Source organism: Mytilus galloprovincialis, chromosome 10 (assembly GCF_965363235.1).
Source record: "Mytilus galloprovincialis chromosome 10, xbMytGall1.hap1.1, whole genome shotgun sequence".
Classification (NCBI taxonomy): domain Eukaryota; kingdom Metazoa; phylum Mollusca; class Bivalvia; order Mytilida; family Mytilidae; genus Mytilus; species Mytilus galloprovincialis.
In genome coordinates, this window is record NC_134847.1 from 1,263,556 (window position 1) to 1,551,913 (window position 288,358).

Here is a 288,358-nt window from a genome sequence, read left to right on the forward strand (position 1 = left end):
AAATCCAACTCTGTTTGTTACACTGATTAGCAAATACAAATCCAACTCTGTTTGTTACACTGATTAGCAAATACAAATCCAACTCTGTTTGTTACACTGATTAGCAAATACAAATCCAACTCTGTTTGTTACACTGATTAGCAAATACAAATCCAACTCTGTTTGTTACACTGATTACCAAATACAAATCCAACTCTGTTTGTTACACTGATTAGCAAATAAATTTCTATATTTAAGTGAATAGCAGCTGTTTACAAGAATGTGTCCGTAGAATATGGATGCCTCTCAACTATCATTTTCTATGCTTAGTGGACCATGAAATTGGGGTCACAATTCTAATTTGGCATTCGAATTAGAAGTATCAAATCAAAGGGAATATGAGTACAATATTAAAGTTTCAAGTTGATTGGACTTCAACTTCATGAAAAACTACCTAGATCAAACACTTTAACCTGCGGACCAGCTGAGGGCTGGACCAACGGACAGATGAACAATAAATGGACACAAAGATCAGAAAACATAATGCACCTTCTACTATTGTAGGTGGGGCATAAAAAATAAAACAAATTAGCGAAAAATTATGAATATTCCAGTGAAAAGTTGCATGTAACAAGCAAGATATATTGAGCAATTTCAAAGGTTTGTTTAACACAATTCCATGAAATGAGGAACCGGTATATGAACAGTTATAAAACGTGTTGTTTTGTGAAACATAAACAAAAATACACATGTGACAAATAGAATGCACCACATCATTAAATTGTGTAGAAATTTTATTATTGATACAACCACAACATCTGCATAATTCTTAAAAAGAAGTGCAAGACATTGGTCAAATAATTGACAAAAATATTTTTTAAATTGATACCAAATATAAGTTTTTCTCTTTTCCCTATTATAATTTGGTTGTCTTTTCTTAAAACAGATCATGGACTACAGTTATATAATAAAGAATACCATAATATAAAGTTTTCAATCTCTTGAAAATATATAGGACGGAATATTAATACAAATTTTAAATTAATAAAACTACTAAAGAGCTACTGCTATGACACTGCTGCACTGACAGGTATTACAACTCCTTGTTTTTGGAGTAATTTTAAAACGTCTAATATAGAATCTAATTCTGTTCTAAATCTTTGGATTTCGCTATTTTTAGAATCAACAATTCCTTTCCATTTATTTGCATCCTGGTCCATTTCCACTGAAGCTGTGTGTTTGGCATTTTTTATAATTTGTTGCAGTTCAAGTTCACGTGATTCACGTTTTTTCTCCATTTGAATTATTTTCTGCTGAATTGATTCAAAATGTTTCATTTCCTAAAACAAAAAAACTATGTATAACATTATAAAGGCAAAACAATTAGACAAGGCACTCTTAGTCAACATTTATGGAGGGCACTTCTATTTAACATATAGGCAAGGCATTCCAAGTCAATATATTGGCAAGGCACACCTAGGCAACATTAATAGGCTAGGCACTCCTAGTCAACACTCCTTTCAACAGTAAGGGCATACTACACAGAAACAATCCAACAATATTATTTCCTATAAATATTCACATCAAATAAATAAAAATATTATTCAATAATTCTTATATGATATGCATATTAGTGTATACGTTGATATGATTGTTTGAGAGGACTTCTGGTAGTTGTTCTTGACATTGTTTATTTTTCGATAGACGACTTTGACCGAACCAATGTAAACAATATAGCAGCCTTAATGACACAATCTGGATCAATGTTTCCACTTTTTGCACTGTATTATTTATCAGATTGCAAATTTCATTGATCACACATTTTTATTTTAACCTACACATATATTCATGCGCCAGGTCTATTCAATGACACAAATATACAATTAACGTGTGATAGAGGTTACGAGTGTGGAAAAGTAAATTCTGTATCTCCAATTTTAAAGAATCATGAGGAATAAACAGCTTTTTAAAGGAACTTATTGGTGTATAAACTGTACCAAGTCACTCACAAACATATCATAAAATAACTTTGGTCGAGTTTTATACACCAATTTACCTTTATAAGAAACTCCCAAACCAAAGCATTTGAAAGACAGGAATGTTTAAATAAGTAGAAATTTAAGGAGCTTTATGACTTTCCCCTGGAGAAAAATCCCATTTTGAAAAAAAAATGGCTTAAAATTATTCCCAAAAAGACAACTTTTCCCCCAACAGTGCAGTCTCAATAGTAATTGTGCATGAATACGAACTGAAAAAACTCATTTAAACCATTTTCATGCCTAAAATGACTATATGTGCAGATTTGAGGGACTATTTATGTATCATCACTGACAATAAGGGGTCTTATTTCAAATGAGGGTTTATCTCTTGAAAGAGGGTCTTCAAATTGAAGATCCAGTCAAATTCATGGTTTATTATAAATTTCCCAATTTGATAAAAATGACGCACATTTTCCCAATTAAAAAGGGTAGAGGTAGTTTTGAAAAAAGCGAACAATATCACTGAGGACAGCAAAAACAAAAATATTTCAAAGGCATGCCAGAGATGTTTAAATAATGAGAAGTGAAGTAAAAATATACTTTTCTAAATTCCTATCAGTATTCAAGTTTGATATACATGTTTAAAGTAAAAAACAAGCAAATAACTAATGTCTCAAATGACCCCTTTTATTTTGTGCAATTCAAGACAAATTTCCTGATGAAGGGGTTAAGATATCTCACCAGAGTTACAGAACTTACTGGAGTGTGGAATTTCTTTGCCTCACGTAATTCCTCTTTCAGTTTGTCAATTTGGTTTTCTAAACTGGCATTCTGTATTCGAAGTATAGAAAGTTGTTCTGAATCTAAATGTGATTTATTTAACTGCTCTTTCAAATGTTTTATCATCACCTAAAAAAAAGAAATTTATGATCATTTATTTTAATTATTTACTGTTTTATTCATCAAATGTACAAGCCATTAACACAGAAAGATAAATATTTTTTTTTATAAAATTATAAAACAGAAAAGAAGGTTAAGGTTTCTTTGACCTATAGTTGATTACTTTTAACTCACTGTAACTTGGATGGAAAGCTGTCTCATTGGCATTCATACCACATCTTGTTATCTAATGAATTCTTACCTGTTGAACATCTGTTTTTGATTGTAACTCTGCCATTTTAGAGGCAGAATGTTGTAAAGCGTTGTCAGCCAAAAATTTCTGTAGCTCCCTCTGGTGTGAAGATCTAAGTACACCAATCTGTGAAAAGACAAATTTCAAGACATTTTAACTATATAAAACAAATAGTTCAATTTTGATTGGTGATTGGATGGCAGTTTTATGTCAAGTGACAAAAAACATGCATTTACAGGACAAGAACATGTAAGGGTGATATTTCTATCAAGTTATCTTACTGTTGATTTCTATTTGTAAATAATCAATTTGCTTATAGTCTAGAATTTTAGTTTATTGAAGGACCTTGTGTCTAATTTTTAAAATATGCTTTGTCCTTTCTTTGGTTGGGTTGTTGTCTCTTTGACACATTCCCTGTTTCCATTCTCAATTTTATTTAAACAAAAAATATTTGAATAACCTCTCGCCACGATATAGCCTTTTTGTGCTTATGAGGCGTAAAGCAACCAACAATCAATCAATCATGTTACTGTGATATGAGTATACAAGACAGACAAACTGAGCCTGAGTTTTATCTTGCTATTTCCCAACAGTCTGCAGGAAGACATGTCCCCCTACCTTTACAAATTATTCTGACTCGGGGCAAGCAGTCTTTGCTCTTCCTCCTTATATATATGATTTACGGTCTTTATATTGACCAAGGCGTAACTCAAACTCAAAAATTCTACTATATTTGTTTTATCACAAAAATATATAATCGACCCACAAGATTATATTAAGAGGAACAAACTAAATAGAAAGGCAGCTTTTATTTACCTTCATGGTTACTTTATTTCCATGAGATGCTGATGTAACTTTTTTCTATGGAAGTGATCTCAACATGCAATTTATCTTTTTCACAAAAAATTACGATAACAAATCCCTTAAGGAACTCCAATTTAGTATCCCATTCCAAACCTCAGCATAAATTTTTTGAAAGTCAATCATGCAACAGTACCATGTTTCTATCACACAATTATACAATTAAATAATTAATGGGACTATCTACCTTTCTAGTATCACAATATATAAATACAAATTGACTACCGAATCATTGTAATTAACAAACCCTCTGCATTTTACCAACCGAAATCCTAAATCCCATAGATTCTAATAATAACTCATTCTTATAAAACTGCCAAATGTATGTACAAGTACCTGTTCTTCATATTTTTCTCTTGTTTTACGATTCTGATCTTCAAATTGAGCCTGATATTTCTGTAGTTCTATCCTATGTGTATCTACCTCTAGCTGTAGTTCATCAACCTAATAAAATAAAACTTGAAGATTAAATATTAACTGAATCTATTCATTCTGTTAATTAGCACTAGATTTCTTCAACTAAATGAGGGCAGCAAGAGTAATTTCCCTTAAACTGAATTATGGCAGCAAGAGAAATTTCCTTTACATTGAATGAAGGTGGCATGAGTAATGTCCCTTAAGGTAGATGTATGGTAACTTCAATATTTTTTTCGTAGGGGTGTGCCATTTTTGCCTTAAAAAACGTACCCATTTTAATATAACATTCACTGAAATTCAGTACCTATAGTTATATAAATATTTAAGAAAGAATGACCTATACTTATATACAATATTTAAAATATGACCCATGCTCATATAAGCACTAACTCATCATCACTCATAATTCATAAATATACCAGCTACCCTTAAGTTTTTATATATGAATTGACATCGTTTGGTGCACATATATTTTAACGTTATATATACGCATGGATTGTTGGATTAACTGTATGTTTAAGTGGGTGTGAGATTTTAGTGGGTGTGAGTGTATTTAGCGCATGTATATATGATATGTAGATCATACCCCAAATCAATATACAGTTATCAAACGTAAATGCATTTTAATATAGGATGTCATTAAAAAGGAGGGTCATTTTTATATAAAATCTCGCAAAATTATGACCCATATTTTTGGCACATCTCTGTTTACCCAATAATAGGAAGTTAGTGGTTAGACTGTTTATTCAAATAAAGAAACTTGTGATTTATTGTATTATTCTACAGATTTAAACAAAGGTCATTTAGGTTTTTTTTTAAATTAATGAGTCATTTAAGGGGAGATAACTCTTATAGTAAAAAAAAATATACTGGACTAATAGGGATTTTTTTTTAATTTTTACATGTAGCAGGAAAACAAGTTACATCATTTTTCTTTTTATTTTATTTTCTTAAATCATATAATAAAACCTATCTTATCACAATTTATTTCAAAATTCTATTTCAGATTTTTTTATGCACACAAATCTGTGTTTTTCATGGACATTCTAACCAAATTTAGGCAACTTTCAACGACTTATAGCATGAAAAATAGCAATGTGAGTTATGTGACCCATACTTTTTTTAAACAAGAATGTGTTCTTAGTACACGGATGCCCCATCCCCCTATCATTTTCTATGTTTAGTGGACAGTGAAAATGGGATAGAATCTCTAGTTTGGCATTAAACTACCTCGACCAAAAACTTTAACCTGAAGCGGGACAGATGGATGGAAGAACGAACGAACGAACGTAGGAACAAATGAACAAACGAACGAACGGACGGTCAACGAACATACGCACAGACCAGCAAAACATAATGCCCATAAATGGGACATAAAAATGGGGCATAAAAAGCATAATAAAATCTTCATTTTGTCAAATTATAAGAAAATTCTGTCTCAAAAAGTATATACTTACAATCTACCTTAATTTGAATGAGGGCAGACAAAGTTATTTCCTTTGAACTGAGTGAGGGCAACAAGAGAAAATTCCCTTTTGCTTAGCGAGGGCAGCAAGAGTAACTTCTCTTACACTGAATGAGGGAAACAAGAGTAATTTCCCTTTAACTAAATGAGAAGTCAGAGGAATTACTCTGTACATTGATTCTATCGTTTCTATATGATAAATGAAAGAAGATGGCAAGTTACAAAATTAACAAAAAGCAGCTTTAATCTGAATATCCATACATACATACTAGTAACACTAATATATAAGTAAGGAAAATTCATTTTATAAAATATCAACTGATTTCATTGGAAGTCGTCAAGATTTACTGGTGATTATTACAAATTAGGTACTTTAGTTGATTGAACGATTGATAAATTGATGACTCCTGTTTATCCGATGGCAAATATTAGGCCAAAAAAAAATATGTCGTTCTATTTTTTCATTTTATTTTTTGTGACATGATTTTGAGTCATACAGTTTCTTCTTGTCGTGGTTCCAGTCGATCATGGGCCGAGTTTACACACGAGTCCCGAATTTCCTAAAAACAGTTATCATATTCATGATTGTGAACATTGGGATGCATCAGGCAACACTACCTTCAATTGTGACACAAGTTCAATATATTTTTCACTTTACGACATCATACATGTAGGCTCCATGTGTAAACCATACCTTTGATTTTAACACTTCATTTTCTTTAATCACATCAGATATATGAGTTCGATCAGCAAATGTTTCTGGTTCATATTGTTTTTCATTCACTCTGTCAGTAAATCCGTTCATTTCAGATAAAACTTCTGTTTCAACTTCATCCATCTTTCTTGTCTTTCCTTTACCTTTAATCTTCTTATTCCTATCTAACAATATAAATAATTAGTTGAATACTATGTTGAACACAAGATGTATTCTGGGTTTTTTCGGTTGTTGGGTTGCTGACAGAAATAAGGCCTATGCATTGTATCACATATTATTCATATGGAAGTAATATTTATATAAATATTTTAAAAGATGTAAAATGAAACAATTTATAGAACATTAATCTCTATATTTAAAGTGAAAAATACAAGACTTGACCTAATCAGTTGATTTGTTAGGCTAAAGACAAACAGTACTATCTATATATGAACAAATAAAAAATATGCACAAGGCACAACCTCTCCCTCCCCCTTCCAAAAAATATTAATATAAAATAAAATATCACATACTCTTTTAACTGGAAGTCTGGCTAACTCTTTAACTCTTGCCAATGTTAGAGTGAATTTTCCCAATGTTAAGAAGAAAACGCATGATATAAAGACAAACAATAGTTTAGGGGACAAAAGATTGTACAAAAGAAGCCATTTAGAAAACCATAATAAGGTGGACCAGACATTGAAAAAACTCAAAAGAAAGAAAATAAAGTTTTTAAAAACAGTTACCCTTTAAAAACTTTTGGTTGGGTAAAATAAACTTAGCTTTCCACCAATTTTATTTTTTGATTTTTAATCATCATTGTAGCGACAATATTTGGTTAAAAACGGGTACACTCTAAGAGTACAGTTTTATACTATACATTTTAAGTTTACCTGTATCATTGGTAAAACCATTAACAAGATACAAATGTTTTTCTTCCCTCAGCCTCTCAATAGATTTCTTTAAGTTTTGAAGGTCATGGTTTTAACTCTCAATCTCTGCACGAAAAACCTTTACTTGTTTTTTTTAGATCTGCCTGTTGAGGAGTTTTGAAAGACAATTAAACACGACCATAAGAATCTTAATTTTCATTAATATTATATTTCTCTGGAAATGCACTTGATAAGTAAGGAAGTTTGTTAAAGAAAGCAACAACATTTTAACAGGAAAACAATTAGTCGAGTATAATTGGTATTTGATACTTGGTACTACCGAGTGATACTCGAGTACGTATGAATATTCATGTTAAAAGAAAAAACAATATTGGTTAGAAGTTTTATGATCTTTATGAAGTTTGTTTGTAGAGAAGAGACCTAAGTTACTCTTGAACATTCATTCATTTGATTTTGTCTGAATCCGTTTTCATCAGTGTATGAACAGATGACGTGACATTTATTTTCGGTCTGTGTCACTATATTTTAAACTTTGAAAGATAAAAGTTAATGTTAGTTACAATCCATGAATAATCTGCATTCAGTAACACTGTACCAGCCTACAATTATGTTTACGGTATGATGAAAATGCATGACCTTACAAGATCTCGTACAGATGACGTCACTATATTATCTAAACCTAGATTTGTAACATGAATCGTATAGATTGATAAGTCAAATTATTTTAATTATTATTGACACACAGAATAGGATACGTAAGTAAACTTATTGCTATTCAATATTGGTTTTACTCATTATTGAAGGCTATTCAGTAACCTCAGTAACTAGTCATTACTTAACCTTTTTTCATATCAAAATATCTTCAAATTATTATTATCTATTTTTAATATAATTTTTATAAAGTAAAATAACATGACTTAGTTTTACTAAAATTAAAAATCAGCTATTTATTATAAATGTACAAAATTGTATAATATTTCCTGTATTTTTAATAAGTAGTTTTTGATTTGAGAATGCAAAATATTCGGCCAATCAGAATTAAGGTTTCATGTGACTTTGGTAAGTTATTTTCGAAAATTGGCTTGAGCTCATTCAGGTTTGAATTTGAACAAAAGTTTACAGAGTTTGTTGAAATACTTACACGAGTTAAACACATGAAAGGAAAGAAGAACCTTACAAAAAGGACACTTTGTGGGTTTTCATGTTTCTGGCTACTCTTTGTGTACTAATTCAATTAAATGAAAATGTAACACAAAGAGTTGCTGGGGAGATAGCCCATGTTAACTTACAAACAAGAGAAATGGATTATAACAAAGGATATAGTATATGATCATTCTTTAAAACGGTATGTTACTTTTTCAAATTATATGCATTTATAATAAAACAGTGTAGAATTTTTATTTTATTCTATAAATATATTGTAATATATATATAATTTATGTGTAAAAGAATTACTCAAAAGATATTAAAAGAATTACTTATTTTTATTAATACAAATAATCAAGATGTATTAAAAGAATAACTTACTATCATTAAAAGAAATACTTAATGTGTATTTAAAGAATTACTTACTTTAATGAAAAGAAATACTTACTTTTATTAAAAGAATTACTTACTTTTATTAAAAGAACTACTTACTCTTATTAAAAGAATTACTTACTTTTATTAAAAGAATTACTTACCTTTATTAAAAGAATTACTTACTACAATTAAAAGAAATACTTAAGGTGTATTAAATGAATTACTTACTATAATTAAAAGAAATACTTAGTATATAGGAAAGAAATTACTTAATAAATATGACATTTTTATTACTGGAAATGACATTTTTGTCCCTAGCAACGACATACAAGTCCTAAGCAATCACTTATTTATTTAACTTTAAATACAATGAATAGTACATATGACATTTTTAATAATTTATTTTAATATATTTATCCTTAGGAATGATTTTTGCCCTAAGCATGCTAAGTAACCACTTATGAACATAAAAGTCCATAGAAACCATATATTTTTTAACTAAGAAGGCAATTAATAAAAGAAAAAAGGAAAGACCATTCAATTGTTCATGAACAATTGACTTTTTAATTTTACTTATGTTTTGTTGCAAAGCAGTTATAATATCAACATTATTTATTACCCTTTAATTTAAAACTAATAATTATTTTCTTGTCCGCCAATACTTCGGTCTTGTGAGGAATAGTGATCCAGAAATAGTATAATCAAGTTGTCTCCTAAATGTTATTGCTGCTAAAGTTTTTTCTCTCTATCTCTTGAACGAAAAGGAGCAGGTCCGGTAAGGACCGATTTTGGCCTCAAATTTCAGGTTCATCTGACGAAAGATTTTGACCACTTTATGAACACTTAAGTGTCTATTTCATTTGAATCGATTAGTTTATGTGAAAGATTTTAACTGATTTAGTCATTAAAAACGATCCAATTCAAGCTCAAATATGAAAAATCTACCAAATATGCCGAAAAATGTCACCTTATTGGATGGTAATTGTCAAAAATGAAAGTGGCCGCATCCGTGTTCATTCTCAACCTTTATATTTATTATATGACTATAAATTTTCTGTTTTCTCATTGGCTAAAAGCATAGGAAATCCTCTTTGATAAAACATTATATTCACCGCGTCAAAAATCACGAGAGGTTAATATAAGATTTGGAACAGCGTCCGTGTACCTAAATATAGAAACGGGGAATTCTTGTTAGCTATTTAAGGGATGTATAAATAAAATGGTTTTTAATTGGACGACCGAATAAATATCAACCAATCAGCGCTCTCGACATAAAATCGTTTCGATCTAACAGACGACAGTTACATGTTTCCGGCAACAAAGTATGGCTGGAGCAGCAGAAGTAGCTACTGAAAAACGCTTTCCATCGTTAAATAATGAGGAAATTAAGAAGATTTTGATAGAAAAGGATTCTAAAAATACTCGCCGATCAACAGATTCTAGCGTGAGGACATTTAAATCTTATTTAAGAGAGAAAAATCTACCTGAAGATTTCGAGAATTTGCCAAACAATGAACAGTATTTTGTTATTTTTTTTATTGGATTTTATCCTGAGGCTCGCACGGAGAACGGTGAACTATACAAGAAATCTAGTTTGTTTTCATTAAGACATGGTATCAACAGACACTTATCCAATTTCGATAGTGGTAAGGACATTGTCCATGACACTGATTTCAAGGACTCCAACAAGGTGTTTTTAGCAACCACAAAAGACCTTAAACGTCAGGGTAAAGGAGGTATTAATCATTACCCCCCGATTGAACTGTCAGATTTAAAGAAACTGTATGAATATTTTGATGTAAATAACAATGTTCAACTCCAGGAAAAAGTCTTTGTTGACCTTATGTTGTATTTTGGTAGAAGAGGTCGTGAAAACATTCATGAACTTAAAATAACAGATTTCGCAGCCACAACAGATGCTGATGGAAGAGTGTACATATATATGTCATCAGATGAATTGACAAAAAATCATCAACAGGATGAAAACATGCTGATGGCAGAATGTATGCAAGTGATGGTTAGTATATAGTATTTATTTTATTTATTCTACATTAAAAAATTAAAATGCAGTGGGGTAAATTTCCTGTGACAGCTACAAACAATAATCCATTATTACATAGCATTGAGCCGTACAAATACACACAAATTAATAATATATAGCCGTAGTATGTATCAATTACTATGTATGCATTTTTCAGATACTTGTGGTTGATATGCCTTACTTTTTGCAAAAATTTTACATTAAAAGTAAATCTATTTTTATAAAGTTCTTTTTTTCATTGCAGATGACTTATGCCCAGTGAGATCCTTCAGATTATATACTAGTCATTTGCGAGGAAATAAATGTGATCGTCTTTTTCAACGTCCTAGCACAAAACTGAACTCCGTTAAATGGTATGATAGTATACCAATGGGGCATAATACTATTGGTAATTTAATGCCAACAATTTCTGGAAAAGCTGGATTATCAGTGCGTTATACGAACCATTCATTAAGAGCCACTTCTGTCCATGTATTGGACAATATTGGGATATTCGCAAGTCGACATATAATGACTGTAACAGGACACAAAAGTGAAGCCAGTCTTAAAACCTATACCGGCTACACAGGTGATGAAATAAAGAAAAATATGTCTGACACTATATCTGACACTTTGCGTAAGCCACCAACTAAAAAGCTCTGTGTTAGGGAAGATTTTGGTGACTTTGAAATAAAACCATTATCAAATTCACAATTTCAAGATTTGTTGAATGACCTGGATATTGATATTGCTCCAAAAGTAGATGAGAAAACCAATATTTCCACTACAGACCATTACAACAAAGAAAACATTAACTCATCTTGTGTTCAAAACCTACAGAGTGTTAATATTGACAATGAAAGTATCTGCAATCGAACTGTCAATTACATGGACCAACGATTTCCAATGCCAGTGTTGAACAATTGTTCAAATGTAACAATCAATTTCAATTTAAAGTGAAATTTTAAGTGAAAATTTACTATATACATGTACATGTATCTAGTTTTTTTATTCTGTTGTATTCAATATTGTTCATGTTTTGTTCTTTAAAAATTGAATTGATACAATATTCTTCTAGTTTTAATTATGCAGAATTAAATATGCCTAAAAATCAAACCCAAGCATAAAATAAAAACAGTCTAGGCAAAATACCATCTAACCAAGGATATATTTCACAATTTAAAAATATGAAAATGACACTGAGAACTAAAGAGTCATATAATAAAGCAATTGTTGACTTTTGATATCAGTTGATACAATGATTTATCAACCCCAGAGATGTGATATTCACCTCGGCCGTTGGCCTTGGTGAATATCACATCTCTGGGGTTGATAAAAGAGGGACGAAAGATACCAAAGGGACAGTCAAACTCATAAATCTAAAACAAACTGACAATGCCATGGCTAAAAATGAAAAAGACAAACAGAAAAACAATAGTACACATGACACAACATAGAAAACTAAAGAATAAACAACACGAACCCCACCAAAAACTAGGGGTGATCTCAGGTGCTCCGGAAGGGTAAGCAGATCCTGCTCCACATGCGGCACCCGTCGTGTTGCTTATGTGATTACAAATCCGGTAAATAATCATTGTATCAACCTCATCAAAAGTCAATAATTGTATAATGTTATGTATTATCATAAAATACAACTTACATTTCAATATTAAGTATGAACACAAATGAGGCTACTTTCGTTTTACACGAAAACCGTCTAAAATTTAACTAAAATGATAGAATTGTGAAGATTTCAGTAATTTAGCATGACTTAATGGTGCTAGTACCCGATATATGTGCATTGTATTGTCAAAATCAGCCCATATTTATGTAGCAGAAGCATTCTACTGTCCAATAAATAACTAAAAGTTTTTACAATCTGATAAAACTGCTATATTTTGGGGTCAAAAAGGGGTCTTACTGGACCTACACCTTTCAAAAAAGGGAAATAACTCATTTTTCGAAATTACATCCAGATTAGTTTGACCATGACATTTTTAATTGCTGGAATATGTAATATGATATAATTACCTTCAATACATCTAAAAATAGTTGTTTTCATAAGAAAGGACTATTTTATCATGAAAATATTCATATGAAATATTCATTAACAAATAGAACCTAAAAAAGGGGGAATTTCAGGGTAAATTACAATGACTAATATTCCTCTATTGGCAACTTTCTGCAACATTTACCCAAGATTTTTTTTGCAGCATTTTGTTGAAAAAACATCCATAATTTTATATGTTATAGTCTTTTATGTGAGGATTTCTGCGTTTTTGGTATAATCAGATGTAAAAAATGACAAAAAACGGCAAAAATCATGCCGATTTTTGTGTTAAGTGGACCACCTTATGTACCAAAAAACTGTTTTTGTTCGAAAAATTTGTCAATTAGCAGTTTAAATGATCGAAATCTTCTCTTATACCCATGAAAATAACAAAAAATGATATGCTTTATCTCATTTTTACCATAAAATAAAATGTTATCCATTTCTCCTTGCTATACTAATATATACATATGAAGTCACGTGGTTTCCATGGCAACCAGACTATTCAGATTTTTTTTATTGATTTTTTTTAATTTGACTGTTAGTTTGGACCATGAGGAATTACTCATTTTTTGACAAACATTTTTACTTGTTTTTTTTACTTAATTTGAGTAAACTAAATACTTGTTTTAAGTAAATTCAAGTAATTATTTTTTTTGAGTGTGTGATATATATTTCTTAACTTATTCGTTATTCAAGAGCTTGCAGCTCCTACTCAGACTTTGTAAAACGTCATCAGTGTCTGAGTAGAAAGTTGATGAACCAGGGGCATGTCAAAGAATGTCTCGTCTTTTTTCTAAAAAAGTTCATCGAAAGCTACCAAGACCTTGTTGATAAATATTCCGTATCAACTTCACACATAATACATGATGGTCTTGATGTATAGATTCTGCGTACTGATGTTGTTTATCATCTTAACAACGTGTTATATTGTTCTCTAATTTGTCTTTGTTCTATTATTAATATTACTTTTACTGTTGGATTGTTTTGTGAGATATCCATTTAACGTGGCTCGGTACTTAAATATCCCGTCAATGTGTTTGTATTGTCTTTCATTTTTTCTGGTGTGTTTTGTATATACGACCTTCTGTATTTCTTTGGTTCTTATAACGTGACTTTGTACTTTAAAAGATCCAGTCAGTATGATATTGTTCTATTTTATGTCATTATGATATATTTCTATTATGTCAGAATTACAAAATACGTTAAACCACAAACGTCAATATTATTCAATCGCTTATTGGAATGAACTATTTGTGGATTCTTATAAATTCTATATAACTTTTGAACTATTTTAAATTTCGGTCTATTTCTGAAATTAATTCTTACATACTTTTGATTTTTTAACCCTGTATGCTAACATTGCCTATGTGACATTTTAGAATTGTTTGTATATACATTAAACGACAAATATATGTGACGTATACAATTTTCTGACGTCAGACAAGCGAATCAATGAATGTGTTTGTAGATAGATGTTTTGTGTTCTGTTAAATTGTTCCTTTTAAAATTCTTACACGATGATGATTGCTGTACCCATATTTTGACTATTCTATTTATCATGTCTGTTTAGTTCACGCATCATTGTAAATAAAACGGAATTTGATGAGACTGTCATCAACGTGAGTGGGTTAGCGCTATAAAACCAGGTTTTAGTCCAACATTTTCTACATTTGAAAATGCCTGTACCAAGTCAGGAATATGACAGTCCTTTTCCATTCGTTTTTGATGTGTTCTGTTATTTGATTTTGCCATGTGATTATGGACTTTCCGATTAGATTTTTCTCTAAGTTCAGTATTTTTGTGATTTTACTTTTTAAATACAGATTTTCTGAACTTCTCAGAGTTTAAACTAACACAAATTTTCTTAACTACCCCTACCTTGAATGAAAGGTTACCACAGATTTCAATGTAAACAATATGCACATGTTTATTTACTGGTAACATTCCAAAGTCATGTCTTTGTGAGATGGAACACAGAGAGCATAACTGGGAACCAGTATGTAAACAAATTTAATTTTCTATGAATATTCAAGATTTCCCCAAAAGAGACGTGTTTTGAAAAACAGCTGTGTTTACAAAGTGCAACCTATACAGACATTTTTTCAAATAGAAAACTCTCTAAAATCAGTATTTCTCACATTAATACTCATTTATCAGAAATCTAGTCTGAAAGAAATCACTGTGTATACTCTAAGTTTTTCTTTACTATACATTTTTTACCCCCTCCCCTGTTTCAATATTTTAAAGAATTTGCAAAAAAGACTAATTATTACCAGCTTACCCTATTTGCATATTTTCTGATAAAAAATGCCTAGACCCTGTTTAAAACTGTTTTGATAACATATCAGAATACTATAAATGTCATGTTTAGCAGTCAATCATTACAACATTCAAGATTATTTCAAGTATCCAATCCAGTCTCTGTCTCCAGTCCACATCTTACTGTATGCATATTTGTCAATTAAAGAACACATTTTCTGCCTTAAATGGTCAATTTAGAATTCTTGTCACAACAGAAAAAAGCCATATTTGCAATAGTTGTATGTATGCAGATACCAGTCTATGATATAAATTCACTTAAAATGTTGTAAAGATGACTGCTTACATCTGATTTTTGCATAACTTCCAAGCATAGTTATTGTTTTCTATATCAAGAACTTTAAAATCATAAAATCATAGCATTTACAAGTTAAATTATTTGTTTTATGACCCAGGGGGTAGGCAATTTTCTATGTTGTTTGCCCCTGGGGCCTCAAATTTTCTAAATCATTCTGCTGTTTCTAGCAATTTGGAATATTTAGTACATATTCAGGATAGAACACACTACTGTAAGTTTTCTTGAGATATTTTTGTTATTCTAGCTTGTATTTACTATGCCGTGGTGACAAAAAAAGAAGATTTAGGTGTTGCGGCTTCCTTTTGGGTTATCGAAAGGAGACAAATACCCCATAAATAATATTCAGGCAGGATCTATGAGTTTCAATGACTGCGAAGAGTAAATATAAGCACTTCTTAACAATTTAACTTACAAATATTCAAATATTGTAAATTAATTTTGTATCCAGGACTTTAAGTAAACTTTGCATACTGTAAAATGTGAACTTATGCTGAGTCGTCATATTTAAAGTCCAGGATTCTACCAATCTTCATTAGATATTTTTAAAACTTCATATTTGAGTTAATTTCTTTAAAATCTGTGAAATAAAGCAAATTTGGTTAAATTCTGAATGTTCCCCTTTTTCACCATATATAAGTAGCATTTCTGTAAATATCGACAATGTAATTTCCGATAGGAACTCCTTTTACGGCTAAAACTGTACCAATTTTACTATGAAGTTTTGAAAAAAATCTTATCCTAGAATTGAAAGTTCATATGCGCCACAATTTTTTTCAAAGGTCAAAATATAGGGCTGTGCGGCATATTTTCAACGTGTATATGCCCTGAACTTCTCAGAGTTTAAACTAACATAAATTTTCTTAACTACCCCTACCTTGAATGAAAGGTTACCACTGATTTCAATGTAAACAATATGCACATGTTTATTTACTGGTAACATTCCCAATTATGTCTCTGTGAGATGGAACACAGAGAGCATATCTGGGAACCAGTATGTAAACAAAATTAATTTTCTATGAATATTCAAGATTTCTCTAAAAGAGGCGTGTTTTAAGAAACAGCTGTATTTACAAAGTGCAACCTTGGGTCTATAAAAGTTAGGAGTTAAAATTAATCTAGCAGAAACCACGAAAAAGCTGTTATTAACAACTAGACTTACACATAGCAAAAATAAGGTTATGAGATAAACTTTTCACATGCACTTAAGAAAACAAAACTTAGTTACATTATGTCTTAATGCTATGGTTTTTTATAAGTGAAATGCAAGAATTAAAGAATTGATATGAAAAAGTATATTCACTTCTAAATACATGCATCAATTTTACTGCAAGAAAGGTAAGATACACGTTGATTTTTGAGTCAATTGTATTATTTTTTTATTTATCGATTGTGTTGTCAGATTTTGCGTTCTAAAGTGTGTTCACAATCCATATATCAGGAAGCTTGGTCTATCTGTAGTGTGTACACACTCAATATGTCAGGAAGATTGGACATTCTGTAGTTGGTAAAAGAGCAATATGTAGAGTAGCTGGGGCTCTTTGAACTGTGCAAACAACTAGTACGTCAGCAAGCTTAGGTACTTTCCACTGTGCAAGCACACAATATGTCAGCTAGCTTCGTCTATCTGTTGTGTGTAAACTAACAATATGTCAGGTAGCTTGGTCACTCTGTAATGTGTAAACAAACAATACAGAACTTAAGGAAGAGTGGGCTCTTTATAGCGTGTAAACAATACAAATATCAGCTAGCTTAGGTACTTTGTACTGCGCAAACAAACAATATGTCAGGCACCTTTGGCGCTCTGTACTGTGTTAACAAACAATACTCCAAGACGATTGGTCACACAGTAGTGTATGAACAAATAGTTCGTCAGGTAGTTGTGTCACACTTGTGTGTGCAACAAAAAATATGTCAGGTAACTTGTCTGTTGTGTGTTTACAAACCATATGACAGACATGTTAAACTTTATTTTGTGTAAATAAACATTGTGTTAGGTAACAGCTGCTCTTTAATATGTAAGATAGCTTTAATTTTCTTAGTTGTATAAAAGACAAATATGTCAGGTAGGTTAGCCACTCTGTAATGTGTATACAAACAATATGTTGGGTAACTGTGGTACTCTGTTATGTGTAAACAAACTATATGTCATTTAGCTTTGCCTCTCTGTAGCATGAGAACAAACAACATGTCATGTGTTGTACCTTACTGTGTAAAAAATCCTTTGTAGTATGGTCTTATAACTTTCAAGACATACTTAGTTTGTTATCGATTCATTAGTCCGGAGGAAAGTTGAATGCTGGATGTTGAACAATACATCCATCTATGTCAATGAATGTATTTAAAAAAAATGAATGCTAAAAAACTTTCAACAAAAAAAAAAAACCAAAACAATAATGTAAAACTATATCAACAATGATAAAGTAAAAGAATGCATTCTTGAAATGGGACGATTCATGATGATTGTGCCAGAAAAAAAAACATCAGTATTGCATCAGTCGAAAATTTATTCATCGAAATGAACAAAATATTTGGAAAAAAGTATTCCATTAAATTTTTTTTCCGTACATAGTGCTGTATGATTTTTTTCACCAGTCAGGTTCTTTTGGTGATTCCATATTTGAAATTAAGAACAACTGTTGACATTAGGTAGCTTTTACTGTTTAGGTGTATCTGTTTATAAAAACTTTTGATGTAGCATCATAAGCATTGATGATCTGTTTGATCAGAAAATTAACATCTGTCAGTCCTCCAATCAATGGATTAGATAAGCTGCCGCTACAAGGGGAGACAACTCCAGGATCTGATCTTGCCAGGATTAAATGGTACAGAAATGTATTAGCTCGCGATCGTCATGATAGTAACGTTGTGCCAACATGTGATTTCAATTCAGCTTGGACAAATGTAGCAGATGTAAGTGCGTTTTTTGAAAATCTAGGATTTTGTACAATTTTGTTTCTAGCAGGGAAAGATTAAGAGGGCACCTGGGCAAAGGGTCTGCAAATGTCCAAAGATTTTACAGACTATTTAACTCATTTTGACATTGACTGAAAAGAGTAACATAAATGAAATTACATATTTGTTTTTCTGAAAATGCAGAAAAATAAATTGTGAAATTTTATTTAAATTAATATACTTTAAATCATTTGAAGTAACCCTCCATTCCTAGGGAATTAAGCATGCCACCAATTAAAGTTTATGAATGAATTCAGTTCAGAATTTTTATCTGATCGAGGAGTCAAATAAGATTTACTAAGCCCAGTTTTTTATACTGCAAGATTCCCACAGTACTTTGCAAACTGAACACTAAAGAGCAACAGGAAATCTTAGAGATTTGCAAGAATCCCACCTTTGTTTACAAACAGAACACTCAAGCACTACGAAAGATCTGATAGATCTAAAGGATTCCCATATTAATTTACAAATTGAACACTCAAAAGTCACAGAGATTTTAAAAGATCCAATACCATGGAATATCAGAGGTAAATAAAATTTTGTAGGTATAATTACCTAATGACTATATTGACTTTTCAACTTTTTGGAGTCTTTTGTAGACGAAACGCGCGTCTGACGTATATACAAAATTTAGTCCTGGTATCTATGACAAGTTTATCTATAACTAATTTCAGTTATATAGTTCATAACTTTTGTATTGTAAACAGTCTTAACATTATGTCAAGTCAATTGTCTATTCCATATGTCAAAATAAATGTTACCATATATGGAATGTCTATTTTGTATACTGATCCATTCTCCCGACTATATGACAAGTTAATGGTCAATGCAATAATCTCTACCCTATGTTAAGAAAAAAAAGCTTTATCACCTGTCAATTGTCCATACATCACGTCAAGTTAATTGTTCATACCATATGTTAAGCTAGTTGTCTAAACCATATGTCAAGTTAATTGTTCATACCATATGTCAAGTTAATTGTTCATACCATATGTCAAGTTAATTGTCCATACCATATTTCAAGTTAATTGTTCATACCATATGTCAAGTTAATTGTTCATATCATATGTCAAGTTAATTGTCCATACCATATTTCAAGTTAATTGTTCATACCATATGTCAAGTTAATTGTTCATACCATATGTCAAGTTAATTGTCCATACCATATTTCAAGTTAATTGTTCATACCATATGTCAAGTTAATTGTCCATACCTTATTCAATATAATAATTTATACCCTATATTAAGTCTAATGTTTATACAAAATGTCATGTCTATGGGCCGGTAAGCCAGGTTAATTCTTTTTTCTATGTATGCTATATGTTAATAAAAATGTTTATACGTATATGAAGCCTTTTCACTATACACAACATGCATAGATCTCGCATTTCATCCATACCATGTCATATGACAAACCTGTTGTCCATATTATATGTCAAGCCTTTCGTGTATACCATTTGTCAAGCAAATCATATATACCGTATGTCAAGCCTTTTACCTATACAAAGCATTCATACTTCAAGCCTTTCATTCATTCAATATGACAAGCAAATTGTCCATACCATTAGTCAACCCTTTGTCCTATACGTAGCATACATAGACAAAGCCTTTCATCCGAACAATATTTTCAAGTAATTTTCTTTACCAATATGACAAAACAATACTTAACATTTATCTTGAAATAAAGTATTCAAGAATTGTTTAATTTCCTTTTCAAGGACAAATAACTGGAAAGAAAATGAAAAAAGCTTTTATAAAACCCAACGGAGCAAAACATGTATTTGATTATATTAAAGAAAATGGTTGTGTTGTTGTCACAGCCAGTTCTTTGTAGTGGAAAACATCATTGGTCCGTTGCGTAGCTTTACAGATGCAAAATGAAGGCTATGATATTATACCCGTATCAAATCCTACGGAACTCACCAAGTGGTACAATCCAATTAAGAAGATAATGTTTGTTGTGGAGAATTTTTGTTGAACATATACCTTAAATCCAACAAATTTTGAAAACTGGAAAAATCTAATGCAAAAAATTGAAGCATTGGTAGAAAAGAAAACAGTCAAGTTGCTTTTGTCTTGTAGACTACAGGTTTATGCGAACGGGAAAATGACATTTTTGTCATTCTTTCTGTTTTGTGCATGTAATCTCCGATCTGTAGATTTGTGTTTATCGAAAACCGAAAAATAATGCATAGCTGAGTTTTATCTGAAAAAAAGGCTTCTAAAATCAGTAAATTAAGTGACGTGTTTGACTGGTTTCCACGTTTGTGTCAATTATATCGCAAATGTCCACGAGTGAACATAATATATTTCGTCACGAATCCATTTACAGTTTACAAAAAAGAGATAGATACACTAAAGATAGGAGCACATGGAAAATACTGTGCACTGGTTTTGTGTAATATTTTACAATTGTATAAAGGAAGAATTGCTTACGGAAGTTGTTGATACAGATATAAAAACAGTCATTAGGAACACATATGAGGCTTGTAAAGTAGTGGAAGGAACGTCACGACTGGTTTTACGTAATGAACTGGATTCACTTACACAAACATTTATCAGAAAACATGGTGCAGTGTACCGTACTATTCATAACAAGCTGTTTGATTTTCTTTCTTTTTACTTTGGCAGTGAAATGATTTATTGTTCGATTATTAATGCTACAAGTGAATTTATCAGTGAACGATTTTTATTTGAAAAAAAGCAAAAGTGATGAATTTACAATTATTGTACCAGAAAGATATCGGCAAATGTATATAAAAAGATTGGTAGATGACTGGTCAAGAGGAAAGGTACAAGATGTCTTCACTAACATTAATATGGTCAACAGTTCCTAGCACAAATACAAGGCTTAAAAATAAGGACATACTGAATTAGTTCAGATTTAAATAAACAAAAAGACAGACATTAATAAGTGTAGAGATACTAAAGGAGTATCCCCTCTGTACATTGCATGTCAGAATGGACATACTGAAGTAGTTCAGATGTTCATAAACAATAAGGCAGACATTGATAAGTGTATCGATACTGAAGCATCACCTCTGTATGGTGTTTGTCACGAAGGACACACTGAAGTACTTCAGATGTTAATACACAATCAAGCAGACATAAATAAGTGTAGATATACTGGAGGAGAATCACCTCTGTACATTGCTTGTCAAGAAGGACATACTGAAATAGTGCAGATGTTAATATACAATAAGGCAGACATTAATAAGTGTAGATATACTGGAGGAGAATCACCTCTGTACATTGCTTGTCAGAAAGGACATACTGAAATAGTTTAGATGATAATAAACAATAAGCCAGACATTTATAAGTGTACATATACTAGAGCATCACCTCTGTACATTGCTTGTTAGGGGGAACATACTGAAATCGCTCAGATGGTAATAAAAAAAACAAGGCAGACATTTATTAGTGTTATGATGAAAACGTATCACATGTGTACATGGCTTGGCAGAAACAAACATACTGAAAGAGTTAATATTTCAACAATGAATAAGGCAAAATTATTAAGTATGATAATAAAGAATCATTATCTCTGTCCAAGGCTTGTCAGGAAGGACCCATCGAAGCTGTTTCGATGTTACTAAACAAATAGGCAGGAATTACAAACTGAAATAAAAAGTTTAAAATACAGTTGAAGGACCGGTCTTTATTTTACATTTTAAATGATAAAATGCTACTGCAGCTGGGTCAACATTTATTTTTTCAGTATAGAATATCCAAAAGAATATTTTTCATTACCGATTCTTTGGGTTAATTGCTTTTTTTTTGCATTTTATTATTCTGTGTTTTATTTCATGTAAGATTTACTCAATTATGCTGATTCATCATGAGGTTTTTCTCTCTATCAAAGTCTCAATTTGTAAAAGTAAACCATTATAGGTACAAGTACGGTCTTCAACATGGAGTCTTTGCTCACACCGACAAGCAAGCAATAAAGGCCTTCAAAAATTACAAGTTTAAATATCTATATTAAAAAAACAATGGTAGGCACAATTTAATATGTAAACTGGGTCAAATACCAATTAGTAAATAACATGATATTTTCAAGGAATGTGACACCATCTCTATCATCAACGTATTCCGAATAAAGGAATATCCGCGTAAAAATACAGCTGATTGTCACCATAGGCTGTTCGCGCGTATTGACAAACATGGAGATCATAAACAGCACTTTCTGAAAAATAAATATATTAACAGAGGTATCGATTTTATCTACTTATCGAGTATATTAAATTACTCTGCCGTTCAAAGCTTTATACCTCCCTTTTTTGATAACACAGAACCAACTATAAATTCGCACACATACAAAAAAAAATGAAAAAATTATAAATTTCTATTAGACGTCAGTAACATCAGACGTCAATGTAAAGAAAAACACTCTTTTAACTAGAAATTGTGAATCGTCGAAGTTCATATATGATCCCTATGGCCATGTTATGACGAGGGACCTCAATATTGTCCAGGACAGACAGGTAATAAATGTTCAAAGTGGTATGTGTTTGTACCGGCCGACAAAGCAGTCAACAATGTGGTGGTGGTATGCCGTAAATACTTCACATTAAACTTAAAAAATCTACATTGAAGTCCGTGTGCTCCACAGAGATTCATATACTTCACAAACATATCATAACCAAATCACTGCTTAAGGCATCTTCTGAACATTTGATATCCCTACTATGTAATAATTACAAAAACTACACAAAAAAAACAGTAAAAGATCTTTTCATCTATATCCCGGCCTCTTTTAAGTGTTATACAAAAAAAGTAAAAACACAAAAATACTGAACTCCGAGGACAATTCAAAAAGCAAAATCAAAAATCAAAAAGCAAAATCAAAAGTCCAAACACATCAAACGAATGGATAACAACTGTCATAATCCTGACTTGGTACAGGCATTCTCTAATGTAGAACATGGTGGATTGAACCTGGTTTTATAGCTAGCTAAACCTCTCACTTGTATGACAGTCGTATCAAATTCCATTACATTGTCAACGATGCATGAACAAAACAAACATAATCAAAGAATAAAAAATGTCAAAAATAAGGGTACAGCAGTCAATATTGTGTTATCATCTTAATATCACTATAAAAGATGTTTTTATCTTTTTTTTTACAACTTATCCTCAGTGCTTTTAACAAACTTCTATCTAAGAACAAACCATTAACTATTGAAATAAAATATATGGAATTCGTTGTTTTGTAGTGTAAAAAAGTATTTGGATGTTTTAGATACACTATTTGCTTTTTATAGTCATCTTGATATTGTTGACAGTTTTGACTTTTCTACTGTTACACTTAACTTCCACAGAATCTTATCACCTTCAGCTGGCCCCTTAAAAATATGTATACTAGTTCAGTGATAATAGACGTCATACTTAACTCCGAATTACACACAAGAAACTATAATTAAAAATCATACAAGACTTACAAAGGCCAGAGGCTCCTGACTTGGGACAGGCGCAAAACATATTTCTATCCAATGTAAAAAAAAAAAAAAACAAACGCACAACAATACGTACTGTAAATCTCAGTTTAAGGGAAATCCGAGTCCGATGTCAGAATATGAAACAAAAGAAAATAAACAAAATGACAATAATACAAAAATTACAAAAACTACTAGCAGTTACTGACATGCCAGCTCCAGATCTCAATTAAACTGTTTGAAAGATTATGTCTTCATCTTATGAGTCCCAGGCACAATCCCTCATGTAAGAGGTTGAGTATTTTGCTATCATGAAATATATGTGTAGAACATAACCCGTGTCATGCCAACAACTGGTTTTGGGATAAATGTGTTTAATTTCAATGCAAAGACCCTATAAGTGAATCAATATTTAAGCTAAAACATGCAATCTTTAATGACCTGACAACAGTATCGTAACTATAGCCCTTCTTAGTAAGTCTGTTTAAAGGTTTTGTTAGCTTTTGAGGACATTGTTGTGCTTTGTGAACAATATTACTATTAAAGATTGGACGTGAAATACCTGAACGTTTGAGATGTTTTGTATGTTGAGTTATAATTACGAATTATTTCCTTATACCGATGATAAAGTTTAGTAAATGTTTTGACTAGTTTGTAATATCTTTATCGATCTGGTAGTTTAGGTTTTGTATTTCCTAACATAGTTTGTACACAGGACAGTTACTGGATTCAAATAAGAAAGATGATACTACTGGTTACGCAATAATAATTAGACAACTAACCACCTGAGACCAGGTTACGTACATGTAAGCAACTAAAGGTCGACAACAGCTGCCAGCAATGAAAAATTAACATCAATATAAAAGGAAAAAAAACAATGGTTGGATCTTTTTCCCAATTATTAGCCAAAATTTGATGATCAGCAATTTGGCTTCAAACAACAATTACTGAACAATAGGCTCCTATTTTGGGTAAGACACATACATAATACGGATGTTTACATATTTTCATCCGACCACCTTCACCTATAATAGTATAAAACCTATTGAAATAAAGCGATATATCCACGGAATCCCTCCTCATTTTTACACAATTACTGTCGTTGTTTTTCACAAACAGTACATGGTTCATGTACTAAACCAAATTTTTGTTTATCACATAATTTGTAATTATGTTTGAAACAAAGCCAACCAAACATGAACAATTTGTTGTTTTATATAAAAACAAGAAATGACACTTATTGTGTGAAGATGATGAGGAAATCAGTGGGTTTCGCTTTATTTTAATTACATATTGTATACGCTCTCCGAACCTAGGCCAATAGTATAAATCTCATCCGACACATATTTTATTTCCATACAGTGTATGTTTATGTTCTTCTTTGTCAACTTTAACAATAAGCTCACCTAATTTAAAGTCTTTGTCATTAAACAAAAGCGTCATTGTGTGGACCCACTCGCAGTAGATTGGTTTTTTATACAAAGAGATACATGTATTCAATTGAATATCTATATTAACTTTAAACTTTAGGGTTTGTGTTTATTCATATTCCTGTGATTTTGTTGAAAGCATATATCTTTCAGTTACATTAATTAGGTAAGTGATATATATATAAATATTGAATAAAACTATGTGTTGTATTGCAGAGATCAATAACGGGATGAGTATAAACACAAAAGTAATAAATTGAGATTGAACAATTTAACATACGGTAATTAACTGATTATTAAAATATTAAAACAGAATTATTTAAGATTGTCTAATCCCTTTTGTTTACAGAACGTTTTTATAAATACTATATCCGTTTTTTTGTCCGTACTAATTTTTCGATGTAACTAAGATTGATTGGAATATTTAAAACAAGATTCATATATGTATGTTTGATATTATATATAGCTATATAAGGAATTTCATTACGATCAAGGTTAAATATATTAATTGATACTACATGTGTATGAATTATACGATTATAGATTTTCTTCTAGATCCCATCTGATGTTAATACCTATTCTAAAACTGAGATCGAAAAGGGTAAGGAGCATTATGAAATCTATTGGTTTGTTTTAAATGACTCATTGGACATAGACTACTCATTACTCGTGCAGATTGTGCCGATAACTCTGTTCTGAAACCAGTAAAGTTTTGGGGAGCAAGTGTCATAATTTTGTATTTAATAAAAAAGTAATGAATCCCGGGCCCTGCTTGTTGTATGAATAAAAGGAATTTAGACTATTTATTGACTCAATTGGTTTACCAATATTACGCCGACATACATTTGGTTCGAAGATATGTGAATATCAGTAAACTACTGTTGCCTGTTACTAGTATTCAAACCCGATATGAGGGATGACGTTGGTAGACTTTTCCGCAATTGTCACAAAAGATAAAACATTCTCAAGGGTATGGTGTGGCCTTATTTAAAAAAATCCCAGGATATCCCCCGTAAAACTGTTTACTTTTTATTAAATCGAATAGGTGTCCGTTCAAGCTGACAACTAGGCACTCATTTTACTGAGAGAAAACTATGCAAATTAAGATCGATACGACATGATAAGTACATGCATTCGTTCCAAAATTTTACTTTTGACAATAACGATAAAAAAAACAGTAGGTTGTGTATGCTATTAAGTACTTTGAGTTTATTTAAATACTAATCGAAAATTAAAAATTATGATAAGCTAGTGTTTCTTTATCAAAGTACTTAGTATATATATATTTATAGAAACAAAATGAAATAATGCAAATGACACAGGTTGTTAGTTGTAGAGATGTACCCGAGAAAATTATGTTCTGGTTGATAATTAGCTGTGTAAACATGATATACGTACTGAACAAAATTCTGTTCGATAGATCATTATACAATTAATGACAGAAAACAAAGCGATACATTGAAAGTAATTTAATCGATTGAGTAGAGTTGGCTATATTATAAAACTTATATATATATATTTTCTTATGGCTGATTTCAAATAAATCCTTTCACATTCATTTGATGAATAATAATTATAACAATGTGCTTGCTGTATCGGTTCAGTCCTATTCGTAATTGGCATTGTTATTCAGCCTTTGTTTGAATATTTTATTTAGTCTTTTTGTGTGTGTTGACTGATTGCTTTATGAGTCCGTAAAACTTCTCCTTTTAAAAAAGTAATTAATTTAATAAATTACAAACATTGATCATGTAGAGCTGCCGATTGACAGTCAGTCGACTAATTAACATTCAACCAATGCAGTGATGCATGAAAGTGTTAAATAGTATTTTGACAAGTAGTTTTCGCTTTTTTATGTTATGAACTTAGGCATCAACTATGCATGAACATTCCAGTGACTATACACTGTCTTGTGGTATCATTTATGAAAAAATCTTAGAAGTTTTGTGAAATTCGATTAGAACAAATGGATTAAACAATGAAGTAATTTGGTTTTAGTGCTATGTCATTAATACAGAGTTTGTACTTACTGTTTGTGTTTGTTTGTTTTTTCAAATTTATATAAAAGTGACTATTCCAGATGATATGACCTGAAAATCAATCTACGTACAAGCTTATGTATATAGAAAATTTACATTAACACCAAGATAGTACTTATATAGTGACAGACTGTCAAAAGAATGAATTCTGATAGCGTCTGCTATTGATGACAGGGGCATTTTTTGGTCTGGGGAGAAAAACCAATAAATAGATGTGATAATAAGTTATGTCAATTCGCCCGAAGGGTACTCGTCCCATATTGAATATTGCTGTTTTTCTTTATAAATTTTTTAACAATTATTAATGGGACAGTATGCCTTTGACTATTACACATAAAAAGAATGTAAAGACAGTCTGTAGAAGGTTTGGAAGGGGGAAATGAATTTTTCCCCAAAATTCTACTTTTTTGTGTGCCTTGTTAACAAACTTGATTATAGATTTTGAAAATTCCATACGATCAAATTCGATAAAAGTTTGTGATTTTCAAGATTAACAACCAATAAATGTTTCAACAATTTTTTGCAGGAATTGAACGACAAATGTTTTTCTCATGTTTCTGGCTAAATTTGAAATTAGTTTTTATCTGAGCTGGCCAGACTTTTCGATCGTTAGCTTTTGATTTGAATACTGACATTTTTGTGCTTTGTGAAGAATATTACCATTAAAGATTGGATGTGAAATAACTGAACGTATAAGATGTCTGCAGGTTGAGTTATATTTACGAATTATTTCCTTACACCGATGATAAATTTTAGTAAATGTTTTGACTAGTTTATGATATCTTTATCGATGTTGTAGTTTAGGTTTTGTATTTCCTAACATAGTTTGTACACAGGACAGTTACTGGATTCAAATAAGAAAGATAAGACCAGCTGGTTACGTTCATGTAAGCACCTAAGAAAAATTAACATCAATATAAAAGGAAAAAAAACAATGGTTGGATCTTTTTCCCAATTATTAGCCAAAATTTGATGATCAGCAATTTGGCTTCAAACAACAATTACTGAACAGTAGGCTCCTATCTTGGGTAAGACACATACATAATACGGATGTTTACAGATTTTCATCCGACCACCTACACCTATAATAGTATAAAACCTATTGAAATAAAGCGAAATGTCCACGGAATCCCTCCTTATTTTTACACAATTACTGTCCTTGTTTTAACAAACAGTACATGGTTCATGTACTGTACCAGATTTTTTTTATCACATAATTTATAATTATGTTTTGAAACAAAGCCAACCAAACATGAACAATTATTGTTTTACATAGAAAAATAATGACAGTAATTGTGTGAAGATGATGATGAAATCAGTTGGTTTCGCTTTATTTTAATTACATATTGTATACGCTCCCCGAAACTAGGTCAATAGAATAAATCTCGTCCGACACATATTTCATTTCCATACAGTGTATTTCTATATTCTTCTTTGTCAACTTTAACAGAAAGCTCACCTACTTTAAAGTCTTTGTCATTAAACAAAAGTGTCATTGTGTGAACCCACTCGCAGTAGATTGGTTTTGTATGTAAAGAGATACATGTATGCAATTGAATATCCATATAAACTTTGGACTTTAGGGATTGATTTTTATTAATATTCCTGTAAGTTAGTTGAAAGCATATATCTTTCAGTTACATTAATTCGGTAAGTGATATGTATATAAATATTGAATATAACTATGTGTTGTATTGCAGGGATCAATAACGGGATGAGTATAAACATAAAGGTAATAAATTGACATTGAACAATTTAACATACGCTTATTTACTGATTATGAAAATATTAAAACAGAAGTATTTAAGATTGTCTAATCCCTTTTGTTTACAGAACGTTTTTATAAATACTATATCCTTTTTTTTTTGGTCCGTTCTAATTTTTCGATGTAACTAAGATTGATTGGAATATTTCTACGAAGATTCATATATGTATGTTTAATATGATATAAAGCTATATAAGGAATTGCATTACGATCAAGGTTAAATATATCAATTGATACTACATGTGTATGAATTATACGATTATAGATTTTCTGCTAGAGCCCATCTGATGTAAATACTTATTCTAAAACTGAGATGGAAAAGGGTAAGGAACATAATGAAATCAATTGGTTTGTTTTAAATGAGTCAGTGGACTTGCGTACATAAAAAAAAACAGTAGTTGGTGTATGCTATTTAAAAGTACTTTGAGTTTATTTGAATACTAATCGAAAAATGAAAATTATGATAGACTAGTGTTTCTTAATCAAAGTACTTACTATATATATTTATTGAATAAAAAAAATAAAAAAATGACACACGTTGTTAGTCGCAGAGTTGTACCCGAGAAATATATGTTCTGGTTGATAATTACCTGTGTTAACATGATATACGTACTGAACAAAACCCTGTTCTATAGACCACTATACAATGAATGACAGAAAACAAAGCGGTATATTGAATTACATCCCAGCTCCTTTGTTCTAACAGTGGTGATCTGAGCCGGATCACCCCTACCAGATCACCCCAGTTTGAGTTTCTTTGTTATACACGGAACAGTCTATCTATCAAAAACCACAACACATACCACTACACCAGGACTACAGGATACGAACTTATAGTTATTTGACATACTTAAAGGAAGCAAGATCTTTTTATAAGTAGGGCGAGTTGTCATACCTTTATTCAGTGGGGTTTTAACCTTTTTCGTTAATAAGTGAGTTTTCAGACTGACTGTTCAATTTGATTTTACACTTTTTCAAAAGTGGGGCGAGTCGGTAAACAGGAGTGGGGCGATTTTTTTATAAAGTGGCGATACAGTGTGGGCCGATTGGCAAGTGGGGCGAGTTGATATTGTTTGATATCTACTCATCGTGTTTGGGGGTCATAAAGGGTATACATCATATACATCATAAAGTATATATAAAGTATTTTTTAATGGTTGTGTGGCGTTCTAAACTAGATTTTATGAATTGTAAATGTGTTTTCGTCTAATCTAAAACAGCTGGGATGTAAAATAATTATTTCACTCGGACTTGGTGTGTTAGATCACTTAATTTTGTGACAAAAACCTATATAATGTCAAAACTTTGATCACAATCCAAATTCAGACAGAATCAAGCTTGAATATTGTGACCAAATTTGCCCCAAGTGTTCAGGGTTCAACCACTGGGGCCCTGCGGAGTACCTGGGTTTCCTTTTTTTCCTTTTAATTTTTTCTTATTTTAAGTTGATTCTTTCTGATTTAAAAGCAAATATTAATGATATGGTTTGATTTCATCAAAAATTGAAATATTGGAATTCTTTATTTTTGGTTCGGGTTTCAAACTGGTCTAAATTGGTTCACATTAAGGTCAAAAGGGTCTAAAATTAAACTTTCATCAAAAGTTGAATTCTTGGGATTCTTTAATATGCTGAATCTAACCATGTATTTAGATTTTGGATATTGAACAATAATATTAGGTAAATTAAAAAAAAAAAACGTTCTTGGACCACAATCATTCTGTGTCAGAAACCTATGCTGTGTCAAATATTTAATCACAATCCAAATTCAAAGCTGTATCAAGCTTGAATGTTGTGTCATACTTGCCCCAACTGTTCGGGGTTCGACCTCTGCGGTCGTATCGAGCTGCGCCCAGGAGCATTTTATTGCTATTTGTTTGCTAGCTCTTGTTTGGAATATTTTTTAGCTGTTTCAAGAAACATCAAATACTGTGATTTGAATACATATAATATTATAATAGTGTGTATCAAAGGGTTCAGTGGTAATAAATTCTTATACTCAGAATTCATTATTCTTTGGTTTTTTTTAGCTTTAGAGTTACCTCCCTTACAATGGTTCTATACTACACAGGAAAGACTGGGATTGAGTTTGATAGTTAATGCTCCAAGGGGGATTCAAAAAGTTTGGGGGGTCCAATTATTTTAAGGGGTTTATATTTTTTTGCCAAATTTTTCGAATTTAAAATTTTTGAAAAATTTCATGAAGAAATCTTCAATTGCATATTATTGCACATTAAATTTGTAAGATCTTTGACCACATTTATTTTGTGTCAGAAATTTATATTATGTCAAAAATTTGATCACATCCAAATTTGCTTTGGATTTCAAATATTTTGGCCACGAACATCACTGAAGAGACATGTATTGTCGAAAAGCGCATCTGGTGCAAGAAAATTGATACCGTTAATTTTATTAGATAGTATCAAGCTTGAATACTGTGTCCAAATTTGCCCCAACTGTTCAGGGTTTGACCTCTGCGGTCGTAACAGGCTGCGCTCAGTGAAGCATTTTATTTTTTTTAAAAGTGCAAATTCAACAAAGACTAAGAGGGGAAATCAATGGTGGCTTTACACCTAAATGTCGTTAATTGCAATGTATTATTACGAAAAAACAAGGTCTGTGATCCTAAGTTTTTATATAGAAATTTAAAATTACATTGACCGAGAAGTATTTTACAGAAGTTTACGAATAACCTATCGTCGAACATTTAGACAGCCCATCTACCTTAATGAATGTAGTGGATGTAAGCTATTATAAAACGCAACCATACAGCCTTCAACAATGACAAAAATCCATAACGTATAGTCGGTTATAAAAGGCCCCTACATTAATTTTGTTACATTATTTTCTTCACTCTCTCCGTTCTTCTCTATACCTTATACTCTTATACTTTTTTCTATCATAATCTTCAATATTAATACTTAAGAAGACAAATTTTACTTGTATTCAATACTTATGAATGACATATTAAAGGACAACAAAAGAATACTGACAAATTTTGCTATCCCTTCGAAATTGGATTTGATCAAGAAAAAACAATATGTTCTGTTTTTATCATACATCATTTGTACATGTTTAGTTTCAGTTTAAACCATGGTTCTAAATTTAGATTTTACTTTCCCCAAAAATTGTGTACTAGAAGACACCTATAGCTGTTTCTTTTCTGCAACTTTGGATGACATAGATTTTACTTATTTTGAGATAAATATCACATGCAGTGCTGACTTTTTAGTTTCCGTGTGCAATGTTTTGTTGATGGAATCAGATTTTTTTGTAAATTTGTTTTTTGATAATTGTTGCAGTAGTGGTCGATTACCATGTAGTATATTTAATACTTTTCAAATAAATATAAATTATCCTAAATTTTCAATTGCATAAAAAATTGCATAAAAACGAGACATAGACTAAGGTCTTTCTTGTTCAAGACACAAATTAACATGCAATATACCAGTAATTATTTGTAACCTAAAATTTTATGCTACACTGTGAATTTCATACAAAATTAAAACTATGATTTTTCAAATAATATTGAGGGGGCAATTCTGAGTTTGATACGACTAGAAGCAGATTTGTCACTGTAATTTTGTTGTTTAAGCGTTTCACTTTCTGTTGAAATAAACACAAGTCAGTTTGAAGTCATCTTGTGTACCTGCTCCTCCTAACGAAAAACAGTGGCAGCAGAGTCAGACTAACTCACAATAGTATACCTAGATTTCTGATTGGAATTATTCTCATAATGTCTTTGAAGTTTTATTATAAGATAGCAAAGGAATTCTTGTTTGGATTCATGATAGACCGCACAAAGTCATTTTTCTTTCATGTGCCTATTTCCCATCCTTGGAGTAGGAGAAATAACTTGTGTAACTAACGACGCAAATTTGTTATCTTGAATTTCGCTAGAGGCCTGGAATTACGTATACTTCGCCTTAATCAATACATGTGTAAACCAAATCAGTCAGGTAAGTATTGCATGGCACACCATATAAATGCATTCCTTACCATAAGTTGATGGAAGTTAGCCATACAAGCATTAGCCTTTTAAAAATGGCTAATCGACTCTTAGCTCATGAAAATGGAAAGTGTGCTCGCTTTGTAGATTAATTCATTTTTTACTAGAATAGCCACGTGCATCAATCAACAAATTTTACCACACACGTGAGGTCACACGTTATTTAACTCGAAAAATTACAGCGCCCCCTTACGGTCATTGTCCAATGGAGTGATCGAAGTGATCGTAATATAACGCCTGGATTATTCGGATTACAGGTTATAAAGTAGTATATATCGTTTAACGTTGTTGTTTACGAAATTCCAGAAGATTCGACTATTTATAGATAAAGTTTATCTGTGTACCAATATCATGAATATGCATGATTAATGACCAGGCAAAATCTAATTGCTAAAATAGATAGGACAAATCCGATACTCTACGGGATTGAAGGACATTTACTAGGTTTGAACTGTCCTAACCAATCAATAAATTTTGATTATTCACGTCTCGCAATATCTTCCACTCAGGTAGCAAGAAAAATTCACGCACTATGTGTCCATCGTGCAATTCTAATATCGACTCCTAGGAGTCGATAATAAATGATAAACTGCTGATTTTTTTTTAATGTTTTGAAGTAATTGATTTGAAAAGTATATCCTAATGTGTTGGAACTTTATTTGTAATCTGGTGACTACATAGAGCAGATATTTCAGGAAAATTTGTAATCTGGTGACTACATGTAGCAAATATTTCAGGAAAATTTGTAATCTGGTGACTACATGTAGCAAATATTTCAGGAACATTTGTAATCTGGTGACTATATGTAGCAAATATTTCAGGAAAATTTGTAATCTGGTGACTACAAGTAGCAAATATTTCAGGAACATTTGTAATCTGGTGACTACATGTAGCAAATATTTCAGGAACATTTGTAATCTGGTGACTACATGTAGCAAATATTTCAGGAAAATTTATAATCTGGTGACTACATGTAGCAAATATTTCAGGAACATTTGTAATCTGGTGACTACATGTAGCAAATATTTCAGGAAACTTTATAATCTGGTGACTACATGTAGCAAATATTTCAGGAACATTTGTAATCTGGTGACTACATGTAGCAAATATTTCAGGAAAATTTGTAATCTGGTGACTACAAGTAGCAAATATTTCAGGAACATTTGTAATCTGGTGACTACATGTAGCAAATATTTCAGGAACATTTGTAATCTGGTGACTACATGTAGCAAATATTTCAGGAAACTTTGTAATCTGGTGACTACATGTAGCAAATATTTCAGGAACATTTGTAATCTGGTGACTACATGTAGCAAATATATCAGGAAACTTTGTAATCTGGTGACTACATGTAGCAAATATTTCAGGAACATTTGTAATCTGGTGACTACATGTAGCAAATATTTCAGGAAAATTTATAATCTGGTGACTACATGTAGCAAATATTTCAGGAACATTTGTAATCTGGTGACTACATGTAGCAAATATTTCAGGAAACTTTGTAATCTGGTGACTACATGTAGCAAATATTTCAGGAACATTTGTAATCTGGTGACTACATGTAGCAAATATTTCAGGAAACTTTGTAATCTGGTGACTACATGTAGCAAATATTTCAGGAAAATTTGTTATCTGGTGACTACATGTAGCAAATATTTCAGGAACATTTGTAATCTGGTGACTACATGTAGCAAATATTTCAGGAACATTTGTAATCTGGTGACTACATGTAGCAAATATTTCAGGAAACTTTGTAATCTGGTGACTACATGTAGCAAATATTTCAGGAACATTTGTAATCTGGTGACTACATGTAGCAAATATTTCAGGAACATTTGACTACATGTAGCAAATATTTCAGGAAACTTTGTAATCTGGTGACTACATGTAGCAAATATTTCAGGAACATTTGTAATCTGGTGACTACATGTAGCAAATATTTCAGGAACATTTGTAATCTGGTGACTACATGTAGCAAATATTTCAGGAAACTTTGTAATCTGGTGACTACATGTAGCAAATATTTCAGGAACATTTGTAATCTGGTACACAGTTCTTATTACAACAAAATTCAGATCAATTACAAATTTGGGTAGCGTCACTTTTACGGTTCTTCAGTTATGTCACTTTATAACTTTATATGATATGCAAGCGGGGGGATCATCTGTGTCCATGCATCTGTGTCCCATGGACACATTCCCAATTTATTTTTAAATCTCTCTTTATAGTTGATATGTTATAGACTTGTATCTTTTTCAGTACAACATGGACCATAAAGTAAAAATGTTTTAGTTATGTATTGACAATCAGAAGAGTTTTTTGAATGATGGCACCTCTTTTAGAAGAAGAAGAGAATTATATTAGATTAGCCTTGTTATTAAAAGGAGTGTCACCAAGAGCAGTCCGTAATTTCTTTGACAAAGAATTTCCACCTACCTATCTACCCGCAACAATAAATAAAAACTACAACACTCTGAATGGCTTGTTTAAAAAGAGAATCTTGAACCAGGCTCAGTGGAATCTTTTGTTTCCCAAAAATGGTAAGTGTTTTATATGTCTATAGAATATTGTAGTTGTGCTTTCAGTTTCAGGTAGGTTTGTAAATTGGCAATCTGATTAAGAGACAGATGTTGTGGCCATAAGTATCCAACAACATAAGTGGAAGACAAACTGACAATACTATGGCAAAAAACAAATTAAAGCTAAGAAATAAACAACTTTGAACAACAGTATGCAAAACACAGTGGAAAAACATCAGTTTTTTTTACAAGGGGTGATAGAACGTTCTTGGGAAAGGTAGTATATCCTGCTCCACTTGTGGCTCCGTCATATTAAGTTGTGTTGGCAATGGATTTATTAGGGCCCCGCCACTATATCTTGAGAACTGTTATGATTTCAAAGTTTATACTTGACATGTATATTAACCAACACTAGAGGGTGTGTCATAATGTATGTACAACTTACAAGGCCAAACATAACACTTTAACTAAAAAACATAGAATAAAATACACTCTCAGCACATAACTAGACTATGTAATAACTTAAAAAAGTGCTTCATATTAGCTTATCCATGCAAATATTTTACCACACGAAAACTGATGCTAATGCTGATCATTGTCATTGTAGTCCTTAACATTTGTTGCAGAATTCATCTTTATGTCTTTTTCCACCAATCCATTCAACTGGCTCAGTTCTGTTCCCTTGTGAGTAATTATATGTGAAGATATCACTCCACCAGGACATGTTGTGTTATCTCTTGAAGATAAAATAAACAAGGATAGGGAGATTAGTAACACAAAAAAAATAAACCAATCAGATAATTCAACCTGTTGTTTTTTTTGGCGAGCCTAGGACTACTAACGTATAGATTTCCACATGATAAAAATATTTACTGTACTTTAAAAATGAACTGTTTTATAGGTAAACACAAGAACTATGTAATCTAGTGAATACAGATACAGTACAAAGTTGCGACAATATAAAGGCCATAATTCTGGCTTGATAAGTAATGCAAAATAACCTGTGTCTATTTCAAGAAGTTTTTTTTTCTCTGATATTATATTTGTAAAATTAAGGGTAAAGTGCATCCGGTGTACTGTTTAAAGCACATGTAACCTGCTCTAAGAGATTCAACCACTAACATCGGTAATAGTCAAATAGTAACCTGTTATTTACAATGCCCACAGAGATAAATCCCATCTCCATGAAGTCTAGTTTGACAAGTCTTTTTTCTAAATTATGTTTCTACCATGGTTAACTTTCACATAACAAAATAAAACAAGAGGCTGTCAGGGTGACAGCAAACCAGATGTTCCTTTCAGAGGTCGAACCCCAAACAGTTGAGCAAGTATGGCCATAACATTTAAGCTTAAAACAGCTCTTCATTTGGATTGTGATTGAAGATTTGACACAGACTGATTGTGGTCTAAGAACTGGAAAATTTGAAATTGAACATATACCTATTATGGTCCAATATCCAAAATCTAAGTACATTGTTAGAATCAGCATATCAAAGAACCCCAAGAATTCAAATTTTTATAAAATACTTATTAATTACATTTCTGTTCAAAGGGAAATAACTCAAAATAAACAAGAGACCAAATGACATAGAAATTAATTATCAACTTCTGTTCAAAGGGAAATAACTCAAATTCATATAATAAATATCAATTTTGCTACTGAAAGGTCTACAACACAACAACGAGACCAGTTAAAATCGCCAAAATTGAACTTGGCTATCGTTTAGTCACAGGAAACAACATATCTAAATTTGATTCGTCAAAGCTTTTTCATGTTAATGAATGGACACTATTTGGCAGAAAGTTACTCATTTATAGATTTAGTAGATGGCGATTTTTATTAAATTTGTATTACATACATGGTGCTGTATGAATTTATATATCAGTTACATTTACTTGGGCGATTTTGTATTTAGGGATATGAATAACTGTTGACGTTCAATGTCTTTTGTTGATACAGGTGTACCTGATTCCAAAACTTTTGATGTAACATTGATGATTTGTTTGATCAGAAACCTGACATCTGTCACTCCTCCAATCAATGGATTTGACAGTCTACCACTACCAAGGGAGACAACTCCTGGACCTGATCTTGCCAGGATTAAATGGTACAGAAATATACTAGCTCATCATGATAGTAACACTATGTCAACAGGTGATTTCAATACAGCATGGAGAAATGTAGTAGATGTAAGGACATTCTTAATAAAACAATAATGTTGTATAATGTGGTACCTAGCAACTATAGGTCTGTACAATTTCAGCAATGAGCAAAACCCATACCATAAAGTAAACTATAAAAAGACAAGGATTGATGAACACAATGTTAAAAAGAAATTAAACAACCCAATTTATTAATGCAACAACAAATGAAAAAAAAAGTTGTAGACAGCAATCACAGAAAACCAATGAATGGACAGCTCTTGATTTGTGATAGACATGTACAGATTGTGGTATTGTTAAACATGTTTGTGAGCACTCAACCCGTCTCTAACCTTCAGTAATGTAAAATAGAGGCAAACGATACCAAAGGGACATATGCATTCAAACTCGAAAATGAACCAACAATGCCATGGCAAAAAACGAACAACCATGTAAGGTATGTAACAGAATAACATAACATCAAACTTAAAATAAAAATTTGAAATATGTTAAAAAGGGCTTGACTCATCAGATAGACACAACAAAAATCTGGTAAGAGTAAAGAAAAAAAACACCTATCGAAAAGTACATACAGTTACTGACAACTTATACTAATAAACTAATACATGCAATATATTGTGCTTCCTAGACTAAGATATCAATCAGTACAAATCATCCAGTAGATTTAGTTCAAATACATCATCTTATTATAAATTGGTCACAATTGGAATTAATTGACTCAAATGTAGGCATATTTTTTTATTTCTCATCCTGGAACATATATTTCCTGAGGTTATAATATTTTCATCATGATATATTTAAAATCTATACCTGACCCAAAATAATTACTACTTATTTATAAAGATTACAGCTCTGTTTATTGTAACTCTTTGAAATATTTATTTACAGGCTGTAAGTCGATTGGGTGGTGTGCCAATGAATCAAGAGTGTCAAGAGCTAAAAGTGAAAATATTAGATCAGTCTAACCAGGAAATTATGCTGGAAATCAAACAATCACAGGAAGAAATGAAGGAACTGAGACGAACAATGGACATTGAAAACTCAACCATCAAGGAAAATCTTAGAGATTTGCAAGATTCCCACAGTACATTGCAAACAGAACACTCAAGCACTACCAAAAAGCTGATAGATCTGAAAGATTCCCATAGTACTTTACTAATTGAACACTCAAAAGTCACAGATATTTTAAAAGACCCAATACCATGGAACATAAGAGGTATATATTATAATTGTATTACAAGAAGATATGGTAGTACTATAATGGTTATTCATGGGTCCTTATACAAACAGATTCTTGAAGTTCTTCTATATTTTCCATGTTATCTATTTTTCAATCCAGTAAAATTTTGAAAATATTACCTGATTACGTCATTGTATGTTGGATTTATCATAAATATAAGGAGGTAAAGATAATACTCTGAAATAATATTAGCAATTGAATTTTGTTTTTGCAAGAATCATTCTTAGCGTATTTACATGTAGTTTAGATAGTTTAGCTGAACATGTTCCAGGCATAAATCAAAACAGGAAAGACATTTTGATGCTTAACAATGCAAACAAGGTAAATAGAGTCAACTTAGTTTAGACAAGGATATTAACATGATTTAATAGCTAAATTATTTTGTATTCATTTAGTAAAGATGCCTTATGCTTTGAAGTTTCAGGATTCTATGACCATGATGACTGCAAACAAAAAAAACCTAGATGTTTTTTTTATATTACAAATTAGATCAGCTATGTGGAGTAATAATGTTAATTGGGTAATTCCATAGTCCTTACCATGTGTCAATTCAAAAGATCATACCATATGTCAAATCAATTGTCCATACCTTATGTCAAGTCAATTGTCAATACTTTATGTCAAGTCAATTGTCAATACTATATGTCAAGTCACTTGTCAATACCATATGTCAAGTCAATTGTCAATACCATATGTCAAGTCAATTGTCCATACCATATGCCAAGTCAATTGTCCATACTATATCTCAAGTCAAGTGTCCATACCATATGTCAAGTCAATTGTCCATACCATAGGTCAAGTCAAATGTCCATACAATATGTCAAGTCAATTGTCAATACCTTATGTCAAGTCAATTGTTCATACATTACATTTCCATATGTCAAGTCAAATATCCATACAATATGTCAAGTCAAATGTCCATACCATATGTCGGGTCAATTGTCCATACCATATGCCAAGTCAATTGTCTATACCATATGTCAAGTCAATTGTCCATACCATATGTCAAGTCAATTGTCAATACGATATGTCAAGTCAATTGTCCATACCATATGCCAAGTCAATTGTTTATACCATTTGTCAAATCAATTGTCCATACCTTATATCAAGTCAATTGTCAAAACCTTATGTCAAGTCAATTGTCCATACCATATGCCAAGTCAATTGTCCATACTATATCTCAAGTCAAATGTCCATACCATATGTCAAGTCAAATGTCCATACAATAAGTCAAGTCACTTGTCAATACCTTATGTCAAGTCAATTGTCCATACCATACATTTCCATATGTCAAGTCAAATATCCATACAATATGTCAAGTCAAATGTCCATCCATATGTCAAGTCAATTGTCCATACCATATGCCAAGTCAGTTGTCTATACCATATATCAAGTCAATTGTCAATAAGATATGTCAAGTCAATTGTCAATACCATATGTCAACTCAATTGTCCATTCCATATGCCAAGTCAATTGTCTATACCATATGTCAAGTCAATTGTCAATACCATAAGTCAATTGTCCATACCTTATGTCAAGTCAATTATCAATACCATATGCCAAGTCAATTGTCCATACCATATGTCAAGTCAATTGTCCATACCATATGTCAAGTCAATTGTCCATACCATATACCAAGTCAATGGTCCATACCATATGTCAATTCAAATGTCCATACCATATGTCAAGTCAATTGTCCATACCATATGCCAAGTCAATTGTCCATACCATATGTCAAGTCAAATGTCCATACCATATGTCAAGTCAAATGTCCATACCATATGTCAAATCAATTGTCTATACCATATGTCAAGTCAATTGTCCATACCATATCTCAAGTCAATTGTCAATTCCATATCTCAAGTCAATTGTCAACACCATGAGTCATGTCAGTTGTTTATACCATATATCAATTTAATTGTCTATACCAGACATCAAATTTCTGAGTTTGACTGTCCCTTTGGTATCTTTGGTCCAGCCTTTTGTCCATACCATATGTCTAGCCTTTTGTCTATACCATTTGAAAAGCAAAGTGTCCATACCATATGTCTAGCCTTTTGTCTATACCATTTGACAAGCAAAGTGTCCATACCATATGTCTAGCCTTTTGTCTATACCATTTGACAAGCAAATTGTGCATACCGTATGTCAAGCCTTTTACCTATACCAAGCATGAACAGATCAAGCCTTTTGTCTATACCATTTGACAAGCAAAGTGTCCATACCATATGTCTAGCCTTTTGTCTATATCATTTGACAAGCAAAGTGTTCATACCGTATGTCAAGCCTTTTACCTATACCAAGCATGGATAGATCAAGCCTTTTGTTTATACCATATGTCAAGCAATTTTGTTTATCATATATGTTAAACATTCCTTAACTTTTATCTTAAAAAATAAGTATTCAAAGAATTGTCAATTCTTCTTTTTCAGAACAAATTAATGAGGAATTAGAAAATTGGAAAAAAGATGACAAAACATTTATAGAAACAAACGGAGCAAAATGTGTATTAAAGTGCATTAAAGAAAATGGTTGTGTTGTTGTCACAGCAAGTTCTGGTAGTGGAAAATCATCATTGGTGCGTCACGTGGCTTTACAGATGCAAAATGAAGGATATGAGATTTTACCAGTATCAAATCCTAAGGAAATCATCAAGTTGTACAATCCAATTAAGAAGATACTGTTTGTTGTGGATGATTTTTGTGGAACATATAGTTTAAATCCAATGAAGTTTGAAAACTGGAAAAATCTGAGAGAAAAAATTAAAGCTTTAGTAGAAAAGAAACCAGTTAAGTTAATTATGTCTTGTAGACTACAAGTTTATCATGATAGGCAGATGGAAGCGTTATCATTCTTTCAAGGGTGTGAATGTAATCTCCTGTCTGCAGATTTGTGTTTATCTAGAACAGAAAAACAATCCATTGCTGAATTTTACCTGAAAACAAACGCTTCTGAGATCAGTGAATTATATGACATGTTTGACTGTTTCCCTCTTTTGTGTCAATTGTACAGCAAAAATCTAAAACTAAACATTGTAAATTTCTTTACAAATCCATTTACAGTTTACAAAGAAGAGATAGATAAATTACAGACAGAGGGAGCACATGTCAAATACTGTGCACTTGCTCTATGTGTAATGTTTAACAATCAGTTGAAGGAAGAATGGCTTACTGAAGATGTAGATGAAAACATCAAAACAATTATAAAGAACACATATGAAGCTTGTAAAGTGTTGGAAGGGACGTCACGATTGGTTTTACGTGATGAGCTGGATTCACTTACACATACATATATCAGAAAGGATGGTGAAGTCTACAGAACTATTCATGATAAACTGTTTGACTTTCTTGCTTTTTACTTTGGCAGTGTGATGATTTATTGTTTAATTAAAAATGCTAACAGTCGTTTTATTCGTGAAAGGTTTTCATTTGAAAGAAAAAGCAATAATGATGAATTTACAATTATTGTACCAACGAGATATCAGCAAGGGTATATAAACCGAATGGTAGATGACTGGTCAAAAGGAAAGGTACAAGATGTCTTCTGTAACATCAATATGGTCAATTGTATCTTCAGACAACAATTCCTTCTACATATACAAAGCTTAGCCATATCACAACAAAAACAATTGGCCAGTTCATATGACATTTATAACAAAAGTACTTCATTGATACAGTGTTGTTTTATAGGAGATATTGATCTGGTCAAATGGTGTATTCAACATTGTATCAGTAATGTTAACTATTGTCGTACTGATAATGTATCACCTTTATACATGGCATCTGCATATGGATATACTAAAGTAGTTCAGATGTTAATAAACAAAAAGGCAGATATTAATAAGTGTAAAGATACTGGAGCATCACCTCTGTACACTGCTTGTGAAGGAGGACATATTGAAGTAGTTCAGATGTTAATAAACAATAATGCAGACATTAATAAGTGTGAAGATACTGGAGCATCACCTCTGTACATTGCTTGTCAGGAAGGACATACTGAAGTAGTTCAGATGTTAATAAACAATAAGGCAGACATTAATAAGTGCACAGATAATGGAGCATCACCTCTGTACATTGCTTGTTACCAAGTACATACTGAAGTAGTTCAGATGTTAATTAACAATAAGGCAGACATTAATAAGTGTATAGATACTGGAGAATCACCTCTGTACATTGCTTGTCAGGAAGGACATACTGAAGTAGTTCAGATGTTAATAAACAATAAGGCAGACATTAATAAGTGTACAGATAATGGAGCATCACCTCTGTACATTGCTTGTCAGAATGGACATACTGAAGTAGTTCAGATTTTAATAAACAATAAGGCAGACATTAATAAGTGTACAGATAATGAAGGATCACCTCTGTACATTGCTTGTCAGGAAGGACATACTGAAGTAGTTCAGATGTTGATCAACAATAAGGCAGACATTAATAAGTGTGATAATGATGGAGCATCACCTCTGTGCATTGCCTGTCAGAATGGACATACTGAAGTAGTTCAGATGTTAATTAACAATAAGGCAGACATTAATAAGTGTATAGATACTGGAAAATCACCTCTGTACATTGCTTGTCAGAATGGACATACTGAAGTAGTTCAGATGTTAATAAACAATAAGGCAGACATTAATAAGTGTGAAGATACTGGAGCATCACCTCTGTACATTGCTTGTCAGGAAGGACATACTGAAGTAGTTCAGATGTTAATAAACAATAAGGCAGACATTAATAAGTGTGCAGATACTAGAGCATCACCTCTGTACATTGCTTGTCAGAATAGACATACTGAAGTAGTTCAGATGTTAATAAACAATAAGGCAGACATTAATAAGTGTATAGATACTGGAGAATCACCTCTGTACATTGCTTGTCAGAGTGGACATACTGAAGTAGTTCAGATTTTAATAAACAATAAGGCAGACATTAATAAGTGTACAGATAATGGAGCATCACCTCTGTACATTGCTTGTCAGGAAGGACATACTGAAGTAGTTCAGATGTTAATAAACAATAAGGCAGACATTTATAAGTGTGATGATAGAGATTCTGGAGAATCCCCAATATTTATAGCATGTTATAGAGGCCATACAGAGATTGTTGATTTTTTATTGAAACATAAAGCAGACTGTAACCTTAAATGGGAAGGACTTACACCATTAGGTATTGCTAGGAGAGAAAACCATACAAATATTGTATATTTATTGGAGAAATTGAACAAACAATCAATATAATTATTATGCTTAGCAGTGGTTTAAAGAGTCATCATGGTAATCAGAATACTATAAATTGTAAAACACTTGCTTCAAGTTTTTATTTCGCAATATTAAAATAATGCAATGTTAATTAACTTCTTCTCATGTCGATTTATGTCAGCATTGATTGTACAGTTTTGTAAAAGAAAAGTCCTGCCAATTACAACTTGACACAAGATTAAAGAAGATGTTGGGTATAAGTTATTGCACACGATTAACCAATCGACATTGATTGTAAGATGTTGGGTATTAGTTATTGCACACGATCAACCAAACGACATAGATTGTAAGATGTTGGGTTATTAGTTATTGCACACGATCAACCAAACGACATAGATTGTAAGATGTTGGGTATTAGTTATTGCACGCGATCAACCAAACGACATTGATTGTAAGATGTTGGGTATTAGTTATTGCACACGATCAACCAAACGACATTGATTGTAAGATGTTGGGTATTAGTTATAGCACATGATCAACCAAACGACATAGATTGTAAGATGTTTGGTATTAGTTATTGCACACGATCAACCAAACGACATTGATTGTAAGATGTTGGGTATTAGTTATTGCACATGATCAACCAAACGACATTGACTGTAAGATGTTGGGTATTAGTTATTGTACAGGATCAACCAAACGACATTGATTGTAAGATGTTGGGTATTAGTTATTGCACACGATCAACCAAACGACATTGATTGTAAGATGTTGGGTATTAGTTATTGCACATGATCAACCAAACGACATTGATTGTAAGATGTTGGGTATTAGTTATTGCACACGATCAACCAATCGACATAGATTGTAAGATGTTGGGTTATTAGTTATTGCACACGATCAACCAAACGACATAGATTGTAAGATGTTGGGTATTAGTTATTGCACACGATCAACCAAACGACATTGATTGTAAGATGTTGGGTATTAGTTATTGCACATGATCAACCAAACGACATTGACTGTAAGATGTTGGGTATTAGTTATTGTACAGGATCAACCAAACGACATTGATTGTAAGATGTTGGGTATTAGTTATTGCACACGATCAACCAAACGACATTGATTGTAAGATGTTGGGTATTAGTTATTGCACATGATCAACCAAACGACATTGACTGTAAGATGTTGGGTATTAGTTATTGCACATGATCAACCAAACGACATTGACTGTAAGATGTTGGGTATTAGTTATTGTACAGGATCAACCAAACGACATTGATTGTAAGATGTTGGGTATTAGTTATTGCACACGATCAACCAAACGACATTGATTGTAAAATGTTGGGTATTAGTTATTGCACATGATCAACCAAACGACATTGATTGTAAGATGTTGGGTATTAGTTATTGCACACGATCAACCAATCGACATTGATTGTAAGATGTTGGGTTATTAGTTATTGCACACGATCAACCAAACGACATAGATTGTAAGATGTTGGGTATTAGTTATTGCACACGATCAACCAAACGACATTGATTGTAAGATGTTGGGTATTAGTTATTGCACATGATCAACCAAACGACATTGACTGTAAGATGTTGGGTATTAGATATTGCACATGATCAACCAAACGACATTGACTGTAAGATGTTGGGTATTAGTTATTGCACACGATCAACCAAACGACATTGATTGTAAGATGTTGGGTATTAGTTATTGCACATGATCAACCAAACGACATAGATTGTAAGATGTTGGGTATTAGTTATTGCACACGATCAACCAAACGACATTGATTGTAAGATGTTGGGTATTAGTTATTGCACACGATCAACCAATCGACATTGATAGATGTTGGGTATTAGTTATTGCACACGATCAACCAATCGACATTGTAAGATGTTGGGTATTTGTTATTGCACACGATCAACCAAACAACATAGATTGTCTCTGGTATATTCAGTCTTTTTTCGGGCCTCAACATCCTGCATGTTATCTTGAAATTGTATCGTTTTCTTCTTAAACTAGAGGCTCCAAGGAATCTGTGTCGCTCACCTGATATTTTTTTTACAATTGATGCATGAAATAATGCAACCCTTATACTTTGGCTTAGTTTCAGAGTTATAATCAAAAACTGCATTTTACCCTTATGTTCTATTTTTAGCCATGTCAGCCATGTTGGTTGGCAGGTGGGGTCATCAGACACATTTTTAGCTCACCCTACATGGCTAAAAATAGAACATAGGGGTAAAATGCAGTTTTTTGGCTTATATCTCTGAAACTAAAGCATTTAGAGGAAATCTGATAAAAATGTTCATCAGGTTGAGATCTATCTGCCCAGAAATTTTTAAAAGAATCAGACAACCCGTTGTTGGGTTGCTGTCCCTGAATTGGTAGTTCTAAGAAAATTTTGCAGTTTTTGGTTATCTTAAATGTTATTATAGATGGAGATAAACTGTAAACAACAATAATGTTCAGCAAAGTAAGATCTACAATAATTCAGCATTACAAAAATTGTCAGTTGACCCCTTAAGGAGTTATTGCCTACTATAATCAATTTTTAACAATTTTTCGTAAATTTTTGTAATCTTACAAAAATCTTCTCTGAAACTACTAGGCCAAATTTAACCAAACTTGGCCACAATCATTACTAAGGTATCTAGTTTTAAAAATGTTTCCGATGACCCTACCTGCCAACCAACATGGCCGACATGGCTAAAAATAGAACATAGTGGTAAAATGCAGTTTTTGGCTTATATCTCTGAAACTAAAACATTTAAAGCAAATCTGACATGGGGTAAAAATGATCATCAGGTTAAGATCCCAAAATTGTTTTCCGTTCCCTAATTTGAGTTTGCCTAAACCAAATGTTATGAAACTTATACACAATGCTTATTACCAGAAAACACAGATCAAGTTTGAATTTTAGTGGCGTCACTGTAACACTTCTAGAGTTATACCTCTTAATAAATGGAAAAATTGAAAAAAAAAAGTTTCCGTTCGTTAACTTAAGTTTGTCTCAACCAAATATTATGAAACTTATACACAATGCTAATTACCACAAACTACAGATTAAGTTTGAATTTTGGTAGTGTCACTCTTTCCGTTCTAGAGTTATGCTCCTTTATAAATGGAAAAATTGTAAAATTTTTAGTTTCCTTTTTCTAACAAGATTGCCTCAGCCAAATGTTATGAAACTTATACACAATGCTTATTACCACAAAACACAGATCAAGTTTGAATTTTAGTGTCGTCACTTTAGCCGTTCTAGAATTATGCCCCTTTATAAATGGAAAAAATGCAAAATTTTAGTTTCTGTTCTCTAAAAGAGGGACGAAAGATACCAAAGGGACAGTCAAACTCATAAACCTAAAACAAACTGACAACGCCATGACTAAAAATGAAAAAGACATGAGAAAAATAATAGTACACACGACACAACATAGAAAACTAAAGAATAAACAACACGAACCCCACCAAAAACTAGGGGTGATCTCAGGTGCTCCGGAAGGGTACTTAAGTTGCCTCAACCAAATGATAGAAACTTATACACAATGCTTTTTACCACACATTACAGATCAAGTTGAATTTTGGTAGTGTCACTTTAATCATTATCGCCCCTTTATTAATCGAATAAACAGCTGCAACATGAGCGCATGATACGCCCGACGTCTTGTGTGGAAGTTTTATGCAATAATCATAAATAGTTTCTGAGAAAGTTTTAAGCAATAACCATTTATTGTTTTTGAGACACGGCGGGACATGTGAAACCCCCCTCACCCCCCTCACCCAGTTTAAAAAAAAAAAACTAAATATCACTAAAACACAATTTTGAATAAAACCAAAAAGTATACAGATCTTAAGATTAATATAACAAAGAAGTGTGTACAGTTTCAAGCAATAATCATAAATTGTTTTTGAGATACGTCGCGACATGTAAAAAAACCTCCCCTGTTTAACAAATACTCAATAACTCAAAAATACAATTTTGCGTCATCACCAAAAAGTATACAGATCTTTAGATTAATTTAACAAAGAAGTGTGTAAAGTTTTAAGCAATAATCATAAATCGTTTTTGAGATACGGCACGACATGTAAAAAAAACCTCCCCTTTATTACAAAATACTCAATAACTCAAAAATAAAATTTTGAGTCATCACCAAAAAGTATACAGATCTTTAGATTAATGTAACAAAGAAGTGTGTAAAGTTTTAAGCAATAATAACAAATCGTTTTTGAGATACGGCACGACATGTAAAAAACCCTCCCCCTTTTTTACAAAGTACTCAATAACTCAAAAATGAAATTTTGAATCATCACCAAAAAGTATACAGATTTTTAGATTAATATAACAAAGAAGTGTGTAAAGTTTTAAGCAATAATCATAAATTGTTTTGAGATACGGTGCGACATGTAAAAAAAACCTCCCCTTTTTTTACAAAATACTCAATAACTCAAAAATGAAATTTTGAATCATCACGAAAAAGTATACAGATATTAAGATTAATATAACTAAGAAATGTGTAAAGTTTCAAGCAATAATCAAGAATCGTTTTTGAGATACGGTGCGACATGTGAAAAAAAAAACACCCCTGTTTTAGTTACAAAGTGCCGTAACTCAAAAAGTTTAAATCTTATTTTCACCAAAAAGTATACAGATCATTTGACCATCATAAGAAACAACTATATTAAGTTTCATGAAATTTAGATTAGTCGTTCTCAAGTTACGGTGCGATATGTTTACGCCGGACAGACGGACGGACGGACGGACACCGGACATTTGTATACCATAATACGTCCCGTCAAAATTTTGACGGGCGTATAAAAATTGCAAAATGTTTAGTTTCCATTTTGTAACTTAAGTTTGCCCCAACCAAATATTATGAAACCTATACACAATACTTATTACCACTCAGATTAAGTACAAATTTGTGTAGCGTCACTTTTATTGTTCTTGAGTTATGTCCCTTTATAATGTTGTATGCAAGTGGGGGCATCATCTGTGTCCATGGGGACACATTCTCCATTTATCTATACTAGATACCCTATGGTTGATTGTGGCAAAGTTTGGTTAAATTTGGCGTAGTAATCAGAGAAGATTTTTGTAAAAGTTAACGGACGATGACGACGGACGCCAAGTGATGAGAAAGCTCACATCTGCATTCTTTTGTGAACATATGAAATCATTTTTAACATCTTTAAAACAACAGGAGTAATTTACCTTGTAGACTTGCTTCTTTATTATTTTGGACGGCGAGAAAGGTGTTGTTGTCAGTATTGTTATGATGTCCTATATCCCCCAAATATGTCATTCCACGTGTTAAGAGGAACAACAGTACACACTGCTTTACTTATCATGATCGATCTTATGTAGAAAGTTATTCAGAAGAAGGATTTACTACCAATGGCAAATAAACTTCATTTTATCTATCATCCATTTTAATGAAGACAAGGTCAAGATGAACCCTAGAGTGACATGTATAGCCTATAATAATTCCATACACCAGACACAGCTAACCGATAATTTATTGTATCTGAAAAAAACCAGACCAAAACACAAAACATTGATCAATGAACCATGAAAATAAGTTCAAGGTAAAATGAAACCTGCCATTCTGAAATGTACACTTTACAATCATTCCATACATAAAATATAGTTGACCTAGTGCTTATAGTATCTGAGAAACAGACTTTATTATGTAACTTTTGACTTTGATAATTGATCCTTGATCAATGAAATGAGGTCGATGTCATATAAATTCTGTCTGCCGGACATGAAGACCCTGCAAGGATCCATATACCAAATTAAATCATTCTATTACTCATAAGTGATAAATTCAAATGACAAAAACCATTAAATGGTTTTCTTTTCAAACCATTGACTGAACCTTGAAAATGAGGTCAAGGACAAAGGACATGTGACAAATGGAAACTTCATAACATAGGGCATCTGTATTGGTAAGAACTGTACACATTAGAGAGCCGATCAGGCAATTGTCCATATGAATAGGGGCATAACTCTTCTAAAAATTATTGATAGGCATTGGTTTACAAATTCGCCAAGACATTGTTGATATAAACCTATGATAAAAGTTTCATAAAAATCTGGCAAGAATTGTACATGTGAGAGCGCTTACAAGACCGGACCGACAGACGGACACCCAGTATTTCCATGTCTCCTGCAACGCGTAACGCAGATGACAAAAAGGGATATATCTGTCACTATGAATGTTCCGTTTGATGAGATACATTTCATTTGTATACTTAGAAAATATTTAATCATTTGCTGAGAACATAACTAAATATATCCTTGTATTGTAAAATGTATCTATAACATGTTTTTTATGTCCATATGAAGCTTTGCTATAATTGTCCAAAATGGTCGTACTATGATAAATTATTTCAATGAGATATGTGACCTAAAACCTTTTTCAGGGAATAAAAAAAAATGGTTTTGGTAAATTAAGTAATGACACAGAATCCTTAGACATTTGAAGTAAATAAGATAAAGGTCAAAAGGTCAAAGTAAAGTTCTACTCAATTTATAAAATATACAAATATATAATTGTAAATTTATTATAAATATTTTCATTTCATGTATACAATTTTGAACAATATGTAAAATAATGATAACGATAAATAAAATAAAATATATAATAAAACTAAAACAAAACTAAGTATTTGACACAACTTTTGTATGTCTTACAACATCATACAAAACCTCTCTAAGTAGTGGTCTTTATAGTCATTTCAAGAAGATATTTAATAAATAATTCTAGTACTGATAAGGAGACAATTCTTAAGAAATTATCTCCCTTTAATCAGGTTGATTTAACATTTGACATGTTTTATAAAGTACAACATCATACAAAAGTACATATTATATAATTTTTAAAACAGTATTAAAAAAAACCAGGAAGTTCCAAATGGTATACAGAGTAAACAACTCTTAAATGAGGCAACTCTTAAACGTTCTAGGGAACATAAAGGGGAAACAACTGATCACATAATAGGAATTACCGATGGTTTTCTCAGAAATTTAAAAGGCCTGAAGGGTAACATACAAATTGGTGATGGATTTTTATTCACATAGAGTCAACCAAAAAAGCACATATACTCCTGGATAAAATTTTTGCAACATTCATAAGATTTTGCAAATAAAAAATGATAGTTTGAAAAAGGACCCATATTCAACATACATTGTTAAACAAAACAAAAAGTGTCAACAAATCTCCCAGTATTATGTTCTTGCAAATACAAATCCAACTCAGTTTGTTACACTGATTAGCAAATACATTTCTATATTTAAGTGAATAGTAGCTGTTCACAAGAATGTGTCCGTAGAACATTGATACCCCTCAACTATCATTTTCTATGATCAGTGGACCATGAAATTGGGGTCACAATTCTAATTTGGCATTCGAATTAAAAAGATCAAATCAAAGGGAATATGAGTACTATATTAAAGTTTCAAGTTGATTGGACTTCAACTTCATGAAAAACTACCTAGATCAAACACTTTAACCTGTGGACCAGAGGGACGGACCAATGGACAGACGAACAATGAATGGAAAAAAAGATCAGAAAACATAATGCACCTTCTACTATTGTATGTGGGGCATAAAAAAATAAAACAGATGAGGGAAAAATTATAAAGATTTCAGTAAAAAGTTGCATGTAACAAGCAAGATATATTGAGCAATTTCAAAGGTTTGTTTAACACAATTGCATGAAATGAGGTACCGATATATGAACAGTTATAAAACGTGTTGTTTTGTGAACATATTGGTCAAATAATTGACAAAAATATTTTTTAAATTGATACCAAATATAAGTTTTCCTCTTTTCCTTATTATTATTTGGTTGTCTTTTCTTAAAACAGATCATGGACTACAGTTATATAATAAAGAATACTATAATATAAAGTTTTCAATCTCTTGAAAATATATGGGACGGAATATTAATACAAATTTTAAATTAATAAAACTACTAAAGAGCTACTGCTATGACACAGCGGCACTGACAAGTATTACAACTCCTTGTTTTTGGAGTAATTTTAAAACGTCTAATATGGAATCTAATTCTGTTCTAAATCGTTGGATTTCACTATTTTTAGAATCTACGATTCCTTTCCATTTATTTGCTTCCTGGTCCATTTCCACTGAAGCTGTGTGTTCGGCATTTTTTATAATTTGATGCAGTTCAAGTTCACGTGTTTCACGTTTTTTCTCCATTTGAATTATCTTCTGCCGAATTGATTCAAAATGTTTCATTTCCTAAAACAAACAAAAATATGTATAACATTATAAAGGCAAAACATTTAGGCAAGGCACTCTTAGTCAACATTTATGGCGGGCACTTCTATTCAACATATAGGCAAGGCACTCCAAGTCAATATATTGGCAAGGCACACCGAGGCAACATTAATAGGCTAGGCACTCCTAGTCAACACTCCTTTCAACAGTAAGGGCATACTACACAGAAACAATCCTACAATATTATTTCCTATAAATATTCACATCAAATAAATAAAAATATTATTCAATAATTCTTATATGATATGCATATTAGGGTATACGTTGATATGATTGTTTGAGAGGACTTCTGGTACTTGTTCTTGACATTGTTTATTTTTCGATAGACGACGTTGACCGAACTTCTTTTTGTAACCAATGTAAACAAGATAGCAGCCTTAATGACACAATCTGGATCAATGTTTACAAAATATGTTTACACTTCGCTTTTATTGTTTTTAAATTAGATACTAACACGAAACATCCGTTTGAATGATAATAAGAGTTTTTGCACTTTATTATTCATCAGATTGCGAATTTCATTGATCACACATTTTTACGTTAACCTACACATGTATTCATGCCCCAGTCTATACGTGTGATAGAGGTTACGAGTGTGGAAAAATAAATTCTGTATCTCCAATTTTAAAGAATCATGAGGAATAAACAGCTTTTTAAAGGAATTGATTGGTGTATAAACTGTACCAAGTCACTCACAAACATATCATAAAATAACTTTTATTTGTTTGTGAGTGAATTGTTCGAGTTTTATACACCAATTTACCTTTATTAGAAACCCCCAAACCAAAGCATTTGAAAGACAGGGATGTTTAAATAAGTAGAAATTTAAGGAGCTTGATGACTTTCCCCTGGAGAAAAATCCAATTTTGAAAAAAAAATGGCTTAAAATTATTCCCAAAAAGACAACTTTTTTCCCCAACAGTGCAGTCTCAGTAGTAATTGTGCATAAATACGAACTGAAAAAACTCATTTAAACCCTTTTCATGCCTAAAATGACTATATGTGCAGATTTGAGGGTCTATTTATGTATCATCACTGACAATAAGGGGTCTTATTTCAAATGAGGGTTTATCTCTTGAAAGAGGGTCTTCAAATTGAAGATCCAGTCAAATTCATGGTTTATTATAAATTTCCCAATTTGATAAAAATGACGCACATTTTCCCAATAAAAAAGGGTAGAGGTAGTTTTGAAAAAAGCGAACAATATCACTGAGGACAGCAAAAAACAAAAATATTTCAAAGGCATGCCAGAGATTTTTAAATAATGAGAAGTGAAGTAAAAATATACTTTTCTAAATTCCTATCAGTATTCAAGTTTGATATACATGTTTAAAGTAAAAAACAAGCAAATAACTAATGTCTCAATTGACCCCTTTTATTTTGTGCAATTCAAGACAAATTTCCTGATGAAAGGTTTAAGATATATCACCAGAGTAACAGTACTTACTGGTGTGTGGAATTTATTTGCCTCACGTAATTCCTCTTTCAGTTTGTCAATTTAGTTTTCTAAACTGGCATTCTGTATTCGAAGTATAGAAAGCTGTTCTGAATCTAAATGTGATTTATTTAACTGCTCTTTCAAATGTTTTATCATCACCTAAAAAAAAAGAAATTTATGATCATTTATTTTAATAATTTACTGTTTTATTCATCAAATGTACAAGCCATTAACACAGAAAGATGAATCATTTTTTATAAAATTATAAAACAGAAAAGAAGGTTTAGATTACTTAGACTTATAGTTGATTACTTTTAACTCACTGTAACTTGGATGGAAAGCCTTCTCATTGGCATTCATACCACATCTTCTTATCTAATGAATTCGTACCTGTTGAGCATCTGTTTTTGATTGTAACTCTGCCATTTTGATGCAGAATGTTGTAAAGCGTTGTCAGCCTAAAATATCTGTAGCTCCCTCAGGTGTGAAGATCTTAGTCCACCAATCTGTGAAAAGATAAATTTCAAGACAATTTAACTATATAAAACAAATAGTTCAATTTTGATTGGTAATTGGATGGCAGTTTAATGTCAAGTGACAAAAAACATGCATTTACAGGACAAGAACATGTAAGGGTGATATTTCTATCAAGTTATCTTACTGTTGATTTTTATTTGAAAATAATCAATTTGCTTATAGTCTAGAATGTTAGTTTATTGAAGGACCTTGTGTCTAATTTTTAAAATATGCTTTGTCCTTTCGTTGGTTGGGTTGTTGTCTCTTTGACACATTCCCTGTTTCCATTCTCAATTTTATTTAAACCAAAAATATTTGAATATCCTCTCGCCACGATATAGACTTTTTGTGCTTATGATGCGTAAAGCAACCAACAATCAATCAATCATGCAACTGTGATATGAGTATACAAGACAGACAAACTGAGCCTGATTTTTATCTTGCTATTTCCCAACAGTCTGCAGGAAGACATGTCACCATACCCTTACAAATTATTCTGACTTGGGGCAAGCAGTCTATGCTCTTCCTCCTTAATTATGATTTACAGTCTTTATTTTGACCAAGGCGAAACTCGAACTCAAAAATGCTACTATATTTGTTTTATCACAAAAATATATAATCGACCACAAAGGTTATATTAAGAGGAACAAACTAAATAGAAAGGCAGCTTTTATTTACCTTCACGGTTACTTTATTTCCATGAAATGCTAATGTAACTTTTTTCTATGGAAGTGATCTCAACATGCAATTTATCTTTTTCACAAAAAATTACGATAACAAATCCCTTAAGGAATTCCAATTTAGTCTCCCATTCCAAACCTCATCATAAATTGTTTAAAAGTCAATCATTCAAAAGTGTATCATGCTTTTATCACACCATTTCACAATTAAATCATTAATGTGCTTAACTTTCATCCAAGTATTGATCCCAATATGGATCAAATACTTATGGATACAAAATTGTTGTTATTAACAAACACTTTGCATTTTACCAAACATAGTCCTTAATTCCATAGATTATAATAACTCATTCTAATAAATCTACATATATATGTCACTGGTACCTGTTCTTCATATTTTTCCCTTGTTTTACGATTCTTATCTTCAAAATGAGCCTGATATTTCTGTAGTTCTATCCTATGTGTATCTACCTCTAGCTGTAGTTCATCAACCTAATACGAGATATATTATGACAATTTATTCATTCTGTTTTTTAGTAATAGTAATTTTCCTTTAACTAAATGAGGGAAGCAAGATTTGTTTCCTTAAACTGAATGAGGGCAGCAAGAGTAATTTCCCTTGAACTGAGTGAGAAGTCACAGAAGTAACTCTGTTCATTCTTATTCTATCAAATATTCGTATCTTTTAATGAATCAGCTTTTTTAATGATCATTTTAAGTATTACTAATTAAGAGTCATTCTATCAGATACCAACTGATTTCTATAAAAAGACGTTAAGATTTATTGGTGATTATTAGGGACTTTAGTTGATTGATAACTGCTGTTTATCCAATGGCAAATATCATGCAAAAACAATATATGTGTGTTAAGAGTTACATACTTAAAAAAAAATAGGTTTGGTAGGTAAGTATATTTTAATGAATCAAACATTTACATCATACATGTAGATTCTAAGAGAAAACCATACCTTTGATTTCAACACTTCGTTTTCTTTTATCACATCAGATATATGAGTTCTATCAGCAAATGTTTCTGGTTCATATTGTTTTTCATTCACTCTGTCTGTAAATCCGTTCATTTCAGATAAAACTTCTGTTGCATCTTCGTCCATCTTTCTTGTCTTTCCTTTACCTTTCATCTTCTTATTCTTATCTAACAATATAAACAATTGCAAATAGTTGAATACTATGTTGAACTCAAGATGGATTTTTTACTTTCTGTGTTGTTGGGTTGCTATCTGAAAAAGGAAAGGCCTATGCATTGTATCACATATCATTCATATTGAAGTAATATTTATATAAATATTTAAAAAGATGTAAAATGAAACAATTAAAAAAACATTAATCTCTATTTTTTAAATTGATTTATTCAGCTGAAGACAAACTGTAAAAGAACAAAAAGGCATACACAACCTCAACCTCCTGACCCCCCCCCCCCCCCCCCTTTGCCAAAACAAAATAAACAAGAATGTGTCCCCAGGACACGGATGCCCCACTTGCACTATCATTTTCTATGTTTAGTGGACTGTGAAATTGGGATAAAAACTCTAAATTTGGCATTAAAAGTACAAAGATCATATCAAAGGGAACATGTGTTCTAAGTTTGAATTCGATTGGACTTCAACTTCATCAAAAACTACCTTGACCAAAAACTTTAACCTGAAGCCGGACAGATGGACGGAGGGACGAACGAAAGGACAGACGAACAGACACACAGACCAGAAAACATAATGGCCCTCTACTATGGTAGGTGGGGCATTAAAATAAAAATAAAATAACCACATACTATTTCAACTGGAAGTCTGGCTAACACTTTAATGCTTACAAATATAGAGCAAATCAAGCAGTAGTTTTGCTGACAAAATACTAAAGATTGAACAAAAGAAGCCCATTTGAGTACCATAATCAGGTACAGTTGGAAAAATTGCAATAGAGAGAAAAAAAGTTGTTTATTATAGTTATAAACCTTTAAAAACTTTTGGTTGGGTAAAATAAACTTAGCTTTCCACCAATTGTAAATATTTGTTTCTAAATCATCACTGTAGAGACAATATTCATTTAAATCAAGTGCACTCTAGAAGTACAGTTTAATCATATACATTTCATATTTACCTGTATCATTGGTAAAACCATTAACAAGATACAAATGTTTTTCTTTCCTTAGCCTCTCTATGGATTTCTGTAAGATTTGAAGGTCATAGTTTTTACTTTCAATCTCTGCACGAAAGACTTTTACTTGGTTCTTTAGATCTACCTCTTGATCCTTAGACATCTTTAGTTCATTTTTCAGTGATACTAAAATAAGATATGATTTTAGATATATTCTATATTGCCACATTCATATTATATATATTTTCTTTTTATCAATAAAATTCATTTAACTTTTTTTATTAATCAATATTCAGTCAAGGATTTTCTCTTTGACACCCTAACAGTGAGAAAATGTCTCAAAACAAACTGTTTATGGAGATGATGTTACATTATAATTATTTCATAGAGTTACTAAACTTCAGCAGTAAATATTCGTTCAATTGCAACAGTGTTTGTAAAATTCATTTTGATTGGATAATGTCACCCATTCACAAAGATGCTATGAAACCTACACACAGTTGATGTATCACATATTTTAAATTATGATTGTACATTGTTTTCTGTCAGCTTTATTATAATGAGGTAACAATATTGTATTTTGAGCTGCCATGCATATATGTCGCCAGTAAAGGGGTAGGTACAGAAAGACCCCTTTTTAGCCCCAAAATATAGCAGTTTTACAAAATTGTTTAAATGTAATCCTTTAGATTTTTTTTGGAAGGTTTAATGCCTCTGCTACATAAATATGGGTTGTTTTTGGCATTACAAAGCACATATAATGGGAACTTGCATCATTGAATCATGCTAAATTACTGAAATCTTCACAATTTCAGCATTTTAAATAAATTTCAGACGGTTTCTGTCTTATATGAAAATGGCCGCATTTATGTTCATTCTTGATATTGAAATGTAAGTTGTGTTTAATGATAAAACACTACACATATAAAGGTTGAGGATTAACACGTATGCAGCCACTTTCGTTTTTGACAAAAACCATATGAAAAGTGACAGTTTTTGGCATATTTGATAGATATTTCATGTTTAAGCTTGAATTAGATCGTTTTTAATGAGTGAATCAGTTAAAATCGTTCACAAAAAATAATTGAATCAATTGAAATAGACATTTAAATGTTTAAAAAGTGTCCAAAATCTTTCGTCAGATGAACTTGAAACTTGAGGCAAAAACAGGCAAAAACCGGACCTACTCCTTTAATTTGCAACCTTCAAATCACCAATTAATGCTTTCAGAGTTTAATATACAAGTAAGTTATCTCCTAATTGTTTTTTAAAATCTTGTTTGGAAATCTTTGTAGATTTTTTTAGAAGGTAAAAACTATTATGAATCTTACCTTCTTGTGAAGTTTTAGTTTTATTTAGTTCATTATTAAGGTTATTTATTTCTGCCTGCAGTTCAGCGACTTGTTTTTTATATCTTTCCCTGACACTGTCTAACTCTCTCTGTACAGCCAGGGTACTGGTGTGTGGGTGGTCATATTCCCTTAGTGAGTTATCATCAGGTCTCTTGTAGAGGTGTAACTGAGCCTCCAAATCTTTTATTTTGTCTTCGTATTGTAACTACAACAGGAAAACAACTGTAAATATTGCAATTTGGTGTCTGGCCTAGTTTAACGATATATAAAATATTCTGAAATATCCCCTTATGGAATACATACAACAAATCAGTACTACTGATGTTAAGATCTTGTGAATTTAACCCAAACATGAAAAGTTTGAAGATTGGAAATAACAACCCAGGAAAATATGCATTTCTTTATAGTATGTAACTAGGTATGGAAATATAATCCAATTTTTTTTTAATCTACATTTTTTAAATTAACATTTCACATTGCTTATCAAAGAAAACAGGGAATCAGATAATATTTAGATTGATACAAATATAAACCATGCTTTGTTACATTAGCATTTTAAGTTTTTGTTCTAGCTCCCACAGTAATAGTTCTTATGAAAACAAGCCATCCTGATCAGATATATTATTACGGCTACAGTCTAACATTCTGTGTTGCTATTACTCCTCAGTCTTATCAGCCTCAAAGAACAGAGTACTAACTTTAAAGACTTTTCCTGAGCTGTTAAAATAAAAACACAACCTAACTGTCTATAAAGAATAGGACAATATGATAAAACTGTGGTATAATATTCTTTATGAGTAAACTACCTTGACTGTGTGATATTTCTGTTCTACAGATCTCAACATTCTCTCCGACTCCTCATCTTTTGTTTCCAGCTCAGCCTCTAACTTCTTTAGCTGATTCTCCAACACAATGACAGTAGGTGTTCTTTCTAATGACCCAGGTTTCTCATCAGAAGCAATGGCCGTTCTCATAATCAAAGCTAGCAGAGAGTTTGGATGTCGTCGACGGATAATCTGCTCCATCTCTTTAACCTATGTTTAGATAGAAGATAGTTCATGTGATCAGTTAGGAAAAATGTTTAACCCAACTACATACTGTATGTACCTGTCATTTCTAGGTTGTAAAATTTCAATTTGTAAAGGAAAATTTTTGTACGGAGGTAGAACACCAAGCTAATGAACGGTTTCAACAGGTGTCATAAACTGTTGGTATAGAATAATTCTCCTAATCATTTATACCAATCATTAAAAATATTTGCATTATCTAGAAATCCTTTGTTATTCCTGTGGCTAAGATGGTTTGCTATTTAGTCTTACCTGCCGTTGCAAATCTTGAATTTTCTTGGCATCATTTGCTCTCTCTTTGGTTCTCGTTTTATTTTCTTCTTTCTTCTTTCCTGTCTAAAATTGGAAAACAATGATGATATATATCTTAATAAAGCTGTATGGCATGATCCTGGATTTTAAATAGAAATGTATTAAAAAATACACACGTCTGTACGACACAAATGGCCCTAATCACAAGTTTTCGAGGTCCATAGCCTGTAGTTTCCGCAAAAATTAGCAGAGCAAATCCAAATGTAAACTCAATCTGTTACTCATCATAGTAGTCTCGCATACTAAAAATATGATCAATATGTGAAAGTGTTAAGTTTTTTGTAGATAGATACACGATATATGTTTGATTAAACGTCAACATACCTCAGATTTTAACTCCTCTATTCTGACTTTAAGTTTAGATATTTCCTCCTCCTTTTCTTTCAGTATTTTAGCATCTTTGTCCAGGATCTGTTGATTTTCAGCATACCACTTCAGCTTTCATGAGATTCTTTCATTCTCCTTTATGTATTTTTCCTCTATTTCCTAAAAAAATACATGTAAAGAGAGATAACTCTTTTAGTCAGCATTGTGTTTGTAAAAACCTTGGTTTTTATTAAAACTTCTTAAGCATTTATGTGAAACAGAATTTAGGTAATCTGTGTTAATAGAGGACTAAGAATATTACTTACGTCTGTCCCTTTGGTATCTTTCGTCCCTCTTTTATCATAGGTCTTCTTTTTTTCAGATTTGGAAAAACAAAATGGTCTTAAGCCTGGTGAAACCACAATTTGAAAACTTTGTCAATTTGCTGCTAATCTGCCAAGCTTGATACATAAAGGAGTAAGAGAAAAAATGTTTGACTCTGAATCAGAATAATATCTCCTGTGAACTGTAAGCTTGTGAACTAGATTATTTTCAGAAACCCTTCACTAGGTGTAGGCGTAATGCAGGGAATGCACTTTCAAATCAGTCACTTACATGTTCATGTATGGATATACATGTTATATTATTCACCAATATATTTTACACTAATCCGTCCATTCATCCATCAAAGGCTTAAACTCCATTTTTTCATTTTCAATTTCAAAAATATGTTTTAAGTTTTTATTTATATAAGACTACATAGTGATATTGCCATTTATATCTTATCCTTATAATGGTTTATTTTTGATTTGCTGTCATACGTTAGCTTCCACAGACTTCAATCCTTTAGATTCCTCCAGTTTTTTCCTCAGTTGTTCTTTTTCTTTAATAATCTGATCAATGTGTTGTTCTAATTCAACCTTAGTTTTCTGGAGGACTGTTAATTCTCTTTTTGGCATTTCCCCCCTGTCTCTGTAAAGTTAATCATCATATAATTATTATCAATGTGTGCCATTGTGACATTAAATTGGTGTAAATCAATCAAAAGTATCTATTGGTAAACAGTAGATAATTTCCATACAAATTTCATATAGAATAGGAATCAAAGATCTTGAATAGTGAAATATATTCAAAATTTGTATAGACTCTTGCAAGCTAGAGATATTTATACATTTGACATCTTAAGACTATAGATCATTTACCCTCATGCCCCTTTTTCATTCCTGTTAGTTGTCATATACTTCATTATTTTTTTAATAGTTAAAATTCTACCCAATGTACCTTTGAAGAATACGTACCAAATATGAGGCAGAATTTGCCTATCTATCCAGAGTACCTGAGATTCCACCTGCTACATATCGTTTTTGTTACTCAGTCTTTAGTTGCCTCGGTGTTAGTATCTCTTTGACTTATAAATTGTTATATATCTCTTGGTGTCCACTTCTTCTTTTTCACCACCATGTTTTCAGATTTGCCTGCAGTATTCACATTGTATAAAATGGTGTACTAACCTTGGCCTCTTTAAACTCTGCCTCTAATATGGTGATCTTCCCTGCCCCCAGTACTGCCCCTCCTTCTGTATTCCCAGCTGCTATGTTCTGCTGTACTGGTAAGCTGGTGATCACACCTTTGTTCTTATATGCCATTTCTTGTCTTTCAAGAAGAGTCCTGAATTAAGAAACAAGTATTGGATTTTAAGTTATGAATAAGAACTGTAAGATGTAAAAAAAAAAAAAATTAACAATAAAAATATCATTAATTATGAACTCAAAAGGAATGCCTTATCTGTTTATTTATTTATCAGGGGGATAATTCTTAATTTTCAGGATAGATAAATCTTGTCTATTGGCATTTTTCAGCAATTTTCATATTCATCTTGCAACTATTGTTTTCCAGATAAGAGCCCAAAACTGTGAAATTTGTTTAAATCAAGACATTTCAATGGTGAATACTTAAAATGCCTGATATTTTGAAGATATCTTTTCAGTTATTTTTGTAATGAAATTTAAGTTTTTTATTTTCTCTTTGGAAGTGTCATCCAAACATTTGGCTTTGTAATTGTGCTAAATATATCATTGCAAGATCATTCCTCATTGGTTTGTAGCTTAGTTCTTTAAACTTTGAAAAGGACATTTAAATGTATATTTCTGAAAGATAGATAATTTAGAAGCATTACAAAATGATTTTTTTTAAATAATGTTTCTAATGGTATCATAACAATATGTGGGCCACTAAAACCTTTAACAAATTTTATTTGATTATAACAAGCACAAACCTGAGATTTGCCACTTCTGTCGCCATCTTTTGGTTTTCTTTAAACATTCTTTCCTTTGCCTGTTTTTGTGAAGTCTTTAATTGTTGATACAGTTTTTTGTTTTCTTGCTGGTATCCTGCCAACAATGTTTCTTGTTCCTTGAGCTCCTTCTCAAACCGTTCAACCTGTCCTTTACTGGCTCCATCAGTTAAACCTTCTACCATTTTCTTTCTTATTTCAGTCTCATCCTCAGGTACCTGTATGTAGAAGAAAAAACAATAATACATGTTACGTTCTTCTCAAATATTTTATGATGGTATAATACTAAACCCCTAACGGGAGAGATGGTGCTTGATACTCATATGATGAATACATAATCTCCTAAATAGTTTATATAAATTAGGCCAAAAGTTGAATTGTTTTACATTGTCATTTCATGGCCTTTTATGAGGGTTTGGATGGGGTTAAATGATTAAAGAATAATGCCCTTAAAAAATGAAGATTAGAGAATAATGAGCCAAAAAATAGAAGATTAGAGAATAAAAGGGTTAATTTTTGGAAGATTAGAGAAAAAAAGGGGTTAATTTTTTAAAGATTAGAGAAAATGGGGTGAAAATTAAATGTTTACAGAATAACAGACCCCCCCCCCCCATCCATACCCTCTTTTATAGCTGTCTATATATGGGTTATGGGCTTTGCAGTACAGTGACCTATAATTGTTAATTTCTATGTTATTTTGGTCTCTTGAAGAGAATTCGCTCCTGGACAATCAGTCCACATATATTTTTTTTTAATTGAGGTCGGGAGCTGGCATATTCAGTAACTGCTAGTAGTCCTTTGTTAATTAATGTATCATTGTCATATTGTTTAGTTTTGTTTGTTACCTATTATGACAACGGATTATGAATTTTTTAAATGAGGTTTAATGTGTGTATCGTTGTCTGTTTGTTATTTCTACATTGGCTACAGGTATAGGGGAGAGTTGAGATATCAAAAAGCATGTTTAATCCTGTTGCATTTTTGTGCCTGTCCCAAGTCAGGAGCCTCTGGCCTTTTTTAGTCTTGTATGATTTCTAATTTTTAAATCTTTTTTATATATTTCGGAAATTTAGTATGATATCCATTATCACTGAACTAGTATACATTTCTGTTTCGGGGCCAGCTGAAGCACGCCTCCGGTAGTGGGATTTTCTCGCTGCTTTGAAGACCCATAGGTGCCCTTCAGCTGTTATCTGATCTTTGGTCAGGTTGTTATCTCTTTGACACATTCAAATAATGAAACCAAATTTTTAATTGTGAGTGTTAACTTCTGCGAAATCTTTCTGTAATTTTTTTCATAAATTTAAATTATGCACAGCAGTATTTAAAACATTTTTTTTTCTTGAGTAATGCCATAAAAAATACTATTACAATAATAACCTTTGACACACTCCTCCTCTACCAAAAGCCGTCAAATAAAAAACTCTTCATAAAATTTCTTTCAAACCCAGGTACATCCATTTAAGGTGGTACCCAACACCTTGACAAAAAATAATTTGGCTCGTTTAATTTTCTTAAAATTTTGACAAAATATTTACTTTGACCTTTTAATAAAAATATAAAAATTCCAAAACAAATGAACCAATCACTTTCTCGGATACATTGGATACATAGAAGTTTGACAAAGACTAATTTTGATTATTTAGAAGCTTAATATTTCCTTAACAATACAACATGATTAAAACGTTTAGCTGATTTTACAGAGTTATCTCCCTGTACTGTTAGGTACCACCTTAAGGAAAAAAAACATTATTACTTTTAGATAGTCTGTAACCTACCTTTTGTCTTGCTATGCAACCTTTTCTCCTCCTCCAGTGATGCCTTCAACCTTCCAACATCATCGTCTATTCCTACAGATTTGTCTCCCTTCCAACTGGCTGCTATTGATGGCTCATCCATAGAATATTTGGCCTAAAACAAAATCATAAACTTTAACATCATTATTCATTTATTGATTCTCTAAAAGTGAAAGCCAAACTTTAAGGAGCTGTGGTTAACTTGATACAGAATGATATATCCAGATAGTATGACAAGTTTTCCTACAAACAGTTACATTGCACAATAGCAGTTTCTAATGTTCTAGTACAAATCAGAGCACCTGAATTCACCTCCAGTTTTTTTAAAGATTTATATTGCTTAGTCTAAAGTATTCTATAAAGTGTTATGAACTTGTTCATGGTTACATCGTTTTTCATTTTTTGCCATTGCAGTGTCAATTTTTTCATCAACTTATGAGTTTTTGAATGTCTCCACTTTTTAACATCTCCTAAACATACTATAACCCTGACCTACATTGGTGTATAGTTGTTTACTTCTATAACATTTGGTGTCTGAAGGAGAGTTGTCTCATTAGAAATCATACCACATCTTCTTACTTTTATATAATATATACCCCTGATTATGTATGTAACATTTTCTGCCTCACATTAAGCATGTTAAGCAGCCACAAATCAATCAATCTAAGTCTCAACTGATCTAAGTTTTACTCAAATATTTTTTTCTGGATGCAGATTCTTCTCATAAAAAGGGGAGACAATATTTTGCCAAGCATCTAGTGAAATCATAACAACATATTCTAATGTAGAATCATGTGACCTTTTAACCTTATGTTTATATAAGCTACATTACAACAACAAAATTAAATTTCTCAAATATCAAAAGTCTAAAAAAAAACAATGAAGGACTGTAATTCCTGCCAATATTGCCAATATCAAAACTTTCATCAGCAATAGCATATTAATTTTGATAAGCTTGAAAGGTTCTCAAGTAGTTATTACATGAAAAACAACTTAAAGAGCCACTTCCCAACCAATCAAGTATCATAACTTCAAAATTGGACATATGAAAATAAGCCATATTGATTTGCCATATACATGAATTTAGAAATTAGAATTAAAAAATGCATTGGTTATGTGGTTGTTGCACTGAAACAACAAATGCAGCTCATCAATCATATTACCCACAAATAAAATTACTAATGTTGCACCTGTCCAAAGTCAGAAATCTGATGTTCAGAAGTTGTCATTTATTGATGTGGTTCATAAGTATTTCTCATTTCTCGTTTTTAAATAGATTGAACCATTGGTTTTCCTGTTAAATGGTTTTACACTAGTCAAACTGGGATCCTTTATAGTAAAACTGTTTGACTCCTGTGTTAAACCAATCCTTCTCTATGGAAGTGAATTGTAGGGTCCGTACTTTCTTAACATGGACAAAAGATTAACACAAGGTTCAAATGATGATTTTTTTAAATTTTGCACCAGAGATCTTTTGAAAAGGTTCACATTCGATATTGTAGATTTGTACTTGGTGCCATCAAAATGCTTCTTATAACCAGTATTACAGAACTTGGTCGCTACCCAATTTCTATATTTATTATTTTGCAGTCTCTTAAATACTGGCTATATTTGTATAAAGACCCTCTTTTGAATTTTTCAAAATTAGCATTAGTCCTATAACATATGACTTCGCATTCTTATTCAATTTTTAACGTTTAAACTGATATTCTATTTTTTTTAATTTTTTTTTGAATGCGAAAAAAAAATATCAGAACAGTAAATAGGTAAATAGAAATAGTAAATAATGCTCCCGAGGTCATATGTTAAAGGACTACTGCTGTTTTGTATTAAGGCGGGAGGAAAATCTGCAGTTATGTCGGGTTACACTAAGGACCTGAAAGTGGACCTGAAAAGACCTGAAAAGACCTGAAAATATACGACTAAAATTATTCAAATTGCAATGACTTTTTTTATTATTAGATGGAATTTCTTCAATTTGGAATTTTATTAATTGTAAATATCCGTATTTCATTAAAATTTAAATGTTTAAAATTAAAAACCCATTTTTGATGCCAAAAGTTGGACCTAAAGGGAGAAATGAAAAGACCTGAAGGGACCTGAAAATCTATGTTCGGAGTAATTCTAACTTCAATAACTTTTTTAATATGCGGTGGATATCTTTCAACTTTTGATTTGGTGAAACAAAAGGTTCAATATGATGATAATATAAAAAAAATATATATGAAAAATCTCTATGGGGTGTCAAAACTCGGACCTGAACGGAAAATTGAAAATCTGAATGAGCCTTTAATTCCGCAGTTTTTTTTTAAACGACAATAATAAACATAGACGAAAAATATGTTTTTTTTTAACTTTTCATGTTCGATGTCATTTGGTCTCTTGTGGAGATCTGTCTGATCTTTTTCTTACCTTTATTGACGAAAGATACTAATTAATATGATACGCAAAACTGATGCAAGTAAAAAAGACGGGAGATACCAATTAAAGAATAATCAAAACTCGCATGTCAAAACTTATAAGTCAAAGAGACATGATATACCATAGAAATAATTAATTCAGAAAAAGGTTTGGTGCCTTTAAACTATGATGATAACCCCTTCAAATCTTTGTGTGCGTGTCCCAAGTCTGGAACCTGCAATTTGTGACAAACGTCGGACCTGCTGAATGAAAAAAGAAGTCCTGAATGAACCTGGATAAATGCCTATATAGTTAATTCAACATAGCTTATAAAACATTTGCACTTTCATTCAAGGAGAGTCAAAAGCAACTTGTGATTAAAATATTTAATTTTAACGATAATCCAATTAAAAGATTAAAGTGAAATGTTTATTTAGACTAATGATCCAATTATCACCTAATATCAACACAATTACAACTGGCACACGTTCATGTAATTATAAAAACATATTCCAATCGACGATAACGCGTCTTTAAATTACATATGTTGTATGTGTAAGCAATAGTTTCATTTTATAAATAAAACAGTTTACGACCTGCTTTAATATATATTAATGCAGATTAAGCAAGTTGAATTAGTTTGAATAATTTCAACGGGCAATCTTCTTTTTTATTCTTTAAATAGGTTCAGGATTCATCATCAATTTGTAGCTCAGCCATTACTAAGTATATTTCGATAAAATTCGTTATCATTTAAATGATATATTATACCTTTCCTACATTTATAACACTATTCATATTTCAAGGAGATTGATTGAAAACAGTTAAAGATCTTGAATAAATCTGACCGCAGTCTTTTCAAGCATTTATGTTATTTCGTTCAGGTCCGAGTTTTCACACCCCAACAGTGTTTTTTAATATCATTTTTTTTTATTTTATCATTATACTGAACTTTTAGTTTCACAAAATCTAAAGTTGAAAGATAATCATTGAATATTAAAAAAGTTATTGAAGTTAGAATTAGTCCGACCATAGATTTTCAGGTCCCTTCAGATCTTTTCATTTCTCCCTTCAGGTCCAACTTTTGGCATAAAAAAATGTTTTAAATTAAAAACATTTAAATTTTAATGAAACACGGATATTTACAATCAATAAAATTCCAACTTAAAGAAATTCCATCCAATATTAAAAAAGTTATTGCAATTTGAATAATTTTAGTCGTATATTTTCAGGTCTTTTCAGGTCCACTTTCAGGTCTTTAGTGTAACCCAGTTATGTCCCCTTTTAAATTCGTGACAGATTTTACAGATCTTGACAGCTAATTGTTGAAAGTCGAATATACTTTGTAAAGGGAACACTGGTGTCAGAAAAGATTAATAGAAGTATCGATTAAGATAAGCAACGACTTCAGTACAAATGAAGCAGAGAACAAGATTTATTTACATAAAAGTAAGTCTATTTTCGATTTCCATTGATAGTCTATCTGCGACAAAATAAACTGTTAAAACACCTATTTTATTAATATTTTATCCAGTCAAAAGTTATTGTGTAATAATTCTTGTTTTAGGCGATGGAATTAACTTGGTTTTCAGTTGCATGTATTGTAATCATATGAAGAAAATGTCTTGCTAAACATTTTTCTCAGTTAAAAGCTGCAAAGGGAGATAACTCAGTGTTATTTACTTATTTATTTATAAATGGTAAATTTACCATTTAAATTCTCAAAATCTTTACTAGAATTTATCTTATAGATACAAAATCTGCATGACACCATTTTTGTCTGTATTGCTTTTGTTTAAGTATGCTTTTGCTAATAAGTTTTTTGGACTAATACTTTAAAGTCCCAGGAAGTTTTGAAAAATAATTATCAGGTAGAATGTGAAATTAATTCATTTGCACTACTATTTTGTTTTCAAATATCAAAATATAGGGCTGTGTGGCATATTTTCAACGTTTATATGCCTGGAACTTTTAAGAGTTTTAACTTACACTAATATTCTGTACTACGTACCTTGTACGCTTACCTCAACCTAAAGGTTTTCTGTAAGAGATAACTTTGTCCTGGTAAAATATGTCTGGGCAGACATACATTACCATGATTACCAGTAGAAAAAGTCCCTAGAGTGTTTAAATTTTCGTGTGTGCCTGGGTTTCCAATAAAAATAATACGAGACTTGAAACTCAATTGTCACGTATTTAACATCGCATTTATAAATGATCTGTATGGAAAAACTTTGGATTTCAAATATTTTGGCCACGAGCATCACTGAAGAGACATATTTTGTCGAAATGCGCATCTGGTGCAACAAAATTGGTACCGTTGATTTTATTACTGCCAAATGTTCTCCACTTTACAGACCTTTGGTCCATGTCAGATATAAATAATATATCAATGCTGGTCGAAGGCATCGTTAACATAATCATTCCAGGCTTATCTACGGATCACCAAAGGCCATTCCTACATAGGATACAATGTCCGTTTACAAAATATTTTGTACACACGTTGATAATTTTGTATTGGACGAACTTTTTTGGAATGAACCCTGCTCTTTAAGAATAAAGACTCCGAGTTACGTTCGTCATATCATGATTTCAAAGCTTTCAACATCGATTTCAAACAAATGCTTTGAAACTCTAAATGCAAGTGTTCATGTCAAACGCTCACGCGATACCAAACGGACTAGAACCTATACGGGAAATATAAAACCCGAGGATTCCGGTAAAAAAGTTTTGAGCGGGAAATACAAATATGTCAAATATAAGATTTTTTGTAGGAACGGAAAAATGTAATAAAATAAAATCTTGCTGATAAATACAAATAAAATTTAAGATTTTCAGGCGGAACAAATTTATAGGGTCGGTCGGTAAAGGGCAAACAAACAATATTTTAATTTAAGCCCGATTCAATAACTAGAATCATGCAAACAGACTTAAGAAAAGGGTATGTAACAAGTCTTACTATTTTTATGCCCCATTTATGGGCATTCTGTTTTCTGGTCTGTCTGTCCGTCCTGCTTCAGGTTAAAGTTTATGGTCGAGGTAGTTTTTGATGAAGTTGAAATCCAATCAACTTGAAATTTAGTACACATGTGTTCCTTATGTCATGATCTTTCTAATTTTACTGCCAAATTAAAGATTTTACCTAATTTTCACAGTCCACTGAACATAGAAAATGATTGTACAGATGGGAAATCCATGTACTTATGACACATTCTTGTTTGAAGAAAAAAAATTACGTCATTACGATATTGGAACAAAGCAGGCTGGTTTAGTGGGGCTGCGTTTATGGTAATTCAAGTAACCTTTTTTCACCTTCTTCCACCTCAGAGCTATCAGCTCTTTGATTTAAATACTGGTTGAATTATTAGAAGAATTTATCAAAATACTTTAATTCTGAATGAATAAAAATTAGGGAATTTTAAATAGAATATTTGTTTTGGTCTTTTTATGAGTAATTATTACATGTTTTAACAATCAATGACAATATCATATATATGAATATGGGCGTTCTTTGATATGTTGAATCTAATCATGTATTTAGATTTTTAATTTTCGGACCTGTCATTTACAGTCTTCAATTGAAATTAAACTTTATTTGAAGAAAAAATGAATGTTTGAGATTCTTTTATATGCTGATTCTAAGGGTATATTCAGGATTTTAATTTTGGGCACAATATTCAAGTTGGTCCAAATTGGGCATGTCGGGTTCCTAAATTGAACTTTGTTTGATTTCATCAAAAATTGAATTATTGGTGTTATTGGATATGCCCAATCCAACAGTGTTTTAGATTTTTTGATATTGGGCTTGGTTTTCAAAGTTTCTCCTATTTGGGGTCTTGGAATTCTTGGGTTTCTTTATATGCATGCTGATCCCAACCATGTATTTAGAATTTGGATATTGGACCATAATTGGTAAATGTCCAATTCTGATATATTTAGTATTTATTAAGTAAACCACATTCATTCTGTGTCAGAAACTATGCTATATTAAATATTTAATCAGACTTAAAATTTATAGATGTACAAATGTATAATCATGATAATGCACAACTAATAGAAATTGTAAGTTGAGTTAAAGTTTAAAATAGATTTTGCTGATGTAATATTAATTTTAGTGATTATTGTGTATGCATTAATTGTGTATCACTGACATACCCAACATCTCTTTTTATACGACCGCAAAATTTGAAAATTTTTTTGTCGTATATTGCTATCACGTTGGCGTCGTCGTCTGCGTCGTCGTCGTCGTCGTCGTCGTCCGAATACTTTTAGTTTTCGCACTCTAACTTTAGTAAAAGTGAATAGAAATCTATGAAATTTTAACACAAGGTTCATGACCACAAAAGGAAGGTTGGGATTGATTTTGGGAGTTTTGGTCCCAACATTTTAGGAATTAGGGGCCAAAAAAGGGCCCAAATAAGCATTTTCTTGGTTTTCGCACTATAACTTTAGTTTAAGTTAATAGAAATCTATGAAATTTTGACACAAGGTTTATGACCACAAAAGAAAGGTTGGGATTGATTTTGGGAGTTTTGGTTCCAACAGATTAGGAATTAGGGGCCAAAAAAGAGCCCAAATAAGCATTATTCTTGGTTTTCGCACAATTACTTTAGTTTAAGTAAATAGAAATCAATGAAATTTAAACACAATGTTTATGACCACAGAAGGAAGGTTGGTATTGATTTTGGGAGTTATGGTCCCAACAGTTTAGGAATTAGGGGCCAAAAAGGGACCCAAATAAGCATTTTTCTTGGTTTTTGCACCATAACTATAGTATAAGTAAATAGAAATCTATGAAATTTAAACACAAGGTTTATGACCATAAAAGGAAGGTTGGTATAGATTTTGGGAGTTTTGGTCCCAACAGTTTAGGAATAAAGGGCCCAAAGGGTCCAAAATTTAACTTTGTTTGATTTCATCAAAAATTGAATAATTGGGGTTCTTTGATATGCCGAATCTAACTGTGTATGTAGATTCTTAATTTTTGGTCCCGTTTTCAAATTGGTCTACATTAAGGTCCAAAGGGTCTAAAATTAAACTTAGTTTGATTTTAACAAAAATTGAATCCTTGGGGTTCTTTGATATGCTGAATCTAAAAATGTACTTAGATTTTTTTATTATTGGCCCAGTTTTCAAGTTGGTCCAAATCGGGGTCCAAAATTAAACTTTGTTTGATTTCATCAAAAATTGAATAATTGGGGTTCTTTGATATGCCAAATCTAACTGTGTATGTAGATTCTTAATTTTTGGTCCCGTTTTAAAATTGGTCTACATTAAAGTCTAAAGGGTCCAAAATTAAACTAAGTTTGATTTTAACAAAAATTGAATTCTTGGGCCTCTTTGATATGCTGAATCTAAACATGTACTTAGATTTTTAATTATGGGCCCAGTTTTCAAGTTGGTCCAAATCAGGATCCAAAATTATTATATTAAGTATTGTGCAATAGCAAGAATTTTTCAATTGCACAGTATTCAGCAATAGCAAAAAATCTTCAATTGCACAGTATTGTGCAATAGCAAGAAATCTTCAATTGCACAGTATTGTGCAATAGCAAATATTTTCAATTGCACAGTATTGCACAATAGCAAGAAATATCTAGTTGCACAATATTGTGCAATAGCAAGAAATTCCAATTGGATTTCAATTGGAGTTATCTTTCTTTGTCCAGAATAGTAGTTGAATCAACTTAAATCATTGTTTTATACAATATACAATGTATATTCACTTTTACTACCAACTGATAGATTAAAACAATCTTTTTTTTTACATTTTAATATTTTATGATGTATTTAAATGAGTAGTTATTGTTGCAAACTCCATTAGAAATTTGAATTGAGATCAGTTTTGGAAAAAGGGAAAGGAGGATGTGAAAACAAAATGGGGGGGGGTAAATTTTTCTCATTTCAGACTTCATAAATAAAAGGAAAATTTCTTCAAACACTTTTTTGAGAGGATTAAAATATTCAAATGCATAGTGAATTGCTCAAAGGCAAAATTTGTTTTTTAAGTTCATTAGACCACATTCATTCTGTGTCAGAAACCTATGCTGTGTCAACTATTTAATCACAATCCAAATTTAGAGCTGAATCCAGCTTGAATGTTGTGTCCATACTTGCCCCAACCGTTCAGGGTCATTAAAGTCTAAAGGGTCCAAAATTAAACTAAGTTTGATTTTAACAAAAATTGAATTCTTGGGCCTCTTTGATATGCTGAATCTAAACATGTACTTAGATTTTTAATTATGGGCCCAGTTTTCAAGTTGGTCCAAATCAGGATCCAAAATTATTATATTAAGTATTGTGCAATAGCAAGAATTTTTCAATTGCACAGTATTCAGCAATAGCAAAAAATCTTCAATTGCACAGTATTGTGCAATAGCAAGAAATCTTCAATTGCACAGTATTGTGCAATAGCAAATATTTTCAATTGCACAGTATTGCACAATAGCAAGAAATATCTAGTTGCACAATATTGTGCAATAGCAAGAAATTCCAATTGGATTTCAATTGGAGTTATCTTTCTTTGTCCAGAATAGTAGTTGAATCAACTTAAATCATTGTTTTATACAATATACAATGTATATTCACTTTTACTACCAACTGATAGATTAAAACAATCTTTTTTTTTACATTTTAATATTTTATGATGTATTTAAATGAGTAGTTATTGTTGCAAACTCCATTAGAAATTTGAATTGAGATCAGTTTTGGAAAAAGGGAAAGGAGGATGTGAAAACAAAATGGGGGGGGGTAAATTTTTCTCATTTCAGACTTCATAAATAAAAGGAAAATTTCTTCAAACACTTTTTTGAGAGGATTAAAATATTCAAATGCATAGTGAATTGCTCAAAGGCAAAATTTGTTTTTTAAGTTCATTAGACCACATTCATTCTGTGTCAGAAACCTATGCTGTGTCAACTATTTAATCACAATCCAAATTTAGAGCTGAATCCAGCTTGAATGTTGTGTCCATACTTGCCCCAACCGTTCAGGGTTCAACCTCTGCGGTCGTATATAGCTGCGCCCTGCGGAGCATCTGGTTATTTATACATTTATAACCTTGCAGAAATAAATGTTATTAAGGGGAAGTATATGTAATTTTACATTTGGATTCTGCTTGTAAAAACAGACCAGAAAATAATTAAAAAGGGATAGCCGTTTTTCGTTTCGCAGATACAAGCTGTTGAAATTAACAGCATGATACGCCAGAAAGACAAAGTATATGTAGGGAAAATCATAAAAATCAGCAGATATTTTTACTTTATCAAGATTTCCTTAAATTTGTTGGTCCACAGAATTTTAAAAAAAAATCAAACTGTGATTTAAAAAATGAACGACAAATCTATTTATGCAAAGAAAGTCCTTAATAAGCAACCGTGCAAGTTTTCAAACTATATATCCTCTGGATTAAGTTTGATTTTTAGCGGAAAATTAAAAATTATTTGGCGACGTTATTGGTGTCTACTGTAACGTCACCATAATGTCTACTCTATAATGCTATTATACCGTACAGTATCGTATAAACACAAATCGTGAGTGTGTGTAACACATTTTCCTAAGCATTGCAAATACTAAAGCGTAATCAATAGGAAATAAACTGACTAATTTTTAGGGATATTTCTGCTGACAAAAAAAATGCAAATTGGCAAAATAAATTTACTGTGAAAGAAAATTCCTCTATAGAGACTTTAACTCCATCTTTTCTAGATTAGACAGGGTTTCATATCTTTTTTTAAATGTTTGTATTTGTGAATTTGTTCTAATCATTATGAAACAAATATCAAGTGTAGTTCTTTCACTAAACAATTCAAAATTTGGTGACTATGTGGAACGCATCTATCCCATCGAATTGGAGATAAAGGATACTACAGATACAGTTAAGTCAGCTTCATATCTTGACTTACATCTAGAAATTGACAATGAGGGTCGGTTGAAGACAAAACTTTACGACAAAAGAGATAATTTCAGCTTTCCAATTGTGAACTTTCCATTTCTTAGTAGCAACATTCCAGCAGCACCTGCATACGGGGTATATATCTCTCAATTGATACGATATTCCCGTGCTTGCATTTCCTATCATGATTTTCTTGATAGAGGGTTACTGCTCACAAGGAAGCTATTAAATCAAGAGTTCCAAATGGTGAAGTTGAAATCATCCCTTCGTAAATTTTACGGACGCCATCACGAGTTGGTTGACCGTTATGGAATAACCATTTCACAAATGATATCGGATATGTTCCTCACGTCGTAACTACAATCCCCTTCCCTTTCATGAATTTGACCTACCGAATTAGACTATTTACCGGATTTGTAATCACATAAGCAACACGACGGGTGCCGCATGTGGAGCAGGATCTGCTTACCCTTCCGGAGCACCTGAGATCACCCCTAGTTTTTGGTGGGGTTCGTGTTGTTTATTCTTTAGTTTTCTATGTGTCATGTGTACTATTGTTTTTCTGTTTGTCTTTTTCATTTTTAGCCATGGCGTTGTCAGTTTGTTTTAGATGTATGAGTTTGACTGTCCCTTTGGTATCTTTCGTCCCTCTTTTAAACAGTATTTATTAATGAAAAATTACAACAATAGAGTGTTATAATTATTACATGAAATTCAAATTTCATGAATATGGGATTCAGAAAGAAGTTTTTAAAAACTTATTAAATTAGTCTTCCAAATATCGAGTTTGAATTGTCCAGGTTAGCACAGCGTTGACAGAATTATTCTATACATATTCAAAAATTCAGTTATAATTATTAGGATTGCGTTTACATGTCTTATTTGTTAAATCTTATCTGTGCTTGTATTTGAAAAAAGTAAATATAATTTTCTGCATCTTTTCATTTTCATCATTTCTGGCGCTATTCAATTTATTATTACGTACAAAAGTTATTCTATTTGTCAAGTTCACACATGTGCACATGACACAACTATTATTTTTAAATTTCTCGTTTTGATCCCTTTCCCTTTTTAGCTCACGTGGCCCGAAGGGCCAAAGTGAGCTTATGCCATAACTTGGCGTCCATCGTCGTCTGTCGTCGTCTGTCGTCGTCCGTCGTCGTCTGTTGTAAACTATTTCAAGAATCTTCTCCTCTGAAACTGACTAGGCCAAATACTTCCAAACTTTAAGTGAATGTGCCTTAGGGTATCTAATTTATAAATTGTATCCGAAGTTTTGATCTATCAACAAACATGGTCGCCATTGCTAAAAATAGAACATAGGGGTCAAATGCAGTTTTTGGCTTATATCTCAAAAACGATCGAAAGCATTAAGAGCAAATCTGACTGGGTAAAAATGTTCATTAGGTCAAGATCTATCAGCCCTAAAATTTTCAGATGAATCAAACAACCCATTGTTGGGTTGCTGTCACTTAATTGGTAATTTTAAGGAAATTTTGCAGTTTTTGGTCATTACCTTGAATATTATTATAGATAAAGATAAACTGTAAACAGCAAAAATGATCAACAAAGTAAGATCTACAAATAAGTTAATATGACCAAAAATGTCAATTGACCCCTTAAGGGGTTATTGTCCTTTCTGTCGTCGTCTGTCGTCGTAAAAATTAAACTATTTCAAGAATCTTCTCCTCTAAAACTGACTAGGCCAAATACTTCCAAACTTTAACTGAATGTTCCTTAGGGTATCTAGTTTATAAATTGTATCCGAAGTTTTGATCTATCAACAAACATGGTCGCCATTGCTAAAAATACAACATAGGGGTCAAATGCAGTTTTAGCTTATATCTCAAAAACGAAAGCATTTAGAGCTAATCTGACATGGGTAAAAATGTTCATTAGGTCAAGATCTATCAGCCCTAAAATTTTCAGATGAATCAAACAACCCATTGTTGGGTTGCTGCCACTTAATTGGTAATTTTGAGGAAATTTTGCAGTTTTTGGTCATTATAGATAAAGATTAACTGTAAACAGCAAACATTACCAGCAAAGTAAGATCTACAAATACGTTAATATGACCAAAATTGTCAATTGACCCCTTAAGGGGTTATTGTCCTTTAATGACAATTTTTCACAATTTGTTCATCATATTTGCTAACTTTAAAAAATCTACTCCTCTAAAACTACTCAACCAAATTCAACAAAACTTCAACTGAATGATCAGTAGGGTGTATAAAATAAAGTTTGTGTTTTATTTTCTATTTCGTCAAAAAACATGGCCGTCATGGCTAAAAATAGAACACATGGGTAAAATGCAATTTTTTTGCTTATATCTCAAAAACTCCAGCATTTAGAGCAAATAAGACAAGAGGTTAAAGTATTTATTTGGTCAAGGTCTACCTGTCCTGAAATTTTCAGCCGAATTGGGTAACTGGTTTTTCAGGTATAATGCCCCCGAATTGAGGATTTTAAAGAAATTTTGCAGTGTTTGGTTATTATCTTGAATATTATTATAGATACAGATAAACTGTTAATAGCAATTGTATTGTGAATCTTCAGATTGACCTAGACTGTATCTTAATCAAGTGTAGGGCAAACTCATGCCCATTTCTTTCCAGAGGTTCCTAAGAGGCTTTAAAAGGTATTTCCAGGATAGTACATGGCCTTTGTTACTCTGTTTAATTTACAACAAACATTAATTTATTAATTTAGTTAATAAGGCATTGTTTACCAGGTGAGCGATTCAGGCTCTTGAGAGCCTCTTGTTTTGACTACATGACAAAGCATGATATAATGTTTGCTGGAGTTTCAGTAACAAAGGAAATAATTTCTTGTACCGTTATTTGTTAAATATCCACATGATCATGATGTACGACTCCCAAAATATAAGAAATCTGAATATGCATAATTATTATCTTGAGATTTTTTATGGCTGTAATAAGGTCAATAGAAGAACCCACATATGAATTTCAGCAAAATAAAACAGTTAGTTTTTTTTATATAACTTCCCGTTGCACAGATCATTGCCTGTGTTATGCCTTAGCATTGTGTATATTGTAATGCTATAGCCGTATTGTATATTGTAATTCTAAAGCATTGTGTATAGTTATATGCTATAAATGTACTGGTGTAATGCTATAAATGTACAGATGTAATGCAATAAGATATTACCAAGGGGGATGTTATGAGAATGTATCAATCCAGCATTTGATGCTGGACAAAATGAACCTGGTGTAATTTTATTAGAATGTATCCAGTGTAATGCTGATAAAGTCAGCAATAAATTCAGGACTTCGGGGAGAGTTTGGAGAGTCAACAACCTGGCTTTGCAAGTTGGCCAGAAGACTGTTGATTATGTAATGCTATACAAGTTTACCTTGTGTATAGGGCCATACAAATTGTGCCTGTATTTAATGCAAATGCTTTTTTTTTAATATAATATAAGCATAAGGAGATTTGGTATGATTGCAAATGAGACACTACCTGCCACAGTTTAAGGTAGATCTGATGTTTTTAGCTCGTCTGACCTGAAAGGTCAAGTGAGCTTTTCTCATCAATTGGCGTTCGTCGTCAGTAGTCATTGTCTTTTGTTAACTTTAACAAAAATCCTGTCTGAAACTAATGGCTCAAATTTAACCAAACCTGGCCACAATCATCACTATATAGGGTATCTAGTTTAAAAAATGTGTCCGATGACCCCGCCTGCCAACCAACATGGCCGACATGGCTACAAATAGAACATGGGGGTAAAATGCAGTTTTTATACGCCCGTCTACGGGACGTATTATGGTATACCGTTGTCTGTCCGTCCGTCCGTTGTCAACATGTGGGACATTAACTCAATAATGCTTTAACCAATTTGCATAAAACTTTGGTGAATTGTTTATATCTATTGACCTGAGCTCCCTTTTTTTTAAATTTTTTATGAATTTTTGATTTAATGTTTCCGAGTTATGGGGTTATATTCATTACAAAAGGGAGATTTTTCAGTTTTCAGACAATAACTCAATAAGAATGCTTTCAACAACTTGCAAGAAATTGTGGTGAATTGTTTATATCTTTTGACATGAGCTCCCTTTCGATTTTTATAAATTTTAGATATTACATTTCCGAGTTACAGGGTTTTATTCATAAAAAAGGGTGATTTTCAAGTTTTTCACAAAAAAAATGAAACTTTGGTGAATTGATTATATCCATTGATTTGAGCTCCCTTCAGAATTTTATAAATTTTACATTTTACATTTATGGGTTCAATTCGCAACAGCATGGTGTAGTTAATTCTCCCCAGAAATTTTTGAAGGCGCAAAATTCAAGGGCGCTTAACTTTTTCTTTTGGGGTAAACTATTGTGACACGAAAGCAATCAGTCATAAATATGGCATGCAATATGAATTTTAAAGCTTTGTGACATGTGTTTAATAATGCATAGTATTTATAAATTAATAGAATATATACATGTATGAAATGAATTGATTTCAGTCAATTAAAAGTAAATAAAGTTCAAGAAAAGATCCTTCTGTTCTTCTTGGTCTTCCAGTGCTGAACAGCTTCAGAAATATCTATCTCTGCACTCTCTTCTCCTTCTAGGGATATGGTTACAAGACAGTTTGTTATCTTATTTGATAGTCTGTTCCTCAACTCTGTCTTGATCCTCTTTAGGGTTGAAAATCCCCTTTCACATTGTCTAAAATATAAATAAATTAATACCTGAATTTTTATATTTCAACTTAAATAAATAGTATGATAAATGAAAAGATAATGCATATTCATGTTATCATGGTTATGATGTAAAAGATTTAATTAAGGATGTATGTATTTACCTGTAGTAGACGTAGGCAATAATAAGCAAACAGTTGATGGGCTGGACAATAGAGGAAAACCTGCTGCTAACTTGCCAGCTAATTGCTGCATGATCAAACTAGCAGATAGAGACTTGAGGCTGTCATCAGTGTTAATTGTATTCTTACAAAAATCTTCTCCTCTGAAACTGCTTAGACTAATTAACCAAACTTGGCCACAATTATCATTAGGGTATCAAGTCTAAAAAATGTGTCTGATGACTTCACCTGCCAACCAACATGGCCGACATGGATAAAATAGAACATAGGGGTAAAATGCAGTTTTTGGCTTATATCTCTGAAACTTAATTATTTAGAGCAAATCTGACATAAAATAAAATGTTTATCAGGTTGAGATTTATCTGCCCTGAAATTTTCAGACGAATCAGGCAACCCCTTGTTGGGTTGCTGCCCCTGAATAAGTAATATTATGGAAATTTTGCAGTTTTTGGGTATCATCTCGAATATAATTATAGATAAAGATAGACTGTAAACAACAGTTATGTTCAGCAAAGTAAGATCTACGAATAAGTCAACATGACCAAAATTGTCAACTGTCCCCTTAAGGAGTTATTGCCCTTTAAAGTCAATTTTTAACATTTTTTCGTAAATATTTGTTAATCATCTCCTCTGAAACTACTGAGACAAATTAAACCAAACTTGGCAAGCCTCTAGTTTTTATCTGAGCGTCCATTCTGGTCATCTTGCAAAAATACTTTTTTGTTTTAAAAATATTTTACCAAGTATCATTCAATATACATGATATACAACAAAATACATTAAAACTTGAAAATTTATAGATTGAACTATCAATAAATGAATGAAAATAAGGCCTGTAACGCCCTATTGGTTTTTTTTTATGCCCCCGCCGTAGCAGAGGCGGCATTAAGTTTTAATTACCATTGTCCGTCTGTACGTAGTACATACGTACATACGTACGTATGTCCCAAAAATGGTTTCCGTTCTCTAACTTGAGTTTGCCTCAACCAAATGTTATGAATTTTGGTGGCGTCATTTCAACTGTTCTAGAGTTATGCCCCTTTATAAATGGAAAAATTGAAAAAATTTTAGTTTCCGTTCTCTAACTTAAGTTTGCATCAACCAAATGTTATGAAACTTAGGCACAATGCTTAAATTACTACAAAACACAGATCAAGTTGAAATTTTGGTGGTGTCACTTTAATTGTTCTAAAGTTATGCCCCTTTATGAATGGAAAAATTGCTAAATTTGTAGGTTCTGTTCTCTAACTTGAGTTAAAATACCTCAACCAAATGTTATGAAACTTATACATAATACTTATTGCAACATATTACATATCAAGTTTGAAATTGGGTGGCGTCACTTAACCCGTTCTTGAGTTATGCCCCTTTATAAACATAAAAATTGCTGAATGTTTTGTTTCCGTTCAGTCTAACTTTACTTTGCCTCAACCAAATGTTATGAAGCGTATACACAATGCTTATTACCACTTAATACTAGTGTTTGAACGACCGAATACCGAATACCAAAAATGCTAACCGGTTAACCAGACTTTTTTTCAATTTTGATAGATTTGATATCAATTTGTATTGAAATCATTAAATAGTTATGTATTCTTTAAAAATTGTCACCATGGTAATTAATCTGACAGATAAATTGTCGATTGTATTGATTGCTATTGTTAATTCAAAAACATAAAATTAATTAGAACTTGTCTCTCAGCTCGGGGCAAGATCTTAAGGAAACATAAAATTAGTATACATGTTTTTTTAACAGTACGTAACTTCAAATCAGTAATACGATTACATTTTGCTATTTACTTCATTATTTCATTTTTTGATCTAATATTATGAAGACCTACATCTGAATGGGCAATCTTCGTTGTGCAAGTCTTTGTCATACTTTAAACGAAATGCTAACTCAAAAGTTGTTACATGCAAACCAATGTGAATGTAATCAATGTAAACAAGATAGAACGAGTAGCAGGCTTAATCATTTCAAATTGAATTACTCCATATTATTTTTGGAGACAAGAGAAAATGAAAGAATCAGCGGTTTCAGACTTATTTAAAAATTCTACGAAATCAAGAAGTTTTTTTTTATATTTCCATCTGAAGTTAGTACAAAGGCAACAGCTGATACGGTGTATTTAAATATTAAAAGTCAGGAATTTTCACAGACAAGCCTTATAATACCACAGGACAAACTTCAATTCATTGTATCATAAACACGTAAATGTATGACTTGGATGGAAGGTTGTCACACTGACACTCATACCACATCTTCTAATATCTATATGTAGGGTACTATAGATAAGGCCTTCAAACATCAACTTTAACTATCGGTTAACCGGTTAATCGGTCGAACGATTATCCGAGTAACTGGTTAGGCAAAAGTGCACGATTTGACAACACTACTTAATACAGACCAAGTTTGAAATTGAGTGGTGTCACTTTTACTGTTCTTGAGTTATGCCCCTTTATAAAATTAGTGCAGTGATTTTTTCGTTTCTGTTCTCTAACTTTAGTATTCCTCAACCAAATGTTATGAGACTTATACACAATGCTTAAGCTTATTACCACAACAACTCGAATCAAGTACAAATTTAGGTAGATTCACTTTTACTATTCTTCAGTTATGTTCCTTTATATCTTTATATGATATGCGGGGGCATCATCTGTCCATGCATGGATATAATCCTCATTTATTTGGATATATATCAGAAGTATTAATGAAAAAACGAATTTAGCAGGTTTTATCGTTTAATGTTGCCTCAATATGGTAAAATTAAGTTTCCCCTATATAAACACAATACCCTAAAAGTGTAATACCACCAAATCATAGTACGTCAAATCATGTGCGTACGAAAAGGGTAAAAAAAATATATTTCCTTGAACTTGACAGTTGTAGGTAATTAATTTTAGATTTCATTGCATTTTAAAAATTTCTGGGTCGTACAAATATAGCTTGGGTGTTTCAAAAAACCATTATTTTTTTAACTGGTGTTTCTATAGAATATTTTAGGTACTTGAGGTTACATGGTTACTTAAAGCTTGTACACAGGTAAAAAAAGAAGTGAAAATTTGATTGGTTAACTTCCAATGAAGGTTATTTTCTTATATGATATTAAATGTTATGGGAGATTTTTTCTATTGTACTGGACAGGATAAAACTTTACTCATGCCAAGTATTTCTTTATTTGAAACAAAGATAAATTCTGCAATTTTTATACGACCTGCAACATTTTTTGCGGTCGTATATTGGTATCACAATGTCGTCGTCCGAAGACATTTGGTTTGCGGACAATAACTTTAGTATAAGTAAAAATAAATCTATGATATTTAAACACAACGTTTATGACCATAAAAGGAAGGTTGGGATTTATTTTTGGAGATTTGGTCTCAACAGTTTAGGAATTAGGGTCCAAAAAAGGGCCCAAATAAGCATTTTTCTAGTTTCCAGACAATAACTTGTGGAATGGTGTATGGATCTCTCTGAAATTATACCACAAAGGGATATGGTAAGAATTGCATTGGGGGGTTATGGCTCAAACCGTTAAGGAATAAGGGGGCAAAAAGGGGGAAAACAAGGGTTTCCAGGTTAATGGACAATAACTTAAGTACAAAACATAATTTAAAAGCAGTGTAAGGTAATTCAAGCACATTTGAATGGGGGTGATGGATGATAAGGGTGTTAAACAAATAGGAGGGGGGATTTTTTTCCCTTTTTCCCTTTTTTTTCCTTTTAAGTTATATTTCTGATTTATATATAACAGCAAATATTAATGATATGGATTGATTTCATCAAAAATTGAAATATTGGGATTCTTAATTTTTGGTTATGTTTTCAAATTGGTCTAAATTGGTTCACTGTGGAGGTTAAAAGGGTCCAAAATTAAACTTTGTTTGATTCCATCAAAAATTGAATTCTTGGGATTCTTTGATATGCTGAATCTCACCATGCATGTATTTAGGTTTTGGATATTGAACAATAATAGGTAAATTAAAATAAACGTTCTTAGACCACATTCATTCTGTGTCAGAAACCTATGCTGTGTCAAATATTTAATCACAATCCAAATTCAGAGCTGTATCAAGCTTGAATATTGTGTCCATACTTGCCGCAACTGTTCAGGGTTCGACCTCTGCGGTCGTTTTAAGCTGTGCCCAGCGGAGCATTTCATTGCTATTTGTTTGCTAGCTCTAGTATGAAATATGTTTGAGCTGTTTCTAGAAACATCAAATACATATAACATTATAATATTGTATATCAAAGTGTTCAGTGGGAATAAATTTTTATACTCAGAATTCATTATTCTTTGTTTGGTTTTTTTTTGCATTAGAGTTACCTCCCTTACAATGGTTCTATACTTCTAAGGAAAGACTGGGATTGAGCTTGATGGTATATGCTCCAAGTGGGATTTAAAAAGTTTGGGGGGTACAATATTTTCTTAAGGGGTTTATATTTTTTTTCCAAATTTTTGAAAAGTTTCAAGAAGAAATCTTCAATTGCATAGTATTGCACATTAAATTTGTAAGATCTTTGACCACATTTATTTTGTGTCAGAAACTTATATTATGTCAAAATTTGATCACACCCAAATACAGATAATATAAAGCTTGAATATTGTGTCCAAATTTGCCCAAACTGTTCACGGTTTGACCTCTGTGGTTGTATCAGGCTGCGCTCAGTGAAGCATTTTTTTAAAGTGTAAATTCAACAAAGACTTAAATAGGAAAAAATCAGTGGTGGTATTACACCTAAATGTCGTTAATTGCAATGTATTATTACAAAAAAACAAGGTCCGTGATCCTAAGTTTTTATATAGAAATTTGAAATTACATTGACCGAGAAGTATTTTTAAGAAGTTTACGAATAGCTGTCAGTATTGTCAAACATTTAGACACCCCATCTACCTTAATGAATGTAGTGGATGTAAGCTATTATAAAAAGCAACCATACAGCCTTCAACAATGACAAAAATCCATAACGTATAGTCAGTAACTGTTATAAAAGGCCCCTACATTAATTTTGTTACATTATTTTCTTCACTCTCTCCGTTCTTCTCTATACCTTATACGCTTATACTTTTTTCTATTATAATCTTCAATATTGAGACTTAAGAAGAAACATTTTACTTGTATTCAATACTTTATGAATGACATATATATTAAAGGACAACAAAAGAATACTGACAAATTTCGCTATCCCTTCGAAATCGGAATTTGATCAAGAAAAAACAATAGGTTCTGTTTTTATCATACATCATTTGTGCATGTGTAGTTTCAGTTTCAACCATGGTTCTAAATTTAGATTTTACTTTCCCCAAAAATTGTGTACTAGAATTAAGACACCTATAGCTGTTTCTTTTATGCAACTTTTGATGACATAGATTTGACTTATTCTGAGATAAATATCACATGCAGTGAGTGCTGACTTCTTAATTCCGCGTGCAATGTTTTGTGGATGGAATCAGATTTTTTTGTTGCTATTAATTAGCTGTAAATTGTTTTTTTGATAATTGTTGCAGTAGTGGTAGATTAATTACCCCGTAGTATATTTAATACTTTTCACATAAATATAAATTATCCTAAATTTTCAATTGCATAAAAAATTGCATAAAAACGAGACATAGACTAACGTCTTTCTTGTTCAAGACACAAATTAACATGCACTATACCAGTAATTATGTGTAACCTACAATTTTACGCTACACTGTGAATTTCATACAAAAATGAAACTATGATTTTTCAAATAATATTGAGGGGGCATATCATGCAATTCTGAGTTTGATACGACTACAAACAGAATTGTGACTATTTTTTTGTGTTTATTTGGTTATAAATTTGTTGTTTAAGCGTTTCACTTTCTGTTGAAATTAAAACAAGTCAGTGTGAAGTCATATTGTGTACCTGCTCCTCCTGCTTGTCTAAACGATAAAAAACAGTGACAATAGAGTCAGACTAACTCACAATAGTATACTTAGATTTCTGATTGGAATCATTCTCATAATTTCTTTGAAGTTTTATTATAAGATAGCACAGGAATACTTGTTTGGACTCATGATAGACCACACAAAGTCATTTTTATTTCATGTGCCTATTTCCCGTCCTTGGAGTAGGGGACATAACTTGTGTAACTAACGGCGCACATTTTTATCTTAAATTCCGCTAGAGCCGTGGAATTCTGTATTTATTACTTCACCTTAATTCATAGTATGATCAATACATGTGTAAACCAAATCAGTCATATAAGTATTGCATGGCACACCATATAAATGCATTTTTTACCATAAGTTGATGGATGTTAGTCATATAAATGATGAACTGCTGACATTTGTTTTAAATGTATTGAAGCAATTGATTTGAAAAGTATATCCTAATGATTATGTGTTTGAAGTTTATTTGTAATCTGGTGACTACATGTAGGGCATTACCTGTGTTATATCTATTATCTTGTAATTACAGGTGGCAAATATTTCAGGCATAAGTGGAATCTAGTAATTACATTACATTTTGCAAATATTTTACTTTTTTGGCAAAGGAGTAGGTCCGGTAAGGGCCGATTTTGGCCCCAAATTTCAGTTTCATCTAACGAGATATTTAGGACACTTTTTAAACACTTAAGTGTCTATTTTAATTGATTCGATTAGTTTATGCTAAAGATTTTTACTGATTCAGTCATTAAAAACGCTCCGATTGAAGCTTAATTATGAAAAATCTATCAAATATGCCAAAAAACGTCACTGTTCAGATGGTTTCGGAAACCGTCTAAAATTTAACTAAAATGCTATAATTGTGAAGATTTCAGTAATTTAGCATGACTTTATGATGCTAGTACACGATATATATGCATTGTATTGTCAAAAACAGCACATATTTATGTAGCAGAAGCATTTACTTTCCAAAAAATAGCTAAAAGATTACATTTTCACAATTTTGCAAAACTGCTTAATTGTGGGGCCAAAAGGGGTCTTACTGAACCTACTCCTTTGTAATCTTGACACATTTGTATGCCCCTTTGGTAGCGGAGGGGGCATTAAGTTTTATGAATCCGGGTCCGTTCTCGCCCATTCACGTTCGCGCCCACTCATGTTCGCCCCTTTCATGTTCGCACCCTACATGTTCGCACCCAAAGTCCGTTCGCACCCTACATGTTCGCGCCAAATTTTAATTGGTTTTTTTGTCAATCAAGTTTTGGCAAATATATTCTTATAAGTATAATTGTTGTCATTGTCTCAAAATAAAGTGAGGCAGCATTTTTTTTTGTGTTGAATCATGATGTTTTGGATAGTGCTTATTGCTAAAAAGAAATGATAATCCTTTCTTAATAAAGTGGGATTCTGTCAAAGTTTTATTTTGTGTACTCTTAATCATGCTTTGGTTAGTTAATTGCTATAACTATTACTTTGTTTCATAGACTAGTTCAAAATAAAGTGAGATTCTGACTACGTTTTTTTTTGTGTGTTGAATAAATTTCATCATGTTTTGGTTATAATAGTGTATTGCTATTTTTTATTGTTTCATTGTTTCAGATCAAAGGGACCAAGCTGTGTGTTTTTCATTTAAAACAAAAATTCAATGTTTTACTCATACCAAGCTATAAATACATTCAGTATTTACACCAAAGCGATTTAAAACAACAATCATGATTTTCCAATTATTCAACTGGAATTTGAATTAAAATTAGGCACGAATGTATAGAGTTCGAACGGACCTTGGGCGCGAACGTGTAGGGTGCGAAAGTGTATTGGGCGCGAACGGACCTGATACCAAGTTTTATCCTTGTCTGTCTGTAGGTCCATCCGTCCAAAAGTTGATTTCAGTTCTCAATAGTCTTTATAAGTTTACCTCATCCAAATGTTATGAAACTAAATATACACAATGTTTATCATGCTTATTAACACAAAATATAGATCAAGTTTGAATTTTGGTGGTGTCACTTTAACGGTTCTAGAGTAATGTCCCTTTACAAATGGAAAAATATGCTGATTTTTTTTTTCTGTTCTCTAACTTCAGTTTGCCTCAACGAAACGTTATGAAACTAATACACAGTACTTATTAGAACAACACTCAGATCAAGTACAAATTTGGGTAGCATCACTTTTACTGTTCTTCAGTTATGTCCCTTTATAACTTTATATGATATGCAAGCGGGAACATCATCTGTGTCTCATGGACACATTCCCAATCTATTTGTAATTCTTTCTTAATAGTTGATATGTAATAGACTTGTATCTTTTTCAGTGCAACATGGACCATAAAGTAAAAATGTTTTAGTTATGTATTGACAATCAGAAGAATTTCATGAATAATGGCACCTCTTTTAGAAGAAATAGAGAATTATATCCGATTAGCCTTGTTATTGAAAGGAGTGTCACCAAGAGCAGTCCGTAATTTCTTTGACAAAGAATTTCCACCTACCTATCTCCCATCAACATTAAATAAAAACTACAACACTCTCTACGACTTGTTTAAAAAGAGAATCTTGAACCAGGCTCAGTGGACTCTTTTGTTTCCCAAAAATGGTAAGTATTTCATGTGTCTATAGAATATTGTAGTTCTGCTTTCAGGTAGGTTTGTTAATAATTCAATCTGTTATATAATGTATTTTTGTCGAGCCTAGGACTACTGACGTATAGATTTCCACATGATAAAAATATTTACTGTACTTTAAAAATAAACTGTTTTATAGGTAAACACAAGAACTATTTAATCTAGTGAATACAGATACAGTACAACGTTCCAACAATTTAAAGAGCATAATTCTGGCTTGATAAGTAATGCGAAATAACCTGTGTCTATTTCAAGAAGTTTTTTTTCCTCTTATATTATATTTCTAAAATTAAGGGTAAAGTGCATCCGGTGTACTGTTTAAAGCACATGTAACCTTACCTGCTCTAAGAGATTCAACTACTAACATCTTTAATAGTCACATAGTAATCTGTTATTTACAGGGCCCACAGAGATGGCTCCAATCTCAATGAAGTCTAGTTTGACAAGTCTTTTTTCTAATTTATGTTTCTACCATGGTAAACTTTGAAAATTGTGATCATATGATAACAATCACTTAAACAAAATGAAACAAGAGGCTGTTCCTTTCAGAGGTCGAACCCCAAACAGTTGAGCAAGTATGGACATAACATTTAAGCTTAAAACAGCTCTTAATTTGGATCGTGATTGAAGATTTGACACATCATAGGTTTGTGACACAATCTGAATGTGGTCTAAGAACTGGACAATTTGAAATCGGACCTATTATGGTCCAATATCCAAAATCTAAGTTCATTGTTAGAATCAGCATATCAAAGAACCCAAAGAATTCAAATTTTGATGAAATACTTATAAGCTACAATTCTGTTCAAAGGGAAATAACTCAAAATAAACAAGAGACCAAATGGCATAAAAATTATTATTAATTTCTGTTCAAAGGGAAATAACTCAAATTCATATAATAAAAATCAATTTTGCTACTGAAAGGTCTACAACAACACAACGAGACAAGTTGAAATCGTGAAAATTGAACTTGACCTTCATTTAGTCACAGGAAACAACATATTTAAATTTTAAAAAATTTCTTCTAAGCGTTTTCATTTTAATGAATGGACACTGTTTGGCAGAAAGTTACTCATCTTGATGTAGTACATGTAGATGGTGAATTTCATTAAATGTGTAGTACATTCATGGTGCTGTATGAATTTATTATCGACAGTTACATTTACTCGGGCGAATTCTATATTTAGGGATATGAATAACCGTTGACGTTCAATGTCTTTTGTTGATACAGGTGTACCTGATTCCAAAGCTTTTGATGTAACATTGATGATCTGTTTGATCAGAAATTTGACATCTGTCAATCCTCCAATTAACGGATTTGACTATCTACCACTACCAGGGGAGACGACCCCAGGGCCTGATCTTGCCAGGATTAAGTGGTACAGAAATATATTAGCTCATCATGATAGTAACACCATGCCAACATGTGATTTCAATACAGCATGGAGAAATGTAGTAGATGTAAGTACATTCTTAATAAAATAATAATGTTGTACAATGGTTCCTAGCAACTATAGGTCTGTATAATTTATGCAACGAGCAAAACCCATACCATAAAGTAAACTATAAAAAGACAAGGCATGATGAACACAATGTTAAAAAGAAATTAAACAACCCAATTTATTAATGCAACAACAAATGAAAGTTTTAGACAGAAATCACAGAAAACCACTAAATGGAAAGCTCCTGATTTGGGATAGACATGTAAAGATTGTGGTATTGATAAACATGTTAGTGAGCACTCAACCCATCTCTAACCTGTGACAGTACAACCCATCTCTAACCTGTGACAGTACAACCCATCTCTAACCTGTGACAGTACAACCCATCTCTAACCTGTGACAGTACAACCCATCTTTAACCTGTGACAGTACAACCCATCTCTAACCTGTGACAGTACAACCCATCTCTAACTTTTGATAGTACAACCCATCTCTAACCTGTGACAGTACAACCCATCTCTAACTTGTGACAGTACAACCCATCTCTAACCTGTGACAACCATCTCTAACCTGTGACAGTACAGCCCATCTCTAACCTGTGACAGTACAATCCATCTCTAACCTGTGACAGTACAGCCCATCTCTAACCTGTGACAGTACAGCCCATCTTTAACCTGTGACAGTAGTGTAAAAGAGAGGCAAAAGATACCAAAGGGACATCCAAACTCCTAAGTCGAAAATGAACCAGCAAAGCCATGGCAAAAAACGAACAGTCATGTAATGTTTGTAACAGAATAACATAACATCAAACTTCAAATAAAAATTTAAAATAAGTTGTAAAGGGGTTGACTCATCAGACAGACACAACAAAAATCTGGTAAGAGTAAAGAAAAAAGCACATCGAAAAGTACATACAGTTACTGACAACTTATACTAATAAACTAATACATGAAATATATCGTGCTTCCAAGACTAAGATATCAATCAGTACAAATCATCCAGTATGTTTAGTTCAAAGACATCATCATATTATAAATTGGTCACAATTGCAATTAATTGACTCAAATGTTGGAATATTTTTTTTTATTTCTCATCCTGGAACATATATTTCCTGAGGTTATTTTCATCATGATATATTTAAAATCTATACCTGACCCAAAATAATTACTATTTATGTATAAAGATTGCAGCTCTGTTTATTGTATCTCTTTGAAATATTTATTTACAGGCTGTAAGTCGATTGGGTGGTGTGCCAATTAATCAAGAGTGTCAAGAGCTAAAGGTGAAAATTTTAGATCAGTCTAACCAGGAAATTATGCTGGAAATCAAACAATCACAGGAAGAAATGAAGGAACTGAGACGAACAATGGACATTGAAAACTCAACCATCAGGGAAAATCTTAGAAATTTGCAAGATTCCCACAGTACATTGCAAACAGAACACTCAAGCACTACCAAAAAGCTGATAGATCTGAAAGATTCCCATAGTACTTTACTAATTGAACACTCAAAAGTCACAGAGATTTTAAAAGACCCAATACCATGGAACATAAGAGGTATATATTATAATTGTATAACAAGAAGATATGGTAGTACTATAATGGTTATTCATGGGTCCTTATACAAACAGCTTCTTGAAGTTCTTCTATATTTTCCATGTTATCTATTTTTCAATCCAGTAAAATTTTGAAAATATTACCTGATTACGTCATTGTATGTTGGATTTATCATAAATATTAGGAGGTGAAGATAATACTCTGAAATAATATTAGCAATTGAATTTTGCTTTTGCAAGAATCATTCTTAGCGTATTTACATGTAGTTTAGATAGTTTAGCTGAACATGTTCCAGGCATAAATCAAAACAGGAAAGACATTTAGATGCTTAACAATGCAAACAAGGTAGATAGAGTCAACTTAGTTTAGACAAGGATATTAACATGTTTTAATAGCTAAATTATTTTGTATTCATTTAGTAAAGATGCCTTATGCTTTGAAGTTTCAGGATTCTATGACCATGATGACTGCAAACAAAAAAAACCTAGATGTTTTTTTTATATTACAAATTAGATCAGCTATGTGGAGTAATAATGTTAATTGGGTAATTCCATAGTCCTTACCATGTGTCAATTCAAAAGATCATACCATATGTCAAATCAACTGTCCATACCTTATGTCAAGTCAATTGTCAATACTTTATGTCAAGTCAATTGTCAATACTACATGTCAAGTCAATTGTCAATACCATATGTCAAGTCAATTGTCAATACCATATGTCAAGTCAATTGTCCATACCATATGCCAAATCAATTGTCCATACTATATCTCAAGTCAAGTGTCCATACCATATGTAAAGTCAAATGTCCATACCATATGTCAAGTCAATTGTCCATACCATAGGTCAAGTCAAATGTCCATACAATATGTCAAGTCAATTGTCAATACCTTATGTCAAGTCAATTGTCCATACATTACATTTCCATATGTCAAGTCAAATATCCATACAATATGTCGTCAAATGTCCATACCATATGTCAGGTCAATTGTCCACACCATATGCCAAGTCAATTGTCTATACCATATGTCAAGTCAATTGTCCATACCATATGTCAAGTCAATTGTCAATACGATATGTCAAGTCAATTGTCCATACCATATGCCAAGTCAATTGTTTATACCATTTGTCAAATCAATTGTCCATACCTTATGTCAAGTCAATTGTCAAAACCTTATGTCAAGTCAATTGTCCATACCATATGCCAAGTCAATTGTCCATACTATATCTCAAGTCAATTGTCCATACCATATGTCAAGTCAAATGTCCATACCATATGTCAAGTCAATTGTCCATACCATAGGTCAAGTCAAATGTCCATACAATATGTCAAGTCAATTGTCAATACCTTATGTCAAGTCAATTGTCCATACCATACATTTCCATATGTCAAGTCAAATATCCATACAATATGTCAAGTCAAATGTCCATCCATATGTCAAGTCAATTGTCTATACCATATATCAAGTCAATTGTCAATAAGATATGTCAAGTCAATTGTCAATACCATATGTCAACTCAATTGTCCATTCCATATGCCAAGTCAATTGTCTATACCATATGTCAAGTCAATTGTCAATACCATATGTCAAATCAATGTCCATACCATATGCCAAGTCAATTGTCAATACCATATGTCAAGTCAATTGTCAATACCTTATGTCAAGTCAATTGTCAATACTTTATGTCAAGTCAAATGTCTATACCATATGTCAAGTCAATTGTCAATCCATATGTCAAGTCAATTGTCAAATACCATATGTCAAGTCAATTGTCCATACCATATGCCAAGTCAATTGTCCATACTATATCTCAAGTCAAGTGTCCATACCATATGTCAAGTCAAATGTCCATACCATATGTCAAGTCAATTGTCAATACCATAAGTCAATTGTCCATACCTTATGTCAAGTCAATTGTCAATACCATATGCAAGGTCAATTGTCCATACCATATGTCAAGTCAATTGTCCATACCATATGTCAAGTCAATTGTCCATACCATATGCCAAGTCAATGGTCCATACCATATGTCAAGTCAAATGTCCATACCATATGTCAAGTCAATTGTCCATACCATATGCCAAGTCAATTGTCCATACCATATGTCAAGTCAAATGTCCATACCATATGTCAAGTCAAATGTCCATACCAGATGTCAAATCAATTGTCTATACCATATGTCAAGTCAATTGTCCATACCATATCTCAAGTCAATTGTCAATTCCATATCTCAAGTCAATTGTCAACACCATGAGTCATGTCAGTTGTTTATACCATATATCAATTTAATTGTCTATACCAGACATCAAATTTTGAGTTTGACTGTCCCTTTGGTATCTTTGGTCAAGCCTTTTGTCCATACCATATGTCTAGCCTTTTGTCTATACCGTTTGACAAGCAAATTGTTCATACCGTATGTCAAGTCTTTTACCTATACATAGCATGGATAGATCAAGCCTGTTGTTTATTCCATTTGACAAGCAAAGTGTCCATACCATATGTCTAGCCTTTTGTCTATATCATTTGACAAGCAAAGTGTCCATACCGTATGTCAAGCCTTTTACCTATACCAAGCATGGATAGATCAAGCCTTTTGTTTATACCATATGTCAAGCAATTTTTTTTACCATATATGTCAAACATTCCTTAACTTTTATCTTAAAAAATAAGTATTCAAAGAATTGTCAATTCTTCTTTTTCAGAACAAATTAATGAGGAATTAGAAAATTGGAAAAAAGATGACAAAACATTTATAGAAACAAACGGAGCAAAATGTGTATTAAAGTGCATTAAAGAAAATGGTTGTGTTGTTGTCACAGCAAGTTCTGGTAGTGGAAAATCATCATTGGTGCGTCACGTGGCTTTACAGATGCAAAATGAAGGATATGAGATTTTACCAGTATCAAATCCTAAGGAAATCATCAAGTGGTACAATCCAATTAAGAAGATACTGTTTGTTGTGGATGATTTTTGTGGAACATATAATTTAAATCCAATTAAGTTTGAAAACTGGAAAAATCTGATAGAAAAAATTAAAGCTTTAGTAGAAAAGAAACCAGTTAAGTTAATTATGTCTTGTAGACTACAGGTTTATCATGATAGGCAGATGGAAGCGTTATCATTCTTTCAAGGGTGTGAATGTAATCTCCTGTCTGCAGATTTGTGTTTATCTAGAACAGAAAAACAATCCATTGCTGAATTTTACCTGAAAACAAACGCTTCTGAGATCAGTGAATTATATGACATGTTTGACTGTTTCCCTCTTTTGTGTCAATTGTACAGCAAAAATCTAAAACTAAACATTGTAAATTTCTTTACAAATCCATTTACAGTTTACAAAGAAGAGATAGATAAATTACAGACAGAGGGAGCACATGTCAAATACTGTGCACTTGCTCTATGTGTAATGTTTAACAATCAGTTGAAGGAAGAATGGCTTACTGAAGATGTAGATGAAAACATCAAAACAATTATAAAGAACACATATGAAGCTTGTAAAGTGTTGGAAGGGACGTCACGATTGGTTTTACGTGATGAGCTGGATTCACTTACATATACATATATCAGAAAGGATGGTGAAGTCTACAGAACTATTCATGATAAACTGTTTGACTTTCTTGCTTTTTACTTTGGCAGTGTGATGATTTATTGTGTAATTAAAAATGCTAACAGTCGTTTTATTCGTGAAAGGTTTTCATTTGAAAGAAAAAGCAATAATGATGAATTTACAATTATTGTACCAACGAGATATCAGCAAGGGTATATAAACAGAATGGTAGATGACTGGTCAAAAGGAAAGGTACAAGATGTCTTCTGTAACATCAATATTGTCAATTGTATCTTCAGACAACAATTCCTTATACATATACAAAGCTTAGCAATATCACAACAAAAACAATTGGCCAGTTCATATGACATTAATGACAAAAGTACTCCATTGATACAGTGTTGTTTTATAGGAGATATTGATCTGATCAAATGGTGTATTCAACATTGTATCAGTATTGTAAGCCATTGTCGTAATACTGATAAGGTATCACCTTTATACATGGCATCTGCATATGGATATACTGAAGTAGTTCAGATGTTAATAAACAAAAAGGCAGATATTAATAAGTGTAAAGATACTGGAGTATCACCTCTGTACATTGCTTGTCAGGAAGGACATACTGAAGTAGTTCAGATGTTAACAAACAATAAGGCAGACATTAATAAGTGTGATGATAAAGAAGTATCACCTCTGTACATTGCTTGTCAGGAAGGACATACTGAAGTAGTTCAGATGTTAATAAACAATAAGGCAGACATTAATAAGTGTACAGATAATGGAGCATCCCCCCTATTTATAGCATGTTATATAGACCATGCAGAGATTGTTGAATTTTTATTGAAACATAAAGCAGACTGTAACCATAAATGGAAAGGACTTACACCATTAGATATTGCTAGAGGAGAAAACCATACAAATATTGTACATTTGTTAGAGAAATGGAACAAACAATCAATATAAATATTATGCATCGCAGTGGTTTAAGGACAATTATGAGAACACTATAAATTGTAAAACACTTGCTTCAAATTTTTATTTCGCAATATTAAAATAATGCAATGTTAATTAACTTCTCATGTCGATTTATGTTTATGAAGACAAGGTCAAGATGAACCCTGCTAAAGAGACATGTATATCCTATAATAATTCTATACACCAGACACAGCTAACCGATCATTTATTGTATCTGAAAAAAACCAGACCAAAACACAAAACATTGATCAATGAACCATGAAAATAAGTTCAAGTTAAAATGAAACCTACCATTCTGAAATATACACCTTACAATCATTTTATATACCAGACTTAGTGGTTATAGTATCTGAGAAACAGACATTATCACATAACTTTTGATTTTGACCACTGATCAATGAAATGAGGTCGAGGTCATATGAATCCTGTCTGCCAGACATGAAGACCCTGCAAGGATCCCATACACCAAATTAAATCATTCTATTACTCATAAGTTATAAATTCAAATGACAAAAATCATAAAACCAGTGACTGAACCCTGAAAATGAGGTCAAGGACAAAGGACATATGACAAATGGAAACCTCATAACATAGGGCATCTGTATAAGTAAGAACTGTACACATCAGAGAGCACACAAGGCAATTGTCCATATGAATAATATTTCCATGGGGCATAACTCTTCTACAAATTATTGATCGGCATTGGTTTTCAAATTCGCCAAGACATTGCTGATATAAACCTATGATAAAAGTTTCATAAAAATCTGGCAAGAATTGTACATGTGAAAGCGCTAACAAGACTGGACCGACAGAAGGACACCCGGTATTTCCATGTCCCTGTAACACATTACGCAGGTGACAAAAAGGGATATATCTGTCACTCTTAATGTTCTGTTTGATGAGATAAATTTCATTTGAATATTTAGAAAATTTTTAATCATTTGCTGAGAACATAACTAAATATATGCTTGTATTGTAAAAAGTATCTATAACATGTTTTTTTTTGGGTGTCTATATGACCTAAAACCTTTTTCAGGGAAATGAAAAAAAAAATGGTTTAGGCATATTTAGTAATGACACAGAATCCTTACAGACAATTGAAGTAAATAAGATAAAGGTCAAAAGGTCAAAGTAAAGTTCTACTGAATATATAAATATAAAAATATATAATTGTAAATTTATTATAAATATTTTCATTTCATGTATACAATTTTGAACAATATGTAAAATAATGATAATGATAAATAAAATAAAATATATAATAAAACTAAAACAAAACTAAGTATTTGACACAACTTTTGTATGTCTTCTTACAACATCATACAAAACCTCTCTAAGTAGTGGTCATTATATTCGTTTTAAGAAGATATTTAATAAATAATTCTAGTACTGATAAGGAGACAATTCTTCAGAAATTATCTCCCTTTAATCAGGTTGATTTAACATTTGACATGTTTTATAAAGTACAACATCATACAAAAGTACATATTATATAATTTTTTAAAACAGTATTAAAAAAAACAGAAACTTCCAAATGGTATACAGAGTAAACAACTCTTAAATGAGGCAACTCTAAACGTTCTAGGGAAAATAAAGGGGAAACAACTGATCACATAATAAGAATTATCTATGATTTTCTCAGAAATTTAAAAGGCTTTAAGGGTAACATTCAAATTGGTGATGGATTTTTATTCACATAGAATCAACCAAAAAAGCACATAAATTTCGTGTTCCAATACTCTTGGATAAAATTTTTGCAACATTTATAAGATTTTGCAAATAAAAAAATGATAGTTTGAAAAAGGACTCATATTCAACATACACAAAACAAAAAGTGTCAAGAAATCTCCCAGTATTATGTTCTTGCAAATACAAATCCAACTCAGTTTGTTACACTGATTAGCTAAAATTCTATATTTAAGTGAATAGTAGCTGTTCACAAGAATGTGTCCGTAGAACATGGATGCCCACTCAACTATCATTTTCTATGCTCAGTGGGGTCACAATTCTAATTTGGCATTCGAATTAGAAAGATCAAATCAAAGGGAATATGAGTACTATATTAAAGTTTCAAGTTGATTGGACTTCAACTTCCTGAAAAACTACCTAGATCAAACACTTTAACCTGCGGACCATAAAACATAATGCACCTTCTACTATTGTAGGTGGGGCATAAAAAATAAAACAGATGAGGGAAAAATTATAAAGATTTCAGTGAAAAGTTGCATGTAACAAGCAAGATATATTGAGCAATTTCAAAGGTTTTTTTAACACAATTCCATGAAATGAGGTACCGGTATATGAACAGTTATAAAAAGTGTTGTTTTGTGAAACATAAACAAAAATACACATGTGACAAATAGAATGCACCACATCATTAAATTGTGTAGAAATTTTATTATTGATACAACCACAACATCTGCATAATTCTTAAAAAGAAGTTCAAGACATTGGTCAAATAATTGACAAAAATATTTTTTAAATTACTGCTATGACACTGCTGCACTGACATGTATTACAACTCCTTGTTTTTGGAGTAATTTTAAAACGTCTAATATGGAAGCTAATTCTGTTCTAAATCTTTGGATTTCACTATTTTGAGAATCTACGATTCCCTTCCATTTGTTTGCTTCCTGGTCCATTTCCACTGAAGCTGTGTGTTTGGCATTTTTTATAATTTGATGCAGTTCAAGTTCACGTGTTTCACGTTTTTTCTCCATTGGAATTATCTTCTGCTGAATTGATTCAAAATGTTTTATTTCCTAAAACAAACAAAAATATGTATAACATTATAAAGGGCAAAACATTTAGGCAAGGCACTCTTAGTCAACATTTATGGCGGGCACTTCTATTCAACATATAGGCAAGGCACTCCAAGTCAATATATTGGCAAGGCACACCTAGGCAACATTAATAGGCTAGGCACTCCTAGTCAACACTCCTTTCAACAGTAAGGGCATACTACACAGAAACAATCCTACAATATTATTTCCTATAAATATTCACATCAAATAAATAAAAATATTATTCAATAATTCTTATATGATATGCATATTAGGGTATACGTTGATATGATTGTTTGAGAGGACTTCTGGTACTTGTTCTTGACATTGTTTATTTTTCGATAGACGACGTTGACCGAACTTCTTTTTGTAACCAATGTAAACAAGAAAGCAGCCTTAATGACACAATCTGGATCAATGTTTACAAAATATGTTTACACTTCGCTTTTATTGTTTTTAAATTAGATACTAACACGAAACATCCGTTTGAATGATAATAAGAGTTTTTGCACTGTATTATCTATCAGATTGCAAATTTCATTGATCACACATTTTTACGTTAACCTACACATATATTCATGCGCCAGGTCTATTCAATGACACAAATATACAATTTACATGTGATAAGGTTACGAGTGTGGAAAAATAAATTTTGTATCTCCAATTTTAAAGAATCATGAGGATTAAACAGCTTTTTAAAGGAATCTATTGGTGTATAAACTGTACCAAGTCACTCACAAACATATCATAAAATAACTTTTATTTGTTTGTGAGTGAATTGGTCGAGTTTTATACACCAATTTACCTTTATTAGAAACCCCCAAACCAAAGCATTTGAAAGACAGGGATGTTTAAATAAGTAGAAATTTAAGGAGCTTTATGACTTTCCCCTGGAGAAAAATCCCATTTTGAAATAAAAAATGGCTTAAAATTATTCCCAAAAAGACAACTTTTTTCCCCAACAGTGCAGTCTCAGTAGTAATTGTGCATGAATACGAACTGAAAAAACTCATTTAAACCATTTTCATAACTAAAATGACTATATGTGCAGATTTGAGGGTCTATTTATGTATCATCACTGACAATAAGGGGTCTTATTTCAAATGAGGGTTTATCTCTTGAAAGAGGGTCTTCAAATTGAAGATCCAGTCAAATTGATGGTCTATTATAAATTTCCCAATTTGATAAAAATGACGCACATTTTCCCAATAAAAAAGGGTAGAGGTAGTTTTGAAAAAAAGCGAACATTATCACTGAGGACAGCAAAAACAAAAATATTTCAAAGGCATGCCAGAGATGTTTAAATAATGAGAAGTGAAGTAAAAATATACTTTTTTAAATTCCTATCAGTATTCAAGTTTGATATACATGTTTAAAGTAAAAAACAAGCAAATAACTAATGTCTCAATTGACCCCTTTTATTTTGTGCAATTCAAGACAAATTTCCTGATGAAGGGGTTAAGATATATCACCAGAGTAACAGTACTTACTGGAGTGTGGAATGTCTTTGCCTCACGTAATTCCTTTTTCAGTTTGTCAATTTGGTTTTCTAAACTGGCATTCTGTATTCGAAGTATAGAAAGTTGTTCTGAATCTAAATGTGATTTATTTAACTGTTCTTTCAAATGTTTTATCATCACCTAAAGAAAAAAAGAAATTTATGATCATTTATTTTAATAATTTACTGTTTTATTCATCAAGTGTACAAGCCATTAACACAGAAAGATGAATAACTTTTTATAAAATTATAAAACAGAAAAGAAGGTTAAGAATACTTTGACCTATAGTTGATTACTTTTAACTCACTGTGACTTAGATGGAAAGCTGTCTCATTGGCATTCATACCACATCTTCTTATCTAATGAATTCTTACCTGTTGAGCATCTGTTTTTGATTGTAACTCTGCCATTTTAGAGGCAGAATGTTGTAAAGCGTTGTCAGTCAAAAATTTCTGTAGCTCCCTCTGGTGTGAAGATCTTAGTACACCAATCTGTGAAAAGATAAATTTCAAGACATTTTAACTATATACAACAAATAGTTCAATTTTGATTGGTGATTGGATGGCAGTTTAATGTCAAGTGACAAAAAACATGCATTTACAGGACAAGAACATGTAAGGGTGATATTTCTATCAAGTTATCTTACTGTTGATTTTTATTTGTAAATAATCAATTTGCTTATAGTCTAGAATTTTAGTTTATTGAAGGACCTTGTGTCTAATTTTTAAAATATGCTTTGTCCTTTCTTTGGTTGGGTTGTTGTCTCTTGTTGACACATTCCCTGTTTCCATTCTCAATTTTATTTAAACAAAAAATATTTGAATAACCTCTCTCCACGGTATAGCCTTTTTGTGCTGATGAGGCGTAAAGCAACCAACAATCAATCAATCAATCATGTAACTGTGATATGAGTTTCCAAGACAGACAAACTGAGCCTGAGTTTTATCTTGCTATTTCCCAACAGTCTGCAGGAAGACATGTCACCCTACCCTTACAAATTATTCTGACTCGGGGCAAGCAGTATTTGCTCTTCCTCCTTATATATATGATTTACAGTCTTTATATTGACCAAGGCGAAACTCAAACTCAAAAATGCTACTATATTTGTTTTATCACAAAAATAAATATTCGACCCACAAGGTTATATTAAGAGGAACAAACTAAATAGAAAGGCAGCTTTTATTTACCTTCATGGTTACTTTATTTCCATGAGATGCTGATGTAACTTTTTTCTATGGAAGTGATTTCAACATGCAATTTATCTTTTTCACAAAAAATTACGATAACAGATCCCTTAAGAAATTCCAATTTAGTCTCTCATTCCAAACCTCATCATAAATTGTTTAAAAGTCAATCATTCAAAAGTGTATCATGCTTTTATCACACCATTTCACAATTAAATCATTAATGTGCTTAACTTTCATCCAAGTATTGATCACAATATGGATCAAATACTTAGGGATACAAAATTATTGTAATTAACAAACACTTTGCATTTTACCAAACAAAGTCCTTAATTCCATAGATTATAATAACTCATGCTGATAAATCTACATGTGTATGTCACTGGTACCTGTTCTTCATATTTTTCTTTTGTTTTAAGGTTCTTATCCTCAAAATGAGCCTGATATTTCTGTAATTCAATCCTATGTGTATCTACCTCTAACTGTAGTTCATCAACCTAATAAGAGATATATTATGACAATTTATTCATTCTGTTAGTTAATAATAGTACTTTTCCTTTAACTAAATGAGGGAAGCAAGATTTGTTTCCTTAAACTGAATGAGGGAAGGAAGAGTAATTTTCCTTGAACTGAGTGAGAAGTCACAGAAGTAACTCTCTGTTCACTCTTATTCTATCAAATAATCGTATATTTTAATGAATCAGCTTTTCTAATGATCATTTTAAGTATTACTAATTAAGAGTCAGTCTATCAGATACCAACTGATTTCTATAAAAAGACATCAAGATTTATTGGTGATTATTAGGGACTTAAGTTGATTGTATGATTGATAACTGCTGTTTGTCCAATGGCAAATATTACGCCAAAAAAATATATGTCTGTTTAAGGTTACATACTTCAAACATTCACATCATACATGAAGACTCTAAGAGAAAACCATACCTTTGATTTCAACACTTCGTTTTCTTTTATCACATCAGATATATGAGTTCTATCAGCAAATGTTTCTGGTTCATATTGTTTTCCATTCACTCTCTCTGTTAATCCGTTCATTTCAGATAAAACTTCTGTTTCATCTTCATCCATCTTTCTTGTCTTTCCTTTACCTTTAATCTTCTTATTTTTATCTAACAATATAAAACATAGTTGAATACTATGTTGAACTCAAGATGTATTTTTTACTTTTTGTGTTGTTGGGTTGCTATCTGACAATAGAAAGGCCTATGCATTGTATAACATATCATTCATATTGAAGTAATATTTATATAAATATTTAAAAAGATGTAAAACGAAACAATTAAAAAAAAATTAATCTCTATTTTTTAAATTGATTTATTCAGCTCAAGACAAACTGTAAAAGAACAAAAAAGCATACACAACCTCAACCTCCTGCCCCCCCCCCTTTTTTGCCAAAACAAAATAAACAAGAATGTGTCCCCAGTACACAGATGCCCCACTTGCACTATCATTTTCTATGTTCAGTGGACCGTGAAATTGGGATAAAAACTCTGTGTCCACAGCTCCGACTGCAAGGGATTTCCTTCTGTTAAGATGAGTTTCCATATAGTGTACAAGCATTTCAGGTATGCAACTTGTTTATTTTATCAAGTTTTACCATTTGTGATACAATTTTCGTACTTGAGCGCTCTGGCATTGTCTCTATCGTCCCCGGGTAATCTACCCGGGAGCTTGCACCATTGAAGGTAATGGAGGGCGAGCTGGACTCAGTGACAACAAAAAAAAAAAAAAAAAAAAATGAGTCAGAGGCCAGGGCTGGACTAAGGGAACATGTGTTGTAAGTTTGAATTTAATTGGACTTCAACTTCATCAAAAACTACCTTGACCAAAAACTTTTAACCTGAAGCGGGACAGACGGACGGACGAAGGGACACACAGACCAGAAAACATAATGCCCCTCTACTATCGTAGGTGGGGCATGAAAATAAAAATAAAATAACCACATACTATTTCAACTGGAAGTCTGGCTAACACTTTAATGCTTACACATATAGAGCAAACCAAACAGTAGTTTTGCTGACAAAATACTAAAGATTGAACAAAAGAAGCCCATTTGAGTACCATAATCAGGTACAGTTGGGAAAATTGCAATAAAGAGAAAAAAAGTTGTTTATTACAGTTATAAACCTTTAAAAACTTTTGGTTGGGTAAAATAAACTTAGTTTTCCACCAATTGTAAATATTTGTTTCTAAATCATCACTGTAGAGACAATATTCATCTAAATCAAGTGCACTCTAGCAGTAGGATTAATTATATACATTTCATATTTACCTGTATCATTGGTAAAACCATTAACAAGGTACAAATGTTTTTCTTTCCTTAGCCTCTCTATGGATTTCTGTAAGATTTGAAGGTCATGGTTTTTACATTCAATCTCTGCACGAAAGACTTTAACTTGGTTCTTTAGATCTACCTCTTGATCCTTAGACATCTTTAGTTCATTTTTCAGTGATACTAAAATGAGATATGATTTTAGATATATTCTATATTGCCACATTCATATTATATATATTTTCTTTTTATCAATAAAATTCATTTCACTTTTTTTATTAATCAATATTCAGTTAAGGATTTTCTCTTTGACACCCTAACTGTAAGAAAATGTCTCAAAACAAACTATTTATGGAGATGATGTTACATTATAATTATTTTCATAGAGTTACTAAACTTCAGCAGCAAATATTCATTCTATTGCAACAGTGTTTGTAAAATTCATTTTGATTGGATAATGTCACCCATTCACAAAGATGCTATGAAACCTACACGCAAGCACAGTTGATGTATCACATATTTTAAATTATGATTGTACATTGTTTTCTGTCAGCTTTATCATAATGAGGTAACAATATTGTATTTAGAGCTCCCATGCATATATGTCGCCAGTAAAGGAGTAGGTACAAGAAGACCCCTTTTTAACTCCAAAATATAGCAGTTTTACAAAATTGTTTAAATGTAAACTTTTTACATTTTTTTGGAAGGTATAATGCCTCTGCTACATACATATGGGCTGTTTTGGAATTACAAAGCACATATAATAGAAACTTAACATCATTAAATCATGCTAAATTACTGAAATCTTCACAATTTCAGCATTTTAAATAAATTTTAGACAGTTTCCGTCTTAAATGAAAATGGCTGCATTCGTGTTCATTCTTGATATTGAAATGTATGTTGTGTTTAATGATAATACATAACACATATAAAGGTTGAGGATGAACACGGATGCAGCCACTTTTGTTTTTGACAAAAATCATATTAAAAGTGACAGTTTTTTGCATAATAATTTGATAGATATTTTATGTTTAAGCTTGAATTAGATAGTTTTTAATGAGTGAATCAGGTAAAATCTTTCACAAAAAAATAATTGAATCAATTGAAATAGACATTTAAATGTTTAAAAAGTGTCCAAAATCTTTCGTCAGATGAACCTGAAACTTGAGGCAAAAACAGGCAAAAACCGGACCTACTCCTTTAATTTGCAACCATCAAATCACCAATTAATGCTTTCAGAGTTTAAAATACAAATAAGTTATCTCCTAATTGTACTTTAAAATCTTGTTTGGAAATCTTTGTAGATTTTTTTAGAAGGTAAAAACTATTATGAATCTTACCTTCTTGTGAAGTTTTAGTTTTATTTAGTTCATTATTAATGTTATTTATTTCTGCCTGCAGTTCAGCGACTTGTTTTTTATATCTTTCTCTGACATTGTCTAACTCTCTCTGTACAGCTAGGGTACTGGTATGTGGGTGGTCATATTCCTTCAGTGAGTTATCATCAGGTCTCTTGTAGAGGTGTAGCTGAGCCTCCAAATCTTTTATTCTGTCTTCGTATTGTAACTACAACAGGAAAACATACTGTAAATATTGCAATTTGGTGTCTGGCCTATTTTTAAGATAAACAAGAATGTGTCCCAATGTTTACCCCATCTGCATTACCATTTTCTATGTTCAATGGACCTTGAAAATGGTGTAAAAACTTTAATTTGGCATTAAAATTAGAAAGACTTCAACTTCATCAAAACCTACTTTGACCAAAAACTTTAACCTGAAGCGGGACAAACTGACTAACAGACAAACGGACGAACAGACAAACCAACGAATGCAAAGACCACAAAACATAAAGCCCATAAATGAGGCATAATAAAATGTCCTGAAACATCCCCTAATGGAATACATTGCACATATCAATACTAAAGGCATTAATATTTTGTGAATTTAACACCAAAAGTCCATTGATTGGAATCATAAAAATACCAATCCACATAAATCCTGATCAGAAATATAATTACAGTTATTATTAATGTTATTAAACTGATCGGGCAGAGATTACGTTTTAATTTGCATAAGGACAGTCTATTTGAAGATGTGTGTGATAAGGATGATTGCCGTGATAATTATTATAGAATTCGTATTACCTATCAGTGTCATCAAACGCATATACAAAAGGAGTGAGAGTATGATATCGGACGAATAACTGAACACTTCATTGATGAGTTTATCCCAAAACTCCTGTCTATAGATGAACTGGTCTTAAATAAGCTAATTTCTTAAGTCAAGTGAAATAAATCTAGTAATACAGTCTACTGCTTTTATTGGTCAGTTCTATGAGCCAAGAACCATTATTTTAGTACCAATTTGAAAGACTTTTCCAGAGTTATTTAAGAACTGTCAAAGCGACACGAATGGCCCCGTCCAAAAAAGTTGAAAAACCTGCAATTTCAATAACACATGTGGACACAAACATGATGGTAGTCTCAGATGGATATGTTCATAATTATTAATTAACTGTTAACAAAACTCAGCTCAAAATGTGGAGGCCTATAGAAAAAAAATCTGTAAAAGTGTAATTTTCAACAATTTTCAAAGTTGTTAACCCTTAATTTTGGCAAAAATTAATGGAGAGGAACAAAACTTAAACTAGATCTGTAACTCATCATGAGTAACTCACATACCAAAAATCAGCCCAATATCTGAAATTGTTTAGAAAAAAGTCTGCATAACTGTTATTTTCAACAATTTATCAAAGTCCAAAGCCCGTAATTTCAGCAAAAATTAGCGAAGCGGAACAAAACTTAAACTTGACCTGTATCTCATCATGGTTACCTCACATACCAAAAATCAGCCCCATATCTGAAAGCGTTTAGAAAATAACTCTGTATAATGGTTTGTTGTGGACGGAATGACGGAATTTCCGCAAGGGTAAAACAATATGGCCCCGACAACTTTGGGGCCATAAAAAAATACCTTTAAACGCAACTCTCTCAAAAGAGTAGAAAATTAAAATTTAACTGTGATACAATGTTCAAATCATAAACAAGTAAACTACCTTGACTGTGTGATATTTCTGTTCTACAGATCTCAGCATTCTCTCTGATTCTTTGTCTTTTGTTTCCAGCTCAGCTTCTTACTTCTTAAGTTGATTTTCCAACACAATCACAGTAGGAGTTCTTTCTAATGACCCTGGTTTCTCATCAGAGGCAATGGCTGTTGTCATAATCAGAGCGGGTAAAGAGTTTGGATGTCGTCGACGGATAATCTGCTCCATCTCTTTAACCTATATTTAATTAGAAGATAACCCATGTGTAAATTATTATCATTCTAAATTTACAACCAATGAAAATTGATTATTAGATTATCATTTTGTATTTTAATTTTGACAATTTGAGAAGAACAATTCATAATCCAGGGAGAAAAGAAGGCCAGTGACATAAAAGTCAGACCGGTAATATATTTACTATTTATTGACAAGTTTTTGTTAATTTTCAAATGAGGGATAAATATCAAGCTGCCTGTAAGCCATATATAATTAGGTCTTGTTTGCTGGTTTTTGAAAGAAGCTTTAAAATTTGAGATAAGCAAATTTTCCCAAACCAAGTTTGAATTACTGGACTCTCACCACTGTCCTAGGTTAGGGTGAGGTGTGAGTGGAAAAATGTTTAACCCCACTACATTCTGTATGTGCCTGTACCTAAGTCAGGATTCTGTTCTTTAGAGGTTGTTGTTGATTGGGGTTAGTCATAGTTGTTTTTTATTTATTGTTTCAGATTTTCTCGGATTTGTATGCATTTTTCTTTGCTTTGTACTTATAGATATTTGAATTTTCTTGGAATCCTTTGTTATTTCTTTAACCTATTATAGATGGTTTACTATCTAGTCTTACCTGTCGTTGCAAATCTTGAATTTTCTTGGCATCATTTGCTCTCTCCTTGGCTCTTGTTTTATTTTCTTCCTTCTTCTTTCCTGTCTAAAATGGGGAAAAAATGGATGATAGGTATCTTACTAAAGCTTTATACCATGTATATTCAATAGGTTTAATAGTTATTTGTAGATAGATACACGATATTAAATGTCAACATACCTCAGATTTTAACTCCTCTATTCTGACTTTGAGTTTAGCTATTTCCTCCTCCTTTTCTTTCAGTATTTTAGCATCTTTGTCGAGGATCTGTTGATTTTCAGCATACCACTTCAGCTTCCGTGAGATTCTTTCATTCTCCTTTATATATTTTTCCTCTATTTCCTACAAAACCATGTAAAGGGATAACTCTTTAGTCAGTTTAATCTGTGTTAATTCGAGGAATAAGAATATACTTAAGTCTGTTATCCTAGTTCTACTTCCTTAGAATTTTGGAACAACAAAATGTCTCTAGTAGGAATATAAAATCTTGTGTGACTTACTGAGTATAGAAAGATGTTTGTTCACAAATGTTCTATGAATGATTGTTTTAAAAGTCTGTATGGTGTCCTGAAGATGTGAATTTGGCCCCCTTTTTGTTGGAAAAATTTTGTTGATTATATAGGGAATCATTGAAGCATGACAAGAGCGGCTTCCCTTATGAAAAGTTTGGGATCTGCCACTGATCTAATCTACTCATTGTTTATTTTTAGTGCTGTCATACCTTAGCTTCCTCAGACTTCAGTCCTTTAAATTCCTCCAGTTTTTTCCTCAGTTGTTCTTTTTCTTTAATAATCTGATCAATGTGTTGTTCTAATTCCACCTTAGTTTTCTGGAGGACTGATAATTCTCTTTTGGAATTTTCCTCTTGTCTCTGTAAAGTTTATCATCATTAATTTACATGTTATTATAAAGCCAACATGTGTCATTGTGGCATTTAACTGGTATAAATCAATCAAAAGTATCTATTAGTATACAGCAGATAATTTCCCCATTAATTTCATACAGATCTTAAATAGCGAAATGTTTTCACAATTTGTATAGACTCTGACAATTAAGAGCATGATATATTATCTAAACATTTAATTTGTCTATAGATTTTATCCCTTGCCTTTAATATGAACAAATTCTCCGTTACCAGTTTTGTTATACACTTATTTTTTTTTAAAGTCCAAATCCTATTCTATCATATCTGAAGTACTTTTATAACTGCTACTTGTGGAGCACAATTCATATATCTTTCCAGACCAACTGTGATTCCCCATGTTAAATGATGTTCTCGTTACTTAAGTCTTTAGATGCTTTGGTGTTGTCCACTTTTGAATTTTCATATACCTTTTATTGTCTTCTGCTTTTAACACAACCATGTTTTGGGATTTGCCTGTAAAGTATTCAGTGGATATATCATGTTATACTAACCTTGGCTTCTTTGAACTCAGCCTCTAATATCGCTATCTTCCCTGCCCCCAGTACTGCCCCTCCTTCTGTATTCCCGGCAGCTATGTTTTGCTGTACTGGTAAGCTGGTGATCACACCTTTGTTCTTGTATGCCACTTCTTGTCTTTCAAGTAGAGTCCTGAATAGAGAAACATGTATTGAATTTTATGATTTAAAGAAGAAATAAAATATGTAAAAATTAATTTAACAATAAAAATATTGTTTAAAAAGTAAAATCACAAAAATACTGAACTCTAAGGAAAATTCAAAATGGAAAGACCCTACCTAATCAAATGGCAAAATCAAATGATAAAACACATCAAACGAATGGTCAACACATATTCCTGACTTGGTAACAAGTAGCTTTTACTCATTGTTGACTGCCAAACAGTGACCTATAGTTGTTAATTTCTGTGTCATTTGGTCTCATGTGGAGAGTTGTTTCATTTGCAATCATACACATCTTCTTATTTTAATATCACCATGTATTACCCTTATATCATATCTATTAATTTATCAGGGGAGATGATTCCAGAATATGTTTTTTTTTTATTTTCAGGATGGATCTTATCCATTGGAACTTTTCTTCTCATGTTCATCTTGCAAATATCATTTTCAAAGAAAAATACCCAAAACTGTGAAAACTCAGACATTTCAAGGGTGATTACTTAAAATCCCCTATTTTTAAAAATTGTCTCCTTTTTTTTTGTAATGAAATTTTAGTTTCTCACTTTCTTTATGGAAGTATAATCTTAATATTTGCATTTGTAATTGTAATTGTGTGCAAGGTTATTCCACATTGGTTTGTAGCTTAGTTCTTGAACTATGCCGGGGACATTTTAATGTATATTTCTGAAAGGTAAATAATTTGAATAATTTGGAGACATTACAAAATGTTTTTTTTTTAAATCATTGTTATGAAGGCATCATAACAATTTTAGTGTCACTATAAAAAAACCAAACAAATCTCCTATATAATTATAACAAGCACATACCTGAGATTTGCCACTTCTGTCGCCATCTTTTTGTTTTCTTTAAACATTCTTTCCTCTGCCTGTTTCGACTGTTTTTGTGACGTCTTTAATTGTTGATACAGTTTTTTGTTTTCTTGCTGGTATCCTTCCAACTGTGTTTCTTGTTCCTTGAGCTCCTTCTCAAACCGTTCAACCTGTCCTTTACTGGCTCCATCAGTTAAACCTTCTACCATTTTCTTTCTTATTTCAGTCTCATCCTCAGGTACCTGTATGAGGAAGGAAAAACAATGTTACAGGTTATGTTCTTCTCATATATTTTATGATGGTATAATATTAAACCAGTAACAGGAGGGGTTGTTCTTTATTTTCAAATGATGAAGACATAATCTTTCAATCAGTTTAATTGTGGTCTGGAGCTGGCATGTCAATAACTGCTAGTAGTCCTTTGTTAATTTATGCATCATTGTCATTTTGTTTAGTTTCTTTTGTAACCTATTCTGACATCAGACTCAGATTTCCGTTAAACTTAGTTTTACTGTGCGTATTGCTATGTGTTTGTTTTTTCTACATTGGCTTGAGGTATGGGAGGGGGGAGATTTAAAAAAACATGTTTAACCCTGCCACATTTTTGTGCCTGTCCCAAGTCAGGAGCATCTTGCCATTGTTAGTCTTGTATGATTTTCAATTTTAGTTACTTTTATACATTCAGTAGTTAAGTATGTTGTCCATTATCACTGAACTAGTATAAATTTTTGTTAAGGGCCAGCTGAAGCACGCTTCTGGGTGTGGGATTTTCCGGCTGCATTGAAGACCCAATGGTAGCCTTCAGTGATCTTCAGTTTTTATCTGCTCTTTGGTCGGGTTGTTGTCTCTTTAACACATTCCCCATTTTCATTCCAAATTTTATTGGTCTTTTTAATTACCCTGTGTGTTGTTGAAGAAGGTATGCTGACCTCTTTAAGTTTTTTATGTTGCTGTGTAGTTATTTCATGCATAAACATTTACTGACATCTCCATATTGAAATCAGCCTTACCATCCACAGTTCTTATGAGATCATGTAATTTCACAGACAATCTGAACTAAATCAAATATTTTGATCAAAATTTTAGTTTTGATTTTGACATTTTTACCTTTGCTTGCAGAACAAATATTTCTTGTTTAAGTTTAAATATTTGTTCCTCAAATTCTTGTTTCTGCATTTCAATCATACTGCCATATTCTTTTTCTACTTGAACTAGGTCATCTAGAAATAAAATTATAATGTTACTAGTATAACACCAAAATCATGTCCGACTGTTTTTATCTAACCAAAGTTATCTAAATATAGAGTAACACCAAAATTGAGTCAAACTTAAGGTTGCGGGAATTTCTCGCTACATTGAAGACCTGTTGGTGACCTTCTGCTGATGTTTTTTTTTTCTATGGTCGGGTTGTTGTCTCTTTGGCACATTCCCCATTTCCATTCTCAATTTTATTAAGGTACCTGAAAATAAAATTATAATATAACTGGCATTACACCAACACCATTTCTAACTTTTTTCAACCTGAATGTGTTTAATCTAAAAAAAAAATTACTTTGACCTATAATGGTTTACTTTTACAAATTATGACTTGGATGGAGAGTTGTCTCATTGGCACTCAAACCACATCTTCTTATATATGTTTACAATATTGTTATAGACATTTTAATCTCATAGTCTGATAATCCTTTACTTTCTTAACAATTGCATCTAAAACTATATTTATAATGTGATATGAATTTCTAGAAATTCTGACATTTTTGCGCTAATTTTTTATCACAATTTTAAACTATGACTGTTTCAGGAAATGATGCCTTCAAAAAATGAAACCAAATTTTTATTTGTCAGTGTTAATTTATGCCAAATCTTTATGTATTTTTTTCATAAAATAAAAATAAAATAAAAATAATGCACAACAGTTTAACACATGTTTTTTTCAACTTGAGTAATGCCATAAAAAAAATACTATTACAATCATAACCTTTGATACATTCTTTCTATACCAGAAGCAGTCATATTAAAAAAACTCTTAATAAAATTGAAATTTCTTTCAAACCCAGATACATCAATTTAAGTAAAACCCCTTATCACATATTTGTTATGAGTACCTTAGGTTTTGCATATGCGATAAACTCAAAATTGCCCGGGCCAAAAAAGAGATATTGATATTGTGCCCTGTTCCTAATGACGTGACGTCATTGCATCCTTAACGACACGTTCGTGATAAATTGTTTAAGATTTTACCTTTTATGTATCATTAAATTGTTATAACTGACCTTTTTTCTCTTTTCTGCCGAACTTAAATATGTGATAAAAAGATTATAACATGTCTTTTCCATATTGACCCAGGTATCATCCCTCGACCCATATCGGCCCTCGGCTAAAGCCTCGAGGCCGATATGGGAGTGTCGGGATGATACCAGGGCCAATATGGAAAAGGGCATGTTATAATCTATACTTATTACTTTTAAGATAATCTGTAACCTACCTTTTGTCTTTCTATGCAACCTTTTTTCCTCCTCCAAAGATGCCTTCAACCTTCCCACATCATTGTCTATTCCGACAGAATTGTCTCCCTTCCAACTGGCTGCTATTGACGGCTCATCCATAGAGTATTTGGCCTAAAACAAAATCATACTCTTTAACACCATTTTTCATTTACTGCTTCTCTGTAAGCCAATAAATTAGTATTACCATAGGGACAGATGTCCAGATAGGGTGACAGGTTTTTCTACAAACTGTTACACAGCAGATTATAATGCATAGTTCAAATCAGAGCAGTTGAGATCATCTTCAGTTGTCTGGGATTTATATTGCTTAGTCTTTAGTTTTCTATGAATTGTTATGTGGACATGCTCATCGTTACATAGTTTTTCATTTTTGGCCAATGCAGTGTCAAATTTTTCTTGAACCTCCCTTTTTAATCTTTATGAACAAAATATAATTCTTGTTAATTATAGTGTTGTTGCCTACAATCACCAGGAATAACCTGTTTCACACTAAATTACTAAAAAGTATTTTAAATTTGAAATGCATTGGTTGTCCAGTTGTTGCACAGAAATAACTGAAACATCCCATCCACCATACTACCAGCAAATAAAAATATTAACCAGATTTTTACGCTTAAAATTAGTTTTAAATATACCTCAGGAATATTTCTGTCAGTAAAATGTTCCTTTATATAGTTAGCAAAGGCATCGACTGAAGCATTGAGCTGGGATTCCATTCCTGGGTCTATGTATTTCTGTTTCTTGTTTGTAGGACTCTCTGTTCCTGAAATAAAGAAGATTTTTCAAGCATTAACATTTTTAGGGGTATTTTTGTAAATATGTCTAGTGTATAAGTTTTATATCAGGAGTACACATATGACCTTACATTGTTTGGATACCGAAGACAACAGTTTCGTAGACTTTTTTATTTATGACATTTTAAGCTAAAACATTTATTAAATGGAATTTATTGTTGCATTAGAATGGAGATAACTGTATTAGATTTTACTGTCGCAAATATCAAATGCAAGTCACTATGTTAACTCAATTAAAATACAATACTGGTACCTTTGATCTTTTGTTTAGCCACATCTTCAGGGGACCAGACATCAGTGACTGCTTTCCTGTCCAGGATACCAGCCCTCTCATCATGTCTGTCAGTAATGTCAAGTTTTCTGTCATATCTCCTTTTCTGTCTATCATTATCTTCTAGCCTCTCTTTGGAACTACTTGGCCTCTCTTTCATTGTCATATTTTTAGATGGAGAATATGATGTCCCATATCCTGAACTCTTCACATGAGCAAACTTGGGATTCAGAGTTCCACCTAAAGCACATTATACTTTTTTGTAAGCATATAAAAAGTAAGATTATCTCATACTAAAAATGGGATATTTTGTAAAACACTTTTACAACACACAAAACTTTCAAATCTTAAGCTTAAATTTACAATGTCAAAAAAAAAATAGTAAAGTTGATGATAATTCTTGAATAATGAAGAAAAGATATTATCTATGGATTAAGCATGTTGTTTTTTTTATCTGACAGGAAGTCACTTAGAATTACATTCCATTCTTGATTTTGTTTATTTATTTAAGAAATCTAGATAGATTATTGAGCTTTATATATTTAGCAACTTGATCAATGAATATATACATAGTTGTGTAGGCAAGTTACAAACAACTTACTAGGTTTAACAGGTGAGTGTGACCTATCAGTTATTGCCCCTGATGGTGCCCATCGCCTTGGTGACATGGAAGCTGACATACTTCTCCTAGGAGATATACTGGGTGATTTCTTCCTTCGTTGTGGTGATCCTATCTTTGTTCTTTCCTTTGAGTCATCTTTACCTTTCTTCCTTTCTTTTGTCTCTTTTCTCTTTGACCTCCCTCTCTCTGATACAGACTGGAATTTGATTAAAATTTGAATTAATTATATTTCAATTAAATTGCTTCGTCTTTCAAAGTTTATACCTACCTGTGTCAGCGGCAAATTATAGAATCTTTATGTAGTTCTTTAAATGTATGCTTTATAATGTTTTAAATCTTCATATACTTTTTAAGACAACACAATATATCTTTACAATTTAAAATATTTGAAGTGAAAACAAAATATAAGTTGACAAAAACATAACATATTTAGTAATGTTTGTTCCCAGGAAAAAAGTTACTTCACATAAAAGAAATCAAGACTTTTATATAATTGTGTAACATTAACATGCTGAAGGATTAAGGTAATTTATTATGTAAAGGTCATTAAAATGTTATAGTTCAAAGATGATGGTGATGATGATGTTGGATTTGTTTAATTTTGAAGGGTTGACTACATCAATTGGTGATTTGATGGTTTCTAATAAGCAAAACAACAGAAAATCTATATATCAATTACAATACAGAAATTCAATCATTTTTTTCACAGGTAATTATAAGTTTCACCCAAATGCACTGAACAGTAATAAGGCACTGAAATTTAATAATGTTTGGAATAGTTCATATTACTTCTATGGACAATCAATTCCATGTATAAACATGACCAAGGTAATTATAATTTCGACCAAAGGTCAAATATTACAGAGTATTGCATTTCCCTTCATTGAAATAATTTAGCTCAGACAGCACTTCAGAAATATTTTATAAACATATTTGGATTTCTTTTTGTTACATTCATGACATTACTTATTCTCTTTTAATTACAAATCTTTTTATGTCCAGTATTTTTTTTACTTTTGAACTAATAAAGTGCTATGAACATGCATGGTAAATGTGACATTATAATCTTCTTATTACTAATAGTAAAATATTTTAAAACATTTTCTTCAGTAACTCATGGTAACTTGTTATTATTCAAAAAACAAAATTTCTCATTGAATCATTGTTTTTGGGGAAATTTATTTTGAGCTAATTTTTATTGACACATTCACATGGAATTTAGATTAACTGTCAGATTTTAAAGAGTCTTCTAATTTTAAAAAATCTATTCAAAAGTACTTTTCTATCTGTTGATCAAGTTTGTTTTACCGTGTTTTAAAAATGCATGTTAATGAATAAAAAAATAATATGGGAATATTTTCTATCTTCTATCTTTCACTTCATATCATGCAATTAAATCTAGCCTTATCCTTCTGACTTTAGTAAAATGTACTGTGGATTCATTATTATTAGTTGGATACCAATTTTCGTGGCTTTCGGGTAACCACAAAATAAAATAAATGTTTAAGGAATGACAACTTCCATATAGACTTGTATGCAGATTTCTTCTTAACCATGAAATTAAATATCCATGAATTTTCAAGTTTTCTGTAATCAAAGATTGATTGATTGATTGTTGATTGTTTTACGCCCCATTAGCACAAAAAGGCTTAATTGTGCTGATTGTAATCCAAAAAGATTGGTACCTATAAAAATAAATGAATCCACAGACAAGATATATACTGGTACATGTATAAGGATCATAACAAACAATACTGCACAAACCAATGCACAACACTTCTTTGTATATATGTGAGTTATCTCCCCTATACAAACAAACCACAACTTACCCTTTTAGATGAACGGCCAGTCTTTATCAAAACAAAAATATGCACAGATTAACACTGGAGTTAAATTTAATTTAAAAGATTTAAGGAGCTTTCAATGACTACACATGTACAGATTAATTAATAGCTTGCTAATAGAACACACCAAGAAAATGAAAGAAATAACTACTATAAATTCAGAAATTATTGTAGAATGGAATAAAATGTGGGATTTATAATTGTTTCGATTTCAGGGAAATCTGCATGCAGTTATATGTATCAGATATAAGAATGCAAGTTCTTTTTATTGCTATAATCATTCAGTTGTATTATTCACATTTATTCACATTTATAAAAACCTCGTATTAATTTCTGAATTTACAGTATATATAAATGGATGTTTCAGTATGTACAGGTTTAATAAAGTCTACAAAAGAACAGGGTAGGAAAATTTCCATTTCTGTTTAATTATGAAACAGTCCTTATCAGTTTTGTTCTTTGTATTCTAATATTTTTACTGCAATTGTTTAACATTTGTATTTTTTTAAGAACTGTTGAACCTATTTTATAATAGGAGTACTGAAACAATTCTCACGTGCACTGTTGAAGACCTATTGTTACCGACCTCCTTGTTTCTTATCTATTAGTCATAGAACAGTTGACTCATTATCAGTTCATGTGTAAATTAACTTAGTTTTTTTTATTGGTGTATTGTGGTATAGCGTAGATATATTGTTATTTTGTATAAAATGCAGAATATTTGTTACATATCAATACAGTTTCTACAAAGGTAAGTATATAACAGACTGTGGTACTTTTATAAAGGTCAGAAGGTTTTTGATTTCAGTATCGTTTCTATAAAGGACAGAAGATTGCAGACTTCAGTGTAGTTTTTATGAAGGGTGGTATTAAAGGAGATATCAGTATGCTCTGTAAGCAATGTATATATGTAGCAGATATCCAAATGATTTCTATAGGAAACTTACAACTTGAGTGACAGGCTGGTACATCTCTGTGTCCTCTGTGTGGGAGTTGTCAAACCCACCCCTGGGGGAATACTGATGGACTGGGGATAAGTCTTATCCCCTTATCTCTTCCATCTCTTTAGCTGGACCTAAATATACAAAACCCCAAATATATTAAATGTATACATGAATGGAAGGATAAATGGTTGTTTTATGTGGATGTATAACAGAAAAAAAGAAGTAGTATGACTGCCAATGAGACAACTCTTAACAAGAGACTAGATTTCCCCTTGAGAATCTGAAATCTCCATAAAATGTGTGTCTATAATTTTCAAATTTAATCTGAAATCTCCATATTATGTGTGTCTATAATTTTCAAATTTAAATTGTTTACACATTTTTAATACTTTAAATTTGAATTCTCAAGAAATAACAAAAATTAACAATTAAAGGCATCATAAGGGAAAAAGTTAAATTCCAAAATTAATTTTGTATCAAAAAACATTTTTCATCTTTAATTTATAAAATTAAAGTAATCATGAATAAAATTGAAAGAAATAATTTTAATTCTAAATTTTTATATTTGTCTTGCAATAATATTGTCTTTATTAAATGAAAACATCCTTGGGCTAAAGAAAATTCAAAAAAATCTTTTATTGTAAAAGGAGTCAAAATGTTGATAAACAGATAAAACGAATTGATTACAAACATAGCACAACTATTCTTTGTCATTAAATCACAAGTTAACATACAAAATCAAACTACTATTTTAAATTTTACTACAACAACCTTTACTTTAAAGAAATATATACTAAGCATCAATTTCACAGATGTTAACCTTTTTAACAGAGTTGACAAGATTAAATGTCAATTTCGCATGTCTGTGGTAAATTTCAAGGATGACGCTAATAAATTTAATTGTTAAGGTTTTATTATGTTCAATAGAAACTGATTGATCATCAGACATTTAAATCTAAATAAAAATGTTAAAATCTTCAATTTCTGTTTGTTACAAAAAAGATATAAATTGTCAAAGATGTGAGATATAATAATATCAGGATGAAATATCAAAAGTCAAAACAAATTAATGGTTTGAAAGGAAAAAACATCATGTACAAACAAAAATCTACAATACTTCTGTGAAGTTTCTTGGATTTGTGTTGAAAACCTCAGGAAAAGTAGATTACACAAAACTTTTACCTTCTTTCATAAAATTTGATAGAAAATAACTAGGTTCACAGATTCTGAAAAATGAATAGAAGTTATTCAAACATTTCCATAAATGACATGGGCACATGTGTAACCTATATGTAATTGTCTTATGAAGTTTCAGGGATCTGGTTTGAAAACTGTAAAAGGATAACTAGTTGATAACACAAAACTTATTTGCACAATTTATCAAAACCAATCCAATATCAATCTATAAAATCTACCTTTAGATAACATACTTGGCTTCTGATGGAATGTACCCTGAAATATAAAAAGAAAACTCAAAGCTGACTGCATTATAAGTGCTGTTTTACTGATTTTGATTTTTGCAGGTTGTGTATTGATTTTACGCAATTAATAGATACAACCCATTTCTTCTTCACACAGCCAGGACTTATGTGCAAATTCCTAAACAAAAAATACTACTTGTGGTCATATCATCCAGAAATAAAAATTATCCACAACAAAATTAAAACAGAATACTGTGGATTCATTGTTATTCCTTGGATACCAATTTACGTTGGTTTTGTTGGTATAGGTGCACCATGAATCAAATGTTCACTGAATCACATATTTTAATAGACCTTGTATACATTAAGTCTCCCATTCCAAACCTCATCATACATTGTTTAAAAGTCAATCAGTCAAAAGTGTATCATGCTTTTATCACACAATTTTACAAATCAATCATTAATGTTCTTAAATTTCATCCAAGTATCAATCACACAAACACTCTGCATTTCAATAACCAAAGTCCTTAATTCCATAGATTATAATAACTCATTCTAATAAATCTACATATGTATGTACTGGTACCTGTTCTTCATATTTTTCTCTTGTTTTACGATTCTTATCTTCAAAATGAGCCTGATATTTCTGTAGTTTAATCCTATGTGTATCTACCTCTAGCTGCAGTTCATCAACCTAATAAGAGATATATTATGACAATTTATTCATTCTGTTAGTTAGTTATAGTAATTTTCCTTCAACTAAATCATGGAAGCAAGATAAATTTCCTTAAATTGAATGAGGGCAGCAATCGTTATTTGCCTTGAACTGAGGGCATCAAGAATAATTTCCCTCGAACTGATTGAGGGCATCAAGAGTAATTTCCCTCGAACTGATTGAGGGCATCAAGAGTAATTTCCCTCGAACTGATTGAGGGCATCAAGAGTAATTTCCCTCGAACTAAGTGAGGGCATCAAGAGTAATTTCCCTCGAACTAAGTGAGGGCATCAAGAGTAATTTCCCTCGAACTGATTGAGGGCATCAAGAGTAATTTCCCTCGAACTGATTGAGGGCATCAAGAGTAATTTCCCTCGAACTGAGTGAGGGCATCAAGAGTAATTTCCCTCGAACTGATTGAGGGCATCAAGAGTAATTTCCCTCGAACTGAGTGAGGGCATCAAGAGTAATTTCCCTCGAACTAAGTGAACGCATCAAGAGCAATTTCCCTCGAACTGAGTGAGGGCAGCAAGAGCAATTTCCCTCGAACTGAGTGAGGGCATCAAGAGTAATTTCCCTCGAACTGAGTGAGGGCATCAAGAGTAATTTCCCTCGAACTGAGTGAGGGCATCAAGAGTAATTTCCCTCGAACTGAGTGAGGGCATCAAGAGTAATTTCCCTCGAACTGAGTGAGGGCATCAAGAGTAATTTCCCTCGAACTGAGTGAGGGCATCAAGAGTAATTTCCCTCGAACTGAATGAGGGCATCAAGAGTAATTTCCCTCGAACTAATTGAGGGCATCAAGAGTAATTTCCCTCGAACTGATTGAGGGCATCAAGAGTAATTTCCCTCGAACTGAGTGAGGGCATCAAGAGTAATTTCCCTCGAACTAAGTGAACGCATCAAGAGCAATTTCCCTCGAACTGAGTGAGGGCAGCAAGAGCAATTTCCCTCGAACTGAGTGAGGGCAGCAAGAGCAATTTCCCTCGAACTGAGAGAGGACAGCAAGAGTAATTTCCCTTGAACTGAGATAGGGCAGCAAGAGTAATTTACCTCGAACTGAGTGAGGGCAGCAAGAGTAATTTCCCTCGAACTGAGTGAGGGCAGTAAGAGTAATTTCCCTCGAACTGAGTGAGGGCAGCAAGAGTAATTTCCCTCGAATTTGAGTGAGGGCAACAAGAGTAATTTACCTCGAACTGAGAGAGGGCAGCAAGAGTAATTTCCCTTGAATTGAGTGAGAAGTCACAGAAGTAACTCTGTACATTCTGATTCTATCAAATATTCATATATTTTAATGAATCAGCTTTTTTAATGATCATTTTAAGTATTACTAATTAAGAGTCATTTTATTAGATACCAACTGATTTCTATTAAAAGTCGTCAAGATTAATTGGTGATTATTAGGGACTTTAGTTGATTGCATGATTGATAAATTGATGACTGCTGTTTATCTAATGACAAATAATAAGCCCAAAAAATATATGTCTGTTTAAGGTTACTGACTTTAAAAAAAATAGGGTAGGTAGGTAAGTATTACCACTTTATTTTATGTTTTCATTTGAATTTTTGTGACATGGTTTGGAGTCATACAGTTTCGTCTTATTGTGGTTCGAGTTGGTCACGTGCTGAGTTTACCAGAAATTTTAATGAATGGATTATTTTCCTTAGTTATAAGTTGGGAAAAAAATGGCGGCAAAATGTTTATTTCTTCACACGAGTCGCGAATTTCCTTAAAACAGCTATCCCCGATTGTGAACATTGGGATGTATCAGGCAACACTATCTTCACTTTTGACACAAGTTCAATTTATTTTTCACATTACAACGGACATAAAATGACTTAGTGTCGGCGCTCAAAATAGGGTCAGTCGGGTAATCTTGAACAGTAACATATATTGTTTTGGACTTACAATTATTAAGGACAATTACAAATTAACAAGAGATATACATATCTTTTTCTTACAGCGAATCAAACATTTACATCATACATGAAGGCTCAGATAGTAAATCATACCTTTGATTTTAACTTTAAGGACAATTACAAATTAACAAGAGATATACATATCTTTTTCTTACAGCGAATCAAACATTTACATCCTACATGGAGGCTCAGATAGTAAATCATACCTTTGATTTTAACTTTAAGGACAATTACAAATTAACAACACTACAAAAGTCTAAAAGTCTGAAAAGACCAGTTTTTGTCTTAATTTGCATGAACTTTTACTCGACATTCTCCAAAAGTATGACTTGTGTCTTAATTTTTCTTGACAAATTCTCATTTATATCAAATTTGTATTAAATTTACTCGACATATTCTCGACATTCTGAATATTGTATTAAAATTTCTTGACAAATTTTTGATATTTGAATACTGTCTTGAAATTTCTCGACATATTCTTGACATTCTTATTTTTTATAAGTATGGCTTGAAATATTCTTAACATTTTAAATTGTGTCTAAAATTTACTTGACAGTTCTGAGTTTTAAAAATCATGACCATTATACATGATATACTTACTTTATCTTTACTTCTCTTTATATGATATATTGTTGTTTCAAGTTACACTTTTTACAACAAAAATAAAAGTTGGGCATGTAAAATAATTGAAAATTTGGATATATAAATATTTTTACAAATGCAAATATGGCTATGAAATCTGAAGTATTAAATAATTTAAATTATGGGTTTTTAAATAATAAAAAATTTTGATTCCTAAATCTTATAAATTAAAGGATTAAAACCAATCATACTGTAGACATATTTCATTAAATATTCATAATACTCAATTTTTATATGGTAAATAATTATTGTACCAAAATGTGGTTTATATAAATAGCAAATAATGATGATATACAAATCATTCATTTAATAAAAGAATAATTTGTGTAATGTCACCGGTTGGAATACACATGGACAGGATGTTCCCCATAAATTTAAGGTATTCCACACTCCAGAGTACATGCAACTATCAAATAGAAATTACTGATTTACCTGTAATCAGCCATACAACCTGACCATGCCAGTACAATTTAAAAAGTTTGTTGATAGATGAAAATGAAAATCATCATTTTGATGATGAAAAATTGAATTAAAATGAATTTTCTTCATTAAAATTATGAAGTTAATTATTATAATTGAATAATTTCCAAAGATTAAAAATAAATTATTATTTACTCCAGGAATAATAAGTCTGTTCACATTTCAGGCGAAATTTATACTGTTGAGATAGTGTCAAGACATATTTAAGACTGTCAAGAATGTGTCGAGACATATTCAGACATTATTAAGAATGTCAAGAATATGTTAAGACATATCGAGACAAATTCATAAAATTTAAGACAGTCAAGAATTGGTCGAGACTAATCCAGACTCTTATCAGATGATACAGGAAGTGTCGAGAAATTTTAAGACAATGTTCATACTGTCAAGACACTTGTCAAGAAAAATCAAGAACCTTATCAGACAAATTCATACTATGTCAAGAATTTTTAAAAATTATTCAGGCAAATTAAGAATGTCGAGTAAAAATTCATGCTAATTCAGACAAAAACTGGTCTTTTCAGACTTTTAGACTTTTGTAGTGCAAGAGATATACATATCTTTTTCTTACAGCGAATCAAACATTTACATCATACATGCATGAAGGCTCAGATAGTAAATCATACCATTGATTTTAACACTTCGTTTTCTTTAATCACATCAGATATATGAGTTCTATCAGCAAATGTTTCTGGTTCATATTGTCTTTCATTCTATCTCTTTATTACCAAAGTCTATATAAACTATAGATATACAATTATATCAACATCAACAATACATATAATACATACATAAACACAGACTATGTGACAGCGGAAGGTGTTGTAATGATAAACAAACATTATTTTAACGTTTCGGATCTAAGCTTAAAAGATCTAAATATAAATTTACCTAAATTACACAATTCTTTTACATTATTAGTACTCATCAGTTTTATAAATTTGTACATCGACGATTTTTTCCAATAAAATGGCTTAATATACATTGTTCTAAAATCTTAAAAACACGGACATTTCAGGATGAAATGAAACTCATCCTCTATATCGTTTTTACAAAAAGTGCATATTCTATTATTTCTTGTTATATCACAAAATCTTCCATTTTCCATAGCTAAGTTGTGGCTACTTAATCTTATTTTTGTTATACATTTTTTGTAAACACTTGGAATTGGTTTGCATAAATAAGATTGCAGACAAAAATTATCTAACATATATTTATAATTAGAACATTTTGGAGACATATACAACTGAGCATCAAGTTCTTGTTTTAGACAATCGTACAAACGTTGCTTTATGACAGCAAAATATACATCAGGCAAGTCACAAATAAGGTTTTGGCTATACCATACATCACCTAAACCAATAAGAAAAACTTCGTTCTTTATAAAATACAACCAGTTACACTTATTATTTGGACATCTCTCTAATTCACAACACAAGTAGTTATAACAATTTTTCAATATACAGTTTGAAGTATTTAGCAATTTAAACTAATATTTGAAAATCTTACATTTCTTTGCGAAAATAAGAGGCAATCTATCTAGTTCTTGATATATCTTAACATTGTTAGTAGACAACTTTACGCCAAGTATATCATGTATATATTTACAATAGTTCATGTGGACTCTCTCTATTGCCGGGTCTTTATGTGCACCCCATATTTCGCTTGCATAACTCAATAAAGAATTTGTATAAGTATCAAAAACAGTGATAACAAAGAGACATAGTTTAAACACATACTTTTCACATTTCTTCTTAAAGCAAACATTGCTTTTCTACCTTGTTCTGACAATTTCTGTTGTAACATATTATATTTGCCATTAAAATTTAAAAGTACACCAAGGTAAGTAAAATTATCAACAACTTCAATTTCCTTATTATCATAATACCATTTCTCATCAACATGAACTCTTCCACCTTTCCTAAATACAACAATTTTAGTTTTATCAATATTAACACTCAATGACCATTTTGATGTATACTCATATAATGTATCAAGCATATTTTGTAACCCCAAAACAGATTCTGAGAAAATAACCATATCATCAGCATACATAAGTAAAAATAAATTCAATTCTTTCATCTCATAAGGTATGGCATTAGTATTAATGAAAGCCATTTCACAATCGTTAACATATAATGAAAAGTGTATGGGAGATAAAACCTCTCCCTGCATCAAGCCCAATTCATTGATAAAGTATTCAGAATTAAAACCATCAACACATACACAAGTAGACATATTAGTATACATAGATTTAATTACAGTTAAAAATTTACCTTGAATACCAATTTTTGATAATTTATACCATAGCATTAGCCTTTGAACAGTATCGAATGCTTTTGTGTAATCAACAAAACAACAATAAAGACGTTTGTTTGCTGATAGGGACTTCAAAAATTACAGAAATTAGGGCAAAAATTGGATCTACAGTTCCAAAACCTGGGCGAAAGCCGAACTGGGCGTCAGTAATGACATCAAAAGAATCGGACCAGTCCGTCAAACGTCGATTTAATACGGAAGTAAATAATTTTGCGAAATTACTTACAAGACTTATACCTCTATAGTTATTTGGATCGTCTTCGTTTCCTTTCTTGAAAATAGGCACAAGTATAGCAATGGCCCAGCTAGTAGGAAATATACCGGATTGTAAAATACCATTGAAAACCTTGACTAATGTTGACATAAACACATCTTTATACTCTATAAAATATGCATTCAATATACCGGCTTCTCCATGACTTTTATTGCTCTTTAAATTGCTTTAAATATACACAATCGCCATCAGTATTATAAAATAAATCTTCGTCACATGTATTGTCTATATTAACAGAAGACAATTGTTTCAAGTGTTCATAGAAAGATTGTAACGGTACATTATTTTTCTTTTCGGTCCTTTTCCTTAATTTAGAATAAAACAGTTTTGGGTTACTATATTTCAAACAGTCCATTGCATTACCCTCTATACGCTGGTATTCTCGCTTAAGACGACGTTCCATAACTTTATATTCCCTCTTTGCACAAGTTAAGTTTGTATAGTTTACAATTGATTTCGAACGATTGAAAACATGTAGATAATCGATATAACATCGATAAAGTTCCTTGCATCGTGTGTTGAACCAAGGTTTGTCAAAATAATTATCTGGTTTATACGGCTTGTTGTTAACATAAGGCATCGTTTTAAAGAAAGGCGACATAATGTCCTCTATTATACATGTAAAATTGGTCAACGATTTATCAAAAGAATTTTGATTTTCAAAGTTTATACGATTCTGTAAACGAATGATATTGTCCATATTGATACGAATACACTCAGTACACTGTTCTTTAAATTGATCTTTCCATTTGTATTTAACACGACGTTCTGTATCTTCCATTGGATCTGAGCATTTGCCTGGGTTTTGCATGGTGTTCAATAGAATCAGTTTTAAATGTAAAAATGCATGGTCCGAATAAGTTGTTAAGTTTGACACAATTAACTGGTTTACATTCGGGAAATAAAACGAAGGTACAATAAAGTAATCCAGAACGTTCATACCAATAGGGCCACAATATGTAAAGTCATTTGAAAATCCGTTTTTGTGCCTACCATTCACTATCCTTAAGCCTGAGGATTTACACATACTAATCATTTTAGATCCATAACTGTTTGTATTTAAATCGGGATTGACTCTTTTCGGGAGAACACTATCGGCTAAATATTCAAAAGCGCCACAAATTCGGTTCTTTAAGTAAAATGAATATCATCATTTTCCACAAAATCGACTAACGTCCCAGTTCGACCATTCAAATCCCCAAGAATAAAAACGTGACCTAGTTCAGAGTATAACTCAATGCTATTTTCTAACTCATTGTATAAATCACAATCATATAACTTATAGTATTTAGATTTGACTGGGGGAATATAAATACATGCAATATATACAGATTTGTCTTTGGTTAATATACCCTGCTTAATATTCAACCATACAATATACACAATACAAGTTTAAATATCAATAACAGTAGAAAAATTGTTTTTAATCAAAATAACACTACCTCCTCCCTGAATAGATTTAGCTTTCAATCGAGGGAATAAAAGACAATTATAATTAGGTAAATGAAATGAAAAATCTTTTTCAAACCAACATTCCGTAAGAAAAACAAGATCATATGCACATAAAAAATTTACAAATGCTTTATCATCAAGTTTTGTTTGTAAACCACCATTAATATTCCACGAGATAAATTTCAAACTATCAGTACAAATGTTAGATGAAACACTAGTTGGAAGTCCTTCAACGCTATCGTAGTCTTCCTTCTCAGCCATACTGCTATCGGGGTCCGGGTCATTGTCGTTACTACCAACTGTGCTCTTCGTCTTCGAATTCCCAGAACTATTACCACTCGGAAATGCCACTGTTGACTCCTTTATGAATTGCTTGTGTTTTAAAGGGTCGAAAACCTCATTATCAATGTAAAGCTTGTCCTTGAGCAACACTGCCTTGACATTTTGACTTCGGGCTTCTTTTAAAATTGGGATTAACCTTTTCCGTTTAACAAGAATATCTGATGGGTACTGCTCACTCAGGCTGAAAGGAGTCCCCTTTAATTTATAGGCTGAACTGCGCACTTTTTCCCGGTCTTTCAAACTTTCACTCTGTCAGTAAATCCGTTCATTTCAGATAAAACTTCTGTTTCATCTTCATCAATCTTTCTTGTCTTTCATTTACCTTTAATCTTCTTCTTTCTATCTAACAATATAAATAATTAGTTGAATACTATGTTGAACTCAAGATTTATTCTGTTTTTCAGTTGTTGGGTTGCTGACAGAGGTACATGTAAGGCCTATGCATTGTATCACATATCATTCATATTGGCGTAATATTTATATAAATATTTTAAAAGATGTAAAATGAAACAATTTATAGAACATTTATCTATATTTTTAAAGTAAAAAATACAAGACTTGACCTAATTAATTGATTTGTTAGGCTAAAGACAAACAGAACCATTTATAAAGAACAAATTAAATAGTATGCACAAGGCACAACCTCTCCCTCCCCCTTCCAAAAAATATCTATATAAATTAAAATAATCAAATACTCTTTCAATTGAAAGTCTGATTAACTCTTTAAGTCTTAGAGTGAATGTTTCTTATGTTAGAAAGAAAAAGCATGATAATGGCAAGACAAACAGAAGTTTAGTTGACAAAATACTAAAGATTGAACAAAAGAAGCCCCTTTGAATACCATAATAAGGTGGACCAGACATTGAAAAAACTCAATAGAAAGAAAATAAAGTTTTTTAAAACAGTTACCCTTTAAAAACTTTTGGTTGGGTAAAATAAACTTAGCTTTTCAACAAATTGTAAATATTTGATTTTTGGTTGTCACTGTAGAGACATTATTCATCTAAATCTAGTGCACTCAATGAGTATGATTAAAACTATACATTTCATTCAATGTTTTTACCTGTATCTTTGGTAAAACCATTAACAAGGTACAAATGCTTTTTTTCCTTAGCCTCTCTATGGATTTCTGTAAGATTTAAAGGTCATGGTTTTTACTCTCAATCTCTGCACGAAAGACTTTAACTAGGTTCTTTAATTAGATCTGCTTCTTGATCCTTCGACATCTTCAGTTCATTTTTCAGTGATACTAAAATCAGATATGATTTTAAATATATTCTATATTGCTACCTTCATATACTTTTTCTCCAATCAATATATTAAGCGAAGAATTTTTCTTTTACGGCAGTCAGTGAAGAAATGTTAAAAAACTAACTATATATTGCGATGATGTAACAAAATTATAACTTTTTTCACAGACTTTCTGTTTTCACTAAACTTACACTGAAAATATTCATTGCATTCATTTGGAAATCTCTGTAGAATTTTGAAAATGTCAAAAACTAGCTTCTATCTATTTGTTTAACTACTGCATATATACCCTACCTTCTTGTGAAGTTTTAATTTTATTTAGTTCATTATTTAGGTTACTTATTTCTGCCTGCAGGTCAGCAACTTGTTTTTTAGCTCACCTGGCCCACAGGGCCAAGTGAGCTTTTCTCATCACTTGGCGTCCGTCGTCCGTCGTCCGTCGTCCGTCGTCCGTCGTCGTCCGTCGTCGTTAACTTTTACAAAAATCTTCTCTGAAACTAATGGGCAAAATTTGACCAAATTTGGCCACAATCATCATTGGGATATCTTGTTTAAAAATTGTGTCCGGTGACCCGCCAAACCAACCAAGATGGCCGCCTTGGCTAAAAATAGAACATAGGGGTAAAATGTATATTTTGGCTTATAACTCTGAAACCAAAGCATTAGAGCAATTCTGACATGAGGTAAAATTGTTTACTAAGTCAAAATCTATCTGCCCTGGAAATTTTCAAATGAATCGGACAATGGGTTGTTGGGTTGCTGACCCTGAATTGGTAATTTTAAGGAAATATTGTCCGTTTTCGGTGATTATCATGAAAATTATTATAGATAGAGATAAACTGTAAACATCAATAATGTTCAGCAAAGTAAGATCTATAAATAAGTCAACACGACCAAAATGGTGAGTTGACCCCTTAGGGAGTTATTGCCCTTAATAGTCATTTTTTACCAATTTTTCGGATTTTTTTGTAATCTTTTACAAAAATCTTCTCCTCTGAAACTACTGGACCAAATTTAACCAAACTTAGCCACAATCATTATGAGGATATCTAGTTTATAAATTTGTGTGTGCGATGACCCGGCCAACCAACCAAGGTGGCCGCCATGGCTAAAAATAGAACATAGGGGTAAAATGTCAATTTTGGCTTATAACTCTGAAACCAAAGCATTTAAAGCAAATCTTACATGGGGCTTAACTTGTTTATTTCAGATGAATTGGACAACTGGTTGTTGGGTTGCTGCCCCCCAATTTGTAATTTTTAAAGAAATTTAGCCGTTTTTGGTTATTATCTTGAATACTATTATAGATAGAGATAAACTGTAAACAGCAATAATGTTCAGCAAATTAAGATCTACAAATAAGTCAACATGACCAAAATGGTCAGTTGACCCCTTAAGGAGTAATTGCCCTTTAAGGTCAATGTTTAACAATTTCATTTATTTGGTAAATTTTGGTAAATTTTTACAAAATATTTTCCTCTGTAACTAAAGTGCCAAGTTCATTACAGATAGAGAAAATTGTAAGTAGCAAGAATGATCAGTAAACAAACACATCACCATCACCAAAACACAATTTTGTCATGAATCCATCTGTTTCCTTTGTTTAATATGCACATAGACCAAGGTGAGCAACACAGGCTCTTAAGAGCCTCTAGTTTATATCTTTCCCTGACACTGTCTAACTCTCTCTGTACAGCCAGGGTACTGGTATGTTGGTGGTCATATTCCTTTATTGAGTTATCATCATGTCTCTTGTAGAGGTGAAGCTGAGCCGCCAAATCATTTATTCTGTCTTCATATTGTATCTGAAACAGGACAAAATACTGTAAATATTGCAATTTGGTGTCTGGCCTATTTTAAAGATGTATAAAATGTCCTGATATTTCCCCTGATGGAATACATTGTACAAATCAATACTACTGATGTTAAGATTTGTGAATTTAACCCCAACACCAAAAATGTATGGACTGGAAACGGAAAAATACCAATCCAGGAAAATATGCATTTTTAATTTATGTAGCCAGTTAAGGAAATATAATTCAAAAATTGTTTACATTTCTTTTAACTAACCATGTAACATTGCTGTTTAAATGCCTCATCAAATAAAGCAGGGAATCAGATGTTCAAAGTTCAACTTGTAATCTTTTAACAATATTCAGAATGAGATTATGTCAATTAGATACAAATATAAACCATGCTGTGTTATATTAGCATTTCAATTTTTTGTTCTAGCTCCCACGGTAATAGTTGCCATGAAAACAAGCCATCCTGATCGGAAATATAATAAGTTGATTCTCATCAGTACCAATTGCCGCTCTCATAATCAGAGCGTGAAAAGAGCTTGGATGTCGTCGACAGATAATCTACTTCAACTCTTTCACCTATACTCAGGTAGGAGATTATTCATGTGTAAAAAATATATAAGGATGTTAACTGAGCGATACCCTGAAACACATCTATAAAATGGAAACACAAAATTATACCCATTTTTTGTAGTGTTGGTCGTTGTATTATATACGTAAAATCCTCATTAATACCTAAGAGGATACCTTATTTAATAGCTCATTTATCACATGTACCAATGTACTTATGTTAACTGGCAATAAATTAATCTCATCAATTAATCAATAAAACTCTACAGCAAAAAGTAAAATCACAAAAATACTGAATTCCGAGAAAAATTCAAAACGGAAAGTCCCTAATCAAATGGCAAAATCCAAAGCTCAAACTCAATAAACGAATGGAGAACAACTGTCATATTCCTGGCTTAGTAAAGGCATTTTTTATGTAGAAAACGGTGGGTTAAACGTGGTTTTATAGCTAGCGAAAACTCTCACTTGTATGATAGTCATATAAAGTTCCATTATAATGACATCGATGTGTGAACAAAACAAACAGATATACTAGGTAAAAAAGTCAAACATAGGGGTACAGCAGTCAACGTTGTGTTATCTTAATCTCTATAAAACAAACAGATATATTATAAACAAACATTTAGCAGGACAAGATAACACAATGACGGGATGTATAAGTACAGAGCCATGTCAAATGCAAGACAGGAACTCGAAATGGTACATAGACAAAGCACACAACATAAACGAAAGATGCGAATACAGAAATTATCATAAAACAACAACACAAACACATCACCATCACCAACACATAATTTTGTCCTGAATCCATCTGTTTCCGTTGTTTAATATGCACATAGACCAAGGTGAGCGACACAGGGTGCAACAAATGTGTTCGTAACTTTTTCAGGAACGAGCCGATTTCTCAATTTTGTTACGCATTCCTGAAAACATTTGCGCTGACTGTACATAAATGATTGAATGACAAAGCTAAACTTGCAAGTCTGGACTTGTGCTGTTCCTAATAGTCTAATTCTGCTCTGAAGAATATTTAAAGACAATTAAACGCGAACATTAGAAACGTTATTTTCATTAATATTTAATTTCCCGAGAGGCGCTCTTGATAAAACAAAACTTTGCTAAAGACAGCAACAACATTTTAACAGGAAACCGATTAGTCAATTTTCATTGTTGTTCGATACTTGGTACTACCGAGTGATACTCGAATACTTATGAATGGCATGTTAATTGTAGGACATTAAGATATGCATTTACCAGACGACAAGAAGAAACAATATTTGACAAGTTTTATGTTCTTAAGGAAGCTAGTATGCAGTATGAATCTTAGTTTGTTGTGTAGAGACTTAAGCTACTCTTCAACATGCATACATTTAACTTTATCTAAATCCTTTTAATCAGTATATGAACAGGAATTCGACGTGACATTTATTATTTGGTCTATGTCATATATTTTAAACTTTGAGAGATAAAAGTTATTTTAGTTATCACCTATGAATTATCTGCATTCAGTAAACACTGTGCCAGCCTACATTTATGTGCGATAATGGGTATGATGATAAAACATGACCTTACAAGATCTCGTACATATGATGTTACTATATTATCTAAATATTAGTATGGGTGTTACTCATTACTGAAGGCTCTTCGGTAACGTAAAATTGTTAACTTCTATATATGTTTGTCTTTAATGGAGAGTTGTCTCATTTTGGCAATCACCCTACACCATGTTTTTATTATGTTTCTTTTTCAATGAAAGACAGTATATTTTAAAAACTATTGTTTTCTGTGTCACGGTTAAGATGATTGATAACATTGTGTTTAATTGATAGGCATAAGTGCTAGTGATTTGGTTCTGATCGATGCTGGCTATAATTGAAATAAAAATAGAAGACGAAAAAGATTAATTGTTTAGATTTTTTTTTCAGAATGAAAAAATGTTAAGATCATGTATAAATCATGTCAATTAAGTTAATCAACTAACACTTTTCTGCTTAAAAAGGAATACACATTTTTGTGCATCCAAAAAAAATCGTTAAAAATATACATTTGTATACTCGACTGGTACTGGAGTATGTATGTTTTCTTTTTTCTTTTGTTTCATATTCTGACATCGGACTCGGACTTCTCATAAACTGAGTTTTACTGTGCGTTTGTTTTTCTACATTGGCTAGATGTATAGGGGGAGGGTTGAGATCTCAAAAAACATGTTTAACCCCGCCGCAATTTTGCGCCTGTCCCAAGTCAGGAGCCTCTGGCCTTTGTTAGTCTTTAGAGTTTAGTATGACGTCCATTATCACTGAACTCGTATGCATATTTGTTTAAGGGCCAGCTGAAGGACGCCTCCGGGTCTGGGAGTTTCTCGCTACATTGAAGACCCATTGATGGCCTTCGGCTGTTGTCTGCTCTATTGTCGGGTTGTTGTCGCTTTGACACATCCCCATTTCCATTCTCAATTTCATGGTATACCCAAGGCCGGAAGAGATAGTCATTTTGTGAAAAACTTTCGACATTTCTTTAAATTCTGTATTAAAACATTTGAGCTATGTCCTACACGGTTCTTGCGATATAAGACAGAACGTTGATCTTATTTTGATTCTAACGTTAGAGAATCATTAAGATTTCAACAACAACACGACAAAAGAACTAAAACATACTTTTAAAGATATCTAATACATGAAATCACGATACTTTGAACCACATAAAACTTCGGCTTTTTATTTTTTTCAACTGTGTCTCATCTCAACTCAGAGAATTTTTATTGCATTATATCTTAAAATTGAGAATGGAAAAGGGGATGGAGTCAAGAAGACAACAATTTGACAAAAAGACAAAAAACAACAGAAGTCCACCAAAGGGTCTACAACACAACGAGAAAAACCAGCACCCGGAGGCGGACTTCAGCTGGCCCCTTAACATTAATGTGAACTAGTTCAGTAAAAATTGACGACACACTAACTTCAAAACGTAAAAAAAATCTTGCATGTTACCCCTATCGTATAAATCGGCGTCGCTTCATTTGGAATACAAAACGTCGTTCGATTACCATATTCCAAATAGTTAATCGAGTATAGCTGATATAGGTTCGTAAAATTGTAAAGCCGGTACTATATGGTCAGACAAATATGTTGACAAATGAATACGAAAGACAATGATACAAAAATACAAAATTAAAAATTATATCAAGATGTTTTTTAGCCTGGAATTATCTGACATTTTAACGCCATCAACATCGAATTTGACATACAAGATCAAATTTTATTTACCAATGTATGTCAGGGGTTGAAGTCATAAAACTTTACTCAATGCTCGGAGCACAAAAATCGTGCTCAATGCATTAAATCAAGCATTTTGATTGGATAATGTTGGAGTATGAGTACAAAAAAACTAACTCGAAAGTTTTATGACTTCAAGGCCTGGAGTGTGACAATTGCACATGCATTATTTGAATAAAAAAAAAGAAATATGCCGAATTTATCAACACAATAAAGACATGATAAATGGAACACTATCATTAAGAGTATATCTAACTAACTGTAACAATTTACACTGTCATTTCAATATAAATGTTGCTCTCAACGTGTTACATTCTTTCAAAATTCTGACCAAATTTTGATTTGTTTTATAAAGCCAACTGTAAAACTGGTTTCAAGTCGTGAAAGTGCAAGGTGATAGAATAAAACATACAATTCTATAAGACTTTAAATCCACATAAAAATCAATCTGACAGTTTTATAGAAATTTTATTGTAATTGCTATGCTAAAGATAGTAATTTTATTGTAATTGCTATGCTAAAGTTAGTAATTTTATTGTAATTGCTATGCTAAAGGTAGTAATGTTATTGTAATTGCTATGCTAAAGGTAGTAATTCTATTGTAATTGCTATGCTAAAGGTAGTAATTTTGAATTGCCATAAACATGTCGAAACTAAGCTTTCATACATGTTCTCTCTCTCAAAAAGTATTCTATATATGTATAACAATCAGACAACATTTGATTTAAAACATCTTACATTCAGTAAATAAACTCATCATAGATAGATACCAGGATTAAAAATTTATATTTACGCCAGACGCGCTTTTCTTCTACAAAGACTCATCAGTGACGCTCGGATTAAAAAATTTCTTAATAGCCAAATAAAGCACGAAGTTGAAGGGCTTTGAGGACCAAAAGTTTCTAATGGTTATGCCAAACACAGCTAAGGTAATCTATTCCTGGGGAAGAAAAGCCTTAGTTTTATTTTAAAAATTCAAAGTTTTGTTAACAGTTAATTTTTGATTATGAACAAATCAATGATAACTCAAGTCATCACATAAATGCAGTAAAATAAATATTACTTATTTTATGTTTTAGGTTGTTATATAGCCCTACTGAGGAAGTCAATATATAACTTTTTTAAACACATTGCTTCTTTCGTAAAAGCACAATAAACCTGGAATTAATACCTTATAGTGTTTTAACATTTGTATTTTTTGGTTACTTATATATTTAAAACTGTCCTCAATTATTTTGCATCTTATAACATGTATAATGTAAAATAAATCGTTGATATCAAAGCTATGAAAGTTAAACTAAGATTGTTTTTGAATTATACATGTTATAAGATGTATAATAATTTAGCACATATACCATTTTGAAGATATAACATTTATGTTAATTCTTTACTTATTGTTATGTAATAGGCTTGTATCTTTTTCAGTATAAATAAAGGCAACAGTAGTATACCGCTGTTCAAAACTCATAAATCCATGGACAAAAAACAAAATCGGGGTAACAAACTAAAACCGAGGGAAACGCATTAAATATAAGAGGAGAACAACGACACAACACCGAAAAGCAACACACAAAACACCACGAGAATAATAAATATAACATCAAAACCAAATACAAGAATTTGGGATAGATAAGTACCGTGCCACGTCTTATCTAAAAAATAAGAGAAAACACAAACGACTCAACGTTAAAATGCAACACACACAGAAACGAACAATATTATAACAATGGCCATCTTCCTGACTTGGTACAGGACACTTTTAAAGGGGAATAAAAGTGGTGGGTTGAACCTGGTTTTATGGCATGCCAAACCTCGCACTTTAATGGCAAAGTTAAATATAACATTGAAATGACAACATAATATTACAGGACTACAATACAAATAAAAAGGAGACCATATTAGACAAAGAAAAGCATGATTAATAGATAACAAAAAGCATCAGGTTTAAAATTCAATACGCCAAAAACGCGTCTTGTCCACACAAGACTCAATAGTGACGCACAGATTTAAAAGATCGAAAGTGAAAAAAGTACAAAGTTGTACAGCACTGAAGATCAAAAGTTGAAAAGGTTTTGCCAAATACGGCATTGTTTGTATGCCCGGGATAAGAACATGGAACATGAAGTAAAAATGATTTAGTTATGTATTGACAATCAGAAGAATTTCTTGAAAGATGGCACCTCTTTTGGAACATGGAACATGAAGTAAAAATGATTTAGTTATGTATTGACAATCAGAAGAATTTCTTGAAAGATGGCACCTCTTTTGGAAGAAGAAGAGAATTATATCCGATTAGCTTTGTTATTGAAAGGAGTGTCACCAAGAGCAGTCCGTAATTTCTTTGACAAAGAATTTCCACCTACCTATCTACCATCAACATTAAATAAAAACTACAACACTCTGAATGGCTTGTTTAAAAAGAGAATCTTGAACCAGGCTCAGTGGAATCTTCTGTTTCCCAAAAATGGTACGTATTTCATATGTCTATAGAATATTGTAGTTCTGCTTTCAGGTAGGTTTGTTAATTGGCAATCTGATTAAGAGACAGATGTTGTGGCCATAAGTATCCAACAACATAAGTGGAAGACAAACCGACAATACTATGGCAAAACAAAATTAAAGCTAAGAAATAACTTTGAACAACAGTATGCAAAACACAGGGAAAAAAAGCAGAACGTTCTTGGGAAAGGTAAGTATATCCTGCTCCACTTGTGGCCCCGTCATGTTAGGGTTGTGTTGGCAATGGATTTATTAGGGCCCTGCCACTATATCTTGAGAACCGTTATGATTTCAAAGTTTATACTTGACATGAATATTAACCAACACTAGAGGGTGTGTCATAATGTATGTACAACTTCCTAGGCCAAACGTAACACTTAAACTAAAAAACATAGAATAAAATACACTCTCGGCACATAACGAGACTATGGAATAACTTAAAAAAGTGCTTCATATAAGCTTATCTATACAAATATTTTACCACAAGAAAACTGATGCTGATTATTGTCATTGTAGTCCTTAACATTGTTGCAGAATTCATCTTTATGTCGTTTTCCACCAATCCATTCAAATGGCTTAGTTCTGTTCCCTTGTATGTAATTATATATGAAGATATAACTCCACCAGGACATGATGTGTTATCACTTTTAAAAATAAAAAAAAACAAGGATAGGGAGATTAGTAACACAAAAAAAAAAATAAACCAATCAGATAATTCAATCTGTTGTTTCTTTGTCGAGCCTAGGACTACTAACGTATAGATTTCCACATGATAAAAATATTTACTGTACTTTAAAAATGAAGTGTTTTATAGGTAAACACAAGAACTATGTAATCTAGTGAATACAGATACAGTACAAAGTTGCGACAATATAAAGTAATGCAAAATAACCTGTGTCTATTTCAAGATTTTTTTTTGTCTTATATTATATTTCTAAAATTAAGGGTAAAGTGCATCCGGTGTACTGTTTAAAGCACGTGTAACCTGCTCTAAGAGATTCAACCACTAACATCGGTAATAGTCAAATAGTAACCTGTTATTTACAATGCCCACAGAGATAGATCCCATCTCCATGAAGTCTTGTTTGACAAGTCTTTTTTCTAAATTATGTTTCTACCATGGTAAACTTTCACTTAACAAAATAAAACAAGAGGCTGTCAGGGTGACATCAAACCAGATGTTCCTTTCAGAGGTCGAACCCCGAACAGTTGAGGAAGTATGGGCATAACATTTAAGCTTAAAACAGCTCTTAATTTGGATTGTGATTGAAAATTTGACACAGACTGAATGTGGTCTAAGAACTGGAAAATTTGAAATTGGACATTTACCTATTATGGTCCAATATCCAAAATCTAAGTACATTGTTAGAATCAGCATGTCAAAGAACCCCAAGAATTCAAATTTTTATGAAATACTAATTAATTACATTTCTGTTCAAAGGGAAATAACTCAAAATAAACAAGAGACCAAATGACATAGAAATTAATTATTAACTTCTGTTCAAAGGGAAAGAACTCAAATTCATATACAGAAATCAATTTTGCTACTGAAAGGTCTACAACACAACAACGAGACCAGTTAAAATCGCTAAAATTGAACTTGACTATCGTTTAGTCACAGGAAACAACATATCTAAATTTGATTCGTCAAAGCTTTTTCATGTTAATGAATGGACACTGTTTGGCAGAAAGTTACTCATTTATAGATTTAGTAGATGGTGATTTTTACTAAAGTTGTATCAATTTATATATCAGTTACATTTACTTGGGCGATTTTGAATTTAGGGATATGAATAACTGTTGACGTTCAATGTCTTTTGTTGATACAGGTGTACCTGATTCCAAAACTTTTGATGTAACATTGATGATTTGTTTGATCAGAAACCTGACATCTGTCACTCCTCCAATCAATGGATTTGACAGTCTACCACTACCAAGGGAGACAACTCCTGGGCCTGATCTTGCCAGGATTAAATGGTACAGAAATATACTAGCTCATCATGATAGTAACACTATATCAACAGATGATTTCAATACAGCATGGAGAAATGTAGTACATGTAAGTACATTCTTAATAAAACAATAATGTTGTATAATGTGGTACCTAGCAACTATAGGTCTGTACAAATTCAGCAATGAGCAAAACCCATACCATAAAGTAAACTATAAAAAGACAAGGCTTGATGAACACAATGTTAAAAAGAAATTAAACAACCCAATTTATTAATGCACCAACAAATGAAAAAAAAAGTTGTAGACAGCAATCACAGAAAACCTATGAATGGACAGCTCTTGATTTGGCATAGACATGTACAGATTGTGTTATTGTTAAACATGTTAGTGAGCACTCAACCCGTCTCTAACCTGTGACAGTAATGTAAAATAGAGGCAAACGATAAGAAAGGGACATTCAAACTCAAAATGAACCAACAATGCCAATGCAAAAAACGAACAACCATGTAATATATGTAACAGAATAACATAACATCAAACTTCAAATAAAAATTTAAAATAAGTTGCAAAGGGCTTGACTCATCAGACAGACACAACAAAAATCTGGTAAGAGTAAAGAAAAAATGCACCTATCGAAAAGTACATACAGTTACTGACAACTTATACTAATAAACTAATACATGAAATATATCGTGCTTCCCAGACTAAGATATCAATCAGTACAAATCATCCAGTAGATTTAGTGCAAAGACATCATCTTATTATAAATTGGTCACAATTGCAATTAATTGACTCAAATGTTGGCATATTTTTATTATTTCTCATCCTGGGACATATATTTCCTGAGTTTTTTTTTTCATCATGATATATTTAAAATCTATACCTGACCCAAAATAATTACTACTTATTTATAAAGATTACAGCTCTGTTTATTGTAACTCTTTGAAATATTTATTTACAGGCTGTAAGTCGATTGGGTGGTGTGCCAATGAATCAAGAGTGTCAAGATCTAAAGGTGAAAATATTAGATCAGTCTAACCAGGAAATTATGCTGGAAATCAAACAATCACAGGAAGAAATGAAGGAACTGAGACGAACAATGGACATTGAAAACTCAACCATCAGGGAAAATCTTAGAGATTTGCAAGATTCCCACAGTACATTGCAAACAGAACACTCAAGCACTACAAAAAATCTGATAGGTCTGAAGAATTCCCATAGAACTTTACAAAATGAACACGCAAAACTCACAGAGATTTTAAAAGACCCAATACCCTGGAACATAAGAGGTATATATTATAATAGTATTACAAGAAGATACAGAGTCGTACTATAATGGTTATTCATAGGTCCTTATACAAACAGCTTCTTGAAGTTCTTCTATATTTTCCATGTTATCTATTTTTCAATCCAGTAAAATTTTGAAAATATTACCTGATTACGTCATTGTATATTGGATTTATCATAAATATTATGAGGTGAAAATAAAACTCTGAAATAATATTAGCAAATGAATTTTGTTTTTGCAAGAATCATTCTTAGCGTATTTACATGTAGTTTAGATAGTTAAGCTGAACATGTTCCAGGCATAAATCAAAACAGGAAAGACATTTAGATGCTTAACAATGCAAACAAGGTAGATAGAGTCAACTTAGTTTAGACAAGGATATTAACATGATTTAATAGCTAAATTATTTTGTATTCATTTAGTAAAGATGCCTTATGCTTTGAAGTTTCAGGATTCTATGACCATGATGACAGCAAACAAAAAAACCCTAGATGTTTTTTTTATATTACAAATAAGATCAGCTATGTGGAGTAATAATGTTAATTGGGTAATTCCATAGTCCTTACCATGTGTCAATTCAAAAGATCATACCATATGTCAAATCAATTGTCCATACCTTATGTCAAGTCAATTGTCAATACTTTATGTCAAGTCAATTGTCAATACTATATGTCAAGTCACTTGTCAATACCATATGTCAAGTCAATTGTCAATACCATATGTCAAGTCAATTGTCCATACCATATGCCAAGTCAATTGTCCATACTATATCTCAAGTCAAGTGTCCATACCATATGTAAAGTCAAATGTCCATACCATATGCCAATTCAATTGTCCATACGATAGGTTAAGTCAAATGTCCATACAATATGTCAAGTCAATTGTCAATACCTTATGTCAAGTCAATTGTCCATACATTACATTTCCATATGTCAAGTCAAATATCCATACAATATGTCAAGTCAAATGTCCATACCATATGTCAGGTCAATTGTCCATACCATATGCCAAGTAAATTGTCTATACCATATGTCAGGTCAATTGTCCATACCATATGTCAAGTCAATTGTCAATACGATATGTCAAGTCAATTGTCCATACCATATGCAAAGTCAATTGTTTATACCATTTGCCAAATCAATTGTCCATACCTTATGTCAAGTCAATTGTCAAAACCTTATGTCAAGTCAATTGTCCATACCATATGCCAAGTCAATTGTTCATACTATATCTCAAGTCAATTGTCCATACCATATGTCAAGTCAAATGTCCATACCATATGTCAAGTCAATTGTCCATACCATAGGTCAAGTCAAATGTCCATACAATATGTCAAGTCAATTGTCAATACCTTATGTCAAGTCAATTGTCCATACCAAACATTTCCATATGTCAAGTCAAATATCCATACAATATGTCAAGTCAAATGTCCATCCATATGTCAGGTCAATTGTCCATACCATATGCCAAGTCAATTGTCTATACCATATATCAAGTCAATTGTCAATAAGATATGTCAAGTCAATTAACAATACCATATGTCAACTCAATTGTCCATTCCATATGCCAAGTCAATTGTCTATACCATATGTCAAGTCAATTGTCAATACCATATGTCAAATCAATGTCCATACCATATGCCAAGTCAATTGTCAATACCATATGTCAAGTCAATTGTCAATATCTTATGTCAAGTCAATTGTCAATACTTTATGTCAAGTCAAATGTCTATACCATATGTCAAGTCAATTGTCAATCCATATGTCAAGTCAATTGTCAAATACCGTATGTCAAGTCAATTGTCCATACCATATGCCAAGTTAATTGTCCATACTATATCTCAAGTCAATTGTCCATACCATATGTCAAGTCAAATGTCCATACAATATGTCAAGTCAATTGTCAATACCATAAGTCAATTGTCCATACCTTATGTCAAGTCAATTGTCAATACCATATGCCAAGTCAATTGTCCATACCATATGTCAAGTCAATTGTCCATACTATATGCCAAGTCAATGGTCCATACCATATGTCAAGTCAAATGTCCATACCATATGTCAAGTCAATTGTCCATACCATATGCCAAGTCAATTGTCTATACCATATGTCAAGTCAAATGTCCATACCATATGTCAAGTCAAATGTCCATACCATATGTCAAATCAATTGTCTATACCATATGTCAAGTCAATTGTCCATACCATATCTCAATTCAATTGTCAATTCCATATCTCAAGTCAATTGTCAACACCATGAGTCATGTCAGTTGTTTATACCATATATCAATTTAATTGTCTATACCAGACATCAAATTTCTGAGTTTGACTGTCCCTTTGGTATCTTTGGTCAAGCCTTTTGTCCATACCATAAATCTAGCCTTTTGTCTATACCATTTGACAAGCAAAGTGTCCATACCATATGTCTAGCCTTTTGTCTATATCATTTGACAAGCAAATTGTTCATACCGTATGTCAAGCCTTTTACCTATACCAAGCATGGATAGATCAAGCCTTTTGTTTATACCATTTGACAAGCAAAGTGTCCATACCATATGTCTAGCCTTTTGTCTATTCCATTTGACAAGCAAATTGTTCATACCGTATGTCAAGCCTTTTACCTATACCAAGCATGGATAGACCAAGCCTTTTGTTTATACCATTTGACAAGCAAAGTGTCCATACCATATGTCTAGCCTTTTGTCTATTCCATTTGACAAGCAAATTGTTCATACCGTATGTCAAGCCTTTTACCTATACCAAGCATGGATAGATCAAGCCTTTTGTTTATACCATATGTCAAGCAATTTTTTTTACCATATATGTCAAACATTCCTTAACTTTTATCTTAAAAAATAAGTATTCAAAGAATTGTCAATTCTTCTTTTTCAGAACAAATTAATGAGGAATTAGAAAATTGGAAAAAAGATGACAAAACATTTATAGAAACAAACGGAGCAAAATGTGTATTAAAGTGCATTAAAGAAAATGGTTGTGTTGTTGTCACAGCAAGTTCTGGTAGTGGAAAATCATCATTGGTGCGTCACGTGGCTTTACAGATGCAAAATGAAGGATATGAGATTTTACCAGTATCAAATCCTAAGGAAATCATCAAGCGGTACAATCCAATTAAGAAGATACTGTTTGTTGTGGATGATTTTTGTGGAACATATAGTTTAAATCCAATGAAGTTTGAAAACTGGAAAAATCTGATAGAAAAAAAATTAAAACTTTAGTAGAAAAGAAACCAGTTAAGTTAATTATGTCTTGTAGACTACAGGTTTATCATGATAGGCAGATGGAAGCGTTATCATTCTTTCAAGGGTGTGAATGTAATCTCCTGTCTGCAGATTTGTGTTTATCTAGAACAGAAAAACAATCCATTGCTGAATTTTACCTGAAAACAAACGCTTCTGAGATCAGTGAATTATATGACATGTTTGACTGTTTCCCTCTTTTGTGTCAATTGTACAGCAAAAATCTAAAACTAAACATTGTAAATTTCTTTACAAATCCATTTACAGTTTACAAAGAAGAGATAGATAAATTACAGACAGAGGGAGCACATGTCAAATACTGTGCACTTGCTCTATGTGTAATGTTTAACAATCAGTTGAAGGAAGAATGGCTTACTGAAGATGTAGATGAAAACATCAAAACAATTATAAAGAACACATATGAAGCTTGTAAAGTGTTGGAAGGGACGTCACGATTGGTTTTACGTGATGAGCTGGATTCACTTACACATACATTTATCAGAAAGGATGGTGAATTCTACAGAACTATACATGATAAACTGTTTGACTTTCTTGCTTTTTACTTTGGCAGTGTGATGATTTATTGTTTAATTAAAAATGCTAACAGTCGTTTTATTCGTGAAAGGTTTTCATTTGAAAGAAAAAGCAATAATGATGAATTTACAATTATTGTACCAACTAGATATCAGCAAGGATATATAAACAGAATGGTAGATGACTGGTCAATAGGAAAGGTACAAGATGTCTTCTGTAACATCAATATGGTCAATTGTATCTTCAGACAACAATTCCTTCTACATATACAAAGCTTAGCAATATCACAACAAAAACAATTGGCCAGTTCATATGACATTAATGACAAAAGTACTCCATTGATAATGTGTTGTTTTGATGGAGATATTGATCTGGTTAAATGGTGTATTCAACATTGTATCAGTAATGTAAACCATTGTCGTACTGATAATGTATCACCTCTGTGCATGGCTTGTCAGGAGGGACATACTGAAGTGGTTCAATTGTTAATAAACAATAAGGCAGACATTAATAAGTGTAGAGATACTGGAGAATCACCTCTGTACATGGCTTGTCAGGTTGGACATACTGAAGTAGTTAAGATGTTAATAAACAAAAAGGCAGATATTAGTAAGTATAGTGATATTGGAGCATCACCTCTGTACATTGCTTGTCAGAATGAACATACTGAAGTAGTTAAGATGTTAATAAACAATAAGGCAGACATTAATAAGTGTAAAGATACTGGAGCATCACCTCTGTTCATTGCTTGTCAGAATGGACATACTGAAGTAGTTAAGATGTTAATAAACAATAAGGCAGACATTAATAAGTGTAAAAATACTGGAGCATCACCTCTGTACATTGCTTGTCAGAATGGACATACTGAAGTAGTTAAGATGTTAATAAACAATAAGGCAGACATTAATAAGTGTAGAGATACTGGAGAATCACCTCTGTACATTGCTTGTGAGGAAGGACATACTGAAGTAGTTAAGATGTTAATAAACAATAAGGCAGACATTAATAAGCGTAATGATGAAGAAGTATCACCTCTGTACATTGCTTGTCAGAATGGACATACTGAAGTAGTTAAGATGTTGATACACAATAAGGCAGACATTAATAAGTGTAGAGATACTGGAGCATCACCGCTGTATATTGCTTGTCAGGAAGGGCATACAGAATTAGTTCAGATGTTGATACACAATAAGGCAGACATTAATAAGTGTAGAGATACTGGAGCATCACCGCTGTACATTGCTTGTGAGGGAGGACATACTGAAGTAGTTCAGATGTTAATAAACAATAAGGCAGACATTAATAAGTGTAAAGATACTGGAGCATCACCTCTGTACATTGCTTGTCAGAATGAACATACTGAAGTAGTTAAGATGTTAATAAACAATAAGGCAGACATTAATAAGTGTAAAGATACTGGAGCATCACCTCTGTTCATTGCTTGCCAGCATGGACATACTGAAGTAGTTAAGATGTTAATAAACAATAAGGCAGACATTAATAAGTGTAAAGATACTGGATTATCACCTCTGTACGTTGCTTGTCAGGAAGGACATACTGAAGTAGTTCAGATGTTAATAAACAATAAGGCAGATATTAATAAGTGTAGAGATTCTGGATCATCACCTCTGTTCATTGCTTGTCAGAATGGACATACTGAAGTAGTTAAGATGTTAATAAACAATAAGGCAGATATTAATAAGTGTAGAGATTCTGGAGAATCCCCGATATTTATAGCATGTTATAAAGGCCATGCAGAGATTGTTGAAATTTTATTGAAACACAAAGCAGACTGTAACCTTAAATGGGAAGGACTTACACCATTAGGTATTGCTAGAAGAGAAAATCATACAAATATTGTATATTTATTGGAGAGATTGAACAAACAATCAATATAATTATTATGCTTAGTAGTGGTTTAAAGAGTCATCATGGTAATCAGAATACTATCAGTTGTATAACACTTGCTTCAAGTGTTTATTTCGCAATATTAGAATAATGCAATGTTAATTAACTTCTTCTCATGTTGATTTATGTCAGCATTAGTTGTACAGTTTTGTAAAAGAAAAGTCTTGCCAATTACAACTTGACACAAGATTGGAGGAGATGTTGGGTATTAGTTATTGCACACGATCAACCAAACGACATTGATTGTAAGATGTTAGGTATTAGTTATTGCACACGATCAACCAAACGACATAGATTGTAAGATGTTGGGTATTAGTTATTGCACAAGATCAACCAAACGACATTGATTGTAAGATGTTTGGTATTAGTTATTGCACACGATCAACCAAACGACATTGATTGTAAGATGTTGGGTATTAGTTATTGCACACGATCAACCAAACGACATTGATTGTTAGATGTTGGGTATTAGTTATTGCACATGATAAACCAAACGACATTGATTGTAAGATATTAGGTATTAGTTATTGCACACGATCAACCAAACGACATAGATTGTAAGATGTTGGGTATCAGTTATTGCACAAGATCAACCAAACGACATTGATTGTAAGATGTTGGGTATTAGTTATTGCACACGATCAACCAAACGACATTGATTGTAAGATGTTGGGTATTAGTTATTGCACACGATCAACCAAACGACATTGATTGTTAGATGTTGGGTATTAGTTATTGCACATGATAAACCAAACGACATTGATTGTAAGATGTTAGGTATTAGTTATTGCACATGATCAACCAAACGACATTGATTGTAAGATGTTAGGTATTAGTTATTGCACACGATGAACCAAACGACATTGATTGTAAGATGTTGGGTATTAGTTATTGCACACGATCAACCAAACGACATTGATTGTTAGATGTTGGGTATTAGTTATTGCACATGATAAACCAAACGACATTGATTGTAAGATGTTGGGTATTAGTTATTGCACATGATCAACCAAACGACATAGATTGTAAGATGTTGGGTATTAGTTATTGCACACGATCAACCAAACGACATTGATTGTTAGATGTTGGGTATTAGTTATTGCACATGATAAACCAAACGACATTGATTGTAAGATGTTGGGTATTAGTTATTGCACACGATCAACCAAACGACATTGATTGTTAGATGTTGGGTATTAGTTATTGCACATGATAAACCAAACGACATTGATTGTAAGATGTTGGGTATTAGTTATTGCACATGATCAACCAAACGACATAGATTGTAAGATGTTGGGTATTAGTTATTGCACACGATCAACCAAACGACATTGATTGTTAGATGTTGGGTATTAGTTATTGCACATGATAAACCAAACTACATTGATTGTAAGATGTTGGGTATTAGTTATTGCACATGATCAACCAAACGACATAGATTGTAAGATGTTGGGTATTAGTTATTGCACACGATCAACCAAACGACATTGATTGTTAGATGTTGGGTATTAGTTATTGCACACGATCAACCAAACGACATAGATTGTAAGATGTTGGGTATTAGTTATTGCACATGATCAACCAAACGACATAGATTGTTAGATGTTGGGTATTAGTTATTGTACACGATCAACCAAACGACATTGATTGCTAGATGTTGGGTATTAGTTATTGCACACGATCAACCAAACGACATTGATTGTAAGATGTTGGGTATTAGTTATTGCACACGATCAACCAAACGACATTGATTGTAAGATGTTGGGTATTAGTTATTGCACACGATCAACCAAACGACATAGATTGTCTCTGGTATATTCAGTCTTTTTTCGGGCATCAACATCCTGCATGTTATCTCAAAATTGTATCGTTTTCTTCTTAAACTAGAGGCTCCACAATGCGAGGAATCTGTGTCGCTCACCTGGTATTTTTGTTTACAATTGATGCATGAAATAATGCAACCCTTATACTTTGGCTTTAGTTTCAGAGATATAAGCCAAAAAACTGCATTTTACCCTTATTGTTCTATTTTTAGCCATGTCAGCCATGTTGGTTGGCAGGTGGGGTCATCAGACACATTTTTAGCTCACCCTACATGGCTAAAAATAGAACATAGGGGTAAAATGCAGTTTTTTGGCTTATATCTCTGAAACTAAAGCATTTAGAGGAAATCTGATAAAAATGTTCATTAGGTTGAGATCTATCTGCCCTGAAATTTTTAAATGAATCAGACAACCCGTTGTTGGGTTGCTGTCCCTGAATTGGTAGTTCTAAGAAAATTTTGCAGTTTTTGGTTATCTTAAATGTTATTATAGATGGAGATAAACTGTAAACAACAATAATGTTCAGCAAAGTAAGATCTACAATAATTCAGCATTACAAAAATTGTCAGTTGACCCCTTAAGGAGTTATTGCCTATTATAATTAATTTTTAACAATTTTTCTTAAATTTTTGTAATCTTACAAAAAACTTCTCCTCTGAAACTACTAGGCCAAATTTAACCAAACTTGGCCACAATCATTACTAAGGTATCTAGTTTTAAAAATGTTTCCGATGACCCTACCTGCCAACCAACATGGCCGACATGGCTAAAAATAGAACATAGTGGTAAAATGCAGTTTTTGGCTTATATCTCTGAAACTAAAACATTTAGAGCAAATCTGACATGGGGTAAAAATGATCATCAGGTTAAGATCCCAAAATTGTTTTCCGTTCCCTAATTTGAGTTTGCCTAAACCAAATGTTATGAAACTTATACACAATGCTTATTACTAGAAAACACAGATCAAGTTTGAATTTTAGTGGCGTCACTGTAACACTTCTAGAGTTATACCTCTTAATAAATGGAAAAATTGCAAAAAAAAAAGTTTCCGTTCTTTAACTTAAGTTTATCTCAACCAAATATTATGAAACTTATACACAATGCTAATTACCACAAACTACAGATTAAGTTTGAATTTTGGTAGCGTCACTCTTTCCATTCTAGAGTTATGCTCCTTTATAAATGGAAAAATTATAAAATTTTTAGTTTCCTTTTTCTAACAAGATTGCCTCAGCCAAATTTTATGAAACTTATACACAATGCTTATTACCACAAAACACAGATCAAGTTTGAATTTTAGTGTCGTCACTTTAACCGTTCTAGAATTATGCCCCTTTATAAATGGAAAAATTGCAAAATTTTAGTTTCTGTTCTCTAAAAGAGGGACGAAAGATACCAAAGGGACAGTCAAACTCATAAACCGAAAAACAAACTGACAACGCCATGGCTAAAAATGAAAAAGACATGAGAAAAACAATAGTACACACGACACAACATAGAAAACTAAAGAATAAACAACACGAACCCAACCAAAAACTAGGGGTGATCTCAGGTGCTCCGGAAGGGTACTTAAGTTGCCTCAACCAAATGATAGCAACTTATACACAATGCTTTTTACCACACATTACAGATCAAGTTGAATTTTGGTGGCGTCACTTTAATCATTATCGAGTTATGCCCCTTTATTAATCGAATAAACAGCTGCACCATGAGCGCATGATACGCCCGACGTCTTGTGTGGAAGTTTTATGCAATAATCATAAATAGTTTCTGAGAAAGTTTTAAGCAATAACCATTTATTGTTTTTGAGACACGGCGGGACATGTGAAACCCCCCTCACCCAGTTTAAAAAAAAACCAACTAAATATCACTAAAACACAATTTTGAATAAAACCAAAAAGTATACAGATCTTAAGATTAATATAACAAAGAAGTGTGTACAGTTTCAAGCAATAATCATAAATTGTTTTTGAGATACGTCGCGACATGTAAAAAAACCTCCCCTGTTTAACAAATACTCAATAACTCAAAAATACAATTTTGAGTCATCACCAAAAAGTATACAGATCTTTAGATTAATTTAACAAAGAAGTGTGTAAAGTTTTAAGCAATAATCATAAATCGTTTTTGAGATACGGCACGACATGTTAAAAAAACCTCCCCTTTATTACAAAATACTCAATAACTCAAAAATAAAATTTTGAGTCATCACCAAAAAGTATACAGATCTTTAGATTAATATAACAAAGAAGTGTGTAAAGTTTTAAGCAATAATAATAAATCGTTTTTGAGATACGGCACGACATGTAAAAAACCCTCCCCCTTTTTTACAAAGTACTCAATAATCAAAAATGAAATTTTGAATCATCATAAAGTTTTAAGCAATAATCATAAATTGTTTTTGAGATACGGTGCGACATGTAAAAAAAACCTCCAACTTTTTTTACAAAATACTCAATAACTCAAAAATGAAATTTTGAATCATCACGAAAAAGTATACAGATATTAGGATTAATATAACTAAGAAGTGTGTAAAGTTTCATGCAATAATCAAGAATCGTTTTTGAGATACGGTGCGACATGTGAAAAAAACACACCCCTGTTTTAGTTACAAAGTGCCGTAACTCAAAAAGTTTAAATCTTATTTTCACCAAAAAGTATACAGATCATTTGACCATCATAAGAAACAACTATATTAAGTTTCATGAAATTTAGATTAGTCGTTCTCAAGTTACGGTGCGATATGTTTACGCCGGACAGACGGACGGACGGACGGACGGACACCGGACATTTGTATACCATAATACGTCCCGTCAAAATTTTGACGGGCGTATAAAAATTGCAAAATGTTTAGTTTCCATTCTGTAACTTAAGTTTGCCCCAACCAAATATTATGAAACCTATACACAATACTTATTACCACTCAGATTAAGTACAAATTTGTGTAGCGTCACTTTTATTGTTCTTGAGTTATGTCCCTTTATAATGTTGTATGCAAGTGGGGACATCATCTGTGTCCATGGGAACACATTCCCCATTTATCTATACTAGATACCCTATGGTTGATTGTGGCAAAGTTTGGTTAAATTTGGCGTAGTAGTTTCAGAGAAGATTTTTGTAAAAGTTAACGGACGATGATGACGGACGCCAAGTGATGAGAAAGCTCACATCTGCATTCTTTTGTGAACATATGAAATCATTTTTAACATCTTTAAAACAACAGGAGTAATTTACCTTGTAGACTTGCTTCTTTATTATTTTGGCCGGCGAGAAAGGTGTTGTTGTCAGTATTGTTATGATGTCCTATATCCCCCAAATATGTCATTCCACGTGTTAAGAGGAACAACAGTACACACTGCTTTACTTATCATGATCAATCTTATGTAGAAAGTTATTCAGAAAAAGGATTTACTACCAATGGCAAATAAACTTCATTTTATCTATCATCCATGTTAATGAAGACAAGGTCAAGATGAACCCTGCTAGAGTGACATGTATAGCCTATAATAATTCCATACACCAGACACAGCTAACCGATAATTTATTGTATCTGAAAAAAACCAGACCAAAACACAAAACATTGATCAATGAACCATGAAAATAAGTTCAAGGTAAAATGAAACCTGCCATTCTGAAATGTACACTTTACAATCATTCCATACATCAAATATAGTTGACCTAGTGCTTATAGTATCTGAGAAACAGACTTTATTATGTAACTTTTGACTTTAATAATTGATCCTTGATCAATGAAATGAAGTCGATGTCATATAAATTCTGTCTGCCGGACATGAAGACCCTACAAGGATTCCATATACCAAATTAAATCATTCTATTACTCATAAGTGATAAATTCAAATGACAAAAACCATTAAATGTTTTTTTTTTTTCAAACCATTGACTGAACCTTGAAAATGAGGTCAGGGACAAAGGACATGTGACAAATGGAAACTTCATAACATAGGGCATCTGTATTGGTAAGAACTGTACACATTAGAGAGCCCATAAGGCAATTGTCCATATGAATAGGGGCATAACTCTTCTAAAAATTATTGATCGGCATTGGTTTACAAATTCGCCAAGACATTGTTGATATAAACCTATGATAAAAGTTTCATAAAAATCTGTCAAGAATTGTACATGTGAGAGCGCTTACAAGACCGGACCGACAGACGGACACCCAGTATTTCCATGTCTCCTGCAACGCGTAACGCAGATGACAAAAAGGGATATATCTGTCACTATGAATGTTCCGTTTGATGAGATAAATTTCATTTGTATACTTGGAAAATTTTTAATCATTTGCTGAGAACATAACTAAATATATCCTTGTATTGTAAAATGTATCTATAACATGTTTTTTTATGTCTATATGAAGCTTTGCTATAATTGTCCAAAATGGTCGTACTATGATAAATTGTTTCAATGAGATATGTGACCTAAAACCTTTTTCATGGAAATGAAAAAAAAATGGTTTTGGTAAATTTAGTAATGACACAGAATCCTTAGACATTTGAAGTAAATAAGATAAAGGTCAAAAGGTCAAAGTAAAATTCTACTCAATTTATAAAATATACAAATATATAATTGTAAATTTATTATAAATATTTTCATTTCATGTATACAATTTTGAACAATATGTTAAATAATGATAATGATAAATAAAATAAAATATATAATAAAACTAAAACAAAACTAAGTATTTGACACAACTTTTGTATGTCTTACAACATCATACAAAACCTCTCTAAGTAGTGGTCTTTATAGTCATTTCAAGAAGATATTTAATAATTAATTCTAGTACTGATCAGGAGACAATTCCTAAGAAATTATCTCCCTTTAATCAGGTTGATTTAATATTTGACATGTTTTATAAAGTACAACATCATACAAAAGTACTGTTAATTTTTTAAAACAGTATTAAAAAAAAACAGTAACTTCCAAATGGTATACAGAGTATACAACTCTTAAATGAGGCAACTCTAAACGTTCAATGGAAAATAAAGGGGAAACAACTGATCACATAATAAGAATTACCGATGGTTTTCTCAGAAATTTAAAAGGCCTTAAGGGTAACATTCAAATTGGTTATGGATTTTCATTCACATAGAATCAACCAAAAAAGCAAATATACTCCTGGATAAAATTTTTGCAACATTCATTAGATTTTGCAAATAAAAAATGATAGTTTGAAAAAGGACCCATATTCAACATACATTGTTAAACAAAACATAAACTGTCAAGAAATCTCTCAGTATGTCTGTAGAACATGGATGCCCACTCAACTATCATTTTCTATGCTCAGTGGACCATGAAATTGGGATCACAATTCTAATTTGGCATTCGAAATAGAAAGATCAAATCAAAGGGAATATGAGTACTATATTAAAGTTTCAAGTTGATTGGACTTCAACTTCATGAAAAACTACCTAGATCAAACACTTTAACCTGCGGACCAGAGGGCTGGACCAACGGACGGATGAACAATGAATAGACACAAAGATCAGAAAACATAATGCACCTTCTACTATTGTAGGTGGGGCATACAAAATAAAACAGATTAGGGAAAAATTATAAAGATTTCAGTGAAAAGTTGCATGTAACAAGCAAGATATATTAAGCAATTTCAAAGGTTTGTTTAACACAATTCCATGAAATGAGGTACAGGTATATGAACAGTTATAAAACGTGTTGTTTTGTGAAACATAAACAAAAATACACATGTGACAAATAGAATGCACCACATCATTAAATTGTGTAGAAATTTTATTATTGATACAACCACAACATCTGCATAATTCTTAAAAAGAAGTTAAAGACATTGGTCAAATAATTGACAAAAATATTTTTTAAATTGATACCAAATATAAGTTTTCCTCTTTTCCTGATTATAATTTGGTTGTCTTTTCTTAAAACAGATCATGGACTACAGTTATATAATAAAGAATACCATAATATAAAGTTTTCAATCTCTTGAAAATATATAGGACGGAATATTAATACAAATTTTAAATTGATAAAACTACTAAAGAGCTACTGCTATGACACTGCTGCACTGACAGGTATTACAACTCCTTGTTTTTGGAGTAATTTTAAAACGTCTAATATGGAATCCAATTCTGTTCTAAATCTTTGGATTTCACTATTTTTAGAATCTACAATTCCTTTCCATTTATTTGCTTCCTGGTCCATTTCCACTGAAGCTGTGTGTTTGGCATTTTTTATAATTTGATGCAGTTCAAGTTCACGTGTTTCACGTTTTTTCTCCATTTGAATTATCTTCTGCTGAATTGATTCAAAATGTTTCATTTCCTATAACAAACAAAAATATGTATAACATTATAAAGGGCAAAACATTTAGGCAAGGCACTCTTAGTCAACATTTATGGCGGGCACTTCTATTCAACATATAGGCAAGGCACTCCAAGTCAATATATTGGCAAGGCACACCTAGGCAATATTAATAGGCTAGGCACTCCTAGTCAACACTCCTTTCAACAGTAAGGGCATACTACACAGAAACAATCCTACAATATTATTTCCTATAAATATTCACATTAAGGTGGTACCTAACACTTTCACTTAAATTAATTTGGCTCGTTTAATTTTCATAAAATTTTCACAAAGTATTTACTTTGACTATTCAACAAAAATGTAAAAATATCAAAAATTTTAAACCAACCGTTTTGTCAGAAAAAATACACTGGTTATATAGCAATTTGACAAGAACCAATTTTGATCATTGAGAAGCTTAATATTCCTTTTACAAAACAACGTAATTAAAACGTTTAGCTGACTTTACAGAGTTATCTCCCTGTAGTGTTAGGTACCACCTTAAATAAATAAAAATATTATTCAATAATTCTTATATGATATGCATATTAGGGTATACGTTGATATGATTGTTTGAGAGGACTTCTGGTACTTGTTCTTGACATTGTTTATTTTTCGATAGACGACGTTGACCGAACTTCTTTTTGTAACCAATGTAAACTAGATAGCAGCCTTAATGAGACAATCTGGATCAATGTTTACAAAATATGTTTACACTTCGCTTTTATTGTTTTAAAATTAGATACTAACACGAAACATCCCTTTGAATGATAATAAGAGTTTTTGCACTTTATTATTTATCAGATTGCAAATTTCATTGATCACACATTTTTACGTTAACCTACACATGTATTCATGCGCCAGGTCTATTCAATGACACAAATATACAATTTACGTGTGATAGAGGTTACGATTGTGGAAAAATATATTCTGTATCGCCAATTTTAAAGGATCATGAGGAATAAACAGCTTTTTAAAGGAATTTATTGGTGTATAAACTGTACCAAGTCACTCACAAACATATCATAAAATAACTTTTATTTGTTTGTGAGTGAATTGGTCGAGTTTTATACACCAATTTACCTTTATTAGAAACCCCAAAACCAAAGCATTTTAAAGACAGGGATGTTGTTATGATATTGTAAATTACTAATTATTATGTTTATTTATGTTGGCCTAATTTGTGTTGTATGGCCTGATAGTTGTTTACCAAATAATCTTATAACTGTGCAGTTTATGAATGATTGGAACTTTCTAGAATGATCCTGATAAAAGATGCGTAATTTAAACTTCTACGTTATTCCAGAAACTTCCGTTGTAACTTTCCAGGATTTTCCACAATGTTCCATTATAGAGTGTTCTAGAATTTTCCATGACAACACTATATATACAGACACTAAAGTTAAACTCTCATAATTAAACTTGGACATAGACATTGATAGACATTAGTATTCACAGCATTTGGATTGACACTTTTATTCTACAAACAACATCATACTGGATTGTGACATTAGTAGTGAACGTAATATTCAAATTGGATTCCGAAAGATTTCCGGATACAGATAAAGATAACAGATTGGACTCATATTTTGACAGTTAAGTTAACAGTAATATTTGTGTAATACCTTTTGTAAACTTTTGTATATTAAATATTGTTAAATTTTACTATTGATTTGTGTCTTTTGTTGGCTACAATTTAAAGGCGATTTCTGGCCGTAACAGAAATTGGGGGCTCGTCCGGGATAACGAAAATATCTTTTTCAAAATTTATTCAATATTTTTATTATAACTAGCCAACAAAATTCTACAAAATGGCATTTGATGCTGGTAAATTTTTGAAAACGCCAGACCTGGAGAGTTTTGATAATTTAAAGAAAGAGGAATTAGTGTTGCTTGCTAAAGAACTGAAATTAGTTTTTAAAGTATCTATGAGAAAACAAATTATAAAAAATTTGGTTATAGACAAATTAGTTGACTCAGAAATTTTAGGTGAAGAGGCTCTTGAACTTAAGGTTGAAAATATTGACGCCTTTAAATTAAAACAGCTTGAATTAGAACATGAACTCAAACTAAAAGAATTGGAAATGAAGGAGATGGAGAAAAGAAAAGAAGCTGAATTTAAATTAAAACAAGCAGAACTGGAAATGAAGGAAAGGTTGGAAATAGAGAGAAAAGAAAAAGAAGATGAATTTAAATTAAAAGAATTGGAAATGAAGGAGAGGGAGAAAATAAAAGAAGATGTATTAAAATTAAAAGAACTTGAAATGAGAGAAAGGCTAGAGATGGAAAAACTGAAAATTGAAATGGTCAAAGAAGAAAGCAACACTAAAGTCCAGTCGAAATCAGATTATTTTGATGCAGCAAAAAATATACGTTTGGTTCCGAAATTTTGTGAAAAAACAGTTGATAAATATTTTCCACAGTTTGAGAAAATTGCTAATAATTTGAAATGGCCAATGCCGTATTGGACTACGATGCTGCAAAGTGTTTTTGAGGGTAAGGCAGCTGAAATATACTCCGCACTTCCATCAGAAAAAAGTTCTGATTATGACACTGTGAAACAGGAAATTTTGAAAGCCTATGAGCTAGTACCAGAAGCATATAGACAGAAATTTAGATCTTATAAAAAGTTTGATTCGCAAACATATGTGGAATTTGCTCGGGAAAAAGAAGATCTATTTGATAAATGGCTTACTTCAAAGAAAACAAAAAACAATTTTGATCAACTAAGACAATTGATGTTATTAGAAGAGTTTAAACAATGTGTTCATTCAGAATTAAAAACACATTTAGACGACAAAACTGTTGAGTCAATACATGATGCGGCTGTAATTTCAGATAATTATACTCTTTCACATAAAAGAAGTTTCAAGAGTCAAAATGTTAATACTTCCAGTGGAAATTACAAAAATCAAAGCACTGAGCGTACTGATAGTAAGCCTGTTCCACAGAATAAGAGTCAGTCCAGTTATAATATGTCTAGTCCAAAATTTGATACTTTTGAGAAGAAGTCACTGACTTGTGCTTATTGTAAGAAGATTGGTCACCTGATGGCTGATTGTTTTAGACTCCAGAAGAAGAATGAACGAGATAATAAGCCGAAGACCAGTGCTTGTACGACACCTTATATTACCAGTACATTGGAATGTCCTGCGAGTCAGGCTTTTAAGTCCAGTTTTTGTGATTACATGGAGGAATACAAACCCTTTATGTCTGATGGGTTTGTTTCTATTGTTGATGATACCACTCTTCAGCCTATTAAGATTTTACGGGACACTGGAGCTTCTCAGTCTTTATTGTTAGAAGGTGTGTTGCCTTTGTCCGAGAAGACTTCTGTTGGTGCCTCCGTTTTGTTACAAGGTGTAGAGTTAGGTTGTATAGATGTTCCTCTCCATCGTATTTATCTGAAGTCAGATTTGATAACTGGACCAGTTATTGTAGGTGTTCGTCCTAATCTCCCTGTAGAGGGTGTTACCTTATTGCTAGGAAATGATCTAGCTAGGAACAAAGTGGTTGCTGAACCAATTGTTACCAGTGAACCGGTGGTGGATGTTAAATCACCTGAAGATGATGCTGAATTGTATCCAGCTTGTGTTGTTACTAGGGCGATGGCTAGAAAACAACAAGATGAGAATTTGCAAGAAGACCAGTTTGATTACATGGACCTTTCTGACACTTTTATAGCTGATATTGAAGATCCTGGTAACTCAGAAAAGGCTATTATAAAACCACCTAGTGTTAACAAAAATGTTATTATGCCATGGCCAGATGTAAACAGCCATTCATTAGACCGAAATAATTTACTCGAAGAACAACATAAAGACCCTGAGGTTCTTCAGCTCAGCCAGAGGGCTCAACCACAGGAGGAAGCAGACAAAGTGGCCGAATGCTATTAACATCAGGACAGTATTTTAATGAGGAAGTGGAGGCCTCCTGATGCTACCCCAGAGGAGGAATGGAGAGTGCTATACCAAGTGGTGGTGCCTAAAATTTATAGACAAGAAATTATTGGTCTTGCCCATGACACCCCCTTGGCTGGACACTTAGGTATAAGGAAGACTTGCCTTAAGATCTTGCAGCATTTTTACTGGCCTAAACTTAGAAATGATGTTGCAGAATACTGCAAATCATGTCATATATGCCAGGTTGTTGGTAAACCTAACCAGAAAATACCACCAGCACCACTTCTGCCTATTCCAGCCTTTGACGAACCTTTCAGCAGAGTTCTAATTGACTGTGTTGGACCTTTACCAAAGACCAAGACTGGAAATGCATATTTATTGACAATTATGTGTACATCTACCCGCTTTCCTGAAGCTATTTCGCTCAGAAATATCAAGACACCTACTATCGTCAAAGCTTTGATCAAATTTTTCACATTAGTAGGACTTCCTAAGTCTATACAGTCCGACCAGGGATCAAATTTCATGTCAGGTTTATTTCAGCAAGTCGTATACCAGTTAGGGATTGCTCAGTACAGATCAAGTGCTTATCATCCAGAATCTCAAGGTGCCTTAGAACGTTTTCATCAAACATTGAAGAACATGATTAGAACTTTTTGTCTTCAATTTGACCGAGACTGGGATGATGGAGTTCACTTTCTACTTTTTGCGGTTCGAGAGGCTGTTCAAGAATCCCTTGGATTTAGTCCCTTTGAGTTGGTATTTGGTCATACTGTAAGGGGACCGTTAAAATTGATTAAGGAAAAGTGGCTCACTGAACATACTGACTTGAATCTTTTAGACTATGTATCTAGATTTAAAGAAAAATTGTATACTGCTTGTCAAATTGCTCAGAAAAACTTAAAAAATGTACAGAACAAGATGAAAATATGGTATGATAAAGATGCCAGGGACAGAGTTTTTGAGCCTGGTGATAGCGTACTTGTATTTCTGCCTGTCCCTGGACATCCTTTACAGGCTAAATATTGTGGTCCTTATACAATAGAGAGTAAAATTAATGATTTGAATTATATTGTAAAAACTCCAGGTCGGCGCAAACAAAATAGAGTGTGTCATATTAATATGTTAAAACCATATTTTGAGCGTACTAATGTTCTATGTGATAGTAAACCAGTTGCCACTTTAGGCATGGTTAAATTTGAGAACAATCATGACAAACCAGATGTAATTGAACCAATTTTTAGTTGTAGAACTATGGAAGAGACAGTTAGATTGAAAAATTCAGAAATTTTGTCAAATTTAGATTCAAAACTTGCACATCTGTCTTTTGATCGTAGAGAAGAAATAAAAACTTTGGTATTTTCTTATAAAAATCTTTTTCCAGATGTGCCAAACAAAACCACTGCTGTTTGTCATGATGTTGATGTCGGAGATGCTTGTCCAATTAAGCAACATCCTTACAGGCTCAATCCACTCAAACTTGAAGTTATGAGAAAAGAAATTAAATATATGCTTGACAATGATATTATTGAGCCGAGTAACAGTGAATGGAGCTCTCCTTGTCTCCTTGTGCCAAAATCAGATAAAACTTTTCGTTTCGTGACTGATTTCAGAAAAGTAAATTCAGTCTCAAAATCTGATTCCTATCCGATTCCAAGGATAGACGATTGTATTGACAATATTGGTCAAGCAAAATTTGTGAGCAAATTTGATTTATTGAAAGGTTATTGGCAAGTTCCATTGACACAGAGAGCTCGTGAAATATCAGCTTTTGTTACACCAGATGGCTTATTTCAATATACTGTAATGCCATTTGGCATGAAAAGTGCTCCAGCTACATTTCAAAGAATGATCAATAATGTTATAAAAGATTTAGACTGTTGTTATGCTTATATTGATGATCTTATTGTATGTAGTGATAGCTGGGAACAGCATTTAACACATTTGTATGATACTTTTGATAGATTGTCATATTCAAATTTGACTGTTAATCTTGGTAAAAGTGAATTTTGTCAGGCCACTGTTGATTATTTAGGGCATACAGTTGGCCAAGGTCAAGTAAAACCTATTATGGCTAAAGTGGAAGCTATTTCCACCTCCTACAAATAGAAAACAACTTATGAGATATTTAGGCATGATAGGATTTTACAGGAAATTCTGTTCAAATTTTGCTACTGTTGTTCAACCATTGACTCATCTTTTACGGAAAGATTCTAAATTTATCTGGAGCGGAAATTGTCAAAAAGCTTTTGAAAATAGCAAATCACTTTTAATTAATAGTCCAGTTCTGATTACTCCAGACTTTGAAAAACAATTTAAACTTGCCGTTGATGCAAGCGATGTAGGAATAGGAGCTGTTTTATATCAAGAGACAGATGATAATGTTGAAAAACCTATATCATATTTTTCTAAGAAATTAGATAAACATCAGAAAAATTATTCAACTATTGAAAAAGAGTGTTTTGCAATGTTGTCAGCACTTCAACATTTTGATGTATATTTGAATCCCACTGTATATCCTATTCTTGTTTATACTGATCATAATCCTCTCACCTTCATGCATAAAATGAGAAACAAGAATCAGAGGTTGACTAGGTGGAGTTTATTGTTACAGGAATATGATGTAATTGTAAAACATATTAAGGGTAAAGATAATGTAATAGCTGATGCTTTATCTAGAGCTTATTAAATCACTTTGTATATATTATGTATTTTTGTTCATATTGTTCATGATAAATTTTTGTTACACTAAAACTTCTTTTAAGGGGGGAGGTGTTATGATATTGTAAATTACTAATTATTATGTTTATTTATGTTGGCCTAATTTGTGTTGTATGGCCTGATAGTTGTTTACCAAATAATCTTATAACTGTGCAGTTTATGAATGATTGGAACTTTCTAGAATGATCCTGATAAAAGATGCGTAATTTAAACTTCTACGTTATTCCAGAAACTTCCGTTGTAACTTTCCAGGATTTTCCACAATGTTCCATTATAGAGTGTTCTAGAATTTTCCATGACAACACTATATATACAGACACTAAAGTTAAACTCTCATAATTAAACTTGGACATAGACATTGATAGACATTAGTATTCACAGCATTTGGATTGACACTTTTATTCTACAAACAACATCATACTGGATTGTGACATTAGTAGTGAACGTCATATTCAAATTGGATTCCGAAAGATTTCCGGATACAGATAAAGATAACAGATTGGACTCATATTTTGACAGTTAAGTTAACAGTAATATTTGTGTAATACCTTTTGTAAACTTTTGTATATTAAATATTGTTAAATTTTACTATTGATTTGTGTCTTTTGTTGGCTACAATTTAAAGGCGATTTCTGGCCGTAACAATGTTTAAATAAGTAGAAATTTAAGGAGCTTTATGACTTTCCCCTGGAGAAAAAAAATCCCATTTTGAAAAAAAAAATGGCTTAAAATTATTCCCAAAAAGACAACTTATTTCCCCAACAGTGCAGTCTCAGTAGTAATTGTGCACGAATACGAACTGAAAAAACTCATTTAAACCATTTTCATGCCTAAAATGACTATATGTGCAGATTTGAGGGTCTATTTATGTATCATCACTGACAATAAGGGGTCTTATTTCAAATGAGGGTTTATCTCTTGAAAAAGGGTCTTCAAATTGAAGATCCAGTCAAATTCATGGTTTATAATAAATTTCCCAATTTGATAAAAATGACGCACATTTTCCCAATAAAAAGGGTAGAGGTAGTTTTCAAAAAAGCGAACAATATCACTGAGGACAGCAAAAACAAAAATATTTCAAAGGCATGCCAGAGATGTTTAAATAATGAGAAGTATACTTTTCTAAATTCCTATCAGTATTCAAGTTTGATATACATGTTTAAAGTAAAAAACAAGCAAATAACTAATGTCTCAATTGACCCCTTTTATTTTGTGCAATTCAAGACAAATTTCCTGATGAAGGGGTTAAGATATATCACCAGAGTAACAGTACTTACTGGAGTGTGGAATTTCTTTGCCTCACGTAATTCCTCTTTCAGTTTGTCAATTTGGTTTTCTAAACTGGCATTCTGTATTCGAAGTATAGAAAGTTGTTCTGAATCTAAATGTGATTTATTTAACTGCTCTTTCAAATGTTTTATCATCACCTAAAAAAAAAGAAATTTATGATCATTTATTTTAATAATTTACTGTTTTATTCATCAAATGTACAAGCCATTAACACAGAAAGATGAATAACTTTTTATAAAATTATAAAACAGAAAAGAAGGTTAAGATTACTTTTAACTCACTGTAACTTGGATGGAGAGCTGTCTCATTGGCATTCATACCACATCTTCTTATCTAATGCATTCTTACCTGTTGAGCATCTGTTTTTGATTGTAACTCTGCCATTTTAGAGGCAGAATGTTGTAAAGCGTTGTCAGCCAAAAATTTCTGTAGCTCCCTCTGGTGTGAAGATCTTAGTACACCAATCTGTGAAAAGATAAATTTCAAGACATTTTAACTATATAAAACAAATAGTTCAATTTTGATTGGTGATTGGATGGCAGTTTAATGTCAAGTGACAAACCAGGTGCTCCGCAGGGCGCAGCTTTATACGACCGCAGAGGTCGAACCCTGAACAGTTGGGGCAAGTATGAACAAAACATTCAAGCGTGATACAGCTCTGAATTTGGATTGTGATCAAATTTATGACATTACATGTTTTTTTTTACACAAAACAAATGTCAAGATTTTACAAATCAATTAAAGATTTCTTCTTCAAACTTATTTAAATCTAAAATTAAATAGTTGACACAGCATAGGTTTCTGACACAGAATGAATGTGGTCTAATGAACTTTGTTTGCCTTTGAGCAATTCACTATGCTGTTGAATATTAATCCTCTCAAAAAAATGTTTGAAGAAATTTTCTTTTTATTTATGAAATCTGAAATGACAAAAATTAAACCCCCCCCTCCTTTTTTCACATCCCCGTTTCCCTTTTTCCAAAACTGATATCAATTCAAATTTCTCATGGAGTTTGCAACAATAACTACTCTTTTAAATACATCATAAAATATTAAAATGTAAAATAAAGTGCTTGTTATCACTGAATGGTAAAGATTGGTTGGTAGTAAAAGTGAATATACATTGTTTATTGTATAAAACAATAAAAAAAACTTCATCAGCAACATTTTATATTGGCAAATTTCCAATGAAGTTATTTACATAAAGTTATTGGCAAATAAAAATAGAAAATGACATCATAGTCATGTCTGGCAAATGTCCAACATACATTATCTAAAAACATTTTAGATATGATAAGGAAAAAAAGCTTCACCAGCAACATTTTATATTGGCAAATTTCCAATGAAGTTATTTACATAAAGTTATTGGCAAATAAAAATAGAAAATGACATCATAGTCATGTCTGGCAAATTTCCAACATAGATTATCAACTACTATTCTATACAAAGAAAGATAACTCCAATTGAAAATTAATTGCTATTGCACAATATTGTGCAATTAGATATTTCTTGCTATTGTGCAATACTGTGCAATTGAAAAATGCTATTGCACAATACTTGATATGGAATCCTGATTTGGACCAACTTGAAAACTGGGCCCATAATCAAAAATCAAAAGTACATGTTTAGATAAAGCATATCAAATAAGCCCAAGAATATAATTTTTGTTAAAATCAAACTTAGTTTAATTTTGGACCCTTTGGACCTTAATGTAGACCAATTTGAAAACTGGACCAAAAATTAAGAATCTACATACACAGTTAGATTTGGCATATCAAAGAACCCATTTATTCAATTTTTGATGAAATCAAACAAAGTTTAATTTTGGACCCCCATTTGGACCAACTTGAAAACTAGGCCAATAATTAAAAATCTAAGTACTTTTTTAAATTCAGCATATCAAAGAACCCCAAGGATTCAATTTTTGTTAAAATCAAACTAAGTTTAATTTTGGACCCTTTGGACCTTAATGTAGACCAATTTGAAAACGGGACCAAAAATTAAGAATCTACATACATAGTTAGATTATGCATATCAAAGAACCCCAATTATTCAATTTTTGATGAAATCACACAAAGTTCAATTTTGGACCCTTTGGGCCCCTTATTCCTAAACTGTTGGGACCAAAACTCCCAAAATCAAACCAAACCTTCCTTTTATGGTCATAAACCTTGTGTTTAAATTTCATAGATTTCTATTTACTTATACTAAAGTTATGGTGCAAAAACCAAAAATAATGCTTATTTGGGCCCCTTTTTGGTCCCTAATTCATAAACTGTTGTGACCTCAACTCCAACAATCAATCCCAACCTTCCTTTTGTGGTCATAAACCATGTGTTTAAATTTCATAGATTTCTATTTACTTATACTAAAGTTATTGTGCGAAAACCAAGAATAATGCTTATTTGGGCCCTTTTTTGGCACTTAATTCCTAAACTGTTGGAACCAAAACTCCCAAAATCAATCCCAACCGTCCTTTTGTGGTCATAAACCTTGTGTCAAAATTTCATAGATTTCTATTCACTTAAACTAAAGTTATAGTGCGAAAACCAAGAAAATGCTTATTTGGGCCCTTTTTGGCCCCTAATTCCTAGAATGTTGGGACCAAAACTCCCAAAATCAATCCCAACCGTCCTTTTGTAGTCATAAACCTTGTGTCAAAATGTCATAGATTTCTATTCACTTAAACTAAAGTTATAGTGCGAAAACCAAGAAAATGCTTATTTGGGCCCTTTTTGGCCCCTAATTCCTAGAATGTTGAGACCAAAACTCCCAAAATCAATCCCAACCGTCCTTTTGTGGTCATAAACCTTCTGTCAAAATTTCATAGATTTCTATTCACTTAAACTAAAGTTATAGTGCGAAAACCAAAAAAATGCTTATTTGGGCCCTTTTTGGCCCCTAATTCCTAGAATGTTGGGACCAAAACTCCCAAAATCAATCCCAACCTTCCTTTTGTGGTCATAAACCTTGTTTTAAAATTTCATTGATTTCTATTATCTTTTACTAAAGTTAGAGTGCGAAAACTAAAAGTATTCGGACGACGACGATGATGACGACGAAGACGACGACGCAAACGTGATAGCAATATACGACCAAAAAATTAAAATTTTTGCGGTCGTATAAAAACATGCATTTACAGGACAAGAACATGTTAGGGTGATATTTCTATCAAGTTATCTTACTGTTGATTTTTATTTGTAAATAATCAATTTGCTTATAGTCTAGAATTTTAGTTTATTGAAGGACCTTGTGTCTAATTTTTAAAATATGCTTTGTCCTTTCTTTGGTTGTCTCTTTGACACATTCCCTGTTTCCATTCTCAATTTTATTTAAACAAAAAATATTTGAATAACCTCTCGCCACGATATAGCCTTTTTGTGCTTATGAGGCGTAAAGCAACCAACAATCAATCAATCATGTTACTGTGATATGAGTATACAAGACAGACAAATTGAGCCTGAGTTTTAACTTGCTATTTCCCAACAGTCTGCAGGAAGACATGTCATCTTACCTTTACAAATTATTCTGACTCGGGGCAAGCAGTCTTTGCTCTTCCTCCTTAATGCTATATGATTTACAGTCTTTATATTGACCAAGGCGAAACGCAAACTCAAAAATGCTACTATATTTGTTTTATCACAAAAATATATAATCGACCCACAAGGTTATATTAAGAGGAACAAACTAAATAGAAAGGCAGCTTTTATTTACCTTCATGGTTACTTTATTCCCATGAGATGCTGATGTAGCTTTTTTCTATGGAAGTGATCTCAACATGCAATTTATCTTTTTCACAAAAAATTATGATAACAAATCCCGTAAGGAACTCCAATTTAGTCTCCCATTCCAAACCTCATCATAAATTGTTTAAAAGTCAATCATTCAAAAGTGTATCATGCTTTTATCACACCATTTTACAATTAAATCATTAATGTGCTTAACTTTCATCTAAGTATCAATCACAATATGGATCAAATACTTAGATACAAAATCATTGTAATTAACAAACGCTCTGCAATTTACCAACCAAAGTCCCTTTTTATAGATTATGATAACTCATACTAATAAATCTACATATGTATGTCACTGGTACCTGTTCTTCATATTTTTCTCTTGTTTTACGATTCTTATCTTCAAAATGAGCCTGATATTTCTGTAGTTCTATCCTATGTGTATCTACCTCTAGCTGTAGTTCATCAACCTAACAAAAGATATATAATGACAATTTATTCATTCTGTTAGTTAGTAATAGTACTTTTCCTTTAACTAAATGAGGGAAGCAAGATTTATTTCCTTAAATTGAATGGGGCATCAAGAGAAATTTGCCTTGAACTGAGTGAGAAGTCACAGAAGTAACTCTGTACACTCTAATTCTATCAAATATTTGTATATTTTAATGAATCAGCTTTTTTAATGATCATTTTAAGTATTACTAATTAAGAGTCATTCTATCAGATACCAACTGATTTATATAAAAAGACATAGAGATTTATTGGTGATTACTGTGGATTCATTTATTTTCGTGGGTATCAATTTTCGTGGATAGAGAAAAAAAGACATTTCGTGGTATACGTAAATTCGTGGATCGCTGATAACAAAAAAAAAAAAAATCAGATACGTAATTCGTGGATTTGTTTTTGATTTAGGAGATCATATAACCTCCTTGGTTTAATCAATAATAAAACAAACAAAAAAGAAGGAATTCATTGAAAAAGTTTTGAATTGTCAAAATCCTCGCTTGGTCATTTTAGGTTAAAGTGCTCATTGAAAACTTCTATTACAATAATGGACAGAGACAACTAATTATTTGTTTGTTTTTACAATTTATAAATGCTTGTCGGAATTCTATAAGGCAATCAAAACTTTATGATTGAAAGCTCATTTCCCTAATCACGATATAATAAACAGTCATATAAGTAAAAGGTGTGAAAATAAATGTTCCTGTCATAAACAATATTACCTACGGACAATATCCCCGTACTTAATCCTATTGATTTTCAATCACTAGTAAACCAAACTATGACACGATAATTAACAATTTATTTTCCATGAACAGTTTTAATCAATTTTAAAAAGTAAATTATCACTGATATTCGATATATTTATTATTGATTTAATTAAACTACTTGTATCTTCTTTCAATAAAAAACACGTGTTATGTTACAATATTTATCGCTAGTCAACACTATACTAGAACTGCATAACATAACCGGAAATAAACATCCGACTCCATACACATTTATCGGGATTATTCTTCGTTGAATTCTTAAATTCGTGGTTCGCTGTGACCCATGAAACCCATGAAAATTGGTATACCACGAATAAAAATGAATCCACAGTATTAGGGACTTTAGTTGATTGATAACTGCTGTTTATCCAATGGCAAATATCATGCAAAAACAATATATGTCTGTTAAGAGTTACACACTTAAAAAAAATATAGGTTTGGTAGGTAAGTATATTTTAATGAATCAAAGACATGTAGACTCTAAGAGAAAACCATACCTTTGATTTCAACACTTTGTTTTCTTTTATCACATCAGATATATGAGTTCTATCAGCAAATGTTTCTGGTTGATATTGTTTGACATTCACTCTCTCTGTGAATCCATTCGTTTCAGATAAAACTTCTGTTTCATCTTCATCCATCTTTCTTGTCTTTCCTTTACCTTTAATCTTCTTATTTTTATCTAACAATATAAACATATAGTTGAATACTATGTTAAACTTAATATGTATTCTGTTTTTCGGTTGTTGGGTTTCTATCTGAAGGAGGAAGGCCTATGCAATGTATCACATAGTATTTATATTGTAGTAATATTTATATAAATATTTAAACAAAGATAAAACATAAATTCTAATATTACGTTCTTCTTAAGGTTTGGGTACAAAGCCATGTTCTAATTCGAATAAAACATGGACTACACGTGATTGATGTCATAATTGAAATTGCAACATAAGATGAATTTTGAACAATGCCAGAGATCCAAAAGGACATTTTTGTTGGTGTTGCTCGCTAGGAAATTAAATAAAAACATTTTAAAAGTAAGTTTAAATGTTTCTGTTCTTTTTTATTGATAAACTTTTGATTTTTCTATAACGTTTTAGTTCATCAAATCAAAATGGTGACATTTCGAGCGTCTACTATAGGTTCGCTTCGAAGTACAAAAGTTCAAAATATTCCGATTAGAATCGAAATAATTCTATCATGTCATGCTTTATGCTCATTTTAACATGAGTAGGCATTATATTTGTAAACATTTAATACCTCGCTAACGCTCAGTATTACGATATTAACAAATATAATGCCTACCCATGTTAAAACGAGCATAGAGCATGGCATGAAAGAATTATTTCTTAAACAATCTATAGAACATTTATTTCTATATTTTAAATAAGTTAGAATACAAGACTTGACCTGATCAATTGATTTTTTTAATAGGCTAAAGGCAAACAGTACCATCTGTAAATGAACACACAAAAACATGCACAACCTCTCCCGCCCCCTTCTAAAAAATTATTAATACCAAATAAAATAATCACATACTCTTTCAACTGAAAGTCTGGCTAACTCTGTGACTCTTACAAATATAAGTCTGAATGTTCCCAATGTCAAGGAGAAAAAAAGCATGACAGGACAAACAGTAGTTTAGTTGATTAAATACTAAAGATTGAACAAAAGAAGCCCATTAGAATACCATAATTAGGTGGACCAGACATTGAAAAAACTCAATAGAAAGAAAAAAAGTTTTTTAAAACAGTTAACCTTTAAAACTTTTGGTTGGGTAAAATAAACTTAGCTTTCTATCAATTTTAAACATTTGTTTTTTAATCATCATTGTAGAGACATTATTTGTATAAAAACAGGTACACTCTAAGAGTACAGTTTAATACTATACATTTCATATTTACCTGTATCATTGGTAAAACCATTAACAAGGTACAAATGTTTTTCTTTCCTCAGCCTCTCTATGGATTTCTGTAAGATTTGAAGGTCATGGTTTTTACTCTCAATCTCTGCACGGAAGACTTTGACTTGGTTCTTCAGATCTATTTCTTGATCCTTCGACATCTTCAGTTCATTTTTCAGTGATACTAAAATCCGATACAATTTTAAATATATTATTTGCCATATTAATATTATATTTCCTCTTTTTATCAATAAACTTCATTTTACTTTTACTATAATCAATAATTAGTTAAGGATTTTTTCTTTGAAGCCCTGTCAGTGAGGAAATGTCTAAAACAAACTGGGCCTCGGTGGCCATGTGGTTTATGTAGTTACTACTGTAAAAACTAACCATTCAATACTGAGGTTGTGAGTTCAAACCAAGCTTAAAGCTGAAGAGGTTTATTAGTTTTCCTACCAAAGGTTGTGGTTTTCTTTGGGCAATTCGGCTTCCTCCACCAATAAATAGTAGCTGCCATGAAATAACCCAAAAGAGGTGCTATTATTCTTATCAAAGAGTTTCAGTTTTCACTAAAATTCAACTGAAAATATACATTGTATTCATTAGGAAATCTCTGTAGACTTTATAAATGCTAAAACTAGCTATTTCTTTATCATATATCATACCTTCTTGTGATGTTTCAGTTTTATTTAGTTCATTATTAAGGTTATTTATTTCTGCCTGCAGTTCAGCGACTTGTTTTTTATATCTTTCCCTGACACTGTCTAACTCTCTCTGTACAGCTAGGGTACTGGTATGTGGGTGGTCATATTCCTTTAGTGAGTTATCATCAGGTCTCTTGTAGAGGTGTAGCTGAGCCTCCAAATCTTTTATTCTGTCTTCGTATTGTAACTACAACAGGAAAACATACTGTAAATATTGCAATTTGGTGTCTGGCCAAGTTTAACGATATATAAAATGTTCTGAAATATCCCCTTATGGAATACATAGAACAAATCAGTACTACTGATGTTAAGATCTTGTGAATTTAACCCCAACATGAAAAGTTTGAAGAATGGAAATAACAACGCAGGAAAATATGCATTTCTTTATAGTATGTAACCAGGTAAGGACATTCATAATATAATCCAATTTTTTTTTTAATCTACATTTCTTAAATTAACATTTCACATTGCTCATCAAAGAAAACAGGGAATCAGATAATATTTAGATTGATACAAATATAAATCATGCTTTGTTACATTAGCATTTCAAGTTTTTGTTCTAGCTCCCACAGTAATATTTCTTATGAAAACAAGCCATCCTGATCAGAAATATAATTACGGCTACAGTCTAACAGTCTTTGTTGCTATTACTCCTCAGTCTTATCAGCCTCAAAGAACAGATTACTAACTTTAAAGACTTTTCCTGAGCTGTTAATATAAAAACACAACCTAACTGTCTATAAAGAATAGGACAATATGATAAAACTGTGGTATAGTATTCTTTATGAGTAAACTACCTTGACTGTGTGATATTTCTGTTCTACAGATCTCAACATTCTTTCCGACTCCTCATTTTTTGTTTCCAGCTCAGCCTCTAACTTCTTTAGCTGATTCTCCAACACAATGACAGTAGGTGTTCTTTCTAATGACCCTGGTTTCTCATCAGAAGCAATGGCTGCTGTCATAATTAGAGCTGGCAGAGAGTTTGGATGTCGTCGACGGATAATCTGCTCCATCTCTTTAACCTATGTTTAGATAGAAGATAGTTCATGTGATCAGTTAGGAAAAATGTTTAACCCAACTACATACTGTATGTACCTGTCATTTGCAAATCAGAATTCTGTCATTTCTAGGTTGTTGTTGGGGTGTGTCCTCCATATTTGTTTTTTTCCTTTATTTTTCTGGATTTTTTTAAAGATTTGTATGCTATTTCCTTTCTTTTGTATATATTATAACAGTTATTTTGCTAGTGCTCTTCATTTTTCCCCACTTTTAGATAAGGTTTTGGAAATGATAAAGGTTTTCAATTTGTAAAGGAAAATTTTTGTACCGAGGTAGAACACCAAGCTAATGAACGGTTTCAACAGGTGTCATAAACTGTTGGTATAGAATAATTCTCCTAATCATTTATACCAATCATTAAAAATATTTGCATTATCTAGAAATCCTTTGTTATTCCTGTGGCTAAGATGGTTTACTATTTAGTCTTACCTGCCGTTGCAAATCTTGAATTTTCTTGGCATCATTTGCTCTCTCTTTGGCTCTCGTTTTATTTTCTTCTTTCTTCTTTCCTGTCTAAAATTGGAAAACAATGATGATATATATCTTAATAAAGCTGTATGCCATGAACCTGGATTTTAAATAGAAATGTATTAAAAAATACACACGTCTGTACGACACAAATGGCCCTTATCACAAGTTTTTAAGGTCCATAGCCTGTAGTTTCCGCAAAAATTAGCAGAGCAAAACCAAATATAAACTCAATCTGTTACTCATCATAGTTACTCGCATACTAAAAATTGATCAATATGTGAAAGTGTTAAGTTATTTGTAGATAGATACACGATATATGTTTGATTAAACGTCAACATACCTCAGATTTTTTCTCCTCTATTCTGACTTTGAGTTTAGCTATTTCCTCCTCCTTTTCTTTCAGTATTTTAGCATCTTTGTCCAGGATCTGTTGATTTTCAGCATACCACTTCAGCTTTCGTGAGATTCTTTCATTCTCCTTTATGTATTTTTCATCTATTTCCTAAAAAATACATGTAAAGAGAGATAACTCTTTTAGTCAGCATTGTGTTTGTAAAAACCTTGGTTTCATTAAAACTTTTTAAGCATTTATGTGAAACAGAATTTAGGTAATCTGTGTTAATAGAGGACTAAGAATATTACTAAAGTCTGTTATCCTAGGTCTTTTTTTCAGATTTGGAAAAACAAAATGGTCTTAAGCCAGGTGAAACCAAAATTTGAAAACTTTGTCGATTTGCTGCTAATCTGCCAAGCTTGATACATTAAGGAGTAAGAAAAAAAAATGTTTGACTCTGAATCAGAATAATATCTCCTGTGAACTGTAAGCTTGTGAACTAGATCATTTTCAAAAACCCTTCACTAGGTGTAGGAGTAATGCAGGGAATGCACCTTCAAATCAGTCATTTACATGTTCATGTATGAATATGCATGTTATATTATTCACCACTATATTTTACACTAATCCGTCCATTCATCCATCAAAGGCTTAAACTCCATTTTTCATTTTCAATTTCAAAAAATATGTTTTAGTTTTTATTTATATAAGACTACATAGTGATATTGCCATTTATATCCTATCCTTATAATGGTTTATTTTTGATTTGCTGTCATACCTTAGCTTCCTCAGACTTCAATCCTTTAGATTCCTCCAGTTTTTTCCTCAGTTGTTCTTTTTCTTTAATAATCTGATCAATGTGTTGTTCTAACTCCACCTTAGTTTTCTGGAGGACTGTTAATTCTCTTTTGGCATTTTGCTCCTGTCTCTGTAAAGTTTATCATCATATAATTATTATCAATGTGTGCCATTGTGACATTAAATTGGTGTAAATCAATCAAAAGTATCTTTTGGTAAACAGTAGATAATTTCCATACAAATTTCATATAGAATAGGAATCAAAGATCTTGAATAGTGAAATATATTCACAATTTGTATAGACTCTGGCAATCTAGAGACTGATATAATATCTAAACATTTGACATCTTAGGACTATGGATTATTTACCCCTCGTGACCATCTTCCTTGCCCCTTTTTCATTCCTGTCAGTTTTGTCATATACTTAATTAATTTTTTAATAAATAAAATTCTACCCAAAGTTCCCTGAAGGATACATATGTTATTGTTTATAATAATATTGTCTGTATGCTATATGCCTCCTGGGGCCCTAATTTGGTAAATAAAAATATTCTATTCTATTCTATTTGTACTAAATATGACGCAAAATTTGCATATCTATCCAGAGTACCTGAGATTCCATAGTCTGATAACCCTTTTCTTTCTTAACAAAATTTTGCATCTAAAACAATATGTATAATGTGATATAAATTTCTACAAATTCAAAAAAAATTGCGCACATTTGTTATTGCAATTTTAAACTTTTAATATTTCAGGAATGATGCATTCAAATAATGAAACCAAATGTTTAATTGTGAGTGTTAACTTCTGCGAAATCTTTCTGTAATTTTTTTCATAAATTTAAATTATGCACAGCAGTATTTAAAACATTTTTTTTTTTTGAGTAATGCCATAAAAAATACTATTACAATAATAACCTTTGACACACTCCTCCTCTACCAAAAGCCGTCAAATAAAAAACTCTTCATAAAATTACTTTCAAACCCAGGTACATCCATTGAAGGTGGTACCCAACACCTTGACTAAAATTAATTTGGCTCGTTTAATTTTCTTAAAATTTTGACAAAATATTTACTTTGACCCTTTAAAAAATATAAAAATTTCAAAACAAATGAACCAATCACTTTCTCGGATACATTGGATACATGGAAGTTTGACAAAGACTAATTTTGATTATTGAGAAGCTCAATATTTCCTTAACAATACAACATGATTAAAACGTTTAGCTGATTTCACAGAGTTATCTCCCTGTGCTGTTAGGTACCACCTTAAGGAAAAAACATTATTACTTTTAGATAATCTGTAACCTACCTTTTGTCTTTCTATGCAACCTTTTCTCCTCCTCCAGTGATTCCTTCAACCTTCCAACATCATTGTCTATTCCAACAGATTTGTATCCCTTCCAACTGGCTGCTATTGATGACTCATCCATAGAATATTTGGCCTAAAACAAAATTATAAACTTTAACATCATTATTCATTTATTGATTCGCTAAAAGTGAAAGCCAAACTATAAGGAGCTGGGGTTAACTTGATACAGAATGATATGTCCAGATAGTATGACAAGTTTACCTACAAACTGTTACATTGCACAATAGCAGTTTATAATGTTCTAGTACAAAGCAGAGCAGCTGAATTCACCTCAAGTTTTTTTAAATATTTATATTGCTTAGTCTAAAGTATTCTATAAAGTGTTATGTGAACTTGTTCATGGTTACATCGTTTTTCATTTTTTGCCATTGCAGTGTCAGTTTTTTCATCCACTTACGAGTTTTTGAATGTCTCCACTTTTTAACATCTCCTAAACATACTGTAACCCTGACCTACATTGGTGTATAGTTGTTTAATTCTATAACATTTGGTGTCTGAAGGAGAGTTGTCTCATTAGAAATCATACCACATCCTCTTACTTTTATATAATATATACCCCTGATTATGTATGTAGCATTTTCTGCCTCACATTAAGCATGTTAAGCAGCCACAAATCAATCAATCTAAGTCTCAACTGATCTTAGTTTTACTCAAACATTTTTTTCTGGATGCAGATTCTTCTCATAAAAAGGGGAGACAATATTTTACCAAGCATCTAGTGTAATCATAACAACAGATTCTAATGAAGAATCATGTGACCATTTAAACTTATGTTAATATAAGCTACATTACAACAACAAAATTAAATTTCTCAAATATCAAAAGTCTTAAAAAAACAATGAAGGACTAGTTCCTGCCAATATTGCCAATATCAAAACTTGAACTAATTTTTTTCATAAGCAATAGCATATTAATTTTGATAAGCTTGATAGGTTCTCAAGTAGTTATTACACGAAAAACAACTTAAAGAGCCACTTCCCAACCAATCAAGTATCATAACTTCAAAATTTGACATATGAAAATAAGCCATATTGATTTGCCATATACATGAATTTTTTCATCAGGGACAACAAGTCAGAAATAAGAATTAGAAATGCATTGGTTCTGTGGTTTTTGCACTGAAACAACAAATGCAGCCCATCAATCATACTACCCACAAATACAGAAGTTGTCATTTGTTGATGTGGTTCATAAGTATTTCTCATTTCTCGTTTTTAAATAGATTGGACCATTGGTTTTCCCGTTTAAATGGTTTTACACTAGTCAAACTGGGACCCTTTATAGTAGTCCGATCGATTTGTGAAACAATTTCTCAGAAGGTGGTAAAAGCATCAAACTTTGCAGAGTTTTAGTTTAGGTCATAATAAACATTTATAGCTATGGACCCATTTCTAAAAATAAAAATGGCGGCTCTTGGTGGCCATTTTAAAATGGCTACCTGAAAATTAATAATGAAATATGAATAAAATTTGTAAAAATAAAATGACTTTACCTTTTGGTATAAAACTTGGTATATTTATCACTCATGATAAGGACTATAATCTGAGGACATCAGGTATTGAATTACTGGCGGCCATTTTGAATGGTGGCCATTTTGAAAACAAAAATTTCAAATAATATAATGTTTTTGATGTTGTAGTTTATTTTATCATTTGCATTTAAACTAATGAACTAATATATATTTAAATTTATCTTATCAAATCATTCTTATTTTGCTATTTGTATTTGGTATTCACCATGTGGTCAAATAAGCACTATTACACTATTAAAGAAATGAAGGTATCTAATGCATAATTTCTTGTTATTACAGATTTGCTTAAATAACATTTGACAACAGAATATAACATATAGATATATGACCACACTATGTCGAAAAAGATCAAACTTGTAGATATTGAAAACGCTGGAAAGACTGTTAAGCTTAGTAGTGAACATATAGACTGGAATGAATGTATGATATGCCAAGAGAGAACACACGAGGACCTACAATGCCCAGCAGATAACAAAAGAATTAACATTGACATCGGAGCTGGTTATCAATCCTTTGATGCTATCATACAAAGATGCTTAGCATTGAAGTGGTTTCCCTCATCAATCAAATTAGAACAGTTAAACGAAGGCCACGGAATTGCACGAACACTTCAGAACCATAAGGCCAAATGGCACAAATCGTGTCGGAACAAATATTCAGACTCGTATATTGTTACATGTTGCAGATGCGGTGAAAATTGGAATGCATAAAATTATGATTAGAACCGTTGACACCAACGTTGTTGTAATTGCAGTGTCAGCAGTGCACAAGTTGAACATAACGTCCTTATGGATGGCATTTGGAGTTGGAAAAAACTTCAGGTGCATCCCTGTTCATTAAATTGCTCTATTTATAGGGCCTTTTAAGTCCAATGCAATACTGTTCTTCCACGCAATTAGTGGTTGTGACCAAGTTTCATCGTTTTCGAATCGTGGAAAGAAAACTGCACTGGACACATGGTTATCATTTGATGCAGTGACTGAAGATTTCAAACTATTGAGTGATAAACTAAATGAAGACTGTGTTAATGAAGCTGTTTTAAACATTGAGCGTTTTGTCGTCTTAATGTATGACAGGACCAGCGAGTGCTTGGGTGTAGATGCGGCAAGAAAAGATCTATTCACGAGCAAAGGACGATCTATAGAAAACATTCCTCCAAGCTCTGACACATTACATCAACAGATAAAGAGAGCTGCTTCCCAAGCAGGATTCTGTTGGGGACAAGCTCTTGTTAAACTTCAAGAAACACCATCACCTTCCATCTGGGGTTGGAAACGGAACAAAGAAGGGCTATGGGAACCATTCTGGACAGCACTACAAGCGTCAGAGTTCTGTGATGAACTTATAAAATGTGGATGTAAAAGTGAAAACGGTTGCAGAGGACGATGTAAATGTGTAAAGGCATCATTAAGTTGTACTGCTCTGTGTAAATGTGGCGGACAATGTGATAGGGATTAATAGACAGTGATTGCTATTATATCATTTGACAAAACTTGTACTACTCATTTATTTTGTGATTTTTATGACGTCTTTGAGAACATATGAGCAGTTGAGGTCGTTATGACGTTTGTTATTGTATGATATGATACAAATTATGCTCATTATGGAGGTTTTTGAAAGTTTTTTTTTCAGATAAACAATAATAACCAAATGTTTGTTTTAATCTATTTAGATTTTGAAGGTCAACCTATTTTGGCTTAAAAAAGAACAGATTTTTTTTTTCAAATTGGACACAATTCAATAGGCGTATAACTAATTTTTATCAACAAAATTGAATGTTGTTCTACTCAAATACGTATTATCACTTTTTTACCAAGTTTCAAGGCAATAACTTGAGTAATAAAATTTTTATGAATTTTTTAAGTATTTTTTCAAATCCAACGTCCGCCATTTTAAAAATGGCCACCACCCCCGCCATTAATGTCAATTTCTAGAGTGGGTCTATAGCTGAAAATGTTGTCCATCACCTATACTACAACTATGCAAAATTTCATGCTTTTACCACAATCTGAGCAATTTTGCTTAAAATCTGCACAAATCGACTGGACTATGTTTGACTCCTGTTTTAAACCAGTCCTTCTCTATGGAAGTGAATTGTAGGGTCCGTACTTTCTTAACATGGACAAAAGATTAACACAAGGTTCAAATGATGATTTAGAAAAAAACTTTTTTTAAATTTTGCACCTGAAAAGGTTCACATTCGATATTGTAGATTTGTACTTGGTGCCATCAAAATGCTTCTTATAACCAGTATGGCAGAACTTGGTCGCTACCCAATTTCTATATTTATTATTTTGCAGTCTCTTAAATACTGGCTATATTTGTATAAAGACCCTCTTTTGAATTTTTCAAAATTAGCATTAGTCCTATAACATATGACTTCGCATTCTTATTCAATTTTTAACGTTTATACTGATATTTTATTTTTTTATTTTTTTTTTTAATGGGAAAAAAAAATATCAGAACAGTAAATAGGTAAATAGAAATATAAATAATGCCCCCGAGGTCATATGTTATAGGACTACTGCTGTTTTGTATTAAGGCGGGAGGAAAATCTTCAGTTATGTCAGGTTACACTAAGGACCTGAAAACGGACTTGAAAACCTGAAAAGACCTGAAAATATACGACAAAAATTTTCAAATTGCAATGACTTTTTTATTATTCGATGGAATTTCTTCAAATTGGAATTTTATTAATTGTAAATGTCCGTATTTCATTAGAATTTAAATGTTTTAAATTAAAAACAAGTGTTTGATGCCAAAAGTTGGACCTGAAGGGAGAAATGAAAAGACCTGAAGGGACCTGAAAATCTATGTTCGGACTAATTCTAACTTCAATAACTTTTTTTTATATGCGCTGGATATCTTTCAACTTTTGATTTGGTGAAACAAAAGGTTCAATATGATGATAATATAAAAAAATATATATGAAAAATCTCTTTGGGGTGTCAAAACTCGGACCTGAACGGAAAATTAAAAATCTGAATGAGCCTTTAATTCCGCATTTTTTTTTAAACGAAAATAATAAACATAGACGAAAAATATGTTTTTTTAACTTTTCATGTTCGATGTCATTTGGTCTCTTGTGGAGATCTGTCTCGTTGGGATCACGCCACATCTTTTTCTTACCTTTATTGACGAAAGATACTCATTAAAATGATAGGCAAAACTGATGCAAGTAAAAAAGACGGGAGATACCAATTAAAGAACAATCAAAACTCGCATGTCAAAATTTATAAGTCAAAGAGACATGATATACCATAGAAATAATTAATTCAGAAAAAGGTTTGGTGCCTTTAAACTATGATGATTCACAATCTTTGTGTGCGTGTCCCAAGTCTGGAACCTGCAATTTGTGACAAACGTCGGACCTGTTGAATGAAAAAAGAAGTCCTGAATGAACCTGGATAAATGCCTATATAGTTAATTCAACATAGCTTATAAAACATTTGCACTTTCATTCAAGGAGAGTCAAAAGCAACTTGTGATTAAAATATTTAATTTTAACGATAATCCAATTAAAAGATTAAAGTGAAATGTTTATTTAGATTAAAGATCCTATTATCACCTAATATCAATACAAGGTGTGATTAAAAATATGTAATTAAAATGTAATTAAAACATTCCAATCGACGATCACGCGTCTTTAAATTACATATGTTGTATGTGTAAGCAATATAGTTTCATTTTATAAATAAAACAGTTTACGACCTGCTTTAATATATATTAATGCAGATTAAGCAAGTTGAATTAGTTTGAATAATTTCAACGGCCAATCTTCTTTTTTATTCTTTAAATAGGTTCAGGATTCATCATCAATTTTGTAGCTCAATCATTATATTTTCGATAAAATTCGTTATCATTTCAATGATATATTATACCTTTCCTACATTTATAACAAAATTCATATTTCAAGGATATTGATTGAAAACAGTTAAAGATCTTTTAAAAATAAATCTGACCGCAGTCTTTTCAAGCATTTATGTTATTTCGTTCAGGTCCGAGTTTTCACACCCCAACAGTGTTTTTATATCATTTTTGTTTTTGTTTTATCATTATACTGAACTTTAAGTTTCACAAAATCTAAAAGTTGAAAGATAATCATTGAATATTAAAAAAGTTATTGAAGTTAGAATTAGTCCGACAATAGATTTTCAGGTCCAACTTTTGGCATAAAAAAAATGTTTTAAATTTAAAACATTTAAAATTTAATGAAATACGGATATTTACAATCAATAAAATTCCAACTTAAAGAAATTCCATCCAATATTAAAAAAGTTATTGCAATTTGAATAATTTTAGTCGTATATTTTCAGGGCTTTTCAGGTCTTTTCAGGTCCACTTTCAGGTCTTTAGTGGAACCCAGTTATGTCCCCTTTCAAATTCGTGACAGATTTTACAGATCTTTACAGCCATGACAGCTAATTGTTGAAAGTCGAATATACTTTGTAAAGGGAACACTGGTGTCAGAAAAGATTAACAGAAGTATCGATTAAGATAAGCAATAACTTCAGTACGAATGAAGCAGAGAACAAGATTTATTTACATAAAAGTAAGTCTACTTTCGATTTCCATTGATAGTCTATAATCGGCGACAAGATAAACTGTTAAACACCTATTTTATTGATATTTTATCCAGTCAAAATTTACTGTGTAAAATTTCTTGTTTTTAGCGATGGAATGAACTTGGTTTTCAGTTGCATGTATTGTAATCATATGAAGAAAATGTCTTGCTAAACTAAAACATTTTTCTCAGTTAAAAGCTGCAAAGGGAGATAACTCAGTGTTATTGTGTAAACACCTGAGGGTTTACGCAGTATATATTGGACGACCTCCGTAGTCTTTCGGAACACCGGAAGTATTTTCGGAAAACATCTGTTCTTTTCTATGACCACCTGCGTAAGAGATAATTAATTGATCTAATGAATATTCATTAGCGTTATGCCAAAGAGATAAGTGTTAATCGAGACTATATGTATATTTGATATCCTCTGGGACTACTATACTAATATATTTTGTCATAGATAGCCTACATCATTGTTAATTGATAGAAGATGATCATGTGTGAAGTTTTCTGAAGCACACGCTGTGCTCCAATATGGGATAAAATTGTAAGCGAGAAAAAAAGTGACTGTCAGTGAATAGATAAAGCGTTTTTATGATTTAAAAATTTAACTATTAAAGCGAATTAAAAAAATAGAGCGCAGTTCATGATTTAAGCAACTTTTAAATTTTAAACAATAAAGTACGGCCTTTCGGTTGTCATTAATTGCTCAGCTCCACTTCATTTGAACTCTAGTGGATAGTTGTCTCTTTGGAAATCATACTTTTGCATATGTCCATATATTTTTTTGCGTGAACCCTCAGGGTTCACGCATATTTATTAGTTAGAAATATGGTCTATGGAGGAATATTCGGAAACTTTCTTTTTGTTCATCATGTTCATTCGGAACATTTTTTCTTCTTATCTGTATTAATAGCATCGTGCAACTGAGAGCACCTCCATACGGGGTATTCAATATATTTAAAACATGGCAATAAAGAACTTTACATTGATTTCTTACTCACTTATATGCTATATGATAATAAAATATATAGTTGAAAATCTATATGGAAAAAAACGAAATAGCTATCCATACGTATAATTTTTAAAGAACAATAATGATTCAAAACATGGACACATGTACATCAGTCTTCCAAACATTCATAAAATTCATTTAGAAATAATGAATGAGTCATTGCGAACTGGTCAACTAGTATGATACAATGTACATTAATAATGTTCCTTACGACCAATCATCCATGAGTGTTACTCTCCCACGTGATGGAGTGAGATTGAGAAATTATTTGACCTAATATAAAACCATTATTGATGAGGCATAACTTTAGAATTGAATTCTAGATACAACAGATTTCATTAATAAAATAGAGTAACACCATGAACACACAAGATAAAAAGGGAATGCTTTCTTATTGCCTATGATGTACTGTACAATGCAAATGTACACAAATATAATCATTGTTAATTTAAAAGAAACGGTTATCAATGCAGTAGAATTAATTGAGGGACAAGAATATCCTTTAAAGATTCCCAACAAAAAAGGTTTAACTGCATTTGTTAAATTATTTCTAAGAAACAATGAATTTGGGTTTAATGGACAGTTATACAAACAAGTTATAAGAGCGCCCATGGGTGGTATATTTTCACCGCTATGAACATACATGTATATGCATCAAACCAATAACAATTTTTTTATGCCAAACAACGATAAAAAGCAAACAAAAAAAAAACAGGATCCTGATTTCGGACAGGTATATTAAGTATACATGTATAAGCAGCAAATTAAATGTGTTTGCTGGATCCAAACCCATTTCTTCTGAGGAACAGGGTTTTACGGCATGTACAAACAAATGATAAGTAAGTTGCTTTTGTCTTATTTGTAGGAATAAACATTCCATATTCTATGAAGCAAAATAATCGTACTTTAACGTTTAATCCCGCTGCAAATGTTTGCACCTGTCCTTAGTCAGGAATCTGATGTACAGTAGTTGTCGTCTGTTTATGTAGTTCATAGTGTTTCTCGTTTTTATAGAGACCGTTCTTTTTCCCATTAGAATGGTTTTATACTAGTATTTTGTGGGGTCCTTTATAGCTTGCTGTTCGGTGTGAACCAGAGCTCTGTGTTAAATGCCGTACCTTGACCTACAGTATAATAATGGTTTACTTTTATAAATTATTACTTGGATGGAGAGTTGTCTCATTGGCACTCATACCACATCTTCCTATATCTATCTAATATGGGGGTTTTTTCACAGAAAAGTAAATAAAATGGCTGTTGGACTTAGGTGAAATAATACCTCTACCAATAAGAACCCTAGAAGTGCCATCCATTGGTAGTAGTTTGACCTTTCACGTTGGTAAAAATTAATATCGAAATAAAAACATTAATTATCTCCTCACTTTATATTTAACACCACTCTCAACATATCCAAATTGTCCTGAGAAAATATTATCCTCCACACAGATGATAATGAAAACACTGGGGTATAATTTACAATTCAGTTGAAATAAAATTTGCATAAAAAAGTTCTAAGGTTCACGTATTGACTTTTTTTCTAAAAATGCAACTTGTTTATCAATGTTATATGAAAACATAGCCAGTTAACCCTGGAAGTTTAGACTAAATTCAAAAGGCACTTTTGGGTGTATTAAATCAGTGAAATATTATAAGCGTCTGGACAATTAAATGCAAAATTATGTCATATCAATACAGTTGATTGATGATACGCGTTAGACTAAATCCTTAAAATTATTCTATAGATCTATATAAAACGAGTCAAAGGGATACTGACCTGTGTCGACTACACTCTCCAAAAATATAGTTAAAATTCATTATTTTACTTTTGTCATGTGAAACCCCTCCCCAAAAAAACCTTGTTAAAACATAATGTAGCAGGGGCACAGCTTTGTGTCTTATAAGTATTTATTTAAATGAAGTTTTTGGGAATTCCGCCAATTCATTTACAAGGAGTTGCTGCAATCTGTATTCATAAGTCAAGTTAGAGGGTCTAGTTGACAGAGGCCCACAGCGTACTGGACATGAACTACATGTACATACTGCATTGGCCTTTTCATTTCTGCTTCCTTCTCAGTTTCTATCACACAGCCACATAAAACCAACAAAGTGACAGCTTCTTTTTATTTGGAATATATATCTTGTAATTACAGGTGGCAAATATTTTAGGCATATGTCATTGTAAGTGGAATCTTGTAATTACATTACATTTGGCAAATATTTTACTTTTTAGGCAAATTTGTAATCTTGACACATTTTTTTGCCCCTGTGGTAGCGGAGGGGGCATTAAGTTTTACCCTTGTCTGTCTGTTAGGTCCATCCGTCAAAAAGTTGATTTCAGTACTCAAACTTTAGTTTACCTCAACCAAATGTTATAATGATAATAATAATAATAAATTCTTTATTTAACGAAGGTAACTCATTTAACATACAATTGTTATTCTCACACAAGGCCTTCACACATTTAAATGAATAATTCATATAACAATCAATGCATATAGAACGTACAATAATCAATACATGTAGATATGTACACAATAAAAAATATATATACACAAGCATGAAAACAGACTGTAGAACTAGCATGGCAAGAATGTCCTAAAAAAAGTTTGTCTACTCATTTTGTTTTATGATAAAGAGATTAGCACATTTCATCTTAAAGCTTTCTATATGTCTGAAATCCTTTATATCATTTGGCAAATTATTCCAAATGATTAGACCAGAATATTGAAAAGTCTTTTTGAAGTATTCAGACTTTGGCCTTGGTATATGAAGATGTCCAGATGTTGTTGACCTAAGAGAATAACTATATAGATCACTGCATGCAGTAAATTTACTTGTAAGATAATCTGGCGCTAGTCCATTCATACATTTTAACATTAAAATGGCTTGAAAATATTTCATCCGAGTGAAAATTGTCATCCAATTAAGTTCTTTAAAACTTTTATGAAACTAATTATACGCAAGACTTATTACCACAAAATACAGATCAAGTTTGAATTTTGGTGGTGTCACTTTAACCGTTCTTGAGTAATGCCCCTTTACAAATGGAAAAATTGCTGATTTTTTTTGTTTCCATTCTCTAACTTTAGTTTGCCTCAACCAAATGTTATAAAAGTAATACACAGTACTTTTTACAACAACACTCAGATCAAGTACAAATTTGGGTAGCGTCACTTTTACGGTTCTTCAGTTATGTCCCTTTATAACTTTATATGATATGCAAGCGGGGGCATCATCTGTGTCTCATGGACACATTTCCAATTTATTTTTAATGCTTTCTTTATAATTGATATGTAATAGACTTGGATCTTTTTCAGTACAACATGGAACATAAAGTAAAAATGATTTAGTTACGTATTGACAATCAGAAGAATTTCTTGAATAATGGCACCTCTTTTAGAAGAAGAAGAGAATTATATCCGATTAGCCTTGTTATTGAAAGGAGTGTCACCAAGAGCAGTCCGTACTGTCTTTGACAAGGAATTTCCACCTACCTATCTCCCATCAACATTGAATAAAAACTACAATACTCTCTACGACTTGTATTTAAAGAGAATCTTGAATCAGACTCAGTGGAATCTGTTGTCTCCAAAAAATGGTAAGTATTTTATATGTCTACGGTATTGTAGTTCAGCTTCCTTTTAGGTTTGTTAATCTGATTAAGATACAGATGTTGTGGCCTAACTTTGCTTATAAGTATCCAACAACATAAGGCAAAGACAAACTAACAATACCATGGCAAAAACAAAATAATAAGCTAAACAAATAAACAACATTGAACAACAGAATGCAAAACACAGGAAAACATTCATTTTTTTTACAGGGGGCGATTGAAGGTTCTTCGGAAAGGTAAGTAGATCCTGCTCCACTTTTGGCCCCGTAATGTTAGGTTGTGTGGGCAATGTATTTATTAAGGTCCCGCCTAGTGGCGGGTCACACTACTATAGTGACCATTCTGTAACAAATTGTGTCCGCTCTGTTTCATGGGAACCCTTATAATTTCATACTTTATACTTGACATGTATATTAACCAACAACAGAGGGTGTCTCATAATGTTTGTATAACTCCTTAGGTCAAACTTCAAGGTAAAAGATTTTGATTTCAGTTGACAACCACATGTCGTATGGTATAGATCGTCTGCTCTACATCTTTTAAACCGTTATGTTTTCAAAATTAATATTGACATTTGACATGTATATTAACCAATACTAGAGGGTGTGTCATAATGTATGTACAAATTCCTAGGTAAACGATAACAGTTGTACCAAAAAGATAGAATAAAATCACTCTTAGCACATAACAAGACTATGTAATAATTTTTAAAAAGTGCTTCATATTAGCTTATCCATACACATATTTTACAACATTGACAAGAAAACTGATGCTGATGCTGATCATTGTCACTGTAGTCCTTAACATTTGTTGCAGAAATTATCTGTCTTTTTCCATAAATCTGTACAACTGGCTAAGTGTGAGTAATAAACTATATATGATATCATGTATCCATACAAAAGTTTTACCACACGGAACCTGATGCTGATTATTGTCATTGTAGTCATTAGTTTTGTTCTCTTTTGAGTAATTATATGTGGAGATATTTCTACATGTTGTGTTTTTAAAGATTAAAAAAAAAATAGAAAGGGAGATTCAATTGGCAACATAACAAATTTAAACTAAAGTTAATTCAATCAGATGTAATTTGTCGCGCCTAGGACTACTGAAGTACAGATTTCCACATGATAAAGGTATTTACTGAAAAAATTCACAGACTTTAGGTAAACACAAGAACTATTTGATCTAGTGAATACAGATACTGTACAAATATCCAACAATTTAAGGGCATAAATCTGGCTTGACAAATAATGCGAAATAACCTGTCTATTTTAAGATTTTTTCCCTTGTATATCATATTTCTAAAATTTAAGGGTAAAGTATATCTGGTGTACTGTTAAATATCACATGTAACCTACTCGATAGTGATAGTGCCCTTATCCTAACATTTTACCTAAGATCGAAAATGAATAATAAGAATTCATGACACTCAACAATTTATCCTGTTATCCGTTCGGCATCCGTTCGAGCTATCCGTTAAGGTGTGACCAAGGCTTTATAAATAATATATCTGTTTAAGGGGGAATAACTCAAAATAAACAAGAGACCAAAGGACATAGAAATTAATTATTAATTTCTGTTCAAAAGAGAAATAACTCAAATTCATAAAATAAAAATTAATTTTGCTACTGAAAGGTCTACAACGCAACAACGAGAACAGTTAAATTCGTGAAAATAGAAATTGACCTTCATTTAGTCACAGGAAACAACATATATCTAAATTTGACAAGATTTCGTCAAAGCGTTTTCATGCTTATGAATGGACACTGATTGACAGAAAGTTTCTCATCTAGATGTAGTACATGGTGAATTTCATTAAATTTGTATTACATACATGGTGCTGTATGAATTTATATATCAGTTACATTTACTTGGGCGATTCTGTATTTAGTGATATGAATAACTGTTGACGTTCAATGTCTTTTGATACAGGTGTACCTGATTTCAAAGCTTTTGATGTAACATTGATGATCTGTTTGATCAGAAACTTGACATCTGTCAATCCACCAATCAAGGGATATGACAGTCTATCACTACAAGGGGAGACAACTCCTGGGTCTGATCTTGCCAGGATTAAATGGTACAGAAATATATTAGCTCATCATGATAGTAACACTATGTCAACAGTTGATTTCAATACAGCATGGACAAGTGTAGCAGATGTAAGTACATTCTTAAAAAAACAATAATGTTGTATAATGTCGTACCTAGCAACTGTAGGTCTGTACAATTTCAGCAATGAGCAAAACCCATACTGTAAAGTAAACTATAAAAAGACAAGGCTTGATGAAAACAATGTTAAAAAGAAAACAAACAACCCAGTTTATTAATGTAACAACAAATGAAACAAAAGTTTTAGACAGCGATCACAGAAAACCACTAAATTGATGGCTCCTGATTTGGGATAGACATGTAAAGATTGTGGTATTGTTAAACAAGTTTGTGAACACTCAGTCCGTCTCAGTAGTGTAAAAGAGAGGCAAAAGATACTAAACTCCTAAGTCCTAAAATGAACTGACAACGCCATGGCAAAAAACAACCATGTAATTTATGTAACAGAATAACATTACACCAAACTATAGAAAATCAGTTGAAAAGGGGTTGACTCATCAGATAGACACAACAAAAATATGGTAAGAGTAAAGAAAAAAGCCCATTGAAAAGTACATACAGTACTGACAACTTATACTAATAAACTGATACATGAAATATATTGTGCTTCCCAGACTAAGATATCAATCAGTACAAATCATCCAGTAAGTTTAGTGCAAAGACATCATCTTATTATAAATTGGTCACAATTGCAATTAATTGACTCAAATGTTGGCATATTTTTTTTTACTTCTCTTCCTTGGACATATATTTCCTGAGGTTTTTTTCATCATGATATATTTAAAATCTATACCTGACCCAAAATAATTACTACTTATTTATAAAGATTGCAGCTCTGTTTATTGTAACTCTTTGAAATATTTATTTACAGGCTGTAAGTCGATTGGGTGGTGTGCCAATGAATCAAGAGTGTCAAGAGCTAAAGGTGAAAATTTTAGATCAGTCTAACCAGGAAATTATGCTGGAAATCAAACAATCACAGGAAGAAATGAAGGAACTGAGACGAACAATGGATATTGAAAACTCAACCATCAGGGAAAATCTTAGAGATTTGCAAGATTCCCACAGTACATTGCAAACAGAACACTCAAGCACTACAAAAAATCTGATAGGTCTGAAGAATTCCCATAGAACTTTACAAAATGAACACGCAAAACTCACAGAGATTTTAAAAGACCCAATACCCTGGAACATAAGAGGTATATATTATAATAGTATTACAAAAAGATATAAGGTAGTACTATACTGGTTATTCATGGGTCCTTATACAAACAGCTTCTTGAAGTTCTTCTATATTTTCCATGTTATCGATTTTTCAATCCAGTAAAATTTTGAAAATATTACCGGATTACGTCATTGTATGTTGGATTTATCATAAATATTAGGAGGGGAAAATAACACTCTGAAATAATATTAGCAATTGAATTTTGTTTTTGCAAGAATCATTCTTAGCGTATTTACATGTAGTTTAGATAGTTTAACTGAACATGTTCAATGCATAAATCAAAACAGGAAAAACATTTATATGCTTAACAATGCAAACAAGGTAGATAGAGTCAACTTAGTTAAGACAAGGATATTCACATGATTTGATAGCTGAATTATTTTGTATCATTTAGTAAAGATTCCTTATGCTTTGAAGTTTCAGGATTCTATGACTGCAAACAAAAAACCCTAGATGTTTTTTTTTATATTACAAATTAGATAAGCTATGTGGAGTAATAATGTTAATCGGGTAATTCTATAGTCCTTACTATGTGTCAATTCAAAAGATCATACCATATGTCAAATAAATTGTCCATACCTTATGTCAAGTCAATTGTCAATACTTTATGTCAAGTCAATTGTCAATAACATATGTCAAGTCAATTATCAATACCATATGTCAAGTCAATTGTCAATACCAAATGTCAAGTCAATTGTCTATACCATATGCCAAGTCAATTGTCCATATCATATGTCAAGTCAATTGCCCATACCTTATGTCAAGTCAATTGTCAATACCATATGTCAAGTCAATTGTCAATACCATATGTCAAGTCAATTGTCAATACCATAGGTCAAGTCAATTGTCCATACCATATGTCAAGTCAATTGTCTATATACCATGTGTCAAGGCAATTGTCAATACCATATGTCAAGACCTTATGTCAAGTCAATTGTCAATACTTTATGTCATGTCAAATGTCTATACCATATGTCAAGTCAATTGTCAATACCATATGTCAAGTCAATTGTCAATACCATATGTCCAGTTAATTGTCCATGCTTTATGTCAAGTCAATTGTCAATACCTCATTTCAAGTCAATTGTCCATACCGTATGCCAATTCAATTGTCCATACTATATCTCAAGTCAATTGTCCATACCATATGTCAAATCAAATGTCCATACCATATGTCAAGTCAATTGTCCATACCAAAGGTCAAGTCAAATGTCCATACCATACATTTCCATATGTCAAGTCAAATATCCATACCATATGTCAAGTCAAATGTCCATACCATATGCCAAGTCAATTGTCCATACCATATGTCAAGTCAATTGTCCATACCATATGCCAAGTAAATGGTCCATACCATATGTCAAGTCAAATGTCAGTACCATATGTCAAGTCAATTGTCCATAAAATATGTCAAGTCAAATATCCATACCATATGTCAGGTCAAAAGTCTATACCTTATGTCAAGTCAATTGTCCATACCTTATGTTTCAAGTTAATGGTCAATACCATATGCCAAGTCAATTGTCCATACCATATGTCAAGTCAAATGTCCATACCATATGTCAAGTCAAATGTCCATACCATATGTCAAGTCAATTTTCCATACCATATGTAAAGTCAATTGTCCATACCATATCTCAAGTCAATTGTCCATACCATATGTCAAGTCAATTGTCAACACCATGAGTCATGTCAGTTGTTTATAACATATATCAATTTAATTGTCTATACCAGACATCAAATTTCTGAGTTTGACTGTCCCTTTGGTATCTTTGGTCAAGCCTTTTGTCCATACCATATGTCTAGCCTTTTGTCTATACCATTTGACAAGCAAATTGTTCATACCGTTTGTCAAGCCTTTTATCTATACATAGAATGGATAGATCAAGCCTTTAGTTTATACCATATGTCAAGCAATATTTTTTTACCATATATGTCAAGCATTCCTTAACTTTTATCTTAATAAATAAGTATTCAAAGAATTGTCAATTCTTCTTTTTCAGAACAAATTAATGAGGAATTAGAAAATTGGAAAAAAGATGACAAAACATTTATAGAAACAAACGGAGCAAAATGTGTATTAAAGTGCATTAAAGAAAATGGTTGTGTTGTTGTCACAGCAAGTTCTGGTAGTGGAAAATCATCATTGGTGCGTCACGTGGCTTTACAGATGCAAAATGAAGGGTATGAGATTTTACCAGTATCAAATCCTAAGGAAATCATCAAGTGGTACAATCCAATTAGAAAGATAGTGTTTGTAGTGGATGATTTTTGTGGAACATATAGTTTAAATCCAATGAAGTTTGAAAACTGGAAAAATTTGATGGACAAAATCAAAGCATTAGTAGAAAAGAAACCAGTGAAGTTAATTATGTCTTGTAGACTACAGGTTTATAAAGATAGGCAAATGGAATCATTGTCATTCTTTCAAGCATGTGAATGCAATCTTCAGTCTGCCGATATGTGTTTATCTAAAACAGAAAAACAATGCATTGCTGAATTTTACCTGAAAACAAACGCTTCTGATATCAGTGATTTGTATGACATGTTTGACTGTTTTCCTCTTTTGTGTCAATTATACAGCAAAAATCCAAAACTGAACATTGTAAATTTCTTTACAAATCCATTTACAGTTTACAAAGAAGAGATAGATAAATTACAGACAGAGGGAGCACATGTCAAATACTGTGCACTTGCTCTATGTGTAATGTTTAATAATCAGTTGAAAGAAGAATGGCTTACTGAACATGTGGATGAAAACATCAAAACAATTATAAAGAACACGTATGAAGCTTGTAAAGTGTTGGAAGGAACGTCACGATTGGTTTTACGTGATGAGCTGGATTCACTTACACATACATATATCAGAAAGGATGGTGAAGTCTACAGAACTATACATGATAAACTGTTTGACTTTCTTGCTTTTTACTTTGGCAGTGTGATGATTTATTGTTTAATTAAAAATGCTCACAGTCGTTTTATTCGTGAACGGTTTTCATTTGAAAGAAAAAGCAATAATGATGAATTGACAATTATTGTACCAACGAGATATCAGCAAATGTATATACACAGAATGATAGATGACTGGTCAAGAGGAAAGGTAGTGGATGTCTTCTGTAACATACATATGGACGATTGTATCTTCAGACAACAATTCCTAGTACATATAAAAGGCTTAGCAATATCACAACAACAACAATTGGCCAGTTTATATGACATTGATAACAAAAGTACTCCATTGACACTATGTTGTTTTAAAGGAGATATTGATTTTGTTAAATGGTGTATACATCATTGTGTCAGTAATGTAAACCATTGTCGTAAAACTGATAAAGTATCACCTCTATACATATCATCTGCATATGGATATACTGAAGTAGTTCATATGTTAATAAACAATAAGGCAGACATAAATACGTGTAATGATAAAGAAGTTACACCTCTGCACATTGCTTGTCAGGAAGGACATACTGAAGTAGTTAAGATGTTAATAAACAATAAGGCAGACATTAATAAGTGTAAGGATAACGAAGCATCACCTGTGTACATTGCTTGTCAGAAAGGATATACTGAAGTAGTTAAGATGTTAATAAACAATAAGGCAGACATTAATAAGTGTAGAGATACTGGAGAATCACCTCTGAACATTGCTTGTCATGAAGGACATACTGAAGTAGTTAAGGTGTTAATAAACAATCAGGCAGACATTAATAAGTGTACAAATAAAGAAGTATCACCTCTGAACATTGCTTGTCAGAACGGACATACTGAAGTAGTTCAGATGTTAATAAACAATAAGGCAGACATTAATAAGTGTGATGATACAAAAGTATCACCTCTGTACATTGCTTGTCAGAATGGACATACTGAAGTAGTTAAGATGTTAATAAACAATACGGCAGACATTAATATGTGTAGAGATACTGGAGAATCACCTATGTACATTGCTTGTCAGAATGGACATACTGAAGTGGTTCAGATGTTAATAAACAATACGGCAGACATTAATATGTGTAGAGATACTGGAGAATCACCTCTGTACATTGCTTGTCAGAATGGACATACTGAAGTAGTTAAGATGTTAATAAACAATACGGCAGACATTAATATGTGTAGAGATACTGGAGAATCACCTCTGTACATTGCTTGTCAGAATGGACATACTGAAGTGGTTCAGATGTTAATAAACAATACGGCAGACATTAATATGTGTAAAGATACTGGAGAATCACCTCTGTACATTGCTTGTCAGGAAGGACAGACTGAAGTAATTCAGATGTTAATAAACAATAAGGCAGACATCAATAAGTGTAGAGATACTGACGGAGTATCACCTCTGTACATTGCTTGTCAGAATGGACATACTGAAGTAGTTAAGATGTTAATAAACAATAAGGCAGACATTAATAAATGTGAGGATGAAGAAGTATCACCTCTGTATATTGCTTGTCAGGGAGGACATACTGAAGTAGTTCAGATGTTAATAAACAATAAGGCAGTCGTTAATAAGTGTAAGGATGAAGAAGTATCACCTCTGTACATTGCTTGTCAGGATGGACATACTGAAGTTGTTAAGATGTTAAAAAACAATAAGACAGACATTAATAAGTGTAGAAATACTGGAGCATCACCTCTGTACATTGCTTGTCAGGTAGGACATACTGAAGTAGTTAAAATGTTAATAAACAATAAGGTAGACATTAATGAGTGTACATATACTGGAGCATCACCTCTGTACATTTCTTGTAAGGAAGGACATACTGAAGTAGTTCATATCTTAATAAACAATAAGGCAGACACTAATAAGTTTAAATATACTGGAGAGTCACCTCTGATCATTGCTTGTTACCAAGGCCATACGGAGGTAGTTCAGATGTTAATAAACAATCAGGCAGACATCAATAAGTGTACAAATACAGGATTATCCCCCATATTTATAGCACGTTATCGAGGTCATGCCGATGTTGTTGAATTGTTATTAAAACAAAACAGATTGTAACATCAAATTTCAGGAATGACCCCATTGTATCTTGGTGGAAGAGAAAATTATACACATATTGTACATTTATTAGCGATATGGAACAAACAATCAATATAATTCTAATGCACATCCATGATAACAGTGATTCAAGAACTGAGTGACCACTATCACTTCAAATATAACTTAACGGTTTTATTTCACAATGATCAAAATAATGCAATATAAACTTTTTGACATGTTGATGTACATGATTTATGTCAGAATTGATTTTATAAATCCAATGAATAAAGGGGGATGTTGGATGTGATTTATTGCTAAAATTGGAAACCATCAACCAAAAGATTATTGATTGTTGATTGCTTAACGTCAACCAAACGACCTCTAGGGGGAAACATACAATTTTCAACAGAAAAGACAGTTGATGTATAAAACATGTCTTGATCTCAATCATCCTGGGTCATTTAAGTTGATACAAAATTGTAAATAAATTAAAAGAAACAATCCAAGAATTGACATACACACCAAATACCAAAATAACAAAACATTGACGAGGTCCCTGATTAACGACGGGTTCTCAAATATGTGAAGGATTATTGATACAGGTTTAAGCTTACTGCCGAAAAGGCCATTTGAGTTCTTGCCATCACAAAGTCGTTTTATCCTAATGTCAGAAAATTATAATACATAGATAGAACCTGAAATGAGCGTAATGACCAGCAAGATAAGATCTACAAATAAGTCAGCATTGTCGAAATGTCAGACGACTCCATATTGGAGTTATTGCCCTTTGATAATGATTTTTATTAATTTTAACCGTTTATGCATAATATCTGAAAAATCTATAATAGACAGATGGAAACTCTAATTAGCAAAATTGATCGCTGAAAAAATATCTACAAATAAACCAACACTGTCGAAATCATGTCGAACCTCCTGTTATAGTTGTGGCATTAAACGAAGATTTGTACCTATGTTGCGTTTTTGTCCAATATCTGAAAAAATATGATGGATAGGAAGTGACAACAATTATACACAAGTTAAGATCTATGAATAGGTCAAATTGTTAATATCTTCTGAGGACTAAAGAGGTAAAAGATACCAAAGGGATATTCAAACTCATAAGTCGAAAAGTCGAAAAAAAACTGACAACGTCATACCTAAAAAAGCAAAAAAAAAGAACAATCAACAACAGTACACAAAATACAACATTTAAAACTTAAGACTGAGCAACACGAACCCTACCAAACACTCGGGTGAGAGCAGGTGCTCCGGCAGGGAAGCACCTGCTCCAAATGTGGCATCCTTCGTGTAGCTCATATTTGTATAAACTCGGTGAGTAGTAACACTTTAATGACGATTTTTACCGGTTGTTGCCTAATATCTGGAGAGAAAAAAACTAAAATAGATGTATAGAAACTTGAATTAGTAAAAATGAGCATGAAGACAAGATCTAACAAATATGTCACTGACCGAAATCTTTGAAAGATTGATAAACACTTTAAATAGACTGAAAATTATTTACAATCAGACGAGATTAACAAATCAGTCATATTTTGACAAAATAGTTTGTAGACTTTTTGTAAGAGTATTTGCACGTAAGTGATGGTTTTCATACACTTTTTTGTGGTTTTGGCAAAAATAAAATAAGATAGAGAAAAACTATAAACTGAAACTATAATACACTAAGAGAAATAGTAAATAGCAAAACCGCTCTGTACATTTAGATCGATATCGCCGAACCACCAGATTGATTATAAGGTTTAATGGCCTGAAATGACGGTTGTTTTACTTACTGGAAAATTTTGATAGATGGGTATAAAACTGTAAACAGTTCGTATGATCACCAATACAAATTCTACAAAAGATTTCACTAAATAAGATGTACAAATAAGAAGACATAACGGATTGCAGTCAAAATCAATATGGCATGGATTTACCAGATGGCCAATTCAGACTCTTGGGAGATTCTTGTTTGTGATCTTAATTCTTTCTCCTTTTAGTCTTGATAGTTGAACAACAAATTGTATTTAAAAAAAAACTAATATAAAACTGAGGAAAGATAAAGATCTGGACTCTAAAACAACGGTATGAATAAAGACAACAGTAGTATGTCATTAATCGATTGAGAGGGAAAAAAATCCGAGTTATGTGATACATGTAGATGACAAAACAAAAAATCTGTCAATTATAAGGTAATAAGAAAAAAAGAAAAATTAAAATAAATCCGCTTAGTTAAGTAATGGACCTTACATTTATTCTTGTGAGCTTCTCCCATGCATTTGCTTAATCAATATGAAATCTAAGTCCAACTAACGCAAAATCAACATCGACTTTAAAGCCAAGAGTTTATTTGAGCCGTTACGATTATCTCTTTATTAGTTGTATTTAAAAAATCGGAAAATAAATATTTCTGAAATTGCAATTGGTGATTATAAAGCTTTATGTTTATTTCATTCATTTGATAAAAGAGCTATCACTTGACTATTACTCTCGTTATATAACTTCAATTAAAAAAAATGATATCAGCGATATATAGTTCTCACTCGTTATGAAACCTTTATTAGGTCTTTTCACTTTTCGTGGAAAGACCTTTTGTTTTTCTTCTGATTATTTTTAGGTCTTTCAACCTTTTCGGTTGAAAGACCTATTGCTTTTGTTCTGATTATTATTTTTTTTCTTCCGCCAATTTTTCATTCCTTCGCTGGTTTTTTTTGTTTCGCAAGATGTGGCTTAGACATATGGTATGTGATATCGAACAATTAATACGCTTTTGAAACTGACACCCCGTAACAAAAATCTTTTCCATGTAAGAGTTATCTCCCCGAACACTGTTTTTTTTGTTACCGCTTAATCTTCGCAACCGTGTAAGATACCGACAAATTTATTTTACCAAATTGGTCGTTATATCCTCAGGATGACTTGATAAATTTTGACCGAAGCTAGCCGGAGACTCCATATGAGAGTTATTTCCCCATTTATATTTGATATAAGTGATATGCATTTTTAACTGGAAAACCATAAGTGATAGAGGCCTAGGGTCTTTTTATTTGAGGACCTTGGTCCAAAAAAATGAAAATGAGCTCAAGGTCAAAGGTCAAGGTCATGATTAAAATTTTGATTTTGGCTTGTTATCTCTTATTTTCAGAAATTATATAAGATATTGACAAAATATTTTCACAAAATTATTAAGACATGTCGTAACACATAAATTTTAGTCGAAAGAGAACGTAGACATTTGACGCGAGTTTTCCCCCTTTTTATATCTAATATCATACGTATGGTAATATAACTCATTAACAATATAAAATAGAGGACTAGAGTCTTTTGATTTGAGGTCCTTGGTTTATGACCTTGAAATTGAGCTCAAGGTCATATGCTTATTTAACGTTCTAGATTTTGACCTTTGATTTTACCTCATATGTACACATGATAAAACCATGGGACTTTTTGCATTAATTTGTAAGCAATGTGACCTTAAAAAAAACAACCGGAAGTGACCTTTTGTAAACCCGAAGTAGCTATTTTTTGGTACTAAATCAATGTAAAAGTATATAGAACCATATATTTTTGGAATCAGTGTCAAGTAAACTCTATCAAACAATACCGTAAGTAAACTTTTTAAACCGGAAGTAAAAGATTATCTATAAAAAAGAAGATGTGGTATGATTGCCAATGAGACAACTATCCACAAAAGACCAAAATGACACAGACATTAACAACTATAGGTCACCGTACGTATCTCCCTTTTTTATATATTTTTATTTAGAAATCATATATTTTTGGAATCAGCGTACAATAACCTGTCATTTGATGCTGCAACTGACATTTAAAATCAAGTTTTGATATTTTCATTTTTAATAGATTCTTACTGGTTGAAAGACCTTCAATTGTTCTCTGAACAATTGGTTTTTATTTTTTTTTTTTTTTCTTCTGCCGTCTGAGATGCTTTTTTGTTTTACAACATATCGAATGGATGTTTGGCCAATGATGTTGTACAGTATTGGGGGTTTCAAAACTCACCCTGTGTGACCGAACACTTATTCTTATAGGAGTTATCTCCCCGCGTCCACTTTTTCTTGTTATCGCTATATCTCTAACACCGTAAAAGATTTTTACAAACTGTTTTCACCAAATTGTTTGTCTACTCTTAAAAATGATTTGTTTTATTTGACTGGAGTGATTGGAAGACATCTTATGGGAGTTGTTTCCCTTTGAAAATTTAAGATAAACGATATGTTGGATAAATTCATACGGTATAAGTCATAGAGGCCTACAGTCTTTTGATATGAAGTCCTTGGTCCACTTGAAGGTAATTGAGGTCAATGTCAAAGGTCAAGGTCATGTTATAAATTTTGAATTTTGCTTGTTATCGTTATTCAAAAGAAACTGTTACAGTTAATGATATGATATGTTTGCCAAATTACTGTTTACAATAAGGCGCAACTTCAACCTATTCAGTCGAAGTGTTTTGGTCAACCCTTATAGGAGTTTTCTCCCCTTTTCTCCCCTTATGTATTTGAAATCATTATTTCTCCACAACCATACAAATGATTGACCTCGGACCTTCCAATTTGAGTTCACTGACCCATGACCTTGAAATTGAGGTCCAGGTTAAAGGTCAAGGTCATGTTATAAATTTTGAATTTTGCTTGTAATCTATATTCAAAAGAAACTGTAACAGTTAATGATATGATGTGTTTGCCAAATTACTGTTTACAATAAGGGGCAACTTCAACCCATTTAACTCGAAGTGTTTTGGTCAACCCTTATACTATTGTACTATTACTAGACAAAATGGAAGACATTCATATATGTTGCTGATATTGCATCTTTAAAATGTAATTACCATTTTTGGCTGGCCACCATATAACTAACATTTGTAAATACATAATCTTTATAATTACAAAAATCAAACAACAATACTCCTAGTATTCATACAGTTTAATATACTCATGCTTATGACTTCTGCTCCAACGTAGATCACTTACATTAACATGTGTATATCAATAGTGGTTAACCGTATATTATATAGACAAATAATTCATTGTAATACTCATATGACAGAGCAGAGCATGTAATGATTTTATAGTGGAGGCAGACACCTTACCGGTAAACAAAACCGGAAGAATGTTTTTTTTTTATAAAAAAAAGATAGTACATCTTAGATTCTAGAAATATTGTTAAGGAATTTTAACTTTTCATTTATTTTTATTTTATTCATTTACACCTCTTTAAATATGCTAACAATATGAAGATTATATCATGCCTATATTCATTTCTTGCAAATGAGAGTGTAATTGCCTCATACTGGCTGAACGCTAATAGTATGAATATCATTAGAAACCTGATATTTATATTCTATTCGATCCAATACTAACCTTATTTCTTGTTAATAGCCAAAAGCCAACAATTATGATAACAGCATGTTGATACAATTCAACAGTTAAATAATTCAAAAGATGAACTCATAAATCTAAATGCCTTCATTTGTTCTTTGATATGGTATACTGCCGTTCCTCTCTTCTGAAGTATAAAAGGATGAATTATGCATTTCTGTTAGCCCTATTGTTTCCAAGAAAAACATATAAAAGCTGTACAACATCTTGCATCCTGATTTCAGTGGATGATATTATGACAGTGTGTTTATTATTATAATTTTAAATTAAATTAAAATAACAACAGAGGTCAGTATCGATTATGAAATAGGACAAATGCAAATTATTTATGACAGCATACATACTTCAATGAGGAAATAACAAACGGATATGTTCCATTTGTAATAGCCACAACCCACGGATATGTTCGATTTATCATAGCCACAGCCCACGGATATGTTCCATATATCATAGCCATAGCCCACTGATATTTTTAATTTGTAATAGCCATAGCCCGAGCATATGTTCCATTTGTAACAGCCACAACTCATGAATATAAAAAAAGAAGATGTGGTATGATTGCCAATTATACAACTCTCCACAAGAGATCAAACTGACACACATTAACAACTATAGGTCACTGTACGGCCTTCAACAATGAGCAAAGCCCATACCACATAGTCAGCTATAAAAGGCCTCGAAATGACAATGTAAAATAATCAAACGAGAAATCTAACAGCCGGATTTATGTAAGAAATGAACGAAAACAATTATTTTACATATTAAAAAACGACAACAACTGAATAAAAGGCTCCTGGCTCAGGACAGGCACATACATGAACAATACGGCGGGGTTAAACATGTAAGCGGGAATCCAACCCTCCCCCTAACCTGGGACAGTGGTATAGCAGTACAACATAAGAACGAACTATATAAATCAATTGAAAAAGACTTAACTCATCAGATGAATAAAAATACAAGTGGACGTGGACGGGTAATTGTACATCCCAACGATGTTACTTTTGTCATAACCCCAAGCCACGGATATGTTCAATTTGTCGTAACCACAGCTCACATATAAGTTACATTTGTCATAGCCCTTACTCTGAGATTCCACGTTGTTTATTGTTCCTATCGTTTTTCTGAAAGTAAAGTAACAGAACTGATTTGTAACACTAAGTCCATTACACTGTCCGGTCACAATATGTAACCGCATTTTATATTATTTTGTCAAACGTTTTCTCTATTATTTAGATGTTGTAATTGTTAATAAAGACTTTCTATATAAACATTGCAGTATGAACATAAATATTTGTTACGGAGATCAAATTCCTTATAAATATGTTAGTTTTACAATTTAAATCCCTTCAATACATAAATCTGTTAAACTTTACGACCTTATCTGTTTCTTTTGTTCAATACACACACGGAAATTTAAATCAAGTTATATAAATAATATATTTGTGTTGAGGTATAAAAAGTAATAGTAACACGTTTTACAAAACGTCGAATTGTTCGAAATAATAAGGATTTTCTACCACGGAAATAGATTACCATGACTGTATTTGACAAAACCTGTCGTAGTTTTAGGTTCCCATTGCGCTTCAACTTCCTACTTGAATTTAACTTTTACAGGCATAGATTACCTTAGCTGTATTTGGCAACACTTTTAGGAATTTTGGATCCCAATGCTCTTCAACTTCCTACTTTATTTGGCTTTTAAAAAAAAAAATGGATTCGAGCGTCACTGATGAGTCTTTTGTAGACGAAACGCGCGTCTGTCGTATATATAAAATTTAGTCCTGGTATCTATGATGAGTTTATTTTAACTCTTATTTTATAACAGCGTCAATGATAATTCTTCAGTACATAATTTTCAGCCCGGTATCTTGTATCTTCAATGAGTTTATTGAACCATTCAGAAGAATTTCACTACTGTTATTCTTTTCAATTTTCAATAACACATACAACCAGTAACTATAAAAAAAAGAAGAGGAAGTATAACTCTCTATAAGAGACCAAATGACAGAGAAATTAACAACTACAGGTCTTGTACGGCCTTCAACAATGAGCAAAGCTCATACCGCATAGTCAGCTATAAAAGGTCACGAAATGCCAAATGGTAAACAATTCAAACTAGAAACAAACGGCCTAATTTATGTACATTATTTAAAGCTTATGTGATTTTAGCTAATTTCAATTTATTTCAAGACCAGGACTTAAAGGGCGACCATATGACATATGAAAAAAGGGGGGGGGGGTTGTCAAAAGGATTGTGTTGTAAAATATTTATTTTATCCTGTTGAATGAAACATTCCGTAAAGGAAATAATCTATACCTTAACATATCCCAGGCATATATTACCTTAGCCGTATTTGGCTCAATTTTTTGGAATTTCGGATCCTCAATGCTCTTCAATTTGGACTTGTTTGGTTTTATAGATATTTTGATTAGCGTGACTGATGAGTATTATGCAGACGAAACGCGCGTCTGGTGTACTAAATTAAAATCCTGGTACATTTGATATTATTAACAACAAAGGAGGTTCAATTAAAGTTTCTCCTCACAATGCGTGTCGCCTCTGCTACTGTTTGTTTGCAAGGGTGAAAAGGTATGTCAATTATATATTTGCAGTTATCTACCTTTTCGTAGGCCACATGACAGATTTTAGGTACAGGTAAGCTGAAGTACATCTTTTAGTCATTACATACTTTATATAGAATACAATAGTGTCAGATTTTTTTTTAGAGAAGTATCAATTAAGATAAACAATATGTTTAGCATCAATGAAACAGAGAACAAGGTTTCTTTACATAATAAGGTAAGAATACCATCGATATCCACTGATCGTTCGTCAATCTTTGTCTGGACCTAAACACCTGTTTTTTTTCAGTAAGAAGTGAGGGGTGCAACCGTTTTGTTTTAGCGATGGAATTGGCTTGGAATATTGCGACATAATTTCCTTTATCCAGTCCAACTAAGAGCATTAAGTTGTTGTGTAGTATATTGGGCAATCCTAACTGCGTAACGTCCATAAATATCAAATATGTCATGATTTATAAATAGATTTAAACTCCATCTATGTCAATTCTAAATTATTTCTATGTGTTCATTGGAGTTTGAAAGAAAATATACACAAATAAAATATACACGATTACAAGTGTATTTTGCAACTGGAGAATTTAAAACACTTGGAGTGCAATTTTTAATACGTTGCTTGCAATTTATTAAAATATTTGAGCCAATCTATACTGTAACGGTAATGCCGTGTATTGTTGAACATCCATTTCTGAATAATTATTTCTACCTAATATAGAAATCGACTTTTACCTGTGTAAAACTAAAGATATCATTTTACTGTGGGTAATTTTAATTTCACCACTGAGGAGCAAACATCATCCTAAGAACTATAAGTTTAAAATGATAAAATTGAAGTGTTACATAATCAATGTTTATTGCTTATTCGCACTGTTTGTCAAATCGATGTATACCCAGCATTTTCTTTTCTTTGTGCATAACATTGCAGGATTAAATAAAATTAACACAAAGTGTAATAAATATGTGTTTGTATACACACTCAGTAACTTATAAGTGAAAGTAATATTGCACATCATATACATGCACCATTTTTATTAGTTGACAAAAAAAAAAAACGTAAAAAAAATAAACCTAAAAATTGTATATTTTGAGGCAAAGAGTTTAAAGAGTATATATCCTAATCTGTTTCTAGTTTATAAATAATCTTGTTTATGTCTGTATCTTTTTGGTCTTTTCTGGATAGTTGTCTCATTGGCAATCATACCACATCTTCTTTTTTATAATGTAACTACAGGCGAAAAATACGTCAAAAAAACTTGCAATCTGGTTATAACAGGTGACAAATAGTTCAGGCAAATTTGTGATCGGGTAATTACAGATGGCAAATTCGAAATCTGTAACATACAGGTGACAAATAGTTCATGCAAATTTTTAAACTGGTAATTACAGGTGGAAAATAGTTCAGGCAAATTTGTATTCAGGTAATGACACTTGACAAATATTTAAGGCACATTATTAATAGGGGTGATTTCTCATATAATGACAGAAGTGTATTTTTAGCTTTTTTCCAATTCATTTCTAGACCAAGAATACAGGGGCGACCATTTGATATATGAAAAATAGGGGGGGGGTTAATTCAACAGTATTTAATTGTGTTGTAAAGTTTTTATTCTGTTCTGTTTTATGAAACCGTTTGTAAACGATATAGTCCATAACGCATTTTAACAGCAAAGGGATTTCAATTAAAGTTTATCCTCGTAGTAATGTCGCCTCTTCTTCTGTTTTTGCAAGAGTGAAAAGTTATGTCAATCATATATTTGCAGTAATCTAACTTTTTATAGGCCACATGACAGATCTTCGGTACAGGTGAGATGAAGTACATTTTTATTCATTACATATATACTTTATATAGAATACACTGGTGTAAGAAAAGATTTACAGAAGTATCAATTCAGATAAACAATACGTACAGCATCAATGAAACAGAGAACAATGTTTCTCTAATGTTCATGCTATTTTCACATTTTCTGCCCGGTGTGAGAAAAATATTTCTAATCTCTAGTGAAAAATTTGTTCTCAACAAATGATTGGTCGAAATTTTATTGTGAGGTTAAATCTTCTTTGTTTCTTCTGAATTTTCCTAATGTGACGTCATGAAAAAAGGCGACCATGCCTGATGACGTCAAATAAAAAGTAGACAACTTTCTTCAAATCTTGTAAAAAGAGGGATAAAAATCATTAGAGAAACAGATTCCATCACTTTAACTCGTGTATTATGATATTTCTCCACTCTCGACAGTCAAATTTTAAATATTTAAAAAGCTCGGCTAGGCCTCGCGCTTTAAATATTAAAATTTAACTGTTTCAAGTGGAAAAATATCGTAACAGACTTGTTAAGGTTTAGGAATCTATATTTCTTTACATAAAAAGGTAAGAATACCTTCGATATCCACTGATCGTTCGTCAATCTATGTCTGCAACCTAAACACCTGTTTTTTCAATAAGAAGTGAGGGGTGCAACCGTTTTGTTTTAGCGATGGAATTGGCTTGGAATATTGCGACATAATTTCCTTTATCCAGTCCAACTAAGAGCATTAAGTTGTTGTGTAGTATATTGGGCAATCCTAACTGCGTAACGTCCATAAATATCAAATATGTCATGATTTATAAATAGATTTAAACTCCATCTATGTCAATTCTAAATTATTTCTATGTGTTCATTGGAGTTTGAAAGAAAATATACACAAATAAAATATACACGATTACAAGTGTATTTTGCAACTGGAGAATTTAAAACACTTGGAGTGCAATTTTTAATACGTTGCTTGCAATTTATTAAAATATTTGAGCCAATCTATACTGTAACGGTAATGCCGTGTATTGTTGAACATCCATTTCTGAATAATTATTTCTACCTAATATAGAAATCGACTTTTACCTGTGTAAAACTAAAGATATCATTTTACTGTGGGTAATTTTAATTTCACCACTGAGGAGCAAACATCATCCTAAGAACTATAAGTTTAAAATGATAAAATTGAAGTGTTACATAATCAATGTTTATTGCTTATTCGCACTGTTTGTCAAATCGATGTATACCCAGCATTTTCTTTTCTTTGTGCATAACATTGCAGGATTAAATAAAATTAACACAAAGTGTAATAAATATGTGTGTGTATACACACTCAGTAACTTATAAGTGAAAGTAATATTGCACATCATATACATGCACCATTTTTATTAGTTGACAAAAAAAAAAATGTAAAAAAAATAAACCTAAAAATTGTATATTTTGAGGCAAAGAGTTTAAAGAGTATATATCCTAATCTGTTTCTAGTTTATAAATAATCTTGTTTATGTCTGTATCTTTTTGGTCTTTTCTGGATAGTTGTCTCATTGGCAATCATACCACATCTTCTTTTTTATAATGTAACTACAGGCGAAAAATACGTCAAAAAAACTTGCAATCTGGTTATAACAGGTGACAAATAGTTCAGGCAAATTTGTGATCGGGTAATTACAGATGGCAAATTCGAAATCTGTAACATACAGGTGACAAATAGTTCATGCAAATTTTTAAACTGGTAATTACAGGTGGAAAATAGTTCAGGCAAATTTGTATTCAGGTAATGACACTTGACAAATATTTAAGGCACATTATTAATAGGGGTGATTTCTCATATAATGACAGAAGTGTATTTTTAGCTTTTTTCCAATTCATTTCTAGACCAAGAATACAGGGGCGACCATTTGATATATGAAAAATAGGGGGGGGGGGGGGGTTTAATTCAACAGTATTTAATTGTGTTGTAAAGTTTTTATTCTGTTCTGTTTTATGAAACCGTTTGTAAACGATATAGTCCATAACGCATTTTAACAGCAAAGGGATTTCAATTAAAGTTTATCCTCGTAGTAATGTCGCCTCTTCTTCTGTTTTTGCAAGAGTGAAAAGTTATGTCAATCATATATTTGCAGTAATCTAACTTTTTATAGGCCACATGACAGATCTTCGGTACAGGTGAGATGAAGTACATTTTTATTCATTACATATATACTTTATATAGAATACACTGGTGTAAGAAAAGATTTACAGAAGTATCAATTCAGATAAACAATACGTACAGCATCAATGAAACAGAGAACAATGTTTCTCTAATGTTCATGCTATTTTCACATTTTCTGCCCGGTGTGAGAAAAATATTTCTAATCTCTAGTGAAAAATTTGTTCTCAACAAATGATTGGTCGAAATTTTATTGTGAGGTTAAATCTTCTTTGTTTCTTCTGAATTTTCCTAATGTGACGTCATGAAAAAAGGCGACCATGCCTGATGACGTCAAATAAAAAGTAGACAACTTTCTTCAAATCTTGGAAAAAGAGGGATAAAAATCATTAGAGAAACAGATTCCATCACTTTAACTCGTGTATTATGATATTTCTCCACTCTCGACAGTCAAATTTTAAATATTTAAAAAGCTCGGCTAGGCCTCGCGCTTTAAATATCAAAATTTAACTGTTTCAAGTGGAAAAATATCGTAACAGACTTGTTAAGGTTTAGGAATCTATATTTCTTTACATAAAAAGGTAAGAATACCTTCGATATCCACTGATCGTTCGTCAATCTATGTCTGCAACCTAAACACCTGTTTTTTCAATAAGAAGTGAGGGGTGCAACCGTTTTGTTTTAGCGATGGAATTGGCTTGGAATATTGCGACATAATTTCCTTTATCCAGTCCAACTAAGAGCATTAAGTTGTGGTATAGTGCATTAAACATTCTTTATTGCATAACTTCTTTAAAAAGTAAGTTTGTCAAGTTTCATGAATATATTTAAACTTCTTCTTTGTCAATTTAAAACTAGTTTTGCTAGTTCAATGGGGTTGAAATCAGATATGCACGCTAACAAGTGTATTTTAAAACTAAAGAAATTAATACACTCGAAGTGCAACGTTAATGCCGTGCTCACAATTAAACAAAACTATACTGTAACGTTTAGTGCAGTGTATTCCTTGACATCTTTTTCAGAACTATTATTTTCACCCGACATTGAATTTTATTTCAACACTGAGGATCGTAAAGTCTTCCTAAGAATTATAAGTTGAAAAGGATAAAATTGAAGTACTTGCACTGTTTGATTGCTGTCTAAATGAGATTTATTTTAAAAAATTTTTTCATCTACTAATTTCTTTTTTGTTTGTTTGTGCATGACATACATATTGTCGGGTTGTTGTAGCTTTGACACATTCCTCATTTCCTTTCTCAATTCTATGTACTATTGAATTAAATTAACACAAAGTATAAAAGATATATGTTTATACCAACTCAGTAATTTGTAAATGAAATAAATATTGCACATGCCTTCTTTTCTTTATGTGAATAGAAATAAACCAAATGTTAAACCTAAACATTGTATATTTTGAGGCAAAGAGTTTAAAGAGTATATATCTAAATGCGTTTCAAGTTTAAAAGTAATCTTGAAATAAGGGGCTGAGTATACTTCAGGCAAACTTGTAATCTGGTATTTTAATGCAATTCTTTTGAAACAATAATTAAGAGGTAACTGTATTGTATTTGAAGCTTTAAGATAGATAAGACAACTTTATTTTGATTCGGCATAAGTACAAATAAGCAACACAAGCTCTAAGGAGCTTTTGGTCGAATATAAAAACATAAAAATAACATAAAAACAGTTCATTTTGACATATTAAACAACCTGTAATACAAGGTTGAAATCTCACATACATATCATGCAATAAAAATAAGCAACACATTTTAGTATGAAGTAAATAATTCTAGCCCAGAGCAACCAAAAGCAACATAAATAATAAGCAGCTCAAGAATTATCTGCAAGCAGAACAGCGAAAGACTTTTAAAATGTGAAAAAAAACTATTTTCAGTCCTGAAATGGTTTGGAAGGCTGTTCCATAAAGTAGCAGCAGCAAATTTGAACGATTTTTTACCGTAACTGGTTGACTTTACCTGTGGAATTTCCAGAATATTTACATACCTAAAAGAATGTTTAGATTTTTTTTACATTAACCAAATTTTGTAAGCACGCAGGAGCTATATTGTTTATAATTTTAAAAGTTTCTAGAGCCATTGATCTCATCCGTCTGATCTGCAAGAAGGGCACCTTAGCTTTAATTAAGAGGTCCTCGTAGGAGCTGGTAAATTCTTCATATACAAAACGGAGTGCTCTTTCCTGCACCCTTTCTATTTTTTTGCAAAAATGCCATGCCAAAGGGCAAAAATTAAAATTACTAAGAATAAAAGTACGAAATATAGTAAGTTTACTAAATCTATCCAAAACTGAACCAAAACGTTTTAAAATATTTAATTGCTGCAATAACTTCCTACAGATTGAGCTGATATGAACATAAAAATTTAGTTGATAGTCTATTTCAATGCCTAATAAATTTACTGTTTTTTCGCACGTAAGGTTCGAATTTTGAATATGTATAGATGGATTCTTTTCAAAGGTCTTTTTGCCAACAGCCAAAACTTGAAATTTGTCAGGATTTGCTTGCATTTTATTCACCCTGAACCACTCAATAAGTGTTTTAAATCAGATTCCGAAGTTGAAATTAATAAATCGAAATCTGGAGTACAGAAAGACAAAATATTGTCATCTGCATAGTAATATAGACTACCATTTTTAACAAAAAGAAAAATATCATTTATAAATATGTTAAACAATAATGGCCCTAGTATAGAACCCTGTGGTACGCCTTTATGGATGTCAGCCCAACCACTCAGAACAGTGTTGACTTTAATTTGCTGTTTTCGATTAGATAAATAGGACTTTAAAAGAGCAACTGCATTGGGGGATAAAGCCATATGCTGATAATTTATCTAGCATAATATTGTGAGGCAGGCGATTAAAAGCCTTAGAAAGATCCATTTATACATTGACTGTCCCTTTGGTATCTTTCGTCCCTCTTTTATACCGCTGCAATGTACTGTTTTTTATCAAGAGCTTCACGCCAGTCTTCTAACACCCTGAGCAGTGTGGTCTGACATCAATGTCCACGTCTAAATGCACACAGAAATGAATTAAATATTTTATCAAAATGATCAGTTAATTGAATTTCATATATTTTTTCAAAGATTTTAGAAAAATGGGTAAGACACGTACTGTTCTATAATTTGTTTTTAATAATGGGTCACTCTTTTTATGAAGGGGGTCACTTGGGCTTCTTTAAGTTTATCAGGGAAGCAGTTATTTTCAATTGACAAATTTACGTCCATCAGTAGTTTTACTGTCGCAAATTTAGTTTACCTGGCGACGCGTAGCGGGGACAGGTGAACAGGTATTTTCGACAGTAAAACTACCGATGGACGTCCGCAAAGCTTCAAACACAATACAGTTATCTCTATTCTAATGCAAATCAAGTTCATTATTAAATTTCAATCATTATTTCAGTGTAAAATCTTCATCAAAGAAAATTCCGCGAAAAGATGTTATTTTCTTTGGTCCCTATACTAGGTGACGTCATAGGTATGCTTCCGGCGTCAAACATAAACACCGGGCGTTTTCTGGTTTCTGTGCCGCTTCACAATATAATAAAATTTGATAAAAAGAAGATTTTTAGGTGCAACATGTGAGTTATTCGGCTTATTATTGTAGAAATTACATGTCAATACATTCAGCAATTTAAAATGTTGGCTTCCTTAGTTACAGCCAAGGAGATAGAGAATGATACGCTAACTGTCATCCAATCAGATCCATTGATAAAAAAATAATTGTATTAGAGTTTTCATTGGACGTTGACAAATATTTTCAGGGGTTAGATTCTACATTCCAGCGGTCCGTAACTAAGAAAGCCACCATTTTGAATTCCTATTTTTTGGGGGGGACTATGAAGTTTCTCAAAAAAATAGACAAGAAAGTCCAATTTTGAGCCTGCAAATCTTCTTTGTGTCTGTATTGAAAAAATTCTGAAGCGTAAGAGAAGTATAAATACGTCTAGTATCTATATTTGACATCCGGAGTATAGATATGACGTCACATTGTTTAGATGCTATAGACGATGCAACAGTTTTCCGGAGTTTTTCATTAATGGCATTTTTAAGCCAAAATATTTAGTAAATGGAAATTCTTTTGATATGTGGCATTAGAATGGAGAGAACTGTATTGCATTTTAAGCTTGGCCGTCGTAAACTTGATTTTAGTGTGGCAAATATCTGTTTACCTATCTCCGCTCCTCGTCGCTAGGTAAACTCAATTTGCGACAGTAAAATCTACGTTTTACGAAGGCCAAGCTTAAAATACAATACAGTTATCTCCTAAATTATAGGTGACAAATATATCAGGCAAATTTGTAATCTGGTAACTACAGGTGGAAAAATTTTCACACAAATTTGTAATCTTGTTATCACAGGTGACAAATATTTCAGGAAAATGTTTTAATCTAGTAAATAAAGGTGGCAAATATTTCAAGCATATTTTAGACAAGCACACATTTATCAACAATTCAATTGGTTAACATCTGCTGAATAACTATTTATATAAAAAGTAGAGAAAAGATAGCGTGTACAGTGAAGACAATAGTGTTGAATAACAATATCACCTTAGGATCTCTCAAAAACTTAACTTTTGTAAGTTACTTGCAAAAAAAGTATTTATCGTTCCTATCAGTAATATACATACTGACATTAAGTTTCAGTGAATTATGACGTCAATTGAACATCTTTTTTCTTTTGTAAACACTTTAGCGTTTTGAGACTTGACATTGTTTGACAGTTGTGATTAAATTTGAGCTTGACTAAAAAGTGACGGCAGCTTTTGCAATCACTTGACACAATTCTAAAGCAGTTGCAGCAAAATTGACATGGATATATATTGCATCTGGTCAATTTATATATCCTATGAAATCTTCAGAAAAGTTTGGAAATTATTCATGATATTATGGATAAATTGCCTGTCAAACAAACAATAAGATATTGTGTAGCACATTAACACCCCCCCCCCCCCCCCCCCCCGGTCCCCGTTACTAAATAACTTCATGAACTAGTTTATATGATTATATTTGTAGACAGAATTAAACTCCTTCTTTGTCAATTTAAATCTACTTTCTTTGCGTTCAATGGTACTGAAATTAAATATACACGATAACAAACGTTTTGTGACACTAAAGTATATCATACTTGAAGTGAAACATGTCATGTATACGTTACTTACATATATGTCAAAATATGTAAATAAATATACTTTAACGGTACTGCAACGTATTGATGGACATCTCTCTTAGAATAATTATTTTCACCCGATGTAAAATATGGTAATGTAACGTGTAACCCTGCAGTAGAGTGTTTATATCTGAAACGATCGTTCAAGTAGATACTATGATTTAAGTTGTCCATAAAAATACGGTGTTTCTAAAAATCTCTGAAACGAACTAAAATATATTAACTGACTATTTGTCGATATAACATGCACAAAGCAATAACGAACAATTTTCCATTTACAAATATTATGCACCCTTAAAGCTTGTCATCCGGATTGTATGTATGTACACAGCTACTTTTACATAGGTACTATTTATGTACTAAAAATATATAGTACTGGAAATTTACTTTTAATATTTAGTACTATTTCTTTACTTTGAAATTATTGTTATATTTAGGTACTTGTTTTTTTTTATAGTACTTGATTTGCACTAAATATTTTGGTACGGAAATAATACAATATTCCATGTTTGAACATGTTGATAGTCATAAATGTTATAGATTTGAAATAGAAAAACTTTCAAAATGTTAAATATGTAATGGTAGTAACCAAAACTCTGTAGTACCTAAATTTCAAGTACAAATAAAGTACTGTAAAATACAGGTACCTAAACATTACAATAATTTTAAAGCAACAAAATAGTACTTAATATTAAAAGTAGATTTCCAGTTCTACAGTTTTTCAGTACAGAAATAGTACCTATGCAAAAGTAGCTGTGTTTGTGTCACTAAAAGACAATGTGCGTTTGAACAGTTTGTTCTCCAGTGAGGCAATCTCATACCAGACAGTGAGGGATGGTGCAGTCTATCCCTCGAGAGGGACAATCCGTCACTACTATATAGAGTGCGTTGTTACAGTTTGTTTCCCCAGTGGGACAATTTGTCACTACAAGACAATGAACGCTTAATTATAAAGGCAACTTAAAGGATATCTACTTTCAGCTTTTTTATACGTAGTTGGTCAGGTGAAGTTTTCTAACTTTTTTACTTAGATTTTTGTATTAAATGTTTTAATCTTCTTTGGTATCGAATTTATATCCTGTCAATAATGAAACAGTTTTTAGTCGTTTCATAGGTCAGGAAATAAGTAGTTTCAAAGTCAAGTTGGTCAGGTCAAGTTTTCTAACTCTTCTACATATTTTAAAAAATTTTCTTCTTTTATTTTATAAATATAAGATCTCATCTTGCTTGGTTTCAAAATTCAAGTAAATCCTTCTGATAATTAAAAAAGTATTTACATTTTTATGACATTAGTGTAAGTTTAAGTTTCTTCAAACAAATAAGGGAAACATTAACGCTGTTCAAAAGACATAAATCAAATAATAGAAAACAAATCTGGGTGACTAACTAAATCTAAAGGAAACGCATAAACTTTAAGAGTAAAACAACGAACAACAGAAGCACTGAAGTGCAACAAAACAAAAAACGCCAGCATACATAGAACCGGAATATTTAATAACAACTGCCATATTCCTGACTTGGTACACGACATTTTATAAATAAATGGTGGATTGAACCTGGTTTTACGGCTATCTTAACCTCCCGCTTGCATGGCAAAGTTAAAATACCACTAGAATAACAACATTTCTTGACAGGTATTCAGAGCAAATAAACGAAAGATCATTCAGGACAGAGAAACACATAAATAAATAATACAACATTTAAGCAACGAATAACAAAGGACACACACAATACTACACTATATAATCTGTCTCTCTCGAAAGAAATCTCAAATGCAAAGAGTTCCTCTTACAAAGATCTACAAGTTAAGCCAAAGTGTTCGACGAATTACAGGATTTTATTGCCCTTAAATGGCAATATTTTTTTAATTTCTAATTAAATAATTAATAGCTATTAATATATGCTTATATGTTCCTTACGTCGTAACTACAATCCCTTTCCCTTTCATGAATGTGACCTACCAAATTAGACTATTCGCCGGATTTGTTATAACATGAGCAACACAACGGGTGCCACATATGAAGCAGGATCTGCTTACCCTTCCGGAGCACCTGAGATCACCCCTCGGTTTTGATGGGGTTCGTGTTGCTTATTCTTTAGTTTTCTATGTTGTGTCATGTGTACTATTGTTTGCCTGTTTGTCTTTTTTCATTTTTAGCCATGGCGTTGTCAGTTTATTTTCGATTTATGAGTTTGACTCTCCCTCTGGTATCTTTCGTCCCTCTTTTACATAACTCTTCTGTCTGAAACTTCTAATCCGAATGAACCGCCTCGGTGTTTTCGTGGAAGCGTGTTCGCCTCGAGTGTGAGAAGTCATGGGTTCAAACCTCGGCCGGGTCAAACCAAAACCTAAAAAAAATGTTTTTAGCTGCTTCGCCGCCTATCACGCGGCATTGAGGAATTATTATTATTATTATTATTATTACATAGTTTTTATATAGCGCCTATCTAATAACATAATACTCTAAGCGCTTAACATATAAAATTGAAGGAAAATATATCACAATGCATACAATAATAGCAATTATATATATATATATATGAACATAAGAATAAAACAGAAATTAAATAGAATAATGATGTAAATTTTATAACAATGAATACCATAAAAACATATTAAATATAACAGTCAATCAAAAATTAAATAAAATAATGATGAAAATTATAAGTAATTACATTCCCTGCGTTTTATACACAAGTAAAATCTATAAAAATTTGCACCGTTCATCAGGAATTAGAGAAAAGAATGGTTAGCTCGGAGTCAGAACAATGTGTCCAGGTAAGGTGACATGTCTTCCTGCGGACTGTTATATAGTGGTCTAGCACATTAAAGAACCGAGACAGAGTGTCAGTCTAGTACAAAGCAGGGTTAATATTCATATAACATGAACATATTTGTGTCCTGAATATGCATATCAATTTGCAACTGTTAACAACCATCCACCCGTCCATCCATCCATCTAATCCAAGTGCAACCAAACTAATCACAATCATTATATTATTTAGTGTGAAAATGAGTCCGATGACCCCGTCTGACAACCAAAATGGTCGACATGGCTTAAAATAGAATTTAGGGTTAACATGTTTGATTTGTCCATTAATTTGAAACCACTCTAAATAAAGACAAGAGGCTGTCAGAGCGACAGCAAACCGGATTTAATAACATTTATTTGTTTCATGACATTTTTCAAAATCACAAGAACCATAACTGATGAACGGTGCAAGTGAAAATAGTCAATATAGAATTTGACCTCCATTTTATCATCAGTAACAACATTATAAAATTTGAAAAGCTCAGGTTGAATGGTTCATGAGTAAATGCAACAACTTGACTGGGAACACAATTTTTCAATCTTTCAAGAACCAATAGTCCTGAACAGAAAATGGGAAGATATGTTTGGAAAGATGAGGTCTTCCTTAGTTGATCATTTACTTTCGAACTGGCAGACGACTTTTTATAGAAGTTATTGCCCTAAAATGAAAAAATTACCAACTTTTAAGACATTTGCCAATTATCTTGAAAACTATCATAACTATGGAGAAACTTTGAATAGCACAAATGTTCAACAAGATAAGTTCTACAAATAAGTTGACATGTTGAACTCGTTTGATGACACCTTATTGGAGATATTAGTACTACCATTTAAGGACGATAACTACCAATTGTTTTTTCGCGTTTCTCTAATATTTGAAAAAGTATAAAAGATAGATAGTGGAGTAAAAAACCAAATAACACAATATCACCAAGACAAGATCTACAAAAAGTCGAATAGTTGCAATCGTCTGACGCCCTCTTGTTTGAATTGTTACCTATGTATATGTTACAGTAAATAGGTGAAATTAGGAATTACATGTAATTACTAAAATTTAGGAATTACATGTAATCCCCGATGTACTTAGTAAATACAAGTAATTCCTGAAACGGTCCAGTTATTACCAGTAATTACTAATTTTCAAATGAATTTTTACACCTATTTACTAAAAGAGGGACGAAAGATGCCAAAGGGACAGTCAAACTCATAAATCTAAAACAAACTGACAACGCCATGGCTAAAAATGAAAAAGACACACAGAAAAACAATAGCACACACGACACAACATAGAAAACTAAAGAATAAACAACACGAACCCCACCAAAGAGTAGGGGTGATCTCAGGTGCTCCGGAAGGGTAAGCAGATCCTGCTCCACATGTGGCACCCGTCGTGTTGCTTATGTGAATACAAATCCGGTAAATAGTCTAATTTGGTAGGTCACATTCATGAAAGGGAAGGGGATTGTAGTTACGACGTAAGGAACATATCCGATATCATTTGTGAAACGGTTATTCCATAACGGTCAACCAACTCGTGATGGCGTCCGTAAAATTTACGAAGGGATGATTTCAACTTCACCATTTGGAACTCTTGGTTTAATAGCTTCCTTGTGAGCAGTAACCCTCTATCAAGAAAATCATGATAGGAAATGCAAGCACGGGAATATCGTATCAATTGGGAGATATATACCCCGTATGCAGGTGCTGCTGGAATGTTGCTACTTAGAAATGGAAAGTGCACAGTTGGAAAGCTGAAATCATCTCTTTTGTCGTAAAGTTTTGTTTTCAACCGACCCTCATTGTCAATTTCTAGATGTAAGTCAAGATATGAAGCCGACTTAACTGTATCTGTGGTATCCTTTATCTCCCATTCGATGGGATAGATGCGTTCCACATAATCACCAAATTTTGAATTGTTTAGTGAAAGAACGTCATCTATATAGCGAAAAGTAGAGTTAAAGGATATTGCTAACTTCTTATCTTTCTTCCTAAGAAGTTCCTGCATGAAGTCAGCCTCATAATAATAAAGAAACAAGTCGGCAAGTAGAGGGGCACAGTTTGTTCCCATTGGGATTCCGACAGTCTGTTGAAAAACACGTCATCCGAACGTTACAAATATGTTGTCAATCAAGAAATCAAGCATCTTGATAATATCGGTTTCAGAGAATTTTTTGTTTGAATCAGAGTGATTCTTTACAAAGTATGATTTATCCCTCCCTAAGACAAGATACTTGTATCTACGTTGGCCATTCTTTTTTATGAAGCAAAGTAATACCAACTCTTTCAATTTGTCTTTTAGTTTGGAATGTGGAATACTTGTGTACAGAGTAGAAAAGTCAAATGTTTTAATACTGTTACAAGATGAAAGAGAGTTAGATTGTATGTTCTGTAAAAGATCTTTGGAATTTTAAGTATCCACATCTGATTCAGGCCACCTCTAGAATAGGCAGTTTCACAATAACTTTGAAGCCCGTCTTTGATTGCTGATAAAATAGATGTTAATAATTTAGAAAGAGGTCTCGTGGAGCACTTGGAAGACCCAACTGTTAAAACAGTGTTGTAATATGGTAAGCTGATCAAAAGTTATGGTAATTCTAGCTATAGAAGATCAGTGAGTACTCTTAAAAAGTGATCAGCCTAAAATGAACTTTTTTTGTTATAAGAGCATTAGCTACGAGATATAAAATAAATTAAATATAATTTTTTTTTGTTAAATCATTAATAAAAATTATATGGTTAAATTATAATTCACTGTTAGCAGTCAATCTGGTTCTATTTTATTAAAATAAGCAGAGAAACATGGTTGATGATTTTTGCACTTGCAAGTGAATATTGGACCTCATTGAATACGTATTCATGTGACCTTCAATTCAACACCTAGCTGGCGATAGGTTACCGATGTTTTCAGATTCAAAATTGTAAGGGTATTGCAGAACCCAGTATCTCGCCTACTTTATTTTGTTGCAGGTATATAAGCTGGAGTTTGGGGGTCTTGAAAAACTCATAAAAATGAGAAACACAAAAATATAAAATGTGACTCTTAACACCATCAAATTATATAAATTTGTTTGTGAAGAATGTCAGCTTTATCACAATAGTCTGACAAAAGAAGTCGTAAATAAAACTATTTTGTAAAAGAAATTTGACTCATGTCATTGGGCAAGTTTATATGCAACAACAAAAACAAACAACAAATATTTTATTTGCCAATCACGGCGTCCAAAAAGAGCAGAACAATTACAATGTAATTTTCAAACATAATGTAAAGTAAATTAAAAATAGGTTAAAAAGGACATAATATGATTGATATTGATTTAATTGTTTAATATAAATATTAAAGCAAATGAAGTAAGCAGAGTATGCCTGATGGAGATTGCAATATAAAAAATTTATGAGATTTTAAGAATTATTCAACCAAATTTGGCATTATTAAATGTTTATCATCAAAAAGAGTTGGCAAAGTTGCCTATAAACTTCTCACAAATGTATATCTTAATTTTGGATTGATATCATTGTCTTGCATGCTGCAAATGATATTAAGGGAGTTTCAATACTTTTAAAACAACAATTTTTCAGTTTCAATTCATGACCACTAAAGGTGTGCCTAATATTCATCAATCCTTAATTAATTCAGCTCTAAAATACCTACCCTTTTACTTTCTTATTTTGTATCTTGGATTATATCTTTAATTGTAAAACAAAAATTATCAAGTTAGTAAAAAGCTGTAAAAATGACAAAGAAAATCAGTGAATACCAGTAATCACTGAAACAACTAGTAAATACATGTAATTACTAAATTGGCTAGTAATAACAGGTATTTACTGAAATGTTTAGTAATTACGTGTAATTCCTAATTTCACCTATTTACTGTAACATATACATAAATGAATATTATCTTATTGTTCGGTGTGAGCCAAGGCTCCGCATTGAAGGCCGTACATTGACCTATAATGGTTTACTTTTATAAATTATTAGTTGGACGGAGCGTTGTCTCATTGGCACTCACACCACTATCTATTATAAGTATGTTACAAAAGATGTACTTTCTTATGCACGTTACTGAATAATAAGGATATTTATCGTTTTTTTTTGTCATTCCGTCGATCCATCATTTCACAACTAATAGTTATGTGGACTTTTTTCTAAATGCCTTCACGTAATTGAGGTGATTTTTAGTATGTGAGTCTACAATGATGAGTTACAGGTCGAGTTGACCAATTTTCACCCGAATTTTGTTTAAATTTAAAAATCCAGCGTAATTGAAGTGCTTTGAGATACAAATTCATATCGATTATTTTTAACCCACCTTCTAAATAGTCTTTACAAAGGGTTGCTCGTTTAATTTTATCTTTTTTCCCATTTCATATAGAATTATAGACTAGAGTTTTATAAACTTTTGTATTATTTCTTTGGTATGTACATATTTGATGCAATATAGGTTAAATTTGGAAGAATTATTGATTTTACTACTATTATTTTACCTATTAATGTTCAATTTTTTTTCTTCCTGTTTGATATAATTTTTCACATTTTTTAGCTGTTTATCAGTGTTTAGGTTTTGACAGTCTTGACTGTTATAATCAAAGTAAAAGCCAAGACTTTTAATGTAATCTTTTTTCAATTTATGCTTTCAAATTTATCTGTGCTATGTTTAAGTTTTCCGAACTAAAATCCTTCTGTTTTATTTCTGTTAAGTTGTAGTCCTGATAAACTTCCAAAAGTTTCAATTATATTCATTGCTAAACTAACATCTTTTGGTGATTTAAGAAATAGTGTTGTATCATCTGCAAGTTGACATATTTTTAGTGAGCAGTTTTTACTATCTAATTTCACCTCTAAGCCTTTGAGATTGTTATCTTGTCTTAGTTTAATTGCCATAATTTAAACTACTAATAAAAAAGAGGGCTAACGAAGAAATTGGACATCCTTGTCGAATTCCGCGAAAATATTAAAACTGCTGGACACCCAACCATTGTCGAGTGTACGTTAAGTTGTGGTTGGCTGATTTTTGCAGACATTACGTATACAGGCTTTGAACTTAATTTTTATAAACGTCTTCTGATATTGAGCTGATGTTTAGTATGTGAGTCTATTATGATGTGTTTCAGATTGAGTTTACATTTGGTTTAGCTCCTTTAATATCTTTATGATGATGACTATTTTGTGTTATTTATGTATCACAATGCAATTAACATCATCATATGTTTCTTGCCAAACTGCAAATAGTAGAGCTCTGTTAAGGGTAATAGGGAATGTAGGCTCAGATGTGTTCTTTTTATTGCAGTAAACCTGGAATTATATATTGAATTGTCATTGATATGGTTTTATTTATATATTTACTGTTTACAAATTTTTGAATTTTTTGAAATACTAAGGCTTTTCTACCTCAGGCATAGATTACCTTAGCTGTATTTTGGCAAAACTTTAAGGAATTTTGGTCCTCAATGCTCTTCAACTTGATACTTTATTTGGCCTTTTTAACTGTTTTGGATTCGGGCGTCACTGATGAGTCTTTTGTAGACAAAAAGCGCGTCTGGCGTATAATAAATTTGGTCCTGGTATCTATGATGAGTTTATTTGCTACAAAAAAGTAACTGCCCTTCTGACCCTATAATTCATATCCAATGATTTGTTTTTTATTCTATACATTAGCGATGTGTAATTGACTTGTTTATTTTTCAGTAAACATTGAACATACAGTAAGAATGATATAGCTTTCTACTAAAACATCGGAGGGATTACTGGAATAATGGCACCCCTTTTGGACGAAGAAGAGAATTTTATCCGATTAGCCTTGTTATTGAAAGGAGTGTCACCAAGAGCAGTCCGTACTTTCTTTGACAAAGAATTTCCACCTACCTATCTTCCATCAACGTTGAATAAAAACTACAACACTCTGAATGGCTTGTTTAAAAAGAGAATCTTAAACCAAGCTCAGTGGAAGCTTTTGTTTCCAACAAATGGTATGTGTTTCATATACCGATATATATCTATATATGTCTACAGAAATACAGAAGCTCTGTTTTATATTCGATTTATATAAATTGACAATCTGATTTAATGCATATTGCGGTAACAAGGATCTAACAATGTATGAATAAAAGAGGGACAACATACAATCCTAAACAACAGACAGATATTAAAGCAATATCCCAAAATCTAATACAAATTACCTTTAGTCTATAAAAGTAATGAATTAAGCTAAAGCTAACAGAAACAGAAATAGCTTGGGCTGTAGTTTGTTAAAGAACTTTTTTTTTATAATTTCTGTGTAAATATCAGACTTATACCTAACAGGATTTTTTTTTTATATAATTTCTGTGTAAATATCAGACTTATACCTAACAGGATTGGTTTTTTTTTTGGATAATTTGTACTCATCCTCAATATGCATAAAACGTCGTCATTGAACGTTAAACAATACATCCATCTATCAATGAATGTATTTCAAACACAAACAAAATAAGATGTTATAAAGAAACAGTTGACGTTCAATGTCTTGTTATTACAGGTGTACCCGATTCCAAAACGTTTGATGTAACGTTGATGATTTTTTTGATCAGAAACCTGACATCTGTCATTCCTCCAACAAATGGATTCGATAAGCTACCACTACCAGTTGAGACAACTCAAGGATCGGATCTTGCCAGGATTAAATGGTACAGAAATATATTAGCTCATCATGATAGTAACACCATGTCAGCATGTGATTTCAATACAGCGTGGACAAATATAGCAGATGTAAGTACATTCTTAATAAAATAATAATGTTGTATATTGTGGTTCCTAGCAACTATAGGTCTGCATCATGTTTTTGGTAATGAGCAAAACCCGTATCATAAAGTAAACTATAAAACGACAAGGCTTGATGAACACAATGTTAAATAGAAAACAAACAACATAATTCATTAATGCAACAACAAATGAAACAAAAGTTGTAGACAGCGATCACAGAAAACCACTAAATTGATGACTCCTGATTTGGGATAGACATGTAAAGAATGTGGTATTGTTAAACATGTGTGTGGGCATTCAATCCGTCTCTAACGTATGACAGTAGTGTAAAAGAGAGGCAACCGATACCAAAGGGACATTTAAACTCATAAGTCGAAAATGAACTAGCAACTTCATGGCAAAAAACGAACAACGATGTAATGTATGTAACAGAATATCATAACATCAAACTTAAAAAAATCATTTGAAAGGGCTTGACTCATCCGATCGACACAACAAAAATATGAGTCCAAAAAAAAAATACCTATCAAAAAGTACTTACAGTTACTGACAACTTATACTACATGTACTAATAAACGAGTAGATGAAATATATCATGCTTCCCAGACTAAGATAACAATCAGTTCAAATCATCCAGTGAATTTAGTGCAAAGACATCATATAAATGGTATATTTTTTTTATATTCCTCACTTTGTGACTTATATTTCCTGAGTTGTTTTAATCATCATAAATTTAAAATCTATTCCTGACTCAAAATGATTACTTCTTATGCATATTAAAGACTGCGTATCTGTTTATTGTCACTCTTTTAAATATTTATCTGTAGGCTGTAAGTAGATTGGGTGGTTTGCCAATGAATCAAGAGTGTCAAGATCTAAAAGTGAAAATTTTAGATCAATCTAACCAGGAAATTATGCTGGAAATTAAACAATCACAGGAAGAAATGAAGGAACTGAGACAAACAATGGACATTGAAAACTCAGCCCTGAGGAAAAATCTGAGAGATATGCAAGATTCCCATAATACTTTACAGTCAGAACACTCAAGGGACACAGAAAATCTTAGAGATTTGCAAGATTCCCACACTTCTTTACAAACAGAACACTCAAGCACTACGAAAAATCTGATAGATCTGAAGAATTCCCATAGTACTTTACAAACAGAGCACTCAAGCACTACGAGAAATCTGATAGATCTGAAGAATTCCCATAGTACTTTACAAATTGAACACTCAAAAGTCACAGAGATTTTAAAAGACCCAATACCATGGAACATCAGAGGTATATTATAATAATACTACAAGAAGACAGGGCAGTAAATGAAGAGTTATACAGGGATCCTTATACAAACAGTTTCTTGAAGTTCTTCTCAATTTTCCACGTTATCTTTTTTTCAATCCAGTAAAATTATATAGATATTACCTGATTACTACATTGTATGATGGATTATCAATATTATTATCAGGTGAAAATAATACTCTGAAAGAATATTAGCAATTTGAATTTTTCTTTTTCAAAAATCTTTTTCAGCGTATTTACATGCAGTTTAGATATTTTAGCTGAACATGTTCCAGGCTTCTGATACTATAAATAAAACTTAAATCAAAGTTGAACAGGAAAGACATTTTGATGCTTAACAATTCACAAATGAACAGGTAGACGGAGCTTACTTTGTTGTGACCAGGAAATAAAAGAGCTGAATTATTATGTATCATTTAGTAAAGATGCCTTATCAATCCTCTGAAGGTTCGGGTTTCTATGACTGCAAACAAAAAACCCTAGACGTTTTTTATTCCCCCGCCGTAGTGGGGGGACATTAAGTTTTATCCTTGTCCGTCTGTACGTACGTTCCAAACTCGATCTGTGTTTTGTGGTTTGAATTTTGATGGTGTCACTATAACCGTTCTTGACTTATACATGTTATATGCCCCTTTACAAATGGAAAAAAATGCTGAATTTGTCGTTTCCGTTTTCTAACTTTAGTTTGCCTCAACGAAATGTTATGAAACTTATACACAATGCTAATTACCACAAAATACATATCAAATTTGAATTTTGGTGGTGTCTCCTTTGCCTTTCTAGAGTTATGCTTGTTTACAAATGGCAAAATTGCTGAATTTTTGGTTTCTATTCTCTAGCTTAAATTAGCCTCAACCAAACGGTATGAGACTTATACACAATACGTATTACCACAAAACTTGGATCAAGTACAAATTTGGGTAGCATCACTTTTACTGTTCTTGAGTAATGTCCCTTTATAACTTTATATGATATGCAAGCGGGGGCATCATCTGTGTACCATGGACACATTCCCCATTTATTTATATTACAAATTAGATCAGCTATGTGGAGAAATAATGTTAATAGGGCAACTTTATATTGAATATTTGAAAATTTATAATTAAATCCAAAAACCAATCTTTAATTAATTTATCCCTGAGGTACATAGCTGGTGATATTAAATGACACAAAAATAAATCAAGACAAAACAGTTTTGCTCTAAAATACTTAAAGATCAACACATAGTCAATGATAACAAGTTTCTGAACACCTTATTTCATGTCAATCATCTATTATCTGTCAAGTAAATTGTGCATACCATATACATGATATATATGTCAAGTCAATCATCTATATAATATGTCAAGTCAATTGTCTTTACCATATGTCAAGTCAATTATCTATACCCAATGTCAATTTCATAGTCCTTAGCATATGTCAATTCGAAGATCATACCATATGTCAAATCAATTGTCCATACCTTATGATAAGTCAATTGTCAATACCATATGTCAGGTCAATTGTTTTACCATCTTAACTTACATCAAATCATTTGTTTTTACCTTATTTTATGCCATATACCAAGTCAATTATCCATACCTATAACAGTGCACTTTGCTATAACATATATCAATAGATATAGGAAGATGTGGTATGAGTGCCAATGAGACAACCCTCCATCCAAATAACAATTTATTAAAGTTAACCATTATAGGTCAAGGTACGGCCTTCAACACGGAGCCTTGGCTTACACCGAACAGTAAGCTATAAAGGGTCCCAAAATTTAGTAATGTAAAACCATTCAAACGGGAAAACAAACAGTCTAATCTATATAAAAACAAGAAACGAAAAACACGTATGAACTACATAAACAAACGACAACTTCTGTACATTAAATTCCTGACTTAAGACAGGTGCAAACATTTGCAGAGGGATTAAACGTTTTAATGGTACCGAACCTTCTACCTTTTCTGAAACAATAGTATAACATCACAACATAAAAAATCACACTATAAAATATCAATTGGAAGGCTAAACTCACTCACAAAACGAAAATTAACAAACAATGAACGAATAAATTTGATCTTCGATACCTGAATGCAAATTAATAGTTAATAAAATTTATAAGGGATAAATAATTAAGGTCAAAAGTAAATAAACAGTTTTACACAAAGTTAAAGTAAGATACCCTAGTGAAATATTAAACAATTTATAGAAATTATCACTTCTGAAAAAGCTGCGTCAAATCCTACACAGGTAAATGAAAATAATTTTGCCATTACGTATACTTGATCGTCTGTGTGTATAAAATCTTTCGTTTAGAAATTTCTTTAATATTAATAAACCTAATCTAACCCTTGGTAAATATGGGGTGAATAACAACAATAAAACTATACAAGTAGAGCTAGATAAAACTTCCTGTACAGGTGCAAGAACAGTATTTAAGGAGAAATGGAATAATTTTGATTTCATAGTACGAAAAAGTAAAAATTGGTAGTAATTCCGAATAAACAAAGCTGGTAAATAGACAAGATCCATATTAACATTAAATAGCAAATAGCATTGCAAATAGTATCAAAAAGTCAAATTAACAAGGAAGTACGATTTGAGAGTACTCGCAGTTACTGACAGCTAGTTAAAAGCTAAAACAATTAATAATAAAAAATCATGCATCAGAGACTAAAATCAACTAAAACACATCCCAGGGATTTAGTATTTTAACAGCCAAAGAAGAAATGATATGTCAAGCCATTTTGCCATACTTTATGTCATGTTAATTATCTTTACAATATACCAAGTCAATTAACATATGTCAAACCAAATCGTCCATACCATATGGCAAGTCTGTTGTCTATATCTAGTATCAAGCCAATTATCTGTAATTTATGCCAATTTATTTATTATTTCAAACCAGTCGTCTATACCATATGTCAAGTAAATTTTCCTTTCCGTATATCAAACCAATTTCCCATCCCATCTGTCAAGTAAACTGTCTATACCATATGTCAAACCAATTGTCAATATCTTATGTCAAACCAGTTTTCAATACATAATGCCTAATGTCCAGTTGGCTATACCATATGTCAAGTCAACTATCTCATTGAGATGTCAAGTCAATTATATATATACCATATGCCATATGAATTATTACGTCAAACCAATTATCCATACAATATGACATACCAATTGTTTATACCTCATGTCAAGCTACTTGGCTATATCATATGTAAGTCAATTGTTTATAAATAATATTGTTTCCATAGTCAATACCATATGCCAAGTCAATTGTCTATTCCATATGCCGTTCATATGTTTCAACAATATGTCAATGTGAATACTTAATGTCAGTACCATTGTCCATATCCTATGTTAATCCATAGTCCATACCTTAGGTCAAATCAAATGTCCACACCATATGTCAATTTTATTGTCCATTCCATATGTCAAGTCAATTGACCATTCCATATGTCAAGTCAATTGACCACACCATATGTCAAATTATTGTCTTTATCGTTTGTCAAGTTAATAGTTAATACCTAATGTCAATTCCTTATCTATACCATATGTCAAGTCAATTGTCTATACCATATGTCAAGTCAATAGTCCATATCGTATGTCAAGTCAATAGTCCATAGCATATGTCAAGTCAAAAGTCTATAGCATATGTCAAGTCAATTGTCCATAGCAAATGTCAAGTCAATAGTCCATACCATATGTCAAGTCAATAGTCCATACCATATGTCAAGTCAATAGTCCATACCATATGTCAAGTCAATAGTCCATACCATATGTCAAGTCAATTGTCTATACCATAGTCAAGTTAATAGTCCATATCATATACCAAATCAATTATTGATACCACTTGTCAAGTCAGTTGTCTTTAACTAATGTCAAGCCACATTTTTATATGTCAATTGTCTGATTGATATGTAAAGACAATTATCTAAACTGTATGTAAAATCATCTATTATGTCAACTAATTGTTCGTACCATATGTCAATTCAATTGTCTATATCTTATCTGAAGCCATTTGGCTACACATATGTGAGGGTAGTAATGCCCTTTACCGTCAGGCGTCATTTTCAGCTACTGATAGCGTCAAATTGGTTAAATTTTATCGTGATTTCTCAACATATCCTTATCGTAATTCGTCAGAGGTCTCAAATAATTATAGTTACCCCTATTTTAGAATAAAATTAACGTTATTCGTCAAAATCATTGGACTTTTTAATCGTCTTAAACATTTGTTAAAGAAAATGTACATTTTATCGTCATCCACCAAAAATTACCATTATTTCAAGTCTTTTGACTATACCAATTTTCAAGCAAATTATCAATACGTATGTCAAGCCTTTTGCCTAAATACTTAGCATTCATAGGTCAAGCCTTTTGTCCATACCATATGTCTAGCCTTTTGTCTATACCATTTGACAAGCAAATTGTTCATACCGTATGTCAAGCCTTTTACTTATACATAGCATGGATAGATCAAGCCTGTTGTTTATACCATATGTCAACCAAATTTTCTTTATCATATATGTCAAACATTCCTGAACGTTTATTCTAAAAAATAAGTATTAAAAGAATCGTCAAATTTTCTTTTCCAGGACAAATTAATGAGGAATTAGAAAACTGGAAAGAAGATGACAAAATATTTATAGAAACAAACGGAGCAAAATGTGTATTAAAGTGCATTAAAGAAAATGGTTGTGTTGTTGTCACAGCAAGTTCTGGTACTGGGAAAACATCATTGGTGCGCCACGTAGCTTTACAGATGCATAATGAAGGCTACGAGATTTTACCATTATCAAATCCAAAGGAGATTATCAAGTGGTACAATCCAAGTAAGAAGACATTGTTTGTAGTGGATGATTTTTGTGGAACATATAGTTTAAATCCAATGAAGTTTGAAAACTGGAAAAATTGTATAGATAAAATTAAAACAATAGTAGAAAAGAAACCAGTGAAGTTAATTATGTCTTGTAGACTACAGGTTTATAAGGATAGGCAAATGAAATCGTTGTCATTCTTTCAGGCGTGTGAATGCAATCTTCAGTCTGCCGATTTCTGTTTATTGAAATCAGAAAAACAATCCATTGCTGAATTTTATCTGAAAACAGACGCTTCTGAGATCAGCGAATTGTATGACATGTTTGACTGTTTTCCTCTTTTGTGTCAATTGTACAGCAAAAACTCAAAATTGAACATAATAAATTTCTTTACGAATCCATTTACAGTTTACAAAGAAGAGATAGATAAATTACAGACAGAGGGAGCACATGTCAAATACTGTGCACTTGCTCTATGTGTAATGTTTAACAATCAGTTGAAAGAAGAATGGCTTACTGAACATGTGGATGAAAACATCAAAACAATTATAAAGAACACATATGAAGCTTGTAAAGTGGTTAAAGGAACGTCACGATTGGTTTTACGTGATGAGCTGGATTCCCTGACACATACATATATCAGAAAGGATGGTGAAGTCTACAGAACTATTCATGACAAACTATTTGATTTTCTTGCCTTTTACTTTGGCAGTGAAATGATTTATTGCTTGATTAATAATGCTTCAAGTCAATTTATAAGTGAAAGATTTTTGTTTGAAGGAAAATGCAAAAATGATGAGTTTACAATTATTGTACCAATGAGATATCAGCAAATATATATACATAGAATGATAGATGACTGGTCACGAGGAAAGGTAACGGATGTTTTCTGTAACATCAATTTGGACGATTGTTCCTTCAGACAACAATTCCTACTTACTTTAAAAGGTTTAGAAATATCACAACAAAATCATTTGGCTAGTTCATATGACACCGATAACAAAAGTATATTGATAGAGTGTTGTTTTATAGGAGATATTGATTTAGTTAAATGGTGTCTCAATCATTATATCAATAATGTAAATCATAGTCGTGATAGTGATGGAGTATCACCGCTTTTCGTTGCTTGTCAGGAAGGACATACTGAAGTAGTTCAGATGTTAATAAACAATAAGGCAGACATGAATAAGTGTAATGATGAAGAAGCTACACCTCTGGCAATGGCTTGTCAGGAAGGACATACTAAAGTTATTCAGATGTTAATAGATAATAAGGCAGACATTAATAAGTGCACAGATACTGGTAAATCACCTCTGGCAATTGCTTGTCAGGAAGGACATACTAAAGTTATTCAGATGTTAATAGATAATAAGGCAGACATTAATAAGTGCACAGATACTGGTAAATCACCTCTGTGCATTGCTTGTCAGGAAGGACATACTGAAGTAGTTCAGATGTTAATAAACAATAAGGCAGACATTAATAAGTGTATAAATACTGGAGTATCAGCTCTGTGCATAGCTTGTCTGAAAGGACATACTGAAATAGTTAGGATATTGTTAAGCAATAAGGCAGACATGAATAAGTGTAATGATGAAGAAGCTACACCTCTGGCAATGGCTTGTCAGGAAGGACATACTAAAGTTATTCAGATGTTAATAGATAATAAGGCAGACATTAATAAGTGCACAGATACTGGTAAATCACCTCTGGCAATTGCTTGTCAGGAAGGACATACTAAAGTTATTCAGATGTTAATAGATAATAAGGCAGACATTAATAAGTGTATGGATACTGGTCAATCACCTCTGTACATTGCTTGTCAACAACGACACGCTGTAGTAGTTCAGATGTTAATAAACAATAAGGCAGATATCAATAAGTGTATAGATACTGGTCAATCACCTCTGTACATTGCTTGTCAACAACGACACACTGTAGTAGTTCAGATGTTAATAAACAATAAGGCAGATATCAATAAGTGTGATGATGAAGAAGTGACACCTCTGTACATTGCTTGTCAGGCAGGATATATTGAATTAGTTCAGATGTTAATAAACAATAAGGCAGACATATATAAGTGTATAAATACTGGCAAATCACCTCTGTACATTGCTTCTAATCAAGGGCATATCGAAGTAGTTCAGATGTTAATAAACAATAAGGCAAACATTAATAAGTGTACACATACTGGAGTATCACCTGTGTACATTGCTTGTTATAATGGACATACTGAAGTAGTTCAGATGTTAATAAACAATAAGGCAGACATAAATAAGTGTAGTGATGAAGAAGTATCACCTGTGTACATTGCTTGTCAGATTGGACATACTGAAGTAGTTCAGATGTTGATAAACAATATGGCAGACATCAATAAGTGTACAGATACTGGAGAATCACCTCTGCACATTGCTTGTTGGAAAGGATATACTGAAGTAGTTAAGACGTTAATAAACAATATGGCAGACATCAATAAGTGTACAGATACTAGAGTATCACCTCTGTTTATTGCTTGTCAGATTGGACATACTGAAGTAGTTCAGATGTTAATAAACAATAAGGCAGACATTAATAAGTGTAATAAAAAAGAAGTATCCCCTCTGTACATTGCTTGTCAGAATGGACATACTGAAGTAGTTCAGATGTTAGTAAACAATGAACCAGACATTAATAAGTGTAGAGATACTGGAGAATCACCTCTGTACTTTGCTTGTCACATTGGACATTGTGAAATAGTTAAGATATTGTTAAAAAATAAGGCAGACATTAATAAGTGTGATGATGGAGACAGATCACCTCTGTACATTGCTTGTCAGGGAGGACATACTCAAGTAGTTCAGATGTTAATAAACAATAAGGCTGACATTAATAAGTGTAATGATAAAGAAGTATCACCTCTGTACTTTGCTTGTCAGGAAGGACATACTGAAGTAGTTCAGTTGTTAATAAACAATATGGCAGACATTAATAAGTGTGATGATACTGGAGTATCACCTCTGTGCATAGCTTGTCTGAGAGGACATACTGAAGTAGTTCAGATGTTAATAAACAATATGACAGACATTAATAAAAGTGGTGATACTGGAGCATCACCTCTGTACATTGCTTGTCAGGAAGGACATACTGAATTAGTTCAGATGTTAATAAACAATAATGCAGACATTAATAAGTGTGATGATAAAGAAGTATCACCTCTGTTCATTGCTTGTCAGGGAGGACATACTGAAGTAGTTCAGATGTTAATAAACAATAAGGCAGACATTAATAAGTGTAATAAAAAAGAAGTATCCCCTCTGTACATTGCTTGTCAGAATGGACATACTAAAGTAGTTCAGATGTTAATAAACAATAAGGCAGACATTACAAATTGTAGTTATGAAGAAGTATCACCTCTGCACATTGCTTGTCAGGAAGGACATACTAAAGTAGTTCAGATGTTAATTAACAATAAGGCCGACATTGCAAAGTGTAATGATAAAGAAGTATCACCTCTGTACATTGCTTGTGAGAAAGGACATACTGAAATAGTTAAGATATTGTTAAACAATAAGGCAGACATTAATAAGTGTAGAGATGAAGAAATATCACCTCTGTACATTGCTTGTCAGGAAGGACATACTGAAGTAGTTCAGATACTGATAAACGATAAGCCAGACATTAATAAGTGTGATGATAAAGAAGTATCACCACTGTACATTGCTTGTGAGACAGGACATACTGAAATAGTTAAGATATTGTTAAACAATAAGGCAGACATTAATAAGTGTACATATACTAGAGCATCACCTCTGTTTATTGCTTGTCAGAATGGAAATACTGAATTAGTTAAGATATTGTTAAACAATAAGGCAGACGTTAATAAGTGTATCAATACTGGCCAATCACCTTTGTACATTGCTTGGCATCAAGGACATACCGAAGTAGTTCAGATGTTAATAAACAAAAAGGCAGACATTTAAAATACGTGTGGTGATACTGGAGCATCACCACTGTTCATTGCTTGTTAGAAAGGACATACCGAAGTAGTTCAAATGTAAATAAACAATATGGCAGACCTTTATAAGTGTGGTGATACTGGAGCATCACCTCTGTAAATTACTTGTCATTAAGAGCGTAACGAAGTTGTTCAGACGTTAATAAACAATATGGCAGACATTAATAAGTGTAAAGATACCGGAGTATCACCTCTGTGCATAGCTTGTCAGGGAGGACATACTAAAGTAGTTCAGATGTGAATAAACAATAAGGCAGACATTAATAAGTGTAGAGATGCTGTAGAATCACCTCTGTACATTGCTTGTTATAATGGACATACTGAATTAGTTCAGATGTTAATAAACAATAATGCAGACATTAATAAGTGTGATGATGAAGAAGTATCACCTCTGTACATTGCTTGTCAGGAAGGACATACTGAAGTAGTTCAGATGTTAATAAACAATAAGGCAGACATTAATAAGTGTAGAGATACTGGAGAATGACTTCTGTACATTGCTTGTCAGGAAGGACATACTGAAGTAGTTCAGATGTTAATAAACAATAACGCAGACATTAATAAGTGTCAAGATACTGGAGCATCACCTCTGTGCACTGCTTGTTTGAAAGGACATACTGAAGTAGTTCAGATGTTAATAAACAATAAGGCAGACATTAATAAGTGAAGAGATGCTGGAGAATCACCTCTGTATATTACTTGTTATAATATAATGGACATCCTGAAGTAGTTCAGATGTTAATAAACAATAAGGCAGACATTAATAAGTTTCAAGATACTGGAGAATCACCTCTGTACATTGCTTGTTATAATGGACATACTGAAGTAGTTAAGATGTTAATAAACAATAATGCAGACATTAATAAGTGTGATAATGAAGAAGTATCACCTCTGTACATTGCTTGTTATAAAGGACATACTGAAGTAGTTCAGATGTTAATAAATAATAAGGCAGACATTAATAAGTGTAGAGAAGCTGGAGAATCCCCTATATTTATAACATGTATAAAGGTCATGCAGAGATTGTTGAATTCTTGTTGAAACATAAAGCAGACTGTGATCACAAATGGGAAGGACTTGCACCATTAGGTATTGCTAGAAGAGAAACCCATACAAATATTGTATATTTATTAGAGAAATGGAACGAACAATCAATACAATTATTATGCATAGCAGTGGTTTAAGGACAGTAATCAGAACACTATAAATTGTAAAACACTTGCTTCAAGTTTTTATATCGCAACATTAAAATAATGCAATGTAAATTAACTTCTTCTTAAGTTGATTGATTTCAGCATTGATTGTACAATTTTTTTTAAAGAAAAGTCATGCCAATTACAAGATTTAAGAAGATGTTGGGTATTGGTTATTGCACACGATCAACCAAACGACATTGATTGTCTCTGGTATATTTTTTTTCAGGCATCAACATCCTGCATGTAATCCTGAAATTGTATCGTTTTCTTCCTAAAAAAGTGATTGATAAAAGCAGTGATTGAACTGTTACTATTCAATCATTCATTGCCTATGGTTACCTGGTAATATCCTCAAAATTATCCATCCAATGCTAAAAAATAAGAACATTTAGTAAATAAGACATATAAGATATGACAGTTAAATCTTCCTCTTTATAATTTCCCAACATTAAAAGAAAATTGAAGTTTATTTTATTTCATAATCTGATCTTAGCTGGTATATTGAAACACGTCATATCCATTGGCCTATGGTAGACATGTTAAGTCAAATATTTAGTTTATTAATAACTTAATGAACACACTGATCATAATATCATATTATTTTTTTTGTTAAGTCTAATCTTTAAACTGAATATCCAAATTAACTTACAACACTAGGACAGGGACATATTAAGACACATCATACTAGTATATAAATATAATGGGTGAAGTCTTCAACAGAAACCATTTTAAAAAATCACTTTGTAAACATCTACATTCTTTTGTGAACATATGAAATCATTTTTAATATCTTTAAAACAACAGGAGTAATTTACCTTGTAGACTTGGTTCTTTATTACTTTTGCCGGCGAGAAAGGTATTGTTGTCAGTATTGTTATGATGTCCTATATCACCAAATAGGTTATTAATCGTGTTTAGAGGAAGAACAAGGTCAGATGAACCCTCCCAGAGAGACATGTATACCCAATAATCATTCCAATAACACTAGACACAGCTATAGACCTATCATTTATTGTATCTAAACACAGACCAAAACACAAAACATTGATCAATGAACCATGAAAATAAGTTCAAGGTAAAATAAAACCTGCCATTCTGAAATGTAAACCAAATATAGTTGACCTTTAAACTACCTTTTACGGCAATCAATCGTACCGTACTAAATATACATTCATCAATGTTACGACTGTTACATTTGCATGTTCAATCTTACTTATTAGACGAATAATTGCTAAATGCGAATAACTACGACAGAAAGTATGATTGGTATCCAAATTTTATACTATTTTTCAAAGGTTTTTCAATAAAATACCCCTTACTATTTGTATAGTTAAAAAAAATAGTATTTTTTTATAACAGAAAATTGTTGTCAACTTTTCAGTACCCTTAAAATGTTATTGTTTTAATTGACGTTCTGAAAATACACTTTTTTATTAATGTTTGACTTCCTTGCTCAACACAAGCCTGCTTTCTGTGGAATCTCTTTTCTGAAGGCCTTACTGTACCAGAACAATTGTGAAATATGCATGTTGATTGTGGTGAAATAGTTCTTCAATTGTTTCGTTACACATACATCCTAGGCTGTAAAATATTCGGCTAAACGTAGACTGAAAAGATTGTCGAAAAATACCAGGAGGACTTGCTAACCACCCCTCCCCAATATCTGCTGTTTTCACTCCATGTTCTAAATAAATGGTGTATAATTTTGTGAGATTTGCTTGTAGCTTTAACACTATCATAAGTCTTTTAGGTGCAGATGAAGCTAAATAAATTATCTGCAGGGTTGATACTATTATCAAGGTTTTTTTGTGGATATTTTATTGAAGAAATATGCGTGAAATAAAGTTATACAGGGTATCTTTGAAAAGTTTCATAATTTTTGTCAATCGAATTTTACATTCAATGTGGTTGTGAAAATATGATTTGGTATAGGCCATTATTTCAAGCAGATTCTGCATGTCTTGATGTAAGTAGTTTTCTTTCTTTCTTTATCTCTATTTTAAATTGACATATGAAGTGTATGGCATAAACAAAAAGAGAAACTATATGGCAATGTAAATATTTATTAAACTTCGGAGGAACCTTTCCATTCGATGTACAACTGTCTTTATCCTATGATTATGAATAGCTTATACAAAGGTTCTATAAATAAAAGTAATCAATTGAATAAACCGTCGGACCTTTGCTAATTTACAAAAAAAAATTAAAACATAAACCCAGCCAGTACTGTGAGTTAAATAAATTGCTACAAACAGATTTATAAAAGTAACATAAATAAATCAAGAACACATACTAAAATAGAGTTAAAATGAGGGCAAGCAAAACCATTCAATGGATTCTGTTCTGAATACTAGTATTGCTTTTATCGTTTTGCAATATCCAGACGCCCCGATAATTTTATATTGTAAATATATAGTATAAAATTGAGAACGGAAATGGGGAATGTGTCAAAGAGACAACAACCCGACCAAATAAAAAACAACAGCAGAGGGTCACCAACAGGTCTTCAATGTAGCGAGAAATTCCCGCACCCGGAGGCGTCCTTCAGCTGGCCCCTAAACAAATATATACTAGTCCAGTGATAATGAACGCCATACTAATTTCAAAATTGTACACAAGAAACTAAAATTAAAATAATACAAGACTAACAAAGGCCAGAGGCTCCTGACTTGGGACAGGCGCAAAAATGCGGCGGGGTTAAACATGTTTGTGAGATCTCAACCCTCCCCCTATACCTCTAACCAATGTAGAAAAGTAAACGCATAACAATACGCACATTAAAATTGATCAAGAGAAGTCCGAGTCTGATGTCAGATGATGTAACCAAAGAAAATAAACAAAATGACAATAATACATAAATAACAACAGACTACTAGCAGTTAACTGACATGCCAGCTCCAGACTTCAATTAAACTGACTGAAAGATTATGATTTCATCATATGAACATCAGGCACAATCCTTCCCGTTAGGGGTTTAGTATCATACCATCATAACATATATGAGAAGAACATAACCCGTGTCATGCCAACAACTGTTTTTAGAATAAATGTGTTTAGTTCCGATGCAAAGACCTTATCAGTGACTCAATATTAACGCCAACATATGCAATCTTTAATGACTTGACAACAGTATCGTAATTATATCCCTTCTTAATAAGTCTATTCAAAGGTTTTGTAAGTTTCTGAGGTGAATACTGACACCTTTGTGCTTTATAAAGAATATTTCCATAAAAAATTGGATGTGAAATACCTGAACGTATTAGAAGTCTGCATGTTGAGCTATATTTACGAACGATGTCTTTATACCGATGATAAAATTTTGTAAATGTTTTGACAAGTTTGTGATATCGAAAACCCTGGTGTAATAATTTTTCAGTAATACATAAATTTCTCTCGTTAAAATCTAAAACATTGTTACATACACGAGCGAATCGTACAAGTTGAGATATATAAACACCGTAAGATGGTGACAAGGGAACGTCACCATCTAAAAACGGATAATTAACGATAGAAAATGAAAAATCATCCCTTTTATCATAAATTTTAGTATTCAGCTTTCCATTAGTGATATAGATATCAAGATCGAGAAAAGGGCAGTGGTCATTGTTAGTATTAGCTTTATTTAAAGTAAGTTCAACAGGATAAATTTCATTAATATACAAACCGAAGTCGTCATTATTGAGAGCCAAAATATCATCCAAATATCTAAAAGTATTATTAAATTGGTTTATCAGATGTTGTTTCGATGGGTCTTTGCTTATTTTTGTCATAAATTGTAACTCATAACAATACAAAAACAGGTCCGCAATAAGTGATGCACAGTTAGTCCCCATTGGAATTCCGATAATCTGACGATATACGGAATCCCCAAAGCGAACAAAAATGTTATCTAGTAAAAATTCAAGGGCATATATAGTATCAAAACATGTCCAATTAACATAGTTTTTTTGTTTATTGGTACTAAAAAATGACCTTAAAGAGTTTGAACATATATATTCACATTCTGATTTTTTGAATGCCCATTTAATTTTTTCTTAATGAGAATGTGAGGCAATGTGGTATACAGGGTAGAAAAATCAAAACTTTGAACAGATTCAAAATCACCAATATAAGCATGCAATTTATCAAGTACTTCCAACGAGTTCTTGACACTCCAAAAGTAATTTATTCCACTATTTTCGAAGGCCTTATTTGAACAATTTATTATCAGGTTTTTAATTGTACCAAGTGTGCTGGTAAGAAGAATATACAAATTAGTAGTTGAACAATGGCTTGAAGACGAAATAAATCTATATTTGTAAGGGGTTTTGTGTAGCTTCGGAAGCCAATACATAGTTGGGACTTTCATTGTATTTGGCTCTGCTTGTAAAGCGGTGGCTAAAAGTTTATGTTTGTTACAGATTTCGTTTTCTGAAAATGGAGTCAGTTGGAATGTTGGTGAATTGGTGATTTCCTTTTTCAGAACCTCAATGTAAAATTTACGTCAAACAATAATAATATTATTAGCAGCTTTATCGGCCGGGACAAAAACAAATTCCTTGGCTAGTAACTTGTAACAACTGAAAAAAATAAATTAAAACTTTTATATCAAGATCAAAATACGCTATATCGTTTGTCATTGACTAATTGCATATTCTTTTGAAAATGTTTGAAGTGATTTTCACTATATATTTGGTTCGTTCTTTGTTTGCTTCCTATTTTAGGAACTTGAATATGTTTTTTTCTTTAGAAAGTGTTTCTTTTTTGTGTGAAAACTAAGTGACTCCAAAGCTATTTGCGCATGTAGAAATATAAATAGTAAAAAAAAATAGGTTCAGAACTTAACAGTTCTTGTTTACATGATTACAGCTAATCACGTAACAAGAGAATTAATGTTTATAGCACCAACCCAAAATCAAGTGAATACTCATCACTCTTGTACCTACGCGTCAGAGTCAAAGACGTTCCTTGTTCTGCAGACGATGATCAGATTTTGAGGGCTATCGAAAATGAAGGCAAATGTACTGTTCACAAATTAAACAGAGAACGACTTCGAGTAGATGGGTTGCTGACAGAATGCCAAACGGGTGATCGCATTCTTTTTTGCGACCAATTAGAAAAACCCTTACCAAGATTTATCAGAATAGGAAAATATAGAGCCATGGTCTTCCATAAAGATCAAATGCCATCAACAAAGGGCAATCATGATAACTTAGTATGTAATAAATGATATCAAAATGGTCACAAATTTCGAGACTGTCAGAACGACTGGGTCTGTAAACAGTGCAAGCTTCCTGGTCACAAGCAGGCCGACTGTCCAAGTTTTGATGCTCAAAACAAGGAGAGTAACAGCATGCCTCACGATAATGAGTCAAAAAGCAGCAGCTCTTCTCAAAGCGACACAGACAGTGACGAATCTAACACTGAGTCAATCAATGATATACCAGAAGAAAGCACACATGTAGCAGCTTCACCATCAACAACAAATGTTAATCCGCAAAAGGTATCAAATGTACTCGGAAAAGCCTCGAAGAAAATCACCAAAGCTACATTTTCCTTCGAAAATAAAACGAATGATATTTCGGAGGAAGTGGAAACCCCCAAAAAGAAAAAAAAGAAATAAAAAAAACTAAGGAAAAAATCAGGAGACGCTAAAGCAAGAAAACCAAACATACAGACAACGATGTTTCAATTTAGTGCGGGAACACCTGACTCTCGTAGTGAAAAGCGTCCAGCAACAACACCAACTGATGAAGTCCATGAACGATCCGTCCCTATTCAAAAACCGAAAGGGCATTAACTCATTTGAAAACGATATAAATTCAGGTCAATGTAGTTTGATTAAAGAAACAAACTGTATTTTTTATTCCCCCCTTTTTTTTGTGTGGCTAACACCCAAATATTTCTTTTAAATAATCATGTGTGTATGTAAATTTATATATGTTATTTTTGTCTTTTTTGTTGTTTTTATCTATATTATAAAAAATGAACAAAAAAAACGGATATGGTATAATAGTAGATTATACATATTCCCATGAAAGAGTAATACAAAAATATAGGTATACATGTAATTTATTTTTGATATTGAAAAGCACTCCTTTTTTTTAAATTAATAATTCATTTTACGACAAACAAATTTCCATATATCCGCCAACTACATGTAAATGTCATAATAAAAGCTGGATCGCAACTATCAAATGTTTTGTAAACAATATCAGCAAAAAAAAAATTATGCAAAAAAACAAGTTATGATACATCAGCAGTTCCTTATGCTAAGGCATTCACACTAGATCAGAGAAATTCTAAAATTAAATTTTCACACACACATAGTCCAAACATTATCACAAATTCAATTCTATTATGTCTGTTAAATCCAATCAAATGTAGATTATACACTGCACAAATATTTCATCTTCTTGTGCACTTCTTCCTCGATATTCACAGGATATTCAAAAACAAATTAAAATTGTTGAGCAAAGAGAACAGGAAAAAACAGTCATCATGGTAAAGTCATATCATTATGCTTCTACTTCATATCCAAAATCACAGTCTTCATAACGCTGGGAGAAAAACGCTCCCATTTACGTATCATGAAACTCCAAAAAGTAAACTTGTGCAAAATGCAAAATCTCATCTATGCAACAGATATCTCAACCTGAAAAGAAAAATAAACATACATGTAAACAAGCATATGATTATCACACACAACATAAAGTTCATCCTCATTAATGTTGGTTTTAAACACATGATACTATGTAAATTATAAATCAATCCTCATCTTTATGATTTATATGTGTATAATTTATATGTGTATGTAAACAATCTCAATGTGTATATTAACTATATGACATCAACTTATTTACTTTTTAAGCTCAACCTATTGTCTCTGTTGTATAATTCTGAAGATATGTGTAATATAGAAATGAATTATATCTATAATGAGTGAAAAACTAAATATATGTTCCCTAAACTGCCAAGGCTTAGGGCAAAAAGAAAAGAGAGAAAGATTAAACCTATGGTGCAAAAACCAAAAGTGTAATATTTTATTTATACAAGAATCACATTTTATTGAAAAACATGAAAATGGTATAAATAATGAGATAAAAGGGAAACTTTACCATAGTTTCGGAAATTCACAATCAAGAGGCGTAACAATTCTTATAAAAGAAAACATAAAACATAAAATTATTAATGAAACTAGAGATACTGATGGAAGAATAATACTCATTAATATAGAACTTGATGGTAACACGGTGGGTATGGTTGTCCTGCGAGAGAACGTACTGTGCTGGTGATTCGGTCCTGACGGGTGCTGGTGATCAATGAAAAAATGTAAACAAAGACGAAAATGATGATTTTTTACGTTTTCACTCATAAAAAATGGTAGAAAACAGTTGAGATTTTTCAATTTCGTTTCTTATGGGTTCATATATAAACCATTAAAAAAATGACCCTGTAAACTGTTTCAGTAAGCGTCACACAAAAATGCTCATTTTCAGAAAATCTCGAACTGAAAAAATAAAACAAAAATGCTCATAGAGTCCGCTTTCTATACCGCAATCCACACGACAAAACAATTTTGTGAAAAAACATTGCAATTTATTAAATTTTTGCATTTTCTCAATTTATTCATGTCCTGATACTGTGCTGGTGGGTCCTGTCATTGTGCTGGTGGGTCCTGATACGGTGCTGGTGATTTTGGATAAGAAGTTGGTCATATTTGAAACAAATGTTACAAAATCAGTAAAATCAGCCAGATAATTGTTGCCAACAGGATCTATGACTCCTATTTTAGCTCTTGTGCATCCATTTGTCTGTTTAATATGTGTTTTCAAATGATCTGAACTTGTATAACATAATAACATAAAAGGGCAACATCTTTCGTCCAATATCAGATAACAATATATAGTATCTAAAATAAGTTAAAAATTCCACAATACTATATAATTCATTTTATGTGTCAATTTGTTCGAAAATGTCGAAAAAAAGAGACTTTTTTTAATGTCATGATTATATGTCGCTTTCTACATCTATGCTTAGCATTTATTTCAGATGACATGGACTCCTCACCCTGATGACCCTGCTGCCTTTCATAACTTTATCCGTATACATATATTAATAAATAAACAAAAGGCTGCATGCAACACGTATTTTTGTATTTAAAATGATTCGTTGTAACGAGAATATTTGTGGTGAATGGAAACTGTGAGGGTCACAATCTTAAATTGCTTATAAATGTTGCTGGAACCAGTTTCGTTATCTGATCTGAATTTTATGAAATGTGCAAGGTAGATAGACATTTTGATTTTTTTACTCGGTAATGAACCATTGTGTTGATCCCATGCTAAACATAACAAAAATCTCTGTACAAAGGTCTGTGAATTTTCTACAAAAAGAGTGATTTTATTTTCACTAAATTTTCTTTTTCTACTAAATACAATAATGAACTATAAATAATATTGCTTTGCAAGAAGTTTCCCCTTGATATATGTACAAAATTATATCTCTATTATTCATTGTCTGTGCTGTTTTGATACTATTGCAGTTTGCACATTTCGGAATTGACAGTGAAGTGAAATATCTTAGTAAGGAGTCATTACTACAGATATGGTGTGTTTGACACACAAAACTTAAAAGCTTAGTGATATTACCAATAAAAGTGTATTTTAGTTGGGTATTTTTTCCATTTACTCATTTTCAATCATAATCAAGGCACATTTTATTTTTATTCATGAAAAATATTTATATATAGAAAAGAAGGACACATTGTTCACTTCCTCCCCCGTAATTCTTTATCAAAAATATTTATTCTAAAATGACAAAAGCTAAGAAATCTTAATTTTATTAGTGTTCTCTAGGTTATCTCGTCTTCATTCTCTGACATATTCTAGCCTGCTCTTTCATAGAATAGTGATTTTTTTAGTGTTCTATCGAACTTTCGAAAAAAAATACATGATAACAGTTTAGACAAAAAAAATTGTTGGAAAAATCTTACAGCAAGTGATTCTAAATAGCTATAAGATTCCTTTTTTCTTTTACAATACAACTTTTCAATCTTACGGGAAACTATTCCAAGCTTTCACTGTAACCTCGCTCTAACTTATCCCCATCCCTCCCCCCCCCCCCCCCCCCCCCCCAAAAAAAAACACCAAACAAACAAACCCGCAATACTATTGTCATTCTTATAGTCAGCACTCAATTGTTCACAAACAAATGTGTTTTAAGCTGCTAAAGACATGATTCAAACGCTCAGAAAGTCCTTTGTTCTATATTTTTGCTCTCCATTTTTATGCAAAACCTTTTACATTTTTATTTTATGGGTTATTGTTGAAGGTCGTACGATGGCGTATGGTTGTTAACACATACTTCCTTTGGTTTCTTATGGAAATTTGTCCATTTACAACAAATATATCACATCATCTACTTTATATAAGTATAGTATTAATTACAACGTATTTTGGTGATCTTGCAAAATGATCGTAATCCCGAAAATCGTAAACATGCATATTTTCTTATCTTAAAAGGGGGTAAGAAGGGTTCCATTAATAGGCCAAAAAATAAGATTACAGTTAGTTTAAAAAATAAATTAAAAAATAGGGGTATTATTTCTCTCATAATAACAGTAAACATTCACAACAATGTCAATTTTAAGAAAGCAGACAACAGCTAATAAGTCAATAACAGTACAGCATCAATGATCTTGAATATATGCCACTTTTAACTAAAATATAAAAGCACAGAACCAGGACATAGGAGCACAGAACCAGGACCGTTTTTCTTATCACCAGCACAGCGTCAGGACAATTCCGTTTAACGAACTTGCACGACTTTTGCAATATGATATTGTTGTAATATACTTTGCATGGTACTTATGACACATCAGAGAAAAATTAAGCAACAAAACAGTCGTTTTATTGCTGTTTTGATACAATGTAAACAAACCCACCAGCACAGAATCAGGACCCACCAGCACCCGTCAGGACCAAATCACCAGCACAGTACGTTCTCTCGCAGGACAACCATACCCACCGTGTGGTAATATCTTTACACTACTGAATGTATATGCTCCAAACATTCGTCGAAATAGAAACTCATTTTTCAAAAAAGTAAACAATATCATTAATAATAACCGCTTAGGAATATTAATAATGGGGGGTGATATGAATGAAAGTTTAACTTCATTTGATAGAAAAAGTATTAGCCCTAATAATCAAAATAAACCTGTTAACAGTTTAAAGCAACTAATAAAAAAATATAAACTTATTGATATTTGGAGAGAACTAAATCAAAACAGCAGTCAATTTACATGGAGACGCAAAAACAATAGAAGTGTTGCAAGCAGAATTGATTTCTTTCTAATAAGCCCAGATATAAGACCTCACATAATATCAGCAGACATAAGACCTGCACTAATATCACATACAGATCATCAAGCGATCTCCTTACAAATAAGACTTAAAGCTCAAAATAAAGGCAAAGGATTCTTTAAGATAAATAACAGTATACTGAATGATACAAAATACAAAGAAATAATAATCAAATTAATTGACACCCATAAAGAAATAATACTCACCAAAAAAAATAACGATCCTCGAGTTACTTGTGACATTCTGAAAACTGAAGTAAGGGAGGCAACCATTCAATACTGCAAACAAAAGGCTGCTGAAAGTAAAAATGAAATTAAACATTTAGAAAATAAGTTAAAATTCTTATACGAAAAATCAAGTAATTCTGAACATTCTAAAATAGAAATAAATAATGTAGAAAATAATTTACAAAATTTATATATAAAAGAAACTAGAGGTGCACAAATCAGATCCCGAGTCAAATGGGCAGAAGAAGGGGAAAAAACACAAAATATTTTTTGGGTCTTGAAAAATCAAGACAAACTAAGAAAACTATTTCTGCCCTCAAAAATAATCAAGGTAACATAGTTACAGATGCATCCGATATTCTTATTCTTGGGAAAAACTATTACCAAAATTTATATAAACGTACTGAACCAGATCCTTCTGAAATAAAAAATTATATAAGTGAAACAAAGATAGATCACTCACTATCCAATACTGAGAGTGAACTATTGGGGGGCAACCTAACAATAGAAGAATGTACAAATGCCATATTTAATATGAAACTAAATAAGTCCCCTGGACTAGATGGTTTAAGTGTAGAATTTTATCGCACCTTTTGGTCATACATAAAAGAATCCGCAGTAAAAGTATTTAATACATGCTATGAAAAAGAAGAAATGACAACACTCCAAAAAATAGGTGTTATTTCCTTATTATATAAAAAAAATGATCCATTATCATTAGACAACTATAGGCCAATCACTTTATTAAATGTAGATACTAAGCTTATGGCCTATGCCTTAGCGCAGCGATTAAAGCTAGTGTTGTCCAAAATTATTCATAGTGATCAGAATGGATATATTAAAAATCGGTACATAGGTTTTAATATTCGCCAGATTCAAGACATAATAGATTACTCAGAAAAATTTAATATAGAAGGAATCTTATTGTTCATAGACTTTTCCAAAGCCTTTGATTCTTTAGAATGGCCCTTCATGTATGAATCCCTATTAAAATTTAGAGTACCACCTTCCTTCTTAAAATGGGTAAAAACTTTATATAATGATACTAAAGGATGCCTATCTAATAACGGCTGGATCTCAGAAACCTATAGTCTTCACCGTGGTATAAAACAAGGATGTCCGTTAAGTTCTCTTATTTTTGTAATAGCAGTTGAAATCTTGGCCTGTAGAGTAAGACAAGATTCTAACATTAAAGGATTTCAAATTAAACTAGATGAAAAAACACATAGTCTAAAAATTTCCCAATTAGCTGATGATACAACCCTCTTTCTCAATTCTAAAAATGAAATTCACCAAGCATTGAACCTAATAGAAATATTTGGAACGCTTTCTGGTTTAAAACTGAATAAATCTAAAACAGAAGGTATATGGTTGGGTAGACTTAAACATTGTAAAGAAAAAATTGAAAATATACACTGGAGCAAGGAACCAATTAAAAGTTTAGGTGTTTACTTTGGATTAAATAAAAGTGAATGTGACAAATTAAATATTGAAAAAACAATGAAACAGTCAAAAAAATTAATACTTGATTGGGAAAAAAGAAATTTAACAATGATAGGTCGAATAACAGTTGTTAAGTCGCTTATTTTACCTAATCTTACTTTTTTAGCTTCGGTTGTTTCAATACCCCAAATGTACATAAAAGATTTTAAAAAACTCATATACAATTTTATATGGAATAATAAACAAGAAAAGGTAAAACGTTCAACACTTACCAAAGATTACACAAATGGAGGTATAAAAATGACAGACATTGATTACTTTTTGAATGCATTACAAATTTCATGGGTTAAACCATTAACCGCAAAAGAATTTGCTAATTGGAAAGTCATTCCAACTTATTATTTCAATAAATTTGGTAAAAACAACCTTATATTTCATATGATGCCTGACAACATAAAATCATTACCTAATTTAAGTAATATATTACCCTCATTTTACTTGAACATGTTAAAGAGCTGGTACGAAGCAAATAATACACTATCAAGTAATACACCCATCATAAATTTTAGAAATATTAGGCAGCAAATGTTGTGGGGTAATAAAAACATAAAATTTAAAGGAAAATGTTTAGTTTACCTCAATTGGATAAAAGATGGTATTATTTTCATTCACGATATAATTGATCAAAAAGGTCACATATCACAATAAGTTATATTGGAGAAACAAACCTCAAAAACTAATTGGATCTCCGAACTTTTAAAATTGAAAAATTGTATTCCAAAAGAATGGGTTAGTACATTAAAATCTGACAAATCTTTGAAAACTTCTATAAAAACAAAATTAAACTTGTCCTTGACTGTTAACAAAAAATCAAAATTAATTGAAAATATGTCATCCAAAGACATATATAACCATTTAAATAACAAAAATGATGAGAGACCACTAGGATTTTCCAAGTGGAAAAACATCTTCAATCTAGAATCAATCACTCCAATAAATAATGTGCTTCAATTTACTTTTACCTATTTAATAAATAACAAATATAAAATGTTCAGATGGAAATTACTCCATTACATCCTCCCATGTAAACAATTATTACTACAATGGCACATACAAGAAACAAGTATGTGTGACTTGTGTAACTTGAGTTAAGATTACGAACACTTTTTTCTCAAATGTCAATTCTTTCATGAATTTTGGAAGAAAATATATGTACTTGTAAGCAAAATCAAAATTGGGTCACATATTTTTAATTTTAAAACTTTAGTACTGGGCTATAAAATACATGATCCTATGTATAATGATATAAATCTCTTCCTAACTGTCTTAATATATTCAGTTCATTAAAGTACTCATATATCAAATTATAAACAAAAAGGCATAGACGCTTATGCAGTATTTAGGAATGAATTTTTAAACACATACGAAATTAAGAAATATATTAATGCTAAAAACAGCAAATTTTTAAATGATGTAAAAAGATACATATGATCATGAATAGCTAGATTTAATATATTTTCATGTATAAAATTTGTGTAGAAAAAGTTGACAATATTTCTGAACACGTGGTCATAAACCAAAACAGCATGCTTCGTGAAAATGTACAGAATTTTGTCTCAAAACGCATTTATTACACACTTTATCACTTAATCAAATGCCATGAACTGTAAAACTAACAAACTATCTATAAATATGAATTCACTGCATAAATTCCCTGGTTATCCAGTGACTATTTCACAGGGATACTCGGCCAACTGCTGTAGGTCGATTAATTTGTCATAACAGCAAGGAAAAGTGCAATAAAGATATTATTTTATAAAAAAAAAAAAAAAATGATTACAGCTAAATATATGTCATTGATATATTCAAAAATGTGTGTTTATAATGGCTTCAGATGAGTAAAGGCCATTTTCAAATTGAGTAATTTATGCTGTACTTTCCAAACAGCAATCAACTATACAACAACATCTAACATTTTCAATTCAATGTAGGGAAGACGTCATTGTCATTCAGTTACATAGTAGAAATATATGTTGCTTTGAGAAGTTTGGGTCCGTTGTCTTGCTTTATCAATAAAAAGTTATATGCAACTGTTACATTTTTGCATATATTGTACTTTGAATATCGCTATGAACATGATGAAATATACATTAAGCAAATTGAACAGGGTTTTTACAAGTCACTTTCACATTGCAATGCCAAAATGTGTTAATTAAAGGCGTGTTACTCAGTATGAAATTTGACTGGAAGAATGTTAATAAAAGCTTCGATCAAATATGTGATATTTGAAAACACTTTGTGTTTTTCTCTAACGGTTAATTACGTATTCACACCAAATGCATTAGATGTTGAGTATGTACTGGTTGGTATTTAAGATTTAGTGTCTTTCTTTGTTTAATGGATGTAAAGATATCCTGCCACATCCAGTCTCTGTTTCTTGGTTTGTGTTTATGACTTGCATCAATCTGACAAGTTAAGCCCTTTCCAGCTGCTGATGTATATAGTTGGTGCATATGCTGAGTTGTTACACCACTGCCCTATGTTAGAGGAGTAATCTGGTATCCTCAAACATGTTCAACCATGCTACATTCTAGATGTACCTTTTCAAAGTTAGGAGTCTTCGGTTCAGTGTTTGTCGTTCGTTCTTGTCTGTCATAATGTTTTTTTGCATAAACTGTTATGTTATAAACTAGGCAGCAAGTTTTCTCAATCATAGTGTTTTTGTAAAAACGCTCTTTGAAAGATAACTCAGATAGAATATGCAAATGCTATAAGAATTATGGTATCAAATGTGTGATTTGTATGCGATTGCTTCGAGAGGTATATTGCTGCGTAAATATTAAAATTTATAATCAGAAGTTTGAATCCTTGTGACGTTAAGTAAGTTCTTAATCGACACTGACAATTTGCAATAAAATCAATGAGTTCTCTCTTTATGCTGTCTTTCTCTAACTTATATTTTTAAATAGCAAATCACAAACGCTCTTGCTCTTTAATGACAGGTTCAAATCTCGAGAATAGTGTGTAACTCATGTGAAAGACTTTTGATAAAGACAATTATTATATTTATCATATTTGTGGGCTATATTTTCCAAAAAAATGATTTTTTTTTATTGTTTTTTTTTAATTTTGCCAAATAACGAACGATAACTCAGATAAAGGAACTGTAATAAAATGTGATATGAGTTTACCTATTCTTTTTTTGTGAAGCAAGAATACGAGTCCGGTGACACCATGTTTTCTTTTTTTATTATCTAAATGCAATGTAAAAGAGCTATTATATTTTAAAATTCTATTGGTGGTTTTTTTCACATAACATTAGGTTTTTCCTTGCATAATCTTTACACAACCTAACAGGTTTGCACCATATGCGAAACAAAGCACGAGACTGATACTTTTCATCATATTTTGGAGAGAAAAAAAAAATATAAAATACTATTCTATGGACTGGTTTGAAATAACGATTATAGTTTTTCAGATTTAACAAAAAGCTCATTGACCACCTCAATGGATTCCCTCTTACAGTAACTTTCATCGTTCAAGAAATTCTAGCTTTACACTCATTATCACCAAAATCCTTTTTTATATTATATTTTCATCAAAGAGGAAAACATATAACAGTAACCATAATGTATTCATAGGAAGCGTACTGACATATATCTTACATTAAACCACATCTGTGGATCTCTAAATTTATAATTTGTGATCACAAGAAGAATCATCATATCATGTTCCGTTGTGTCGGTAGGAAATATATATGATTAGGCGTTTGATAAATATATGTATGATCAATACGTTATTTGATGCGGTAATCACGGTAGGTGTAGTGTCCGGTTAAGATCGATGTTTTTCGAGTGATTCGGTCCAATTTCTTTTCGAGTGTAGTTCGGGCTTTTTCGATTGATAAAACATGCGATAAGTTCAATTAAATGCTATTTCGTAATTATGATAGTTTTTTACATAACTACCCATCTTATATTGAATACTTTACATCTTTCGACCAACAGAGAAGCACAATTTTCTTGTATTCAAGCCAAAATTAAGTGTTTATTATTGTCCGTTTTTCTTTTTCGAGAGCAACTGTAAAGTCGTCCGGGATTTTAGACAAATAGTCCCGGTTTTTTTACAGAAAATTTGACTAGAAAAAAGGTATTCTAGACTTTAAAAAATGACTTTTCTAGTTCACACCTGTAATTAAATGAATGAAAATATAACTTATTCTCAATAAATCATAAAAACATAACATTTCTCGTTTGAATTGTTTTACATTATCATATCGGCGCCTTTTATAGCTTACTATGCGGTTTTGGCTTTGCTCATTGTTGAAGGCCGTACGGTGACTTATTGTTTGTGTCATTTTGGTCTCTTGTGGACAGTTGTCTCATTGGCAATCATACCACATCTTCTTTTTATAATACTACATTGATCAAAATTTACCCTTTTGAATTTAATGCAAGTTTTCTGCTCGGAAATCGTTCTACCACAACTTTCCAGTATTAAATTTGAAATTATTAGATCCTTTATAAAAGGTATTTAGAGCAAAGTGCAGGAGAATCATAATCTTTTTAACTTCATTTAATGGTACTTTTGTTAGGTTAAACATATTTATTAATAGTTGAAACAAGTTATTGCAACTGATATATGTTATATTAATCCCTTTCCACTTTGCTTCTTTTGTTGTCAAAGTAAATACAAATTTCGTGATGAACCATAGAATATAATACGGAACGTATTATAGTACCCCGTTGTCCATTCGTCCATCGTCAGCATTTCGGACAAAAACTCAAAAATGCTGTCACCAATTTACTTGAAACTTCGGTGAGTTGTCTATTGAGGTATCATCCCTTTCAAATTTTTGGAAATTATTGATTTTCGTTTCCGAGTTATGGGAACATTCACATTGAAGACAAGAATAGAATTCATGGCAAAATTATCTGTTTTGGTGATGACTGACTTGTTTTTAGATCTTATTTTACTGAACATTCTTGCTGTTTACAGTTATCTCTATCTATAATGAACTTGGTCATGTAGTTTCAGACGAGAAACAAAATTGGACACACCTGAAAAAGCCCGGACTGTTCTCGAAAAAACCCGAACATAAACGAATGAATTTAGTATCAAAATGGCGTTTTCAATGCAAAAACAAGAATTTTGGTAAAGTGTCTGTATTTCTAATGATATATAGATTCCATGTATGCATTTCCATCAACATAATCAGTGTTATGTGTATAACAATGGCTTAGTTCTGTATTTTGGAATTAAAGCATTTTAAGGCTTATTTTATCTTTTTATAACGAAAAATAATGTCGGGTTGGTATAATTTAGATTGTCTTTAAGAATATTGTTGTAACACACTTTCACCTTTCTATCATGTTACGTTTAACAATGTTAAATATCGAAACAGGTGTTTTAATGTTTTGTTTTTAGGTTTGAATTTATAGCATAAAGGTTTAACACGTCTATGTGATAGATACAGTATTTAATAATAAAAAAAACAGATTTAAAGAATCGGTTTCTGTATCGGTTCATTGACAACGATGTGTGAAAAAAAAACACTGACAACACATCAACACTGAAAATTCACTTGAAAACTCAACAAATACCCTCATGACACTTACCAAAGAGGAAATCCTGGAAAATCATAGGTCTGTTCTATGTTCCTTTGGAATTTTAACCAAAGATAAACAACTGGAAATTACATCACTGTATTAGATACCTAAACTACATAAGTGTCCTTACAAACAACGGTGTATTGCTAGGTATTCCAAGTGTTCCTCGAAACCTCTTTCTAAATGATTAACATCTATTGTATCAGCAATCAAAGCTGGGCTTCAAAATTATAGTGAAACTGCCTATTCTATATATAGGTAGCTTGAATCCGATGTTGAAACTAAAAATATTCCAACAATCTTTTTGATTACAAAAAGTCAAACTCTCTTTCATCTTGCAATAGTATTAAAACATTTTATTTTTCTACACTTTACACAAGTATTCCACATTCCAAACTAATAGACAAATTTAAAAATTTGGTATTGCTTTGTTTCATAAAAAAAACCCCGGCCTATCATGATTTTCTTGATAGAGGATTGATACTCACAAGGAAGGTATTAAACCAAGAGTTCCCAATGGTGAAGTTGAAATCATCCCTTCGTAAATTTTACGGACGCCATCACGAATTGGTTGACCGGTATAGAATAACCGTTTCACAAATGATATCGGAAATGTTCCTTACGTCGTAACTACAATCCCATTCCCTTTCATGAATGTGAAGCTTCTTACACAGAAAACTGCTCAAACAAAGTTATAATGCGGAATGATTAAAAATGACATTCCGTAGATTTTATGGACAGCATCACGGATTGGTTGATCCATACGATGTGTCTGTGTCTAAACCAACAAAAGACATTTTTACCTCGTCTTAGATTGTGGTTTACCATTTACGTCGTCTGTTCTTTTAAGTACCGATCATGACATATTCCTGAGTTTTATTGAGTATGAATTCGCATTGCGATAAGACGTGTCATTGTATTTGTTTATCCAACATTCATGTTTTTAGTTCAGATGTTGTATTTGTTATTTTGATCGGATATTGAAAAATGTCTTTTCCTTTTTTGTTGTAATTCTATTTTTTTATTCTCTATTCGTATGTAAAAGTACAGATAATTATTCACCCAGTCATTTATATGATTTTAGTTTAAAGCAGTTATATGTACACGAATTATTTGTTTAACAGTTGATTTCAAAGAAATAAAGACATAGCTAGATACAACAATTAATTATCTAATTACTGAAAAATTGTATATTATTATTTTTGAAATTGTTATAATAGTTATCAAAGGTACCAGGCTTATAACTTTAAAATACGCAAGACGCGCATTTCGTCTACATAAGACTCGTCAGTGACACTCAGATCAAAATAGTTATACAGCCAAACAAGTATTAAGTTGAAGAGCATTGAGAACCCGAAATTCCAAAAAGTTGTGCATTATACGGTCAAGGTTATCTATGCCTGTAATAGGAAATCCTTAGTATTTCGAAAATTTCATTCTTTTGGAAACAGGAAATTTATAAGAAAAGTACCATATAATTTATATTTAAAAATACATCAAATAACATTACTGATCTTGAAGTCTATCAAATTTTATATCCATATTTTTTTTTAATTTACTTGTGACGTCACTTTTTTGGCTTTGGTAAAGTCGTTTGACTGACAGTACGTGGTTCTGTTGTGCTGTTGTGCTGTCCAATGTTTTTTACGTGTTCGTTGTTATTATGTTGTAAGCTTGTCGAAATGTACTATTGCATAAAATTAGGATGGAAATGAAGATTTCAAAGAGACAACAATCCGAACATAAAACAGACAACATATAGTTTATTTGTGTATTTCGCAGTCAAAGAGACAAGAAGCCGACCATAAAACAGACAACATATAGTATATTTGTGTATTTCGCAGTCAAAGAGACAACAATCCGACCACAAAACAGACAACATATAGTTTATTTGTGTATTTCGCAGTCAAAGAGACAAGAAGCCGACCATAAAACAGACAACATATAGTTTATTTATGTATTTCGCAGTCAAAGAGACAAGAAGCCGACCATAAAACAGACAACATATAGTTTATTTGTGTATTTCGCAGTCAAAGAGACAACAATCCGACCATAAAACAGACAACATATAGTTTATTTGTGTATTTCGCAGTTCTGAATGTTTTTGAATACTGTACTCCTGTCATGTAAGTTGCCATTTTGGTTGTTTATCTAACATTACCACAACAGCGCGAGGTTTGGTAAGCCACAAAGCCAGCTTCAACCCAACATTTTTTTTTAAATATCCTGTACAAAGTCAGGAAAATGTCAGCTGTTTTCATAAAGTAAATTTCTGTGTGTGTTGCATTGTCGTTTGTTTTTTGTTGCACCACTTCAGTGTTTCTGTTGTTTTCTCTCAGTCGATTTAACTGTGTTCTTATTTGCAGATAACAATCGAAAACTACATATTTCCGAGTTCATTCTTCTTTCAAAATTTCACGAAATGTCACTTATCACAAGGTGTGTTCCTTTTGTCATATACACGCTGTGGTCAGTCTTTGCCTTTATAAATTAGCACCGAATGCCACTTACCACCAGGTTTTTTTTCCATTTGTCGAAGTAACTGTACCATCCTCCTTCAAAAATTATGTTTCATTTTTGCGCTTTTCCCAATTAAGGAACCTCTAGCCTTTAGTCTTTGAGTCTTATGTAGACGAATCGCGCGTCTGGCGTACTAAATTATAATCCTGGTACATTTGATACCTACTGTAGTAATCCTGTTAGTTTTTTGGGGGTTTTGTTTTGTAAAATTTTAGGACATTTATATGTTTCAGAGTTGGGTTTGACATATTCATTTGACAAACTAGTATAAAGGTCCAGCTGAAGCCCAAATCCGGTCTAGTGGGTATTTCGCTATGTTGAAAACTAATAGGAGGCCTTCTGATGTGTTTTTGGTTTTTAGTAGGATTGTTTGTCTATCTGAAACATTTACCATTTCTATTCTCAGTTTCAATAAACTATAGGAGCTTTCAGCTCAACATGTAGCATCCGCTGTAGTGTAAATGTTCTCTTGCCAATCTGGAATATATTACACACTCACATGGATATGCACAGAAGAACTCTATTGCAAATGGTCCTAGTCCAATGTAAGAATATATAACAATCACAACTAAGCAAAACGATAATAGTGAATATAGATTAAAGAAGAACTACTAACAGTGACTGACATGTCAGCTCCAGACCTCATTTAAACTGATTGAAAGATAATGTCGTAATTATATGAAAATCAAGCACAATTCATCTAATAAGGGGTTTAGTATCATACCATCATAAAATATACCAGAAGAAGATAGCCTGTATCATGTCAATAACCGGTTTTAGAATCAATGTATTTATTTCGGACGCAAAGACCATATGAGTGAATCAATAATATATTTTTTAAACGTCATATATTATGTCTTGACCACTGAATCTTGTATATATCCCTTCTGAATAAGTCTGGATAAAAAGATTTTCTGAAATGGCTGAATGTTTCAGATGTCTGCACGTTAAGTTCATCCCCAATTGAGGTTACATTCCCGTTATTCACTTTTAAAGTGGTTTTTTCCTGACTTTGTTACATTTCTTTTTCTCCTTACTTTTTTTAGATTTTTAAAAATCCTTTTAAAGTGAAAATGAAAATAATAAGACAGGAACTCGCCATCTTTTACACATCTTCCTAAAAGGAAATTCGAAATCAGCACATTCCCATCCATTCTGGCAACGTTTCATATTTTATTTTTTATAGAAACGGTTAGCTAAGTACATTTGTATATTGCATAAAATCAAAATATAGTTTGCACCCCAAGGCTTACTAGTGTGTATTTTAATTAATTTGATAATCAAAAGACTACAGAAATTTAACCAGAACGTCTATTTAATTAATTCGTGCTTGTCAAAGTCTTATTATCTGATATTTAGATGAATGATTTGTGATCATAAGCCGACTTTTTGAATCATGTTCTTTTGTTTAGGCAGTTTTAATATTTAGAAAGACCGGTGAGGCGTTGAGTTCATTTGTAAGATAAATATGGTTTGTCATATGTTATAATGAGTCTCCTTAAGGTGGTATGGGTGTCTTTCGCCATCTTGGATTGTAAAAAACAGAGAATCTAAGGTCCATATTTCCTATCAAGTTAGCAAAATTTGATGCAGGAATGCAGATATTTCATGTGAATTTTCATTTAAAATGACCAATTTATAAGAACATAACTTAGAAAAATTAATATTTTTACAAGTGTAGATTCTTTTTGGTTGTTTTTGAATATTTTCAAATTGGCAATTTAAGGGGAGGTAACTCTAAAACAGTGCATTTTCTGAAGGACTCTACATGAAATTTTCCTATTTTGTCTTATAGCCGGGAAAAACGTACGGTGACCCTATCTTTTCTTTTGATATTCTCAAAGCATGATTTGATGGCAATCTTTTCCTAATTTATTTTACAATTCTATCATTTTGTTTAGTTTCTATTCACAAAATGTTGTTTTTTCCTGTATAATCCATACAAAATTTGTCATTTTGTCACAACCTGTAGCTTGAGAAAATGCGCGGTGACCTATCATTTTTATAATATTTTTGAGCATGTATCAATAGATACTACATTTTGACAAAGTATGAACAAATTCTATCATTTTTATTTTAGACTCCCATACCACCTTAAATATTAAAAAGATTACCGAAAAGAATATATTTGTAACAAATATATAAAAAAAATCACGAATTTGAATTTTCCGCTTACTCAATATGACATCAACAAAAAATATACGCCATAGAAGATCGTTTTACTAATGCTAAAATAGAATAGTTCTCCGGTATGGTTTTTTTCATAGTCAACTCTTGAGCAACTAGAGAAAATATTTGTCATATGAAAATCCCTATCCAGCTATTTAAAGTTTAATTTATCGTCTGCTAGATCTTTACAATTATTGATAAAAATCTACATGACCAATGGTGAACAAAGCTCGTTTCTTACAATTAACTACAGATTCAATAGTACTACAATTGTATGATTAGAAGTTTGTTCTTTTGTAGTTTCAATCTTCCATCAAGTTAAATATGATAGCACACGTCTACAAATTAAAAGCAACAAATCTAAAAGATTTTAACATAACAGGTACGTTTTTTAATGTTATTTTTTCATTATTTTGTTAATAGTTAAACGAATAATCGAAACGGAATAATGTGTACATATTAAATTATTTTCCTCCGAAATGTTTATGCCTTGCGAGTTAATTGGAAATATTAACAACAGGGATCAAACTTTATACTAAATATAATAAAAAGTCATTGATTTGAAAATCGAGCATTGACTACATTTTCTACAAGGATCGAGAAATATAAATGCAGGAAATTTCGATTTTTTTTAAATTGAAATTTTGCTTGACTTTTCACAGTCCGATTCCCCTAAAACAAATAAGATTTCTCCATGTAAGTATACTATCAATTTTGATTTTGAATCGATTTGACAAAAACGTTGTGTCATAGATGACCATGCGTTTGTTCTATTCGGCAATAATATCCTTATAGAGCATTTGCATTAATCACGTATTTGCTGGCGTATCCGTATCGAAGTATCGTATAACAAGTATACGAGGAAATCATAAATTAAGTCAAGTGGGTCCCGATAAAAATATTTTATAATGCATTTAATTTTAATTGTAGTCGGGTCTAAATCATTAATTTTCACAAATCTGCCCGATACGAATACGTCGATCCGTGCACGTATCGCGATACGTGAATGATGCAAATGCTCTTAGTAGAGCATTTGCATTAATCACGTATCAGAATACGTGCACGGATCGACGTATACGTATCGAACAGATTTGCTTAAAATAATGATTTCACCCTGATCTCAATTAAAATTTAATGCATTATAAAATATTTTCATCGGGACCAACTAGCCTTAATTTAGTATTTCCTCGTATACGTTTTATACGATACGTCGATACGGATACGCCAGCAAATACTTGATTTATGCAAATGCTCTATTAGAGGTAACCGGTGAGATCACGAACCGACGAATAATGACGAACGAACGTATTAGGAGCAGTGATTTTCATATTGGTTAAAGTTTATTAAAATCGAATAATGTACTAAAATACCCCTGACACCTCACAAAGTTCCCTTTATTAGAAAACAACGATACAATACGAGCTTTCAAGTAAAAGGATGGATATATAAGACTATGTATTTTTAACTTATATACCGGAAGTACCTAAGTACGGATCAAAACGAAGCAGTACGCATAAATGTATACCTGTGGTGGTCACCTGCTACACTTTTAATAGTCACGTGGAATGATGGCATGATTTAATCATGGGGACAATCTATTAATTAACCACGGTGCATGTGTTTGAAAGAAAAACATATAGAAGATATTGAATATATATTTGTTCAAAAATAAACATTTTAACTAGTAGGAACCGACCATTTAACTTGAAAAAAAATATGCAGCGCGACAATTTTTTTATTTTTGTTAAATTTAACACTTTTTTTTTTTGTGGTAATTATCCAAGATAAGATTTTTTCTTCCTAAAAATTCAAGTTAAAGCGGGTATCGATCATCTATCTTTGATGAGGGTATATAAGGAGGATTATTTATTACACATGTATCATTTTACCGTATAATAGAGTTTGGAAGCCAGTTTATTTTAGGTGGGAGCCAACATATTTATTACTATTATTTTCCTGACCAACAAATGTATTTACGTGACCTACCAGCTCCGATCCTAGAATCAAAGGGTCGTCTACTAACCCCCATTTAGTATGCAGTGTTGCTGGTATTATTTAGTATATTTGGTCCGGGAAAAAAGAATAGAACGCCGAAAAAAAATTTGGAACTTGATACGCTGGAATTATAAAATTATATTATTATATCTTATTTGGTTATTCACTGGTTATTCTGCGAAAGAACACATAGTATATTTATATGAAGTTTTCGGTTAAGTATTTGGTATTCGATATTTTCTTTTTTCCCCAAGTACAATAGTAGAAGGAATCTCCCCCTTTTTTTATTTAGCTCATTCTAAACAATGATTCGAATTAATACAAATTTTCAGTTTATTCTTTCTAAAGCTTTGCATGTATGCGCCCAACGAGGGGTCAATTCATATATAAAAGTATGAATATACAGACGTTCCTCTAGAATTAATAATTTTTCAACTCGTCAAATACATGACTGGGTATAAAATTTAAACCTTATTATATGACTTGGCCGGTAATTTCAGGCCTAAGAATTGACCAGTGGAAAATTATCAGCCAAATCTATGATATGGGCAGAAATTTTGAACTATGAGACCAGTCTGGGGGAAGGGCATGTTCAAGGAAGGATATGTCCAATTTTCTCGTCAGAAATTATTTTTGTCTCTGCCATTTCTAGCCATTCTTTATTCGTTCAGTCTCTACGAATTTGGAATCAAGTTATTTATTTTAAAAAAAAATACCCCCCCCCCCTTTTTTTGCATGCAAGTTAAATGATCGGACCCTAAACTCATGTTCTGGTCAAAATTTCAACGCGAGATTTGTGGTTTGGGAGAGTTTAGACCTGCATCCAATGAAAGTTATTACTTGTTTTTTAAAGCTTCAAATTTGCAATAATGAAGCCTATCTTTTTATGATTTCCTTATGGCCTGTCCTGCCTTTCATTTTCACACCCCCCCCCCCTGCCCCCTATAAATTAAACGTCGTTTTCTACTCTTGGTGCTGGCCAGAATTTTTTTTTTTTACCAAAATCAGAATCAAAATATTTTGTTCTAAAAAATATAACCCCCCTCCACTCCCACCAGAAAATGCTCCGTCACTGACAATGACATACAAAATAAAAAGAATAAAATAGGCAGTACGCGTATCAATCAATAAAAAAATGCACTTATAATCAAAGCGAGATACTCATGGACAGTGAGACATTCTTACTTTGCATTAAACAATTATTTGCTGGCGTATCCGAATCGACGTATCGTATAACACGTATATAAGGGAACGATAAATTAAGTCAAGTTGGTCCCGATGAAAATATTATGTAATGCGTTTAATTCTAATTGAGATCGGGGTAAAATCATTATTGTAAACAAATCTATTCGATACGTATACGTCGATCCGTGAACGTATCCTTATACGTGAATAATGCAAATGCTCAAATAGAAGTGGAATATTTAAAGACGTATCGGATCTGTATCTGATACATTGGCGTATCTGAACGTATCTTTTTTTTTATTGGTAAAATACATATAGCAATGGAGAGAATATACCAAAGACTTGGAAAACATAGTGAAAGGACGATGACATTTTGTGGTCTCTATCATTTTTAATGACTGAAATTGTTTTCAAATAATTGTTTAATAGATATCTCAGATGGATTTACATAATTGCTTCTTGTATACCAAAATCCTGGTTTTTATATATTTTATTACATTTTTTTGCCCTAAAAGATTTGTGTCTACGATACATATTCACACTACCTATTACACAATTATGATTGATTGATTTTTATTTGCTTAACGTCCGGTAGTAACAGAATTATGAAAACCGTGAGAAGCTAACATTTGCACACATTTGACAATCACGTGTTTTTGGGGTCAATCAATATGCTTGTATATGTTTTAACACCCGATATTTAATTCAGTAGAATTGCCTACTTTGTAGGCGTGATGTTGAATTATAAAACAAACAAAACCAAAGTTAACAATATTTATACGTAAACTTTAAATTTGCTGATAAATGGGGACTGAATCATTCCACATCAGCAGGGTCGGATTGATGACTGATACCAATAATAATACATTTAACAGGCAATACTTTTTTCAAATATTAAAAATGAAAGAGAACAAAAAGTTTCATCACCCTTAGCCTTTTTGTTTCCTCTCTTTTCACTGTTCTCGCAATTTTTATCACTGTTTTTGGAAAGATTAGAACTTGTTCTAAATCTTTACTTAGGCACCGACCTCCCTAACAACAGGACAGGTTAGCTACTGTTACTAAATGTATTCACACTGAAATATAGTTCCCTATGGTTCTCATGTATGTGCACATAATACACATATAAGCTGAAAAAATGGGTATAGTATTGGAGCAGTTCATATAAGAATGTATGTCATTAAGGTGTGTTGATGTGCAGGCTTTTTTAAAAACATTTTAATTAGGTAAATGGGTATTGATTCAACAAGTATGATGGACAACTGTCATTATTACTGAACAATCAGAGACAAGGCAGACCTTTAATTACAATGCCCCACCTCCCAAACTGCCAATCAAATTGACCACATTACCTATCAATCTCAGTCTTACATAATTATACAGACCACTCAAATCAATATACATCTAATTCTTACTACACAAGTATTTGACCTCATAATTGAATACACAAATGTGTATATTAGATGTTTGATATTTATAAGGATGATAGATTTATTTATTGCCAATTACTTTTGATCTACATTACATAAAGTGATTCTGTAAATTATATCTGAAATATAAATGATTAATGGATATTTAACAAAATCTTTAAAAAATGAGATATGAATATATATATGAAGTTATAAAAGGTATTCAAATATTTTACTTGATAAATTTCCAACAATCATCTGTAATTAATCAACAGTTTAGATTAGTTCACTTTTTTGTTTATCAGAAATTGACTTGAAATAGTTTTTAAATTTCAAAACTTTAAATTATAACATTAATGTTAATTTTTTCCCACCATACCTTAATATGAAATAATTCAAACTTCTCTTCTAATCTTTCCATGAGTGATTTCCATCACTTTGATTGCCTCAATCATTAACATTTTCAGCGCTTTAATCTAAATTTATGTCTGAAAAGTGATGCGTAAATGTTGAAATATCGAGTGTTTAATTATAAACGAGTAAACACAAATTAATTGAAAACTATATATCGTATAATACAATGAGTGCGCTAAAGACCGAAAGAATGTCTCACTTCTATTATAATATTCGGGCTATGAGCGATTTCGGTTTAATTCGTGTTACTTCATTTTAAGAGTTCTGTTTTGTATTTTCTTTTCAAATAGTGTGTGTTTTGTTTAACTAAATAAATAAAATGCAAAAGACTCCCTTTGAAGAAATTCAAAATTTGCAAAAGTAACTCCCTTTTTTTTATCGTCACGTTTTATATATCATGTTTTCTCGTATATCAAAACAATATCTTATTAGCTTAGTATATTGATTAAAACAAAAGATAAATATTTTTTTTTGTATCCTCGGCTTACTGATCACATATCTCCATTATATCGTTAATCAAGCGACTTTGACATTCCACCTCGTATCTTTTTAAATAAATCGTGCTTGTTTTGACAAAGAATTTCCACCTACCTATATATATAGCTATCTACCATCAACATTGAATAAAAACTACAACACTCTAAATTGCTTCTTAAGAGTTATATTAAATGCATCTTAATCAATTTAGACTAAAATATATTATTAGTAAATTTAAATAATCTTCTTTGTTGTTGTACCCTGTCTAGCTTCTTTAGTGCATATGATATAACCTTTTCCTTGTTTTCTCTGACTTGAAACAGCACTTCTTTCAAATAAATCATTAAGATGATATGGTAATGCAGGAATTTCGGCCTCATTTCTGCATTTATCATTCATCACCCAGGAATTTATTGCTTTACAGTTCCGAATGGTACTATTTCAGTCATCAGGAATAGCTACTGGTTCATATGTAAGGTTTATACTCATCTTCAAATTTTGCAAATTGCAGGCATTCTTGGTTGTATCGTCCGGATCGATCCAAAGGTTTCGTACTGTTTTGGATGTTATAAAACTGTAATATTTGTAACTGTATGTAAATCTCCACCTAATTTTTCTAATTGTACAGAGTGATCCTCTATATTTACCAGTCTAAAGGGGATGACTTTTCAAAAGGGCCAACAAGGATTTGTGCAACCATAGTTATCTGATTATCCTGAACTACTGGTTGTATCATGTTATATCTGGTATCTGTAACATCAGTATTATAACTCCAACCAAATAATATCATCTCATAAATGGCTGGATCGGTTACATTTTCAAGTAAAACCACTCTTGCTATCTTTTCGTTTACCTTCCTCACAGTGTAATACTCTATCCACTTGCCGTCTACCTGTATTCCTTTCTTTGAGTTTATTTTGTAGGCAAATTTGTGTTCTTGACAATTTTTTTTTATTCTCTACTTATATAAAGTAGGCTTGTATATTTTTCAGTATGACATGGACCACGAAGTAAGTAGGAGTTAGTTTCCTATTAAAAATCGGAGGGGTTTCTCGAAAGATGGCACCTCTTTTAGAAGAAGAAGAGAATTATATCCGATTAGCCTTATTATTGAAAGGAGTGTCACCAAGAGCAGTCCGTACGTTCTTTGACAAAGAATTTCCACCTACTTATCTACCATCAACATTGAATAAAAACTACAACACTCTGAATGGCTTGTTTTCAAAGAGAATATTAAACCAAGCTCAGTGGAATCTTTTGTTTCCAAAAAGTGGTACGTATTTTATGTGTCTATGGAAACATTGTAGTTCTGCTTTCAATGACAATTGTTACATGATGTTGTGGCAACACTTAGCCTACTAGGAAAACAACCAAAATGTCCGGTAGGTTGACCACTCTGTATTGTGTAAAAATACAGCATTTGAGATAGTTTGGGATCTCTATATTTTGTAAACAAACTATATATCCAGTAGGCTGGCCACTCTGTAGTTTGTAAAAGTACAGTACTAGTATGTCAGATAGCTTAGGCTCTCTTAAATGTGCAAACGAAAAAAGTCCGGTAGTTTGGCCAATCTGTATTGTGTGGACAAACAGAATGTCAGTGTTCGTGGGTTCTCTATAATGTGTAAACATACAATATGTCAGGAAGGTTGGCCGCTCTGTAATGTGTAAACAAACAAAATGTCAGGAATCGGTTTCACAAAAAAAATGACGACTAAGATTGATCGTTACTAATACACAATTTAGTATACTTACGATCGATTTTTTTTATATACTTTTTGTATAAATGGTTGACTTATACCTAACAGGACTTACCTTTTTTGTTATCTGTTATGTTGTTCTCATTTTCATGATTTTTGTTGTTGATAGTTAATAATGGTCTAGCTTATAATTTAATACGCCAGACGCGCGTTTCGTCTACATACGACTCATCAGTGAAACTCAATTCAAAACAATTATAATGTGAAACATGTCCTAACTTGAAGAGAATTGAGGACCCAAAATTCCAAAAAGTTGTGCCAAATACGGCTAGGGTAATATATGCCTGGGATAAGAAAATCATTAGTTTTTCGAAAATTTTATACTTTTGTAAACAGGAAATTTAAAAAAATGACCATTTTATTGATATGCACTGAAATGCTGACTACTGGGCTGGTGATACCAACGGAGACAATCATTCACCAGCAGAGTTACCAGGCTTATAATTTATAAAATGCCAGACCAGCGAATCATACAACAATCTATGTCAATGAATGTATATAAAAAAGGTGATGTTATAAAACTTTCAGAAAATATCCAATAATGTAAAAAATATATCTAAATGCTATCTTGACATAAGTTGAACAAGAGAGAGCAAACAATGTTATAATACAGAAAATACGCTTATCATCTAGATGCAGTAGATGGTGAATTTAATCAAATTTGTTTATATTCTTGAATTATTAACAAGTCAAATTTACTCGGGTGAGTTCTTTACTTAGTGATATTGATAACTGTTGACTGTTGTGTGTTGTCGTTTGAGGTGTACCTGATTCCCAAATTTTCGATGTAACGTTGATGATCTGTTTGATCAGAAACTTGACATCTGTCACTCCTCCAATCAATGGATTTGATAAGCTACCAATACCAGTGGAGACAACTCCAGGATCTGATCTTGCCAGGATTAAATGGTACAGAAATGTATTAGCTCATCATGATAGTAACACAATGTCAACATGTGATTGCAATACAACATGGACTAATATAGCAAATGTAAGTGCATACTTAAAAAAAAACAAAGTTGTATAACGTGTTCCTTGCAACTATAGGTATACAAAATTTTACCAATGAGCATAACTTATACCAAAAATTAAACTTTAAAAGGACAAGGCATGATGAACACAATGTTAATAAGAAAACAAACAACCTAATTTTCAATGAAAGAACAAACGAACAAAAAGTTGTAGACAACAATCAGCGAAAACCAATGAATTGACGGTTTATTATTTGGAATAGACATGTAAAGATTGTGGTATTGTTAAACATGTTAGTGAGCACTCAACCCATCTCTAACCTGTTTCAGTAGTGTAAAAGAGAGGCAAAGGATACCAAAGGGACATTCAAACTCCTAAGTCGAAAATGAACCAACAAAGCCATGGCAAAAAACGAACAACCATGTAATGTATGTAACAGAATAGCATAACATCAAACTTCAAATAAAAATTTAAAATAAGTTGAAAAGGACGTGACTCATCAGATAGACACAACAAAAATCTGGTAAGAGTAACGAAAAAAAGCACCTATCGAAAAGTACATACAGTTACTGACAACTTATACTAATAAACAAATGTATGCAATATATCGTGCTTCCCAGACTAAGATATCAACCAGTACAAATCATCCATTAGATTTAGAGCAAAGACATCATCTTATTATTAATTGGTCACAATTGCAATTAATTGACTCAAATGTTGGCATATTTTTTTATTTCTCATCCTGAGACATATATTTCCTGAGGTTATTTTTATCATGATATATTTAAAATCTATACCTGACCCAAACTAATTACTACTTATTTATAAAGATTGCAGCTCTGTTTATTGTAACTCTTTGAAATATTTATTTACAGGCTGTAAGTCGATTGGGTGGTGTGACAATGAATCAAGAGTGTCAAGAGCTAAAGGTGAAAATCTTAGATCAGTCTAATCAGGAAATTATGCTGGAAATCAAACAATCACAGGAAGATATGAAGGAACTGAGACGAACAATGGACATTGAAAACTCAACCATCAAGGAAAATCTTAGAGATTTGCAAGATTCCCACAATACATTGCAAACAGAACACTCAAGCACTACCAAAAATCTAAGAGATCTGAAGGAGTACCATAGAACTTTACAAATTGAACACTCAAAAGTCACAGAGATTTTAAAAGACCCAATACCATGGAACATCAGAGGTATATATTATAATAGTATTACAAGAAGATACAAGGTAGTACTATAATGGTTATTCAGGGGTCCTTATACAAACAGCTTATTGAAGTTCTTCTATATTTTCCATGTTATCTATTTTTCAATCCAGTAAAATTTTGAAAATATAACCTTCTTACGTCATTGTATGTTGGATTTATCATAAATATTAGGAGGTGAAAATAATACTCAGAAATAATATTAGCAATTGAATTTTGTTTTTGCAAGAATCATTCTTAGCATATTTACATGCAGTTTAGATAGCTGAACATGTTCCATGCATAAATCAAAACAGGAAAGACATTTAGATGCTTAACAATGCAAACAAGGTAGATAGAGTCAACTTAGTTTAGACAAGGATATTCACATGATTTAATAGCTGAGATATTTTGTATCATTTAGTAAAGATTCCTTATGCTTTGAAGTTTCAGGACTTTATGACTGCAAACAAAAAACCCTAGATGTTTTTTTTTATATTACAAATTAGATCAGCTATGTGGAGTAATAATGTTAATCGGGTAATTCCATAGTCCTTACCATGTGTCAATTCAAAAGATCATATCATATTTCAAATCAATTGTCCATACCTTATGTCAAGTCAATTGTCAATACTTTATGTCAAGTCAATTGTCTATACCATATGTCAAGTCAATTGTCCATACCATATGTAAAGTCAATTGTCCATACCTTATGTCAAGTCAATTGTCAATACCATATGTCAAGTCAATTGTCAATACCATATGTCAAGTCAATTGTCAATACCATATGTCAAGTCAATTGTCCATACCATATGTCAAGTCAATTGTCTACATACCATATGTCAAGGCAATTGTCAATACCATATGTCAAGACCTTATGACAAGTCAATTATCAATACTTCATGTCAAGTCAAATGTCTATACCATATGTCAAGTCAATTGTCAATACCATATGTCAAGTCAATTGTCAATACAATATGTCAAGTCAATTGTTCATACCATATGTCAAGTCAATTGTCTACATACCATATGTCAAGGCAATTGTCAATATCATATGTCAAGACCTTATGACAAGTCAATTATCAATACTTTATGTCAAGTCAAATATCTATACCATATGTCAAGTCAATTGTCAATACCATATGTCAAGTCAATTGTCAATACCATATGTCCAGTCAATTGTCCATACCTTATGTCAAGTCAAATTTCCATACCTTATGTCAAGTCAATTGTCCATACCATATTCCAAGTCAATTGTCAATACCTTATTGTCAAGTCAATTGTCCATACCATACATTTCCATATGGCAAGTCAAATATCCATACCATATGTCAAGTCAATTGTCCATACCATATGTCAAGTCAATTGTCCATACCATATGCCAAGTCAATTGTCTATACCATATGTCAAGTCAATTGTCCATACCATATGTCAAGTCAATTGTCAATACGATATGTCAAGTCAATTGTCCATACCATATGTCAAGTCAATTGTCCATACCATATGTCAAGTCAAATATCCATATCATATGTCAAGTCAATTGTCCATACCATATGCCAAGTCAATGGTCCATACCATATATCAAGTCAAATGTCCATACCATATATCAAGTCAATTGTCCATACCATATGTAAAGTCAAATATCTATACCATATGTCAAGTCAAATGTCTATACCATATGTCAAGTCAATTGTCCATACCTTATGTTTCAAGTTAATGGTCAATAGCATATGCCAAATCAATTGTCCATACCATATGTCAAGTCAAATATCCATACCATATGTCAAGTCAAATGTCCATACCATACAGTTGGGTGCAGACCAAGCATTACATGTAGACGGGCCGAAAAAGTTAACGCGGCGTTTACTCGCGTGCACTTCATGTAAACGCCGCGTTAACTGTGCGTTAACTCCGAAATTGCAGTAGACATTAAAAGTAAACGGGCGTTTACTTTCGCGTTTACCTCCGCGTTAACGCAAAAACGGCGCGTCTTCTAATTTTGTAAAGAGTAAACGGGCGTTTACTTTCCCGTTTACCTCCGCGTTACGTGGGAAAATGCGCGTCTTCTATTTTCCTAAAAAGTATAAACGCGCGTTTACTGTTTGTAGTAAACGGCCGTTAACGCAGATTGTCATCGTAACCTGGATACACTGACCTAAAATATGAAATGATAAGGAACATCAAAATTAATTGACCAACCGCGGTCATTTCTGCTTGACATATTGACGATAAAAGTTATTTAAAAATGTCACACATTTGTATTTAATTGAACAATAATTATGGTAAATGTCTTGTTCATCTTAGACAGACTGACTCGTAAAACAAAATTATTTGATATCATTCACCAAAACTGACAATATTTACCTCTTAACAAGTTATCTTATTCTATATAGAAGTAATTCAGTTATATTTTCATGCCATAATTGACCATATAATACGTAACAATTGACAGCAATTATTGTACCAGCCTGACGGACATGACCTCTTTTTATTCAAAATATTGAATAGTAAACAAAATTCAGTAGTTTTCATACATCAGACTAACTCGTAATATATAATTATTTGTTTGCAACACCAAAATTGACCATATAAGCAAATTATTATGTAAATCTATACAGCCGGCATAGTAAATGAGCTATATTTTGATATAAAGATTGGTTGTATAATAAAAAAGGAAGCAATATTTAAATATTATGACATAGTTTGTTTTTTGGCATCAATTTAGAGTGACAGCATGTCCTTTTTCATTCAAAATATTGAATCACAAACAAAATTCAATAGTTTTCTTACCTTAGACTGACTCGTATAATAAAATTATTTGTCCGCAACACTCAAAACTGACCATATAAGCATTTCATTATGTAAATCTATATAGCCGCACAGTAAATGAGATATATTTTCATGTAAGAATTGATTGTATAAGAAAATAGGTAGCAATATTTGAATATTATGACTAAAAAATTTTGTTCGCATCAATTTAGAGTGCCAGCATGTACTTTTTTATTCAAAATATTGAATCGTAAACAAAATTCAGTAGTTTTCATACCTCAGACTGACTCATATAATAAAATTATTTGTCCGCAACAACCAAAACTGACCATATAAGCATTCTAGTATTTAAATCTATATAGCCGCATAGTAAATGAGTTATATTTTCATGTAAGAATTGATTGTATAATGAAAGAGATAGCAGTATTTGAGTATTATGACTAGAAAATTTTACTCGCATCCATTTAGAGTGTTATCATGTCTTTTTTTTTTCTTCAAAATATTGAATCGTAAACCAAATTCAGTAGTTTTCATACCTCAGACTGACTCATATAATAAAATTATTTGTCTGCAACAACCAAAACTGACCATATAAGCATTCTAGTATTTAAATCTATATAGCCGCATAGTAAATGAGTTATATTTTCATGTAATGATTGATTGTATAATAAAATAGGTAGCAATATTTGAATATTATGAATAAAAAATTTTGTTCGCATCAATTTAGAGGGCCAGCATGTCCTTTTTTTATTCAAAATATTGAATCGTAAACAAAATTCAGTAGTTTTCATACCTCAGACTGACTCATATAATAAAATTATTTGTTCGCAACAACCAAAACTGACCATATAAGCATTTAATTATGTAAATCTATATAGCCGCATAGTAAATGAGTTATATTTTCATGTAATGATTGATTGTATAATAAAATAGGTAGCAATATTTGAATATTATGAATGAAAAAATTTTGTTCGCATCAATTTAAAGGGCCAACATGTCCTTTTTTTATTCAAAATATTGAATCGTAAACAAAATTCAGTAGTTTTCATACCTCAGACTGACTCATATAATAAAATTATTTGTCCGCAACAACCAAAACTGACCATATAAGCATTCTAGTATTTAAATCTATATAGCCGCATAGTAAATGAGTTATATTTTCATGTAAGAATTGATTGTATAATAGAAGAGATAGCAGTATTTGAGTATTATGACTAGAAAATTTTACTCGCATCCATTTAGAGTGTTAGCATGTCTTTTTTTTTTCTTCAAAATATTGAATCATAAACAAACTTCAGTAGTTTTCATACCTCAGACTGACTCATATAATAAAATTATTTGTTCGCAACAACCAAAACTGACCATATAAGCATTTAATTATGTAAATCTATATAGCCGCATAGTAAATGAGTTATATTTTCATGTAATGATTGATTGTATAATAAAATAGGTAGCAATATTTGAATATTATGAATGAAAAAATTTTGTTCGCATCAATTTAAAGGGCCAGCATGTCCTTTTTTTATTCAAAATATTGAATCGTAAACAAAATTCAGTAGTTTTCATACCTCAGACTGACTCATATAATAAAATTATTTGTTCGCAACAACCAAAACTGACCATATAAGCATTTAATTATGTAAATCTATATAGCCGCATAGTAAATGAGTTATATTTTCATGTAAGGATTGATTGTATAAGAAAATAGGTAGCAATATTTGAATATTATGACTAAAAAGTTTTGTTCGCATCAATTTAGAGTGCCAGCATGTACTTTTTTATTCAAAATATTGAATCGTAAACAAAATTCAGTAGTTTTCATACCTCAGACTGACTCATATAATAAAATTATTTGTCCGCAACAACCAAAACTGACCATATAAGCATTCTAGTATTTAAATCTATATAGCCGCATAGTAAATGAGTTATATTTTCATGTATGGATTGATTGTATAATAAAATAGGTAGCAATATTTGAATATTATGACTAAAAAATTTTGTTCGCATCAATTTAGAGGGCCAGCATGTCCTTTTTTTATTCAAAATATTGAATCATAAACAAAATTCAGTAGTTTTCATACCTCAGACTGACTCATATAATAAAATTATTTGTTCGCAACAACCAAAACTGACCATATAAGCATTCTTGTATGTAAATCTATATAGCTGCATAGTACATGAGTTATATTTTCATATAAGGATTGATTGTATAATAAAATAGGTAGCAATATTTGAATATTATGACTAAAAAATTTTGTTCGCATCAATTTAGAGGGCCAGCATGTCCCTTTTTTCTTCAAAATATTGAATCGTAAACCAAATTCAGTAGTTTTCATACCTCAGACTGACTCATATAATAAAATTATTTGTCTGCAACAACCAAAACTGACCATATAAGCATTCTAGTATTTAAATCTATATAGCCGCATAGTAAATGAGTTATATTTTCATGTATGGATTGATTGTATAATAAAATAGGTAGCAATATTTGAATATTATGAATGAAAAAATTTTGTTCGCATCAATTTAAAGGGCCAACATGTCCTTTTTTTATTCAAAATATTGAATCATAAACAAACTTCAGTAGTTTTCATACCTCAGACTGACTCATATAATAACATTTTTTGTCCGCAACAACCAAACTGACCACATAAGCATTCTATTATGTAAATCTATATAGCTGCATAGTAAATGAGTTATATTTTCATGTAAGGATTGATTGTATAAGAAAATAGGTAGCAATATTTGAATATTATGACTAAAAAGTTTTGTTCGCATCAATTTAGAGTGCCAGCATGTACTTTTTTATTCAAAATATTGAATCGTAAACAAAATTCAGTAGTTTTCATACCTCAGACTGACTCATATAATAAAATTATTTGTCCGCAACAACCAAAACTGACCATATAAGCATTCTAGTATTTAAATCTATATAGCCGCATAGTAAATGAGTTATATTTTCATGTAAGAATTGATTGTATAATAGAAGAGATAGCAGTATTTGAGTATTATGACTAGAAAATTTTACTCGCATCCATTTAGAGTGTTAGCATGTCTTTTTTTTTTCTTCAAAATATTGAATCGTAAACCAAATTCAGTAGTTTTCATACCTCAGACTGACTCATATAATAAAATTATTTGTCTGCAACAACCAAAACTGACCATATAAGCATTCTAGTATTTAAATCTATATAGCCGCATAGTAAATGAGTTATATTTTCATGTAATGATTGATTGTATAATAAAATAGGTAGCAATATTTGAATATTATGAATAAAAAATTTTGTTCGCATCAATTTAGAGGGCCAGCATGTCCTTTTTTTATTCAAAATATTGAATCGTAAACAAAATTCAGTAGTTTTCATACCTCAGACTGACTCATATAATAAAATTATTTGTTCGCAACAACCAAAACTGACCATATAAGCATTTAATTATGTAAATCTATATAGCCGCATAGTAAATGAGTTATATTTTCATGTAATGATTGATTGTATAATAAAATAGGTAGCAATATTTGAATATTATGAATGAAAAAATTTTGTTCGCATCAATTTAAAGGGCCAACATGTCCTTTTTTTATTCAAAATATTGAATCATAAACAAACTTCAGTAGTTTTCATACCTCAGACTGACTCATATAATAACATTTTTTGTCCGCAACAACCAAACTGACCACATAAGCATTCTATTATGTAAATCTATATAGCTGCATAGTAAATGAGTTATATTTTCATGTAAGGATTGATTGTATAAGAAAATAGGTAGCAATATTTGAATATTATGACTAAAAAGTTTTGTTCGCATCAATTTAGAGTGCCAGCATGTACTTTTTTATTCAAAATATTGAATCGTAAACAAAATTCAGTAGTTTTCATACCTCAGACTGACTCATATAATAAAATTATTTGTCCGCAACAACCAAAACTGACCATATAAGCATTCTAGTATTTAAATCTATATAGCCGCATAGTAAATGAGTTATATTTTCATGTATGGATTGATTGTATAATAAAATAGGTAGCAATATTTGAATATTATGACTAAAAAATTTTGTTCGCATCAATTTAGAGGGCCAGCATGTCCTTTTTTTATTCAAAATATTGAATCATAAACAAAATTCAGTAGTTTTCATACCTCAGACTGACTCATATAATAAAATTATTTGTTCGCAACAACCAAAACTGACCATATAAGCATTCTTGTATGTAAATCTATATAGCTGCATAGTACATGAGTTATATTTTCATATAAGGATTGATTGTATAATAAAATAGGTAGCAATATTTGAATATTATGACTAAAAAATTTTGTTCGCATCAATTTAGAGGGCCAGCATGTCCCTTTTTTCTTCAAAATATTGAATCGTAAACCAAATTCAGTAGTTTTCATACCTCAGACTGACTCATATAATAAAATTATTTGTCCGCAACAACCAAAACTGACTATATAAGCATCTAATTATGTAAATTTATATAGCCGCATAGTAAATGAGTTATATTTTCATGTAATGATTGATTGTATAATAAAATAGGTAGCAATATTTGAATATTATGAATGAAAAAATTTTGTTCGCATCAATTTAAAGGGCCAGCATGTCCTTTTTTTACTCAAAATATAGAATCATAAACAAACTTCAGTAGTTTTCATACCTCAGACTGACTCATATAATAAAATTATTTGTCTGCAACAACCAAAACTGACCATATAAGCATTCTAGTATTTAAATCTATATAGCCGCATAGTAAATGAGTTATATTTTCATGTAATGATTGATTGTATAATAAAATAGGTAGCAATATTTGAATATTATGACTAAACAATTTTGTTCGCATCAATTTAGAGGGCCAGCATGTCCTTTTTTTATTCAAAATATTGAATCATAAACAAAATTCAGTAGTTTTCATACCTCAGACTGACTCATATAATAAAATTATTTGTCCGCAACAACAAAAACTGACCATATAAGCATTTAATTATGTAAATCTATATAGCCGCATAGTAAATGAGTTATATTTTTATGTAAGGATTGATTGTATAAGAAAATAGGTAGTAATATTTAAATATTATGACTAAAAAATTTTGTTCGCATCAATTAAGAGTGCCAGCATGTACTTTTTTATTCAAAATATTGAATCATAAAAAAATTCAGTAGTTTTCATACCTCAGACTGACTCATATAATAAAATTATTTGTTCGCAACAACCAAAACTGACCATATAAGCATTCTTGTATGTAAATCTATATAGCTGCATAGTACATGAGTTATATTTTCATATAAGGATTGATTGTATAATAAAATAGGTAGCAATATTTGAATATTATGACTAAAAAATTTTGTTCGCATCAATTTAGAGGGCCAGCATGTCCCTTTTTTCTTCAAAATATTGAATCGTAAACCAAATTCAGTAGTTTTCATACCTCAGACTGACTCATATAATAAAATTATTTGTCTGCAACAACCAAAACTGACCATATAAGCATTCTAGTATTTAAATCTATATAGCCGCATAGTAAATGAGTTATATTTTCATGTAATGATTGATTGTATAATAAAATAGGTAGCAATATTTGAATATTATGACTAAAAAATTTTGTTCGCATCAATTTAGGTTGCCAGCATGTCCCTTTTTTATTCAAAATATTGAATCGTAAACCAAATTCAGTAGTTTTCATACCTCAGACTGACTCATATAATAAAATTATTTGTCTGCAACAACCAAAACTGACCATAAAGCATTCTAGTATTTAAATCTATATAGCCGCATAGTAAATGAGTTATGTTTTCATGTAATGATTGATTGTATAATAAAATAGGTAGCAATATTTGAATATTATGAATAATAAATTTTGTTCGCATCAATTTAGAGGGCCAGCATGTCCTTTTTTTATTCAAAAGATTGAATCATAAACAAAATTCAGTAGTTTTCATACCTCAGACTGACTCATATAATAAAATTATTTGTCCGCAACAACCAAAACTGACTATATAAGCATTTAATTATGTAAATTTATATAGCCGCATAGTAAATGAGTTATATTTTCATGTAATGATTGATTGTATAATAAAATAGGTAGCAATATTTGAATATTATGAATGAAAAAATTTTGTTCGCATCAATTTAAAGGGCCAGCATGTCCTTTTTTTACTCAAAATATAGAATCATAAACAAACTTCAGTAGTTTTCATACCTCAGACTGACTCATATAATAAAATTTTTTGTCCGCAACAACCAAACTGACCATATAAGCATTCTATTATGTAAATCTATATAGCTGCATAGTAAATGAGTTATATTTTCATGTAAGGATTGATTGTATAAGAAAATAGGTAGCAATATTTGAATATTATGACTAAAAAATTTTGTTCGCATCAATTTAGAGTGCCAGCATGTACTTTTTTATTCAAAATATTGAATTGTAAACAAAATTCAGTAGTTTTCATACCTCAGACTGACTCATATAATAAAATTATTTGTCCGCAACAACCAAAACTGACCATATAAGCATTCTAGTATTTAAATCTATATAGCCGCATAGTAAATGAGTTATATTTTCATGTATGGATTGATTGTATAATAAAATAGGTAGCAATATTTGAATATTATGACTAAACAATTTTGTTCGCATCAATTTAGAGGGCCAGCATGTCCTTTTTTTATTCAAAATATTGAATCATAAACAAAATTCAGTAGTTTTCATACCTCAGACTGACTCATATAATAAAATTATTTGTCCGCAACAACAAAAACTGACCATATAAGCATTTAATTATGTAAATCTATATAGCCGCATAGTAAATGAGTTATATTTTTATGTAAGGATTGATTGTATAAGAAAATAGGTAGCAATATTTGAATATTATGACTAAAAAATTTTGTTCGCATCAATTTAGAGTGCCAGCATGTACTTTTTTATTCAAAATATTGAATATTGAAACAAATTTTAGTAGTTTTCTAACCTCAGACTGACTCGAATTTTAACCAAAACAGACCATATTAGCACTATATATAGCTGCATAGTAAATTAGTTTATTATATCCATGTTAAGATAGCAATATTTGAACATTTAAATTGACGAGATGACCGGTACAAATGTACATACTTATATTACCCTTTATCGATATCCCTTTCAATACACTGTACAATTTACGTCTTTTTTTTTTTATCATTTGTCAAAACAGAATCTTATCATGTTAATCCAAGGCAAACAAGGTGAATTTCGATTAAAAATAATGGTTTTAAATACCCCGAGTTATAGTAGGAATTCGAAGAGACAATTATGAATGGGGAACGAAACAATAAAAACCATGATGTTTATATCCCATCATATTGAAATATTCTCCCGATGTCTCGGATAACCTTTCTTTTCGTATCGATATTTGCACATGTAACTTTTGGAAGAAAACTATAGAAAATCTGCCTATCAGTAAAGTTAATGGACTTAATGAAAGTGATTTTGTGTAATTTAATATTTCGAATTAAAAGAGTTTTTGAATTGTTCTGGTTTGAAACACATATACGTAAAATATTAAGACTAAAGGTCGTTTTTATAAAATAAATGTGCAAATGAACTTGAAGTTTATTTCTAAATTTACCCAATCAGTTAACGCGAAAAGTAAACGTGCGTTTACTTTCATGTGCACGTAAAAATATACTTGTAAAATCTGTACTAAACGCCCGTTTACTTTTAAGTGCACGTAAAAATAAATTTGAAGAATTCTGAAGTAAACGCCCGTTTACTACTGACTAAACGGACACATAGTAAACGCCCGTTTACTAAGGTAGACATTAGAAATTTCCTTTCAGCCACGTTAACGTAATTATAGTAAACGTGCGTTTACTAGTAAACGGGAGATTTGAAGTTAACTAACGAAATATGTGCACGCGGCGTTAACTTGCGTTTACTTTATGTAATGCTTGGTCTGCACCCAACTGTATGTCAAGTCAATTGACTATACCATATGTCAAGTGAATTGTTCATACCATATCTCAAGTCAATTGTCCATACCATATGTCAAGTCAATTGTCAACACCATGAGTCATGTCAGTTGTTTATACCATATATCAATTTAATTGTCTATATCAAATTTCTGAGTTTGACTGTCCCTTTGGTATCTTTGGTCAAGCCTTTTGTCCATACCATATGTCTAGCCTTTTGTCTATACCATTTGACAAGCAAATTGTTCATACTGTATGTCAAGTCTTTTACCTATACCAAGCATGGATAGATCAAGCCTTTTGTTTATACCATATGTCAAGCAATTTTTGTTTACCATATATGTCAAACATTCCTTAACTTTTATCTTAACAAATAAGTATTCAAAGAATTGTCAATTCTTCTTTTTCAGAACAAATTAATGAGGAATTAGAAAATTGGAAAAAAGATGACAAAACATTTATAGAAACAAACGGAGCAAAATGTGTATTAAAGTGCATTAAAGAAAATGGTTGTGTTGTTGTCACAGCAAGTTCTGGTACTGGAAAATCATCATTGGTGCGTCACGTGGCTTTACAGATGCAAAATGAAGGCTATGAGATTTTACCAGTATCAAATCCTCAGGAAATCATCAAGTGGTACAATCCAATTAGACAGATCGTGTTTGTAGTGGATGATTTTTGTGGAACATATAGTTTAAATCCAATGAAGTTTGAAAACTGGAAAAATTTGATGGAAAAAATCAAAGCATTCGTAGAAAAGAAACCAGTGAAGTTAATTATGTCTTGTAGACTACAGGTTTATAAAGATAGGCAAATGGAATCATTGTCATTCTTTCAAGCATGTGAATGCAATCTTAAGTCTGCCGATTTGTGTTTATCTAAAACAGAAAAACAATGCATTGCTGAATTTTACCTGAAAACAAACGCTTCTGATATCAGTGATTTGTATGACATGTTTGACTGTTTTCCTCTTTTGTGTCAATTATACAGCAAAAATCCAAAACTGAACATTGTAAATTTCTTTACAAATCCATTTACAATTTACAAAGAAGAGATAGATAAATTACAGACAGAGGGAGCACATGTCAAATACTGTGCACTTGCTCTATGTGTAATGTTTAACAATCAGTTGAAAGAAGAATGGCTTACTGAAGATGTGGATGAAAACATAAAAACAGTTATAAAGAACACATATGAAGCTTGTAAAGTGTTGGAAGGAACGTCACGATTGGTTTTACGTGATGAGCTAGATTCACTTACACATACATATATCAGAAAGGATGGTGAAGTCTACAGAACTATACATGATAAACTGTTTGATTTTCTTGCTTTTTACTTTGGCAGTGTGATGATTTATTGTTTAATTAAAAATGCTACAAGTCAATTTATAAGTGAAAGATTTTCATTTGAAAGAAAAAGCAAAAATAATGAATTTACAATTATTGTACCAACGAGATATCAGCAAGGGTATATAAACAGAATGGTAGATGACTGGTCAAGAGGAAAGATACAAGATGTTTTCTGTAACATCAATATGGTCAATCATATTTTCAGACAAATATTCCTTCTACATATACAAAGCTTAGCAAGATCACAACAAAAACAATTGGCCAGTTCATATGACATTAATAACAAAAGTACTCCATTGATACAGTGTTGTTTTATAGCAGATATTGATTTAGTTAAATGGTGTATACATCATTGTGTCAGTAATCTAAACCATTGTCGTAAAACTGATAAGGTATCACCTCTATACATATCATCTGCATATGGATATACTGAAGTAGTTCAGATGTTAATCAACAATAAGGCAGATATTAATAAGTGTAATGATAAAGAAGTATCACCTCTGTACATTGCTTGTTGGAAAGGACATATTGGAGTAGTTAAAATGTTAATAAACAATAATGCAGATATTAATAAGTGTATAGATACTGGAGAATCACCTCTGTTCATTGCTTGTTATAATGGACACACTGAAGTAGTTCAGGTGTTAATAAACAATAAGGCAGATATTAATAAGTGTAATGATGAAGAAGTATCACCTCTGTACATTGCTTGTGAAGGAGAACATACTGAAGTAGTTAAGATGTTAATAAACAATAAGGCAGATATTAATAAATGTGCAGATACTGGAGTATTACCTTTGTACATTGCTTGTTATAATGGACATACTGAAGTAGTTCAGATGTTAATAAACAATAAGGCAGACATTAATAAGTGTAGAGATTCTGGAGAATCACCTGTGTACATTGCTTGTTGGAAAGGACATACTGAAGTATTTAAGATATTAATAAACAATAAGGCAGACATCAATAAGTGTAGAGATACTGGAGCATCACCTCTATACATTTCTTGTCAGAATGGACATACTGAAGTAGTTAAGATGTTAATAAACAATAAGGCAGACATTAATAAGTGTATAGATAGTGGAGCATCACCTCTGATCATTGCTTGTAAGAATGGACATACTGCAATAGTTCAGATGTTAATAAACAATGAGGCAGATATTAATAAGTGTAGAGTTATTGGAGAATCACCTCTGTACATTGTTTGTCAGAATGGACATACTGAAGTAGTTCAGATGTTAATAAACAATAAGGCAGACATTAATAAGTGTATAGATACTGGAATGTCACCTCTGTACATTGCTTGTCAGAATGGACATACTGAAGTAGTTCAGATGTTAATAAACAATAAGGCAGACAGGAATAAGTGTAGAGATACTGATGGAGTATCACCTCTGTACATTGCTTGTCAGAAAGGACAGACTGAAGTAATTCAGATGTTAATAAACAATAAGGCAGACATCAATAAGTGTAGAGATACTGACGGAGTATCACCACTGTACATTGCTTGTCAGAAAGGACATACTGAAGTAGTTAAGATGTTTGTTAACAATAAGGCAGACCTTAATGAGTATATATATACTGGAGCATCACCTCTGTACATTGCTTGTAAGGAAGGACATACTGAAGTAGTTAATATGTTGATAAACAATAAGGCAGACACTAATAAGTTTACATATACTGGAGAGTCACCTCTGATCATTGCTTGTTACCAAGGCCATACTGAGGTAGTTCAGATGTTAATAAACAATCAGGCAGACATTAATAAGTGTACAATTACAGGATTATCCCCCATATTTATAGCACGTTATCGAGGTCATGCCGATGTTGTTGAATTTTTATTAAAACAAAACAGATTGTAACATTACCTTTCAGCAATGACCCCATTGTATATTGGTGGAAGAGAAAACTATACACAAATTGTACATTTATCAGAGATATGGAACAAACAATCAATATCATTCTTATGCATATCCATGATAACAGTGATTAAAGAACTGAGTGAACACTATCACTTTAAATATAACTTAACGGTTTTATTTCACAATGATCAAAATAATGCAATATGGATTTTTTGACATGTTGATGTACATGATTTATTTCAGAATTGATTTTATAAGTCCATTGAATAAAGGGGGATGTTGGATGTGATTTATTGCAAAAATTGCAAACCATCAACCAACAGATTATTGATAGTTGATTGATTAACGTCAACCATACGACATCTAGGGGGAAACAGAAAAGACAGGTGATGTATACTATCCATGTATAATAAAACGTGTCTTGATCTCAATTATTCTGGGTCATTTAAGTTGATAAAAAGTTGTAAATAAAGTAAAACAAACAATCAAAGAATTGACATCAACACCCAATACCAAAATAACAAAACATTGACGAGGTCCCTGATTAACGATGGGTACTCAAATATATGAAGGGAATTGATACAGGTTTAAGCTCACTGCCGAAAAGACCATTTGAGTTCTTGCCATTACAAAGTCAACATAGTCGAAATTGTCAGACGACTTCTTATTGGAGTTATTGACCTTTAATGGTGATTTTGATCATTTTTTTTTTCGTTTTATCCTAATGTCAGAAAATTATAATACATAGATAGAACCTGAAATGAGCGTAATGACCTGCAAGACAAGATCTACAAATAAGTCAGAATTGACGAAATGTCAGACGACTCCATATTGGAGTTTTTGCCCTTTAATAATGATTTTATCAATTTTAACCGTTTATGCATAATATCTGAAAAATCTATAATAGATAGATGGAAAATCAAATTAGTAAAGTTGATCAATGAAAAAATATCTACAAATAAACCAACACTGTCGAAATCATGTCGAACCTCCTGTTATAGTTGTGGCATTAGACGACGATTTGTACCTATGTTGCGTTTTTGTCCAATATCTGAAAAAATATGATAGATAGGAAGTGACAAAAAATATTCACAAGTTAAGATCAATGAATAGGTCAAATTGTTGATATCTTCTGGGGACTTTTTTTTGAAGAGGTAAAAGATACCAAAGGGACATTCAAACTCAAAAGACGAAAAGTCGAAAAAAAACTGACAACGTCATGCCTAAAAAAAAAAAAAAAACAACAAGCAACTACAAAAAACACAACATTTAAAAGTAAAGACTGAGCAACACGAACCCTATCAAGCACTCGGGTGAGCGCAGGTACTCCTGTAGGGTAAGTACCTGCTCCAAATGTGGCAACCTTCGTGTTGCTCATATTAGTATAACGCGGTGAGTTGTAACACTTGAATGAAGATTTCTACCGGTTGTTGCTTAATATCTGAAATAAACTGTTATCACAGAGATATGTCTCGCTTTTTTGTAATATCGATAATGCAAATGTTGAAATTCAAATAGCAGCACTTTAACATGTAAGTTTTGCAAATGTTTAAAGTCAATGAATCCTGACTGAAGGTACATGGCTAAACAATCTCCATGGACATGGGATGTGCCAACGCTAAGACAAATACATACCAAATACCATTGATTTATCATAAGTCATTCCCTTTCAACAAACCTAAACACAAACTAATACATGTAAACTAAGCAAAATTTCAAAGTCAATAAACCATAAATGAGGGGGCTGGGTCAAATAATCTCCATGGTGATGAGATGTGTCAATTCTAATTCAATTCCAAGTCAGGAATATGACAGTTCTTGTCCATTCGTTTTTGATGCGTTTTGTTATTTGATTTTGCCATGTGATTATGGACTGTCCGAATTGATTTTCCTCTAAGTTCAGTATTTTTGTGATTTTACTTTATACCAAATATCATTGACCTACCACCAGTGGATCCCTATAAACCGGCTTAATAACAAACTAATACCTGAAAACTAAGCAAAAGTTTCAAAGTCAATAGACCATGACTGAGAGGCGGGGCCAAATAATCTCCATGGAAACGAGATATGCCAATGCTTATACAATTGATACAAAATATCATTCACATACCACAAGTGCTTCCCCATAAACTGACTTAACTGAGGGGGTGGGGCCAAATAATCTCTATGGTAATGAAATGTGCCAACACTAATACAACTGCATACCAAATATCTTTGCCTTACCACTTGTGGTTCACCCTAAACTAGACCTAATAAAAAATTAATATATTTGTGACGCCTTTTCCATCGTCGTCCTCGTCGCCGACGCCGGAAACAACATGCATATGTCTCTGTTTTTGACACCGTCACGCGAGACAAAAAAAACCCTTATAATAGATATATAGAAACTTGAATTAGTAAAAATGATCATGAAGACAAGATCCAACAAATTTGTCACTGACCGAAATCTTTGAAAGATTGATAAATACTTTAGATAGTCTGAAAATTATTTACAACACGACCAGATTAACAAGTAAGTCATATCTTGCTAAAATCTTTTGTAGACTCTTTGTAGGAGTAATTGCACTTCAATGACAATTTTCATTACACTTTTTTGTGGTTTTGGCTAAACTGAAATAAGATAGAGAAAACCTATAAACTTAAACTATAATAGACTTAGAGAAATAGTATATAGCAAAACCGCTAAGCACAATAAGATCTACAAATAAGTCGATATTGCCGAACCTTCAGATTGATTATAAGATTTAATGGTATGAAATGACGATTGTTTTACTAACTGGAAAATTTTAATAGATGGGTATAAAACAATAAACAGTTCGAATGATCACCAATACAAGTTCTACAAAAGATTTCACTAAATAAGATTAACAAACAAAAAGACATAACGGACTGCAGTCAAAATCAATATGCCATATATTTACCAGATATAAATTCAGGCTCTTTGGAGATTCTTGTTTGGGATCTTAATTCTTTCCCTTTTTAGTCTTTATAGTTGACCATTAAATCGTATTTAAAAGAACCTAAAATAAATCTCAGGAAAGATGAAGATCTCAACTCTAAAACAACGGTATGAATAAAGGCAACAGTAGTATGTCATAAATCGGTTGATAGAAAACAAATTCCGGGTAACATGAAACATGTAGATGACAAAACAAAAAATTCAATTACTTATAAGGTAATAAGAAAAAAAGTAAAATTAAAAATAAATCAGCTTAGTTAAGTAATGGACGTTACATTTATTCTTGTGAGCTTCTCCGATGCATGCTTGGGGATGCTAATTGACTTAATTTAAGTCGTTAGTTTGATTTGTCATATATTGTGGATTCGTTTGTCTTTCCGTCGACGTAGTTCTTTTTCAGTTCTCTCTGACTTTTTAGGTTCTCTTAGACTTTCCAGTTTCTCTTATATTTTTTCAGTTTCTCCTAGACTTTTTCAGTTTCTCTTAGACTTTTTCAGTTTCTCTTACAGTTTTACTGCATGCAGTCATATGTTATATAAGGAAAACAGTTCAATTCAATGTTTCACCACAGTATCTCTCTCACCAACTATAATATATAACTTTGAATTTAATAAATGAATATCAAATAGAATAGAATTATAGGAGATAATCAAAATTTACAGATATAATTCTTTAAACAATGTTGCTAAAAACTATTTAACTAATATGAAATTTTTACGCTTCTTTTAATTGTATAACAGGTTTTGGTTCATGGACGTATCATATAAACTTTTCAAACACGATATATGGTATATTTTACCAAATCAATATGTGTAAGTCATAAAACTATAATTCAGATAAGGCGATATTTAAACAACCTTTTATTGTAAATACTTACATTTCACTACAATAAAATATGACAGTATAATACATTCTGTTTTGTGATAAGTTTTGTCGGAGCCAAATGTTGTGGTTTTTTTTTCTACTTCTAAGTTTGGAAAAGTAACGTTCACTAATGTTATATATTCTATGGTTTCTTTTGGAAAAATATAATTATATGATATTTTGTGCAAATTTCAAGGTTGTGAATCTGCTAACAACAAGCTAAGGTAAGGTAATTCCGAACAAATCCGACCCTGTTTTATAACTGGACTAGAAAAATATTTTATGGTTTTCTATCATATTTGTATTTCACTTATTGTTTTATTTATACATCAAGCCATTCTTTTTTTTCCGTTTGAATTGTATTACATTTTCCTTGTCGGGGACATTTATTCCTTACTTTACGACATGGGTTGTTCTGGTACCTAACAGAAAACCCTGGCCGTTTTTGGCACAACGTTTTTGAACGTTTGGTCCTCGATGCTGTTCAACTTTGTACTTGTTTCGGCTTTCAAACTTTGTATATGAGCGTCACTAGTAAGTCTTGTGTGGACAAAATGCACTTCTGGCGTATTGAAATTTTTATACTTGTTGCCTTTTGTTAGCTATTATTCGTGTGCTTTTTTGTCAATTGTGTTCTCCTATTTATTTATATTGTAGTCCTGTAATGTTGTGTTGTCATTTTAATGATGTATTTTACATGGCCATAATAGAGGGAGGTTTGGCATGCCACAAAACCAGGTTCAACCCACCATTTTTTCCTTTAAAAATGTCCTGTACCAAGTCAGGAATATGGCCATTGTTATATTATAGTTCGTTTCTGTGTGTGTTACATTTTAACGTTGTGTTTCCGTTGTGTCGTTTGTTTTTTCTTTATTTTTGAGTGTGAATTCACATTACTATAAGACGTGTCACGGTACCTATCTATCCCAAATTCATGTATTTGGTTTTGATGTTATATTTGTTTTTCTCATAGGATTTTGTCTAATGCTTAGTCCGTTTCTGTGTGTATGTGTGTTACATTTCAATATTGTGTCGTTGTTCTCCTCTCATATTTAATGCGTTTCCCTCAGTTTTAGTTTGTTACCCCGATTTTGTTTTTTGTCCATGGATTGATGAGTTTTGAACAGCGGTATACTACTGTTGCCTTTATTTTGTATCAGTGTTGAAAGCTGAACGATGACATCATACAATATGTTCTTGTTTTTATATAGTGTGCTAAAATTTATATTTAACATATAAAATTAACTATTTAGTATATCTATGTTCTTCAGCAGCTTTTGATGTTTTAATAAAATACACCACATGTAGATACATATTGAGTATTCTACATGTGGTGTCTTTTATTAAACCATCAAAAGATTAATAGAGTAACTCTTTTATAAAAAGAAAAAAACAATCACACTATTTTTATTTGTATGGAACACTAACTTGAATAGTTTATCGATAGCCAATATATTCCATACAAAAACATATGAAAAAAGCTCATCAAAATAACAAAAGCGCAATCTAGTTTTTAGATCCTCAAGAAAAAATTTATGAAGTAGTTAAAAGAGCGACAACATTTAACTGTACTAAGGTTGACTGATTGTTTGTTCTTATTTGTATTTCCATTAATAATTGTTTCCTTTTAAAACAAAGGGTCAGATATCCTGTGAGTATCTAGGACAATAAATAATAAATAGCCGACAAATGGATTAGTTTGATCTTAAAGCTAGATTCTCTCATATTTGTATACACTGACCAAATGAGCTAAAATACTAGAAAACTTTATAAATTCAGGTAAACAACTGAATTTTAAGAAATAGCATGATATAAGTTAGATGGTATAGCCATGTCTTTTTCCCATTGTCATATAAACTAAATGAATTAACATTTTTGGTTGGTTTTTTTTTGCAAAATTAATCAGGAAGTAGTTTACAGATGTTAAAATCACGTAAAATGAATTACGACTAGATAAATCAATGTAACATACAAAGTCTGAAGGAATAGTATAAACTCCACAGAGTCGAAACATCTCCTGTTATGCATGCATCTTCCGCAAAAAAAACACACTAAATCCAATTAATACCTTTCTGCACACATTGTATAATAAAATTAATCAATTTGTGGTTACCGATCTCAAAAGATGATTGGATGAGTTTGAGTGTCATAACCTTAATCAGCTAACTGAATGAATAAAAATAGTCTTAACAAGTGTTAATGAAATTATCACTTTGTGAAATGTGGAAGGAACTTGAAATGGATTTTCGTTTAACAAATAATAAAAAAATTATGTTTTAACATTTAGAGAAACAGATTCATACCTAGTTACTTGTGGATTATCGGATTTATGCAATCGCATTCATTAAATTATCGATTTCAAAAATTGATAACTTAACTATCTCAATGGGTTAAATCCGATAATCCACTGGTATCAATGTACGAATCTATACTTGTCTCTCTCACCAAATATAAATTTAAATTTGTTATCTCAATACCATATAAAATAAGAGAAAATTAAAATTTATAGATACTTTAAACAATACTGTTAAACACCTATAACCATTATAAAATGTATACGCTTCTCTAAATTATATTACAAGTTTTGGTCCATGCACGTACCATATAAACTTTTAAAACAAGATATGTGGTATTTTTTATCAAATCAATATGTGCAAGTCATAAAACTATGATAAAGATAGGGCGACATTTAAACAACCTTCAATAGTAAATATTTACATTTCGAATTCACTATAATAGAATATTAAAATATAATCAATTCTGTTTTGTGATATAATCTTATCAGAAGGCAAAAGTTGTGATTTGTCGACATCTTAGTTTGGAAAACTAAACGTGACTACTCCACAAATGTTATGAATTTTATTTGTTATTTTATATGATATTTTGTTTAAAATTGCAACGCTGTGAGGCTTATAGCACAAAACAAAGGTAAGTTATGTTTAAAAAAAATCCGATCTTGTTTTATTACTGGACTAGAAAATTATTGCATTGTTATCTATCATATTTGTATTTCAGGTATTGTTTTATTTATACATCAGGCCATTTTTGTTTTTTAAATGTTTTACATTTTCCATGTAGGGGTATTTTATTTCTTACTTTACGACATGGGTGATATCATTATTGAAAGCCGAACGATGTCCTGAAATTGCATTACCATATGTTTATATTGAGTGTTTATATTTGCATTTAATATATAAAATTTATTGTTTAGTGTATCTTCTTTCTTCCACAGCTTTTGATGTTTCAAAAAATAAAGGCACCAGTAGTATACCGCCGATCGAAAATCATAAATCGATAGAGAAAAAACAAATCCGGGTTAAAAACTAAAACTGAGGGAAACGCATGAAATATAAGAGAACTACGACACAACAGAAGTACAACATGAAAATGCAACACACACAGAAACGAACTATAATACAACAATGGCCATTTCCCTGACTTGGTACAGGGCATTTTAAAATAAAAATGGTGGGTTGAACCTGATTTTGTGGCATGTCAAACCTCCCACTTCAATGGCAATGTCAACTATAACACCAAAACTATAAAACCAAAATGACAATATCACATGACAGGACTACAATACAATACAAACAAATTGGAGAAAATATAGGACAGAGAAACAAATGAATAATAGCCACCAAATGTACCTGGTAAACAATTTAATACAACAGACGTGCGCCACATCCACACAAGACTAACCATTAACGCTAAGTTTGGAAGCCAAAACAAGTACAAAGTTGAAAAGCACTGAGAACCAAAAGTCCCAAACCAAAATGTAACCAATACGCCTGGAACAAGAACATCATTATTATTAAGAATTTAGAATAATTCATACTTTTGTGAACAGTATATTTTATAAAATGACTACATAATAGATCTACATGATTGAACTGAAGTGGCGACTAGCTATAGAATGAAAACGGACACATTACAAAAATAGCGTGTTAGCTAGAACCCAGTGTAACGCTCAAAATAAAAGACACCACATGTGGATAAATACTCTATTTTTATTTGTATGGAAGACTTATTTGAATCGTTTATTGATAGCCAATATGTTAAAAAAAACATATCAGGAAAAAAGACCATACAAAAAACCCGAAAACCTAATTTAGTTTTTAGATCCTTAAGGTATAGAACCACGAATTTAGGCCCGGTCGGAAAGAACCTACAAGAAAGTAGTACATAGTTTTAACAAAATAGTTCCTTATCATAGCTGTATCTTTGTCAATAGTGGGAATATTTGGATGGTTTTTGTATCAAACAAAAGCATGGGGACTTGGGATCACTGCAGAACCCTTGTTGAAAGTTTTACTTGAATAATATAGAAGTATATGAAATTTTAATAGGAGGGCACATTTGGCCTGTTGTTCAGATCAGAAGTTCCTGTTTTTTTGTACTATCAAACTTCGTGGTACCAGTACGCTCTAATATGCAATTAAAGATATGTTGATTCTTTCAGTACAAGTCAGGATAGGGTACAGTTTTGACATGAAATAACTGCGACTTTATTTGAACTTAAGACAAGAAGCCATGAATGCTTGAAATTGCAGAATTTAACATAGAAAGCAATGGGGCTATGAATTAGTGGTGAAGTAGTGAAATATGTGAAAAGAGCTACCACATACAAAATTTAATGAAGTCATTATTTTTCATTTCTTTTGTTTATGTTTAAAACAAAGAGTCACATATTCTGTGAGTCTCAAGGACAAACAAATAGCCGATAAATCTATTAGTTAGATCAGGAAGTTAGATTGTCTGATACGTGATTCTATTCACTGGCCAAATGAGATAAAATACTAGAGGTACACATTTATAAATTTGTCAGGTAAACTCATAACATAACATGAATTTTAAGAGAAGCATGTTCATGATATTATATGTCAGATAGTATAGTCAGGTCTTTCTCCCATTGTCATATGCACTAATTGCACTAAAGTTTGTGCTTTGATCAGGAGGTAGTTTACCGATGTCCAAATCACGTAAAATGCATTACGACTAGATAAATCAATGTAACAAACAAAAACTAAAGAAAATCGCACAAACTTCACAGATCTAGAACAAGATCGAGCGAGTCGAAACATCTCCTGTTATGCATTCATCTTCCTCCATGCAGATGCTCTATAATTCCTATTGCCACAATAAAGTAACTAACTATTACAGTACCCAATGCAAATTCCACCCATTTAGCAAAACTAATATCAAGTTTTCTTAGAGACTAAGCATAGCAGAACTGAATATATCTTTAAAAAAAGTCAATAGTAGTGTACCACTGTTATAGTCATAATTCTGTTAACCCCAAAAAAAAAAGATCCGGTTAAAAACCTTAAACAGAGGAAACACATCAACTGTAAGAGGAAAACTACAGAACAACAAAAACAAAGAAACACTGAACAGCAACAAAAACAAACGCCAACATACGGTCTGTAGATAACTGACATATTTCTAAATATGTTTACGACATTTTTAGAAAAATTGTACATATTCATAGAACGTTTTGAGTAAAAAAAAAAAAAAAAAAATCACAAAAATACTGAACTCCGAGAAAAATTCAATCGGAAAGTCCCTAATCACATGGCAAAATCAAATGACAAAACAGATCAAACGAATAAACAACAACTGTTATATTCCTGACTTAATACAGGCATTTTCAAATGTAGAAATTGGTGGATTGAACCTAGTTTTATAGAATAGATAGGTACAAACAAGTCAAAAAGTCGACATGCGACGTCATCCAACAGTCAGCTTTTACAAAATGAGCAATCAAAATATGTCATAGACATTTATTTCTTCAAAAATCAAAAGTAAGCATGGACTAATGTCAAATTTTTCAAATATTTGTAGTAATAAAACCAAACATCAGTTGTTCGATTTGCTCGATTGACTCATCAGTACTGATTTCTACTCGACCAGTTTGAATTGCTCTGAAATGTACTTGGTCGTACCAAGTCTGGGCCATATTCGACCAGTCTGAACCATACTCGACCAACCTAGACCTTGTTTGTATCTAGCTATTGTATTTCCTAGTACAAATTAGTACCCTACCCTTTCATATATGTGACTTACCGGATTTGATATCTCATCAGCAACACGACGGGTGCCACATTTATTGCAGGATCTGCTTACCATTCCGGAGCACCTGAGATCTCCCCTAGTTTTGTTGGTGTTCGTGTTGTTTATTCTTTAGTTTTCTGTGTTGTGTCATGTGAACTATTGTTTGTCTTTTTGTCATTTTTATTTTTAGCCTTTGCGTTGTCAGTTTTCGATTTATGAATTTGACTGTCCCTCTGGTATCTTTCGTCCCTCTTTTTTTTTTTGAGTATTGTTAAGACTGGGTCGGGTAATATGAAGTAAAATTGAGACTAATTCAGACGGCTCGAGTAAAAATCAGTACAGTCGAGAACATATATAGGTCATTTCAGACTTTCACTGGTTTGTAGAGTATGGATAACGAAATTTTAAATAGTAAAAACACCGAACAACAAGGAAAATTAATTCTGTTAATAACTCATGGCTGTAAAACTAAGTACCTGTTTTGCATATTGTTCTCGCGGTTACGATTCTTATCTTCAAAATAAGTGACCATTTTGTCGTTCTATTCTATGTGTATGTACCTGTTTATCTCTAGTTGTAATTCCTCAATCTAATTCATGAAGACTTAGACATGTAGTAATGGAACATATTTCTTCTGTTACTATATCTGTATATATAGGCACGAGTAATTTACCTTGAACTGATTGAAAGGTCAAAGATAAGTTACTATGCTCTTTGATTTATCCATGCTATACGTATTGTTAGTGTGTTCTTCTATTTTGTTCTGATCGCAGTAAATAAAAGGTTATGAAATATAGAAGCAGCAGCGAATTAATCAAAATATAAAGCATAACGCTACTGAAATATAAAGTCATATAATATAGACAATCTATTGATATTTGATGACAATGTTTTCTCAACGTAACAATCTGCACTTTTACCCTTTCAATTTATTGTGCTAACTGTCGTATATCTAATTTTATTTATTTATTGTCGCAAATCTGAAATTCTTGATTGCTATAAAAAAAAAAAAGATAAACAGACCCTTTGAACCTGTAATTTGTATCCAAGAGAAACCTTCAACAAACTTTATTTACATTCTTTATGAAAAAGTGATATGTCATGTACAAAATTTTTTTTCTTCAGTATTACATGGACCATAAAGTAAAAATGACATAAATTTCTATTGAAAAACGGAAGGATTTCTTGAATTATGGCACCTCTTTCGGACGAAGAAGAGAATTATATCAGATTAGCCTTGTTATTGAAAGGAGTGTCACCAAGAGCAGTCCGTATTTTCTTTGACAAAGAATTTCCACCTACCTATCTACCTGCGACCCTGAACAAAAACTACAACACTCTGAGTGGCTTGTTTAAAAAGAGAATCATAAACCAGGCTCAGTGGAATCTTTTGTTTCCAACACATGGTACGTATTATAAACGTGTACAGTAGTGTAGTTCTGCTTTCTTTTAGATTTGTTTATTGATAATCTGATTAAGTAGGAGTAGATTACCTTAGCCGTATTTGGCACAACTTTTTGGAATTTTGGGTCCTCAATGCTCTTCAACTTTGTATTTATTTGGCTTTTTTAAATATTTTGATCTGAGCGTCACTGATGAGTCTTGTGTAGACGAAACGCGCGTCTGGCGTATAAAATTATAATCCTGGTACTTTTGATAACTATTTACACCACTGGGTCGATGCCACTGCTGGTGGACGTTTCGTCCCCGAGGGTATCACCAGCCCAGTAGTCAGCACTTCGGTGTTGACATGAATATCAATAATATGGTCATTTTTATAAATTTTCTGTTTACAAAACTTTGAATTTTTCGAAAAACTAAGGATTTTCTTACCCCAGGAGTAGATTACCTTAGCCGTATTTGGCACAACTTTTTGGAATTTTGGGTCCTCAATGCTCTTCAACTTTGTATTTATTTGGCTTTTTTAAATATTTTGATCTGAGCGTCACTGATGAGTCTTGTGTAGACGAAACGCGCGTCTGGCGTATAAAATTATAATCCTGGTACTTTTGATAACTATTTACACCACTGGGTCGATGCCACTGCTGGTGGACGTTTCGTCCCCGAGGGTATCACCAGCCCAGTAGTCAGCACTTCGGTGTTGACATGAATATCAATTATATGGTCATTTTTATAAATTTTCTGTTTACAAAACTTTGAATTTTTCGAAAAACTAAGGATTTTCTTACCCCAGGAGTAGATTGCCTTAGCCGTATTTGGCACAACTTTTTGGAATTTTGGGTCCTCAATGCTCTTCAACTTTGTATTTATTTGGATTTTTTAAATATTTTGATCTGAGCGTCACTGATGAGTCTTGTGTAGACGAAACGCGCGTCTGGCGTATAAAATTATAATCCTGGTACTTTTGATAACTAAGATACAGATTTTGTGGCCACATTTTGCTTATAAGTATCCAACAACATAAGTCAAAGACAAACTGACAATACCATGGCAAAAAACAAACTAAAGCTAAGAAATAAACAGCAGTAGGCAAAACATCACAGGGGTTAAATACGTTGATATATAGAATATTCGTTTGAAAGGTAAGTTGATCCTGCTCCACTTGTGACCCCGTCATGTTGGGTTGTGATGGCAATGGATTTATTACGGCCCACCTTGTATCGGGTCACGCTATGGTGATCAGTCTGTGACAAATTGTGTCCGCTCTATCTTGAGAACCGTTATAATTTCATACTTTATACTTGACATGTATATTAACCAACACCAGAGGGTGATTCATAATGTTTGTACAACTGCGTAGGTCAAAGTTTAAGGTCAAAAACTTTTGTTTCAGTCGACAACCTCATGTCTTATGGTACATACCATATATGTGCTATACCTTGAAAACTGTAATGATCTCAAAGTTTATACTTGATAGTTCTATTAACCAACACTAGAGGTTGTGGCATAATGTGTGTACAACTTCCTAGGCCAAACATAGAGAAGAAAATCATTCTCAGTACATAACGAGACTATGTAATAACTTAGGAGTTAAAACAAGTGCTTCATATTAGCTAACCATACACATATTTTACCACACGAAAACTGATACTGATGCAAATGCTGATCATAGTCGTTGTAGTTCTTAACATTTGTGGCAGAATTCATCTTTATAAAGATATAGAAAGATGTGGTATAAAAATTAACCCTTAATTATAGGTCAAGGTACGGTCTTCGATACGGAGCTTTGGGCTCACACCGAGCAGGTGAAATACTTATAAACTATATCAACAAACGACAACTACTGAACATTAGATTCCTGACTAAGGACAGGTGCAAACAATTGCAGCGGGATCAAACGTTTTAATGGTACCAAGCCTTCTTCATTATTTCTTTTTCCATGATCCCATACAATTGGCATAGTTCTATTCTCTTGTAAGTAATTATATGTGATATAAGCTTCGAGA

The 288,358-nt window shown here is 31.8% G+C and overlaps 10 protein-coding genes across 12 annotated transcripts; 6 read left to right on the plus strand and 4 right to left on the minus strand.

The window, feature by feature from the left end:
• Positions 1-215: 215 nt before the first annotated feature.
• LOC143049640 (centrosomal protein of 162 kDa-like) lies at positions 216-56,480 on the minus strand. 2 transcript variants are annotated; one of them, XM_076223241.1, is made up of 5 exons: positions 6,528-6,701; positions 4,288-4,395; positions 3,100-3,216; positions 2,718-2,867; positions 216-1,319 (listed from the first exon to the last, which is right to left on the minus strand). In XM_076223241.1, the coding sequence occupies exons 1-5, from the start codon at positions 6,669-6,671 to the stop codon at positions 1,047-1,049; spliced, it is 792 nt and encodes a 263-aa protein (XP_076079356.1). In that variant the 5' UTR covers positions 6,672-6,701; the 3' UTR covers positions 216-1,046. The 2 variants fall into 2 exon arrangements, with proteins under 2 accessions (XP_076079356.1, XP_076079355.1); XM_076223240.1 differs by lacking the exons at positions 4,288-4,395; positions 6,528-6,701 and adding exons at positions 55,716-55,823; positions 56,300-56,480 and having other exon boundaries at positions 223-1,319.
• Positions 18,514-44,414, plus strand: LOC143048761 (uncharacterized). Its single transcript, XM_076222634.1, has 4 exons — positions 18,514-18,541; positions 38,830-39,157; positions 41,614-43,082; positions 43,209-44,414. Exons 2-4 carry the CDS (start codon positions 38,857-38,859, stop codon positions 44,412-44,414), a joined length of 2,976 nt encoding a protein of 991 aa, XP_076078749.1. The 5' UTR covers positions 18,514-18,541; positions 38,830-38,856.
• On the plus strand, positions 35,523-229,504 carry LOC143049636 (uncharacterized). Of its 2 annotated transcripts, none has more exons than XM_076223234.1 (4): positions 35,523-35,799; positions 37,739-37,968; positions 218,965-219,418; positions 224,026-229,504. In XM_076223234.1, exons 1-4 carry the CDS (start codon positions 35,583-35,585, stop codon positions 228,204-228,206), a joined length of 5,082 nt encoding a protein of 1,693 aa, XP_076079349.1. In that variant the 5' UTR covers positions 35,523-35,582; the 3' UTR covers positions 228,207-229,504. The 2 variants fall into 2 exon arrangements, with proteins under 2 accessions (XP_076079349.1, XP_076079351.1); XM_076223236.1 differs by lacking the exons at positions 35,523-35,799; positions 37,739-37,968 and adding exons at positions 217,070-217,365; positions 217,914-218,143.
• On the minus strand, positions 56,697-116,958 carry LOC143048762 (centrosomal protein of 162 kDa-like). The gene is made up of 16 exons (XM_076222635.1): positions 116,830-116,958; positions 115,868-115,888; positions 114,018-114,234; positions 113,399-113,656; positions 112,987-113,114; positions 112,330-112,462; positions 110,952-111,064; positions 109,842-110,086; positions 108,829-108,985; positions 108,134-108,283; positions 107,593-107,754; positions 107,395-107,478; positions 59,599-59,826; positions 58,772-58,997; positions 57,431-57,626; positions 56,697-56,715 (listed from the first exon to the last, which is right to left on the minus strand). Exons 1-16 carry the CDS (start codon positions 116,851-116,853, stop codon positions 56,697-56,699), a joined length of 2,361 nt encoding a protein of 786 aa, XP_076078750.1. The 5' UTR covers positions 116,854-116,958.
• Positions 68,240-95,798, plus strand: LOC143049638 (uncharacterized). The gene is made up of 5 exons (XM_076223238.1): positions 68,240-68,415; positions 87,921-88,201; positions 89,461-89,690; positions 90,900-91,227; positions 93,930-95,798. Exons 2-5 carry the CDS (start codon positions 87,988-87,990, stop codon positions 95,735-95,737), a joined length of 2,580 nt encoding a protein of 859 aa, XP_076079353.1. The 5' UTR covers positions 68,240-68,415; positions 87,921-87,987; the 3' UTR covers positions 95,738-95,798.
• On the minus strand, positions 98,239-106,683 carry LOC143048763 (centrosomal protein of 162 kDa-like). The gene is made up of 7 exons (XM_076222636.1): positions 106,561-106,683; positions 104,846-105,071; positions 103,506-103,688; positions 102,158-102,342; positions 101,605-101,712; positions 100,023-100,172; positions 98,239-98,511 (listed from the first exon to the last, which is right to left on the minus strand). The coding sequence occupies exons 1-7, from the start codon at positions 106,597-106,599 to the stop codon at positions 98,239-98,241; spliced, it is 1,164 nt and encodes a 387-aa protein (XP_076078751.1). The 5' UTR covers positions 106,600-106,683.
• LOC143049639 (uncharacterized) lies at positions 142,262-144,784 on the plus strand. Its single transcript, XM_076223239.1, has one exon. It carries the CDS (start codon positions 142,288-142,290, stop codon positions 144,712-144,714), a length of 2,427 nt encoding a protein of 808 aa, XP_076079354.1. The 5' UTR covers positions 142,262-142,287; the 3' UTR covers positions 144,715-144,784.
• Positions 151,489-172,508, minus strand: LOC143048764 (centrosomal protein of 162 kDa-like). Its single transcript, XM_076222637.1, has 13 exons — positions 172,446-172,508; positions 171,687-171,737; positions 171,057-171,206; positions 170,285-170,446; positions 169,903-169,986; positions 169,209-169,436; positions 168,373-168,598; positions 167,709-167,891; positions 166,302-166,486; positions 164,890-164,997; positions 161,142-161,258; positions 160,781-160,930; positions 151,489-152,859 (listed from the first exon to the last, which is right to left on the minus strand). Exons 1-13 carry the CDS (start codon positions 172,506-172,508, stop codon positions 152,587-152,589), a joined length of 1,980 nt encoding a protein of 659 aa, XP_076078752.1. The 3' UTR covers positions 151,489-152,586.
• Positions 185,087-191,776, plus strand: LOC143048765 (uncharacterized). The gene is made up of 3 exons (XM_076222638.1): positions 185,087-185,332; positions 186,154-186,481; positions 188,511-191,776. Exons 1-3 carry the CDS (start codon positions 185,087-185,089, stop codon positions 191,504-191,506), a joined length of 3,570 nt encoding a protein of 1,189 aa, XP_076078753.1. The 3' UTR covers positions 191,507-191,776.
• Positions 229,505-259,787: 30,283 nt separating the features above from the next.
• On the plus strand, positions 259,788-275,571 carry LOC143048824 (uncharacterized). The gene is made up of 4 exons (XM_076222693.1): positions 259,788-259,982; positions 260,839-261,166; positions 272,277-272,574; positions 273,421-275,571. The coding sequence occupies exons 1-4, from the start codon at positions 259,788-259,790 to the stop codon at positions 275,075-275,077; spliced, it is 2,478 nt and encodes an 825-aa protein (XP_076078808.1). The 3' UTR covers positions 275,078-275,571.
• Positions 275,572-288,358: the final 12,787 nt, after the last annotated feature.

Bases quoted from the DNA above. Each gene is read 5' to 3' on its own strand.
- LOC143049636 (XM_076223234.1), top strand. From the start codon at position 35,583: ATGATGGCACCTCTTTTAGAAGAAGAAGAGAATTATATTAGATTAGCC. The intron at 35,800-37,738 runs GTAAGTGTTTTA...TTGTTGATACAG, and splicing joins TCTTTTGTTTCCCAAAAATG to GTGTACCTGATTCCAAAACT. The intron at 37,969-218,964 runs GTAAGGACATTC...ATTTATCTGTAG, and splicing joins CATGGAGAAATGTAGTAGAT to GCTGTAAGTAGATTGGGTGG.
- LOC143048761 (XM_076222634.1), top strand. From the start codon at position 38,857: ATGAATCAAGAGTGTCAAGAGCTAAAAGTGAAAATATTAGATCAGTCT. The intron at 39,158-41,613 runs GTATATATTATA...CTTCTTTTTCAG, and splicing joins AATACCATGGAACATAAGAG to AACAAATTAATGAGGAATTA. The intron at 43,083-43,208 runs GTAGTTCAGATG...ATAAACAATAAG, and splicing joins GTGAAGGAGGACATATTGAA to GCAGACATTAATAAGTGCAC.
- LOC143049640 (XM_076223240.1), bottom strand. From the start codon at position 56,470: ATGAAAGGTAAAGGAAAGACAAGAAAGATGGACGAAGATGCAACAGAA. The intron at 2,868-3,099 runs GTAAGAATTCAT...TCTTTTTTTTAG, and splicing joins CAAAAACAGATGTTCAACAG to GTGATGATAAAACATTTGAA. The intron at 1,320-2,717 runs GTAAGTTCTGTA...TTTTTGTTTTAG, and splicing joins CAAAGAAATTCCACACTCCA to GAAATGAAACATTTTGAATC.
- LOC143049638 (XM_076223238.1), top strand. From the start codon at position 87,988: ATGGCACCTCTTTTAGAAGAAATAGAGAATTATATCCGATTAGCCTTG. The intron at 88,202-89,460 runs GTAAGTATTTCA...TTGTTGATACAG, and splicing joins TCTTTTGTTTCCCAAAAATG to GTGTACCTGATTCCAAAGCT. The intron at 91,228-93,929 runs GTATATATTATA...CTTCTTTTTCAG, and splicing joins AATACCATGGAACATAAGAG to AACAAATTAATGAGGAATTA.
- LOC143048763 (XM_076222636.1), bottom strand. From the start codon at position 106,599: ATGCTGAGATCTGTAGAACAGAAATATCACACAGTCAAG. The intron at 103,689-104,845 runs GTAAGATTCATA...ATCTCATTTTAG, and splicing joins AACTAAAACTTCACAAGAAG to TATCACTGAAAAATGAACTA. The intron at 100,173-101,604 runs GTACCAGTGACA...TTTTTTCTTTAG, and splicing joins AAGAAAAATATGAAGAACAG to GTGATGATAAAACATTTGAA.
- LOC143048762 (XM_076222635.1), bottom strand. From the start codon at position 116,853: ATGTACCAGCCTGTCACTCAAGTT. The intron at 114,235-115,867 runs GTAAGTTGTGGT...ATCAAATTCCAG, and splicing joins CTGGCCGTTCATCTAAAAGG to TCTGTATCAGAGAGAGGGAG. The intron at 108,986-109,841 runs GTATGTGCTTGT...TTCTCTATTCAG, and splicing joins ACAGAAGTGGCAAATCTCAG to GACTCTACTTGAAAGACAAG.
- LOC143049639 (XM_076223239.1), top strand. From the start codon at position 142,288: ATGTCTTGTAGACTACAGGTTTATCATGATAGGCAGATGGAAGCGTTA.
- LOC143048764 (XM_076222637.1), bottom strand. From the start codon at position 172,508: ATGGATGAGTCATCAATAGCAGCCAGTTGGAAGGGATACAAATCTGTT. The intron at 169,987-170,284 runs GTATGTTGACGT...TTCCAATTTTAG, and splicing joins TAGAGGAGAAAAAATCTGAG to ACAGGAAAGAAGAAAGAAGA. The intron at 167,892-168,372 runs GTATGATATATG...ATCGGATTTTAG, and splicing joins AACTGAAACATCACAAGAAG to TATCACTGAAAAATGAACTG.
- LOC143048765 (XM_076222638.1), top strand. From the start codon at position 185,087: ATGTCTTTTGATACAGGTGTACCTGATTTCAAAGCTTTTGATGTAACA. The intron at 185,333-186,153 runs GTAAGTACATTC...ATTTATTTACAG, and splicing joins CATGGACAAGTGTAGCAGAT to GCTGTAAGTCGATTGGGTGG. The intron at 186,482-188,510 runs GTATATATTATA...CTTCTTTTTCAG, and splicing joins AATACCCTGGAACATAAGAG to AACAAATTAATGAGGAATTA.
- LOC143048824 (XM_076222693.1), top strand. From the start codon at position 259,788: ATGATCTGTTTGATCAGAAACTTGACATCTGTCACTCCTCCAATCAAT. The intron at 259,983-260,838 runs GTAAGTGCATAC...ATTTATTTACAG, and splicing joins CATGGACTAATATAGCAAAT to GCTGTAAGTCGATTGGGTGG. The intron at 272,575-273,420 runs GTTTGAAAACTG...TCATATTTTCAG, and splicing joins TATAGTTTAAATCCAATGAA to ACAAATATTCCTTCTACATA.